Source organism: Nyctibius grandis, chromosome 30 (assembly GCF_013368605.1).
Source record: "Nyctibius grandis isolate bNycGra1 chromosome 30, bNycGra1.pri, whole genome shotgun sequence".
NCBI lineage: Eukaryota > Metazoa > Chordata > Aves > Nyctibiiformes > Nyctibiidae > Nyctibius > Nyctibius grandis.
Window position 1 is genome coordinate 358527 of NC_090687.1, and position 283896 is coordinate 642422.

The 283896-nt window shown below is 45.9% G+C and overlaps 9 protein-coding genes and 1 long non-coding RNA gene across 19 annotated transcripts; 3 read left to right on the top strand and 7 right to left on the bottom strand.

Annotated features, from left to right (window-relative positions):
- Nucleotides 1–6402: 6402 nt before the first annotated feature.
- Nucleotides 6403–11334, bottom strand: LOC137674701 (uncharacterized). 2 transcript variants are annotated; one of them, XR_011049847.1, is made up of 3 exons: nucleotides 9621–11334; nucleotides 8579–8736; nucleotides 6403–6726 (listed from the first exon to the last, which is right to left on the bottom strand). It is a non-coding gene; the product is annotated as an uncharacterized lncRNA (long non-coding RNA). The 2 variants fall into 2 exon arrangements; XR_011049848.1 differs by lacking the exon at nucleotides 6403–6726 and adding an exon at nucleotides 6859–7621.
- A 61-nt stretch (nucleotides 11335–11395) lies between these two features.
- Nucleotides 11396–24269, top strand: LOC137674702 (lysosomal dipeptide transporter MFSD1-like). Its single transcript, XM_068420286.1, is given in 14 exon segments — nucleotides 11396–11428; nucleotides 11547–11647; nucleotides 14164–14288; nucleotides 14382–14437; nucleotides 15170–15313; nucleotides 15784–15850; nucleotides 15852–15940; nucleotides 17960–18075; nucleotides 19398–19498; nucleotides 21361–21472; nucleotides 22081–22218; nucleotides 22756–22895; nucleotides 23005–23116; nucleotides 23398–24269. Coding segments are annotated over 14 exon segments (1440 nt in total). The 5' UTR covers nucleotides 11396–11406; the 3' UTR covers nucleotides 23515–24269.
- A 4546-nt stretch (nucleotides 24270–28815) lies between these two features.
- Nucleotides 28816–40276, bottom strand: JPT2 (Jupiter microtubule associated homolog 2). The gene is made up of 5 exons (XM_068420163.1): nucleotides 40178–40276; nucleotides 34496–34644; nucleotides 33856–33998; nucleotides 31989–32034; nucleotides 28816–31243 (listed from the first exon to the last, which is right to left on the bottom strand). The coding sequence occupies exons 1-5, from the start codon at nucleotides 40219–40221 to the stop codon at nucleotides 31062–31064; spliced, it is 564 nt and encodes a 187-aa protein (XP_068276264.1). The 5' UTR covers nucleotides 40222–40276; the 3' UTR covers nucleotides 28816–31061.
- A 2137-nt stretch (nucleotides 40277–42413) lies between these two features.
- Nucleotides 42414–92559, bottom strand: CRAMP1 (cramped chromatin regulator homolog 1). Of its 2 annotated transcripts, XR_011049843.1 has the most exons (22): nucleotides 92447–92559; nucleotides 89714–90063; nucleotides 79276–79469; nucleotides 77447–77600; nucleotides 75247–75330; nucleotides 72560–72608; nucleotides 67715–67800; nucleotides 66857–66980; nucleotides 65634–65715; nucleotides 63330–64595; nucleotides 60790–60967; nucleotides 57023–57204; nucleotides 56300–56374; nucleotides 55009–55090; nucleotides 54167–54271; nucleotides 52985–53163; nucleotides 52335–52415; nucleotides 50755–50989; nucleotides 50313–50477; nucleotides 49506–49651; nucleotides 46612–47042; nucleotides 42414–43537 (listed from the first exon to the last, which is right to left on the bottom strand). XR_011049843.1 is itself a non-coding variant. In XM_068420262.1 (21 exons), the coding sequence occupies exons 2-21, from the start codon at nucleotides 90060–90062 to the stop codon at nucleotides 46878–46880; spliced, it is 3981 nt and encodes a 1326-aa protein (XP_068276363.1). In that variant the 5' UTR covers nucleotide 90063; nucleotides 92447–92559; the 3' UTR covers nucleotides 42414–46877. The 2 variants fall into 2 exon arrangements, 1 of the variants encoding a protein (XP_068276363.1); XM_068420262.1 differs by having other exon boundaries at nucleotides 42414–47042.
- A 594-nt stretch (nucleotides 92560–93153) lies between these two features.
- IFT140 (intraflagellar transport 140) lies at nucleotides 93154–194345 on the top strand. 4 transcript variants are annotated; one of them, XM_068420061.1, is made up of 30 exons: nucleotides 93154–93168; nucleotides 103226–103401; nucleotides 104602–104823; nucleotides 108696–108817; nucleotides 109488–109630; nucleotides 112904–113079; nucleotides 114210–114301; nucleotides 115468–115574; nucleotides 116381–116529; nucleotides 121238–121441; nucleotides 122607–122679; nucleotides 124183–124274; nucleotides 125176–125303; nucleotides 126997–127114; nucleotides 127562–127689; nucleotides 130488–130635; nucleotides 132258–132389; nucleotides 134715–134911; nucleotides 181857–182034; nucleotides 185831–186021; nucleotides 187111–187206; nucleotides 187574–187706; nucleotides 187798–187941; nucleotides 188351–188479; nucleotides 188713–188895; nucleotides 190079–190285; nucleotides 190506–190718; nucleotides 190795–190961; nucleotides 191315–191456; nucleotides 193896–194345. In XM_068420061.1, the coding sequence occupies exons 2-30, from the start codon at nucleotides 103255–103257 to the stop codon at nucleotides 194094–194096; spliced, it is 4362 nt and encodes a 1453-aa protein (XP_068276162.1). In that variant the 5' UTR covers nucleotides 93154–93168; nucleotides 103226–103254; the 3' UTR covers nucleotides 194097–194345. The 4 variants fall into 4 exon arrangements, with proteins under 4 accessions (XP_068276162.1, XP_068276161.1, XP_068276163.1 ...); XM_068420060.1 differs by lacking the exon at nucleotides 93154–93168 and adding an exon at nucleotides 98412–98557; XM_068420062.1 differs by lacking the exon at nucleotides 93154–93168 and adding an exon at nucleotides 98997–99021.
- On the bottom strand, nucleotides 135295–170894 carry TMEM204 (transmembrane protein 204). Its single transcript, XM_068420165.1, has 3 exons — nucleotides 169818–170894; nucleotides 150369–150524; nucleotides 135295–137408 (listed from the first exon to the last, which is right to left on the bottom strand). Exons 1-3 carry the CDS (start codon nucleotides 170095–170097, stop codon nucleotides 137164–137166), a joined length of 681 nt encoding a protein of 226 aa, XP_068276266.1. The 5' UTR covers nucleotides 170098–170894; the 3' UTR covers nucleotides 135295–137163.
- On the bottom strand, nucleotides 194187–214991 carry TELO2 (telomere maintenance 2). The gene is made up of 21 exons (XM_068420039.1): nucleotides 214984–214991; nucleotides 213937–214221; nucleotides 213183–213460; nucleotides 212578–212646; nucleotides 211857–212004; nucleotides 211357–211459; nucleotides 210500–210568; nucleotides 209407–209548; nucleotides 207836–207972; nucleotides 206976–207064; nucleotides 205866–205976; nucleotides 205157–205242; nucleotides 204753–204844; nucleotides 203665–203781; nucleotides 202586–202657; nucleotides 201886–202053; nucleotides 201082–201173; nucleotides 200176–200275; nucleotides 199701–199765; nucleotides 198956–199071; nucleotides 194187–195842 (listed from the first exon to the last, which is right to left on the bottom strand). The coding sequence occupies exons 1-21, from the start codon at nucleotides 214989–214991 to the stop codon at nucleotides 195739–195741; spliced, it is 2451 nt and encodes an 816-aa protein (XP_068276140.1). The 3' UTR covers nucleotides 194187–195738.
- On the bottom strand, nucleotides 214412–225378 carry RNPS1 (RNA binding protein with serine rich domain 1). 3 transcript variants are annotated; one of them, XM_068420184.1, is made up of 8 exons: nucleotides 225328–225366; nucleotides 222030–222221; nucleotides 221515–221670; nucleotides 221012–221203; nucleotides 218784–218886; nucleotides 217840–217993; nucleotides 217228–217369; nucleotides 214412–215515 (listed from the first exon to the last, which is right to left on the bottom strand). In XM_068420184.1, exons 2-8 carry the CDS (start codon nucleotides 222098–222100, stop codon nucleotides 215410–215412), a joined length of 924 nt encoding a protein of 307 aa, XP_068276285.1. In that variant the 5' UTR covers nucleotides 222101–222221; nucleotides 225328–225366; the 3' UTR covers nucleotides 214412–215409. The 3 variants fall into 3 exon arrangements, with proteins under 3 accessions (XP_068276285.1, XP_068276284.1, XP_068276286.1); XM_068420183.1 differs by lacking the exon at nucleotides 225328–225366 and adding an exon at nucleotides 224508–224602; XM_068420185.1 differs by lacking the exon at nucleotides 222030–222221 and having other exon boundaries at nucleotides 225328–225378.
- Nucleotides 225379–228926: 3548 nt separating this feature from the next.
- LOC137674695 (uncharacterized) lies at nucleotides 228927–242150 on the top strand. 3 transcript variants are annotated; one of them, XM_068420278.1, is made up of 4 exons: nucleotides 228927–229095; nucleotides 238458–239513; nucleotides 239652–239830; nucleotides 241322–242150. In XM_068420278.1, exons 2-4 carry the CDS (start codon nucleotides 239105–239107, stop codon nucleotides 241697–241699), a joined length of 966 nt encoding a protein of 321 aa, XP_068276379.1. In that variant the 5' UTR covers nucleotides 228927–229095; nucleotides 238458–239104; the 3' UTR covers nucleotides 241700–242150. The 3 variants fall into 3 exon arrangements, with proteins under 3 accessions (XP_068276379.1, XP_068276380.1, XP_068276381.1); XM_068420279.1 differs by lacking the exon at nucleotides 228927–229095 and adding an exon at nucleotides 229561–229694; XM_068420280.1 differs by lacking the exon at nucleotides 228927–229095 and adding an exon at nucleotides 229916–229956.
- Nucleotides 242151–242828: 678 nt separating this feature from the next.
- On the bottom strand, nucleotides 242829–257840 carry LOC137674694 (uncharacterized). The gene is made up of 13 exons (XM_068420277.1): nucleotides 256618–257840; nucleotides 254443–254659; nucleotides 252908–253065; nucleotides 252447–252548; nucleotides 251452–251649; nucleotides 250510–251069; nucleotides 249205–249478; nucleotides 248327–248537; nucleotides 247051–247193; nucleotides 246038–246151; nucleotides 244988–245191; nucleotides 244179–244272; nucleotides 242829–243211 (listed from the first exon to the last, which is right to left on the bottom strand). Exons 1-13 carry the CDS (start codon nucleotides 257486–257488, stop codon nucleotides 243148–243150), a joined length of 3210 nt encoding a protein of 1069 aa, XP_068276378.1. The 5' UTR covers nucleotides 257489–257840; the 3' UTR covers nucleotides 242829–243147.
- Between the last annotated feature and the right edge of the window lie 26056 nt (nucleotides 257841–283896).

Sequence of the window (283896 nt, forward strand, 5' to 3'; positions counted from 1 at the left end):
TCCAAGGGTTAGGATCAGCAGTGCTGTAGCCTTTAGCCAGCGGTGTTCCCCAGGGTCAGCACTGGGTCCAGTCCTGTTCAACTTATTCATCAATGACCTGGATGAAGGGATGGTTTGATGACACCAAACTGGGAGGAGTGGCTGATACGCCAGAAGGCTGCACTGCCATTAGCGAGACCTGGGCAGGCTGGAGAGCTGGGCAGAGAGGAACCTCATGAAGTTCAACAAGGGCATGTGTAGGGTCCTGCACCTGGGTAGGAATAACCCCATGCACCAGTACAGGCTGGGGGTTGACTTGCTGGAGAGCAGCTCTGCCAAGAAGGACCTGGGAGTTCTGGGGGACAACAAGTTCACCATGAGCCAACAATGTGCCCTCGGGGCCAGGAAGGCCAATGGTGTCCTGGGGTGCGTGAGGAAGAGTGTGGGCAGCAGGTCGAGGGAGGTTCTCCTGCCCCTTTACACTGCCCTGGTGAGGCCACACCTGGAGTAACTGTGTGCAGTTCTGGGCCCCCCAGTTCAAGACAGACAAGGAGCTACTGGAGAGAGTCCAGCGGAGGGGTACAGAGATGGTCAGAGGGCTGGAGCATCACTCTTACGAGGAGAGGCTGAGGGAGCTGGGGCTGTTCAGCTGGAGAAGAGCAGACTGAGGGGGGATCTTATCAATGCTCACAAATACCTCAGGGGCGTGTGTCAAGGGGACGGGGCCAGACTCTTCTCAGTGGTGCCCAGTGACAGGACAAGGGGCAACGGGCACAAGCTGAAACATGGGAAGTTCCATCTGAAAATGAGGAAAAACTTCTTTACTTTGAGGGTGCCAGAGCCCTGGCACAGGCTGCCCATGGAGGAGGGGGAGTCTCCTTCTCTGGAGATATTCAAACCCGCCTGGACACGACCCTGTGCGACGTGCTCTGGGTGACCCTGCTTTGGCAGGGGTTGGGCTGGGTGATCTCCAGAGGGCCCTTCCCACCCCAGCCAGTCTGGGATTCTGTGATGCCGTGATTTTCCAATACAGCTGTGTTTAGACTAAAACAAGATACTTTAACAAGTCTGGGTTTGTAGGCAAGCAATACTTTACAGCAGTAAAGAGTTGTGTCTTTCTAGCTGCCTCTAAATAGTTTACATCACTAGAGTCCCAAATATTGGATTTTATTAGACAAAGTGAACAGGCCCAAGTAGATACAGCCTCTCTGAATTTCAACTGGGCAAGTCTACAACAAATGGTGTAAACACCATGACAAAAAAAAGGGGTATGCCCCGAAGTTACATCTGCTTGCGTTGTTCAGAGGACAATTCAATGGTTCAACCACCGAGAATATCATGGCAGATATTAGTGGATGTTACTAGGCACGGGGATAAAATCGGTGTGATAGAAAACGATGTGGAACATTTTGCTCACAGATGAACTGAGACGCCCACTTCCATTTCTACTGATGTATTAGAAAACAAGTTTCCCTGTCTAACACCACCAAATATGCATAACCAATGTACCCTTCTGATCCTGGTGACTCATATTGTCCTCTAAACGCTGGAAAACGACGTTTAATCTGAATCTCCAACTTGCTTATTAAATACCTAGAACAGAAATACCCACTAAACCCGTATGCTAGTACTTATATGTAGCTTTTTCCCCTGCATACATGCTTTCTACATACACACATACTACTTTCAACTATGTCCTCATTTCAAAAGATACAATAGTGTAATTCAGATCTCAGACTTTTTCTTGAAGAAATATTTTAAAATTGAAAAAAATGAGTGCCCTCATGCTTTTGAAAACAGCCCGATTTAACATAGTTTTCTGCAGATTTAAATATTCCTTTCATCAGAAATTATAGATAAATCTGTTGAGTTAGCATGTGGGGGGAGAGGGGGAAGTGAAATAGAAGATCAAAAGCATCGCTGACTTTCACAGAAGAGAAACAAGATCATCCTGGTTAGAGTGTAATCAAAGAATTGTCCACAGTACCAACTGGAAAATGTTTCTGTAGCCCACACGAACTAAACAGAGCTTAAGGTGGATGACATTCTCATCACCTAAACAAGGTCATCTTTTTATCATTAATAGTAAATAAGGTAGCATCTAAAACTCCAAGTACAGGCCACAACAGCAGCACACTAAACACTAGGCAAACAAAGGCAGTAAGGTAAAAAATGGCCCCATCCAGAACAATCCTGTGATCTAGGAAAAAAAAATCTAGAAAAAAGTCTTGCAAAACCACGGGCAATTGGACATTTTCCCATACAACAAATGAAAACTAAATACTAAAGCAGTCAGTTGTACATAGCAGCATATGTATGGGCATATTCAACCGCACCTCGAATCCTGGGTGCAGTTTTGGGCCCCTCACTACAAGAAAGACCTTGAGGTGCTGGAGCGAGTCCAGAGACGGGCAACAGAGCTGGTGAAGGGTCTGGAGCACAAGTGTGATGAGGAGCGGCTGAGGGACCTGGGGGTGTTTAGTCTGGAGAAAAGGAGGCTGAGGGGAGACCTTCTCGCTCCCTACAACTGCCTGAAAGGAGGGTGTAGTGAGAAGGAGGTCGGTCTCTTCTTGCAAGTAACAAGTGATAGGATGAGAGGAAGCGCCTCAAGTTGTGCCAGGGGAGGTTTAGATTGGAGATCAGGGACAATTTCTTCATGGAAAGGGTTGTCAAGCGCTGGAACAGGCTGCCCAGGGCAGTGGTGGAGTCCCCATCCCTGGGGGGATTTAGAAGATGAGTAAATGTGGTGCTTAGGGCCATGGTTTAGTGGTGGCCTTGGCAGTGCTGGGTTAACGGTTGGACTCGATGATCTTAAGGGTCTTTGCAAACCTAAATGATTCTGTGATTCTATATCCTGCAAGCAGAAGTAATACAGAACTGCGTGGGACTATAGCGATATGTGTATGAATGATTTATGTAAGAAATGTCTGTCTTTGGTACGTATGAGACCACAGATCCACAGGAACATACTCAGTAACTCCCATTTTACAAACGCTGATCAGGTCTTACACCTTCTTGTGAGTACTGTCTCTGGTTTAGCAATGGAAGGAAATGAGGCAGAAGCATAAAATGGACCCAGAAGACCACATAGGGAAGGACTGCTAGAGCTGGGATTAGAGCAAAGGACCTTTCAATGGCTAACTGCAGGTACAGAGTCTGCATTTGACCTGTGTTTTCATCTTTGAAAGGCAGTCTGCCTTGGTGCGCTGGCGCTTCCTGCCTGTAACTGAGTTATCAAGGCAAGGGAAATGCCAAAAAGGTTGTACTTGGATAGGGACCAGCTATTCCCTTCTGCAGCACAGCTACAGAAAACCGCTGCAGGCAAACCTCGGAGCCGTCAGCCAGATCTTGGCCTCAGCTGATCTTAGGCTGTGGAGTTTGGGTAGGAAGGCAGCAGAAAGCCATCTTCTCTGTACTGAGTCCGACCTGGCAGGAGAGAGAAATAAGGTGTTGATTTGTGAAAAGGCTCCCAACATACATATTTGATGTAGAGCTCTTGCAGAAGAGTGTAATTCCAAAGTCGTCATTAGCAATGACCCTAAAAGCTTCATATTACACAGAGGGAAAGAACTTTAAACCTACCCAGAAAGCGTAATTGCAATGGGAATATCACATCTCCTCGGTAATTAACAGGTTTAAGTCTTATGACTGTTTCATCATATGTTATGTCATTATAGCTGACTGTATTGCTAGTGTACTGTAGATTGATTGCATGACAGCTGCATTTATAGCAAAAAACCTGTTTGTCTCCCAAAAAAGGAGAACTGACAGAGAAAGAATTAGAATAGAATAGAATAGAATAGAATAGAATAGAATAGAATAGAATAGAATAGAATAGAATAGAATAGAATAGAATAGAATAGTAGTAGTTCACTTGGAGGGGACCTACAATGATTGAGTCTGAGGTGTATGTAGCTACTGGATGGATCATGAGGCATCTGAATGTAACAGTCGGATTTTCAAACGTTCTCGACACAGAGCAGGTCCAGTCAAGTGCAGCGGACGCAATGGGTATATACACATAAGCAACAGATGCGAATGCAAAAAATCCCACTGAAAAATATAAAACTCAAAAAGTTGACCAACATGTTGAGCCTTGATTCACACTGTCTTGCATGGGAAACTACACAGACAAGAAGTGGTACCATCCTTCACAACAAAAACAGCATGCCAGCAAACTTGATTGCATGCTGGATTAAATGCTTTGTTGCATTTAAAACATATGAATAAAAATTTACATGATCAGGTAAAAAGAGAGAGAAACAAGTCAGGTGAAGAGTGAGTGAAGGCTTATTCACCAATTTGTTTTGGTTCATTCCTCACTACATTGACATTCTAATTTCATGTAATCTAGAGGGTGTATAAAAAACATTTATAAAGTTTTCTTGCATTTTGCCCACATATGTAAGAAACTGTAACAATGGGAGTGACATGAATTAAAACCCACTAAATTGCACAGCCTGATGCGTTGATGACATAGCCTCAAGCTTGGCCAGGGGAGGTTCAGGTTGGACATTAGGAAGAATTTCTTCTCAGCAAGGGTCATTAGCCATTGGAAGGGGCTGCCCAGGGAGGTGGTGGAGTCACCATCTCTGGAGGGGTTTAAGAAAAGCCTGGACATGGCACTTAGTGCCCTGGTCTAGTTGCCATGGTGGTGTCAGGGCAATGGTTGGACTCGATGATCCCAGAGGGCTCTTCCAACCTGATTGATTTTGTGGTTCTGTTCATGGTACTACCCACACTTCTTGACTGTAATCTCAGAAGGTCCAGCAGGCCTCCCCAAGGTGAGATGATCTGAGACATTCTCCTGTCTACAAAAGACAGCTTGTTCAAGTCCTATGACGCTGTTAAAGCTCCTGCTGAAAAAGACGGGTGATTGCCTTAAGTTAAATTATACATTAAAATATACGTTCCTGTATTTATAAACCCATAAATAATTTAAAGTCCAGAGATGAGTCAAGAAACTCCATGAATGCTAGGTGCTGCCACATGTGAGAAAGAGTTAAAATTATGACTTCAAAATGAAAGTTGGCAAGGAAAAATATTTGCTTATTCTGTCCTTCTTGGGTTTTTATTGCATCTAGCGTAGGAACTTACAGATAATTCAAACCTCTAACAATATGCTAAAAACTAATTGTTCTGTAGATGACTGCAAGATCCCTTTCCTAAAGAGTTTACTCTTCCAAGTAGATAATATAAAGGCAACACACAAGGAGTGGCAAATGGATAGAAACACTCAGACTAAGCAAGTAAAATCAGGATTTGTTTTAATAACCACGCGCTCTCCAATTAGCCTTTTGTTTTTCTTTGGACAGTTGGAACTTTGCTGTGTGAAAGAATAAATGTTTTTAGGTTTTTATCTTGATGGTGCATGGCCAAGGAAAATATTGCATTGTTTTTAGTGGCTAGAACTTACCTTCAAATAATATTCAGCTGAAAACCAAGGTGTTGTTTCTGCAGAGAATTATGGCATCATAGTACCAATACGACAGTTGTGGCAGAATTAGGATTTCTGTAACCCAGATTTTCTTTACAAGTGATCATTCTTGTTTAAAAATACCTGTACAGCAGAAACTACCTGTGCTTCCTTTCTATAAGACAGTATCTGGAGAGTTGACTGGCAAAATTCAGTTGCAGGAATGGGATCTTATAAAACCTTTTTGAAGAGTTTTATTGCTGTCTAGCATAAGAACTGTTTAGTGGTATTCCTTTTAAGTTTAAAAGGAATGCTTGATTTGGCTTCAAATAATTTAATGATGTTCCATAAGCATTTTAAAGACAACGTTCACGGAAGATCCCTGAAAACCCTCTATAGCAACCAATGCACATAGAGCTCATCTCCCACCACAGAAGCTTCTTCTGTATTAGTTAAGGTCAGGAAAAAAAACGTTCTGGTAGTTTTACAAAACGTCATTTACCCAGTAATTACCAATTGTGGTAATGACTTGTGCTTTGGCCAGAGAATGTATGTTACAGAAACATTCAGCCTTCATTTTTAAATAGACAATCTACCGTATCCTTTGGAAATTCTTAGTGGTATTTCCAGCTTTGTATATTATTGCACAGTTTCTATTAATTAAATGGACTGCAAAAAAAAAGGTAGATAAAACTATGTACTGGATACCTTCACAACCATGAAATTTTTGTACGGACTAGCTGTGTATATCTACTCATCCTACTGAGCACTCCGGCATTGTTTTGCAAATAATACTCTCATTTAGTCAAAATTTAATTAACTCTGATGTAGCGCTTGGCTCTTTGTAATCAATGGAGAAACAGGCGCACCAGTTATTCGTCGCTAATCTTTTACATTTCTTCAGTAGTGTAAATGGCACTGGTATAAATATGCACAACAAATGAAAGAAAAAACATTTTTAATCAAGGAGCAGTAGGCAAGGCTGCAAATATCAAACCAGATCGCAGATGTTAGGGGGCCATGTAATGTGATCCATTGTTAGGGGCCATGTAATGTGATCCATTCCCCATCCGATCCTCATGGCTAATCATGGAGGCATTTTGAAGGTTCTGGCAGAACAGTAACCAGAGCCTCAGTCTTCAGAGGGGGGTGGAGAGACGAGGAGGAAGTCAGGCCTTGTAGGAAGGCTCAGGAGAGTTTTGGTTAGTGTTCATAAAACATTAGTAAAAGCAGCTTCCACTCTGGGGGAAATCCCCGAGATCCGCAAACACAGATTTCTGCATCCCTGAAGGCAACTCCCCTTCGTTTATGTAATCCATTTTATTTGAGTTCTGTAAAGAACGTAAGAAAGCAGAGATTAATTCATTATTAAGCACTGGGATTCTGTCTTTGGAATGCTTCAAGTAATTATATTTTGGACAATATTTTGATTAAAACACAGATTTATAAAATCTGACCTCGTTTTCTTCCCATCTGCTGGTTTGCTGAATTTTAAAGTGCACAACTCATTGCTGTGATGATATGGTTTAGCAACAGAAAGGTTGCTTTCTCCTCTCCCTCTCTTCAATGCTCTTCAGAAGCATTTTCTGGACACAGTTTTAAAAATGACATCCTTGCCTAAAGCAAATGTCTTCTTGACATAGTTCTCCAAAGTTAGCGTTTACCCAGTTATTACATGTCTTTTGATCCGTCACAATAAACTGCTCAACCTGTGCACTGAATAACTTGTCCCCAGTACTCAGAGCTGAAGTTCACTTGAGAGCTCTGCAATACTTCAGGAAATGATACGCAAATGGTATAGTATTTCCTCAAGATGGTATTGTGCTAATTACCAAACCACTGATTGCAGTGGTGATCTGCCCTAAGGATCTGTAGGATCAGAGTTCCATCTTCTGTCTCTGTGTTTTGTTAATTCTCATAGAATCATTTAGGTTGGAAAAGACCTTTGAGATCATCGAGTCCAACTGTATTCTCATTGCTTTATTATTGATATCCAAGGGTGCTTTTCAGGGCAGATGATAATTACATTCACAGTGAATATTAACACCAAAAATGCAGGCAAAGTGTAAGTTCAGGGTATATCTTTTAGTAACTTGCATGTGGACTTTATTAATTTTTTCTTGTATATTAAACCGATGAGTAGACCTTGAACTGAAGGCAAAAAAGATTTCCTAGATGAAGCCAGGGTGTCCTGGCCTGCTGATCTCAGCCCTTTTACTCCTTGCCCTATAGAGAGGAAGAAAAACAAAAAGCATAACGCCAAGCAAGCTACAGTATATGAAAACCCTGGCCACTGCAAGGAAGGGCATCTCAGGGTAAATTAAGAAACACAGAAGAGTAGAAGCATAGTAAAACGTGCAGAAGCTCATGATGTTTTCAGAAACACTGGCTGCTGTTCCATGTTTTCTAGTAGCCCTTCCACACCTGATACCCTTCCATGCCAGTGGGAGACAGAGAGAAGCATGAAGGGAGTAGGATGGGAGATTTCCAGTGTCGGTTTTGACACACATACTCTGTTCCAGCACGCTGCTTGCTTCCCCGCCGTGTCCTGGGCCTTAACCCCAGCCCCACTCTAATGCCTAGGCTTTCAGCTGACAAACTGCAGGTGCAGGGACAATCTTTTCAAGCAGACAGGGGCAGCTGCACACACCTTAGTGCCTAGATTTCCATCAACTCCTCCATTTCTTTCCATTTGCTTTTTATAAAGTAGGAGAGACTCTTGCAGAGCCTCTAGAAACCTACGGTACGTTTAAGAGACCTTCAGTACGAATTTAAGGTGACAGCCAGATGCTCAGATATGGCAATAAGGGATGCAGTACAAGTACTGAAAGAGTCTGGTTGCCTTTATTAGTGGCTCAGCAAAGAGGGAAAATTCTGCCTCTGTGACAAGGGCAAAGAATATAATTAACTATCAGGACTCCTTTGTTCAGTGCCATATTAAATCCGCGGTGGGTTTTAAGGTCTTTCCTGAACCTGTGGGAGGGACAGCTTCTAAGCTAGCTGGAATGAACATCAGCAAACGGAGCAATGATGCTAGGGAAGGTTACATTATTAATTATATTAAAGAGCTCTCTCACAACAGCAGGACATTACAGAAAAAAAAAAAAGAGTGCTCATCCCTCAGATGCTGCAGTGAGCAAACACACAAGTGTGCTGTAAACCCTCCTCCTGCCCCCTGCTCACCCCGTGCTGTGGGGATTTTCCTCCCTTCCAGCCACTCAGGCTCTGCCGTGAGCAGCACACATCATCTGGTGACCTGGTGACGGAGCCTCTGACAGCATCAGCAGCAAAAAGACTTTTCGGAGCTCGGCAGCAGAACAACCGCTGGGGACCCAGCGAGCCTGAGGGAAAACATTGGCTGATCAGTAAGAAAAATACGCAGTCATGAGGAGGATACGGGAAAATATGTGAGATGCTTACATGTCAATGTTCCTATTTCCTCTGTTTTCAGAAGAAATACACAATTCATTGCAAAATGAAGTATATAACACCTGACAAATTAAAACCACTCGCCTGCCTGAAAACGCTGTACTTACTACAGCTCTACTTTTACCTGTTTATGCCTCAAGAGATGACAAAAAATACAGTATATTTTCTTTTCAAAAAGACGTAACACAACTTGTCACAGAACCAATTTCACTGTTTTCTCTCATGTGAGGCAATCATTTGGAAACAGAATGCAAATAATGACACATGCTTTAATAAGTTTTGAACTCAAATGACTGTCCACAAGACTCAAAGAGTCCCTGACACTGAGATTTTGGGGATGAAAAATCCAGATAAACAAGAGGAAACATATACCAGAAAAGACTGCTTGTTTTAAGATGGAAAATGGAAACTATAAAACCAGAAAAACTGGCACAAGACCTTCAAGGGCAGGGGAAAGACTTGATCCTACTTTCAGTGAGCTTTCTGTAAAACTTAATTACAATTATCTGTGTAGGTTTTTATGAGGACTAAACCCAGCACTTCTGAGAGCTTCAGGAAATAACAAAAGCTCTACAGATTTGGAATGAATTTATAGTCGAGGCAAAATGTTATGATGATACATTTATGGATGCTCAGGTGCAGGAACCAGGTAATGGTTCAAATAAAAATCAGAATGACTGAACAGCTACAAATTCAAGTTAAGATAAATGGAATTTGATAGAATATAAGAGACCTAATAGACAGGAGACAATATTAAAATCATAGACATACTTAAAAGGTAGAATCTAAGGCAAACCTCGAGTCAACCAGCTGTCCACAACTGTGCTCCAGACCTTACAAAGTCATCACGGATCCTCTGTATTAAAGGTTTTCTTCAAGGATGGTCTCCATAGGTTGTGTTCAGAATCTCCATCTTACTTGTCAGCTAATTGATTTTTCTTATCAAATATTAATTCTCTTCTTGAAGCAGCAATGGAGGAAGAGCTCTCCTCCTCTCCTCTGTCTGAATTGGTCTGGTTCTTGCCCCGTAAGTGCTGTGAGTAGATGAGGGTTCTAACACGCTGCTACTTCTTCAGTTTTAAATTTTTTGGATCTTCCTAATCCATCTGCGACATAAGCCCACACCTCTTCTACTACATAAAGACTTCTTACTGGATAGAAGATGGAAATAACAACAGTCTTCAGGTTCATTGTTCCCAAAGTATTTCTGGATCATGGATTTTTAATCAGTCATGTCTATTAGTTCTGATTCTTTTCTAGGAAGCTCTGAACAACAGCAGAGACACCAGAGCCGCTGAGGTACAGATTCATTAGAAACCTCTAATTTATGCTTGGCTGGTTTCTACCTACCTGTTCTTGTGTAGCATTGTCTACTAGCTTAAATAACTGCTAGTTATTCCACTAACACATCCTAAAAGAGATGCCTTTTTTCCCCAAAAAACATTGCATTTTTGACTCCTGTTTGGTTTATGACACATTGTGAAACAGTTTCTTCTGCACTGCTGTTCCCTGGTCAGCTATTCCCCATCTTATATTTGCTCATCTGACTTCTTCCTTTTACATGTATGTCCTGGTTTGGACTAAAACATAACCAATTTTCCTTTCAGTGATTTTTCCTTTCAGCTAAGCTTCTTCTAAGTAACTGCACTTTCTGGAAGTAACTGCATGTTTTGCAGACAGTATCTGCTTCTAGGACTGATAACGCTCGAAGTTTATAGTTATTACTGAGGCACCGGTAGGGATGGTACGCAGAAAGGCTCTTGCTTGTACTTATTCCTAGAAAAACCAAAGTCACTGCTAAATTCCTCACTAATTACAAGTGAAGAGCCACAGAAGGGTCGCACCGCCAGGACAGGTGACCCAAAATTGACCAACGATGTATTCCATCCCATACACGTCATTCTCAGTGTAAAGCTGGAGGATCACGAGGGTCTTGGTCTCTTCTTCTTCTGCTATGGCCGGCGTCCGAAGAGGACTCTGTCCTTTTTTCTCCTGCCCTCGATCCCAGTCTGTGTGTTCCTGGATCCAGTTCCCGTCCGTCACTGAGCCCAGTCTGGGCCTTCCCGGAGCCTGCCCTGCAGCACCGGTGGAGATGTGACCAGCATCGGGAGAGCTCGATCTTGGTTTTGTATATATTCGTATATATTTAATTATATCCATTATTATTATTATTATACTCTTTTTCATTATCATAGTTCATTAAAACTGTTTTAACTTTCCAACCCGTAAGTCTCTCTCCCTTTTCTCCTTCCCTTCCCCTTCTCGGGGGGGAGAGGGTTAACACCCAGCCCAGCTTTAACCCGTGACAACGCACTGGTTCTAATCCCGTTACCAAATTTCCTCGGTTTACCCCAGGATAACTCCTCCGGTTCATCACGCAGCTTTTCAAACCCTGTCCTTTCCCTTCCCCTTCCTTTCAACCAGCCCTGCCTCAACCCACAGGGGCAGCCCCGGGACCCTCGGCCTGTACCGCGGCCTTGCCCGCGGCCTCACCCCTGCGGGCCGCGGAGGCCCCGCCCGGGGCCGGGCCCGAGGTGCCGCTGCGGGCGGGGCCGGGACTGAAGGCGGGGCCGAGCTGAGGGATGGCGGCGGCGGCGGAGAGGGGTGAGCTCTGAGGGGGAGGCACGGCCTGGGGGTGCGCGGCCCGCGGTCGGGGCCCCAACCTACGGCCCGGGGAGGGCCGGGCCGTGGGTGTGAGATGGGCCCGTTCTCTGCCCCGCAGCCTCATACCGCTTTGTGGTGCTTCTCTTCAACTGCCTCCTCACCTTCGGCTCCTACTTCTGCTTCGACATCCCCAGCGTCCTGCAGGAGCAGTTCCAGGGGGTGAGCAAGCGCCGGGACGTGGGGCGGGCAAAAAAAAAAAGGCAGAACCAGCAAAACAGAGGCCTTGGTCGCTAGTAGAGTTTCAAAACCTTTTCCTGCAGCGTCAGTAGAAGAGTCATGAGCCAAGGTCTTACATTCCAGATGCTGGGGGGAGGTGTTCTCACTGCCGTGTTTGCTGTGAAGAAGGTGCACAAAGCTGGGACAAGCCGTGAGGGGTTTGAGTCCTTACTGCTGCCTGGAGAACTGGAAATCTAAAACCTGCCCTTGTCAGAGAGATTGTCAGCTCTCCGATCAAATAACTGTTTGCTACACTAATGAAGTTCAGCGTTAGAATAGCGCTCACGCCGCTCTGCCTGTAGAAGAGACATACAATGTGGAGAAAAGGAGGCTGAGGGGAGACCTTCTCGCTCCCTACAACTGCCTGAAAGGAGGGTGTAGCGAGGGGGAAGTCGGTCTCTTTTCCCAGTGATAGGACGAGAGGAAACAGCCTCGAGTTGCACCAGGGGAGGTTTAGATTGGAGATCAGGGACAATTTCTTCCCCAAAAGGGTTGTCAAGCACTGGCACAGGCTGCCCAGGGAACTGGTGGAGTCCCCATCCCTGGGGGGATTTAAAAGCCGTGTAGATGTGGTGCTGAGGGACATGGGTTAGTGGTGGGCTTGGCAGCGCTGGGTTAATGGTTGGACTCGATGATCTTAAAGGTCCTTTCCAACCAAAATGATTCTATGATTCCATGATTCTAATTGACCATTAGTACCTACACTGGTCTGGAAGACCAGCGATGTTTGAGCTAGGAGACTAGAAAAGGCGTTCTGAGTCTTCAGATTGCAGCCTCCAGGTACTGCAGGTGTCACATCACGCGCTTGTTTGCTACCCGAAAGACAGAGCTGTGCAGGGTGATCACAGGAGGTAAAAACTAGTCATCGGGCGTTTTTGTCCTGTTCTTCATCTGCTTCAATGGCAAGGGCAGAAATAGATACAGGTTGCTTGTAACTTGTTTTTTTTTTGAATGCAGTTAATCCATAACATTCAGGCAGTGAACTCCAGGCTAAATTGGGTACAGTTTGTCATTGCAAACAGGAGTAAAAAGAAAAAAAAATAGGCCCGTATTTATTCCTTGATCCTCCACAAGTTCTGTAGGTCTGTGGGAGAAGAGTCAGTTAGTTAGTTATGGAGCAAAGGAAAGGTTATGTCATATTTTGTTACCTAGGTAGCTTTATAGGGCAGTGAAACCAAGCCATGTTTTTCTGTGTTAGGTACTGTGCAAACAGTGTTTTTATGGAGAAGGCTGCAGAGAGACCTTCTAGCACCTTCCACTACCTGAATGGGCTACGGGAAGGCTGGAGAGGGACTTTTTACAAGGGCATGGAGTGACAGGACAAGGGGGAACAGTTTTAAACTGAAAGAGGGGAGATTTAGATTAGATCTTAGGAAGAAATTCTTTGCTGTGAGGGTGGTGAGACCCTGGCCCAGGTTGCCCGGAGAAGCTGTGGCTGCCCCTTCCCTGGCAGTGTTCAAGGCCAGGCTGGATGGGGCTTGGAGCAACCTGGTCTGGTGGAAGGTGTCCCTGCCTGTGGCAGGGGGTTGGAACGAGATGATCTTTGAGGTCCTTTCCAACCCAAACTATTCTGGGATTCTGTGATGATTCCATGATTATCTGTTGACACTCTCAACATATTTTTACTCTGGCAAATGTAGCCCCTCCCCGCCTTACACAAGTGGTACAGTGGTAGTCAGAGCATCTGAGACCAGTGGTTGCAGTGAAAACACTTTGTTCTAGAGAACTGTTTCCCCGCAGCCTTGGCCATTCTGACTACAGCAGATCTGAGGGGTTTGTAAATACGATGGCTGTATAAAAATCGTGGTTAAAATCACCGTTTCCTTCTGCTTATTCAAGATGTTAAGCTTATGCCTGCTGGTGTGGAAGCCCTGGCATCCATTTCCTAATGCAGATAGATTTTTAGTAGTTGGAAGATCTAGGGTTTTTTTCCTGATTATATGGTGTTGAGGAGGTGTTCCTTTTCAGTAGCAAAACCAACATCATTAAATCTCACTATCACTACCAGTTTCCTACTGTTCAGCAAATGCTCTATTGCTGTGAATTAATAGGGACTACTGCTAAGTTTCATATTTACACACTGCTTAAGAGTTTGTAGTATGTGATGAAGAGTCAGATCAAGCTAAACTAGAGCCAAGAAACTAAGGGATCCAATAAACCTCATGGTGCTGTTTCCTGGGTTTTCTTTTGGACTGAAATCTGTATAAAAGTGCTGAGCCCCTGCCGCTGCGGCCACAGAAAGGGGAAGGGAAGACGTGCCGATGGCCAGCCATTTCTCACTTGGCAAGGGCTCGCGTCCTGGGAGAAGACAAAGTCCTCTAATTCCTGGTCGTGGAAGTGGGAACCGAGTAGGAGAAATAGAAATCTAAGAGGGAAGAACTTAACTTTGTTGTTAAAGGAGCGTGTGGGTTTTCATCCGTGTCTGCTGCCTAACACAGACTCTGTGACCTGTTGTGCAGAACTTGACCTGCCCCAATGGAACCCACCGGAACAGCACCGGGCACAACAGCACGCGGGACTGCGTTGAAGGCTTGGGAATGACACCGGCACAGTACAACTTGCTGTACGCCATCTACGCTTGGACGTGAGTCACTTCTCTCTTGCTTTGGCGTCGCGGGGTAGTTTGCTTGTTGCTTCCCACCAGCAAGACACGAATGTTTCTGTTGTTTTCTCCTAGAAATGCAGTAGTGGTTATTCTGGCTGGATTCCTGATTGATAAACTAGGAAATCGCTGTAAGTTCTGAGGATTGATTAATTTCTTTGTGTACTGAAGTGGGATTTCAGGCTGTTCTTTCAGTGCAAAGGGATGATGAAAGGTTCCACTTCAGTAAGATCACAGAGGGATGGGAGAGGAGGGACAGCACTGTGTGCGGAGCGCGTGACGGTTAGTTGAGCAGCTCCACGAAGGCAACTTGAGATGCTGCAGTAACGTGCTTTCCTCTGACACGCCTGTAACAGGGAAGAGTGTTATCTGGTTTTCAATGGGATAAACTGATAAAGTAGGGTTCTGTTCCCTGCTCAGACATTGGTTCTGGTGTGTGCTGTAATCGCAGGCCCAGCAGACCCAGCAAATGCAGCTGTGCTCTGTCTCTGTATCGCAGAGGAGAACGTCTTACAGGTGAGGAGACCGAGGCACGGAGGAGGAGATGGCTTGCTCGAGGCAGTAGTCTGTAGTGGAGCTCAGGACAGGAACAGGGACACTGTTATACAGTTGAGAGTCCTCTGTCTGACTTATTCTGCCTCTCTAACCTTCCACCGCGACAATATTGTCATTATTTTGAGGATTCTCAGGTCATTTTATAAAGAGTCTTTACAAAATTAAAATAATGAGGGTAAACTGGTGGAAGCCCACAGCTTTACTGGCCTGTTTTGAGGTTGTTCTTTTGCTTTTTGACAAAGAATGCTTCTGTCCCGATCTCAGCATGTCTGTTGAGGTTTGTGTGTTTTTTTTCTGTTTCTCCCTAGTTGGTGTCTTTGTTTTCTCTCTTCTGACTGTGCTGGGATCATCGGTCTTTGCTCTAGGCGCACATTTCAAGGGGTCGCCGTACCTCCTACCGATGATGCTAACAGGAAGACTGCTCTTTGGCTCTGGGAACGGGTCACTTACTAGTAAGGGATTCACATTCTTAATTACACCTCACCAGAGGGTCATGACACATTTTTATTTTGCCTCCTAGACCCTTGTCCTACCAGTCAGCTTCACCTTGAACTTGCATTGCTAACAGAAGAGCACTGCTCCTTCAAGGGTTGCATGGATTTAACGTGTGCCAAAACATCTAAGTCTTCCCCACTAACAAGTTTGTCCTTTTTCCAAGGGTGGGGACTGACACGTGATTGCTAGGCCTTTGGGGTTATTTTTGCTTGCCTTATTTGAGGGATAAGTTCACCTCCCATGTCCCAGCAGGATTTAGGACATTTTAAAATGGACTGCAAAGTCGACAGGTACTGCCGCCACCAGGGATGCGGAGAGGTCTCTTACCCCAGCTCAAGCCCTCTAGCTTGAGAGGTTGGTTGTTGCATCTGTGCAATGCTCTTGGCCAAGTCTGTCTGTTCACAAGAGGATTTTTGTCTTCTCCAAGTTGTGCAGAATCGTATCACAGCCTTCTGGTTCAAGGGGAAGGAACTGGCCCTGGCATTTGGACTGACTGTCTTTCTCCCGTCTTGGGAGTGTCCTCAACTTCTTCTTCACTCAGCAGTTTGAGGCAAAATTTGGAATGCAGTGGACGCTCTGGGGAGGTGAGTTTCTTTGGTGCTTTGGCCTTTTGTTTGCTAGACCTGAGGCTCGCCTGGTTTGTCCGGTTATGAAAAGTACCTGTGAGAGATAGTGAAGTTAGCAGGAGGGGGCGCGTTACTTTCAAGTTTTCCCTGTTGCTTTCTGTCTGCAATGGAGTGGTGTTTTCTTTGCTGATGCCTGAAAACCCTCTCTAAAGCTGTAGTGTCAGCCTGGCAGTTTTGTTAGCAGTTTTCATGAGATGTTTTAACACCTGCAGTCACAGGTAGTTAGTACTTAATGTAGGTTTACTCCCATGGAATGGAAACTCCAGAGTGAAACAAAACAGGAATGTAATGTGTTTGTCGTGCTGTATTTTAGCTAGCAGAACATGCTGGTTCTGTAGTAGTATCTGAATTGGTCTCAGCGTAAGATGCCGTGCACGTGGAGTGATCAGAACCGTAGGTTTGAATTACTGTGAGAAGCAGAATGTGAATTACGTGTTTCTTCGTGTGAATCTGTTCTAGGGTTCGTATCTTCAGAAGATTTGAGTTTCTGTCCTTTCTTTGGTGCAGTGACAAGGGATCTGTCTGTAGTGGAAGGGATGCTCTGTTTCACAGCGCAGTTAAGTAGTGGCACTCAGGTGCTCCGGTGATGTTAGGGAAGACCTGCCTCAGGGCATCCCTTGTGTACAAAGATTCAGTGATTATAGGGAAGTGTTATTTCCTGAACAATGGAACAGCATGGGCCATCACCCATGGAAAAGAGGATGCACAGGTGAGATAAATCTCTTGCAGAAATTGAAACCTGTTGCTCTCCTCTAATTCCAGCTCTCACAGAAGAAACTGTGACAGGCATGACGTGTCGCATCCCACCTGACACTGTTAGTTTGGTGCTCAGGCAGCATTTGCAAGCACAGCACAGGGACTTCAGTAGCACGTGAAGGGATAAACACATCAGACAAAGTGTGTGTGTGTCACAGAGATTGTTTTGGCTCTTTGGAAAACACGGATACAGATCTCTTTCTGAGAGAAGGACGTCTGCAGCAGATGCCCCTTGTCAAACTTGCTTGTGGTGTATCCAGCATAATCTGACTTGCTTCTCTGGAGCTGCAGGTGCTAACAGGTCAGGTTGCTGCAGTAACTGCAGTAGGGCACAGAAATGAAGAGGTATAATTTGGCTTCCAGTACCAGCCCGTGTGTGGTACCTCTCCTGCTCAGGGGACCATGGAAGTTTCTTCCTGTCTGGCTTGTTTTAACCTCGAGTTTGTTACGCACAGGCCCGCGGTGGTTTAGAAGGCATTGTGGCCATAGTCCAACAAAGTGGCTGTGGGACGGGTGGGGCTTTAGCTTCACTGGCCTCAGGCAATTCTGCAGTGTGTTGAAGCTTAGTGGACAAAGAGCTCAAGGACTCTGGCAGAGGTAAATGGTCATAGAATCATAGAATGGTTTGGGTTGGAAGGGACCTTAAAGCTCATCTAGTTCCAACCCCCCTGCCACGGGCAGGGACACCTTCCACCAGACCAGGTTGCTCCAAGCCCCATCCAACCTGGCCTTGAACACTGCCAGGGAGGGGGCAGCCACAGCTTCTCTGGGCAACCTGGGCCAGGCTCTCACCACCCCCACAGCAAAGAATTTCTTCCTCATATCTCATCTAAATCTCTCCTCTTTCAGTTTAAAACCATTCCCCCTCATCCTGTCACTCCATGCCCTTGTAAAAAGTCCCTCTCCAGCTTTCCTGTAGCCCCTTCAGGCACTGGAAGGTGCTAGAAGGTCTCCCCGGAGCCTTCTCTCCTCCAGGCTGAACAACCCCAGCTCTCTCAGCCTGTCTTCACACAAGAGGTGCTCCAGCTCTCTGAAATCTGGTCCTACTATATGGACCTGTAATATAGGTCGTACTATATGGCTGCAGTAGGGAAGGCTGTTAATGTTATGAGAAGCCAGGAGCAGGAGTCAGAGAGAATTTGGTGTATTACGTGCAGTTGGTTTTGTCATTCAGCTCTCTACAGACCGAGGAATTTCTAACACCTCTTGTGTCTTTTCCAGGTACCCTGCTCTGTGTGCTTGGTTTCGTTTCAGCCCTCACAGTCAGTGCACTCGATAAAGTGGGCATGAAGCAACTGGGCTTGGATGGGATTATCCAGCAAGAATCCAAAAAAGTGGTATGTGGGGCACAGACAGCTTTTCCATCTCAATCTGGGCAGCCTGGGGTGCTTGAGCACTGCTCTCGCAGTGGGGGAAGCCTGCAGCAGTCGGAGCTGGTCCTGGCCAGGAGAGGGCATTAGCAGCACTTGGTTAAGTCTTGCAGAACGGTTCCTCAGGTACATCTGAGGATATCACATCTGCAAGCCACCAGAGTCTGAATTTTGTGTTTAGAGCCTGTGTATTTGCAGCCTTCCAGAGAGCTCAGTGAGCACCCTGAACGGCGTTACCTCCCTGAGCCAGGTCCTTCTTGAGTGTAGGTGGCTCAGAGGAGGATCTGGTGCATAAAACTGGGTGGCAGCCTCTTGCTGGAATGGCTTTCTGGTTCACAGGACCCGTGACAGCTAATCTGGTCAGCACTGAACTATCTTTTGCCAGCCTCTGTCTTCCATTCCTCCTCGCATTCTTCTGTCCAGGAATGAGCATTACAGGTGTGTCCTGGTTTCATTGGGATTTGGTTTCAGTGTGGGGCCAGCCCTGGTGATCAGGGCCCTGAGCAGTTAAATGCAGGGCAGCTGCCCCAGGCTGGCCCAAGGTGTGTCCTATAGCATTAACATCAAGCTCACTATAAAAGGGAGGACTTGCTCAGGAGAGGGGGGGCTGATTTTGCTCTCTTCTCTTCTGGCCTCCCTTTTTTCCCCCCCCCCTCCTTGCTGACGTTTGCTATTCCTGCACAACCTGCTGCAACCAGTAGCTAAGTATACTTTTGTGTTAGCATTTATATTGGTTTCTTTATTTTATTAAATCTGTTTAATTTTAACCCACGAGTCTCCCTCTTTTCCCCAATTTCCTTCTTCAGTTGGGAAAGGGACATTGGGTGAGAGAAAAACTGTTATTGGTTAGCCCTGGTGGAGGCTAAACGAAGACAAGGTGATAGGTTGCAATTTTTATGCCCCTTAAATCTATTAGACCACTTTCTTACTGATTTCTGTATCTCAGTGTTGTGACTCCTGTTTATACTGTGTCTTGCCACTGTGTTTCACTTAAGGTTTTGCAGTAGGCTCTCAATAGGAACTGCTTAGAATAGTTTCTTGCAGCCATAACCTTTATAAAAATAAGAAAAAAGCTTTTTTCTTCCTTTACTGAGTAGTGTTAAAGGAATGCTTTGGAGTCAGCACGTGCCAAATTTCGCTTAGAGGTCCATGAGCTGCCTTTCAATTCCCTCGTACCTGCTGTTACTTCTTAAATGTTTTTGTGACCTTCAGTGGCTTGCAGAAAGTGACATTAGTGTGAAGATGAAGACTCTTTCCTGGTGCATGAGGGCACGTCTTTGTCTTTGCAGCGGATTCACGACATCCGGCGACTTCCCCTTCGCTACTGGCTCCTGGTCCTCACCATCATGTTCTTCTACAACGGAGTCTTCCCCTTTGTGGCAGACGCCAGGTATTGCTCTGTGGCTGTAGCCCCACTGACTGATACAAGCCCATCAGAGCCTTGCAGGCCCTCGAATTTTTAGCTGACTGGGAAATATGGGGATAATACGCTTCTTCCTTCCACTCATCTTTAACACCTAGTTAAAGATATGAGGGTTCTTTGACCTTTCTTTCCCTTCCAAGATGAGGGAGACTTCTGAAGGAAAGCAAAAATAACTTAAAGGGAAATGATTAATCCAGTATTTAAAGCCTGGAACACTGCCAGAGGAGGATCAGAAGGATTTGGGAGAGGAGGAAGAAATACTTTACTTCAAAAATAGCCCGTAGACATTTCACCTTTGTGATAGTCACAAAGTGGCTGTCTTTTGAGCTGGGTGGGGTGTTCGCTTCCCAGGCCCGGGGCACTTCTGTTGTCTGCTGTGTTTGGAACAAAGCTAAGCTTGCCTCGGCAGGGGTTTGTAAGTGAGGAAGCTTGTGCATCCCAGTGCAAGGCTTGCACACTCCCTTTTTTATGCCTTCATTTGCTTAAAACAAAGCAGTAACCTGCCCGGCTAAATTGGGTCTCCTGCTTTTGTCCTGTGGCTCTGTCCTGTTGCCATTTTGTTTGTGGATGATGTTGCTTCTCTCGCACAATGAGTACGAACTGTTACATTAGCAAAGGCCTGCAGTTAAAACAAAAAGAAAATTACTTTGGTAGTATTTCATTAGTGATGTGTAGCGAGCCACTGTGAAATCAAGAGCGAAGAAATGTCATCAACGTCGTAACAAATGTACAAGTGAGCTCTAATTAGGGACATAAAGACATTCAAGATGGCAAGGATCTTCAAGGCCTTGATGAGATGGGCTTTCTATCAATCAGCTGCCCTCTCATTTTCACTGCAAACAGTGTCTGTTGATCCCACAGAATCCCAATTTCTGCAATTCTGCCTCCCTGCAGAATTTTTTTTTTTTTGCTCCCTGTGGAGCAAAAGTTCAGGCACTAAAAGACATGTTTCACACAGCTTTTCTGGCAAAAAATGCTCTGCTGCTTCAGAAAAATAACGGTCCCAAGGCCGCTGCTCTTTGGCGTGTTCTGTTGCAGTAAATCTTCAGGGAACAGCATCTTGCTTCATACTTTGCTGACAGCCCAGGCTAGAAAGGCTCATTATTACTAATGGTAAGTAGCCACACAAGTAGCCAAACCAGGTTTAAGTAGCTACAAGATCTCTAAATAAACTCGTCTTTCTAAGCTGTTACAATTGTATAACTGCAAATTCTGTAAGGAATTTGAGTAAGTTTTAATGCCATTTTTGCATGTCCCTAACAAAGGTTCTGACAATGAAAAGAAAACTTGGTGTGTGTGTTTTCTGCTTTAACCAGAAGTCTCCTTCAAGATGCCAAGGGGGAATTCCTAGTACTAAAATGCAGGTGCTCAATTTAAATGCTGATCTTTGCTGCCGGATTATTTTAAAATATTTTCCCTGCCCCTCAGCATTCTCACCCTTGGATTGATAATACTTTCTGCCTCTTCAAAGAGAACGTAATAAATCCAGCTGTGTGTTTGGGACAGGTGATGGCACATTGCTGCTTGTGAGCTGTGCTGATGTCATTGAACATACGCTCAGCTTTTACCTGCACTTTTACTCTGCACTTGCAGAAGCGTTTTGAAAGTGGCCATTTAAGCTACCAGCTTCCCTGTGGTGTGCACCAGTTAAAAAGAAAATAAACCAACAAAGGCTCGGCACTACAAACCAGGTGGAATCAAACTTGTTTACAAGTCCTCTCATTAAAACCTTTCCTGGCCACGTTTGTGCTCAGACTTACTTTCTGTCAAAATGACCAGATCAAGAATCCTAATTATGTAATTTTTTCCTCCCTTCATTTTATTTTTAGCAAGTTTATCCAGGACAAATATTCTGGTTACAGTCAGCAGGCAGCCGCTTACATTGCTGGGGCAGTGTACGACAGCTCCCTTGTTCTCTCGGCAGCAGTTGGCATATTAATTGTGAGTACCCAAAACCAGAAGTGCTTGCTGATAACTTTTTCCTAATTTTTTGGAATGTCTTTGTTACAACACCTTCAACCAGAATTTAGTGTGGTGTTACTGAACAAGCAGTCCTTTAATTCTTTGCAAACTGCAAGATGCACTTTTAGTCTGAATTAAATTACAAGAAAATGTTAACCTTTCTCCCTCTGTCCCTTAATTGTGTAATAGTAGCATCAAACTGTGGCAAATGGTTGTACGTTTTGAGGAGTCTGAGACTGGAACAGAAAGGATCAGGATAAGCTTTGCAAGTAGATGGGAAAGGACAACCTGCACGTAGTCAGGCCCTGTTTTGTCAAACTCTTCCTTTCCTTATCTCCGTAATTGTCAGGGCACAATGGTGTGGGTTTCCTGCCCCTTTAGGAAAGCCTGACATTTCACGTGATTACTGGACACTGATTCTCTGACAAGCGTTTCAGTCTCGGTTCAGGAGCGTGCAAGAGGGACTAGTAATAGTCTGCTGCAGTATCCACAGCTGAGAAGTGACGTGTTCCTGCCGCTCCCGTCCCTGGGATCTGTGGGAAGCAAGGGTCCCGTGTAAGAGGCCTTGTGTTTGTTTCCTTTCCCAGGACTACGTTGGGCTGAGAGGCGTTTTTGCCGTTGGCTGTGCTGCGTTGACTCTGCCGGTCTTTGCTCTCCTCGCATTTACGTTTGTTCCTCCGTTAGTCTCTACCATCTGGTTGGGGATTAATTACTCCTTTGCTGCTGTAAGTTCACAACCCCACTGCTGCTGGTGGGTGTTTCGGGGCTGGGCTCCTTCTGCATCCCGGGTGGCCCGTATCGCTGCCTGTGTGTTTAGCAGCCACAGTGTGAAGTCATTGGCTCCCCAGTCCTGAAGACTTTGGTTAGTAACAAATAACCCCAAAGAATCAATGTGGAGCAAAATGCAAAGCAGAGTAAGGCACCATTTGAGGCATGAATCTGTGCTTTTCGTAGTGTTTTTTTACATTGACCGCAGCACCTGACTCTCCTTTGAGTCCTGTGAGGTAAAGCATCAGAAATCCCCTGCAGAAATCTGGAGTCGGGTTATTCCAGTTTCAGATAACGTGTGTGGTCTGTGCTGTCTCAAGCTGCTTGGAAAGGACAGGGAACCGGCCAGTAGGCTGGGAGGGACAAATACCAGATTTTTTGAAGAGAAAGTGTAAATATTTCTTTAGTGGGAATAATTCCTTTTTAAACCAATGACCATCTCACACCTTTAAATAAGGCTTTGAATTAATTCTTCTTCTCACTACTCCTGCCAGGCTAGTATGTGGCCGTCCATCCCTCTTGTGGTCCCCCAGGCGACTTTAGGGACAGCTATGGGGCTTGCAACTTCTGTGCAGATGATTGGGGTTGGCCTTTCCAATCTGATTGTTGGACACATCCTAGGAACAAAGTCCAGGTGAGAACAGAAATCAGTATCTTTGCAACCTGATGCTGCAAGGAGCTATAGAGGTGCCTTAAATATCTTCAGGTGACTCATTGTTCCTTCCTGTTTTGGCCTTTTCTAGTGAATTAAAGATCCCCCTGTGGCGCTGGCAACAGATGATGATCTTTATGTTGGCAAACACTATTGCGTGCATTGTTGCCTCTGTTACCCTCAATGTTGTGGACAAGAAACAGGTACGTGTGATAAAAGGTGAAAAATAGTCCTGCATCACCGAGTTGCTTTTATTGACGTAATAGCTGTTGGGTGTGTATATAAGTAATTCCTGCAACGTGAAAATGGGACTGCATAAAAAGAGAACTGTCTGGTAAAATACACAGTGCAGAGCAGTCTTACAGCTGCTACTACCTTGATACTACGTATTTTTTTGCAAGAGGTGAGGGGAAAGGGCAGGACACAGCTGTAGCAATGGATGTGTACAGTGTCCTTGTCACTAACTGCTGCTTGGAATTTCTAGGGTGGGACACTGAACAGGACACGCAAGGGAGCGCCCGCGGAGCAGGAGGACAGAGACCCGGCAGGTGCAGCACCGCTCCTCGATGACGAAACGGGGCAGGAAGGCTCCGTCAGCTGAACCTGGCACTGGGAGGACAGGGACGGCTGCCAGACAGCACCGAGCACCTCTGCTTGAAAGCAGATTTTTAGCCTGTGTAATTTTAAACATCTTTAAAGGGAATTTTGAAAGGAATTGTCTACAGAAAGGGAATGTTTCCACTTCCTTATGCCCGGCACATGAGTGAAGGGTGTCTGCTGTGTAGTCCTTAGGCATTCTCCAACAGAGAGAGACCTGCATGGGGCACTTTAAGAACCACACTACAGTAGGTGACGCTTGTCCATAAGCCATGGGATAGTTGCTGTTCACTCTTGCATCAGAACTGCCTGCATACGGTGTGCCTGCCGGGGCTGCCACCGCTTCTGTGTCACAAGAATCCTGTAGGTCAGCACTCCCTAACCCACACCCCTTGGTAGGGCCTGCGCTTTCAGCCACTGCTCGGGGTTAGCACACATCTTTCACAAATTACGGATCTGTGCAAGTGACACCATCATTATTCTTTAGGCAGGAGACTGAATTAATCAAATTTTGCACACAAGCCTAGCTTTATTGCTCCCCTAAGCTCTGCCTATTCATTTGCCTTCAAAAGCGGAAAAGGTTTTGATCTGGATGCTGTCCTTTAGCCCAGGATGTTCATGCTCATGGATGCTAGAGGCTTCTCTTACTCAGCCAGCTGCCCTTTTCACTATGCAGAATGCTCCCAAACCCTCACATGGTGTTTACAAAAGCACAAAGGCTGTTGTAAGAATGAAGTAAACTTTTAACATAGCCAAGTACTAGGAATGCTGAAGCGAATGATTTATGTAAGTTAATACATATCCTTAAGAGAAAGAGCAGCTTGGCTCAAGTTGCATTTAATATAAACACAAGTGGACTGAAAGCAATTTAGGCACTGACAGCATCCAGTAAAGTCACATTTTAAGTAGATGTCACAAAAGACAAATCCCCCTGTCACAGCAAAAGTTTTCTTAAACTGATTTACTGAAGAGAATGTGTTCAGAGAGCGAGGGCTTCTAGGTTTTAAGTTACACTGTGAATTCATTTCCCACCGCAGACAATTAAAGGATTTCCCTGTTGGAGTGTGGTGCAGCAGAAATTTGGGGGTGGGGTAAGAAGTCACAGAACTGCAAAATCACAGAGTTTAGTTTTAGTTTGTTGGTGACCTGAGATCATCTAGTCCAACCCCCCCTGCTCACAGAGGGTCAGCCGGAGCAGGCTGGCCAGGACCGCGGCTGGCCAGAGTTTGGGCATCTCCACGGCCGGAGACTCTCTCTGGACAACCTGTCCCAGTGTTTGACCACCCTCACCGTAAAACTGCTGCCTTGAGTTCAGCTGGGATTCTGTGTGGTTTAATTTGTGCCCATCGCCTCTTCCAGAGAAGAGTCTGGCTCTCTCCCAGCAGGTGCTTACCCACGCTGGCGAGATCTCCCTGAGCCATCTCTCCTCGGGGCTGAACAGCCCCAGCTCCCTCAGCCTCTCCTCCTAGGAAAGATGCTCCAGTCCATTTACCACCTTGGAGGCCCCTCACTGCCCTCCCTCCTTAAGTCACATCTCTTGTACTAGGGAGCCCAAAACTGGACTCAATAACTCTATGTGAGGCCTCACCAGTGTTTTCACTCAACCAGTAAATTGGGCTCCTGCTAGACGGTGGCTGTAAGTACAGCCCTCAGCCTCCACTCACTGTGCTACTCTTCAGTGCTGGAATCCTGCAGTTGCATTTTTTCATACTGGAAAAATCCCCTGGTGAAAATGTGATTATAAAAACACACACACGCAGCAGTACTAGAGACTCATGTTGGAGGTTTGTGTACAGAGGAAAGTATGTGTTCAACACAGCTGGGTTTTTTTGTGTCAATACTGGTTAATAAGGTCCCTGCTGATGTAGCACGGAAGTCAGTGCCTGCTCTAGGAGGTGTCACTTGACGCATTCCTGCCTATTTCCTACATTTGCCACCTGTAAGGAGAACTGTTGGCTGCAGGGGGTTTGTAGATAGAAGTGTACAAAGATGTGCCTTTAAAAACCCTTTCATGTGCTCTGAAGATGCGAGGAGATTCCAGTAACCTTCGAGGCTGTTGCACAAAGACCATCTTTAGGTTGGGAGGATTCTACTGGAGCCTGTTACAGGCAAAGAGTTGCTCTTAAAAGACTGCTCCCGTCTTTCAGCTCAGAGCAATAAAGCTTGAAGATGACATAACAACAGTAAGGAGGCAGAGAAGGAGCCTTCCTGCAACAGCACCTGCTCATCTCCATTGGAGATCATCACCAGCTTCCTGTTACTCCTGTTCAACTGCTTTTCTCATTAATTACTCCACTGAGGACAGGAAAGCCACCCTCTCTTTGCCTGTCTTCCCAATTCTTGCTTGACACCTGTAGTTGAGATGCCAGAGCTCACGTCTGAGAAACTTTCTACAAAGTAATTGCCTGGCTCTCTGCTTTGAGCTCCTCATGAAAAGGAAAGGGTGGCATTCACAGAGGTCAGCTGCTGCAAGACATGGAAACAATCAGCCAGCCAGTCCTGTTTAATTTTTGTGCTGTTGCACTGATCATGTGCACAGGTACCTGAAACCCCCACCCTCTCCCTCTCCCCAGGCCTGGGCAGCCCTGAAAACAAATACTCTTTGGCAGAACCTTCCTCTTGCATAAGACAGAGTGGATTACAAGTCTTAAAATATCAACTGTGAAACTTGAAAGTGGACTTTAGTTCAGGCAACTCACACCCAGGTGGATTTTTATTTTGCTCATCGTGCTCCAGAGCATGCTCCCAGCCACCAGAACGTTAAACACTTTTACATGTTTAGGTGAGTACGTGGGAGGTGGCAGCGGAGGAAAAGCCATCATCTTTATGAAGAAACTGGCACAACATTCAATTCCCAATCACTTCTGATAGCCCTCTGTGCTTCTGATACACTTTGACACGGAGCTGTTGGTGGTTTTGGCCGAAGTGGCACATAGCCTCCACCCAGCAGGAGCATGGGAGGGATAATGGAGAAGCCAAAGGCAGCATAGCTACTAGGTATAATACATGTATATGTAGGAGGGAGGAGGAAAGGGGTAGGGTAAGAGACCAAAATGAGAAGCTGGCTGGAGCTCGAGAGGCTGAGGAGTAAAGCAAATTACTGCATTCTTACTCATTATGGCCAGCGAGTGACCTGCTGGAGGAGGTCCTGCTAACAAGGAGGAGTTGCAGCTTGAAAGAAAGGGAAAGCCAGATTCAGGGGAGGATAATCTTCACCCACAGAAGCAAGATAAAACAATAAAAATAATCAGGGCTGCAAACTTAGCACAATAATTAAAAACTGCTCTTTCCACTCATGTTTTCAGAGGGAGGAGTAAGTAGCAACTGGGCTGGCAGCCTGGGCATACTGCTTGGGCTGCTGGCTGTTGGGGGTGGCTCTGTGCAGCAGTCTTTGGCCAGCAATCCAGCATCACCCAGGCTGCTCCTTGCACAGCTGATAACCAGTAATGACATAAATGGCTCATCACGTGCCAGAGTCTCTCTAAATCCTGCCCTCTGTTACCAGCAGCCTCTGCTCGCAGAGGTCCGTATCCTTTTGCTTTCTCTAGTCCAGCATAGCGCAGCATCCTGGTTGTGACCCTACTTTATTCCTCAAGAAAAACAATGGGAAACTGTCTCAACAACGTTCTAAACCATCACCTTTTCCAAAGGGAAGGGATACAGGGTTTCAGCAGAGCTTCAAGCTGAAATTCTATACGAAACACATCAGAGGGCTTGAAAAAATGCTGGGTGGCCACCTGGCTTCAGAACTATGAAGATGCAAGTCGACAACTGAGCTCGCTCCACTTGTTGACAGGCGAGCCTGAAACTGTTCCCCACCACATGGTCACACAGGTAGCCAAGATACTGGGATGTCCATGCACCAGAGTGATCGTATTATACGTAAGCAACTCTGAGAATGTTTCAGGGAACGTACCACAACAGTTACTCTGTGTCCACACACCACTAGGTATGTTCTCTCACTAAACAAACCCCAAGAATGTACTTTAGATATTCCAAGCCTGATTAACCTCTAGAAATCCTTCAAAAAACCAGAGTAATGCTACCTAAAACACCGACAGAGGACATTAATCTTCCCCGTTAGGAGTTCAAAGTGGGCTGTTATGTTATCAACAGTGATGGAACAGGACAGCACCAGACAGTGCTTGCTCAGAAGCTATGGGATGGAAGCCAGCAGTCCTTAGGGGAAAAGGCACTGCTCTGGGTTAGTCGGGTTCACGGGGGAGCGGTGGGACAGTTACAGCAGTGCCATCTTGCACTGGATGGGCACGGTGACATATTTAGGAGCTAAGCAGCAGCTATGCCTACAATTGTACAGATGACTTACGAAAGCATGCAAGTCATCCTTGAACCACTTCCCAAGCTCAGCTTGTCATAACAGAGATCATTTTCCTTCCCAGACTGAAACAGTAACCTGGATAATATTCTGTCCTACGTGTTTAAGCTACAAACCTTCAATTTAAGGGCAAAGCAATGAGGTAACAGAGATTTGCAAAGTGAAACTATATTGTAGTCTACCAGTTGGGGCAGTTCAAAGGAAGGACAATCCTTTGTTGCTGATATGTTACCTATCAAGGTGACTCACAACTTCCCACACTAAACTTCCTACCCAAAGCCCTGTGTGTGCTCGAGAGAAGAGTTCTGAACTATAAATGGCAAAACTCTCAGTGCAAAATACAGAAGCTGCTGTAGAAACAAGTGCTGGCCGAGGGGCTCTGTAGGGCATCACAGCCTGTAAATTAAGGGGTGAAGGCAGCAGATGTAGAACACCCTGGCTGAGAGGCCACCGTGTCCAACTCACCTGGTCACTGTAGTTATTGCACGCGATCAGCCAAGGCAGTTTGGCACATGAGGAGAGTTTTCTGCACTCACCAGAAGCATAGCAGTGGGGGTGTGACTTCTCCACATAAAGAACATCCCTGGCTCAAGGGAAATTACTACACTATTCTACAAATAGACTTAAATATTTAAAATATTTGAATATTCAAGTCTATTTACAATACTGCTGAAGGGCATAACAGCATCCCTGTGTAGTACAGAACACCATGGGATGCTGCCCACAAAAAGGCACCGATCTAACAGCCTACCCGTGCTACCACCCCTTCCCCCTCCCCAGGGATCAGAGGTGCTGGTCTCACGAGCAACCTTGAGCAGGATGTCACACCTCTAAAGCACGCTCCCCGCTGCAGAAGGCCTGAAAAGATTTGTGCAATTTTTCCAATTTCAGATAACAAAACCCACCAGTGTATCCACCTTGAACTAGATTACCAAATAATTTATAAAAGCAGACATCTACAGCACACCGTGAAGTAATAAAATACAGAGGTTTATTGACAATTGCATGATTTATCGTTTGATTTCCAATCCCCTTCTGTCCCGGAGAAATGTTCTTAATCTTACTGGATGAGTTGAAAACATGGTTTAGATTCCAAAGAAAGAAATGCAAGAAAACGAACACAGTTTAACTAATTTAAGGCCTAGCTGGAAGCTGCTGTTTAAAAGACAGGCACCGTACCCAGTGCACATCAGGTACCAAAAGATGCCAAGTCTCAGCTCAGTATCACAGACAGCATTAATTACCCCGGACCCTTCAATGCAGAGAGCAGCCTCGGCTTGACTTTCCCTCGTGGCAGCCTCAAACTCCTGTCATGTACTGGAAGAAGGAACTGAAACAGATCGATGTGTCTGGGACTCAGCCAGAGGCCAGACAGCACAGACTCAAGGACAGCTGCTAGGAAATACATGTTTGGAAGTAACATCAATCCATGCCAGGGCTGCATTTAGGATCACTGTCATACCTTCCTAGGGGCCAAATAACAGGGAGCTTCAAACCTACCCGGAAGGTACAGAGGCGCTGAAATCCCTGCTTTCTGTGGCTGTTTCTACCCTTAGCACTGCCCCATATATTTCACTATCTGAAAAGGCAACTAAGTCTTCACGCAGTCATCCACCACCAACACCAACCGCACCGAGCAGTCTAGTAAGCGCTGTGATCACCGAGGGTTTTAGCACCTGGCCCAGAGACAGTCCCCTCTGAACAGCGGCGGTTCCCAGGGCACCTGGGCTACAACAGCAGCGGGTATAAGCAGGTAAGGCCACTTGTTCTTTGGTGTACCTGAACAACTCCTGTTTTGATATGTCAAATTTAACCAGTCACTATTAAATACATTGAACAGTAAGCACCTAACGTTAACATTCATGTATCAAAGCTCTAGATATGATCAGAAAGTCCATTCAGAGAACAAATGATGGGAGCTACCCTCCCCAGCAAATGTGTGTGCAAAACCTGCACGTCTTCCAAACACGATTTAAGATAGCCAGCACAATCAAAAGGTTTGTATTGCTGAAGTCTTTGTTTCTTCAACTAGGATCGTCTACAGCATGTCTCAAAACAACTACAACTGTGGTTTGGGGAGAATCCAAAGAGTTCTCCCAACCTTCCCAACAAATATCTGAGGCAGTCAAAGGCAAACATAAGGCTGACCAAAGACAATTCACTAACAGAGTGAGCACAGACAGACAAAAAAACGCACTGTGGTGAAGGCAGCAGAATAGTCCTGGTTTCCGCAGGGTACAAAGTACAAACCTTTGCAGACACTAAGGCCTTTCTGTCCAGGTTGGGTCAAAGCTGGCTGGACACTTCTGTGTACTCTCCATGGTAATGGTGCACTTTAAGTTGCTTGTGTTCAGAGAGCACCATAAAGCTATTGTTTGCACCCATGTCTCTGCCAGAAAATGTGCAAGCACTCAACCAGGATACTTTAAAATAAAAGTCTTCTAGAAGCACCTACATGAAACAGTATGTTGGGCTGATATTATCACTCATCAAGAGCTAACCTTAGTAATCAGCAGATTACTGAAGGCATCAGAAAGGCCCGAATGCTCTGGGGAGGGGCAGACCACGATATTTATTAACAGGTGATGGTTTGTGAGTATGAAAGAAACCTTCAGCATGTTTTGTCCATGTATCAGCAATCATGTGCTGCAAAGCAAGAAAGGAGAAAAATAGAACCGAAGACTGAAGACACTCAAAACCACGGCAGCACTACTTGTTCCAGTGGAACATATTTACATTAAAGTGACTACAAGTCAACTCACGCTGTGAAGCTGCATCCTCTTGCCTGGAGGAAAGCATAGCCTGCCTGCTGCGCTTCAGAGCGACACAACGTCCAGGTCCCGAGCCATTCACAATGTTTTACGTGTTGACGGGATAAGCCTGACTCCAGAAGAATGTCCTGAGCCACTAGCTAGCTAAGAACATGACAGTCTGATGAACTCACCACAAAGTAGCACTGATCTTTCACAAAGTTACACTAACGTCCCCCTCTGCCACCCACCCAGGCAGCCCAATACTCACATCTTCCACAGGGTACCCTTTCCCTCCCCAGCCCTCCCTCCCCAAATCATCAGGTTATCCTTCCTACCCCCTTGAGCATGACCCTCATCCATCTGCCTAAGAATCTATCCACAAACAATAGTCTATAAACTGACCTCACAGCCACAGACAAGAGTTTCTGTGCAGACTCCGTTAGTGAAAGCGGACCGATGACCCTAATAGAACGCGATACTGGATTTCCCCCCCGGAGGATTGAGAACTTTGTTGTGTGAGCGCGGCCTCGGCCCTAATCGGGGCTCATGATTGTCTATCTTGGATTCTGGCTCCTTGCATCGCTCTTTGCCCAGATCTTTTTTCTCGCTTCCATCTTCCAGCTGTGGTTTGATATTTTCTGTAGCTGAATAAAAAGAAAAGGGATTAGATCAACTCGCTGTTCTGCAGTGCGCAAAGCGCCTCATGTTCTGTAGGCTGCATTATTTCCTGTGTCTCCCACCCACAGCACACCAAGGCTTCTCTATATCAGTTCAGTTTTCCTGAAGCAAACAGGTGCTGAGGAAGAATTTCAGTTTTCGCAACAATTCCTCTCTTCCTTCAGCAGTCTTTCTAATAGGCTAAGCCATACACCTTCTGAATTATTTTGGCAGTTTCAGGCAATTAAGAGATGCAACACAGCAATGAATCCTTTCATACTGAGCTTGGAAGCAGCGTTCCCATCCTTCTTTAACAATAACTAGCAGAGCAAGAATACATTTTGTCAGTCAGCTATTTGTTATTTCCAACTACAGAAGGCCAAGACTGTACACTTGAAGGAGATGGCAAGGGACGAAGCAGCAATGTGATGGGATGCTGTTCTATATATACAGATTCTGTATATATCTATACATACACACATGGTATCAAGCAAAGTACATACAAACACAGAGTATCAAGACTGATGCCTGTGCAGTTCTCCTCAATCAGGGGAAGAGAACCATTTCCCTGAAGTCAAGTCATTAAATTTCTGACTAACAGAAGGAAAATGTCTCGGTTACATTATCCTAAACACCAGCCTTATGCTTCCTCTTAAAAACATAAGACTAAGAAACTCTTCCTCAGAGCTTATCTTCTCAAAGAGAACAGAGAAGGGAATTGCTCTTGCTGACCTTCTAGCTTCTTTGGTGTTTCATCTTCTTTCAAGACAATGTGATCCTGAAAAGAAACCAAAAACTATCTTAGTATATTATTGTTCTCAAACAATAACTGTCTCAAAATCCTTCAGAACGGTTTGCTTTGTTTCTGATCTAAGTTTATACGTTTATCATGGTAAAAGCCAACAGCTCCAGGCACTGCGCGCAGCCCTGCATCCCTCCACCGTCACATAATCCCAACAGCAGCAGTAGAAGGTAACTCCTCGGTTACGTCAAGGTGCACACCTTGGGCAACTCAGTGAAACACAAACGAAGACGCTACATTAGTTCATTAGAGGCTTAAAACTTTTCCTATGAGAAGCAGTTGGGTCTAACGGTCTGGAATTACCATTCTTGACAAGCATCCACTACCACCCAGGAGGAGCTGGTACTCACTAGAACACACGCAGCCCTGGAGCACCCCATTTATATTCAGCCATTACTGTCTTCAGGGAGCATCCAGTGACCCCAACAGTCAGGGAATGAACAAAACCGTTTAAGCCCATTTCCCCAACAATTCAACCTGCAGTCATTTTTGCAAATATGCTCTCTCCTTTCCAGTGCCCTATTTCCCACAATTCCAATGCTCTAATTAAAGACACGGGAATTTCCAACGTGTTGTCCCTCCATTTAGTCAGGAATTCACAGGAAATCTTACATTTTTTAAAAAAACAACTAAAAAGAATCAGAGACCAGCCCGCTAAAGGGGTACAGAGGAACAAAACAAAGCCCTTTCCTACACCAACAGCACTACTCCTGACAAAACCTAGCTCCCAGTCTTTCTTTTCTCTTCCTTTCTGACCCAAATCCCCCAAAACACACTCCAGGGTCTGCATCAAAGTTAGTCAAAAGCACCCTACCAACACCTTCAAATTTAAGGGGAAAAAAAGGAGAAAAAAAAAGTTAAATTGGACTAATCTCTTCTTCCTAAGGTCCCAGGAATAATGAGACTGCTACTACCTTAACACAGTGAGCTGCATTTCATGGGATGTTAGGTTCCCATGCTATCTGACGTGTCAAAAACATTGCCAACATAGTAGCTACTCACTTAATAGTATCTACTTAGAGTAAGGCAGCAGGCTGTAAATCTGAATACAGGGCATTTAAATACAAAACTAAAGAAATTGGCAACACCCGTTCCTTTTTCCCAACGCTAGATTTGGCCATAACTACAAGCCTCTCTGACTGTTACACATCCCAGCTTTAAAATCAGAAAACAACAACTGACATAGCAAGACACACTCTTGTCTGACATCACAGAATCAAGTGCATGCTGGACCTGACACTCAAAGCTGATCTCAAGTTAGCTTTTTCACTGTTGATCGCTTAAGCTTAATCTCCTGCTAAAGTGCTTTCATGTCGAGTGTAAATACGTCTGTTTAAGAGAGGTGAAGGGCACAGCCAGGCCACGTGAAGATTTAAAACTGCAGCTCAGTGGTGTTCACTGACTTTCCAGAGTGGGTATCAAGATCACCTCTGCCAAACTGCAGAAGAAAGAGATATATCATCTCCGTATCTAGCTTCAGTGCCTCTTCAAGGACTCCAGCTGTACCTCACTTACAAGGAAGACCAAAGGCTTCGAAAGCATTTTTTTCTCTTTTTTTTTGAACACACACCCACAGTCTAATTAATAGTTTTACTGCAAACTACAGAGCACGCTGAGATCTGATATACCAAAGATAACAAGCTATCACAAAGAGACTTCAGGAATAATTTGAAGTTACCCTATGCATAATTCAGGTCTGTCATCTTACAAAGAATACAGGCATTGCCTTGTGACAAGACTAAGACGACTCACTGAGCTGCTGCCTTCTTGGTTTGACAGCAAAAGGAGGACAAATACCTTAGGCTTGTTTGGGTGCGCTCGCACGACACTGGTAGATACAGGAGACCCAAAGATATCACTTGTCTTCCCACCAGGTGGATTCATGCGTGGACGAGGCTGAGCAGAACTAGACTCCTCAAAAATACCACTTTCTTTTCCCCCTGCAAGGCAGTTGTTAGAATTTTTTTCTAGATTATTCAGTGTTACCGCACTATATTTAAAAAAAAAAATATATAAGAATTCAAGGACTTCTAGAATCCTACTGCCTAGAGACTTACTTTTGCTTGCCTGAAGATACTAGTTGAACTCCTTTGTTACAAGAATTCACTAGAGGATCTCAGATTCACAGCTGTACTCACTGCAGCTAAGTGATGACACAGCTCTAGAACAGAAGCAGTTTCCTTTCATCATTTCCTAGACCTCAACTTGGAAAGAATTAGACTTGGATGACGTACTAAAAAGTCTGTGAACATGTAGATCACATAAATATTCATATATTCATAAGTCTGAATAGATTTATTCTTCAAGCCCACTCAACTTGTAAAAATGCAACATAAAAACACACAAACAGATCACAGTGTTCCACTTTGGGAATATAAAACCAATTCTATGCTGCAATTCAGAGCCCAATCGTGCTGAAGAAGGTGGCTGCTCTTACCTGGAGGGTTTGTTCTTTTTGGAATGTTTTGAGGTTCTTCTGATGCTCCAAAGATATTGGATGCCATACGGTGTGGCCTGCTTGAAGAAGAAACTTCTTCTGTACTCCCAAAGAGATTGCTAGAACCTCCTCCTGGGGGCTTCAATACCCTACGTTGCAGAATGAGAGAAGCAAGAGACAAAAGTTTGTTTGAAATTTACAGCGTTCAACATATGTGATGTCCCCTCCCCATTCTCCCTTCTATGTTATGAATAACTCTTCTGATTTGAACTTACTTCAGGTAATTCCTATGTCCATGAAGTATCTACTTTTCAAGAGCTGTCCTAAGAAAATATTCTCAAGTTCAGCACAAATACTGGCAGCCTCCTAGTCAGGCAGCTTGATCATTATGTGATCTACCACTACTTGGACCGGTCATGACAGTGCCCCCAGAGCACATGGCTATGCTGTCTGCGGTGTTCCAGAAGCAACAGGAGGTTAAGAGAAGACATCTGACTGATTAGTATTTTCAAAATAACCATTACAGAATCAGACTTTCTGCTAAACTGTACCATCTTTGCATCTGTGATGCAATTCAAACCCACCACCTTTTAAATGAAAGCAGACATTTCATAACTACTAAGAAACTTGCTCATTTCAACCATCAGTTATCATATTAGCAGCTGTAGAGTTTAGAATGGAAAGGTGGAATGCCAGGAAGCCAAATTTTTAGTGGTCAAGATGCAAATCCTTTAAGACCAAAGCTCTGCACCACAGTTATATCAAACAGATCCTCATAAAAATTGGAGGTTACAATAGAAATTGTCTGACTTCCTGAAAACAGACCAAAAGTTGTGCCTGTCCTTGAGCAGTAAGTCAGTCCACAGTTAATACCTATGCCGTGTTCAACAGACTTCACATCCTGCCCTGAAAAGAAACTGAACCACTACGTGGGAGTAGAATCAGTGGAATTAATTGGAAAATTAACAGAAAAAGCAAGGGAAAGCAATGAAGATCTAGGTATCAAAAATAATCTTTACAGTTTTGTCTACTTGACCCACAATCTTAGCAGCTGAGCAGAAGTAGTAGCTGAATCTGAATACTTGATCCGAGACCCAAAATAACCTTTATTTTTATACGAAGAGAACAGTTATAAATTGCAAGATCTTTATCCCGCTCTACCTGAACAGAACTCAAATGTCAGTGAATTAATACAACACACCCCCTCCACAGATCTGTGCCAGAAGCCAGCCGTTCAAGGTTAGGGGTCTGCCAGCCATAAAGAGGTCCCTCTCGGAGCCAAGATCTACTCCAATTTAACTCTCAGATTTAATTTCACAAAACCCGAGATATTTGGCTGCCCTGTCAGAAAATGAGCTTGGTCAGCATTTCAGATCTCAGGATGCAGAGAGCAGTTCTATTCTCTTTGGGAGGAAGGAGAAAAAAAATTCCTCTTTTAGTCTGGGAGTAGTTTCTATAGTCAGAACCAGCCTCAGAGAGATTGTCTTTACTGGCCAGCTTCAGTATTTTAATCCTTACTACAACTGTGGATTTAATGAAGCCCTTTAGCTTGACAGAGCAACTAGAATTTCAGTAGACAAGACAACCGTCTTGCCCACTGCACAGGTAAGATCATACCTGAGCAGAAGGTTTATTTACAATTTAGTGTCCAACAGACTACAACTATGCTGTAGGCTTTCCACACATCTTAGAAGATCTAAAACTGCTATTAAAACAGACGTCGTATAGGCAAATTATGTACTTCAATCATTCACAATGGTCCAGAAACCACGAGGCAGTTCAAGCACTTAAACTTGGGAGATGGAAGGAAGAGAAAAGGGAATAATCAAAAAAAAAAACTGGAGGAGTCTGGGAAGGGGCTCCTGTTAAAAAAGTAGGTCTGCTAGTATCCCTCATACAATTTAAGTGATTTCTGACTTTACCCAGCCTTTTCAGCTCTTTTTTTAAAAGCTTCTAGTCTTTCTCGAGTTCTAAGATACCGAAAGGAAATGTAGCTTATACAGATGGAGTTTCTTACACTACAGATTCACTCCATTTACCATGCTGTTCGCTTAACACATGCCTACAAGTGTAGGAGGGAATAACAAAATAACTGCATTCAGATTTTTTTGGTTTAAGAAAAACAACCGGTCATAAGAATCAAATTACTTCTCATTCTTGCAACTCGATTTAAGATTGGTTGAAGAAAAAAATTCTAGAGAAACCCCATTTTAAGACTAAAGGTCTCAATTATTCAGTTAACAAACTTAATTAAGCATCAAAAGAAATCCAGTGCTGATTAATCTTGTATTGTCCTTCCACTTTCAGCTCAGTATACACACTACGAAAACCCTACTGTTGCGATGAATAAGTCAGAGGCATCACTGGAGGTGCTCACAAGGCACTCTGAAATCAGCATCAAGGTGACCTTTTCTGTCAGCATCACCCAAAAGACTGTCTTGACTCTACACACACAAAGTGGATTTGCCTCAATTTCAGAAAATTCTAATCACGAGGAACCTTCCAAATATTCCATAAACTTTCAAGTGACTGTGACACCACATCCACAAAATTCTAACTAATGCAAAGTCAGGTGACTAAGTCATTCACAGGAATTCCCAAAAATAACACTGAAGAACAGCAACAAGGTCTTCCAGCTTATGCCAGCAAAGAGGACGGGGTTTTGCGCTCCTTCACTTCAGTGAAAAACCAGGGAGAACCCAAAGCTGTTTTCTTGCTGCGTGGCCTCTAGAGCATTGCTGACCTCCCTGTACCCCCGTGTCACTGAGCTCTAGATCGGAGCGAGATGTGCAGACCTCCCACGCCAAATAAGAAAATAGGATTTAGCCTGTGGATGCTCCCAGTGGAAAGCAGCGTGCTAAGCTTGATAAGCCAGCATGAACTGCTTCAACAGAGCACAGGGAATTACAACATACACTTTATTGTAATTTTAGTTTATACTTTATAGTCATTTTAGTTTTTATTGGTGATATGCCAGTTTACATAAAGAGATATTTTTGTGTCTTGTAGCCAGACAAGTTCACTCTTCTTTCTCCCTCTGGGAGGGGGCAGGGAAGGTGTGGTTTTATTCTTTTACACAGTAATGAACAAAGTCCTTTGTTTTCTGTGCAATCTAAATCTGTCTCTTCTCCCCCTTCCCTCCAGTAGACTAGAACTGTCAATTCATCTAGAACAGCTAAATTAAGAACCCTGCCCTGTAAGTTTAAAAGCCTCTACTAATTGCTTTGTTCTCTTCTGGCAGGCTTGGAGAATTTTAATTAGTTCTTGTGGCCTTTTTTTCCTATGTTCTAACACACTTGAATTTGAATGCCCTTTCCTCATTAAACCTTTCAGCCGACCTATGGAAGAGGTGCCAAGACTTATCCATTATTTTAAGACACTGGCTATATAAATAAATATGGTTGTTATTTTTTAATTCTGCCTGAACATGTTCAGTTTTCAGGCTGTTCTAATAAAGCAGGTAGAAGGGGAGAGTAGAAGTATAGATAAGAGACCATCACTAAGGTTACTAGCAGAAAGCAGGTGTTAAGGTTTGGAACACCAGGCTCTAAAGCAGAGACCAGAAAGTTCCTGGGGACACTCCTGCTGTTGGATCAATACAAATTCCTGGCTCATTAAACAGCTCACTCACCTTATACACAAACAGCGAGCTTTGTTAAGTTATGCTCCTGATCTGAAAGCTCTGCAATATTCTGCAGTAACACTGACAGGGAGGAGGGGAACATGTGTGTTACATTTCCCAGATGGCTACATTTAACATTTCCAGCTCTGTACAGTAGCTGTGAAACTGTTCATACCCTAGGTGAATGGAGGGTACATAAAAGCAATGCCTACAGTGTGCACCAACAGCAGAACGATACAATCCTGTCCCGCTTTGCTTTCAGAGCAACAGCAACTCGTAGATGTGCAATTCCTTGGCTTATTTTGGAAAAGCAGAACTTCTTTAAAAATACAAAGTGTCACTATTAAAATTGACTAAAATAAAACCAGGCAGTTAATCTGATTCATCAAACTAGTTGTTTGCTATATCACTACACACAACTGGATCGCTAGAGATACATCTCACTGGGCAATTATCTAAGCGGAAGCTTTCATTTAAAATACTTTTAGCATCATTTATTTCTAACAGGAATACCCCTGTATTATGAAGTTCTCAAAATGCAAAGCATTTGTTTATAATTTCCTTGCAAAGATTCTCACATTAGGAAGAGTTATTTTTTCCACTTTCACAGCTGTTGATGGTTGCTGCAGGGATTTTGAATCAGGCTGAGTTTTAATTAGAGAAACTTCTACACATCAAGAACTGCGAAAGGATTTGCATTATCATCAAATAAAGTTTTGTTTAGGGAATTAATCGAATAAGCTCTGGAAAAAGTGTCCTTAAACCATGTACTTTTGCTTTTGATGGCATAGGCCGTATGTCAAACGGCCACCATCTCCGAGACCGCTCCATAAACACCCAGTAACGTAACACACTGCAGTACTCATGCTCGTTGTGCCGGCTCTGCTTACACAGTCGTGTGTGCTGCTACAGTTTGTTCTCAAAAAAAGAGTGAAAACACGCTCTGCCTCAATGCCAGAGAAAAAGCCATAACAAGAGCACCTTTACTTATGTTAACTAAAAAGTTACGATGGTCTGCATTCCAGGCTCTATCCAGAAACCCAATTTATGGGTTAAACATGGTTTCAAAATTACGATAACAGAAGCTCCTCAGAGTCTACACTGAGGGCAGAGCGTCCTCAGAAGTCTTTTAAAACCAGGTCACAGCTCAGAGTGACTGGAATAAAAGGCCAACGTGAAGCATCCTGACACAATTTCGAAACACTTCCCTTCCCCTCCGAGCACATGATTACCTCGCAGACGGATTAATCACTCCAGCTCCAAGTCATTAGGATATGTGCCCTCGTCCAAGTATAACAATACATTTCAACTTCATAAGGCGGAAACAAGCTAACATCTGCTCATGCAGGCGTTTGTGTTGGATCCCCGCAAAGCCCCAGAGCGGAACCAGGCCCTGCTCCCTCCCAGGGGAGGTACAAGGGGGAAGGAGGCCTCCACAGCGCCAGGCCCTTCCTCCCGCACGGGAATCCCTCTCCAGCCCGGTAACCCCCGGCGGGCCGGGGCCGGGCGCCGAGCGCTGCAGCCCCGCGGGGCCCGGCCCCGCCGCTCTCCCTCCGCCCGCCCCAGGCGAGGCCGCCAGCCCAAGGCGGGCCCACACCGGGAGCGCAGCGCGGCGCCGCTCCCCGCACCGCCACCGCCCCTCCCCCCCAAGCCCCGCGGAGCGGGAGAGGTAAACTGAGGCACGGCAAAGCCATCGGGGAGGCGGCGAGCGCCGCCGCCCTGGGCTCACCTCCTGCCCCCGCCGCCCCCGGAGGCCATGAGGGGCGGCGTTCCCGCCCGCCGCGGCCGGAGAGGCCCCTCAGTAGAGGCCCGTTCCCCTCAGCCAGAGCCCCCGCCATCTGCCTCCCGCCCCGCAGCACCGCGCCTCAGCCGGAGCCCCGCTCAGCGCCTCGCCTCCCCCGCGAACACCCTCCCTCCGCCCCCTCTGCCTCCCGGCCCTCAGCGCGCTCCTCAGAGCCCGCACCTCTCCCGAGCCCCGAACAAAGCCCCGCGGGGGTCCGCGCCGCCGCACGGCTCTCCCCCTTCCCCCCCGCACCGCCAGCCCACCCCCGCTGCGCCACCTGGAGCTGGGCTTGGCCGAGTCGGCCTCGGGGCCCTGGAACATGGTGGCAGACGGCGGGCTCGGCTCCGCAGCCCCGCGCGCGGCGCTCCGCCTCGCTGCCTGCGCCGCAGGTAGCGCCGGCGGGCCCGCCCCGCCCCGCCATTGGTTGACCCCCTGCCCATCACGCCGAGCAGCCTATCGGACGCAGGCCGCCCCCTCGATGTCCCGCCTGTCCGGTGAGGCTCTCGAGGGAGGGGAGCTCGACAAGGGCCCGCGTCGTCATCCATCCTGGCCGCCTCCCATTGGTAACACCGCACGTCCGTCAGAGGGAGCGGCGGAGCCATTGGCTGAGAGGAGGAGCCGCCGGGGGTATTTAAAGGACGAGGGCGGGGACGAGCGGCCGGCAGAGGGGCGCGGAGGTCGCAGTGGGGTGGCCGCCGTCTCGCTGAGGGGCCGTGGCCGGGCAACCGCCGCCTCGGCTGCAGCCGTCCGCTCCCGAGGGCTGGCTCCGGGGCCTGTAGCGCCTTCCCCGCGGACGCGCGCAGCCGGCCCTGCCTCTGGGGCGAGGCCGGCTTCTGTCCGCGGAGGAGCGGCGCCCTGTGGCGAGCGGCCGCGACAGCCCCGGGAGGGGCCGGCTCCGGTCCGTGCTTCAGCCAGGCCCTGGGGGGCCCGTGTGGGCTTTGCACCCAAAAACGTCAGTGTAAAGCCAAGGAGGAAGATCATCAAAGGAAAAACCTCCCAGACGGCTGGGCAAGTGCCCTGTGAAATCCATCCGGGGGAATCGGGGCTTGGAGGAGCTGGTACAACTATGCCCAAGGAGCCAACGCTTTCATGGCCTTTTTAACCAAACATTTTTGATTGATACTAACATTAGAAGTTAACATTTTCAGCTGAAGATTTTATTTAATGGCTCCACAGTTTTCCAAATGCCAAGAAGTAAATTTAGAGGCAGCCCTATTCCTGCTTTTCTCTTGACGTATTTTAAAAAATCCAAACAAAAACACCACACCAGAAATACATACTCTGCACTATCTCGCTTTGTTTCATTTCTTGCTTTGCTACTCATCCTTTACTTCTGACTCATTCCTTCTGTTTTTACAGTGTTAAGTTAATTAAGGGCAAAATTAGATAATCTGTGAGAAAAGAAAGTGGCAGGATTCAGTACCAGCTTTGACATAAGGTGGAAAAAGGAGCTGAAGGTCTCTTAGCTGTGAGCCTTTGTCACAGCATGGTGGAGGTGAGAAGCTGCACAGAAACAGCTCAAACTTGGTCATATCGTCCAGCTTTCTCAGTACACAAGTGGTAGAGATGAGTCCTCACTCTTTGGATGGAAAGGAAGAATCAAAGAATATTACTAATAAGGTTTTTGTTGAGCTTTTTAAAATAACTTTGTTTCTTATCATCTAGTTTAAGAACACTCTTGCACTTTCTGAATGCGTAATTAAACTAAAGCTGCCACTGTGTGTTGCAGAGACCAAAATCCTAAATGTGTACAAAAAAGGAATTAGTTAATGCCGTAGATCACAGGGTAATTCAGCTTGAAAGGAGCCTCAGGTCTCTAGTTGAACCTCTGGCACAAAGCAGCGTGAGCTAGGTCAGACCAGCTTCCTCTGCGCTTCATTCAGTCCTGTCACGCAAAGCTCTGCAGACCCACGGCACCACCTCTCCGGGCAACCTGTTCCTCTTCCTGATTGTCCTCAGGGAGAAGAAGTTTTTGTGGTAGTGGCTATATAAAATGTGATGGCCTGAATGCAACCTCTACAGCTAAGTTCTTATCTGAAGCTGTGAAGGAAAAAAAAGCTAGGGGGAAAAATAAAACCCAAGATACACAACACCCTTTTTATCGTACCCCTTTGCTTGGTTGGGGTTTTTGTGGGTTTTTTGGTGATTATTTTTTTTTCCCTTTTTTCCCCACATTACTGGTGATCATGGACAAAGACAGGACATTCAGCACAGACCACCCTCTCCTTTGACTCACTTCTAACACTCACAATTAGCAACACCACTGGGGATGGAAGCTGTAAAGCAAAAAAACCACCCCACCAAAACCTCTCACCACGGTGAAAATAATCAAAATTCAGGGATGTGTGATGTCAATGGAAGTTACGCCACTGATTTCACTGAAACCAGAATTTCACCTTGACAGGCTTGGCCTTACAGACAATTTTTAGCCCCCCCAGGGGGCCATTATTATGTAAATAAAGGCTAAATGGACAAATCTGACAGGGCATGAATGGCGAGTAACACACTGGACATAAGTTAGACCAAGTATTAGTATGTATTTATGCACAAGAGTAAAAACAGCTTTACAAGTTGAATTGGAAATTTAAACAGAGGAAGTTTAACAGCTTTTGTATATTGTATATTATATTAAATAACCAAAACACCTTTTTCCAAAATTGGTAAAGAATAAATAATATAATTTACAATATGGTACAAAAAATAATCAGTAAGGACAGGCATTCTGCTTTATACATACACTATATAGGTATATTTATAATCTATAAAACAAATTCACATCTCAAACAAGCCAGAAACCTTAGATGCTATGGCTTAACTATTATTAAAAGAAACAGCATTAAATTTTGCTGCCAGAACCATAAGCTCTAAAGCAGTTATCATGTTTCAGTAATTAATGATAACTTATTGCCGTAGTGCTTGCCAAGGTTTCACTTAGTTAACATTTACAAATTGCTGTGAAATTAAGAGATTCAAAGGTTTGAAAAGGTTAAAAAAAAAGTGCAGTACTTTCCTTACAAATGCATCCAAAGTCTTGAGTATAAAAAAAAACCAAAATGCAACTTAATTTCCACTCTGGGATCTGCGGAGTCAGTATATAGCTTCATTTGATCCAAGCCATTTAGTTCAATTTAGAAATATAAAGAGGGGTGTCAAGGCTTAACAACGCCATAGTAAAAACAATTAGTATTCCTATGCTTAGTAGATTTAGTGATAAAGGATAAAATGAATTGTGTGGGTAATGGGGATGCAGCACCCAGCAGAGAACCCAGCCAGCGCACGCATGCACACAGGGCAGGTGTCATCACTGGGATGTCGTTCTGCTTTCACCCAGACTATGATGACAATAAATACTGAATTCTCTGCCATTCACCTTGCTGAACTACTCGGAACTTATTACTTATAGTCACTAAACTAACACGGGGAAAGCCTAGAGCAAGTGATACTAGAACTGGATGTTGTTAGTGTCCATTTGTCTTCTCCAACCACCTTGCAGTGCCCCACGAAGCCGTTAAACTAACGAAGTCCCATTTACCTCAAAACCAATCCTGCGTGCACTTCAGTACAACCTGCTTGAACGTTTGCTTAGGATACGCTGACACTGTTACACACGTGGATTTTGTCAGTTCTCTTGGGGAAGCTGAAAAAATTAACATTGAAAAAGTTTTGTGTTTAAAAAAAATATATATATACACACACGTACATCTATGTATGTGTGTGTATATATATGTGTGTGTATATACACCCCCACACCCCAGTTTTTCGCTTAGCAGTCTTAGGCACAAACTGTGATGATAAGTATCGTAAAGCACATCCACCTAAAATCTAGAACTGGGGAACGAGAGGTGTGTTTAAGCGACCTTTCACATAATCAGGATGACAAATTTTGCATCAATTCAGAACTACCACAAAGATCTAAGTTATTTTCAAGTTTTTCCCTGATAAGACTGACTTGTCCTGAAAGGGCTTTGTTATTAAACTCATTTGCAGTTTGCAAAGCATTCCATTCCCGAAATCAAATGCTGTTTCATGACAACTTTTAAGAGGCTGATGCCAAACACGTTTCTAACCGCAAAGTTCCGAGTGCTGAACCTCTGTCATTTTCACTTTGTTATTACCTGGTGGGCCAAGTCTGCTCACAAAGGTTCAGGGTATTAAAGTTTTCTGATCTCATGGCATCATTACCTATAGCCACTATGGTGACTTCATTCTGCAATTCTATTATTCCCCTGTGGCAACCGAATGGGCTGAGGAGGGGCAGCGTGACAGCTCCCTGTGTCAGACAGCAGAAAGGCTTCACAGGTCTCCATGAAGCGCTCTGCCACAGAGGTGCAGCAACACTGGCACTTCTTGTAGGTAACCTAGGAGTCGAAAACCAGTGTCACATCCACTCCATTACCAGCACAGGTAAAGAAGATGAAATATTTGTCAAGCTTCCTAAATAAACTGGAGACCATCAGGCTGGTCTTTCAACATTTAGAAGTTTAAGAGTGAGAGTTCAGATTTTTCTTTTATACAGTACTTGATCAGAATGTATCACATCTCCTCCTGCGTGTCCTGTAATCCACAGCCACAGCTACAGTAGGGCCCCTCTACTTTTGTCCTGCAAGTCCGAAGGATTCTTGGAGGTACAGCATATAGGATAATCAGCATTACTAATGGAAGAAGCCAAACCCAAGAGGAAACAGTCTGGGAAAGACCGAACCAAAATACAGCTCAACTCTAAGTAAAACTTAGAACTTTTAGAGGGAGTGACTCTTGAGATTAATGGGTATCCTCTCCATACCACGGGTGAACGCTCAGAACGATACAGTCCTCAGCTTTTTTTCTCACAGCCTTCGACTTTTTATATTCTAGGTTTACATAATTTCCTGATATTCGCATCAGAACTCTCAAACAAGGCTCTCTAAGAATAATAGAAGAGAAATAATGGCACAAGGACTTAAAATCCCACCTGACATGCAGGCAGGATAGGAGGTTAGCCCACAGGTATGAAATTCTCCGTTCTTCTAGTCATGGTAGTTTTCTTCCTAGTACTACAGGTCTGCCCCCCTGGTGGGAACATCCCGTTGTACTAATGCTGTTTTCACACATCTGTACGGTTCTTATGTCAAAGAGGAGAACGTAGTAACCTGATACGTGGGGCCTTGGAATGTCATCCATATCTCCATACTTTTTGAGTGAAATCAGGAAGGTTGCTCTGGGCCACAGAAAAGGGGCATCGGACAACTTGTGACATTTTCTCTTAATGACAGAAAGCATAAGGCAAACTATAGAGCAGTTAAAAAAAACCTGCGTAAAGCAGCGTAAAGTGACTGGGAAAAGAGCAAATCCAATCAGTGCATCGTGAGCAAGGTTACAAGAAGAAACTCCCGGTCAGATGCCTTGGAAAAGTAGCTAAAGGCAGGTAGAACTACATCCACCAAGTATAGTGCAAGTTGGGAAAATGAACCCCTGATAACAGCCCAAGAGAGGGAGAAGTTTTGTTTATTTATTCATGATATAAAGTTGAGGTTTATATAGGACTAGCCCCTTGGACAAGTTCAGAGCTACTTAAAACAGCCAAGGGACACACTTTTACTGGAGAAGCAGACAAGTGCTTAAAAAAGGGGCACAATAAAGGTATTCTCTCTCATGACTGGTAGGAAAGGAAATAGGAAAAGTCTCCTGAGTTATAAAGGTAGAATCGACGGACAACCAGCTGTAGAGAAAGTAACTTTGTATTCCTTTGAACCTGCTGGTATCAGGATCGGGGCCTTTCAAATATTAAAACACTAACATGGGGATTTAGTAGAGGGAGTATCAGATGCACTAGTGCCTGGGAGTGACTATAATGAAAAACGATGCCCTGAGGTACTACAGAGCACCTGGGATTCACAGAACAAGGAGGAAAGAAGGACGGACTAAGGGGTTAAGCTAGGACTTGACACCTCTCCTCATCATGACACAAAACAGATCTCAACAACTTTAGCGTTACCATATTTGTTTCTATACATTACAATATTCTTTCCTATTTCCTCTCCCAGGTAAATCCTCAGTTTTGGTGAAGATAGATGGTGATATATACAGGTTTCCAGCAAACCCACGACTAATTGTGACAAAGCTTTCATACTGATTCCAGCAAGCTTTTTTGCAGTGTTTCCTGACTTAAAAAGCAACTGTTCTTCAGGGAAAGCAAGAAAGCATCTCCCACTCACGGGATGAACTCTGCAATGTGATGAAGAATTTAAGAGGTGGATAATATGAGTGCAGTCAGGATGATGATTGTGACACGTGACGGGGTTTAAAAACGGAGGGAACTCCCCAAGGATCCATGCAGTCTGGGAGCAGGGTGAATCAGAGCTCCCCTACAAAGCAAGAAAGCAGGTACGTGGCCCTGCTGGAATGGTCAAACAACAGAACGTAGCCAGAGAAACAGAACGGTCTAGAAAAACGAAGCATCATAGAGTCACAGCGCCTTTGAAGAGAGTGCAATAAACTTCGGTTTGACTGACGGATAACGAGTGCCAACTAGGACATGCCAAGATGCAAAACGGTTCCCATACCCACCCCCACCCTTCATCCTCCACCACCTCAACGTGGATCCCAAAGCATGGCATTTTGATTACTACGCAAAAAATACTTCACGTAGGGGAGCTGCTGGCAATACCCTTCCCTGCTTGGGCTTCCTGCTGAGGCCATTCCAAAGTACAAGCCCAGGACTGTCCCACAAACCTGCCATCTTTATCACTGACGCAGGGGACACACCATTTCCTGTAATACTCCTCCGTGTTTTGTTGTTCCCAGTATATTGCACATTCCAGGACTTGCAAGTACTTCTTCAGACCTTTGAAGACAATGCTGCTTTTTTAGAAAGAAGTGCACAAGACAGGGACAACTGAGCCTCAGCTGCTTCTCTACAACCTGCCCTTGCCATGATCCAGTGTTGCAAGCTCCAACTTCAGCTGAACAGTCTATACCAGCCTGCTGGTCTCATACACTCACTGTGAGAGATCCCCAATTGGGGGACCACCACCTCCTCCATCAAACAGAATTTCCCTGCGGGTTGGCTCAGGTATTGATAGTTCCTGGGCAAGGTCATTAAAACGAGATATGTAATCTATGCTGTTCTCATTCATCATGCAAGCCAGCTGGGAATCCACCACCTGGAAGAGACATGAGAGAAGAGTCAGTGAAAATGTCACAGAATCACAGAATTGTTTAGGTTGGAAGGGACATCTTGAGATCATTTTGTCCAACCATCCTGCTCAAGTAGGGTCAGCTAGAACAGGCTGCCCTGGACCTGGTCGGTCAGGTGCTTAATTATCTCCATGAATGGAGACTCCACAACCTCTCTGGGCAACCTGCTTCCGTGTTTGACGACCCTCACATTACAAAACTTTTCTTGTGGCCAGGTGGAATTTCATGTGTTTCAATTTGTGCCTGCCGCCTCTCGTCCTGAGAAGAGTCTGGCTCCCTCATCTTCATTCCCAGCCTCTCCTCATATGAAAGAGACACTTTATCTCACTTTATGTGAGTTAGATAATAGCTCTTATCCACAGCTAAATGGAAGCATCTAAAAAAAAAAACCAACCCTATAGTTTCCATGGGCCTTACCTGCCCATCCTTAATTCAGCATTAAGGTGCACTAGTAGATGCACTGTACAAAACCCCTACAGATATTACCTCTAACATAGTAACTGCATCTGTAAATAAAACTTGATTCTGCAGGACACTTCATAAAAGGCCTTTCAAAATTCTCCCATCATTAAAGCCATTTTTAAGTGATACTGGCTTCCTCTGAAGACTCCCACACAAATCCATATCGGCCAAAACAGCTGCTCTGGTGTGCCTAAAATGGTGGCTTACCCCATTTTCTTCTGAAGGCAGTTTGTAAGATCAAGGACTGCAATGTCACTTAAAATCCACACAAATAAATTAACATCTGTTCCTTTAATTAACACACACCTTCACAGATTCTCACTACCAAGTAAGCAGAATCTTCATATTTATGCCAGGAAGTAGAGCTGTGTGTGGAGTCTGAAGCTGCCAAGGGCACACTAACACAGCATGAGCTTGCTGCAGCTTCTGGTTACAAGGTCTGCACAGAGCCTCCTCATCCAAATCCAAAGGGCAACGGAGGAATGACATTTTCTTTCCATCAGGGCAAGCCCCCACAAAGTTACAAGGTACATCATGTTACACTGAGTCAACGACTGTAAACTGTAGGGTAATTAAGATTGGAAGGGACCTGAAGAGGTCTCTGGTTCAACCTCCTGCTCAAAACAGGGTCACACAGGAGGACAGACCAGCTTACTCAGGGCTTTATTGATGTTAGTCTTGAAAAGCTCTGAAGACAGACACTGCACATCATCTCTGGGCAACCTGTTCTCCTGCCTGACTGTCCTCAGGGTGAAAAAGTTTTTCTTTATATGTGTCAGAACCTTTCTCAATTCAGCTTTTGCCTGTTCCTCCCACCATGTATCACCACTCTGTGAAGGGCTGGTTACATCTTCTTGATGACCTCCCTGCAAGTACTAGCAGGCAGTTAGGTCCCTCCTGCCCCGAAGCCTTCTCCAGGTTGAACAAGCCCAGTACGATCAGCCTTTCCTCACAGACAGGTGCTTCAGCCCCCTAAGCATCTTGGCAGCCCTCTGCTGAACTTGCTCCCGTTTATCTATGTCTTTGCTGTATCGAGTGCTCAAAACTGGTCACAATATTCTAGACAGGGTCTCACAGCTGTTGAGCAGAGCGCGATAATCGTCACTTTGTTCAATCTACTGCCTATGCTCCTGTTGAAACAGCCCACGACGCTGCTGGTCTTCTCAGCTGCCACAGAACATTCTGGTTCATGTTCACCTTGCTGTCTGTCGTGATGCCCAGGTACTTCTCAGCAGAGCTGCTTCCTAAACAGTCAGTCTCCAGCCTACATTGCTGTCGGTGTTATTCCTTCCCGGGGGCAGGACTTTGCATTTGTCCTTGCTGAATTCCACAGTGTTCCTGCAGCTCATTCCTCCAGTCTGTCTCTGTCCCCCTGAAAGGGAGCTCTGTCCCCTCAAGCATATCAAAGCCTTAATAACTGCTGCTCTTCACTCTACCCCTTCAAAATATTTCAAAACAGAAGAATAATTCTACCAACAGAGAAAATAATTCAGCAGCACAGGCCCTTCTGACATTCTCTCAGGTAACTTAGTATTAGCCATTTCCTGCTTCTTCCTTCTAGACCTATTTTTTTTTCCTAGCAGTCCTCCAGCTGTGCTGTAGCTACATCAGTATTAATCTTTCTCTCATCTCTAGTATTTTCAATCCCTGCTCTACAAAGCAGGACACATAGAAGGATTACAACTGTCTCTCAAAACAAAGATATGTCCAACGTAAACAGAAAAAAGAACCTGAGTCTGAAGGTGCTCACAACAGCCTCTGGGACCAGCAGTATATAATATATTATGTATATAATCCTCAAGTCATTTTACACCTTCCTGCTAAGCCTGTAACCCTGTTTTACTAAGCTGAAGTGCCAATGTCAAAGCATCTTTGCCGTAAGTATCTCAGGAAGGTATGATGGCCAGTACACAGTAACACTGCACTAAAAAAGGAAGCAGAGAGCTGAATGTAATTTGATGACGTACCTCTGCTACATCTGCCAGAGACCGGGACACAAAAGAGTCCCGTGAGTTTCCATCCAGAAGGCTGGGTCCCAGTAAGGAGGTGCCACTGGCAGTCCCAACAGGAGTTGGCAACATTTTTCGTCCCTTCTCAGGGGAGATGAAACTCGCTATAAAGAACAGGCACATCAGCAAGTCACTGCACTGAATGTTTGCAATTGGGAGGATAAAGAGAAGGACAAGAAAATAGAAAAAAAATATAGAAAATAGAAAAATAGAAGGACAAGAAATAGAAGGACAGATATCTATTTCTTCTCTCTCTTAAAAGTTAGGTGTTACCAGCATGAACACTATCAGCACACTGCTAAGAGACTCATTGCACTGGCCCATGAAATATTAATTAGAAGAAACACCAACCAAACCCAGTGATCTCATGTCTTGGAGGTTATGCTCACCAAGCATAGAACAAAGGCTGTTTTTCCAACAGCAGAGCCAAGGGCATCTTTTCATTCTGGCAGAACAGCCAAAATGTCTCAACCTAACTGATGAGTCAGGCTCCAAACAGACTACAAAGAGCTGCCAAGGAATTATTTGTCCCAAGGTATGGGCCCCAAGGTAGCAACAGGATCTCTTCAGGAACAGACTTGTAAAGAGAAAGAAAATGTATTCAAGGCAACACTGCTGAAATGAAAGCAAGAAGGGAAGACAAACATCCTACTGGGTTTGTGATTTTCCAAAGGATTTGGGGGTTTTTGGGGGGTTTGTGGTTTGTTCATTTGCTTTAAAAGGAAAGAAACTTTCTGTTGCAGTTCTCTGCATCCTGACACTTACAAAACAAGCTGCCCAGAGACGAATCTGTGGAGTCATTGGGGTACCACTGGGGATCATGGCTGGGAGAGGCAATCCAGTTCTGTTGAGGACTACTGGATGGGGACGGAAGACTTTTGGAGCTGTCACTGCCATTCAGCTTTGCAGGAGAGAGAGAAACACCTTCACCTGTAAGCCAACGTCAGGATCACCGATTCAGTCAATGCAGTAAAGTTACAGGACACTGCACCAATTTATATTTAGGAAGGAAAAAAGAAAACACCAACCAACAAAAAAAACACCTATATATGCTAGAAAATAAAGGCTATGCACATAATTTTATTTCCAACAGATACTAAAAAAAAAATAACCAAGAACTGCTTCCTGGAAAAGTTTCTGCTGACATCTAAGATGACAGGGATTATTTTTAAGCTAATAGGAAGACTTTAGCTAAGCTGAGACTTACTGTATTGACCAGAGCTGATAGCTATTTCAATGATGGAATCACTGATTTGAGTGGCAGGTTCTCCTTGAGAAAGCACATCTTCAGGTGGTCCAGGCAGAGAAATATCCAAGAGAGCAGAAACATTGGGAGGAGAGAGCCGGGTGCTGGAAGCCTCCGACGAGGGAAGTGGAGGGGTGGAAAGACCATTTTGGAGGGGAGTCTTGGACAGTTCTGACAGAGAAAGGACTGACGTGCCCTGTATTATAAGAAACAGAGTTAATTGTTCATGAATTTATGAAGGACTTGGAAATCTGTCTCAAAAGCAACAGGTCAGCTCCTGAGCATCAGATTAAAATCAGACTTTAAGGAAAAAAAAAAAAAAAGAGGACTAATAATCCAGCAGATAATATTCCTAAAATTTTAGGAATATATTATTATTTATATAATAAGTTTGTATTATTGTCATTAAAAATATCTGTAAGTATAGACAAGTATGCTTCAGCCCATACCCTGCCAAATCACCTGAAAAAATATGGGTCTGTAACATTCCAAAGAATATTTAATATCGCCTACATAACAGAAACAAGCATAATAATAAAACTAACACGATTTCGATGAACTTACAAGACAGTTCTTAAGAACTAAGTATTCATTTGCCTTTGTATAGGCAAAAACCCTATAACTGCTTGAAGATTATATAAATATTTTAAATGGCTAACTCTCCTCTGTACAGCCAGACGTCCCAAAACTCAATTATCTTTTTTAAAGAGTCTCATTATTAGTACCTCAACTTTTGTGGGTTTTTTCTGATGTAGTATATACAAAGCTGTCCTGAGAGCAAGAACCAGAACCTAAGGCCCCATTAATAAATGCCTAGTAGGTTCATGTCCTAACCTCTGTCCTATAAAAAAAAAAAAAAATCTTCCTCTCCTTTATTTTCTCCAATCAAATTAATTTGACTTTTTTGCATGTACCTGTCACAGGAAGGGTGGAAAGTGCCTCCACTGAAAAAAAAGAAAAGCCTGTATTCTGACGCTTAAGTACCTAACACAAGGTCCTGGATCTCACCGGAGAACGAAGCTGGGGACAGGATGACAACACTCTTACAACTTAGGTGCTGCCATAGGTACTTTTTAAGTATCTCTCATTGGATCCAGCATAAAGAAAAGTGATTCTCTGAAGGGGATGCTGGCATTACAATCATGGCTTTAGTCTTAATCTTCCTCCTTCAGCAACACACAAGCAGCAGGACTGCCAACTGCTGAAATCTTTGTGATGTCTAAAATACACACGTACCATATAGCAGAGCAATTATCAACTCCTCCACTGTATCAAGAAATGTGTAAAACCTGTTTGTCCTTCAGAGGTCAGAGACTGTCAGCTTTGCTTTGCTTTTTTTAGAGAACGGCACCCACATAAATTTAAGCAGCTTTCCTAAATTTCTTTCCTTAAACTTCTTCAGATGCTAGAGATTTCAATTCCCACAGAACAGTACCACAGTGTACAATTACCTGATAACAAGGGGCTTTAACGAGTAATACCAGTGGAGTTTTCAGAACATTACCCACTTCATACAACTGTTCTTTCAACACATACTCTACCTGGAAACCATCAGGAACTGCCTCCTGCTCATGGCGTGTTGGTAGGCTGATGAATGGAACCCGACAGCCAGGGCCCGAGCCCTAGAAGCACACCAGAAATCGTGTGAGTGACAAACGTGTACGTGAGGTGCTGCAAATACAGCTGGGGAGAGACAAGTGCCTATCACCGTTCACGCACGCTCTTTTCCATGTATAATACCTTCCAAAATCGTCCATCAACTCCCTGAGAAAATGACATGGACTAACATGTATCTGGGTCTCAATGAAAGAAACAGCAAGGAGCAATCACAGTTTCCATTCCAAATACATCCCTGAAAGTCCATGTTTCACCACAGATTCCCTCCTGAATTACTGTCTATTGAAACGCTACTGTTTCTTTTCAAGGCCAGATTTCTAGATGGCCAACTTCAACAGTCTCACGGCTGAAAGCTATTCTACAGGATGGAAATCTGTTCAGTGTGATGACGATTTGATCCCTCAATCCTGAAACACACACTATACAACACAGATTGGGTTTGCCATGATAGAAGTGGCTAACAGCGAGCTCCAGGAGAAAGCTCATGGAAGAGTCATTGATACTACAGCTTTTTTACACGATGAAAGAGCAAAACACTGATCTACTTTAGAAACCATGCTCAAGAGACTCTGACCTCTACAGCGGTGATGGGGCCTCCATTCTGATGTGCCACTGTTGACTCCTGCCCTGTTACCACCGTGGTCACTCCATCTGGTGACAATGGAGATACACCTGACAAACCATCTGCATCCAGGACGGGCACAGGGCTGCCAGGGATAATACCAGCGCTTTTAGCTGCCAAGTCGATAGCACCTTTTGTGAAGAAAAAGCAAAAAAAAAAATGTTACAAGCCTTTTCTTCAGACAGTTACTTTGTTGTGATTCCTCTGAAAGATTATTTTTTAAAAATTGCCCAGAGTGAAAACTTAACACATGGAAAAAGCGAAAATGGTAACTATCTCATCGGCTCTATCAGTTGTTCCTCTTCACAAAGTATAACACTTCTTTCAGCTAAAATGCTTAATTTTTCTGCCCTGTTCCATATATCAGGTATACCCAAACAGTTTGGAGAAACATCCCAGTTCCCCCCCCAACTCTTTCCTTCTATTTTTTTTTCTTTTTTTGTCCTGCAAAGTGTTAAGTATTTTGTTATGCAATTTCTAGAAATTTCCTATGGTTTACTAGAGGAGCTCTAAAAATAACATAGCCTTATTTTGTTATTTTGCCTCTAGCAGCCGTTTACTCAATATAAAAAAACTTACGTTGTTGTAGGGTCAACCTCACCCACATCTTTTAAAATCCACTTAAAACATTTGAATGTCTTCCTATCACAGAGAATCCTCTTAGTAAAACACAGAAGCAGTCTTTGTTTTCACCTCACTAATCATTCCAGTTTTGGGACCTGTTCTTTTGTTGCAAGACAGTATTTGCTGGGGGCACACCGGCATGTTTTTTTCTTGTAGAATTCATAATCCCACATTAGTAGATAAGCTGTTCATAAGTTTCCTTCAAATATGTCACAACCCCTTTTCAAAGTGGTCTTCCAATGAAACCTCACAGAAGTGCTCAACTCTGGTACAATTTCTAACCCCTTGCTCTGCCTGCAGGTCAGACACAGCGAAGGAACCTAGTTCAGGCTGTCCCACCACTGACTGCCCCCCTCTGCAGTCAGACACAGCCACAGAGAGGAAGGTATCATTAACGCAGCTCTTTAACCTCCAAAGGCACTAATGATTTTACCTAGGAAATAGAAATCAACAATGTAACATCACAGACACCACAACAGGCCTTGGCTCTCATTCTAAGAAATCACTTACTAGACAGATGGTTCGTAGTCTGCGTCGGAAGAACTTTGGGCACAATTGGACGAGAAACAGCAGCTTTAGTCAGTGAAGACTGGATTGGCCGAAAGGAACCTCTCCCTAGGGTGAAGGATTGAACACCTCTCAAGCAAATGAAATCCAACATCTTTAAAGCAAAGCACAACACAGTTCTACGGAAGCAAACGAATTCCAAGCAGTAGCAAGCTCCGGGAGTGCAAGTAGTCCTCTCCACTTGTAGTAGCAATGCAAGCTAACCAGGGCCTTACCACAACAACGCAAGTGCTGCCGTGTTATTGAAGCTGCTTTCACTAATTTCAGTGGAGATAACCTTTAAGGTCTTGTGGTGATGGTGAGATTTAAGCCAAGATGGGGGATCACCTGCACTACCACTGTACTCAAGAGTGTATCAGCAGAAAAGGACAAATGGGCAGTGTATTGATTATACTGTATGAAATTTCAACAGCATCCCACGTGCTAGGAAAAGTCCATTACAAAATCGAGACAAATGATTACACCCAACAGAAAAAAAATTCTTATCTAAGTAATTTATTCCAAAATTTTGTCTCCTTGCAGAGAACTCCTTACTCTTCCCTGCTTTCAATACTGGGAAATGGAAGAAAAAAAAATTTCTACCATAATCATGACTTGCTTAACAATGATCCAGGAGAACAATCCCATCATCCTGTAGGAAGTGACTCAAGCAACTGGTAAACGACTCTGCGGTTTTGAAAGGATATTTTCCTCTTTTTAGAAATGACTCCTTTATGTAGTTTTAAGGGACACTGTCCAGTCCATCTCATGGCAGCACAGAAGTACTAGAAGATATGCAGACTCACCTGTAATGGACGAGTTGGATAAGATAGAGAAGGAACAGACATGCTGGGACGGATTTCCAGAGGGCCTGGGGAGCAGTGTTCTCTATGTGGGAGAAACAACAATAAACCAGAACATATTTAAACGCAGAACAGAGGGTAAAACTCATCTTCCAAGGCACAGAAGTTCATGATACCTTCCAGAATAAGCAGAGTATGTACATGGCATGACTATCACGCAACAGAGACAGCGATAAGGTCTACGTTATCTTGAGAAAGAAGCTACAGGTAGGAATCATGTGTTTTCTCTGTAAACTACTATAAGAGAAAATTTCCACATGGACAATTCTATGCTAATTAGAACTATATTCCTTTCTGATTATTCTTGCAGTAATTTTCAAATCTCCCACATAATTACAGCAGTGATCTTAAGGGCAGGATCTAGTCTGTGTGCAAACTGATCTTCCATTACAATTAAACAAGTGTGAATTAATGAGGCAGTTGTACGTACTTGGGAGCTCTTGAAACAAATGGAATTGCGTAGACCAGAATATCTCAGTACCAAAAAATAGTATGTATGTACTGTCTAGGTCTCCTACTCTCACACAGCAGAAGAGACAAAAGGGTATATCGACACTTGGTAACTTTGTTTTCCCCAAACAAGTTTCCATTATTTTCATTTTAGATTTCTTGTATTTTCTCCACCTGCCACAAGTCCCTAGGACAAGGCTGTGGTTTCACAGTGGCATGTGCCTTTTTGCTGGGTTAACAGAGGAGTCTAAGGGAGGTTAATGGCTGCCTGCTGCCGAAGTTCCATACAGCTCTTCCATACATCTCTTTGCACGTCCCATTTTTTTCCAGAAATCATTGTTCTTTCAAATAGTGTTATGTTTGATTTCACTACAGAGGTTTATACCCACCCCCGTCCAACAGCCAGGGAAAAATATCTAAAGGCAGATCTTGTTGCAATAGCACTGACAGCTCTAACACTGACAGATCAGGGCACCACATGAACCCACTGCTTGCACATCAGTACCAGCAGGCCCAAACAGCAGAACTTGCTTTCACGTGAGGGGTGCTTTTATTTTTTCCAACCTGCCTCATGCACTGGACTGTCCTTGACATTCCCCACATAGGGAATGGCTGGTTACAATATACAGTAAAATGCTCATTCCTTATGTTCAGCTTCACTTTTCCAGTGCATGTATGAGGGAAGTTCAGTTTTTTATTTCAGTTAGGTGCAAATCATTACAGCCTTGCTGATAGCTATTCAGGAAGCAAACCAGGCATTTCACACTGTGCAAACTGTTCTGACCTGGACGACTAACGGCTTCCGCAAGTGCCTGTTCCGTAACTTCCTTGGCTTTGGCAAGAAGAAGTCCGACTGCATCTGGACAGGAACAAGAAATGCATTAGAAAGTATTTTAAGCATGCAGACAGAGTAAATTATACCCCCCCAAACTCTGTTTTTCAATAAAGCTGTAACTATTTATTAAAATATTGTGGTTTGTTTCAGACAGTAGAATATTCTTTCTGCTAGAGCAGGAAAATTTTCCACCAGGAATGTATTTTTTTTTCTTCTTGTTTTATGGAGATAAAGCCTTCTCCCAAAAAAGCCAGTTCACTACTTAACTACTGCACCTTGCTATGAAGTTGTTACTGAGATTGTATATATAAAAAATAAAATGAGTACTTGAGTTAAATACAGCAGTGAGCTTGTATAAAAATTACCTGCACGATAAAAAGGATATCAGCTTTGCCAAACCTGGCAAATATATTTGCTGGAGCAACTGAGAGAGTGAACCAGTTTCATCAGGCTGTGTGACAGCATTCAGATTCAGGTCTGAAGAGGTGATGTCACTTCAAAGCACGGTTTTGTAGTCAAAATCTGACTAATCTCAGCTCATATAATGTTATGCTTGAGCATCACTAGAAGCGCTGCTTCATAGCAAAGCCCACACTTTCTGATGAACCACAAAACCCCCGTAATACCTCCTGGAAGCTGCTCAGGCACAACACGCTCAGTCGTCTCACTTACACTGATGGTGTCCAAGTGCTGCCGGAAGGTCAGTTCTGCTTCTTTGCTAGGCAGGAACAGCTTCCCATGGCGGCTGTTGGGTGGCAGAGTTGTAGGAACTGCAAAGAGTCCACCATCTGCATCAGTGCTTCCAGAACTTGAAGGACCAGCCACCAAGAGAGGTCTAGGAAGGTTTCGCAAACCTAGAAGATTTTAACAGCAGTTTTAATGAAGAAAAGTGAAAACAAAAAGAAAGTAACTATTTAGCAACTGAAGGATAAACAGGGAGTTGGGACTTATGAACTGTGGCTCTGCCACCAGGTTTGTGATGTCAAATCATGAAAGTCTCGATACTTCGGTTTTCCCACCTGCAAATTGACAGTATTCACCTGCTCTGCAAGGACACTGCAAACATTCACTTGCTTTGAAGTCCTTGGAAGAAGGGGGTTCAATGCAATTTTATGCTACTGAAGAAACTAGAATTTAAGCACCTAGTTTTAAGCCCCACACAGACTGTGTTAACCAGCTCATCTACTCAGCTTGTAAAAATACTTGAGGGCCCTTCCCACTAAACAAACTATATATCCAATATTCCTTTTGTAGGGGAAGGTAACACAAACACAGACACATTCTACAATGCTGATGTTTTATTTACACTCCCCCCCACCCCGTGGTAATTCAAGGTGCAACCCCAATAAAGGGTTTCTGGTGATAGAGAAATGAAAGAGCAGCGATGAATTTACCAAAATACCTTCCAAAAGATGGACTGTCTTAAGAAATCCATTTGGCACATTGCAATAATGGCATCTGGTCTGAGTAAAACTTCTCCATTTACATTAAACTTTAAAAAATAACAGCTGTTTTCACACTCATTGCACCCATACTTGTCACGGTACTCCAGCCTCTACTGCTGGGCGGAGATCTCAGCTGGGAGGCTGCAGGCACCTGACTCACCCGCGGTGGGGAAGAAGCAAAGTGGCCAACAATCCTTAGCCATGTCTGCTGCCTCCCTGGGCACGAGCTTGGGCCACCCCAGTGCAGAGATGAGTGTACGCAACAGTATTCAAGAAGCGTTTCGAAGAACATGACACTTTCTTTACCTAACAAAGAAACCTACAGGTTTTCTTTTCCTCCTATTTAAAAGATGAAATTGCCACCTCCACGCTGCTGCTCTAGATTCTGCTGGTTTTCCAAAGGTTAGTTAAAATTACAGCGTGCTAATGTATCTAAAAAGCAATTAAAAGCAGAACTACATACAAATTTGTGCCTCCTGCCTGACCAGGAGTTAGATACAATTGTTAAAGATAATACACAGGATATTATCCTTAAAAAAAGCAATAAAGGGATGCAACTATAATTACATGATGATATTTTAAGCACTATAGGTGATGTTGCATCACAGCTGGTCCTTCACTTTTCTCTAAATCCCTTTGCATGATTCTTTTTAATCCTTTTTTTTGTCTCTCCAGCTAGCTGTGTGGCTTTTGTGGAGCTGACAGTTTCCCAATGCTTTCAGTACTTCTGGAGTGGACACAGGCTATCTTCTAACCTTTATTGTCTACTGAGAAGGCCAAATGAATTTATCTTTAATTAAAAAAACCCAAAAGATGAAAACGAAAAAGCAGTTATCACCTAGACAGACTTGGGACCAAAGTCTATGAGGGAATGCACCTAGAAGGCTCATCACCAAAAGCAACCTAGCAGTCTGCTGACAGCCGAAGTACAGTGCTATTAAATGACTGCAGTATGTGAGGATACAAAGAAGCTTCAGAATTACTGTATACTAAAGGCTGCAATCCAGACCACAAACAATGCTGGTTTAGACCCAGAACACCCCTATCAGGGCTCATAAAAAGGATTCAGTTCGTCTACCAGAACAACAGAACTTAAGGTGAAGACACCAGACTTGCTCAGGTATCCACTGTGACCTGCTGAAATGCCATGACCTGAGGCCAAAGCTGAGTGCATTACCCACAGAATCACAGAATCAACCAGGTTGGAAGAGCCCTCTGGGATCATCGAGTCCAACCATTGCCCTGACACCACCATGGCAACTAGACCAGGGCACTAAGTGCCATGTCCAATCTGTTCTTAAACCCCTCCAGAGATGGTGACTCCACCACCTCCCTGGGCAGCCCCTTCCAATGGCTAATGACCCTTGCTGAGAAGAAATGCTTCCTAATGTCCAACCTGAACCTCCCCTGGTGAAGCTTGAGGCTGTGTCCTCTTGTCCTATCGCTGGTTGCCCGGGAGAAGAGGCCGACTCCCACTTCACTACAACCTCCCTTCAGGCAGAACTGCTGAGAAGCTGAACTAATTAACTCGGTAGAATGTGGTAGTGCGGATCAAAGACTAACACGGACAATTACATTTGTGTTTGTCTCGATGAAGCTCTACGTAAACAGAACAGGTTTCTAGGGGATCAGATACAACGTATTGTTATCTGCTTGCTGTTTCTGTCTGGTCTCCTCAGCAGATGGTCCTCACCCTTACTTAAAATGCTTCAGAAAGGATTTTCAAGGCATTAGGGAAGCGTAAAGTACAATCTCATAAAAATGAATGTCGCAAACTAAGTTTAATTCTACTTGCACGTTTGATTTAAAAAGATACGTCCTTCAAGCCCGTGTATCTCCCTGAAACACAACAATTTGTCTGTTTGATCTATCGAATTATTGGCTTTTTAATAGATATTTAAGTAAGTACGTCCTTGTCTGCAAGTAAGCGCAATGAAGCTTTAGACAAAGATGAAATTGCTATAATGCCACTTTAAAATGAAAACCTCACAGAGCACCGAGTATGTTTTACAGCATCAGTTAAACTGCTCATGGTCCATTGCTTCTTACAGCACGGGTGTGAGAAGGACAGCGTAAGAATCCCAATTGTTCCCAATAACCCTGACACCTTCACAGAGTTTTCTAAAGTCATAAAACATTTGCTAGCAAATCCAACTGGACTGAAGAACAGAACTGAAATTCTTGGTCTGCAGGGCTAGGGCTCACAAGTTATAGCAGCTGTACCTTCTATTAAAAGAAACGGTAATTCATAATCATTCCATATTTTATAATGGCAGAATGGCAGAGAAAATTTTCAGTAATTATTTTATCAACAAACTTTACATCATCTATTCACTTTGCTGCTCTGTAAGCCTTCACTGCCTTGAGATCCCACACCCTGTATCAGTCAGCTCCTAACAAACACCAGCATCTTCTCTAAGAGTGACTCACGAGAGTTCTCAGAATTACAGAATCAATCAGGTTGGAAGAGCCCTCTGGGATCATCGAGTCCAACCATTGCCCTGACACCACCCTGTCAACTAGACCAGGGCACTAAGTGCCATGTCCAGGCTTTTCTTAAACCCCTCCAGAGATGGTGACTCCACCACCTCCCTGGGCAGCCCCTCCCAATGGCTAATGACCCTTGCTGAGAAGAAATGCTTCCTAATGTCCAACCTGACCCTCCCCTGGCGAAGCTTGAGGCTGTGTCCTCTTGTCCTATTGCTAGTTGCCTGGGAGAAGAGGCCGACTCCCACTGTGCTACAACCTCCCTTCAGGTAGTTGTAGACTGGATTGTACACTGTATTAGTGACATGCCTTGTTTTTCAAGATTCAAAGAAGTACTGAATTTAGGACAACTCTAAAGCAACTTAACTCATACCAATGTTCTTAAACAGTTAAGTTCGTAAGAGCAAGAACACTCATTCTCCCAGTGTTACGTTACTGGGATGTGCTCATCACGGTGTGAGGTACTCATGGTCTGATCTCTTGAAATGGATTTTTCCGAACACTCACCTGAGGAGCTGGAAGCAGCACCAGGAGAAAAAGTCTTGTTGTTGCGAAGGGCAGATTGATTTCGTGCACAGCCTGGACTCCTGGTGCTGATGGCAATCACCTTTCCCGGAGGAGTCAGTGACTGCTCCTCTTGAGCAGGCTTTATAGGTGACGTGGCAACAGAGCTCATCTCGGGTGTCTAAAAATGCACACACATTAAATGAATACTGTGTACTGTTACAACAAATACACTGTTAACTCATTCTGCTTAGGAAGGTTAAAAAAAAATAATCTGCCACACTACGATATCGTTAAGTACTCTCACCAGTATCTCTGTGTGTGTGTGGTGGGCAGCTGAAATGCCCTTCCTGTGCATTTAGTAGTGATAAATGTCACTGGTTCGATATAATTAATGTATGTTACAATCAAGTTAACACTCAACAAGCTTCACACAGTGTGCTGGACCACCCCAGGATAAAAAGAAAAAAAAAAAGAAAAAAGGTAAAGAGACAGATTTGTCACAGTAATGGAAAAGGTATTCTTTTTAATTCAGTGCAAAACTGATTTTCATAAACTCTAACCATGCAGAGGGGTCCGCTGGTTGGAAGTATACCTGGACAAAAACATTTTGCTCTTAATTCTAATCAAGTAGAGACCAATATGTTGAATTATTTCCCACCTCTTCTCCTATTTCATACTGTAATACAGCAATAGCCAGAGGCACATGGCAAGGTGCTTTACAAATTCTCCAAGCCTATCCAGTTATTTCATTAAGTTGTTTAAACGCTCGTCTAGAAAATGCTCCCTTTCTAAGGAATCTGTGTGCAACCACAGGCATAAAATTACCACCCACACTCGACTGCAATGCAATTTGCTACAGTTTGGTTTATGCTGGTAATCTTCATTTAAAGGCACGAACCACAGCACTGTTGGCCGGTTTGGCTTTGTCACATATTATCTTGAGAAAATAGCAGGGATCTACACAGTCAATCCTTCCTCTGTTAAAGTACCCTGTGGCAAAATTGTGATGGTTCCTGTCATTATTTGATGAAAAGCAAAGGATTTAAGAGAGAAAACTTCCAAAAAGTCTACAGTACTTTCAATGAGGCAGCAAATATCACCCTCGCCTCTTGAATATGTATCCGTCCCATGACACCCATTGCTGCAAGAAGAGTAGTTCTTTTTCTGAAACACAGCGAGTACGAAGTGGTGTTTGATAAATAAAAGGTTCTGTTACTTCTTTTTATTGGAATGTACGATACAGCACACATCTGAAAGAGCTCCATGATTTTTCAGGAGCACTACGCTACTTTAAGACGCTACGAATGCTAAAGTGACAGGAAAACACTTGCAAATAAGAACTGTTGGGTTTCTTCCTCCTCTTCTATCCCTCTCCCCCCAAGTCTAAGGGGATGTGCTTCCTTCTACTTTGTGATTGTTTAACCATGTCATCCCTGGCTGTCACATGTGGTACCAGAAGTAAAAATAGATGCCAAAAAAGGAGACATTGTCACAGATCTGTGAGATGTCAGACCAAAAGCCTTTACAATTCAAATAAAGTCTATATTTGGAGCTGTATCTGAGCAAAGATGGTTTTATATTTATAAAATCCTACATTCTATGTCTGTAACACCAGGATCAAAAGGAGCTTGAGGGGGGTTAAGTCTGCACCAACAAAGAAAGATCAAAGAACTACGTGTGTTTGGGAATAGTGGTACATTTGCATCCTATGCTGGAATATGATGCAAATGGTACCTTTAGGTCATAGTATCTCCATCACAGGAGTTCAGTCAGATCTGCTGAATTCAGTGTCCTTTTGGTCTTTGAAAGGATGTTTTACTAAGTTTCAATCGGTTGCACTAGGTGGAAATGGCTGCCCAGGTGTCACTGGGGCAGATCTTAAACATTGGTTATAAGGCACAAGAAGGAAAGCAAGTTCATTCCCAGTTGTCTGCCTAAGGAAGATCGTATTTTTCTGAATCTGTTAAACAACTATCCTAGAGTCTGGGAACTTTTACAAAAATCCGTGGCAGGCACAGTCATATTGGCTGTGCTATCCCAAAGAAATACATTCTTTTCACACTTAGTGTAATTTGAACTACATAAACATTGAAAATTAAGGGTTGCAGTTTTCATGTGGAATATTCATCTCATCTAGGCTCCCTTTGTCATCTGGGCTCCATTTCCCACAAAAGGTTGGACCAGATGATCTTCCAAGGACCCTTCCAACCTGGGCTGTTCTATGAACCTGAGAGAGAATAGAAGGCACCTACCTAACCTAACCTCATGACTGGTCTTTTCAGTAGTCACATTAAATGTTCACTGTAACACCACCGAGACTCACAGCAAAGCAGAAACTAAAAGGTAATGTGAAAAGCAAATGCAGCATATTGAGGAGAAGTCCACTCTGTAGCAAGCTGGGTTGTGTTGCTTTTTTTTCCCAAACACAGGAATCTCCAAGATCTTGACAAGGCTGGTCATTGATTTACCATGAAAACACGACTGGGCAATTATTCCCCACATCAAATAAGAGTTTAGCACCTGGAGCACGAGTTACTTACTGGTTTGGGATTGACTTCAGTAGAGATGAGTTTTAAAAGGCAGTTTAGGAGTCTCTGCTTGTGAAAGGTGGCACACACAGGAACAGCACTTGCCTCTGACGTTTGCTCCCTACCATCCTGGGTTTCTGGCTCCAAGACAGCCAACCAGTCATATTCCAGCTGCAACTTGTTCGGTTTGCCCATCATGAGGTAGACTTCAGCCAGCGTAAGGCTCTCAGAAGTTCGTAGACTCCATCCTTCTTCTCTAACCTGTTGAGAGAGCCGGCTTGGGTCATCCTTGAGAGACTTTGTACTAGATTGTCCCTGAGGTGGAGGTGGAAATGAGGAGCCCAGCTTCTCTTGAGAATCCTCCATTACTGCATCCGTTACATCCTTGGTACAAGCATCAAGCTGCTGGCCCTGGCTGTGGCTAGCCTGAGTTTCATATCTGGATGGGCCACTGCCAGGTGAAGCCACACCACCTCTCGGTAGCTGTGAATAGGAGTCAGATGTCTCTGTGCTCCTCCCGCTCGGAAAAGCCACAGGAGAATTATCACCAGCTGCTGGAGTAGAGTCTTTCCCATGCAGTTTGTCTGTGCAAGAACATTTCTCTGGGACGATCAGGTCCTGACAGGATTTCATGTACCGTGGGAATGGATCGAGCAGAGAGAGTTCCTCCACATCAGGGATTTTACTGCAAGCACAAGCTGTGCTGCACGATGGTAGCACAGTTGCTTGGTCACTAGCCAGGGCCTCCCTGCCCTCCATGCAGAAGGCCACTGAGCTCAGCTTTTCATGGTTCTCTCCTGGATCTTGAAGTCCAGAGGGTGGTTTTTGGAGAGAATTAGTGATGCCAAGATTTGAGGCTGTTCCTTCCACCAGGCCAGACTCTGAGGTGCCATCTTCAATGCTTGCAGGAACTTCAGCCGTGGGCAGAGAGCTTCTGCTTGACTCTGTAGTGCTCTCTGCCCTTCCCACACCCTTACCTTCTGTTCCTCGCACATATTTTAGCTGTCCCCTAGCTGTCCCCTGACCACTCTGTATGCCTAGGATTTGTGCAGGGGGTAGTAAGTGAGAGTCTTTCATGTTCTGTTTGCATTTGCCAGTTTCCTGCCAATGCACTGTGCAGAAAGCCTTGGAGTGGACCACTCTGGCTACCCCAGGCAGCGGAGTGAGTGTACAATTCTCTCCTGGAAAGAGATGGAGCATCACTTTCTCCTCTGAGAAGCTGCCTCTTGTTTCCGAGTCTCTGGAGTCTTGAAGCTGCCGTTCTTCTAGTGTTTTACGCTAAAAAAGATGTGTCAAAGAATACAACAATCATCTGCCCCTTCCAAACAAGCACCTGGTAGTCTCTTTTTCAAGTTAAAAAAGTAGCTGATCAATGACATGTTCTCTATTCAGCATAGATATGAAGACTCTGTGATCAGAAATTAAGTCCTTTTGTGGTGATAAGGACTACACTGAAGACGTGCCACAAGTACAAACTCAGTCTCTGTTCCAGACAAAATTACTTATCTCTGCTTCACACACCACTGTAATTATAAAAAAACCCAACCAACAAACCCTAACAAAGGCAAGCAAAAACCCCCAGTGTCACTGCAGAGCAAAACAGACTCCCCTTGCTGTGCAGTAACCTCCATCTTACATATTTTGACGCCCTTCTGAGTTTCAAGTGCTACGCTGCTACTTCTTCCAGGCTCACAAAATAAACAGAAAAGCCTGAATGAAAGGACTAAGAACAGGACGTAGCATAGCAGTCAAGAGGAGAACAGAATGGCTGCAACTCACAAACCCTTAATACTCCGTGGATCAAAGTTCAGAGGCGGGGATCTCTCTAACGTGGTATGGCTGAGACAGCGTATATAGATGTAACAGGTAGCAGCAGCTACCACGACAAGAAGCTGAAGCCTTCATTTGGTGAAACTGCATAAAGCAAGTGGAAAGATTTGTCCTGAATCTCTTTGCTGAAACCAGAAACAAAATCGTCAGTTATTATCCAGGCTTCTGTGGTGGTCACCCATCCCTAATGAAACAGCCTAAGGTCACTGTTTAAGGAAATGAAATAAAGGCAGGAAGCTTCATTCATTACTAACTAGCTTTTCAGGGATCCTAGTAGAGAAGAGTTGAGGTAAAAGTCAAATATTACGGGATTTCCCATGAAAGGCTCCATTAGTGATGCTGAGATACTGACCTCTACCTTTACTAAGCATGGGCTGGCAACCTTATGAGGTAGAATCACATTTTCGACGCAAAAAGCAACTTAGAATAGAAAGAGAACTGCTCCCAGGACACAGCATACAGACAGACTAAGCAGAAAAAGGATACAATACGCGCTTCATGGAGAGCCCACTTCTGCTTCAGGAACTCGATGAGGCTGGAGACCTTCCGATGTAACTCCACAATCATCCTGTAGGCAAGATAAATGAAGCAAGGGAACAGAGAAAAAATGTCAGCAGAAGTTCAAATCACAGCCTCGATGCTAAAACGGGAATTAAGGGAAGAAACTGGCGTTCTGTAATACAAGCACAGAGAACACCCCTACCACTCCCAGGCTCTAAGGAAAAAAAAAACAAGAACAGCAAAATCATATGTTACCCCCGAACTTTAAAATCTAGGTAACCCACAACTTAGAAGGATCTAAGAGCCCATCAGATAAATCTGACTGCCATGATTCAAGATACAAGTTTCTCAAGATGGAAGAAGAAGGAAGGAAAAGATGGCAAGATTTAGCTAAACTGCAAAAGTGCAGGCGAGGCACAAAGCTACCACATGAAATACAGAAAGAAAGAGAAAAAGGGGCACAAAAAAACCCCAAACATTTACTTTTTGCTCTCAAAGCATTTTACAAAATAAACTTAATGCTAAAAATCTTCCATTTCCCCTCTGCACGATCTTCAGTCATTATACTGAAGTACTCTATTTGAAAGAACAATCAGCATCACAGAGGCCTCATTTTTTTTGCCCTGGGTTTTGGACTAGGTGTAAGTACCAGGATGAACAGCCATTGACGACACGGAAACAGCAGCACCAACTGCATTTTGCAGGGAGATGAAGCTACAAATACCTTCCTTTCTGCTAGCATCACTGTGTTGCAGTTGACATGTTCAGAGCCTTGGTGCAGGCACCTCTGACCGTTGTTCTACTTCCCTCCCCTGTGTCTCTGTCTCGTGGTACATTCAATACCAACTTAGTAGAACTAATGCTGCCCATCTCCATTTTACTTGCACTCTGCTCCAACAACTGGGTGTCAGTGGCACAAAGTACATTCACCTCCAACTCTAGTAGCTCCTGTCATTACTCAGATTAAAAGATATAAAGAACAATGGTAATCTAATATGATTATATCATGAGTCTGATAACTCATGTTTACAACAATCATGTACCCTGGCTGGACAAAGCCTTCAGAGTAAGTATATTTAGTCAAACTACATTATCAAAGATGAACTGCCCAGTTGTCAAAGAGAATCCTGAAGAGAGAGGAAGATGCTAGAATGCTGCTCTTGTATTTCCCTGTTCTATTCTGAGCACCACAATCAGTTCTTCGTTACCTAAGCCGTGGATTCTGGGCAAGACTCTGTACTCGAGCCCACGCATGATTATTTCGTGGCTGCAACTCCACAGGGACCTTGAGAGGAAGACGTACTGGCTTCTGGTCCTCTTCATCACTAACGCCTGAAGGGAGATAAAGCACAACGGGCATGGGTCAAAGCAAGGACAACTCAGAACACTATATGCTCAATTACAGAAAAAAAAGCATCACAGACATCAGCATCACCTACAAACAACTTAGGCAGCTCAGCTTCACCAGTGGAGCCTGCTTCCTTAGATCATCTGTTCCAACACGTTATTTTCCCTTGGACACTGCAGTGGTACTGGGGCTCCCAGTTGAGCAAGCAGTGTCAAAATCAGGTGGCTGGAAACTTTGAGCAAGTACAGTATTTCAGACCTTTAAATGGCACTGACTCTACTTATTGGGGGGAAGGAAGAGGAAGGGAAAAAACAAGAAAAACCCACACATAGCTGAACTGGAGAAGGTAAAAAAAAAGTCTATAATGCTCAATGCTAAACAACATGCTACTGCTTATTCACTGGCACAAGGAACTAAACCTCACATACAGTGAAAGCACAACTGGTAAAGCACTAGCGATCTTGTCTGGTGCAGCTATTTCCTTTTCAATGTAGCTAGTGACTTACTCCAAGACTTAAAGAGCTGGGTGGGTCCTACAGTTACTGGGATTATACAAGCAAACAGGATAAGTAAGACAATAGGGACATATCTGTGCCCAACACAAACGTGAAATAGCACAAATTCCCCTGCCAGTGGTGCACACATCAAAACAGGCCTACTCTCTCTCACGTTCTTCTCACCATCTGTTAAAACCCTTTCACGTTCCAGCGCCTCTTACCATCTGGATCACAGAGCTTCTTCAAAGCCCTGCACATCGGAGCTTTGATCCGAAGGTTTCTGCCTTTGTAACGAACAGTCGTAGCCCTGAATACATCGAAAGAGAAGTAATTACAGGCACCATCAACAAAAGTTTGTGTGTACAAATATTAGGAACACAGAGCCAAATACAATCGTGGCTATAGGAATGAACAAAGAAAGGTAGACACTTGCAGTGCAGATTCACAAGAGCATTCAATCTTTTCTATCACCTTACTTTTCATTATAGAAATGCTACTCTTATGACCCTCCTCTCACAGACTTTCATGAAACACTGGGCTGTCCACTGAGGGAGCGATTGCTGTTTTATAAAGTGGACCAGAATTACATTACTTTGGTTGAAGAGTGCCCTCAGAGACAGCTTCTTCATAAAACACAAGCGGTTCTGCTTTAGTCTCCTCTTCATACTCCTAACTCTTAATTATGGGAAGAAAAAGTCTGAAGTTTTTGAAGAGTCTTCCATTCTGGAATATCAACACGTCTGCTGCAGAAATGAGGTCTAACTGCTTGTGTAGGAATCTGAACAAAGTAACTTTTACAGTATGATTTCACTGGCTTGGAGCTTCAATACCACATTAACAACTATAAAGATCCTTAAAAGCAAGAGGCCATTTTTGTTTTCACACAGTGGAACGATTTGGTTTCTTCACTCAGCCCTGTTTTCTTTTTAGAGACTTAAAAGGCAGGCATTGAGACCAACAGCTACTGATGGCAGTATTTACTACCGAATACTTCAAGCAACAAGTATCAGCTATCATAGAAGCAGCAGGATTGAACATATGTCCTTGCAAGTAAAATGGTGGGTCCCACCAAGTACAACAGTCAATCTCTGCCAGTGGGAAGACCCTTAGAGGAGGACACAGTAACACTTGCGGAGGTCTAGTCAATGACATAAGGTAACGATGAAAGGTAAAACTTCCTCCTGGCCATTGCAATGGATGCTTTAGCCCTAACGCATGAGGCTCAATATCCTCTAGTCATTCTATTAAAGTGCAGATTTGATTTTATCAGAAAAATTACCATTTTTTAAAAACTAAATCTCCTGAACATAAGTTTAACCATATGCAGCTAGCACCCTCTTTTTTTTTTTTTTAACGTGTAAATAAACCAAGTTTCAATACAAGTGAGGACAAGATCAGCATGAATCAACCCAAACTCACTTATGTCAAGTTCATGAGTACTGCAATGTATAAACACAGGAAACTCGACTACAAATTCTACTGCTCTCAAATTCAGCTGGTCAATATTTGGATAACTTCTCTCTTGGGTCCGAATCTTTAGGTAGAGAATCTCCACTTTTCTACACAAGTCCAAACTTTCTATCAGCCAGCAGTCAGAAGCGGCAGCCTAGTATAACAGTGCCTGGTAGAAAACCTGAAGGATTTGGCAGAACCTAGAGGATCTGCAGTAAATAAAACCTCTAGATACATATCACATTTCTTTGTCCAGTGCTTATTATTATTATTTCCTCTAAGAACAGTAACTGAAAAAACAGCTGAGGACTAAAAGTCTTCAGCTTTCACTGTAGTTCCTAGAAATCACTCTTCCTGTTACATAGTTTTATGCTGAAGTAAAACATCCTCATGATTCACAACAAACACCTTTTGCCTTTAACTACAGGGATTCAATGAAAGCTACATTTACCCTGTTACCACTAATGCTGTTCATCTCAGTAAGTAACTTTATAAAGCTCATGTTGAGATGACATGAGCTAGAAAACGCCAAGTCTCGCAATGTGACAGACAGTTGTACGGAAAACGCTGCTGCATGAACATGCCAAAATTATTGTCTTCCTTGTTCTTGCGAGGAGTTAATTACAGCATTAGCAATCAGAACTGCTGCAGTGATTTCCTTGCTTAGTGAAGTCATGCCTAGATGTTCCCTCCTGCTCTAGTGGAAAACACAGTTTTGTAATAGCCTCATACAAAATCCACTTAAGCCAGTGAAAATAAATCCAATAATTCAACGCACCTTGAAAGAGATTGGTAAATTGCAAATTTATACTACTTTAGGACAGCAAATTCTTTTGACTACTTGTGCAAGCTGAGACTCTCCTCCTGCATCTTGATTTTAGCTAATGCAACACCTTTTTATCAAATGGGCCCTTCAAGTAGCTGCATGCAACTGAAGGGTCAGAAATAGCATTATTATTATTGTGACTTTGACAGTGTAAGGGTATAAGTGAGAAGGGATTTGTGAGGAGAAACACTATTTCTTCTTAGATGAACTGATACAACTATATAAAACAGACAAGCTCTGTGGAAATTGCTGTCACATGACTTGAAGGTGACTGAAAGAAGGGCCTGAATGCTCAGAAGTCCCTCTGATCCACCTGAACAGCTAATTTGATCAAGAACAAGAAGGAAGAAGAAAAGCACTGCAGTTCATTTTTCATATTTTCTATTTCTCTTAAAGAGCCTAATGAGATGATCATAGAGCATTTATTATTGAGTCAGGCTTCCTGGCAGTTGTTCCTGATCAATTTGTCTACCACCTGCTCAGCTGCACCTTAGGTTGCACACAGCCACTATCTGTTACCACCACAGAGCAGCTCACAAATGAACAACCCATCAGCATCACAAGCTCCTGGCTGCTTTTGTAGCTGTGCTTAAGAGGCAGAGAGGGGAAAAAACCTCACCACCCACCAAAACCTAGGATAAAAGCCAGAAAAGAAGCGTGAAAAACATAAGTATATTACAGAAAATATATTTTAAAAAAAAAATCTAGGAGAAAAATCATATTGGAGGAAAGAAAACAAATGCACAACTGCTGGCAGCCATAAAAGTGGAGCAGGAACTACCGTATTCCCCAGGTACTGAGTGAGAACGGCACAATTTAGAAGCTAGCAAGCAAAGTACACTGTTCAGAGAAGGAAGAGTATCACACTTGAAAGAAACACGTTAGGAACTGAAAAAAAGAACTGCTTACAGAGAGGGGGATCACAGGACTGTAACATCACTGAGCAAGATGGAAAGTTTAATCTAATGGGATATATGCAACACGTTTGCTTGTGTGAGATATGAGGCTGCTCTGCACATGCAGGGGAATAATTCAGATGGTGCAGACATCCAGGTAGTAATGAAGATGGAAATGTGAACATTGCTTCCCTGCACAGTTTGCTCCTCTTCAACTTACAAGGTCTACCCACCAAATGGCGTAAGAGATGCAGGAGAAAAAGGGAAGCAAAGATACGTCTTCCATCTGGTGGACAAAAAGCCTGTGCAAGAGCAACTACTGAACTGCCTGAGAATGTTCATATTAGGCACACTCTAGTTTTTGGTTAGAAGATTAGCATTTTCGAATGCAAAGGCTCCTGTTTTCAAAATGGTTTGTTACAAGACTGGCTTTTATAGAATAAACACCTAGACTTCACAGAAATCATTAGCCCTCATTAACAATTAATTAGAAGAACTAAGGCCTTAATCATGCAAAGTGCTAGACTGATGCTACAGCTTGCTAAAAGTCATCATTCTCATTTATTATGGTTTAGCCTATTTGGATGACACAGTATTAGAAAAGCTCTCCAGTACAACAGAGACCAAAATGACCACCTATATCCCTAACTCTAGAGATACTCAGGACACGAAGGAAAAAAGGCCCATCCCAGGCCTATTTTAACTGGTAAATCCAATTTAAAGTAGTAATTTGCTACTTTACTTAGTAATTTGCTAAGTGTCATTTTGTTATATTAAAAAAACCTTACTGCTAAGATTTTCATAACTGTACAAAACCCAAACCAAATGGCAATTTCTCTTCTCATTTCAAACTTTGCAGTTAACAAAAGAATGAACAAGTGATTCCATAAATTATCACATTCAAGACCTGCAACACAACATCATGCTGTACAAAGTGCGTCTCCCAGGAGATGAAAGGTTAATAAAGTGTAAGGAACTCATCTGGGAACTCAGTTTGATAACAACAGAAAGGTGCAACACGCAGTGTTCTTTTATGTAAGATAAAGTCAAAAAGTCAGCAGCTGGTGAGAGGGCAAACTCTTCCTTCTGTTTACAGTTAAACTTTATCAATAATTTGTCTGCTACAATGAAGCACCCTAAAAGCACAAATGCCAAAAGTAAAAAGGGATCTGTAACAGAGAAAATAATACTATTTTCAAATTGCTTCTAAAGACATGATTAGGACAAACCAATGGCTGCTACAATTTGAAACAAAGTTTAACCATCACACTCTGTAAAATAATATCCTTTGAAAGAGACTTCACTGTAGAATACACAAATTCTAAAAGCAGGACTGCTTCAGAAAATTTTATGTACAAACATATAAGGTATTCCCTCATTTTGAATAGCACAGCAACTTCTAACCCCTTTTGTAGAAGTACACTGCCAAGACTGAGCCCTCAAGTCCCATCACTCTTTCTTGAAGTGAAAGAGAATACTCGCTCTTGAAGTCAAGTAGACGCAGAAGCAACTGGAGGGCTGATGCCTACGGTGTACTGGAAGTGTCATTTCAGGCCTGAAAGTCAGGACTCGTGAGCACTGTTGGCAGAACTGTTTGGAGATGAACTATATTCCCTATAGTGAATCGACATAGTTATAATGCTGTAACTTCTGTAAAGAATTCTCATTTCATTACATTCTTAAACTTCACCCATCATTTCTTACTGATAACAATGAATGGCTTCATGGAAAAGGGGAGAAAAAAATCCACACAAAACAAACTAAGAATGGAACATGTCAAACTGCAGCTCTAAAAAAGTAAGAAATGCCCCCTGGATGCTGGATGAGCAATTCAACCATCAAGCTGCTGAACAAGCCAGTTTTAAGAGTTTCAGAAATAAGTTCTTACTTACCCGGCCTGAATGAGCTCATTGAGTTTAGCTGCATTCTTGTCATCCATACCTTGAAATGAAATGGAATAACACAGTGAATTAGAATTTAAAGTGATATAGTCATGACCTTTTTGTGTGTCCTGTTTGTTTTTCAAAGCTATTACATTTCATTCTCACATAGGATTAATGTGCATAAATACGCTCTAACATACTCTTTCTGACAAGTTTCTGTTTTCACAATGTGCAAGCTTTACATGATCCTTGCCACGAAAATCACATTTTACTCATGGATTAAATGACCCTAGCTTAGGTGCTACAGCAATCTTGGGTTGCTGGGCATTAATCTGACACTGCAGTATTAAAAAGTAAAGCTTCCTCATCTTCCTGCTCAACCACTGTTGCTAAGGCAGCACAGCATAATGAAAGAGCATCAAGCCCTCACAGCGCTGAATGCAATAAAAAAAGTAAATAAAAAGAATAAAACGCACATGTAATCCACACTTTTCTTCTACGCATTATACAGCACATTTTTAAATGGACATTATGGTAACTTGATTTATATTCCCTATGATAGTTACACCCAGATCTATTTACTGAACAATTAACCTCCCTCTGGCAACGCTGAAAGTGTTCCTGACATGCTTTTGTATCTCAACAGCTCTACGTAAGTGATCTCAATTTCTGGAAAGACAGGACTGGGGGAATACCACAAGAAAAAAAAAAGAAAAAAAAAGAAAAAAGAGAGAGAAAGAAACTACTCTGACCAGCTGCAGAGCAGACCTCTCATAAACTGGGCGTAGAGGCTTGCAGCTTAAGCCCATTTCCTCTTGGAGACTAGAATTTTCCAAGTGACAGCGGGTAAAACAGGCAACCAAGTACCAAAGTTATAAAAAGAGAGAAGCACAGTTATGCATGCATTGCCATGGTGACTGTGTTAAACCTCATTCCTAGTCATAGCAAGGAGGGTCTGTTGATGCTTTTAAGACAAGACGCGGATATAGGGAAGAAACACTAACACTGATTTCTACTGCCAATGCAATCTGTCCTGCCTCTGCCCCTTCTTTGTCACGAAACAGTTCAAAATTGCCTCTCCAAGATGGATTAACACACTGCAGATCTTTGAACAAACACAATGAAGTCAGTAGGAACGTTCACAACAGTCTCCTTCATGACACGTTACAATGAAAATCCCAGGTGAGGAAATAACATAGCAAAAAAAATCTGCTAAAACACCACGATTCTATTAGGAATGTCCACTCATTAAAGTCTTCTTGTCTTTTTCACTTCGCAGCTAGTATGACTTCACAAAGAAGTGAAAGTATTTTGATGATTTTCCATGTCTCACAAATTAAACAAATCATGTGGAAGATGCATCTAGCCTGGAAGCCATCAAGACCATGCGAACCGTACCCTGGCTGCATCACAAGCAGCGTGTCCAGCAGGTTGAGGGAGGGGATTCTGCCCCTTTACTCTGCTCTGGTGAAAGCACCTGGAGTACTGCGTCCAGCTCTGGGGTCCTCAGTACAAGAAGGACGTGGACCTGTTAGAGTGGGTCCAGAGGAGGCCACAAAGATGATCAGCAGGCTGGAGCACCTCTCTTATCTCCATAAGAGATTGAGGCTGAGAGAGTTGGGGTTGTTCAGCCTGGAGAAGAGAAGGCTCCAGGGAGACCTCACTGTGGCCTTTCAATACTTAAGGAGGGCTCACAGAAAGATGGGGACAGACTTTTTATTAGGGCCTGTTGCGATAGGACAAGGGGTGATGGTTTTAAACTAAAAAAGGGGAGATTCAGACTGGATATAAGGAAGAAATTGTTTATGCTGAGAGTGCTGAAACCCTGGCACATGTTGCCCAGAGACATGGCAGATGCCCCATCCCTGGAAACATTCAAGGCCAGGTTGGACGGGGCTCTGAGCAACCTGATCTAGTTGAAGATGTCCCTGGTCCTTACAGAGGGGTTGGACTAGATGGCCTTTCAAGATTCCTTCCAACCCAAACCACTCTATGATTCTATGAACATGGCCTCAGCACAGATATCTTGCTAATGCACCAACTTCCAGAAAACGGGGGAGCATCGGTATGGCGTACACTCATCCACCTCCACAGCCTTACGGACAAAACCGGCCTCCAGGACTGACAAGGTCAGAATGCATCTTGGTTAGGCAGCACAGCTGTTATTTCTGGTCAGGATTTGTAATGCTGCTTCATCTTCAGGGTTCAGTAAGTAAAGATTTAGAGACTGACTTAGATGAAAGGTACTTTAGAGTGACTTTAGAGAAAGGCACCGTCCCAGATTTTGATTGCATAGGCAGAAATAATTGTGGGTGCAAGTGATATCCTTTGCACATTTAATTCCTTAGTTTTAAAGAATAATAAAATAGACAAATAATCTACGCTGCATATACATTTACCTGTCATCTGTGGGTATTACATGCACTGCATTCCACAGATAGCAAAAGCTAAAGAAATCTGTCAAAGAAAAAAGGGGACTAATGCAAGGGTCTAAGAAGCTCTTTAAAAATAAAAATAATATTTTTATATTTAATAATAAAAATAAAAACAAACAAATACCACAGATACTGCAATAGAATACACTGAACACAAACTCTGACTAACTCAAAAGTGAAACTGTATTAGACATTGTAACTTTAAGGGCAGACACTTCTGATTCTACCATATAAAAATACTTTCAAGTCATTCATACTCACATCCCCCAATCTTTTTCCTTAGTTCCCCATAGCAGATTAAGCCATAAAGCTCCAGGGAGGATTTTTTCAGCCCTTGAGAAAACACTGAAAAGCAGAAAAGGTGTAAGTGAGATGCAGATTGCAGATACACATACACAGCTACACTGCAGATACTCACTTCAACACTGAAAATGAGATTATTTGTATCTTCAATAACAAGACAAACATCTCATCAAAGGTAAGACTAAGTTCTGTTTCAAGAAACACTATAATGAGACAGCTTCACCAATTTCCTTTTGGTGACTTAAATATTTGGGAAATTAAACATTTTTTTAGATTACAGAAAAAACAAAGCAGCTTCCACAGAATTTAAACAAATATGCAACAGTTCAATATGCAAAATAAAACTAATTCATAATAAAGCTAACTCTAGTAACACTTAACTGTTTACAATTTCTAAAGGAAATGTTCAGATGCCCCCACGAAAATGCATATAGAACTTTCTTATAAGAAAATTAAGAAGGTCTAAATTTTCCACAAGACAGAGAATGTCTTCTGTGCACACAAATGCACCTTAGAGATCTAATACAAACTCCAGATTCTAAATTTTTATATGAAGAATCGCACACATTTTATTCAACTTTACCAGTTTTTTTTCCTCCTTTCTCATCAACACACACGATGTGGACATTATTATTGGTAATAAATCAAAATATCTATGACAGCAAGGAAAGACAGTCTTGTGATTTACACATCAGATGAAAATATTCTTGTCTATTCATTGCAGACTCATTAAATACCAAAATCCAGGCACACGTTTCTACCAATACTAAAGCTAATCAAACTCCTGCACTAATTCTTAAATTCCTACAGCTGATGAGATTTCAGACCTTACAGGTATACAGAACTTTACGCTATCCAGAAAACAGATGAAGTTCCTCCATGACATGTTTTTTTAAAAAGTTCTTCCATACAGTGTTTGCTGTAACATTTGTTTTGAAATAAAATACTAATGGCTTATTTCATCTTAAAATGCTGTCTTCTTTTGAAAAATGCACTCAAAAATACACCTTTTGACAGGTGTTTTAGATGTGTAAATCCTCCTTTAGAGGACCTAATCTCAGGAACAGACAAAATAATTTCATAAAGAGACTATTGCACACTATCTTGGCATTCCTTCTGCTTTTTCCTAGTCATATCCATTTCTTATTAACGAGTTATTTTCAACTTGAGAGGCTTTGGCCACAAATCGTACAGATGAATTTAATATCCAGACTTCTGCTGATGTTAAAGAGAGTTGTTTAAAAAGACCAAACAATTCAACCACCATGAAACTGCCATGATTTATGCAACTTGGAATACAGCACCAGAAGGAGAGGAAAGCCCTGGAGACCTTTACTTAATCAACAAGCTAACAGGAGAACTCACATTCTTCATACCTTAAAAAAGTCAAAAGAACTGAGTCTTGGTAAAATCTGTTCACTCTGAAATAGATTTCTTTAAGCTGCTATTCAGATCAGGCTATCTGAAAATTGACCTGAATTCTCACTGCCCGTTACTGGATAGTATGCATTTGATAAAAACCAGTTATTAATGATCACATATTACTATTATTGTTACAAAACACCACTAGCACTTCATATGACTTCCCAATTTCCTTTTCACTCAACAAGCTGGAGAAGGAGGGAAAAGAAAGGGAAGAGGGGAATATGGCACTGGGAATCCTAAGATACTGAACCAATATCAATTGTATTTAAAGTGTGAGCAAATATTTCACCATTTACACTTGTTTCGGACTATTTATTTATTTCTTCCTTCCCCCAGGAAGTGCAAAGTAGTGCTGGAATCGATTTGCTTGACAAAGTCATGCCTGACTAACATTTAGGCAGCTGTCCTCAAAGGTGCATTCCTGAGAGCAGAAAAACATTTCCTTGAACCCAGCTTTTCCTCAGTATTAATAGTAGGATCAGCATTTATTACGGTGTGGTGAATTGATATAAAAGCAGTGATACAAATACCAGTTTTTGAGAAGTATTTGTCAAAACCCACGAACCTCAGTATGGCCAGGCTAATAAAAATAAGCCATGTTCACAGACATCCTATTCAGTATTTATTTTCTCATCTTCACCATTCTTACCCTCCATGATGGCACTAAAAGGTAGGACTCCAACCCTCACGAGACTGTGAGCTCTACACTAAGCCCATTTCATTGCATACTAACCATTATCAAAGTCAATGTACTTTGAGATCTTGTGCCAGGTGCGGTAGTAGAAATGGCGGACCTGTTCCTTGTTCTTCACCATGCTGGCCGGTTTGCCTTTCTTCTTGTATTTCAGGGCAATGTTGTTCTGGATAGCTTCAAAGTCCTTCCCGTGCTGAAGAATAAATAAAACAAATCCAAATACTCAAAACCAAACTTGTATCTTGCCATAAGACAACTCAGACAACATGAGGGACTTTGGGGAAATTAAATTTCAATGGTCAATGGAAATTAGATTTCCATGGTCTTCAGTATCAGAACTCAACAGGAAAAGAATTACAATGGTTTCCTTTATTTTATATAAAATGTATTGTAGATGCGAAATAAATTACTTTCCAATTTCTTGAACTGTTTAAAAATAAAGACTGTAAGTTGCTAGCAAACTTTAAAAAAAACCCTTTACTCATAAATGTGCTAAGCAGCAGAATTGAAAATACCGACTTTCTCACTTAGCTTGCTTTAGTCTCCTCTGCATTCTTCCCCCTCTCCCTCCTACCTCCATCTCTGACTAGGGTGAAGGAAAAGCCTATTATATTTAACAACTTCACTTTTATTTACAGTAAATTTCATGTTCCAGTTATTAGAAGTACAGAATTTGAGTTTCAAATAATAAAGGAAAATATTATATTTTTGAAAAGATAAAATCCTTCTTACAGAAAACACAGTTGTACACTGTAGGTCATTCAGAAGTTTATTCTCAGGGTAAAAATAAAAATGAGACACTAAGTGTCCGTTTAACACTAGCCAATTCCTCTAAAATCCTTGGAGTTCAAAAGAAGAAAATTTAATTTTACATACATTATCATTGAACTCCTGCTATCACACAATTTCTTAGTTTTCAAAAAAGGTCGGAACTGATTTAAATACAAAGTGGGAAAACCTCTTTCGAAAGGTTGTGACACAAAATGAATGGAAGTCGGGCAACAGAGTCCCAACTCCATCTTAGAGCACATTTTTTAACTTCTTCCTCAGCATTCAAAAAAAAAAAAAACAACAAACCCACAACACATTTTCTTTGAGTGATGAAGGGACTTAAAGATTACATGATGCCCAGGAATACTACTGCAAGTCAGAGGAGTTAAAAAAAGAAAATTAGTGTTTAAGTGTTCATTTTGTCCTCAAAATATATACACACCAATCACACCTACCACTAAAAAACTGTTGTTAAAAAGCTGCACACACGTAAGAAAATCCACCACCACTTCTTTTGTTTTTACCTTTAGTGTGTATTTTCATAACAGAAGAGCTCTTAAAAAAATCATAGGACCGGGACAACCAGGAATACAGCGTATACATCATCCGAGAGAAAAGGTAAGATGATCTAACTTTTCTTTGTCTCTCAGCCCTAGCACTGAATCGGCTCAAACCTTTTCATGGTCAAAGACTAAACCCAGTGCCTACAATTCTTACTAGAATACGACATATTTTCCTGTTTGCCAATATTACAGCATGTGTTGCTTTTGAAAGTTGAGATGGGGACGTTATTTATTTATTTCTCATTTGAAGCAGAACTATCATTGAAAAATAATTTAAGTTATTATAAACATTCATGAATAAAACTCACAAACATTTCCTGTGTATTTCAAAACAAAGAAGAGCTTGACACTTTTGAAATGTGGCTTTGACTGACAGCTGGTTTATAGCCAACTCTACAGACACATATGCATAGACAAATGCATATGTGTCCACATGCATTTTGCCCCTGCAAATCTCAGCTGAACCAACCTTCTTTAGGAATATCCAGATACTAAACGAAGCCATCTAAGCTTGTTATTTTCCTCTACACATACCTCATACAGTCCCTCGAAGAAAGTATTTTTGTCCTCTGTGCTCCACGATTCCCACTGCCGTCTGACCTTCTTTCCTTCCTCCTTCTCTCCAGCTGAGGAGCCCAGGTTCCTTGCTGTTGACTTGGAATTCCCAGCAGGATTGCTGGGAGGAATTCCCGATGTGCCACCAGATGTAGTCCCTCCGTTATCTGCTCCTGCAAAAAACCATGACCAGAGTGAAGTCTCCTTGTGGAGTCTCCTTCTCTGGAGACATTCAAAACCCGCCTGGACGCGTTCCTGTGTGATATGGTCTAGGTAATCCTGGTCCGGCAGGGGGATTGGACTAGATGATCTTTCGAGGTCCCTTCCAATCCCGAACATTCTGTGATTCTGTGATTCTGTGAATATTAAACCAACAGGAGGATTCACGGGTAGAGATAAGGAACTCAGCATTTCCTCCTTCACCACTCCCATCTAGATCAGGTTTTTTCCCAAGATATTTCACCTGAAATATAATAGGCAAAAGAAGAGTTTTTTTAAATAAATCTTAAAGAGCAAAAACAAGGAGAAGGTTTCAATGGCTTAATTTTGTATTTCCAGAGATAAGACACATAAGCAAGAATATAACAAAGCAGCCTCTAAAAGGCAGCACACTCTCTGATGCTTACACACTGGTGTGCTCTGCAGTTGCCCCTTCGTAGTTGAGCGGAACTTCTGAGCAATAGCGAACACTGATGTGACCAAAAAGCAAACGAGCAACCATGAGAAAATAGATGTAATTTCATATCCTTGTCTTCGGTCTTGACCTACTGCCTCCTAAATAATGGTGGTAACGAAAGGACTGAAAGATGTCTACTTTAGTTCATCACACGAGAATGGATCAGCATCCTCAAGAATCTGATCCTCAGTATAAAGAGCACCACCTCTGACACTCATCCCACCTAGGATAACTCAAGGTATCCCAAGGATGGTAAGTCTCAACCCTTTCTCGTTCCCCAAATCCTGGTGTGGCTTTTGAAAAAAGGCACAGAAGTGTAATTTTGATTGTCCCTTTATCTGTTATCAGCACCCCAAAGAACATGGATCAGAAAAAAAAATCACAGAATCACAGACTGGTTTGGGTTGGAAGGGACCTTAAAGACCATCTAGTTCCAACCCCCTGTCACGGGCAGGGACACCTTCCACCAGAACACGTTGCTCCAAGCCCCATCCAACCTGGCCTTGAACACTGCCAGGGAGGGGGCAGCCACAGCTTCTCTAGGCAGCCTGGGCCAGGGTCTCACCACCCTCACAGCAAAGAATTTCTTCCCAATATCTAATCTAAATCTCCCCTCTTCCAGTTTAAAACCACTGCCCCTCGTCCGTCACTCCATGCCCTTGTCAAAAGCCCCTCTCCAGCTTTCCTGTACAAAGATCGGAAATACTAAAATGGGAATAAAGCTTGATGGAACCAAGAGAATTTGCTGTTTACGCAAGTAGGGGACAGGGAAGAAAATGGTATGGAGAAACTGCAGGCAGGTGAGTGCTACATGTAATGCAGTAAGGTTCCGTTCCCCCACCTTAATTCAGAAGAAAAAGCCTTTTTTTTTTTGAAATTGCCTCTGAAACTATATTGGTCTTTCAAAGACATTTTCATCAGCAAAAACATCATCAACTAACCTTAAACCTGTGATTTAGTCACAACAGAAATCAAACCAAACACCATGCTTGGTTTGACACTGTAACAGAATGTTAATTCAGAAACCAGGGAGACCTCCCAAAACGTGCACTCGTTTTTTTCCATGAACATGTAACCATGCTCTGTAACTTACATTTCCAAAATACATTCTCTTCAATTTTGCTAAGAAGTATTCTTTAAGATTTGCCTGCCCTTAAAAATGCAGGTGTGTAACAAATCAGAAGCCTTTTAACCTTAAACATACATTGCTCATTACAAACAATGCTTATTACTGTTTCAGTTTTTCCAGTTACTCTCCTTTATATTTTGCCTTTTACCTCATGACAAATCCTCTTGCCTTCATTTATTTGCTTATAAACACAGCTTGTACAATACAGCAGTCCCAAACTGTTATACACATTAGCACAGTTCTCTCTTTCAGATTTAGGCTTAAGTTCAGTTAACTTTTAAAACTCAATTATATGAAGCAGTTTGTTTACCTGACAAAGTCAGTGTTTATATACATATACACAGACATATATACACCTATCTCATTCAAGAACCAGGATATCCCAGTCTGATAATCCTAATATTATTTAAAAATTAGTATCAGAAGAACCAACTGTTACAGGCTTACTATGCTTTAGAGATTTGAGAGACTGGTATGTAAATCTTAACTGTAACTATTCAGCTGCAATTTGAAAGTAATTCCTTTGGATGACAAAAACATATTGCTCCAAATTGTAAAAAAACTGTTCAAGTAACAAAGTACATTTGAAACGAAATCTGGAAGACAGTAAGATGCGTGAAAGTACATTTTTTCCTGCATACAATAATTATTTACTTGATATAAAATATGATATTGTGACCATTTTAAGGTCAATGCTTCTTTTATTTCTAGGAAGGACTATTTGATCCTTTCGAAGAAAACTACTGTCACCACAGGGAAGCATGTAAGGCAAAACATGAAAAAGAATTAGACATCTAGAAGAAAATGCACTTAAAAACAACTTCTCAAATAAACAGCCTCTCTATTTCCTAAAGCCTTCACCAGCCACTGATAAAATAATTGAAAGTTAAGCAATTTAATTCTGGTACTGTGAAAGTAAATTCTTTAAAAAAGCGAAACCATTAGAAAAAAACTGAGCACTGTAATAGATGGTTGAGAAGAAAAGCAACTACTTTGAGACACAGAATTGCTTCTTTATTCTGCAGATGTGAGACTGCAATATCACAATTCGCATGGTAAAGAAATACAGATCTTAATATTGAAAATCTCTGGTCCAGAAAGGGGAATTCAAACACATCAGTCCTCAATCTCAATCTACAAAGTCCTGTTGCTACTCGCTCCCAATGCAAAAGACGTCCTTTATCAGAGACAGCTACAGGAATCTATCCCAGAGTTACTACTCTGATCACACACCTCTCACTTTGTGAGAAATCGTGTAGAGGAACCACGGATGCGGGGTTTTGTTTATTTGTTGGGTGGGTGGTTTTTGTTTGGGGTTTTTGGGTGTTTTGTTGTGGTGTTATTTTTTTTTTACATCGCTGTACACATACTCAAATAAGTAAAAACCTGAAGTCAGCTGCCTAAAGCTCAGATCTTATCAAGGATTTTCTGAAGGCTGCACAGTACACTTGGTACACATGAAGTTTTCATTATTAAAAAGTGTAAGAAGCAAAAGTATCAGTGAGGACTAAGTAAGAATTTCCTCTTAGCTGTATGTAAAAGATCAAATGAACAGAACAGTTCTATCGAGGACATGCTACAGACTCCACCAATCGAACCTCTACAAAGGATACGTAGCCCGTAATTGCTCTTTTGTTCCTTTATATGTACTTACTATTCTACAAGACAAACTGTAGTCCTGGGAATTTAATGCCAATCTTTCTTGTTTTAAACACAAATAAATTACTATCCAGACAATTGTTTAGAGTATCGTAGATGAAGACCTAAAAATTCTAATATCCTGTCACCTCTACAGAGATCTTATACGCCATTTAATTCTTCCAGGAATAAAGAGTTTGCTGTATCATCCCTTTGCATAAACTTTCTTACTACTGTGCATGGTAATATTTGTCACTGGGTTACCACAATCCACTCTAGAGTTTACTGGATCTCAGCAAGGCAATGGAATGCAGTATATTCTGAAACACAGCATTATAAACCAATGCAGAATAAAAGGCAAAAGAAAAAGTAAAAATAGTTAAACATCATTAAATCACACCCCATAAATTCATTCTTTCAATCTTACTGTATGATAGACCTGTAACATACAAAACCGCTAACAAGTTTTCATCCCCTCACTAATGACAGATGATGATGATCATTAATTCCCAACAACAGATTATTTAAAACTCAAGCAATGCATTAAAACAAAAAGGTCCATGGAGCAGCCATACCACTGCTGCTGCAGGATTGCTGGAGAGAGGAAGGGAGCTTACTCTAACACTCTGCTTATGTGCTTGTTCTAAGTAAAATCATTTATAAAAGATCACTGGAGGCGAGACAAAGACAAGATGGTCATTCTCACTCTGTCTACTTATCCTGCACCACCCAACCACTGGACTGGACATCCACACAATTACAGCTACGACAATTCCTTCCCTTCACTCCAGGATCAGCGGAGCACGAGCACCTGCGTAAGAGGTACAAAGCAGCAAGTTTGGATGTGTAAGTTCTCAGCATTGTCACTCAGCTTTCAACCCCCAGTTGGCAAAGACCTCAGTTTTCTGTACTTGGTATTGAACTACAACCTGCAAAGTCACGGATCAGAACACCAATGTTTCAGAGAAACTTATTCAGTCCTTTTATTCAGTGTTCTCTACCCATCTACGTGCTCCGTTATTAGAACTTCATTTACCTGTGAATGGCATAACCCCATCGCAAACTACATTTTCTGTAGGAAAAGCTGTCGTCTTGGTAGCTCCAAGCAAAACACAAACACTTGCAAAACTTTATATAAAGAGATTTAAAGACTGCAGTTTAAAAATCTGATATGAAAATGACAAACAATGAACACTGCATGTATCAAATAACTGAATCACTGATAGCATTGGTGTCTTATCATGGCTTCAGCCACAGGAAGTTCTTCCTTCCAGGCTCTACGTAGCATCTTGCGTTTGCTTTTCAATTTTCCACTGGCAGCTCTTACATACCAGCTGCTTCACATCTTCTGTGGCAGGTTCCATGTCCACAGAAGCTGGAATTCACAGAGCTGAGCCCCACAACACCCACCCATCTCAACACACAGGCTGGTTCTCTTATTGGTGTTCTACAGGCTTAGCTTGCAAAATCTCAACTTCTTCAGGAGTCACCAGTCAACTGTAGGTGGAACATCTATCGGGAAATACCTTTGCAAAATCAGCTGGTACTTCCACAGACTCTAGCATGCCGCAGGCCAAATGCGGGGCGTCAGAACGCTAAACTCACTCCCCAAAGCGCAGGACATGAATGCCAACTTGTATCATGCCAGAAAGTTTCCTTCAGAACATTCTGTCTCCTCTTTCGGGTTCTACAGGAGCCAATAGCAAGGCTAAACTACACAAGATCACCTTCAAAAGTCGTTTCGGTAATGACTGCCGTTCAGGAGGCCATACCAGAAAACACCTTTGAGTGACTATTTTATTCTCACAAACCTGCGCTAGTGCTCAGCAGCCTTATGAAATATACATCAAAACATCCGTTGCCAACAGCGCTGGGTAAGGTGCTGTGATCTATACTTGCCAGAAAGCGTCAAATGCATTCTGCTCTTCTCATGGCAGAGCATTCCTCCGTGAGCATTTACCCCTCAATTTCAAGGAAAAGGCAATCGAAGACAAACGTCCAAACTTTGTTTCTGATCGCTTGGTAAATGACCCCCATTTCTAGCTCTTTCTAATGGCAGATGCTACATTGTGTACTTCAGTGTGGAAATGAATTGGGTGATCCCCTAGAAAGCACGTGCTTTAGGAACTGAAGTCACTTGCTCTGTGGAAGGACAACCCAACAAAGCTGCAGGCTGGATCCAATTTGCTTTCGTCTCCAAGAACTGTAGCTGAGAAGAGAATACAGACGAGAGAGGGAGAGACACAGACACGTCCCCCGCAAGTCAACGCTTCAGTTTGAGTGCTAACATTGTAACTGGAAAACAAGTTTCTACCTTGTCTGCCTCCACAGTAAACAGCACAGGCTCCTAAGAAGGGTAAGTCTAGGATAGCTGATGCCACGTTGCATGGTTATACCATACGGAGTTCTTGTTATGAATTAACATCCAAAGTTTTAAACGCAACAGGTAACTGTCCTACAAGGATACAGACCAGTCTAGCTTCTCCTAGCTCATATTATTTAGAAGATTTGCACAACCAAGATGTAGTTGAATGTGTTTAAACATACACAGTGAGTGTCAATTATCAACAGGAGTCTACAAAAGTATACTGAAGGCTTGGTTTTCTATGGACAGTACATATTTAAAATATAATACATCAAAGGCAGCAATATCTGAGCTAACCAAGCATAGCTGTAAAAAATAAACACGGTTTATTATAAATTTGGTTACTCCTCCATCTCCAGTAAACCATTATTCCCTTGCTTTTCCCTTATAAAATGCCCATAAAGCCTAGTATGAAGTTCCATCTAAACCACGTGGCTGTGCAGCCTTGAAGGCAGGCACCTTTCAAAGTTCAGTATCTGCTGCACAGGGCACGTGAAGGAAATCCTCCTCTTGTGGTGTGGGATGAGACACTGCGGAGCTCTGGTCCTGAACCACTTTCAAAGGAAGGGAGGGAGAACTGGGGTAAATGGGAGGGCAAAGAATGAATGAAAGCGTGTCAGGTTAGGACGGAAGGAGAAATACCAAGTGTAAATGAGACGGACAGAATTAAGGAGAATATTAGAACAAGGGACTGTGCCAGGAGTTTTTGAACAGTCATTCACGTCCCAGAGAAAAAATGCTGGAGGAATAACATTTCAAATGAAGGTTATAATACATTCCGCAGCATACAAATTTGGGAAGATACAATAAAATTGTACTTTAAGTACACACATCGGGTATCTTGGTATATACATCCCTCTCCACAGGAGAAGACAGTAGTTAATTTAATCCACGTGCTACGGGACATGCAACTTTGGTGGGCTGAAACAAACTGGACTGCCTTCTAGCAAGTTTTATACAATGTCAAAAGGTGGAACGTTTTAATTCAATTAATGCTTTCAGCTGACTAATTATTTTTTCAAGAAAGAACTGCTCATTACTGCAAAACAAATGCAAATACTTGTCTGGGCCATTCTACGCATTTTATGAATAAATCCAGAGCAACAGCATGAAATACATCTTCAAGCTTCAGCTCATCACCACTGGACTTTGTTACTATATCCTCCTGACTTCACTCTGCATTCAGAAAATGGATAAAAACACAGAAATAGGAACACTCTAGTTCAAACTAAATCTACAGCCCATGATGGCAATGTATTCCGCATTCGCTTTTACCAATGTGCTCACAACATACACATGCATGTTCTAACCACTCTCGTTTCGTGGAAAAAAAGCCCCAAAACACACCTTAAAACCTGTGCTCAGCAACCATGTAATGTATTTGTATTTGAGAAGTAAACTCTCAGAAACCCCTCTTTTTCAGCAACCTTATGTTGGTCTCCTTCCTCTCCCTCAATGAACCTCCCTGCCTTGGAACTCTCATAACAAACTGCCTCCACCCCACTATTCCTTCAAGTTCCTCCTCTGATCTCATACAAGTTACTTTAAGACTTACTTCCAAGCAGTCATACTTCAAAAGGCGTGCGTTGAGGTGTAGATTACAATCTCGAAAAGACAACAAAATGATGACCAATATTTGAAAATAAGACAATAATTCTAAAAAAAATTATACAGATTTAAATATTTGTGCAGGAAATTTGATAAACCTTTCAGCAATTCAAAATGGATTGGCTGTTTGAAGTGAAATAGTTTTCAAACTTTATTTTACTATGCTCCTTTCTACGTCATTTTTGCCCTAAACTCAAAAGTGCAACTCAGTACACAAAAGGTAAGAGACAGAATCCAAAGATGCAATTAAAGATTATGTCAGGGTAATCTGAAAATTAGCAGTAAGCTTACAGATTCTACCAGGCAGAATTTGAGAATTAATATTAACAGTCTTCCCTGAATGGAGGTAAAGTTGAAGTAGGTAAGGTAAGTAAGTAAGGTAAAGTTGAAAAGTCAGCAGCTCCTGAGTGGGCAAACTCTTCCTACAGTTTCTAGTAAAGTTTAGTTTATCAATAATTTGTCTGCTACAATGAAGCACCATAAAAGCACAGTCAGAAAAAAAATACTATTTTCAAAACTCTTTTAAAGACATGATTAGGACAAGCCAATGCCTGCTGAGTAACTACAATTTGAAAGAAATTAAGTTTATTGATTACACTCCTTAATAAAGAGTTTTCACTTTAGAATACACAAATTCTAAAAGCAGGACCACTTTAATGAAGTTGTAAGGGTTACACAGCATTATTGAAAGACCATGACAAAAACAAGTTTCTGGTTTCACTGGACCAAGTATAAGCGCGGTCTAGACACTCCTGCTGGCCAGTGTTAAAATTGCCGTTGCAGCTCTCACCTTGACTGTGACGTGCGAAATGGAAAAGCTTCCAGTTTTCAGAGCTGACCCAAAGCACGCTCATTCGAGCTTTTTATCATTTTTATGCTTAAAGGGGGAGGAGAAAGTTGGTGGGACAGCAAGTGGGAGGATTTAAGTCCAGTCTTTATTAGTAATCTTCACCCTTCCACTAGTTCCCCACTGGAAGCTAGCTCTGGGAGACACTTCACTCGGAAGGCAAAGCCCTGTAAATTCTGATCACAAGATACTCCATCAGGGAGATTCCAGCCAAGCCTGGAAAACCTCTCAGCATGCACCCCTGAATGCAAAGAACTCATGTTAGAAAGAATTCCACTCCGTGGCTCTGTTCTCCAAGATCTGACAGTTACGATCTCAACCGTATCAAAGAAATCAACTTTAATGCATTCATATCAGAACTAGCCAGGCAGAGCTGTGGCTGCTCTTACAATTCAAAAAGCGAAAGCTAAACCATAATTCTACTGCTGCCTGTCACCCCCAAGGATTTAAGAAGTTTCCCCAAACCTGACAACATAGTCAGGTACAGTGATTACAAGCACTATCTGTTCCATTCTGTATATAATTTTATTAGGGTTCTTTTGGAATCTGAATTGCAAAATAAATGAAGTTTGCTTTTCCATCGTGTCGATACACCTAGTTAAAATCGTTCTGCTGCTCTAAAATTGGGCATGAATGTTTATGTACAAATACACAAACGTGAATACACACGTGCACAAAGATACAGTGTTTTGCTCACACGTGTGTACTTTCAAAGCAATGGAATAATTCCAAATGCATATATTCGACTTGTCAATCATGGACAACATGTATTCCAAAGAAACACCTCCTCACATTTAATACTATTTACAACCCTTGAAATAATTATCCGTAGCTAAACACTCCTGAGTATTCCATCTGTTTGTTTATTTGGTTTAACACAACAGGGAGAAAAACTACGTAGGCATTTCTTCTCCAACATCACACACAGGAGTTTTTCACTTAAAGTTTAAGAGATGAAAGAGGACTTACTAAGGTACTAAAAAATACTTTCGCCAATTATAGAAACTGTCAAGCAACTGAGTTCAAGAATTTTTTTGTGATATGGCAATAACTAAAATATCACAATTTGTGTTGCTTTATTACTGTAATGCAAAACTATCATAATTCCTAACATTTATCTAATGACCAGCATGTGCATTCCACTGTGATGGACTAAAGAGTGAGGTAATCTCCAAGACACATTTATGCTACGTGGAGTTTTATTTCGTTTTAGCAGACAAGAGTAAACTTTGTTATTTCAAATATTGAAGAAATCTCCGACTGCTGTTCTTCTCAAAAATTAACTGAAAATAACACTTGAGTATCTTTGCACAAGGTATCCAAAATTAGTCTCAAGTACAGCTCAACTGCAGTGCCAGGTGTCATCCAGTGACTGCTGAGCACACACAACAGCACCAAGATGTTCAGATATCCCTGCTGTCTTCTAGCTACTCCAGTAAGAAACAGCTTTGAAACAAATCATATTCTTACCACAATGCTAAAGTGAAAAAGCACGTGCGTGTATGTACAGACATTCAGATGTGTACAAAACAATCCTAATAAAAACTCAAATTACATGGCAATGCCCAAACTGTTCTGGAACTGTAATGCAGGACACATAAAACCTTAGAAACAAATGTCAGTATGTGTATTCCGTAGCTGTTTCCAAAATAGTTCCTTGAGAAAAACGGTCATAGAAATATTTGGGGGAAATCACTAAAATCCTGTGGGTTGCTTTTTTCCCTTTTTTAACTGGCACCCAGTGAATATTTTGTTATTATCCAACAACAGAATTCAGAGTGCAGCCACCTGATCACACAGCTAGCTAGAGTCTAATTTCCTAACCAAAACACAGGAATTTCCTAAAACTCAAGGGAGATGAAATGCAGGAATTAAAGGTTTGCTTCAATAATAGAGACCTTTTCTTCCTCCACATACACATCCAAACCCCCCCATTTCTGCAAGTGCAAAGAGGACAGTGGGCAGCAGAGAAGCTGAAGCCTTGGGACACAAAGAAGATTTCAGCTACTGTGAGAAACAAGCCCCCAAACACCTTCCCCAAAACCAAACAAAAGATGGCACCTACAGGAGGAGAATGCCAAGCCTCAAACCCACAGGTGACTTCCCCCCGCCACCCCCTTGCCTGCGTGTTTTAAGGGTGCCAAAACACAGTACCTTTGCCTTTCGCAGCAGTGCTGCTGCCAACTGAAGAGGATGCCTGGGAATCCTTCTTCAGCCTCTTGCTCTGAGGTCTGACGCTGGACCTGAGAAAATGATGCTGGTCCTGGCTGTGGGAGGGCTGGAGGGAGGCCGGGGCCTGCGATAAGCTGGGGTTCGGTGAGGGGCTGCTGTTAGTGTTGTTGTTAATAATCTTCTCTTCTTTCTTTGTGCTGCTGCTGCCTGGAGCTGCCTCTCCTCCTCCTCCTGCCCCTTCTTCTTCCAGGGACTCCTCATCTCCTCCTGCTCTCTTGCCCAGCTTTTTCACCCCTTCCTCCCCGCTGCTCTCTCCCAGTTTCACTGTCATCCTGTTGGGGAGGAGAGAGAGAAAAGAGGGGGGCACAAAGTCAGGCCAGGGAGCCCCCCAGAGAGGCAGAGAAATCCCTGGGCTGAGAGGGGAGAAGTTTAGCTGCAGAAATTCCTCTCAACATGGCCGCCGTTGTTTGTTACTAAATCCCCTTTCGTTTGCTGTCCCGACCCAACAACCTGTGCCGAGGGCGGGAGGGGTAAAGCCCCGCCGCAACCCCCCCCAAACCGGCCCAAAAGGCGGCCGGGCTCCCCCGGCAGCCCTCCGGCACCTTCCCGAAGGGATTCGGGGCTCCTTTGGAGGAGAAATCGCCCAGGCAAACTCGGGCGTGGGGAAGCGCTCGGCAGCCGCCGAGAGGAAAGGCAGGCGCCGAGCCCGGCGGAGCGGAGCGGGGCAGCGCGGCCGGGCCGGCCCGCCTGCTCGCCCCCCATCCTACCCGTTCCGCGGCTCCTCGGGCCCAGGGGGGCTCTTCTTCCTCCTCACCATGGAGCCGAGGGGATCCGACCTGCCGCGGGGGGGGGATTCATAGTCCTAGATGCGGCGGCGGCTTCTCCTCCTCCTCCTCTCTGTGTGTGTGTGTGTCTCTGGGGCTGGGACTGGCCGAGGCTACCGAGGTTTCCAGCTCCCCCTCCGCCCCCACCCCGCCAGAGCCCCGGCACCTCCGGGCTGCTCCCCGCGGGGCTGCCCCACGCCCGGCCGCCTCCTCGGCGAGGAGCATCGCGGCGCGGCCCGGGCGCCTGTCACCGCCGGCCTGGCACAGCCACCCGCGCTCCCCACGGCCACCAACTCCTGGCCCGCTCCGGCTGCAGCTCCCACCGCCTTTTTTTCTAATTAACCTGACCCCCTTTATTATTTTTTTTTTTTAATTTGGAGGGCAACAAACTCTGCAGGCATCTGCAGCGGCTTTTCCCCCTCACCTCACCTCGACAGGGACCGGGCAACTCACGGTGATGCTGCGACCTCTTGGCCAAGCCAAAAAAGTTTTTGATCATCGTTTGCTACAGAACCACTCCTGGGCTTCCTGAGAGGCTTCGCTAAACAACTTTAATTCCAAACCTGACGTTTGGACTCGGCGCCGGGATGACTCTTCACTCTGCGTCTAACTTCAGAAATCCTCTCAATACTAAAGTTTTCTTTTAATACTTGGAACAAAACACCAGATACACACACAAAAGCTGTAGGTGTTAAATCGTATCATCTGCTAAAACCCAACAACTGCTTTTTTTTTTTCCTAAAAAGTGAAAAATATTACTGACACCATCTCAAAAAGAAATCAACTTCCAAGAAAGAAACCACTTAGAGCAAAACAGAAAGAAGGAGCAGTTGCAATGCAGCTGCCTTATCACCAGAGCAGGAGCCACAGTCCAACTCTAATTAAGGGAAAAGATAAAAACCAACAAGAGAAGGAAATTCTGAATATCACAAATAAAGAATGGAATTTCCACGGTTTAGGCTGACACCAGAATAACGTGGTTTAAAATAAAATGCATCAGCATTATATGGCATACGAATGTGTGTGATTGCAGTTTACGGACTGCATTCCTATGAATAAAATGATACTTTTCCCTCTAATGATTTTCAGCTAAACCACTGAATCTACCAATTCAGAACTATGTTGGGCAACGTTCCATTCTTTGCAAACGCTCAATGAACTGATTTGAACAGCAGATCTAAACTCATATTAGAACTTGGTTAACTATGCACCTCACAGGTCCCTAATTACAAACACAAACTTCTCCGCACAACAAAACCTGCAGTGTTTTCAGTTAGTTTGAGGACAGGAATCTTCCACTGACAGTCTGTGCTCAAAAATGACACTTAAGTACGGCTGAAATCTCCTTGATTTCCAGTTTTGGTTTATTACTGCAAATTAAAGGACGCATCCCCCAACAATTAGTAGGGGGATACCAAAGAACCACATCTTGGGGACAGTTACACGACTAGGGCAGCAAATCCCAGTTATCTACCCCCTCTCCCCACAGCTGGCTCCTTACAGCATCCTGCCTGAACCCTCCAGCAGTGCCCTGCACCCGGTTTACCCATTTCAGCTGCTTTCCCCTCCCGTTTTCACACTGCACCTGCTCTTCCTTTTTTCTTCTCAGCCTCGCCTCTTTGCTCCCCTGCACCTCCAGACCTGGTCGCCGCCCCTTCACCCCGCTCCTCCAAGAGCCCGGCTCCCCTCAGAGGAGCCACTTTCCGTGCAGGGAAGCTCCCCGCACACCCCAGCGCCGCCGCACCCCGACGATCCACGGCCCGGACGGGAGCGCTGGGCTGGGCCGGGCCGGGCCGGGCCCCCTCCGGGGGACACGCACCGCTTCTCCCGCCGCCCCCCAGCAGCCCCGTCCGCCGCCGCGGCAGGCTCCATCCCCCGCCCCCAGGCTCACCTGCCGCATCAACGCCGCCGCGCAGCCTCCGCGCTCCAGCTCTCCCGCCGGCGGCTGCCTCGGCTCTTCCGGCACCCCCGGGCACCCCCAGGCTGCGCCCCACGCCCGCCAGCTCGGGAGGAGGCCGGCGCGCCCCACCACCCCCGCGGACCCCAGCGGCCCTCCCAGCTTTGCTGGCGGCGGCAGCCCCGCTCCCGGCCGCGGAGGCGACCTCTCTTCGCCGGGCTCCTCCGAAATCGCGGTCCTGGCACCGCCGGCTCCCCCGTTAGGCCTCAACGCCCCCCGGCCGCAGCCGCGGCGCCCCGGGCTCGGCCCCGGCGCCGCGCTCGGCCGCAGAGCGGGCCGCGATGGGGTCCGGGCCGCCGCGGTTCCGCTTCCTCGTCACCCTGCGCCGGGCCGAGGGGGCGGGGCGGGACGCGGCGCGCGGGCCCAGCTGAGCGCGCCGGAACGCCCCGCCCCGGGACCCCAAACAAGGCGTCCCATTGGCTGGCGGGAAGCGGGCGCGAAGCGGGAGGCGGGGCCGGCCGCCACCGCAAGCCAAACAAAGCGCGGCGCGGGCCGGGTGACGAAAGCGGAGCGCAGAGGAAGAGGCGGCAGCCGGCGTCCGTCAGAGGGCGAGGCCAATCCCGAGAGCTGGCTGGTGATTGGCTAAAAGGACAACCAATCGAGGGCCCTATCGCCGGGGCCCTTGGACGTGATCCAGGACTCCATTGGTCAGAAAGGTGGTGATTTGCATGCTGCGTTGTATTTATAGCGGGCCGGCGGGGGGCGTGTCTTTTGTGGGGGGCGGTGGGGTGGGGGATGCTGCTGGCGGGGCCGCTCCTCAGGCCGGGGCCGCTCCTCAGGCCGGGGCGCTGCCGCTTTGCTGCGTTTGCTTCGCTGCTCCGCCCGGCTCCCCCGCGGCCCCCGGTCTCGGGCCTTAGCCAGGCGGTAAAGGCAGCGCGGGGCTCCCCCGTGGCCGTACCCGCTTGCCTGGAGGGTTCTGCGAGCTCTGGCTCGCCGTGCCGGGGCTTGCCGCCCGGCGAAGCTCCATCGCGGCGGCAGCGCCCGCGGCTCCCGCTCCCTTACGCCCGTTGGACCGTGAAGGGGCCGCTCTCTGCCCGGCGCTCCTTGTGCCGGACCTCAGGGCCGGCAGGTACAGCGCTGGGATGCCCAGCGGGGAGCACTTGGCTGTGCTGCAGGTTTGGTACGGAGCGTCCCTTCGCAGCGTGGGCTTGGTGGCTCCTCCTTGTCAACTAAACCTACCACTTGGCTAATTTTGTATTGGGTTTAGCAGCTCTTAAGGAGAACTCCAATGGCAGGGAGCGTGGCTGAGCGCCAGGGACCTGCCTGCCGCAGCAGGGGGAGGCCAGGCTGCCTGGCACGGTGGCCATGCTTCCGAGAGGCTCCGAGCTGAGCGGGGTCCTCAGGCCCAGGGTGCTGCTGAGGCGCTCGCTGTCCCAGCAACTCACTTGACAATGCCCTCCTTCCTAATGAAGGATGTTAATAAGTTATTTATTGTTCATAAAGGTGACAAAAAACATATGTGAACTTATAATGAAACCTCCTGGGAAGGCCTACTGTTCACAACTTCTACTCTTGCAGAGTTTGCACTTGTGCAGGTACCCTTAAGTAGGATTTTTTTTTTTAATAAACTGTATCCAGGATGAAGAGGTTTCATTCAGTGATGTACTGAATTAAAAGGGGTTGAATTTCATTTGCTGACCTAGTGTTTTGGCCTGTTTTACAGTGACTGCTCTCTGATGTGGTGACTTCATGTTAACTGCTAGAAAGAATGGTTTCCAAAAATCTTACAACTGTGTGAAATTTTTTTTTTCCTTAAATTCTTTGTGGAAAGAACATTAGATCATCCTCTTTTTGAAACTTTGTGACTATCACTGCAGGAAAGGATGCCTTAGTCCTTCTCTTCTGAGGAAAATCTTCATAAGCTGTAGCTTAGAAATCAATGTCTTAGCAATTTAAACTTCATGATGGCATCTAAATTCTGGAAGACAGGTCTCCTATGGAGAGTGTTGCAAATAATTCTCTCATGGTGATGAGCTAAACTTGAACATTCCTTGGGCTCTGTGTCGTCTAGAGATATGCTGTAAAGGATAGCTGTGAGTAACTAAGTGTATTGCTATCAATGCAATTTGTAAGCAAAAAAGAGCCAAATTGCTTAACAGTCTTCTCCCCCCTGTAGAGCTTTGCATTTAAATCACATCTTAATTAAGGTTTTTTTGTAGAGAGAGTATTTTTCAGTTTTGTTATAATGTAGCACAAGATCATATATTCACCACTTGGTTTGACCACAACCCAATTTAATGATACCGACAGGAAATGATGCGTTCTGCATGTGCGGTGCCATGTATTTCCATGGTGCTTTGCAAAGAGACACGAAGGTATGTTCAGTGCCCCGAGGAGCTCACAGTTGAAGGTTTCCATTCTCTCTGTAGGTAAATAACTTTATATGTTTGAATAGCCCCATTGCCTCAAGTGGACTTTTAAGGTGTGAAATTGCTCATGTGTGTAAATGTTTGTGAAAGAAAGACTGAATAAAAAGGAGTTGGACAAGAGCGGAGAGGCAGGGGGTAGGTTGAGATGTCAAAAGACACTTGAACTTTCATTCGTTCTTTATTCATAGGAGGGAGGGTCCATGCTCTTGCTTTGGCAGACCTGCACAGATACAAAATGCAAATAAACTTTCAGTGTTTGTTGCCATGGTTTTCTAGACTAGGCAAGAACATGAACTTGGATTTGTTGCACATCCTGTGCATTTTAAGGTACGAATAACAAATCGCATGCTTCATAGAAACAGAGCAAGCGGTGCAGAACTGCAGCCAACTTGGACAAAGTTGATACTTCTAGTTTATGTTGACGTGTTTTTAATTTTGCATCTAATGTACACGATAATTACACTAATTATAACATGAAAATATTTTTCCAAAGATCTTAGATGTAAAAGCCACCAATATAGTGGATGTTGTCCAGTATTTTCCTTTTAGGTTGCTTAGAAGTTACTACATTTCATTCATAACTTGCTTGTTCTTAAAAAGCTCTTAAGTTGTTTAATCTGGCAAATGATACTGGATGATCTTTGTGTTACTGAAGCAGTTCTTTCCCATTCAGGTAAGAGGATTTAAACCAAAGATCGGACTTCTGTTGGTAATCCTTTATGGCTCACTAAATAGGAAGCACCTAATCATGCAACTTTATTTTTTTTTTCTCAGCTTCTGAGGTCAAGCCCTTAGAGGAAGGGATGAAACGCACTGTGTGCGACCATGCTGCTGAAGCCTGTTCTTTGCCTGTCCTGGGACCTTAGGGACTCAGAGCTGTTAGGCATCTTTTGTGACCACAGTACTCAGGAGGTGAGATCTGAGGATCCTGGGATGCCCTGTTCGTTTGTCCGTTTAGGACAGGGCTTCTCTGTTGAGTATCGGAGGGCAGGGAACTTTTTAATTTCCGGCTGAGCCCGCACAAGTCAGGATATGTAGTTTAGTTATTGGGCAAAATGTTGTGTATCATTGAACCAGGCAATTCTGAAAGCTGTAAAAATGGTCACTTGAGCAGCGATAGTCAGTGAGTTTTTTCAGATTATTTTTATTCCAGCCCAGAAAGGGATGATAGACTAGATGATTGCTTGAGGTTCCCGCTGGCCACGTGTTTCTGATTTCATTGTACGATGTAGTTGCAATCGTTTCCTCATTAGCCTGGTTGTCTGAGAACACAAGGCATCTGCACACGTGGTCTGCTCAAATACTCAACTTCAAGTCTGATAATCTCAAAAATACTGTGGGGCACAAACAGTGAAAATAGTCAGCTGGGCAGAGCCAAGAAATGAATGACTGGCTCTGCTTTGGGAGTGGCACCCGGGTGAGCTAATGGTGTTGTTCCACGTCCAAAAACCCACCAAGAAGAGATGCCATAAATGACTTTGGTAGAGCCAATGCCTTGTAAGAGAGAACGTAATTAAAACATGGGCAAAAATAGCTACAGGAAACAAGACTTTATGAGTTCTGCGGCTCAGAAAACAATTTGTTCTAGAGGGGGTTGCTGAGCTTGTAGCAAGAATGTCTAAAGCCAGTGTTTTGCCTCCCTAAAGCCTATCTTTAAGTTGTGGAAGAGACACAGCACGTTTTAATGCCATCGCCTCCCACCGGGTATTTTTTCCTATTTGCTAACAAAACTGTTTTTTTCTGTCAGAGGGTCCCAGTAATTGCTGTATACTTGGAAAAGGGAAACAGTGTGAACCACCACATGAATTACACAAACTGTTACACGTGGCCAGAGCCAACAAAAGTTAGTGCACGCAGAAACTGTTGGTCACGGCTGTACTAGAGGTGTGGCTTCATCTGTTCGTGTGGAAGGGTTGTGGCTTCAGAGGAATTACAGATGATTGTGGAGCTGACAGCAGTATGAGGGTTGGGTCTTGAATTGTCTCTTTTGAACGTGTTGGGTAAACCTGGCTGTTGAGGCTGAGTGCAGGCCCAGCACCGATGAGGACTGGAGATGGAGCTGGGCCACCCCTGACCTGGGCCGTACCTGCAGCACCCGGGCGTGGTGTGTGAGGGCAGCGGCAGGAAGGCTTTGTGGGGCTATCTTCACTTAAGTCTTACTAGAAAAACTTGGCCACTATCTTCAAAAGTTACCAATTCGCTTTTCCCACAAAAGCTCTGAAAGAGCTAATGAGCAGCTCTGCAGAGAAGGACCTGTGAGTCCTTGGGAACAAGAAGTTCCCCATGAGCTACCAATGTGCCCTTGGGGCCAGGAAGGCCAACGGTGTCCTGGGGTGTGTGAGGAAGAGTGTGGCCGGCAGGTCGAGGGAGGTTCTCCTCCCCCTCTACACGGCCCTGGTGAGGCCACACCTGGAGTAACTGTGTGCAGTTCTGGGCCCCCCAGTTCAAGACAGACAAGGAACTACTGGAGAGAGTCCAGCGGAGGGGTACAGAGATGGTCAGAGGGCTGGAGCATCTCTCTTACAAGGAGAGGCTGAGGGAGCTGGGGCTGTTCAGCTGGAGAAGAGCAGACTGAGGGGGATCTTATCAATGCTCACAGATACCTCAGGGGCGGGTGTCAAGGGGATGGGGCCAGACTCTTCTCAATGGTGCCCAGTGACAGGACAAGGGGCAACGGGCACAAACTGAGACACGGGAAGTTCCATCTGAATATGAGGAAAAACTTCTTTGGTGTGAGGGTGCCAGAGCCCTGGCACAGGCTGTCCAGGGAGGGGGGGAGTCTCCTTCTCTGGAGATACTCAAACCCGCCTGGACGTGACCCTGTGCAACGTGCTGTGGGTGACCCTGCTTTGGCAGGGGTTGGGCTGGATGATCTCCAGAGGTCCCTTCCCACCCCAGCCAGGCTGGGATTCTGTATAATCACATATGGTTATGATATGCATTTATATGTCACTAAGTTTCAGCTGGATCAGGCTCTGTTGCAGCGGATGCTCGATGTGTGTTCAGGGACCTGAAGGGTTTGTGATGGAGTCTCGGTTCCCCGGAGCCGGGGAGCTGCACAGTCCATCATCTGGGCTGGAGCAAGTTCCTCACGGGTTAATTCACACAGTCCTGGGGACCGCTCCTGAGGCTTGAGAGCTGCCGTCGGGAGCCGGGGTCTCACCCGCCGGACCCCCGGGGCGGGTGTCCGAGCGCGGCCGCGGTCCCGGTCCCGGAGCTGTTGGCTGGTTTTCCTGCGCAGAGGCCGGGCGGTGGGACGGGGCGCCGGGGCTGCCGCGCAGCCCGGGGAAGGGGCAGCCCCGCTCCGTGAGCGCGTGTGGGGTGCCCCGGCCCCGGGCAGGGCAGCGGCGCTTCCAGCCCCACCGGCCACCGCTCCCAGGCGCCGTTCGGGGGGCGAAGCGGAGCCAGTCCGGAGCGGTTGGTGCCGGCTCCGGGCGGAGAGCTCCGTGCTGGCCCCGACCCGCCGGCGGGGCTCCGCGGCCGAGCGCACCCGGCTCCTCGGCACTTTCCGCCTCTCTCCGGTGCCCCAGCGCCCCGCCTCGGCTATCTTCGGCTCCCGGTCGGGAGTTTCCGTTCGGAGGCTCTCCCCGTTGTTAGGGGTAACGCAAAGCATCTCGGAGCGAGCGCGGCCTTCAGCGCCGGGGCCGCCGGGACCGCGCTCCGGGGCCGCCGGCAGGTGAGAGCGGGCGGGCGGGGGGCGCTGGCCCGCGGGGGTCGGCCCGAGCGAAGGCGCCAGGAGCCCTCCGCGCCTCGGCCTGCTGCTTCTCGGTCGGTCCGGGGCTGGCCTGCGGGAGCGGGGTCGGTCACGGTCAGCCTGAGGCTGCGGCGCGGCCGGGCCGCTGCCTGCGGGAGCCCAGAGTTCGGGCGGGCGGCGGAGCGGGACGTGGCGGGCGGGACCCGGGCCGGTGTTTACGGCGCTGGAGCGAGGAGCCGGAGCAGCCGCGTCTCGCGGGTCCGTGGAGCCCGTTGCTGGTTTGTGCTGGCGGATGGCGGCGGCGGCGGCTCGGCCGGGGCGGCCCGCGCGGGCTGGGGCCCACTGGCGGCGCCGGCCCGCGGCAGCGGAACGCCTCGGGACACCGGCTGGGCTTGGCCCGGCGCGCGTGGTCTCGGCCCATCTCCCTCGGTGCAGGATTTAATCAGGTTTTTACTATTTACTCGTTCTGGTTTACTCGTTAGAGGAAATAGTATTTGGTCATTATTTTTTCGTAGCGTAACTCAGTTTTGTATGCTCATCTTTTTTTGGGGCTGGCTATTTTAAACATTTTAAGATTTAAACAGCTAGCACTTCGGGTAGGTGTGGATTATAAGGAAAAACGGTGTTTTTGCATAGGTAGCTGTCAAGTCTTGTCAGGGAAACATCACGGGGATGCATACAGAAAACTCATTTTATGAATATACTCGGGGTCGGGTGTCCTGGTAAGCTTGTGGCTGGTGGCAGTTCCACAAGGACAGCAAACTTAATCATAATCAGCCTCCGTAGATACTAAATGTGCTGACAATGTTGTCATACAGACCGTAAAAGTAGCTTTTTAAGAATTGTCACCAAAGACAGAATAGCATCATTAAAAATATATTTTTTTTCCTTGAATGTAGATGATTGTCTTTTGAAATACGTGCGCGTGTTCTGGCTCGCTGCTGTCGTTTGTAGCAATAGGAATCTTGAGGTTACCTACCTAAAGTCCAGAGAATTCAAACCAAACAAATAAAACCTGTTTGGTTGTAATTTGTTTTAATACTCTGTCACCTTGTAAGTAATGAATTGAGAGGTTTGTCTGGAGGGAAATCACCTCATATCAAAGGATAATCTTCCCCTACTCATAACATTACTGACTCCTGTGAAATCTTACGCGTGTCTGTGTTGGTGGGCGCAGACGAACACAGTCCTTTGCCCATGCTCTGAGGTGATGGCCAGTTATCAGTCTGCGTTGGTCCCTGTATTGGTGGTGTGTGACCTGTGAGCTGATAAACCCTGAAATAAGGCTTGGTTTCCCCAAAGGACCTGAGATCCCAAGCATGGGGCCATGTTAGTGTGGGTGTAGGATGTCTGGACTAGACCTGGCCTGTGTCTGTCCAGTTAAGAACCGGGGCAGAGAATGACCTTGAACCTCTCTCAGCTTTTCTCTGTGGGCAGCCGTAAATGTCATGTCTAGTGTTTGCCTGCGTGAACCTCATGAACTTCATCAAGGCCAAGTGCAAAGTCCTGCACCTGGGTCGGGGCAATCCCCAGTATCAGTACAGACTGGGTGACAAATGGATCAAGAGTAGCCCTGTGGAGAAGGAATTGAGGGTACTGATGGATGAAAAGCTGGACGTGAGCCGGCAACGTGCGCTTGCAGCCCAGAAAGCCAATTGTGTCCTGGGCTGCATCCCCAGCAGCGTGGCCAGCAGGGCGAGGGAGGGGATTCTGCCCCTCTGCTCCGCTCTCGTGAGACCCCCCCTGCAGTGCTGCGTCCAGCTCTGGGGCCCCCAACATAAGAAGGACACGGAGCTGTTGGAACGGGTCCAGAGGAGGCCGTGAAAATGATGCAAGGGCTGGAAGAACCTCTCCCATGAAGAAAGGCTGAAAGTTGTGGTTGTTCAGCCTGGAGAAGAGAAGGCTCCGGGGAGACCTCCTTGCAGCCTTTCAATACTTAAAAGAGGCTTATAAGAAAGGTGGAGAGTGAGTTCTTACCAGGGCCTGTAGTGACAGGACAAGGGGTGATGGTTTTAAGCTGTAAGAGGGTAGGTTTAGTTTGGGCATATGGAAGAAAAGTTTTACGATGAGGGTGGTGAGACACTGGAACAGGCTGCCCAGAGAAGTTGTGGATCCCCCATCATTAGACATTTTCAAGGTCAGGTTGGATGGGGCTTAGATCAACCTGATGTGGTGAAAGATGTCCCTGTGTGTGGTAGGGGGTTGGACTAGATGATCTTTAAAGGCCCCTTCCAATGCAAACTGTTCTGTGATTCTACGAACTCTTATGGTTTTTATGAAGTGCTTGTGAGTAGTTTCAAAAGTGTCCATCAGGTGTATCTAATGTGATTACTGAGATCATATATCTGGACTTGGTGTGTTCTATTCCAGTCCTCAAAGTGGTTAACTTCTCAGAAATTCTTGTCTTTTAGACCTTGAAAAAATAGAATGTGCAGTGCCAGAATCATGTGTAGAGGTAGTGCTACTCCGTTTTCATTTTTTTTTTCTTGGAAGGCTTTTTTGAAGAAGTATCTGTCAAAGCTACAGAGTGTAAACACATGAGCTTGATGCAACAGTAAACACGTGAACAATGAATTCCCAAGATTACAGCAAGCAAATAAATGTTTTAGTGATTTTCACACCACTGAGTAATCCACTTATATAGGCGATTTATTTATTTGCATATAGGTCTCCTGCACAATCTTGCATAGTTATTGAGATGGTGAAAAGTATTTTATATTAGGGATTGTCCATGATTTACGTGACAATATCACGGAATCTTGTTTTTGTAAGTGCTAGTCTGCCTTTTAAAATATATACAGTATTGACTGAAACATTGTTTCTGATGCCTATTAATGCCGAAAGGGATCGTTAGCTATAGCTAAGCTAATTAGAACAGGCTGACAGTCACCTGTCGCAGACCACGTACCCATTAGCGAGTTGATCAAGAGATGCAGTTATAAGCTTGACAAACTTATTTTCTTCCTTCTCTGAAGGGGACTGAAATAACTGAATAATAATAAGTAATATTTACGACTACAGATGCAAGGATCACTTAACAGCAGAAAAAGGTGGCTCTAGAAAAGGCATTACAGCCATGTGGTTTGGTGTGATAAAACCATTATTTCATAGCAAATCTGGTTTTTCTTTTCGTTTAGGCATCTCAAATTTTTATTTTAATCTGAAGTGAATTTCTTTATTCGTTCAAATTTTGAGCCCATATGAAGCTTATGTTCAAATATGGACTAAATTCTTCCCCCATTAGAGTAAAACGAAATGGATGAAATAAGAACAAAAGTGGTAGAATGGGTCCAGTCTTTTGGAACAGAGCTGGAGATTTAAGGAAGCTATTAAAAAACATGAAATAAAGATGAAAACCACTCCAGTTTTTATTTGAATGGTTTGTTGGTTTTTTCTATGTGGCAATAAAACTAGATCCACGTACTGCTGTGGGAACTTGGGGGATTTTGAAGGAGTGTGAAGACAAAGGTGAATGGATCTTGTTGAAAGATCGAATTGCTCATTATTAGGCTGACGACACTTGTTTCTGGTTTGATCTCTGGTAGTTTATGGTGTTCTTTGTAATATCAGAGGCACGATACAGAACTACCAGCTTATTTTAAAATGTTACCCACCTTTCTAATCTGTGTAATCAAAGATGCTGAGTCTGATTTCATTTTTCTTTTTTTTGGGGGAAAAGCCAAATATTTATTTTAAGCACTGACAGCATATTTGAAGTAAAGAGACTTTCAAACAAGAGCCTGTTTATGTCTGGTTTACACCCTGCGTTGGTGTCCAGTTGGTGACTTAGGCAGATCTAACCGCTGTGCGTACGCCTGCCTGCGGGTTCTTAGCTCATGGTTTCGCTGCACAGAAGAAAAAGTCTCTTCCCCTGAAATGTCAGGGGAGTCTTTTAATCCTTTCATGGTGTTTTTTTGTTGTTGTTGTTTTGTTTTTTTTCACCAGGTCTTGGCATTATTTCCTAATAACTCTCGAGGTGTTTTTCTCCAGCTATTTTTCTTTTGAAACCAAGCCAATAAGATCGCACAACGCAAATCCCAAAGACCAGCTCTGTGTATAAGATATTAAAGATTCTTAGTGACTTCCTCCATTTCTGACGAGCAGCTCTGCAAAGAGCATTGCTGTCAGCTTCTTTTCCTTGGAACGTCAGCACTTAGGGAGGATTTTCATTCAAATGTAGATAATGGATAGCATGAGTTAAACTAATCTTGTGTAATTCCAACAGTACAAGCTCCAAAGTGGTGACAAGAGTTAAAACTTACTTTGAAAGCCCAGATATGAGACTTTACAACATAAAATTGCTCGCTCTGTATGTTAATTGGCATCTTTGAGTATGAAGCACTGGAAGTAGCTTTCTGGTAAATTCTGAGTTATTTCAGAGATTGTTACTAGCCAACGTGCACTGTGAATCCACGGGCTACAAGGCTCAGTATTGCTTCGTATTTTTTAAAAATACTTGAACCTTTTTCATGTCTGTATAGTGCGTATTAACAAGATGATGCTGTAGCTTTATTTTTCCCATTTTTAAGCATACTTGTTATTATATATATAATGTATATATATAAAATATACAATATAGCATATATATAGTGTATATATATATTATATACTTAATCATACCTGTTAGAGATGTCTGTTTTCGCCGTACAGGTTTGCAGGCTGTGACAGCTCCTGTTGGCATGGCTGTGTATGTGGATCATTGCACAGAAGCTCCCGATTCCGTTGCCTCCCCCTCTCATATAGCGTGGCACCCACTTCATCCGCTCCTGGCAGTTGCTTCCATCAGCACAGCAGCTGGGGGCTGTGTGGATCTCTACCTGGAACAGGTGAATCATCAGCAGCTTGGCTTTTGGTGCTTTGAGTCTTCGCTTTTTTAATATATATTTGCAGCTTTACTTATGCTCCTTGAATCCTTCTCTCTGGATTTTAATTACCATCCATGTCCCATGCTATCTAGGGCAAGTCAGATTCATCAGCTACTGATGACATGTATTTTGTAAAAAGGTCTTCATAAATTAAATGGATCTTTCCATTGAATTTTAATTCTTACAGCCTTTCAGTCTTGTTTGTGATGGTTACCGATTCGCTTTTTACTTCTCATAGTATGAGAATTTCAGGCTTAAATGTGAAATGGACACATGCTGCTGTTTTTTTTTTTTTAAACTCTAAGTGAATAAAATGTACTAAGAAATGTAAATAAAAAAACCCCATTCCTCCACCTTGAGACTGAGCTGATACACTAGACTCAGCTTGTTCCATTTGAGTAGGTTGTTTCCTAGTACGGTTTCTGCCTGTAGACAGATATTTCCTTTGCACACTCTAAACTTTACACAAGAGGCTTGTGTAGGACTTTGGTTTGCATAATTTTCAGGAAGAAAGTGTGTTATTTAGGGAAATGGTACTACAAGCTATCTAGCAGCAGACATACTGGAAAGGTTTAAGTCTTGCTAATATGAGTAGCCTATAAAATATATACTTCCCAAAGTGCATTATGAAAAATTGTCATCCAAATTTTACAAATGGAAAAATAGATACATAGAGAGGTTGAATGATTTGCCTGAAGTATTATTCCAAACCATGCACAAAGGAGTGTCTGCCTTTAAACACTGTTTAAGTATTAGTTTATTCTGTGTCCTCAGTGAGGTGCTTCCTTTTAAAAATTTATTTTTTTTTTTACCTTGAAATGTGCTCGGAGCTTTCTTGTCCTTCGTACAGGAGTAAAAGCTTGATATTCAGTGAGAGCTGCTGCTATGTGCTGTGAGGGAAGAATAGCCTGGAAAAGCAGAGTAAGGCAGTCACTTAACACTGCTCTGTTTTCTTTGGCAATTCTCAAGTGGATGTATGCACGACAAAAATGTGCTACAATTTGTGTCGTCACTTCATCTCTCTTGCAGGAAGCTCTGTTACGTGCCAGTCCTTTATCACAGAAAAATATCTTTTTGACTAGGAAGCAAAGCTGAAGGTTTAGCCGTATCCTTGGACCGAGTTTCCAGTGTACTGAGCTTGCACTTCATTTCCATTTGCAGGGAGAACATGTGCCCGATGCACATGTTGAGAGAAGCTTTCAGGTCACATCACTTTCCTGGCACCCTTCCAGACCGGTTCTTGCAGCAGGCTGGGAGACGGGAGAAGTTGTGATACTCAACAAACAGGACAGCGAGCACCACGCTGTGCCGCCAAGTCATAACGGCAAAATTACCGTCCTAAGCTGGAGCACCAATGGCACCTGCCTTGTGTCTGGTGACAGGGTGAGTAGCTGAAATGCCAAATGGGTGTTTGATGTGGAACGCAGTGTTGCAAACCCTGTGATGGGAAGGGATTATGGAATGGATTGGGAGGGGAAGGGATTGTTGCGAGGGGGATAAATTTCCTTGCTTTAGGTACAAATGAAAACTGTTAGGGAGTAAAATCAAATCTCAGTGTTTTGACTTTTTCTACAGTATTCGTTGCTGTTTTATCAATTTATCTTTAAATAAAAATGTATCTAAATTCAGTATGTGCTGAGCAGCAGATTAGGGTTTAAGGCTATTTGATGGATGGGGTAATTGAGGCATAGACAATTTGAATTATTTGCTCCTGTCTATGCAAGAATTTTGTGTCATCTTCAGGAGTAAAGCCCAGACATCGAGAAACAAATTCCAGCTACAACATACTCATCTGTAGTGAGTGCATAGCAGTGCTCACTTAGGTACAAAAAACCCATGCTAATCTCTCTTGTTCTGTTTTTATTAGTACTCTAAAAATGAGTCAAACTTATTGTATGGAAAATATGTTGTGGAAATACTTGAAATGTGACAGTCTTTATTTCTTGATGAGCTGGTTGCCCTTTTATATAGTGAAATGAGAAACTAGCTATTGAATACTTAGCATTCAGGATTAAGTATTCATAGGAGATTCTGGTTTTGCCAGGTCTTGAGTCAGTAAATAAAAAACAAAGGTGGGTTTTTCTATATTTTCCCTGATACAAACTTGAGCTTGTCCAATAATTTCAATTCTGGTCTTTGAGAATTCTTACCTATAAAAGTCAGAGGAAAATATAATTTTAAATCATTGTTTGTAAAATTCTGTTGCTGCATTTGACAGAAATGCACAAATTCGAAATTGAGTCAAAGATTAATTTACCCTCTTCTTTATTAGAAAAGAGAAAATGCTGCCCAGAAGGTGACACACAGTGTAACTGAGGCCTTATTTATATGGAGATAATACATTAATGTAGCCAGGGCTTACATTAACCCTACATTTATGCACAAACTTTTTTCAAATTGATTTATTTGGTATCAGATCACAGTAATGAAGTCATCTTAAAACAGATATAGCCATTCTTGTAGGCAAATTTAAGAATTTTATGGACTCATCCTAACTGCTCCTCTGATGAGAGTATTAATCAAAGCAGAATAAGCAGGAGCTTCAAGGAAATACCTCAACACGACAAAACAAAGCCTGTGCATGTGTTGACACGGATGCATTTCAGTTTCATGTAGTTTCAGTTGCAGTAGTTGGAAAGACCAACCTCAATAGATGGAACAGCAGCACATTTGAACTCAGAAAAGTTCATTATTACAAAAGAGCTGTGTGGCCCTCCGCAGACATTGAAACACGCAGCTGAGCGCAGTTCAAGGTGCTCCCTGCTGTCCCTGGCCGAGGAAATGTGGGTCCTTAAAAGCCCGCAGCTGTGTGTGTACTGTCCAGCTTGAGCTCATCAGCCTTGCTAAGAGTCCAGGCTCCTCAGGCTGAGCACGCAGCTGGTCTGGCATCCTGTGGCTGGCTCCAGGACGGTGTCTCTGCCCAGTACTGCCCTGGGTGGGCCCACTTATCCCTTGAGTTGCACACTTGGTGTCATTGTACCGTTGTCTGATGGGCAGCATAGGTATGCTTTGTTTCCTCCATCCTTTCCAATAGCTTTTAAGTTTCTTTTTAAAATGTTTCCCATGAAGGTTTTTATTCCATTAGGTGAGTGCTGCCAGGATCATACTCTGCTCATATTAGAGGAATACCCTTAGAAAGAAGATAAATATTCGTGCCCCGATTTGGTTTCCGTTTGATCTTTGCTGGGACTTCATAACTGAGGGTGCTCAACTGAGAACATCCAGTCGTCGTAAATTCTGAGTTGCAAGAAAATTATTTGAAAATAACTTCTTAAAGTTGGAATAGGATGCTGTGAAAATCAGAAGCTCTTAATTTGTGTTTTAAGTAACAGATAACATGGATGACTTCCAGGTTTTGATCACACAAAGGAATCCTAAGGATCTAGGTGTTTCTATAATGAAAGCCTATTTATAAGGCAAATAGCCTTTACAACAAGAAGCTAAAGCTTTGGGTTGCTAAGGATGATTGGGAAGATACAGGAGACCTTAAGAGTAAACCTTATAGATGATAAGGTCAACGTCCTTTGTCCTTTTCAAATACCATTTGAAACCAGATCAGTTCTGCATCCTTTCTGTAACCAGTCACACTTAGAAGAGGTAGGGAGCTTTTTTATTTCCAATCTCATGTGTTCCAAACTCAGAATTGAGTTTGCAACTAGGTTATCTGGATGCAGGATGGGTCGTCTAGAATGGGATGGAGGGAAGGTCAGCAGCTTCCTAAAGCAGCAGGCTTTTCCTCCAGCTTATAAATGGTGCAGGTTTTCTTAGTTGGGATCCTTGGAATTTGGTGACATTTAAAGCTGAGGGAAAAGTGAGAGGAGGAGCCAACAGGATATGAACTTCCAGATCATGGGATCCTGTGATTCCCAGAGGTAACCAGCAAACATTGCATGAACCACGAGTGGCCTCTTGGAACAGGAGCACAGCAGTTTCACCGATGCACAGCTGTGTCACATTCTTTAAGCTGTAAGAGACAGCACTGCACTTAATAAACAGGTTTGAGTGGTATAAATATTATCATCTTACTGCTGAAAAGAAGTTAGAACTTTGATTCTTCATTCTTAGGAAAAAAAAGAAGGAAATGTTACCTTGGAAGGCCTCAGCTACATCTTGTGTGGCTTCTAGTTAGAATTGTGAAGAATAAGTGTTCAGCCTGTACCACTGCTACTGGTCTTTCACTTCTAGGTAGACTATACTTCATTGAAAGCAATAAAGAAAACCAGAGCAAATTATAATAGCGCTTTATTGTTATCTGTCTTAATGAAATAAAATGAGATTGAACTTGATATTGCAAATTGTTGCTGTTTTTTTCATGTAATGCTTGCACAGAGGGTCTCCAATGCAGTTGGGTTCCCTAAGCACTAACAGAATAACAACAATAAATAATAATCTTAAAATCCCAGCTGTGAGGCTGTAGCATAAGTCACTTTGTTGGGATGGTTAATGTGTATGTCATGCTGAACTGCCTTTTTGCTTCTCTGCTTTCTCCATTCTTTCCAGTCACCAGGGGTTTGATGCTCATTCTGAGCTGGTGCTGCAAAATGCGTGTTACCTTCAGAAGCTGTGCCAGGCTGCGAGGGCTGACTTACACTGACTACTGTTGAATTAAATAGCTAACCCGTCTTCCTTTCTTTAGCGTCTGTGATTCTTCTAGTTACTAAGTTCTGTTTCTGAAAATGAATTCTTGTTGTACTGGAATGTCTCCTCTGAAAGAAGAGGAAAGCTCCAGAAATTCTGAAATTCTTTCCTTAGATTATCTGCATCCTGTGGCTTCGCCTGTGTCTGATCATATACCCATGCTCATCTGTATCAGTGTTACATGCCCGTACTCGGGGAGGCATAGGTTATACTTTACTGTCCTTTATCTCAATACCTTTTCTTTTAGCAATCGGACTACTTGCAAGAAAAAAGGGGAAAGGGAATTACATAAACAAATATTTGCATATGCTACTTGCAGGGGAAAGCCAAGGCTGTTCCATTTGATTACTCAGGCACTGTTATTTTACTAAGAATGGATATGACCAACAAGCTTTTTTAGATAACTTGATTTTAAACAAGCAAATAATATAATGTTAAAGATATTTTTTATTCCTTGTGGCTTAGTTTTAAGTGGGAGTAATTGTACGTGTCAACTAAATGAGAATAAAGGTGTTGCTCTGTCAATAAAATGTTTATTTTCTTGTGCACTGAGTAGCTGGAGTCTGGATTCTCATCTGTGTGCAAAGTGTAATGAATTAACTGTTGTGTTTTTCTAGCATGGTGTCTTGGTTCTGTGGAGAATGGACCAGCGAGGCAGAGTGCAGGGTCCTGCCCTGCTGAAACAAGAGTATGGAAAAAGTCTGTCTCACTGTGTCTTTCGACCACCCCCTCCTGGCGAGTGAGTATTGGGCCCCATCAGAGCACTGGTAGACCAGGTCTTTCTCTTGTTCCACAGAAAGAAAATCCTACTCACAGACAAACCTTTTTTTAAATATATGTAAAAAAAAGTTCGCCTAACTGTCCTTTATTTCCAAGTTCTTCTCCCACTCTAGGAGCTGGCTATTTGTGCCCTGTGTGCAGCAACAGATCTTCTTCCTTTTGTTCATACCTTTCTCTCTGTTGCTGTTGACTTTTCTTCCTTTAGTTCTTCTAATTAGCAATGTTACTGATTGTGAAAAGCAGAAAGCACACCGAAAACACAATTATCCATGAAATCATTGGCAAGAATAATTCAGTTAAAAGTCAGTTCTTAAACATTATTATTTCGTTCCAAGCAAGAAATAGGAAACAGCTGTAGTAAACAAAAGAATTTTCCTTATCTGGGCTACTTCAGTTTCACATCTCTGTAAAAATAATAATACTTATGGAAAAAAAAGCGAAACAATGCAAATGTAAACAAATATTAAAATTTTACTTTGTATCTTTTTGAGTTTGTCCTTTTTCCAATCAGTGTATGAAACATCTTTATTCTCTCTTTACAATAGGTTTTATTAACTACTCATCCATTCTCTGAGATGGAAAGTGCTCTGTTATGTAAGGAGTTGGAAATTAAGTGTCTCTGTTTGCAGGGACTTTGTACAGCTGGCAAAAGCAGCCGTGGGTGGTGATGAGGCGGCCTTGGATATGTTTAACTGGAGAAAAGCTGGAACGGGAGGACCTCTGAAAATGGGATTTCAGGAAGGACTGTCCTTCTTTATCACTTTGACAGATGGTAAGAGCAAACCCGCTTTTCCAGTCTGCTGGAAATTTGTCTCCTTAATACTTCAAAATAGCTCAGTGCATGATAGCCCTGTGTTCATATATCCAACATCTAGAGTATATCCATTTATCCATCGTATTCATATATCCAACAGGATAGAGTATTCACAGAATCAATCAGGTTGGAAGAGCCCTCTGGGATCATCGAGTCCAACCATTGCCCTGACACCACCATGGCAACTAGACCATGGCACTAAGTGCCATGTCCAGGCTTTTCTTAAACACCTCCAGAGATGGTGACTCGTAGGTGTTGAAGAATGTTTGGTAAGAAGAAATGAATAAAAGTATTAAAATCTTAGCATCTTCAAGGTGACTCGTCTCCAGAAGGACAGCATAGGTATTAGATTAGTCAAGTTCCAGAATAAGCAAGTGTATGGAAAGTGTATCTAACACCTAAGCGTAAATAAAATTAGAACCTGTCAGCATTTTGTACAAAGGTTCACAATAATGCATGTGTTGTGGTTTTCTTCTAAAAAGATGCAAATGCTGCTAGAACATACCTTTTAAAATAAATTACTATTTTACTTTTTCTCTCATACTTTGAAATGAGGCTTCAGTCTAAGGAAGCAAAAAAGTCTGAATATCTGTTTTGTTAGTTTTCTTCCTAATACCGTTCCTACCCTGCCATTTGTCTTTTCCTCTCCCTTTTACCATTCTGCATACTAGTTTGCTTCCAGCTCATTTTGTTCCTACTCCAGTTGCTCTCGTGATGCCTTCTCTCTCTCTAGCCTGTTAACTCTTTGGACAGGAGCTGGAATGTGTGTGACAAGTATTGTAATGAGTATGTTTCTGGTAGGTGAGTTGAGTATGTAATCCTCTCCGTTCAAGTCCTAACTACTCCAAAAAACACTGAAGTTACGCTAGTTCTGCAGCTCAATTGCAGTTTGATTCAGTGCTTACGTTATCAAGAACGAGAGCCATCATTGATGCTGGTGCAGGAGTGGCATTGTCCAGCTGTAGGTTTGTTTTGCAGAACAGCGGCTGTACCGTCATTTGATTTGTGAGTTATGAGCCACTTTACTGGATACGAACCATTCAACTGAAAAAAGGAGTACGGGGCACTTCCTCAACGTACACGGAGAGAATCGTTGAGGAGCTGTGCCTGTTACATCCCCGCTGTCACGGCAGCTGTTGTGGTGGTGCACGGCTCCATCTAGGGACAGGCTCTGTGTCCTGCAAGGGGCTGTCCACGACTTCATAGAACCATAGAATCACAGACTGGTTTGGGTTGGAAGGGACCTTAAAGCTCATCCCGTTCCAACCCCCTGCCACAGGCAGGGACACCTTCCACTAGACCAGGTTGCTCCAAGCCCCATCCAGCCTGGCCTTGAACACTGCCAGGGAGGGGGCAGCCACAGCTTCTCTGGGCAACCTGGGCCAGGGTCTCACCACCCTCACACCAAAGAATTTCTTCCTAAGATCTAATCTAAATCTCCCCTCTTTCAGTTTAAAACCGTTCCCCCTCGTCCTGTCACTCCATGCCCTTGTAAAAAGCCCCTCACCCGCTTTCCTGTAGCCCCGTCAGGCACTGGAAGGTGCTAGAAGGTCTCCCCGGAGCCTTCTCTTCTTCAGGCTGAACAGCCCCAACTCTCTCAGCCTGTCTCCAGAGCAGAGGGGCTCCAGCCCTCTGAGCATCTTCGTGGCCTCCTCTGGACTCGCTCCAACAGCTCCGTGTCCTTCTTATGTTGGTGCCCCCAGAGCTGGACGCAGCACTGCAGGGGGGTCTCCCGAGAGCAGAGTAGAGGGGCAGAATCCCCTCCCTCGCCCTGCTGGCCACGCTGCTGGGGATGCAGCCCAGGACACGGTTGGCTTTCTGAGAGAGCTGGGGCTGTTCAGCCTGGAGAAGAGAAGGCTCCGGGGACACCTTATTGCGGTCTTTCAATACTTAAAAGGGGGCTTATAAGAAAGATGGAGAGCGACTTCCTACCAGGGCCTGTACTGACAGGATGAGGGGTGACGGTTTTTAAACTGAAAGAGGGGAGATTGAGATGAGATCTGAGGAAGAAATTCTTTGCTGTGAGGGTGGTGAGAGCCTGGCCCAGGTTGCCCAGAGCAGCTGTGGCTGCCCCCTCCCTGGCAGTGTTCAAGGCCAGGTTGGATGGGACTTGGAGCAACCTGGTGTGGTGGAAGGTGTCCCTGCCCGTGGCAGGGGGTTGGACTAGATGATCTTTAAAGGTCCCTTCCAACCCAAACCATTCTGTGATTTAACAAGAGAAATGAATGAAGTTATCTGTTCAGTGTTTTATTTCAGGGAGAAAATGAAGCAGTGTGGGAGGAGGTGGGATAGGAGTTTGAGGTTTTTTTATACAGTTGGAATGTAGGGGATTATAATGTATTTGCAAGAGTTTTGGAAACGAAAACATTCTCTTTAATTAAATACAACATATTGCCTCTGGATACAACATTTTAGCATGGATTCTTAATGTTCAGTCTTATACATTTCTGTTTTCTACTTCAGCTTTTGGGGGAAAATATTATTTCATTTCGTAGTGTTTTGTGATTTGCACTGGTTTGAAATGCCACGTTTATAGAATATCATGATTTGCTAAGAAATTATGTGTGTGGGGCATGAGATCTGTCAGATTCGATGACTTCGTTTGGGTGATTTCTGTAATACCACTTGCAAACTGTGCATGATTTATGCAGTATTACAATTTAAGCAAATGATAATGGCTTTTACAATGTTGATATGTGCTGTAGTTGCCAAATCACACTATGTTGTCAGTGTTCTTACACAGACACTATCCCATTTGCTTGTGAAATTCATGTAGAAAAGCTGTACTTAGTGTGTGTGGTGGAGTGCTTCTAAACAATGAACAACTTCATATCCACAGTTTTCTACAATCTAGACTCTGCTGGAAATTGTACCAATTCTTAGTTGCCGCTCTTCTTTCACAAATTAATACTGAAGACTTCAGAAGCGATCATTCATGCATACATATGCAGAAAGTTTACTTTTATTTTAAAATTATTTAAGTGATGGCATTTAAGTGATTCCCCTCTGGATTTCCTAGATGGGGAAAAAGTGAATAAGGTTTTTTTTTTATTGCTCTGGTCAACTATCGTAGTCTGTATCCTGAGACAAACTGGAAGACAAAAGAATTGTGATTATTTTAAGCTTTTCAGTGCTTGAGGAATATTTTATTAAGGTAGAAAGCAGCCACTTTGATTTTTGTAGCTAAAACCTGTTCACTAAAAACTTATACCTTGTTTATGTGTACTACAGGTTCTGTGCATTATGTGAATGAGAAAGGAAAGACAAGGCATGTATTGTCCACAGACAGTCTGGTCCAAAAGCTTCTGTTCCTGGAGGAAAGAGGTGTTTTAGTTGTAATAACAGAGAACCTGCAGTTGTCCTTGCATGCAGTTACTCTTGAAGGAGAGGCAGAAGAGCTCATGAAGGTAAGAGTCAGACTGTGGGGTGAAGTTGCAATGTTTAATCTTTATAAGAGTTTGTTAGGGTTTGTTTTTTATTATCACTTTTTTGTTTACAAATGAATCAACTCTCATTTGTGTTTCTCAGATAATACCTTGTTGAGCAAATATATGCTCATTTAGAAGTGGAATAGATTGGTGTGTTATTGAACTTGGAAAGATGGTTTTCATCTTGCCTTCCTGTTTTTTCTTAGTTTCTTTCATTTTGACACTATGTTAATCCTTTTACACTTAACTTACCTTGTCTTAGTGAATTAGAGAAATGAAAATTCCAGTATAATCAAATATTTGTTAAAATGTCTTGTGGATAAATAGCTGATAATCTGCATCCTTGGTTTTATTATCATCACTTGCTCAGAGCTGTCTTGTCTTTCAGATTAGTATTAGCAGTAACCGCCTCTTGGGGATATTGTCTGTCTGCAAATCTGAAAGGTGGTTTAGTTCTTGCATTGTCAAAGTGTTCCTCACGGCTGCGAAGGCTGGGAAGATTTAAAAAAAATAACAACCCCGCAAGCCACAGAATCACAAATAATAATGTAGTGACCCAAAAATTATTGTATAGGGATAAAAACCAAACTGACCTCATCCAGGACTTGTGATCACCTTGGCTCGAATAAAATACTGTACCGTTGGAGAACACTGCTTGGGGGGGTGGAACACAAGCCTTCACCTTCCTAAGACTGATTTTTTTCTGTTTATCTAAGATTGAAAAAGACTTGACACTTGTGTTTTACAGGAGTGTCCACTTATGTTAATCATTATTTATTTTTGTCCAGAAGTAAGATTTGGTATTTCACATTTTAAAGCAATCTTTATAAAGTTCTAAGAGAAGATCTAGTACAAGAGAAAAAACTGCTCCTTACCTGCTTAATTAACCCACTACAAGGTTTCTTTTATCAAATTTATACATCGTATACTTGATGCATTTAGTGATGATCATTGTCTGAGGAAACTATTGGTCTATCTGAACTGACAGACAGGTCTAGTTATTCTTACATTTTAACTTTTTAGCCAAACTAGGCAAGTCAGATCCTTACTGTCTTTCAGTGTGTACCTCCTACCTTCTGTAAATTTATTTATTTACTTATGGTTAACAGGTGAAGCTGAGTGGGAAGATAGGTCATGCTGCAGACATCATTTTAATAGACCATAGCCTTGTTGTTACAGCACTAGGCGAGACAGTCATCAGGTAAGAATCGTGTTTTAAAGCTGTTCTCCTGCCCATGAGAAGTGCCAGCTAAAAGGTTTACGGTCCGCAATGCATTGAGTATTTTACTGAACTGTTTTTTGGTTTGTTTTTTTTTTAACCAGTAATGAAAAAACTCCCAATATTTTCTAATTTTGTTTCTCAAAATAAATAGAGAAATGAAATGAAAAAATCTGTTTTCTGTGAGGGCAAAAACTAATTCTATTTATCTTTCTTTCTCTCTATTGTTTTATTTGGTCAGGCAGTACTACCCAAACCTGTTCCTTTCTGAGTGCTGTTACTGATTTCTTCTGAAAATATATCCATTTGGGTTTTTTGCATGAAAAAGCCTCTTGGCTGTTCTTTCCGTTGTTACTGTCTGATTCTTAGGATAGTCATCGTGTCAGCAATAGGAGAAAACTGCTTGTTTGTCAGGGTGTTTCTCTGTTACTGTTAATATAAGACAAATAATTTGGTTACTTCTATCCCTAATTTTTTAAATCAAGTATGTTACTTTGCCATGCTGCTATGTTACCATGTTCTGTAGGGGGTTTTTTTTGCATCTCTTTAAAAAAGGTATGAAATCCTTTTTTCCTGTCTTTACTATGACTTGCTCTACCTGTTTCCTTTAACTTTTTTTTTGGTAGTGAAGGTGTTCCCTTAACATCAATAGTTCATTTTCTTTAGCCTCTATCTGCTACTGTCAGACAAAATAATCTGTTAATTTTGTGACAATTTGGTAAAGACCAAGTATCAAGAAGGAATATGTTTGATGACAATGTTTAGTTCTAGAAAATACATCTGGAATCCAAAGGACTACTGGTTTACCAAGGAATATTCTTAAAATAGAGGAGGAAGCATAAGTAGGGAGGAGGAAAGTTGCAACTAGACCTCACTTCTTTTCTTTCTTAAAGTTGGTTTGCTTCTGACTCCTTTTTTTCATAGGAGAATATCACAAAACATGCCGCATATTAAGAAGTCAAAGGAAAAGGAAGGAGATTGTTGAGGAATTCACATTCCAGAAGCAGCTGCTGGCAATTTAATTTTAAAAATTAAATTATCTGGGCATTATGGAAATAGCAAATTAATGCCATGTACAGCATCCTATTGTCTGTGTTTAGCAAGACACCTGGAAGGAAAAGCATTGTTAACACTCTTGTGTACCTTAGGTTCTGGGATTTGGACCGAGACGAGAACTATGTGCTCTCTCCAGATGTGCAATTTGGCTTCGAGGGAGGAGAATGTATTAACTGTGTTTCTTACTGCAGTGCTAAAGGTGAGAAATAGCATGGCAGCTGTGATCTCTGGATCCTAAACCTTGTCAAACCTCAGCCTTCAGTGCCTTGTAGTCATTTCAGTATGTTTGTCTTGTTAGTGAGGGTTTCAGTAGCAGCATGTGATGAAGAAGCATTTTAGTTCAGATCAGGAGTGCGCTTTTGAAGGTACAATGAGATCGTTTGATACTCACCCCACTTTGTCTCAGTGTGGAGTTGTCTCCCGGCACACAAGATGGATTCCCTTTGATGCTACTGAACTGGTACAAGTACTCCTGGAGTACTCCTAATGCACTCCAGCATGTTATGGGCGTTCAGTCTACAAGCCCACACTAGAGCTAATGCAAAGTAGAACTCACCAGACATGTACAGCATGGACGTCAGGTCCTTAAAACTGATGTTTTCTACAGAGCTACTCCTATGCATCACCTTGTTGGCCAGTGTAGGCATAGCTAGTGTCTGCTAGAATGGTTTTCGATGGTGACTTTCCCATGGTGACTACAAAACCAGCTATTCAAAAATAAATGGTTAAAATGAAATCATTGATTGATACATTTAAAAGATAACTTCATCTGGTAGTTTAGAAAATGGACCTTGCCGTGTGAAACTTCTCCCATCATTTCTCCAGAAAGTTTCTCCAGTTCGGGACTAAGATGCTGGTTGCAGGAAGGCAAAGCAATGGATGCTGGTAGAAGAAGGCTTCTCAGTGCCTTAGCCCCAGAGCTAGGCTGCCTGCGACTTTGTATCATGCAGGTCTGTTTTTCTGAAGTTTAAGATACGAAATGTCTAAAAGGTTTGTGAATGGCAGGTCTCTTAGCAGCTGGTACTAACAAAGGGAGAATAGCGATGTGGAGGAAAGCAGCAGGATCCGATCTGAGCGTGCGGGCTTTGGAGGGCAAGGAGAAGTGGAAGCTCCAAGCACCTACAGAACTTGAAGGAAATGTCACTCAGATAAAGGTAAGACAGGAAAGAGTCTTCCTGCATGTCAGTAGGACTTCACTAGCATTGGATGAGTGGATCATCTTTGTGAAACAGATGAGTATGATTGCTGTCATACAGATACGTGCACCAGTAGAGGCTCATCCTCCTCCAGAAGGAGGAAAAACCATGAGGATCAAGTAACTTTTAAAATTGAAATGGGCAGAAATATTGCCTGTTTGTAGCTATTTTGTTACAGGCAAGGCTGAAATGCTCAGCAAGGTAACACTGAAATGCAAGTACATCTTTCTGTCTGGGAGAATTAGCAGTCATGGTATCCTTAAATTCAAACATCTCTCATTGACAAACCCTTTGGATTCAGCACCTTGAAGTTATTTTCTGGAAAAGATAGATTATCAGAAATGTCAAATTTACATGAATTTATTAAAATAGCAAGCAAGAAAATCTGACTAAGTACTATTGTATTTGTAGATAATTTTCTTCTTTTTAGTCATTTTCTCAATGTGAAGTTTTCTCTCACTGGTAGTTGCAAAAATAAAAAGATGTATTTACAACCAAATATTATTGGTGGGAAGATGTGCCATCTGGAAGGGAATGCTGTATTTTTACACACAAAATGACGTTTTCAGCTGCTTTTTTGTCAGAAAATGTTTCTTGTTTGCTAGATAATTTTTTTTATGTGGGACAGTGTCAGACTAGATGTGAAAAGTTTTCTCTTACAAATTTGTAAAACCAATGCTTTAAAAAATTTCTACTGCTATTTACAATATTTTTAATGCTGAAGGTTATGACAATACATAGCATTATAATATTTATTTTTTAACCCATTGTCTCTTAAGTGTCAGGGTGCAGCATTTTTATATATTTCACATATTTTCATTTATCACAGTAAGGATAAACACTGTCATTCTATACTTACTAGCATTTTGATATATTCAAAAGAGAAATGCTGAGTGTTACAATTGTAAATTCAAATTAAAAAAGTTTTACATTAACAAAGTAAGTTTTTTTGACCACCACCATTCTGCTAAAAGGCAAAGTTTGTGCTTTTAGGTTCTCCAGTATTTTTGTTTGTTTGTTATACCCTATTATTAAGTTTTTCCCAGTTTTTTTACAGTTTCTATTATAACTTAGATTATTCTGTTGCTGTGCTTAATATGTGAGAACAATACTCATTATTTTTTGGAAGGAATGAAAATCAAACAAATAAATCTGGTGCCTTTCAAAAGAAAGTAATTTCCTGTTTTCTTTTATTTTGTTTTCACATAAGTATGGAAAGTATTTAAAAATTAATGGCATTTGCTTGCTCTGGGTTGGCCTATAGCAAGGGTCTGTCTCAGAGTCCTACTTACAAAATTAAAACATAAGTACTATGAAAGTCGAGAACCCAAATCTTTTGTTAAGATGCTTCAGTAACAAAAGGTCCAGGATATAGGAAATAGTGCGTGCCATTAGCATATCATACATCTGCTAATAAGTTGAGGGAAGGGAAGAGATATAGGTGTTTATGTCAGCTTGACTATTCAGGCATTTTCCAGATAACAGGATATGGACTGCTGTCCAGAAATAGCACCTTGTTCCCAATGTTTGTTAGCATAAACAAAACCATTGCCAAACAATTGTCAACAATCCCTGCGGTTTTATCTCCTGTTATAAAGCTGTCTTTAATTATGGAAACTCTAGGTTATTTTTCATTGTAATCTCCGCATTCCAAAAAATATTTTGTAAAAGATTCTTAAAATTATTACCTGTGGAATCTTTTGGTAATTCCTAAAAAGGCTTTTCCTATATTACCACGAAAAACTCGGAACAGAAAGCCATATACCATGGTGAGGTCGAAGGGCAGCAATAACTTCATTTGATTCCTTGCTAACCTCATCTTTTTTCAACCTGATATGGTGGCTTCAAAAGAGGTGGTTGCGAAAGGCACTCTAGCTCATCTGTTGTGCAGCATAATATCACAGAATCATAGAATCACAGGATGGTTTGGGTTGGAAGGGACCTTAAAGACCATCCAGTTCCAACCCCCCTGCCACGGGCAGGGACACCTTCCACCAGACCAGGTTGCTCCAAGCCCCATCCAACCTGGCCTTGAACACTGCCAGAGAGGGGGCAGCCACAGCTTCTCTGGGCAGCCTGGGCCAGGGTCTCACCACCCTCACAGCAAAGAATTTCTTCCTCAGATCTCATCTAAATCTCCCCTCTTCCAGTTTAAAACCATTACCCCTTGTCCTATCACTCCATGCCCTTGTAAAAATTCCCTCTCCAGCTTTCCTGTAGCCCCTTCAGGTACTGGAAGCTGCAAGAAGGTCTCCCCGGAGCCTTCTCTTCTCCAGGCTGAACAGCCCCAACTCTCTCAGCCTGTCTCCAGAGCAGAGGGGCTCCAGCCCTCTGAGCATCTTCGTGGCCTCCTCTAGACTCGCTCCAACAGCTCCGTGTCCTTCTTCTGTTGGGGCCCCAGAGCTGGACGCAGCACTGCGGGGGGGGTCTCCCGAGAGCGGAGCAGAGGGGCAGAATCCCCTCCCTCGCCCTGCTGGCCACGCTGCTGGGGATGCAGCCCAGGACACGGGTGGCTTTCTGGGCTGCCAGCGTACATTGCCGGCTCATGGTGAGCTTCTCGTCACCCATCACCCCCAAGTCCTTCTCCTCAGGGCTGCTCTCAATCCATTCGCTGCCCAGCCTGTATTTGTGCTTGGGATTGCCCCGACCCATGTGCAGGACCTTGCACTTGGCCTTGTTGAACTCCATGTGGTTTGCACAGGCCCACCTCTCAAGCCTGTCAAGGTCCCTCTGGATGGCATCCCTTCCCTCCAGCGCATCGACCGCACCGCACAGCTTGATGTCGTCAGCAAACTTGCTGAGGGCACACTCAATCCCACTGTCCGTGTCGCCGACAAAGATGTTAAACAGGACCCGTCCCAATACCAACCCCTGAGGAACGGCAGTCGTCACTGGTGTCCACTTGGACATCGAGCCGTTGACCGTAACTCTGAGTGCGACCATCCAGCCAATTCTTTATCCACTGAGTGGTCCATCCATCAAGTCCATATCTCTCCAATTTAGAGACAAAGATGTCATGCAGGACAGTGTCAAATGCTTTGCACAAGTAGATGACATCAGTTGCTCTTCCCCTACCCACCAACGCTGTAAATATCTAGTTAATTGTAACTAAGAAAACGCCAAACAAATCATGCAAAATAGCTTTATTTCTTAGATCAAGCTCTTGAATAAAATGAAATTATTTCCAAATGCAACTATTTGAATCAGCATTGTTGGAAAGGTATAGCCACAGAAATATCAGTGTGTCAGGAATTAACATGAGACTTCAAATAACTTCGAGGGAAGCAGAGACCCTAGAGACTTGGCGTATCCCTAAATACGGTAATCAAAAATCATAGAGTTTATAGAGCTTACCAGTCGTGCAAGGACAGAGAAGTTCTTGGACTTCAAAGGGATTTTCTACAGCTCCAAGAAACTTTATAATTTCTCTAGCCCGTAAAAGTTAGCTACTGGCTAACATGGTGTGTGCAGAGAGTGCACGTGTAGTCAGCTGGTTGCCACAATGCTTTCTGGAAAGAGTCATCTTTTGGTAGGAATAAACATAAACAAAGTCAGACACACTTGTTGAACTGTGAATATAGAAAAAAAGAATGAAAATCTACAAGTACCTGAAAGGAGGGTGTAGCGAGGTGGGGGTTGGTCTCTTCTCCCAGGTAACAAGTGATAGGATGAGAGGAAACGGCTTCAAGTTGTGCCAGGGGAGGTTTAGATTGGAGATCAGGGACAATTTCTTCCCCAAAAGGGTTGTCAAGCGCTGGAACAGGCTGCCCAGGGCAGTGGTGGAGTCCCCATCCCTGGGGGGATTTAAAAGCCGAGTAGATGTGGTGCTGAGAGACATGGGTTAGTGGTGGCCTTGGCAGTGCTGGGTTAACGGTTGGACTTGATGATCTTAAAGGTCTTTTCCAACCTAAATGATTCTGTGATTCTGTGATTACTTTCTTTTTAATAATGGAAGTCATCAGCTGCATGTTAAAACCCGTGTCTTTGCAAGCCATCCTGGAAACAGATCTTCTCTTTCTCCCATTGAATTTCATAAGGTATTTTCAGTTTCAGAATTGCTCTGTGTAGCTGCTATTTTTCAATCTTAAAAGAAGGGAAAGAACCTTCATAGAACTCATGGAAAAAGAGTTAGCTGGAACCTGGAGATTCTTCCAGGAGAAGGGGAGAAGTGTACTTTTGGACCTCTTTATTTATGCGTGTGATTTACTACTCTTGGCTAGGGAATTTGAACTACCTTGAAAGGGCTGTCAGAACTGTAGAAAAGAATATGGTAATCAAAAAAAAAACCTATGCAGCCAACTTGCTTTTACAGATCGCAGCATTATTAAGTGCTTTAAATATGTGATACTCTCTTGCAGTAGTAAATATCAGGTGGGGCAATAATATCTTAAATTAAGAACACTTTTCTTTCTTAAAAAACAGCTCCTCTACTTAGACTAAGGGAGTCTGAGTAGCTGGGTAACAAGCATAATATTCTGTATTCAGTTTTATTCTGTAATAATTCCTAGTCATTGACTGTAGCTGTATTTAGATAGTAGGACTCTGTATAAAAATGTTTAGTCTGTCCTAGTCTTTGTCACCTGTCTTTGGACATTGCTGTGACTGTTCAGGATCTTAGATGAAATTGTGTTGTGCTTTTTTTTTTCTCTCTTCCCATTGCGTGCAGTGGGGCTCCCGAAAAAACCTGCTGGCAGTGAGCAACATCAGCTCTGTGGTGATCCTCAGTGAGCAGGCCATGGCGTCTCATTTTCATCAGCAAGTGGCAGTTGTACAGGTGTCTCCCAACCTGTTTAATGTGACTTTCTTCAGCACAGGAACCGCACACAGTCTTCGCATTGATATGAATGTTAATGGAGTCTTCGCTACTAAGGTTAATTTTTTTTTTCATTTATTTGCTCTGTAGGTTGCCTAGTTATGTGTGTGGAGACCAAACTTTCAAATCATAGAATCACAGAATCGTTTTGTTTGGAAAGGACCTTTAAGATCATCGAGTCCAACCGTTAACCCAGCACTGCCAAGGCCACCACTAACCCATGTCCCTCAGCACCACATCTACACGACTTTCAAATCCCTCCAGGGATGGGGACTCCACCAGTTCCCTGGGCAGCCTGTTCCAGCGCTTGACAGCCCTTTCGGGGAAGAAATTGTCCCTGATCTCCAATCTAAACCTCCCCTGGTGCAACTTGAGGCTGTTTCCTCTCGTCCTGTCACTTGTTACCTGGGAGAAGAGACCGACCCCCCCCTCGCTACACCCTCCTTTCAGGCAGTTGTAGAGAGCGAGAAGGTCTCCCCTCAGCCTCCTTTTCTCCAGGCTAAACCCCCCCAGGTCCCTCAGCCGCTCCTCATCACACTTGTGCTCCAGACCCTTCACCAGCTCCGTTGCCCTTCTCTGGACTCGCTCCAGCACCTCAATGTTTTTCTTGTAGTGAGGGGCCCAGAACTGCACCCAGGATTCGAGGTGCGGCCTCACCAGTGCCGAGTCCAGGGGAACGATCCCTGCCCTAGTCCTGCTGGCCACACTATTGCTGGTACAAGCCAGGATGCTGGTGGCCTTCTTGGCCACCTGGGCACACTGCTGGCTCATACTCAGCCACCATCGACCAACACCCCCAGGTTCTTTTCCCCCAGGCACTTTCCAGCCACTCTTCCCCCAGCCTGTAGCGGTGCACGGGGTTGTTGTGCCCCAAGTGCAGGACTTGACACTTGGCCTTGTTGAACCTCATACAGTTGGCCTCAAAAGTCTCTGAATATCAAAGAAGGGTTGTATTAATTTATTGTATCATGGAAGTATTGTTGTGATGGTAGCAGTGATGTTGTAGTGGAGCTGATTTTTCAGCTAGCACAGTGACTCAGTAACTCTCTAGGTGCTGACTACAGAACTTTTGAGTTACCGAAAGCCTTCCAACCCAATATGCAGTGGAACAAGTAAATGGTGTGTATTGTTTGGAAGGTCTTGCTGTGTTATTGCATGAGTTCCTGTAGGACTCCAAAAGAAGCTGAACATGTATATTCTTTTGCTTTTTTGATTGTTTTAGGATGCTATAGTATTCTGGAACAGGAAGCAAGTTACTGTCTTTGAGTGCTCAGGAGATACCTTCAGAAGTGCAGGTAGGATTTAGGACCCTGATCAGAGTTGCAATGCTTCTCTTCCTCCAAAGTTATATGTTCTCTTTGTTCATGATAGCTGATGGACTGTAATCATAAGTGCAAAGTGAAAAATATTATTAACACTCATTAGACTTCATATTCCCATTTTGCTGAATAGAAAGATTAGGGTATAAAAAACACCAACAAAACCAGAACTCAAATGCCAGCTCCTACATCTGTGCTTTATTCACCAAATGTGCTGGGATGTAACGTGTGGGTTATAACGTGTTGGTATTCCTGTATATGAGTAGCAGTGCAGCAGCAGAAGTAAAACCGAAGGTGATGTGCATCTGTAGGCACAAAATTAAAATATATGTCCTCTTAACCTCTGTTCGTATACAACCTAATCCTGGAAGTACCTGAAGACTAAATGTGCTTCATTCATAGAGTTCCTCAGGCATCCAAGCGTGTGAGTGGCCTTGACAAAACGAATCATCTTGTTGCTGTTTCCCACAGATTAGACGTGTGCCTGCCTGTCACACCCAGACTTGAAAGGTATCCTCAGAGCTAGCGTATCATACAGGGCCTTGCAAAGAACATGATATGAGGGTAGGGCTGCTTCTTTTTGTATTTTAAGTAAATCCAACAGTTGATCAAGAACAGATTTTTTTTTTTGGTACTTTTGTAGCCATAACTCCTGTTGCCTTCTACAGACAGGTCATGATGATGTCTGTTGAAGGCTTTTCTATTTTGCTTGGGAGAAAGCGTAATCAAGGTTACATAGGACTTACATAGGAACTGGGAAGGAGTGGGTTTTAATCCCAGCTGTCGGGAAAATGTGTTCCATAAATACAGCTGTATATACAGCTAAGTCAATTAGTTTTTTCTGTGATTAATTCTCCCTAAATATTTCTGCCTTGAGAAACAGATTATGCAGAATTCCACCAATCCCATCCAAAATCTTGAGAGTTTAGACTTTGTCTTTTAAAAACCATCAAATGTTTTCTGAAAAGTGGCTTATCTTGTCTATATTTACTCATTTATTTTATAACTTCCCCATGCTGAATCGATGCATTATTACCACCAAGGTCCCAACAGTCTACGACACTCATGAAATTATTTAAGAGCCACTCCTCTTTTCTGACACAGATTCCTTTATCACTCTTCAACTGTAGTTGAATGAAGGAAGGAATGAATTCTCTTAAGGGAACTTCACATTGCACCAATCTTTTTCTTTCTTTCACTCCTTGTATCAACTCTTTTCCCTTCCTCTCCCACTTGTTATCATGGGCAGAGTGTACAAAACACCTGCTCTCAGCAGGAGTCCCAGCTTTTGGTTGTAGTGGCAGAATGGAAGAAGGCTGCAACACTGAGGAGTTTGGGCATCAGTAGAGACTGACAGATTGAAAAGTTGATTTGGTGCAAGATAGTGGAAATCGAATGCTTTAAGTCAAAATTCCTTTTTTTTTTTTCCTTTTTAAAAATCTGTTTCTTGTAATGATGGCTTTATTGTGATTGTTCCAGGCTCTTTTCTTTGTGACTCTCCAGTTCTGGCCATGTATGGAGAAAATCTGTACACAGTTGAGCAGTATCGCGTCCAGGTCCGCACTTGGCAGGTAAAGGCTGGTGAAACCATGAAGTGATGAATATGTCTTATTGTTTTCAAAGACTGGCGTTACAGCTTAACATTAAGTGGATGTTCTGTAAATCTATTAACTCTACCTTTGTCATAGAAAAAATATTTTGAGTATTTCAGCAGAAAGATCTTTGACATTTTATGTTCTTTAAAAAGTCTGTCACTGTAAACGCTACTGCACTGTGACTGATAAGTATTTATAAAAGAAAACAAAATTTTCTAAGGGCCAGACTTAGGAGGATCAAAATTGCGTGAAGGTTGAGTGTGTATGTGTATATTATTGACAGGAAAATGAACATACTGAATATTCTTCTAAGATAATGAAAAATACCCCCTGTACATTCTGTGTCTTCCTGCAAAATCTTTTGCTTAACCTTTGCAGCCTCTGCTAGTCCGTGAGAACCAAAAGGAGAAATCTAATTATGAGAGTTCTAAGATACATAATTTTATTTAAGAAATAAATATTGTATTCAAGAATGGGTGGGATTTATCACAATAAGGATTGATTTAGTTCATATATTTATTTTTGCAGTTGTATATTAAAGGACTTTCAGGGACCTGTGTTTCTGTATCCCTCTCAGTTGGAAAAAGTTGTATTCTTGAAGAGGAAATTGTTGCAGAAGGATACCTCTAAATTTTGACTTTTTTGGAGGCTAAACATCCAGTTTTCAACCTGAAATACAGATTGCATTTGTAGAGACACTGTGTGTGTGTGGCGGGGGGGGTGGGGTGGGGGGGGGGTGGGGGGTGTGTGTGTGTGTAGTTTCTCTCATTTGTCTAACATAGACGTTCAACAGATAGTTACTTAACTTGGTGACAAATTAAGTCCCTTCTGGTTAGGCTCTGAACACAGAGACCTGGTGTTACACATTTCTTCTCAGGGCACAGTTAAACAGCTGCTGGTGTTCTCTGAAGCGGAGGGGAATCCGTGCCTCTTGGACGTCTGCGGAAACTTCCTGACTGTGGGAACTGATTTGGCTCACTTTAAAATCTTTGATCTCTCTCGCAGGTATTAATAAGCCTTTTAAAAACATTTGTTTGTAATTGAGTGTATATTTTATGAGGAGAGGGAGTCTTTAGTTGGTTTTGATCTGATGAAAAGTGACTGATAGCCACTTTGAATCTCAGGACAATACATGCAGTCTGTGTGAACTGATGGCCTATCCCTAAAGCAAGGGAAGAGCCACAGAATTATTAGACAAATCATGGGATAAGGATCAATCATAATAATAATTTTTGAATGAGGGTATTGTGAGGGATATTTGTATGTATTTGAAAGTGAGTGGAGAATTTATGAAGGATCAAGACAAGGATGTCACATGTTTCTGCTGATAACTTGGCCAAGACCTTAACCACAGAGGAGCTGAAATAAAGAAAAAAAAGTGCTAGCTCTTGTATCTCCTCATAAATCAACAAACTTGATTCAGTGAATCCATGGAGGAAGTGAACCTATAATTGTGGACACTCTTCTTCCTCCTGTTTAGGCTGAGAGAAGTTTACTTGACTTTGTTCAAACTTTACTGTGTCTTCCCATGCTGACAAACAGCTGTGGCATGAAAGAGATACATGCCTGACACGACTTTTAGGTTGAAAATTTATCTGCTAATGACAAATGTAATTTTGTAAACCTGAAAAAGATCAAGAGTGATATGGATTCTGTTCTTCCTTACATACTGTCACCAGAGGAATGCTGAAGTCTAGCTAGTTACCCACTTGGAAACTCCTTACCTCTGTTGAGATGACACAGACTCTGCATGGGACACAATTTGAAGGTTATTGGATTTGGGCAGATTGTAACTAGCACAAATATTGGAGTGTGATGTTTGATAGTGGAGAAAAAGTAGCTTAACTCCTGCATGCTATGTTAAATGGCTGTGGCTAGTAATGAAAACACCCCTTCTCAAATGATGACAGTGCAGTGCTCTAATTTCAAAGCAAACATAGTTGATTTAGAATAAATGAGAGGTCTAAACATGTAACCCAAGAATGTTATTTTTACAGAGTCAAAGACTTCTTACATGGGATTGTATTATGGGTCTAAATACTGTCACTTCTTTCTGTCGCGTTCTTTTGTTTCATGAGATTTGTCCCCTTTGTTGCTGAATGATCGCTGGGTTTGTGTCTACACCAGCAGTAAGAATCGTTTGAGATAACAACAAAAGTTGGGGGGGGTCTTAAGAATGTGAATGATACAGTCTTCAGGAACTTATGTACGGAGGGAGAGTGACCAGTAAGATGATATGAATACCATCCCCCCAATGGCATTTCTTGATAAAGAAATACACATAAAATAGTAAAACACAGTTCCACAGTGTGTTTTCCATACACAGAACTTTAATGTGATGGGCTATACTCAGCATTCACGGTACTGTTCAACTTACTCATGTAGGAAAAACAGACCTCTCAATTCAACATTCTGGTAGGATGTTCTTGCTGTACAGCCCTGTTTTGGGAATCCTATAGGAGCATTGAAGTTTATTCTTGCTGATTCATTGAGGAAAGAGTGTCTCATTAACTTCTTCCTGAAAGAAAGGCAGGTCGCAGCAATTCTCTGGAGAGGAAGCTGGAGTCTGGGGCAGTGGTGTCATAAGGTAGAAATAGTTTGTTTTTAAAAGTCTTACCCATAATTTGAAAAATGTTTTGGCTGATGCATATTGCCAGTTCCTTGCCACCATATGATTTCAGTGTGTTCCTTTCCACAGAGAGGCAAAAGTGCACTGCAATGACAAGAGTTTCTCTGAGCTGTTTCCTGGCCTTGGAGGCATTGCGTCTGTCAAGTGCAACGCTAACGGCAATAAAGTCAGCATCCTTGTTAGCAAGGTGAGGCAAAGCTCTTCGCTTACCGCCCTGGGACCTGACCATCAGTGAACAGACTGGTGCATTTCAAGAAGATCGTTGAAGACACAAGATTCACTTCTCAGAAATAAACCTGCATGTTCTATGCAGTGTATTGGGTCTTGAAATGTCATGTCCAAGCGTGTAACTAAACACTGAGATTAAGGTATATTAAGGTTTTGCACATTTGGTGAGAAGAACAAGGCAGAAAAGGAAGCAACATTTTACTTACAAAAGCTATTTTGTAGCATTTCAAAGAAATCAAAGGCTAACTTGCACATTTTCTGATATTTCTTCCAAAGAATGTTCTTGTGTGATTAGCAGTAACAAAACTGAGAGCATGAATCAGATAAAATAAACACACCAACCAAACTTTACCTTTTTTCTTTTTTGACCGAATGCTTCAGCAACTTTTGTTTTCCCTTCTCGTAGGCGGATGGGAACGTTGATTCCAAGATCTGTTTCTATGATGTTGAAATGGACAAAGTTACACTCTTTGATTTCAAGGCTGAACAGGGAAATGGTCGAGAGAAGGTTTCTTCTGGACAAGGCATTGACAAGTAAGCTTTTATTTTGAGAAGTATTACTTGTGGATTTAAGATAGGAATCTACCCTATGAAGACAAGCAACACCTTGATACTGGCATTCCTCTGTCTTTGTGTAGCAGCTTGTACAAATTTAATTATTTTATTTTAAAGAATTAATTGAAACTGGTGCATTGTATGTCAGTCAGCCTGCATCCCTGTCTCTTCCAATACGTGAACTAGGGAGTGTCAAACAAAGGTATCAAAAAGCAAGCTCAGAACAAGCAGGAGGAGGTGGTTCTTCAGACAACATGCAGCTGAGCTCAGGAACTCCTTGCCAAAGGAAGTTACAGATTATAGAATCATAGCATTGTTTTGGTTGGAAAGGACCTTTAAGATCATCGAGTCCAACCATTAACCCAGCACTGCCAAGCCCACCACTAACCCATGTCCCTCAGCACCACATCTACACGGCTTTTAAATCCCTCCAGGGATGGGGACTCCACCACTGCCCTGGGCAGCCTGTTCCAGTGCTTGACAGCCCTTTTGGTGAAGAAATTTCTCCTGATCTCCAATCTAAACCTCCCCTGGCACAACTTGAGGCCATTTCGTCGCATCCTAGGAATGATGAAGGAAGGGTTCATGGAGGTATCAGACAAATTCGTAGAAGAGAAATGCAGTGAGAGTTATTAGATATGTGGAAGCCATATGTGGCTCAAAAGGTCTTTGAGAGGAGGATGATTGTGTGTTGGTGGGGTATGCGTGGAGGTATTATATGACTGGAATCAGGATCCTGATCTTAAAATAAAGAAAAATCTTGGAAAGTCTCAGAAAGCTGCTCTTCCATGAAGAGTTTAGAGGGTAGGAACTGAAAAGAGGACATTCTGAAGCTCCTCCTAGGAAAAAAAGTCAAATTTGAAGTTCAATACAGGATGTTTTTGTATGGATTAAAAACTCATGAAGGGTCTATTTAGAACTGACAGCTTTGTTTTTATACAAACTGTTCTGTGGAGAATACATTAGAAATCCTAGTAGCAAGGCAGCAAAATGCAGTGAATGAGGAATTCTCCTGAAGTACGGTGGAATGTTAAGATACCAATTCCCATCTGGTTTTACAATAATTAAGAAAAAACAGCGTTAGAGTAGAAGGTGGTTTGCTTTTTCAGCAACTATCTGCTATAGATATTATAAACAAAAAAAGATTTACTCTCCTTATCAGTGAAAAACAGAAGAAACTACCCAGCTCATCAAAAACTAAGGACAGGGCAAATTTGGGGCCTTATGTCTTGGTCAGTTATGCGAACAGTGTAATAATGAGTAGTGAGGAAATTGTTTTAAGTGTAGTATCTTGTGTAGCCCAACAGAGGCCACCACGGACTAGTAATAATGGTGTTGGCGTGAATAATCCATTTATCTGTGCTTCATTTTAGAGTATCTTGAAATTGGAATGAGTAAACTCACCAGAAAATAATAATAATAATCTACACTTCTTCCCCTTCTCTCTCTCTCTCCTGCTGAGGCAGAATCTAAACAGTCCCAATTTTTTTACACAAATACTGTTTTTCAGTTTGCAAGTAATTTTATTTTGAATTCAGTGGAATGGATAGGACGTGGTGTATTTCTGCATCCCTTTGAAACTCTCCCTTAATTTGCCTTCCAGCCCTACTCCAGTCCTCCCCACCCTTCAGTGGTGACAGCAGATGAGAAAAATATTTTAATGGTGTCTTTGGTTTCTCTCTTTTTTAAAAATTTGGCACCTATTTATATTCTGTATTTTTTCAGAAGAATCCTAAGCCATTGCTAAGATAGTCCAATTCTGTATATTTAGAGCCTTAACATGGCCAGCACTGAAGTAGTATTTAAATGCCCGAAGATGGCAGTAAAATGTTTCTTACTTAAACTGCTGCCAGAGAGTGGCTTTCCCAAGGCCGCAGGGGTTGTCCTTGTGCTTCATGTGCTATTTTACTGTGCCTTGGAATTCGTCACACACCGTATGAAGTTCAAGCACAGTACTGAGGAAAGGGAACAAGCTGTGATGTATGTAGAGACTGAAATCCCACAGCTGCAGGTCAGGTTCAGCTGCAACTCTGCAGTTTCCCTCAGCACTGAGAAGTTCAGCAGTTCAAAGCGTTGCTCACGCTGCATGCCCCGGTCTCTTTGCTGAACTCTCAGTAGAGAGAGATCTGTTGCCTGAGAATACAAACTAATTTGTTATTTTTTTCCCCCATCAGTTTAATCACAGTTGTCTAGCTGTGATCTCTTATGACTGCTGCTTAGCTGGATTTGAACGTGAGGCATATGTGCTAGAAACTCGCTCTTTACTTCTTCTCTAAATGCACACCAGGGTACTCAACCAACCTGGTTGGGCATTTTGAGCAGTGCTGGCAAGAAGCACCTTGGGGCAGGCTGTAAAACCCACAAGAAGACAGAGTTGAGGTGGTCTCCCTGTTACAGTACCTACACCGGTAGCAGTCGCTAAGATAGATCATTTGAAGGATGTTCAAGTATTTCTGTAGGACACGTAATCTCAGTGGAGGCAGGTTTTGGGTGCCTATTTGTATTGACAGCAGTACCAGCTTTTTTTCTACTGAAACGCTTTATGCCCTATAGTCATGGTGTATACAGAACCAACTAGAAGTGGCATTGCCACATATAATGTGTCAGGAGGTAGGCAGGCGTATATGGTTAATTTTACAACGCACAGGTACTGATATATATGACTGATCAGGATGTGAAAATTATCCCTTGGTTAGTCCTTTATTTACATTCATGCACTCAATGAGCTGGGATTATTTTGTCTCCCTTCCTACTTTTTTTTTCTTGTTTTTTGGTAGGTCTGTTGTGGAGTATCCAGAGTTGCACAGTCACATCCCTGCTTGCCATTTCTGGGACCAGAGCGAACCAAGACTTTTTGTGTGTGAAGCAATTCTTGAAACAGGCCTACAATCTCCTGAGCAGAAGAAAAAACAGACTGAGAGCACAGTATGGTCTTTTTGGTTGTTTGTTTTACCTTGCTTTGCATGGAGTTCTCCCTGCTCAAGTAATAAATCATTGGTCCTTCATTAAGGATGTGGGAATATACATGATCTTGTACAAAAATGAGTAGTTAAACTACATGTTTAGTGGCTTCAGGCAGTCACTGTACATGAGCTTTCTGTTTTAGCCCTAGCTTGCATACAGTGATGAAGAAAAAGAGGTGACTTCTTTATCTGTGCTAGAATTTTGAGGGTGATCATAATGCAAGGTTGTATCTGGACTACAGTTTTTCAGGTGACATTAATGGGTGAATTGATAGTCTAGAGGTTTGATACTTATTTTTAAAAAAATAATGCAGATTTTATATCTTGAGTCCACTTGTAGAAGCAAGAATTAATTTGATAGAACAACAGGGACCCTACCGTTAAGGTGAACAGTGAAGTACACTCTTCCCACCCAGTTCTTACCATCTTCTGCTTTGCTGGAGAGACGTTGTACATCTTTATGGTACTTCCCAAATTGCCTTTTATAGTCTTTTTCTATATTAGAAAAAAAATTTATTGATCAGAAATGATCTAATCGAAGATTTTCTTTCATCAGACCAATAGTTCTTCCCCGCTTCCCCTGCTAATGTGTCTGTAGCTGTCCTTACCGTTTTGTCTGTACAGAACTGCCTGTCCTTCATATATTATATTATATGTCATTATATTACATTATTATATGTCCTTCAATATTCCATTGATCTGAAATGTCCGTGTTGATTTAAACTTTTCTGATTCGTGCATGATTTTAGGTAAACCTCTTCCAATTAGAGATAGAAAGCTCTTTGTTTCTTTTGTTGATTGAAATGACTCTAAAGAAATCGTGGGAAGATCAACGTAGAAAGGAGGAATGGAATACGGGTGCCTCAAAAGGCCTTGCCTAGGGTCTTCTAGCAGAGGAGAACACTTCAACCTAATATTGCTAATGTAAACAAGTAAAAATGTTTGGCTTCTACATAAAGTTGAAAAATAAAAAGATATAAAAGGAGTGCAACTTACTATTTGGCCCTTATTCAACAGAATTTTTAACTGTGTGCTTATCCTTTAAGGAATGAGAAGTCTGATTAAGTTTAGTTGGAAATAAATACTTCATCTTGACTTGAGTCACGTCAATATTTAAGCTGTTACAGAAACTATTTTTAAATGGCTGGTATTTCCCTAGGAATGCAAAGCAGTCAGTGAGCTGCTGAAATTCTAATAGAAATAATATAGTATTTAAAAAAAAATGTTGAAAACAGTTGGGAGTATTTCTTTGACCTGAGTCAGATCTGTCAGAGAGACTTCTAGAGTAGCAGTCTGTGGCCAGGGACTTCCCTCTTTATGGTCAGTGAAGTTGGTTCCTGAAAGGCAGAGGTGGAGGTCCCTTTGCAGTAGGAACACAATCTGTGATGTAGAATTAGTTGTTGGCTACTTACTATAGGGAGGAAGCGTGCAGCTCTGCCCTCTCGAGCAGGTGTGTGCGTGTGAATGTATATGTCGTATTATTTTCAAGAGAAGGTTCTGCCAAGTGAATATGGAAAATAAAAACAAAATGAAAGAAGGATATTGCAGCATGAAACCAAAACAATGCTTTGCTTCCTTTTCCAGGTGGATGTTTGGATTGTATCATTCTTCAGTACTGAAGAGCATGGCCTTTTGCTTCAGGACAGCTTTCCATTGCCTTCATCCTACCAGGTTCTTCTGGGCATAGAGGTGCCACATTATTACTTTGCAAAAAAGGTGAGGAAATCTTTCACAATTCCTTCCCTTCCCAGAAGTTCAGACTTTTCACTGCATAGGGATCAAATTTAACCAAATTGACTTTGGGATAAGTAGGACAACTCCAATGGCAGTTGCTGCATCACATCTAGAAATGACGTAGAGATAATTCTCATGTGGGTGAACTTGGCAGTGTTGTGGAAATTGTACTGAATTGTCTTTTCATGGGTATTGCAGACCAGATGCGATGTACAAGCACAGGAGACAGTAATTACCAGGGAATGCAACTAAAAAAGGGATGTGAAAAAAATTCCTTCTACTTTATGTAGTCATCGTGCCTATTGCAAGTAGGGGACGTGTGTGTCAACTTTACATAGGCCATAAGAGGGGACATTTCCTACTAGCTTCAGCAGAAGCAACCCGTTTCCTTCTTGGAATGGAGCTTAATCCCCAGGGAATACCAAAGAGAGCAAAAATACTCATCTTGCACTATCACCAAATGCCTGTGTGCTACAAACACCAGGAATACATGCTTTAACTTTTTAAACTGGAATATGAATCCAAAATTGTTTGCATCTCAGGTAAATAATACCATACATAATTCCATGCGTACTGGCAGAAATGAAGCCTGCTGCCTACAGATTGGTTTTCTGGTTAAGCTCTGACCTGAGTTTCTTAGTGCTTGTTCAGATGATGATCTGCACTGCTCCTGTCTTGTAGGGGGAGCTTAACAGTCTCTTTATTCTACCAAGGCATTTATTTTTGCAAAATCTGCAGGAACTTAATATTAATGAGACTTCTAATCCTCTAAATCTTCTGAATAAGACAGACCAATGTGATCATGTAAATCTAATTTCATGTAGTTTAGGAGCAGTGTTAAACAGGGAGAATGTATCTACATGTTTTTCTACTTAATATATTTAGATTCAGAGCAGTAGTTTGCAATTCACTCCCCTTCCAAAGAACTGACTGTTGTTGCTCTCCTGTGCAGATCCAGCTTTTAGAGTTGCACTCTCTTTTACTTTCCTTTTTCCCTTCGTTTGAAAGCTCAAACATGATCTGCTGCATTTTCTGATATGTCTTTTAACACTCTCCCCCCCTGTCATGTCTCATGCTATTTTACTTTGATATCATTTTTTTTTTTTCTTTTTTTTTTTTTTTTAACTCTGTCTGGATTATTGCTGCCATTAGTTGTGTTTTCGGAGGGGATGTGTCTATAAAACTGTAAGTTTCTGCATTATTTTTCTCCTCTTGCTTCATTCTCTGCTTTTGTCTCTTCTGTTCCCATTTCCTTCCCTCAGTAGGTTACTGTATCTTAGTGACTGAATTACTTGTTACATAATAATTCATTTTGGAAACATGGTTTAGTGTATGAACAGAGTCTGCTTTAAATATAGCAAATCGAGTTGATGCAGCAAGTCTGTTTCGACCAAGTTTCAATCCAGGGTTTCTCCTTATTCATTATAATGTCTTTTCTGTCCTGGCTCCAGAAATTCCCCAAATTGTAGTCAAACACATTTGCACTTTTGATTTCTGTCTTTTACTGTATCTAATACTTTCATTGTATCATAATATAATACTGCTTTTTTATTCGCTTCTGTAAACCTTAATATTTAGTTATCTCATCTAACTATAAAATTGGGGTAGATGTGAAATTTGGTGTTCTTCGTGACTCAGATGATCTTCCACTGTGTTTGGCTTGTGAAAGTTTCCTTGTTACGCTCTAGACAGATCATTTGATGTTGATGATTGACTTTAATGGTTAAATTGCTTTGAGCTGCCTTTCAATGACTGGTGGAAGTATCACTGAAGCTCCAGAGCCTCCAGAACTGCCGATTGTATGGGGAAGGGTTTGAATCTGAGCTTTGGTATTCATAAGCTTCACATGAAAGCAAGAATAAAAGAATTGGGTCTATATAGTTAACTTACAGAACAGCAGACTCCTTTTTGAGAAGAGACTATCCTTAGAGAAGTGTTTGTCTGAAATCTCCAGAAGTCAGGGGACTTAAAATAATAGTTGCTATTATAGTCATAATTATATATACAGTAATAACAATTATGACTATACTAATAGGAGGCTGCCTCTCCTGTGGTATTTTACCAGTCTCCCAACTACCACTGATGTACTGTGGTTGTTCGTTATGATATGCTAATCTCTTCTATGACCTTCCATATTTTGGGGCATTTTCTAGGAAGTTCTGAAACTTTGCAACTATTGTCACTATTGATCACAATCCTGCAGAAATAGAACACTTGGACTGTAGTGGAAATAATGTAATTAATTACATGTACAAAGGAGCAAGTTTCAACCTACTTGATGCCTAAATGATAACGTTCTCATTTTAGCTGGGAGAAGCTGAGAAAGGACAAGCAGAGTCTGGCTCAATAAAGGCTTCTCAGATGGTTGCGAGAAGACCCATGAGAGATTTCACTGGATTAGGAGACTGTGATAAGACTACCCGGGATGCCATGCTGAACTTCAGCTTCTATCTGACTGCTGGGGACATGGATGAGGCCTTCAAATCCATCAAGCTGATAAAAAGGTATCACGAGTATTTGTATGTATTTCTTTCTGGGTACAGTTTCTTTTCATTAACAGTTTGTATGAAGTTTTGATCCTCCTAAATTCTCCTTACATTTTTCTTCTCTGATTTCTTTCTCCCTTTCATTTTTAAGATGAAATATCTTTACCTCACAGACATCTTAATGTATTCTCTGCTTATTCTTTGTCTACAAGACATGGCAAGCTCTGTGGATTCTTTTTCACTAAACGGGAAAAAACGATGGATAACAACCAACCTTATTCTGTGTCTGAATGGCAAAAATCTCACGTTATCACTAGAAGAAAATGAACATTCACAACTTTATTTATACATCTAAAATAACCACAGTAATACCGAGTATTACAAATTTACCAACCACATAGCTGATTTTTAAATTTAAATGTACATTATTATAATATGGTTATTGCAATATTAGAAGAAATAATATAATGTCTTTTAAATATTCCCTTATTTTATTTTTAAAAAACCCTGCAATTAATCATAGCATATTATTTCTAGAAAATATTTTCCAGAAAGTAGTGCAGGCAAATTAATACAAATCTTAGTTGGTTTTTACAAACCTACTGCTAGAAGAAACTCTTTGTCAGCTTTATGGTATTTGATCCTGATAGTCTAGAACAATGCAGTTGTTCTAGAGCATCAGTCTCTGCGGAGTGTTGCTCGCTTGAACATGGTGCAGAGCAGCAGTTGGGGTTGAGTTTCTTATTACATCAGAACTGAGTGCAGAACAGAACTCAAGAGCCAGCTTGATGATCACATTTTAACCAAGTGTGGAAAAGTAGAGTGGAAATAATGATAAAGAAGAAAAAGCAGTGTACTCAGCTGGGAGTGACACAACTGTCCTAAAGAATCTGTAGCATTCACAGCTCATGGTCCTTCAAACCTGTAAGTAACTGTGCTCAGAGTAGCATCCTTAGGGTTTTTAAACATCTGTCATTGCCTCTAGTTCCTGTATCCTAAGTATTTCTGCATAATAGTTTTTGACCTCTTGTTTTTCTTCCTGAAAGTTATGTGCACATGACTTTTGTGAGCCTTTGTGCCTCTCAGGGTCAGGCTTATAAACATTATGCCTAATTCCAAAGGTACTAATTATTTTCATTTCATTCCCATATTAAGTTACCAGGCAGGTCTTTTTTAAATCTCATGCTTAAGTCCTGTACATGTGTCTTATTCTCCAATTTGGGTGCTTGAGTGGCAGTTATATTCTCCAATATTCACTGTGTTATGTGCCTCTGAGCATTTCTGGGCAGAGCTGGGTGTCCTGATCTAACACTCTAATCTGAAAATGTCACAGCAAATGTTAAAGCAAACTGCGAAGAAATTAATTTGGGCTGAAATATCTGTTCTTAATAATCGTTTCCGATAATGCAACTTAATAGTGTCTGTGATTATTAGGGAGTCCAGGTAACCTGCTTCTGTAGATATTTGCCCTCCTTGTAACACTGAAGTAGATTTTTTCAGCGACGTTATGGCCTGTTCCAGCTGCGTACCCTTTTCATTTTTAATGGTATGTCTGTTTACACACAGGATAAACCCAAACCTTTGTCTCAGGATACAAAAGAAGTGTCTGAAAAGATGCAATTTAAGTCTTCTTCATTCCCTTACTTAACAAGTAGAATGGTTAAAGTTGCTTTTGTTTTTTACTGCCTGGGCTGTGCTGTGGCTGGGGAGCAGGTGTTGCAGCTAATGAGAAGCTCCTTGCAGAGGTGGGTGGAAGGACTAAAGATTCATGAAATTTAAGCAGCTGTTAAAATCATCACTTATTCTATAGTGAGTTTTCTGCTTTCTCAGATTGCCTGTTAACTCCAAAGCTATCGTCACTGGTCCTCTATAGCTTTTTACATTATTATTAGGGAGCAGGATAACTTTATGCAGACAGAGAAAATGCGTTTGGTTGCCTCTTTTCTATACTCTCATTGCATACACTCTGTATCTGCTACAGCTGACCCTACTGACATGTAGCTGTGATGCTCTGTCAGGATTCTGACAATCCAACGTTCTGTGCTGTACAGCAGAGGGAGAGGGCAATATAATATAATATATATAAAATTATGTGTTTTATACATATGTATATAGATGGAGCCCATCCAAATAATAATTGAGGGCCTCTGCCCACAAGAGTGAGCTTGTGATGTCTTTCAACCCTTAGTTTTAAATTATAGCATATATTTGTAGACAACAATTCCAATGCAGATCTCCTTGGAGATCTTTCCCCCTTCAAGTCCACGCTTTCAGCACGGTGACTCAACGTAGTCGTTTTCCAGGCCCCGGCGAAACCGAGCGGTCAGGGTACGGCTAATGACAATGACCCGGGGCGCCATGCAGTCCTCACGCCTGTGAAGGATGTTCCATATGAGAATGGCAGCTGCCAGCGTGGCCAAAAGACAGGCTCCAATGTTCAGGTAGCAAGACCAGGAGAGGTTGGTGTATGGTCCGATGCGGTAGAAAGTCACCAATCCGATAACCAGAACAAAACCTGCAAGGACAATGTGAGAATTATTTTTAAGGAGTTATTCTCTTGAATTTCTGTAGTGGCAAGGTGCCATAGGCCAACATTCATGAGTCTGTAAAGCCTTTCTGTCCCTATTATGATGTGCTGTGTGTGTGCTCTTGAAGGCATATTTGGGCACAATGATATATGCAAAGACTGGGTGCCTGAAATGGAGTCTCAGGTGTAAATCTGTTCACTCTGATTTAAATGTCTTACTCGCACTTAGCTGTATTTCACATTGTGTTTTTTTCCCCATCATCTTGTCTCACTTACACAGATGTCCTCTTTCTTATTCCTGTGGCCAACACAGAAAACTGGTATATTAATGATGATAATAACGAAAATATTTTATTCAGAATATGGTACACTTATTCTGAAATTTAAAAATGTTTATTTAAGGCAGGACACTATTTTAAACTGCAAAGATGATGAATAGCTAAATATCTTACAGAAATAATAAAAAAAGTACATAAGCTTAAATAAAAGGGAAGGTGAAATAAATGGGACTTTATGCTCCTACTTTTTCTATGCTGGAAAAAAGCGTTATAAGGCAGGAGCAGTATCATGCCTCCAGAAGCTACTAAAGGCAAGGTTTCCATTTCCTTCCTAACCTTAAGCACGGTAGTAAGTTCCCTAAAAGGTACTTTAATATTAGAGTAATAACACTGCACTTGTCCAGCATTTCCATCCAGATGTCACAATGTGATTTGCAAAAAAACTGAAACAATACTTTCAACATTCTTTTTGGTAGACACCACTGATAAAGAGTAATGTTGTTTCAGAGACGAGGTGGGGTGACTTTTCTAGTCATGCAGGAGGTCCACATTAGAACAAGGGGCAGGATCCATAGCCCTTGACTCCTACTTTTTTTATGTTACTAAGACTGCCCTTTCCCTGAAGAATGCGTTGATAAGCACACAATTACTTTTCTGCCCTCTGTTTATTGTGTTAGTCTCTCTTCCCATCCCTACTCTCAAATAAAACTACTTTTCATCTTTTTAAGAGAAGTAATTTATACATGTGGTTAGATTGAAACAAACATACGAAGAGGCAAATATGCCTCCCTGAGAAAAGGTTTTCTCTTTGTTCTCCTACACACTTCCTTAACCACCACCGTAACACAAGAAATACCATTGACCAAAGGACCCCTTCATGAAGGAAGACTAGAATAAACAAAGGCCCATCACAGCCAGAGGATTTCTAGATACCATCTTCCTAAGTTCATGGGCAAGGACAAGTCAAGAGCAAGTAAGTCCCAATGGCTGCATGCTGTTTTCTCAGTTAGCCACACTGCTTGCAAACACTGTTCCCACAGATACGTGGCATAAAGTGGTGTGACATCTGGCTCTGGTCCGTGATTTTTTCCATGAAAGAGCACATCCTGAGTATGTATTGTGTCATGTTCCTTTCTAAAAAGAGTACTAGTGAAGATGGAAAAGACACGAAGTGTATACAGATTAAAAAAATAGAGGAGGGAAGTGAAATACAAACAGGAGAAAAAAAATCAATCACTACCTAAGTAGGCATGACACTTTTACTGTTCGGAGGGTCAATAATGTGAAGGCTGAATCCCCCTCCTAATAAAAAAAGCAATGAGTATTAATTCAGGAGGTGTCTGGCATCCTCAGCTCTCTTGTGTGTGCCTAGAAGGTGGTTGGTAACTCGGTTCCTTGCTACACCTTCTCCTCGTAAAATAGCACTGTTCCGCAGATGGCATGTACCAGAGGGGTTTGAAGTGAGGCATTTCTTCCTAAGGATATATGAGGAGGAAACAGGTTCTTACAGGAGGAGTAGCTCTTTCCTGCTCTTTTGCCACTCCGCAGCAGCCTTTGCTGTGAAAAAAGTCTAACATACTCTGGATGGGTTTTAGGCTGTCAACTCAGTTGTAAGGACAGCAATTAATAACTCCTTGATTTTTGTCACTAAGTCTCATAGTTATTTAATGGTTCAGCTTAGTTATAAATGAAAAGTTTCATCTGGGAAAAATGTGACCACGTGGAGCACGTTGACTTAATGGAGTTGCAGAAATCACTGATCTGTACAATAATTGTTCGCTAGCACTCCCAAATTGAGTCTGCAGGCTCACTTAGGAGGCTATTTTAATGTTAGCCAAGTTGGAGATGGGATCCCAATACACCGGTGGTCATCTAGCATTATTTTGAAGTATGCGGGTTTGAAAGTTGCTTCTTGACTCCTGTCTGGAAAAATACTGAGTTACGGCTCAGGTGGAAAAATTGTGAAGTTGTGCTTTTGACAGATGAAGCTTGAATATTCATTTTTTTCAGTAATCGCTGTTGGATGGCACACCTTGTATCAGATTACACATGCTTTTTAAAATCCTGGTCTCTTGAAGCCAGGCAGATATTCTCTACGTGCTTGGAGGGACTGCTGAAGGCAAATAATCTGTCTTTGAAGGAGTTATTTTTTCTGTATATTCCCATGCTTAGCTCATCACCTCGTGCAAGTGGGAACGTCCTCTCTTTCTGCATTCAAAATCCTCGCTGAAGTTTGCGCATGTTTTTTCAGCATTCACAGAGCACTACTTTTGTCCTCAAAGCCACAGTTAATTGTGCTCTTCCTTTTCTGTGATGTTTCCTTGAATGGCTTTTGAATTCTCATGACTTTTCTGTTTGGTGTTATCTGGGTCTTGTATGACTTTATTTCTTTGTCGTTAGCAGTAATAGCGTAGAAGAAGATTGCAGCAGAGCTGGGAAACAAAGTAGTTTTCCCTCATTTCCAGTGTCGTTCTCCTGAGTGCAGTTTGTCCTGAGGCACATGGCAGAGAAAAGAGGGGAAGATCAGATCCTGTGTTGTACAATACATCAGGTTTTTTAAACTCTCCTCGGAGATGGCTCGGTTCCCCATCTGTGGAACCAAGCTGATAAAACTTCTTTTCTCCTGTGTTTTGTTTTGTATTTCAGAGCTTTGGGAGCAGAGCGTGCTAGTTGTAATGTGCTTATAGAGAATTCGTATGTCTACATCTACATTTGAGGTCTTTAGGTGTTATAATACAGATAAACACTGATAGTGCTTTGCTCTTCTTTTGCAGTCCGCTTTTCAAAGGATGATAGATACCAATTTTCTCATAAAGGTGGGAAGCTGAGAGAAAGGGACATTGCTCGCACCTTCTGCAGCCAAGTTGTTGGCCTGTTTCTTTTCCTTCCAGTTTAAAATTTGCAGGAAGGAGGGTATTGAGGTACAAATCAAGAGACCCATCTTACTGATGAGTCTGGCACATGACAAAACTTTGTGAGATCTGTTTCCTTTTCAGTTTTCCTTTCAGAACTCTTTTCCAGTTCACATACGCTTTCACATGGAATCCACCAAGCATTAAATTAATTAAAAAAAAATGTGTGAAACAAATCATGAAACCTTAAGCAGGAAGAACTTTGAACCTAAGCTGTTCATACCAGTGACTACTTACAGGTACCTCTAAAGGACAGTTATGAATATAAACAACAGTCCACTTTATCTTGCATTGTTTGTTTGAGGCTCTCTTGGCAGAGGGAGCTGGGTTCAGGAGCACCAGTTACATAGAGTAACCCTGATACTGTGTCGTGTCTTGCAGCTTAATTTCCAGTTATTGAATTGTGACTGGTGCTTTCCCACTGCAGGTTTACAGGTATTTACCATTATCTCTAGCTTAGAGTAGTAATGGATGATTAGCACTTCTAGTTTCCTTCCTGAAGGTCAGGTTTGCTTGTGCAGACCTTCTGGGAAAAATCTTTAGGGTTCCTGTGCGTGTGAGAGCTGGAACTCCCTTGGGCCTGAGTTTTGCCCCCTTCTTCACTCGTTTAGCCAGGGCAAGCAGCAGTGGTCTATACACATTCCTTTGTGGCACGGTAGAAGTAAATAAACGCTGTAGGAATATTTTCAATATTTTAAACTTTTTTCCAAATACCCAGCTTTTAGTTAAATTACTTAGCTTTTTCTGTCTTGCTTGTGTATTGCTTAATGGCCAGTTACTGTCCTAAATGGCTACGCATCTCCGTGCTAGACCAGCCACCTTCATGAGCTCGCTTCCATCCGATGGAGCAATTATCCACCAGGAAAAAGCACTAAGGCTTCCTTACAGATCCCAAAATAAACCTATTTATGCTAGCAAGACTATTTCCCTTCGCAGGCCCTTTGCCTGAACCCTGATCAGATGAGCAGCCAGTCATGCAAGAGGCTTTCTCTCCTGTTGCAGTTCTGTGCCAGTGCCTGAGCGGAGGGGAACTGGGAGGCGATGGGTTTGAGAGCTCCCCTACTTGGCAGATAGCAGGAGTGAGTCACTGGAGCTCTTGAGTGAAAAACGTAGGATCTGTTTAGAATCCTTTGCTGCAGGCTAGACAGGAACTGACATTTAAGAAGAGAGAAAAACATGACAGAGGTGGGAGAGTTGGAAGCATGTTACTGTAGAGAGTTTCCACAATTAGTTTTGCAGTTCTGTATGTGAGCTCTGGAATAAAACTGTCACTGTGAACGTTATTTTCCAGTATTCTTATTTCATATTAGCATGACCTGGTACTGGATTTATAAATGTAGGAACTGAAGAGCAAAGACTGAAGAAATCGTATTGACCCAAAAAGACTGGGTTTGCATAGAATGATATTTAAATTTCGATGAATGCTGCTTTTGTAACGATGATGTGTGAAAAACCCCAAAGTTTGCTTGGAGAGATTTTGTCTGTAATAACTTAATCAAAATTACTTCTTGAAGCAAAGTGTTCCAATGTGCTACTTAATGTTTTCCTTGCCCTTAGAGTGGTCTTGTTGTACACCAGCCAAGAATTGAGATGGAACATTTAGCAGCAAGTGTATTCTCTAAAGGACTGGGCAAACACATTCGATTCACTTATTTGTGCCAGCCTGGCCCTTCTCCTTCAGTGGTTCCTCTTTCTTAGGGAAAGTAGATTTTTAATTTTCTTTTTTTTATTATTCCTCTGTTATATGGACATATCTGAGGCGTGGTATCTTCCTAGTTTGGATGAAACCTTATGAATAATTACGTGGGTACCATTTGGTTGCAAACCCTAGTGTGCTGATGCCATAATACTCAGTTTCTGTAAGGAGAGAGAATGAAACTCAAGTTTGATTAATGTTTTATTTTTACTAACATAGCTAAAGCAGAGTATTTTCATGATATTGGCATCTCCTGTTTTGCTTACTGCCTTCACTGTGAGTGTTATTAGCATTAGGAAATCTTTGACAACATTTTAATTTGTTGCCTTTGTGTATTTTTAAGTATTCAGTTAGTGTATCGCTTTTGTGAGGATTTAGTGTAGGAAAAACGGCGGTGGAATTCTGCTCCTCCTGGTCGTTGTGTAATATGGGTATAACTCATTGTTAATGTAGATATACCAATGCAGAATTTGGCTCTGGATTTGGAACAGTTAGAGGTACCCCGATTAAAAATTAACCTTCTATTAAGAATAGCTTCTGTCTCTGTGACTAAAACTGATGTGGTGACTTTTCAGGTTGGTATTTGTAACCTTGAGCAACAGGGTCTGAATTTAGTTTCAGTATTCAAATAAAACACCTGGAAGGAGACAGTTGGCTTCCCAGACTATTTCCCATAGGTAACTCTACTAAAAATCGCTCTACTTGCCGTCAGTCTTCTTGATCCCTTAATTTACGATACAGTTTAAGGAGGGCTGCAGATGGGAAACATTTCTTTAAATTTAGTTCTGAACATATTAAACATTTTCATCTGGTTTAGTTTCACTTCTGTTTTGTAGCGATGACAAGACTTTTAGATGCATGGCTGAATTTTCCTGAATTAATTTCATTATGTACGTCAATCAAATTCAGATAATTTTATTGTGTATTGTCTACAGTCTGCACAGAGGCCACATCTTTACTAAAAATCCTGATGAGATTACTTAAAGTACTTTATTTTCCCATAGAGCTGCTGTTTATCTCTAGTTGTTTCCCATCTGTAGCAAAACAAGCCTGGATGGGGGGGGCTTTTCCGCTGGGGAAGGAAACAGATAACAAATTCACTAGGAAGACTTTTGGTTGGGACAGTATTGACTGTGTGAGCGGGGGTGGGTTGGGAGAATGTTACTTTTTGAACTTACATTTCAGATCTGTTATACTGAATTTCCTGTTTGACTGTAGCTGACTGTAAGCCAACGACAGATTTTTAGCATTTTAAAAGAACTCTCATAGTCACTTTTTTACTTCTGTGATAGTTTGGTTTTTTTTTCCAGACATCCCTTGATTCACATTCCTCCTTTTTATTAGTAACTTGATAGTACAGTTGAAGAAATCTACATTATGTTTTTTCTGGGTCGGTAGAAAGTCTATATTGGGAGTTATAATCCTCCTCTTTACTGCTCGTCCTATAGAATGACTTTTGCTGCCAGGAAGAGGGAGAAGAAGGAAAATAGAGCAGCCAGACTGTTGCTGGGAATTCACAACCCACGCCAGTGCAGCAAAACTGCAAACGGGGAGTGCAAGTTTTTCACACCCTTCTCTACGCACCCCGTAAACATGTACAGGGAATGATTTAGCTGCAGTGAGTCACAAGCCTGAATAAGCTGCTTGTAGGAGCTCACCTGTATTTATCAAAGTGAGATAGATTCCCAAAGTGTGATTGCCATAGGACTTATGTAAATGATTAATCAATTAACGCCTTTTCCTGTGTCAGCTTGGCACAAGAGTGTTGTTACCATGCAAGGCGAATGTAGAGCTTCTGTAATAGCTGTGTGCTCGTCGTTGTAGTAACAGGCTGAAAGCTGTGTAAGTGTGCTTGCTTTGGTTTGTGATGCCACGAGACTTCAGCGGCCTTTGAGTCCTCAGTTGTACATTGTTGAGTACAATAAAAATTTCCTTCCAAGGATTTTGGTAGAATGTAACATCTCTTAGAATTAAATGAGTTATGAGTAGCAAAGCTTCTTAGGGCAATAAGACCCTCTTGTCCTTCACTTTTCACCACTGAATTCCAAAGCCTTTCTACTTGTGATGTTCTTTCAGTTTCTCAGTCCCTCTTTGTCTTTCATCTGACAAGTCTGGGAGATTTAGTCAGTCCTTGAACTGAAGGTTGAAAAGCATTCCCTATGAATTAGACATAATTCCTGTTGGGCAGCTGTTTAAATAAGGATAAATGTGCAGACTTTCACACTGAAAGTCAGCTGCAAACACTGCTCGGCACCTCGGATTCAGAGGCAGCTAGAGTCAATGGAAGCTCTGCTTTTGATCGCAGTAAACTTTGTATCAGACACAGGTAAGAGCTCTTGTCAGCCTGAGCAAAAACAACTTGTGCAGAGAGAAGCAGTCATTGACAAGTGATCCTCCTGGAAGTTTTGGTGGTCATCCGTCTTTAAGGATGAGCTGCTTTGATTTTTCAAATGCTCTGTCAATCTCCTGATGCATCCAAGCGTAAGAGTTGCGTAACTGTGGATCCAGCTAGGCAACTCAGTTTGAAACTCTTTTAGGAGACACCTCCATATATATATATAATCATAGAATCGTTTTGGTTGGAAAGGACCTTGAAGATCATCGAGTCCAACCGTTAACCCAGCACTGCCAAGGCCACCACTAACCCATGTCCCTCAGCACCACATCTACACGGCTTTTAAATCCCTCCAGGGATGGGGACTCCACCACTGCCCTGGGCAGCCTGTGCCAGTGCTTGACAACCCTTTCCATGAAGAAATTGTCCCTGATCTCCAATCTAAACCTCCCCTGGCACAACTTGAGGCCATTTCCTCTCATCCTGTCACTTGTTCCCTGGGAGAAGAGACCGACCCCCACCTCGCTACACCCTCCTTTCAGGCAGTTGTAGAGAGCGAGAAGGTCTCCCCTCAGCCTCCTTTTCTCCAGACTAAACACCCCCAGGTCCCTCAGCCGCTCCTCATCACACTTGTGCTCCAGACCCTTCACCAGCTCCGTTGCCCTTCTCTGGACTCGCTCCAGCACCTCAAGGTCTTTCTCATAGTGAGGGGCCCAGAACTGAACACAGGATTCGAGGTGCGGCCTCACCAGTTCTGAGTCCAGGGGAATGATCCCTGCCCTAGTCCTGCTGGACACGCTAGTGCTGATACAAATATAATATGCACGTTCATAAGCAATAAAGTGAATATTTGAGTTGACGAACTCTTAATCCATGCGCTTGTTTCTGAATTACTGCGTTATTTCCAATGCTGTGCCTGTCATAAAACATGTTCCTTATACTTGCATATCCAAATGATATTTATGTGGTAATATGTTACCATATTTCTAAGCAGAATACATGCCCTTGGCATTGAAATGCTACAACAAATTGCCTGCTACTTATATCAGTATTTAGACATGAAGAATATACGCAGATCATCTTCCTGCTGCAGTTATACCAGTTAAAGAGTTCAACACACTTCTTGGGAGCTACCGCCCGTCCCAGTTTGCTGGTTCAGCTGCTCACGTGAACCATTTCAGTCAAAGTAAGTGGGGTGGGCTTCCATATTTTAAGATCTTTGCAAATGTGGTGCATTTTGCAAACATGTGAAAACAAGATCACTATTGTGAAGTTTGCAGTCCACATAAAGAACAAGTGAGTTTGGCACTGAGGTGAAATAAAAATGAGAAATAATGAAAACATTTAGCACAAATCAAGCAGTCAAGTTCTCTCTTTTTGTTATGATTTTTTGATTATTTACAGTGTCTCATTTATTTGCTTCCTTTTCAGGAAGTATTAGGTTTATAGCTCCATAGATTTCATCTTAGGACAGATCTGGCTTGAGGGTGTCGTGAAGGAAAAAGGTGGAAGGAAGTAATACAGAAATCAGAATCACATTACTATTGTGAATATCGTCAGCTGTATTCTCCAATGTCTGCTTTGCTTGTCTGTTCTGCATTAAGATTTTCTGGATATCAACCCATCTACATTTGTAGAAAGAAGAGAGAAGGTAAACGGTCTAACAGTTGTTTGATTTCGGTTTAATAGCACAGAAATGAGAGTATGCGTGAACTCAGATTTCCTGTGATGCGTTAGGGGTCTGGAGCGAAATACACCATCAGCAGAAAAACACAGTAGGAAAATGCAAGGCCTGAAATTTGAGATGTGAGACTAATTTATTTGGCTGTAAATGGCAGGGTCAGTAGGAACACAAAACTTTTAAATCTTCAGGATATTATGTCTTAAAGTAATTTAATGCTGAAAACAGACTGGCAAGAATATCAGTCATCATGATTCAGGTTTATTCCAATCTTGGACTTCCAAAAACTAGGATGAGACCTAATGTAAGGGATATTTTGTCCCAGGTCTTCCCCATTATGTTTCTAACATTTCGCTCTAGAGTCTCTGATAATCACCAGTGTACAAGAAGGGAGACTTGGCCAGACTCCCTTAAGGTCAGATCCAGTCTGGCAGGTTACTGCTTGCAGCAGTTTAATATTCTCTGAACTGCTCTTTCTTCCCTATCCTGTTAGTATGGATTTCCCTTTCCAACTCCTCTTCTGTCAGCTCTGTTACTCATCCTATATTCAGCACGCTGAGTTTGTAACAGTTCCTTGGAAAAAAACAGAAAACCCAAAACCCTCTAGAGGGAAATTTCTGAGCATTGACACGAAATTCCATGTACGAGGCTGGTTCCATTTTCACCCCGCGCCTTTTCCAAAGCAAACAGCTCGCTTTCCTGTTCATTGGGAGGTGTGAGGTTGTGGGGCTTTGGAGCTGTGCGAATCCCGTTGCTGTCCCAGGAGCAATGCTGTTTCCTCTCTTCTTTCCTTCCTCTTTGCTTCCTGGGGCTTTATTTTCTGTCAGAGGTCCATCCTTTTTGAATGACCGTCAAATGCTTGCACAGGTGGCAGAAATGAAAAAGTGGTGGAGCCTGGAGTCGTCGCGAGGTCTGGTGGGATCAGAGGTGGTTGATTTGAAGTTGTGATGGTGTTTGGAAGATAATACTTAATACACTTAATTATCTAAAACAAAAAGGACTTTTTGTTCAGACCTCCAGAAACTGTAATAAAACCCACGCAAAATGTTGCAGTGTGTAAACTCTGACTAAAAATAAGTAAATTGTAGGTTGACTTTGTGCGTCTGAGCCATACACTCAAACCTTCCTCCTTAATATTAGATTTCATTCTACCGGTGACCATTGCGGTTCTCTTCAGCACTTGTAGGCATATTCCAGGACGAAAGTTAGAGATCAAACAGAAGTTGGAATTAGAGGGGACATGATTCAAGGTAATTTTTTCTGAAATTACTGACAGGATGAGGAATTGCAGAACAATTCTCCAGATCATTTTGATTTTGAAGAGGAAAAACTGGGAGGTGGGTGCTTGTGTTTTCAGTAACGTATTTGAAAGTGTAATAAATAGAAATTACCCAGACAGTACTCAAGAAATATTTAAGAAGATCGAAGTATGTACATTCTTAAATATTGTTTGCTCTTCTCACACTCTGGTCTAAAGTATGTTGGCTTTAACCCTTAAAATGAAGTAGGGGAGAGCTTCACAGCGATTTCTCTTGGGCTGTTTTGTGTGCTTTTAAATACAAGCTTTGTATCCACTGTTCTGATGGTTTTGCCTAGTATTGCTACTTTACTTTGAAAACAGATGAGAGGTTATCATCTCGGAGCAGAGGCTCGGAGGCTGAGTATTACCTGTGGCTTACAGGATAAGGGGGGCCACCTTCCTCCCCTTCAGTAAAGAAATCTGCATAGCTGGATGTAGCAGCAATCCTTCATCAGAGCAACAGAAATGCTGGACCTGCTCACAGTTTGCACATGTGTTCTGTCTGATATCAAAGACATTTCAGCCATAATATATAAAATGCTGTCACCTGGATCCAGTCCAGGGACTTTGATGGATGGGGCTGATTTTTGTGGCCAGTTTGAGCGGCTCAACATTACAGAGCGCACGTTTGGTTCTGTGAAAGAGGAAACAGCCTCTTTTGTCAGTGCAAGCTGTAGTCTGAACCGCCTGTCCTGTGAGCGCAGACCCTGGGTTACCCAGGCAGTCAGCAGTTGATGTACCACTGTCCTGGAAAACTAGGGAGATCCCCAAGAAGTCTGTTTTATGTTGGGATAATGGCAGATATGATGACTCCACTTTTTTCAAAAGTATATATTCCAGAAGACTTCAGCTGGTTGTTCTGGAGATCAGGAAGGAATTTGTTTAAATGTAAAACTTTAATTGAAATTAATGAGATGTAAAATATCACCTTACTGACTGCAAGGCAGAAAACCATCTGATGATGGTGAAGGAGAGCGTGGGGAAGGGGGGCAGGGAGAGCCACCAAAGTCACGGCGTTATTTCTGCAGATGGCAGACCTTTGGTTCGTATAGCGCAATGTCTTTGTAGCTGTCACAAGCTGCCAGATCCGTCTCTTCACACCTTTTGAACACAGGCAGGCAGATGAACTCCTTGATTCAACAGCTTCTTCAGCCATTCTCGTTAGTGTTTTGTTAATCATCCTGACTCTGGCTTTCCTCCCCTCTCCCCTCCCAGCACTGGGGATTTCAAGGTTCAGCTTGCATAACAGGTAATAGCAGGCATTTCCTTCTCCTGTGTCGGGATATCCTGGCGCCCTTCAGTCTCTCTCTGACTGTGTTTAAAACAGACTCCAGCACAGGAAAAAAAAAAGGGAAAAAAAAAAAATAAAAGAGCCCAGTCTAAAATTAGCAGCCTTGATAGAAGAAAGGCACACGGCTGTCCACTGCGCTGTTTGTCAATGAAACAACACATCTAAACAGGGCCAGAATGCATTTCCTCTCTGGGAAAAACAGACATGTCGAGTTTTGGGGAGGATGGGAGGCAGGGAGAGTAAAGCAGGCATCACACCGATGACCAGGGAGAACTATCCAGAAGTTGTCCAGAGTTACAAACACCACGGTGTACACGAAGAGGCTGTAGGGAGGATTATGGCAAGGCTGCGTATCTGTCTCTTGGTAGCACTGCCTGGTGCTTGAGGGCCTCGCTGCACCTAGAGGCTGGATCGGATGCTTTGAGAGTTACGGAACCTCTGTGGTCTCCTCCTCCTGTTTGGATTTCAGGTTCATCGTCCTTAATGGGTGTTTATTGCTGTGAGGACCGTATTTAAATGACCTAGGCTAGATTGTGATCTTGCAGCATTGTCAACCTGAGGTCTCAGTAGGTTTATACCATTCTAAATAGTCTGAGTTTTTAAAGTTGAAATTAAAATTTAAAATAAAATGGTGTTACTTTATTATAACCTGTTGTTTACAGTAATAATAATGATATATTTTTAATGCAATCTGGTAAGCAGCCTGAATGTTATACTGCATCAATGACAGTTTCATGTATGGATATTTTATAGGATTGGACTCTTGGCGTAATGAATAATGAGTGACTTAGTTTATGTAGTAAAGAAAGGTATTATTGCAAAATGTTTACAGTTTGTTGCCACTGCTGTCAGTCTGGAATTATGATAAAACCATTTCCTCCTTTCCTCATTCATTTCTGTGTACAGTCTGTGTCCATGAGAAATTACTGTGGGAATTTTATTTATAGCAGGCACTGTTATGAATTGACTTCAGCTTTCTTTGCTAGATTGCAGATGTATCTGTCTATCAAAAACCAGCTGATGGTCACTGAGTAACATTTAGTTAGCTAAAAGCAAATAATCATATTTCAGCAAGACTTCAGAAATTTGCTTGGCTGTTCTGCTCCGCTTTCAAACAGTTCCTTTGGTATATTTGGTCCTGCTAAATTGTGGGATTACATTGCATCCAGTTTCTTTCTTTCATGTTTGCCTTCCTGGTTTCATAGGAAATAATAAAAGCTTGTTTTTCTTGGTTGGCAGAAGACTCATTCTGATATATCCAAGATAAAAGCTTCTATTCATGTACTGCAGAATCTCATGGGGAGAGCTTTTAAGAGACAATGAGCTTACTCTTAGATGTAGGCTTTTTTGCTATTCTTTGTCACTTGAAAGATTTATCAAGTAAGAAACTCTTTTTCCACCTGGACTTAAAAGAGACTTAAGTATTTTTCCGTCAGTAAAAAGAAGTGGACTTACTGGCAAGTTGGAACACGGCAGCTATGGCCTCCTCCCACCATTGGGTATCCTGAGAGATGATGGGTAGCTCCATCAGGCCCAGGACGAAGATGAGCTGGCCAGCAGTCAGAGCAACAGTGGCGATGAGGTTACAAGCACGCATCATGTCAAACTGCACTAGGGAAACAGAAGAAGGAAGCATAAAGTTAAAATGATACAAAATTGGGAAAAAAAGAAAATCCTGGCTGAGCAAGTATGTAAAATTTGTCAGTCTGTAGAATTCTCGGACGCTATTCCCACTCCCAGCAGTCCCTTGCTCTGACTGCGTTCCCTGTGGTCTGATTAAGAACAGATTTTCTTTAGGATGTGTGTTGAATCTGTCCTTTAGTTACGCAGCATCCCCCGAGTATTGCTCCAGTGCAAACCAACCATGTATGAAACAAGCAGCTCCAAGGGTGGCCCGCTGGAGGTGCTTGACTTTTGCCCTGTGAAGATTCTACGTATAAATAGTAGCCAGAATTGTTTGGGGCAGGAATGGTGTTTTTTTTGCATTTGTTTGGCACTGACTGAGATGGAACCTTAGTTCATAAATAGGTTTTCAAGGTCCTAAAATAATAATCATCCCAAAGACAAATCTATAACACCCTGAATTTCTTTTTCACCTAGTCCATCTGTAGTGTCCTAGAAAAGATCCTGTGGATGTTCATGCTAACATCTTCTTGGTTTAAGGGAGCTTTGTATAGAGGATTCTGAACTTTTCCTTCTTTTAATATTTATTAATCTTTTGGATGCACTGGAAAGACCCCTGTATTTCTATCTGAGTAACGAGGGAAACGGTTGCAATGAAGATGTCAATGCTTTGGCATAATTTACATGTATAAGTAAAATTTTTTTAATAGGTATTAGTTCATAAATATATATTAGTGGATGTTGTTGTGGGAATCTACTATTGGCCACCCAGTTAGGACAATGACACTGATGAGTTATTCTACAAGGCATTAAGGGATCTCTCTAGATCAGCTGCCTTTGGCCTTATGGGTGATTTAACTTCCCAGACATCAACTGGGCATATCATACAGCAGACACAAACAGGTCAAAGAAATTTATGAAGCACGTTGAAGATAACTTCTTGGTGTAGGTCCTGAGGGAGCTGCCTAGGAAAGGTGCTGTCCTAGATTTGTAGTTTGTAAACACGGGGGGACTCGTGAGCAAAGTGGTGATTGGTGGCTGGCTTGGTCACAGTGACCACAAAGTAGTTGAGTCTCAATTGTTGGCAATAGGAGAAAAAACTGCCAGTAAAACTTCAACGCTGGATATGGGGAGAGCAGACTTCGGGCTGCTGAAGGAGCTGGTCAGTAAGGTCCCTGGGAAGCTGCTTTTGAAGGTATTGGGGTCCGTGAATGCTGGTCACTTTTTAAGAGCCATGTCTTAAGAGTGCAGGAGCAGGCAATTCCAAAGTGTCGGAAGTCATGTGAGTGGGGCAGAAGGCCGGCTTGGCTGAGCAGGGATCTTCTAGAGCTTGGACAGAAAAGGGAAGTGTACAGACATTGGAAGCAAGGACAGGTGACACGGGAGGACTGCAGGGATGCTGTTCGCCACTGCAGGGAGAAAATTTGTGTGGCCAAAGCTCGATTAGAGTTCAAGCCGGCCAGCACTGTGAAGGACAACAAAAGGGCTTTTTAAAATGTTAACAGCAAGAGAAGGACCAGAGATGACATCAGTGAGGTCAGTCACCTCACAAATAGAGGCAGAGACAAAGCAAAGATGTTTACTGCCTTCTTTGCCTCTGTCTGTAACACTGATGATGAGCTCTGGGACCCCCAGAGCCCTGCGTTGGAAAACCGTGACTGGGGGGGAAGATAAAGTCCCAGCTGACCCAGAACTTATTTGAGACTTGCTGCTCCAGCTGGATGTGCATAAATATATGGGGCCCGATGGGATTCATCCCAGGGTACTGACAGAGCTGGCCAATGTCATCGCAGGGCCTCTCTCCATTATTTTTCCATGGTCTTTGGGAGTCTGGAGAGGTCCCAGTTGACTGGAAGCTGGCAGATGGTGTCCCAATTTTCAAGAAGAGTAAGAAGGAACATCCTAGTAATTACAGGCCTGTCAGTCTCACTTCAGGTAAAATTATGGAGAAGGTTATTCTGGGAGATACTGAAAAGCACTTCACAGAATCACACAGAATCACAGAATCAATCAGGTTGGAAGAGCCCTCTGGGATCATCGAGTCCAGCCATTGCCCTGACACCACCATGGCAACTAGACCATGGCATTAAGTGCCATGTCCAGTCTTTTCTTAAACCCCTCCAGAGATGGTGACTCCACCACCTGCCTGGGAAGCCCCTTCCAATGGCTAATGACCCTTGCTGAGAAGAAATGCTTCCTAATGTCCAACCTGAACCTCCCCTGGCAAAGCTTGAGGCTGTGTCCTCTTGTCCTACCGCTAGTTGCCTGGGAGAAGAGGCCGACTGTCTGCTACAACCTCCCTTCAGGTAGTTGTAGACTGCAATAAGGTCACCTCTGAGCCTCCTCTTCTTCAGGCTAAACACCCCAGCTCCCTCAGCCATTCCTCATAGGTCAGACCCTCCAGACCCTTCACCAGCTTGGTCGCCCTCCTCTGGACTCGCTCCAACACCTCAACATCTTTCTTGAAGTGCGGGGCCCAGAACTGGACACAGTATTCAAGGTGCTCCCTCACCAGTGCCCAGTACAGAGGGACGATCACTTCCCCAGACCGGCTGGCTACACTATTCCTAATAGAGGCCAGGATGCCATTGGCCTTCTTGGCCACCTGGGCACACTGCTGACTCATGTTGAACCGTCTGTCGATCAGCACCCCCAGGGCTCTTTCTAACCACTCTTCCCCCAGCCTGTAGCGCTGCATGGGGTTGTTGTGGACGAAGTGTAAGACCTGGCACTTGTTCTTGTTGAACCTCATGCCGTTGGTCTTGGCCCCATCTATCTAACCTGTCCAGATCCCTCTGTAGGGCCTTCCTACCCTCCCAGCAGATCGACACTCCCACCCAGCTTGGTGTCATCTGCAAATTTGCTGAGGGTGCACTCAATCCCTGCGTCTAGATCATCTATAAAGATATTGAACAGCACCGGCCCCAGAACTGAGCCCTGGGGAACACCGCTAGTGACCGGCCACCAGTTGGACTTTGCCCCATTCACCACCACTCTCTGGGCTCGGCCATCCAGCCAGTTTTTAACCCATCGAAGAGTCCACCCATCCAAGCCCCAGGCAGCCAGTTTGTCTAGGAGGATGCTGTGGAACAATGCAGTCATTGGTCAGAGCCAGCACGAGTTCACGAGGGGAAAGTCCTGCTTGACCAGCTTAATTTCCTTTTATGACAAGGTCACCCATCGAGTTGACCAAGGGAAGCCAGTAGATGTGGTGGGTTTGGATTTTAGCAAAGCTTTTGATACAGTCTCTGACAGTTTATTGTCCTTCTGGATAAACTGTCCAGCACACAGTGCGACAAGTCCATCATATGTTGGGTGAGCAATTGGCTGATGGGTGGGGCTTAAAGGGTTATAGTAAATGGGGTTACATCAGGCTGGCAACCAGTCACCAGTGGTGTTTCCCAGGGCTCAATTTTAGGGCCAGTGCTCTTCAATGTTTTTATAAGTGATCTGGATGCAGGAATTGAATGTACATTAAGTAAGTTTGCTGATGATACTAAACTAGGAGGAGCTGTGGACTCCCTCGAGGCTAGGGAGGCCTTACAGAGAGATCTGGGTAGGCTAGAGAGCGGGGCAATCACCAAGTGTGTGAGGTTCAAGAAGAGCAAGTGCCAGATTCTTCACCTGGGACAGGGTAATCCTGGTTATACGTACAAATTGGGGGACGAGAGGCTGGAGAGGAGCCCCACGGAAAGAAACGTGGGTGTTCACGTTGATGGCAAGTTGAATGTGAGTCAACAGTGTGCCCTGGCAGCCAAAAGGGCCAACTGTGTCCTGGGGTGCATCAAGCACAGCATCGCTAGCCAGTGGAGGGAGGTGATTGTTCCACTCTACGCTGCAGTGGTGTGGTCCCGCCTCGAGTGCTGTGTGCAGTTTTGGGCACCTCAGTACAAGAAGGACATCACACTGTGAGAGTGTGCCCAGGGGAGGGTGACCAAGATGGTGAAAGGCCTCAAGGGCACGACTTACGAGGAGCAGCTGAAGTCACTTGGCGTGTTCAGCTTGGAGAAGAGAAGGCTGAGGGGTGGCCTCATTGCTGAGGGATGGCCTCATCGCTGAGGGGTGGCCTCATCGCACCTTCTTCAAAGGGGGCAGCGGAGGGAGAGGTGCTGATCTCCTCTCTCTGGTGACCAGCAATAGGACACAAGGAAATGGAATGAAGCTGTGTCAGGGGAAGTTCAGATTGGCCATTAGGAAAAGGTTCTTCAATGAGAGGGTGGTCGGTCTCTGGAACAGGCTTCCCAGGGAAGTGGTCGTGGCACCAAGCCTGTCAGAGTTTAGGGAGCATCTGAAGGACGATCTTAGTCATATGGTTTGTTTTTAGGTAGTCCTACAAGGAGAAGGGAGTTGAACTTTATGATCCTTATGGATCCCTTCCAACTTGAGATATTCTATGATTCTATACTAAATATAAAGAACAAATGCAGAAATGATAACAGACATAAATATCTGGAGTCTTGGCTAGAAACTTGATTAAATGGGTCTCCCAGCTGGCTACTGAATGGAATATATTCATTGCAAAGTTGGGTACTTTTAGTCAGACTTTTTTCCTACTTTTCCTGTTAACCTGATGGATGTCCTGTTTTCATCCTTTTCCTTCCTCTCTAGCAAAAGGTGTGATTTGTAAATATCGTTGTGCCAGTTCAACATTTCTTAGTAATACATCGTTGCTATTCTGAAATAGAAGCCGTTCAGTGTTTAAGTTGGCGTATATTAGAAAAAGAAAGACTCTGGGCATGAATATCCACCAGATTTTCAAAAGTGGCTTAACTGGTTATAAGTTTATTGAGTGCACTGACAACTGGAATTTGATTCCTGATCTTCCAAGGAGACTGCTAGGAAGTACAGAAAACTTGATCTAAACAAGCAAGAGTAAACTTCATCGTGGTAATCATGAGTCTGGTCTACTTTTGTGAGTCATAAAAATGAGTTTAGCTTTTATTTTCCCCTCATAGTCCATCTTTAGCTTCCAGTGTTCTAAGTAACAACTCATGATTTAATTAAAATTTAATAAAATCTGGTATTGTATCTGAAAGAGTTCGTTAAGAACCATAGTCCATTAACCTTCTTAACATCGAATAAAATGTTAAGAAGATAACATACTACGTATTTTTGTTTTTTCCTAGTGAGTCCATCTCTGACCAGAGAGGAAAATTATTTCACTCAAAAAAATAGTTTGCTCAAAGATTTTGTGTTTAACTTTCAAAGTTGTCCTTTCTAGCATTGGGAGCATTTCGATCTCTTGCCACGTTGAATGCTTCCAGGTCATGAAGCATGTTGGCTGATAACAGAATCATATCCAGATGTCTGAACTTTGTAAATATCAGTAAAACGGCTGAGGAAGCTGGGGTTGTTTAGCCTGGAGAAGAGGAGGCTCAGAGGTGACCTTATTGCAGTCTACAACTACCTGAAGGGAGGTTGTAGCAGGGTGGGAGTCGGCCTCTTCTCCCAGGCAACTAGCGATAGGACAAGAGGACACAGCCTCAAGCTTCGCCAGGGGAGGTTCAGGTTGGACATCAGGAAGCATTTCTTCTCAGCAAGGGTCATTAGCCATTGGAAGGGGCTGCCCAGGGAGGTGGTGGAGTCACCATCTCTGGAGGGGTTTAAGAACAGACTGGACATGGCACTTAGTGCCCTGGTCTAGTTGCCATGGTGGTGTCAGGGCAATGGTTGGACTCGATGATCCCAGAGGGCTCTTCCAGCCTGGTTGATTCTGTGATTCTGTGAAAACTTTGATCATTTGGAGTGTTCTTCTGTTTTTCCACTTAAATGGATTTCTATAACACTTTGACGGCCAATGCTTGCTGAAGAGAGTAATGACTTTCAAAGGAGAAATGTACTAAGTAAAGAGCAGACTTGGCACCATTAGTATTGAAGTACTTAATTTGTTGACAGAGCTATCCGTAGTGTCAAATTTAAAAAATAGTTGGTTTACAGCCATAATGAATTCTGTTGCCTTGCCTGTATATAGTATGCATGAGCTTTAAAAAAAAAGGCCTCTGGTATTATATACCCTCTAAACATCTGAAGCTTATCCCAGAAATACATACTACCCCTTGGCATAGGAACAAACACCAAAGTTTTGCCTTCGCTGTTATTCGTGACTTCTTTTTAACACTTACCTACGTTATAAATTCTTTTGGCTTTGTCATAGTCGATTTTATATGTAGCATACTAAAAATAGTAATACTAAAAATGACTGAGTCAATTGAATTCCAGCAGAATTTGTAATAATTTAGTCTTTAAATAATGGTTCGCAGTCCTCTCTTGCAATTGGAGAGTGCAGTAGCATTGGAGGTCTTTACAGCACTGATGATCTTTACAGCTGTTCGTAAGAACTGCAGACTTAGGGATGTTTATTTGCCTAATACACTACCCTGTTCAGAGAGGTGTAGAAATACAACTGATATTTTGCATAGCTGCTTCTTTTAACCAAAAAGAAGGTCGCACATGGTCCAGGTTGGAACCACAACAGGATGATGATAGGTAGAATAAGGAGGAAGCAGCTGGTATGATTTCATTAAATGTGAAGACAATTATTTTTATGAAATAAGGTATTACAAGAATTGAGTACCCTTCCATATTTCATATTAGGATACTGTTGTTTTATTCGAACAGGTTTAATGTATGATCTGTCTTCTTTAGTTTTGTTCTGGAATTGTAATGATTCCTCTTCCTCAGAGGGGAAAAAAATAAAACTTAATAATGTATAACTCTTATAAACTCCATTCTTCTTGCAGTGGAGCTTATTAATTGTATTCAGCCTCAAAGTGCCACTGTGCAGATGACTGTGCTTTCTTACTGCTGGCCATTGTAACTTTGCATGTTGTCAGCTCAGCACATGGTAATTCTGTTTTGTTCATACACAACCCTAAGCTGAGCTTCTGCGACATGAAGCCTACCACCTCAAAAGGTGCTGGTTGTGGAAAGCAGCCCTGGCCTCCTTTTATTGAGGACAACCAATGGACAAGACTGATCAAGAAAGGGAATTGAGTGAGCAATTTCAAAGCATTTCTTCAGAGCCCATACCCAAAGATGCTGAAGATGTAAATCATGTTAGGAAGGATGGGCCACAAAGCTCCTTTCCTGCTTGAGTGACTGCTCAATCCAGGAATAAATATTTCTCGTCTTTTATAAAAGCTCTTTTACTCTGCCTGTTGCTATTTTAAATTATATGTAAACCAGAAATTCCTCAGTAGCCAGCTTCAGTCCAGTCTGATGTGTTTTCTATAGACTTTATAATTAATATGAATTTAGAATCATCTGTTCAACCATTTCAAACATTTCTGCTTCACTGCAGTCTACAACTACCTGAGGGGAGGTTGTAGCAGAGTGGGAGTCGGCCTCTTCTCCCAGGCAACCAGCGACAGGACAAGAGGACACAGCCTCAAGCTTCGCCAGGGGAGGTTCAGGTTGGACATTAGGAAGCATTTCTTCTCAGCAAGGGTCATTAGCCATGGGAAGGGGCTGCCCAGGGAGGTGGTGGAGTCACCATCTCTGGAGGTGTTTAAGAACAGACTGGACATGGCACTTAGTGCCATGGTCTAGTTGACATGGTGGTGTCAGGGCAATGGTTGGACTCGATGATCCCAGAGGTCTCTTCCAACCTGATTGATTCTGTGATTCTGTGATTTATGGTAGCCATGATCCCATTGTAACTTTCTGAGGCCATTGCAGACTTCATCAACGTTTTGCGGAATGATTTTTTTCAGCCACAATTTATAAACCGAGAGGTTCATAAGGATTATAATGTCTGCAGAGTTACTGGTGGCATTTGTGTTAACCATTAGCTTCTAGAATCTATTGTCTGAGACTGTCGTGATACAGGTCTGCCATCCAGAAGGGCTTTGACAGGCTTGAGAGCTGGGCCCGTGCGAACCGCATGAAGGTCAACAAGGCCAAGTGCAAGGTCCTGCCCGTGGGTCGGGGCAATCCCAAGCACAAATCCAGGCTGGGCAGAGAATGGATTGAGAGCAGCCCTGAGGAGAAGGACTTGGGGGTGATGGGTGATGAGAAGCTCACCATGAGCCGGCAACGTGCGCTGGCAGCCCAGAAAGCCACCCGTGTCCTGGGCTGCATCCCCAGCAGCGTGGCCAGCAGGGCGAGGGAGGGGATTCTGCCCCTCTGCTCCGCTCCCGTGAGACCCCCCCTGCAGTGCTGCGTCCAGCTCTGGGGGCACCAACAGAAGAAGGACACGGAGCTGTTGGAGCGAGTCCAGAGGAGGCCACGGAGATGCTCAGAGGGCTGGAGCCCCTCTGCTCTGGAGACAGGCTGAGAGAGCTGGGGCTGTTCAGCCTGGAGAAGAGAAAGCTCTGGGGAGACCTTCTAGCACCTTCCAGTACCTGAAGGGGCTACAGGAAAGCTGGAGAGGGACTTTTTACAAGGGCCTGGAGTGACAGGATGAGGGGGAACGGTTTTAAACTGAAAGAGGGGAGATTTAGATGAGATATGAGGAAGAAATTCTTTGCTGTGAGGGTGGTGAGACCCTGGCCCAGGTTGCCCAGAGAAGCTGTGGCTGCCCCCTCCCTGGCAGTGTTCAAGGCCAGGCTGGATGGGGCTTGGAGCAACCTGGTCTAGTGGAAGGTGTCCCTGCCCATGGCAGGGGGGTTGGAACTAGATGGTCTTTAAGGTCCCTTCCAACCCAAACCATTCCATGATTCTGTGATAGGTATTTTGTGTTTTGGATGTCCTACCTTTTTTGTTTTGAGCTCACTATTGCTAATGTCACCTGTCTCCTGAAGTTTAACTGTGAAAAGCGTTTGCTATAGCTAGAGGTGGATGCTTCCAGCAGAACAGAACTAGACACTGCAGAAGGTGTTTAGTCTGACATAGATGAAGGAGGGAGGGCAATCCAGAGTATCTCTCTGCTTTATACATACCTTTCCTTCACCTCCCTTAAGGTGCAACTTGGCTGTCGAGAACTGGAAAGTGGTAGACACTGAATGGCTCCAGAACTCTGCTCCAAGCAGCCGTTTTCAATAGAAAATGCTAGTGTCTCCGACTGTTTCCTTCTGGAAGCCCATCTTGATCCCAGTTTACTCTGAGAAGTAGTTAATTCATGGACAGGGTATGCAGCTGGGTCTCTTGTACAGCTGGGGGTACTGGCTAATGAATTCCGCTTTGTTTAAAACACAGTGATCAGTCAAGGGTCAAACCCCAAACTCCAGGGATGAGCCTGATTCAAATTCCTTGTTGCCTCGCTCACTTGCTAGACCAGATGTATCCATCTGGATGAGAAGTGTTGATTTGATTTTGTTCTTTGCAAGCAGCAATTTTGGTTTGTTATGTTCCGTGATAGCCCCAGGACTATTTGTGCTTTGCAGAATAGGTTAGTCATATCGGAGAGTAATTTGCAGTGTTTTGGGATAATGAGGAAGGGTGATCTCACTGAAAAATCAGATTATGCTAATTGCTTAAAATGTGAGGTTTTCTTCCTCTTTTTGTGTGTGCATATAGGGAAAAAACAACCCTAAGTGGGAATTCAAGCTTTTTACTGATTAAAGCATGGAGGGGGTATGAAGGAAACCAAATGGACCCAAGACATTTTAATATTTGTCTTAAACATCCACTGAGAAATACCACTTCTGGTGAATAAAAATTTTAGTGCAAACTTAAGTCCAGCTTCTGTAATTATTCTGTAACTTATTAAGTTACCAGCCCTGGGAAGAGCCTAGTGACGCCGTGTTTACTCACTGTGCAGGACCAGGACTGACTCTGAACATCTCACCATGGCTTCACAACGTCACATCTAAGCTGCAGGAGCTGACCGTGAGCATGCTGTCAGCATATCCCAGCTATGGGACACAAAGTGTGTTACGTCTAAGAAATGCTTTTTAAACTGTAATTAGATGGGCAGGAATTCGTTATGCTTAAAGGATAGCACCACCTTCGTCTGCTGCTAAGCTGATTAATCTATCAGGTTATCCATCCTTTAAATCTCCTGAGGAATTTTGCTGCCTTGTTTCTATTGATTGTTTTGGTGATGACAACTTTAGTTATATTTAACTTCAGTTTTCTTTTAACCAAGTTACCCTTTTAGGTATCGATTTTAAAAATTATTCCAACCATCTGGAGTTCTGAGAGTAATACCTTTTCATCATGGACTCGCTTTTTAAATATTACTCAGTCATTAACCTTTTTTTCATTGTCAATATAAAAAGGCAGACTTCAGAGGAGGAATTCAATGGTTGCTGTGTTTGTGATGGAAGGAATTTAAAAAAAAAGTATTCTGTCGGTGCTCTTTTTATGGTTCTTGGGTTTATTTATTGATTACTTGTTCAGTGAATTCCTGAATATGCATTCTGAGATGTACCTGATTGTCTTCATAAATGCTTAATGCTCACCCATGACTTTATTCTGGAAAGGAGGATGAATGGTGGTGTTTCTGAAATAGAGATTTCTAAGTAATTATGGATAGAACTGGTAATGCTTCCTGTGTTTAAGTTGCTTCACTTATTTTTGTAAGAACCCATTTTCAGTTGCTTGTAACTTTGCTAGGCTTCATCTTCTTGGGCTGGGTGTCTGCAGGCTGAGATCATATTCTGCTGTTAAAATTTAATCTAACTAGGTCAGTAATTAGATTTTCTCTAATATAATCAAGAGATGCTAATTGAGTACATGGTTTTCCTCTGGAACTTGACATTTTGCTGAGGTGTTATAGAATCACAGAATCATAGAATGGTTTGGGTTGGAAGGGACCTTAAAGCCCATCTAGTTCCAACCCCCCTGCCACGGGCAGGGACACCTTCCACTAGACCAGGTTGCTTCCAAGCCCCATCCAACCTGGCCTTGAACACTGCCAGGGAGGGGGCAGCCACAGCTTCTCTGGGCAACCTGGGCCAGGGTCTCACCACCCTCACAGCAAAGAATTTCTTCCTAATATCTAATCTAAATCTCCCCTCTTTCAGTTTAAAACCGTTCCCCCTCATCCTCTCACTACTTGTCCTTGTAAAAAGCCCCTCTCCAGCTTTCCTGTAGGCCCCATTCAGATACTGGAAGGCTGCTATAAGGCCCCCTGGAGCCTTCTCTTCTCCAGGCTGAAGAGCCCCAAAAAGGGCTGAGATAAGGGATGCCTCTCCTGCTGTTCTATTAATATTCACTCCAATAAGTAGTCTGATAAGTCAGGGCACACTGCCTTAACAGAACCAGAGCTGGCAACTAAATCCTCTGAAAGCCCAGCAGTGCTAGGCACGTTCAGCATGTCATGGCTCTGTTGTCTCTGTGGACATGCCACAATATTGACTACAGTCTTTGCACGTGTTCATCCAGCCACTGTGGTACCAGACACTCAAGAGCAAAGAGTTTGTTCTGTCCAAGCTCGGAGCCGTCGCTGCGCGGCTCTGGTGAACCCTGCTCCTCAGTCCTGCCCCAGTTACTGAGCCATTTGGAAAATCCCTAACAGTCATGCCTGTGCATTAACCTCAAGGTCTGAAGCCTGCCCATGATTCAGGCTGGGCTTAGTGTATGGAGCCTTTTGGAGTTATTTTTTCAGCCTTTTGGAGTTATTTTTTAAAAACCCATTATAAGGACTTCAGAAATACAAAGCCAAGAATCCAAACATTGGGAAAAGCCAGAACAGTACATTTTTACCTAAATAGAATCACAGAATCGTTTTGGTTGGAAAGGACCTTTAAGATCATCGAGTCCAGCCGTTAACCCAGCACTGCCAAGGCCACCACTAACCCATGTCCCTCAGCACCACATCTACACGGCTTTTAAATCCCTCCAGGGACGGGGACTCCACCAGTTCCCTGGGCAGCCTGTGCCAGTGCTTGACAACCCTTTCGGGAAGAAATTGTCCCTGATCTCCAATCTAAACCTCCCCTGGTGCAACTTGAGGCCATTTCCTCTCATCCTATTGCTTATCACTTGGGAGAAGTTACTGACCCCCACCTCACTACAACCTCCTAAATAGGCTTATACTGGTTTTTCATGGGAGCTCTGATTCATTCAACGCATGAAATAGGGCTTTGCAAAAAAGCTCATGTGGTACTGTTCAGACCGGCTCTCTACTTGACTTCTGTTTTGTTACCTCTGACTTATGGTCTTGCTGTTAATGAAGTCGAGTTCTAACCTGGAGAACTGAGTTCTGCATTAATAAATAATTTTAGAAGAAACCCTTTTTTATAATTCTAAAAAAAGAATCTACTTTAGCCAAACTTTTGGCAATTAATTGTATGTTCCTCTTGTTTTGGATGTCAGCAAAGATCAGATGTGCAGAAATAGTCTCCACCACTGACATGGAAATCAGCTGGAGCTGTGCCTTGAATGTCAAGAGCGCTATGAAAATGCAAAGTACAACTACGCTTCATTTCACAACATAGGCATAGGAGATTCAGCACTTACTGTTAAAATAGTTGAGAGATAATAAGAACACTGTAATTATTTATTGACAGTCAACATCATGCTACGCCTCCCAAACTTGTGCTCTATTTATGACGTCTTTGGACATTTCATTTCTTCTGTTGATTTAAATTTGTGGTATTTATGTTGTTAACCTCTTGAGCTGTTGTTTGGAGTATGAATTAGGAAATATATTGAAACACTATAAAGGTATTTGTGAAACAAACAAAAACAAATGCCAGCAGTATCTAAGTGCACCTTTGTGTGACTATGTAACACATGGGAACATGGGAAGACCTAATTAAAGCCCTGCCTCTTTGATACAGATATATTTTGATGGTCTGAATACACACTAATTTCTTAAAAGTGAAACAGATCTGAATCTAGTTTTTTCTTCATCAGTTTGTACCCTTTGACATGAGGATGTTGTTTGCATGTCTTATTGTAAGGACAGGACTTTATCCTGAAAAGGAAAGTCACTCCCTCTCTCTTTTCTTCTAAAATTTAAAATCTCCGTAAGCAGCCATATAGCTTTCAGCTACACGAGCCCTCAATATGTTCTGTTGCTGAATGGATATCTTAAAAATGAGTCACTTGTTTTGCTTGGGATCATCTCCTGGGTCGCTTACTGAAGTGTGCAGTTTATGCTTTTTCACTTAGATTGGTTTTTTAATTATTACTTTTATTTCAGCACAATTAAAAGAATGTTCTGATGTGACAAACTGGTGAAATCTCCCATCCCTTTAGGTATTTTGGAACTTTATGATTGAGCTCATCTGAGCATGAAACTTCATATTTGAATATTTGGTTTGAAAGGCATACAGATCTTATTTGGGAAGAGGAGTGTGGTTGGTTGGTGTTTTTTTTTTTAACAGCTTCAGAAATTACTTTTGGAGTGAAGACATAGCTACATCAACTCTTTTCAACAGAAACAAGTGCTTATGGTTAAATGATGGGGACCTTTCAAACTCGACAGTGAGAACACTTCTATACAGTGATCAGTTTTAACGGACAAAGCTGTTCCATGGTTCCTGGTGAGAAGTTAGCTGTCTGCATGGTATGATGTGCCTGTTTATAAACACCAGTAGGGTATTCTGTGTTGGCGGCTCTAAGAAATGTATTTAATCTGAAATTTTCAAAAGCTCCATAGCTATTTTCACTCTTAACGCTTTAATTGAATTCAAAGTCTCAATAGTGAGAGTAATCTAACATTGATTTCTCTGATATGATGTCTGTGCAACGCATGTGAAGGTACTGCATTGAAACATACATTAGGTTCACTTTCCTATCCTCATTCCCCTAAAGTTTTGAACTTCTCCAACGTAAGTAGACAGCATAATAAAATCCACATTAAAATGAGCATTCACTCTAATTTGAAGAGCCAGACCTCTTACAAGTCACCTACAGAAAGATTGCATATTGGCCCTCACTGTTACATTAGTAATTTCACTTCTTTAAATATTGATCATATTGCAGAAGTTAGGAGGTGAAATCACAAGCCCTGAGCTGCCGGCTGTCTGCACTGCCTCCACCTCTGTGCAACAACAGCCTGAGCACGTTACCAGGTAACCAGGTCTATAATAAGGTTTTGGGCTCTTTTTTAATCTGATGGTAGTTCCTGTCTTCTCCAAAGGCAGTGGCCCTCTTTTTTCATCTGTATATATTGAAAAAGTAACATGTGTCTACACCATGACTCAGCCTGGCTTCCATCCAGCCAGATTTCAGAGAAATCTGTGGATATTGGAAATTTGTGTAACTACAGTGGTCACGGGCACTCAAGTGAACTGTTGCCTCTGCAAGCAAACGTCGGCTCCTCATTCCTACACCGAGCAGCGTACTGCCTTAGCCACTGTACTTCATAGCATACGTGTGTTTGCATAAATCATGCATTTAGGCTGGACAGGTGTTTATATTTGGTCTCTGTGGCAGTCACGTAGGCGCTCACGATACTGTGCCTCTCCCTGGCATTGGTTATACTTCCTTGTAAGTATTAACGAGAGCTATCTTGCTCCGGGCATCTGTAGTTGATACACGCTTCCTACTCTTGGGATTTTCGTTATGTCTTCTGGAGCCCCGAAGAACCGAGCGAGGTTTTTACATCTTTTTAAACCCCTCCCTATTCCTGCATTTCCACATTGTTCATAATGTTCTTTAGACAAAAAAGGACAGACTGTGACCTCGGCTAATGAATAAATCAGTTCCATCTGTCCACCCAGAGATAGCCTTGTAGCACAGTAGGGCTTAAGGGCGTATTTGTACTGCGCAGCGTGGTTAAAAATATCTGAGCTGATTCCAGGTAATCTGGTGTGTTCACACAGTGCAACGCAGTATTACAGGCCTGGTGCTGCTGGGCCAGGACATAGGTAACGGTGGCTTTGAGTAGGTCTGGTTTGCTCTGAGAGGGCGTAGAATCATAGAATCACAGAATCGTTTTGGTTGGAAAGGACCTTGAAGATCATCGAGTCCAACCGTTACCCCAGCACTGCCAAGGCCACCACTAACTCATGTCCCTCAGCACCACATCTACACGGCTTTTAAATCCCCCCAGGGATGGGGACTCCACCACTGCCCTGGGCAGCCTGTTCCAATGCTTGACAGCCCTTTCAGTGAAGAAATTGTTCCTGCATCACTGGTGGTGTAGCTACGTGTTCTCGCTACTCAAGGTAGCTCGTGTGTCCCTGCATGATGCTGCATCGCTTGGTACGCTGTGTCTGCTCATGGGTTAAGTGGGCACAAAGCTGAGTATTGAGTACTCGAGACGCTGTCCTACCCAAGACTTTGCTAAGTGTGTGCTTCTACTACATGTGGGCTTTTTTTGAAGGTTTAAGAGGCGCAGACAAGACCATAATCTTCCGAAATTTTTCAACAGCTCTGAAACTGCATCTCCATAACCTTTGGCAAATTTCTTTGCCCTTGCTCGGATGACAGGAGGATTAGGCTACCTGGCTGGTTTCCTTAAAGTGTTTTGAAGAGAGGATGTGCCATCTGAGTTCTCAGTGAAGCCCTGAAGTTTGTATCGTCTAGTGGTTAGAAAAACTTTGACTGCAGTCCTTGTAACTGGGCTCTGATTCTCAGCATAAGCAAAGATTGCAGATCTGATAGTTTGTTGCTCCTCAAAAGGAGTTATCTCACCCCTCATCACACCTGCATCCCTCAGCTTGTGCTAGAAGCAGTATCGTTGGCCTCCTGATACCACCGCTTAACCCAACAGCAGAATAACCACACCAAAACCCCATGCCACCGCCACCCCCCCAACCCATCCACTCCAAACCTGGGTATTTTCTTGCTCTTAGACATTTGAACTGTCTCACAGAAGCTTTTTAGCATCACAGAGAGTTGAAAGAAGGGTGCAGGACTGCACAGTGAGAAGGAGAGAAAGAAAGAAGTGGTAAGGACAGATGGAAGGGCCTGAGATTGCCCCATTTCAGGAGCAGTGAGACTTGAAGAACAAAGCTGAGGTGCTTTTTCCCTAGGACCAAAGCGATCCACGGTTCTTGTGTTGTGTCTTGTTGAAATAGCTCACATTGAGATGCTTCCTTTCCAGATAATATTTTTAATATCATTTACTCCTGTCCCTGGGTTTCTTTTTTTTCCCTAATCTTTTTTTCTCACGGCATCTCTTTGCTGCAGCATTTGTAATCTCCATTTGTCTTTCACGTCACTTGGTATTTACACCCGCGGTCCTTTACTGACACTTTAATACCCTCGATGCAGTGTTTACATCAGAGGATTTGAATGCAAAACACCTTCATTTTCCTCTTGCTCCAGTGGTTTGTGTTACGGTGAAATAATTCACACGTCCTGTTAGTGGGGAACTGGATCAGAGAGGTATTTGGTGTGGAACTGGACTTTGTGTTTCTGGAGAGCCTTTTGGCAGACATAGAATCACAGAATCGTTTTGGTTGGAAAGGACCTTTAAGATCATCGAGTCCAACCCTTACCCCAGCACTGCCAAGGCCACCACTAACCCATGTCCCTCAGCACCACACCTACACAGCTTTTAAATCCCTCCAGGGATGGGGACTCCACCACTGCCCTGGGCAGCCTGTTCCAGCGCTTGACAGCCCTTTGGGTGAAGAAATTGTTCCTGATCTCCAATCTAACCCTCCCCTGGTGACATGCTCCATCACATTGACATTTTCTGCTCATTCCCTGCGCGATCTTTTGGCAGGTCATTTACTATGACTTTTACCTAAAATAGGCAAAACTTCAATTATTATTTCTTTCAATTCGCTATAGTTTATTTTTAGTTTAAGCACATGCAAGTTCTGACATAATGAGCTATTTCCAGAATTTTTCTCGCAAATGATTTTGCTTGAGTTGTGCACATGACGAAGGGGAAAAAAACCCACCCCAGCTTTATTTTGTCCCTTGAAAAAGAGCTTTGCCAGCGATTTCAATGCGAGAAAGAGCAGGCAATGAAAGTCCATGAAAAATAGGTTTTAAGAATGTGCTTCTCTCTGCCAGTGAGCCAGCCTGCTTATAGTAAACTAAATACCAGCATTTCATTGGCTGTTATTTACATACTGCTTGTACAGAAATCATCAGTATATGGAAAAGCAAATTCTCAAAGGTTTTACAGTTTTTCTGTTGAATTGTGAGATAAATAACTTGCCTCCGAAATCTGTATATTTGCATATATATGAATAATTTTTATGTGAGCGAGATTGTGGCATTTTTTGCATTGCTATTGGAAGAACGAGATTTCTATTTATTATTCTACAAATGGCATCCGAAATACTACATGTTAACTCTTTATCATTGAGGAAGGAATTCCCTTGTTCAGAAAGTTGTTTTTTTATATGTACGTATATATGTATGCACACATACATGTACGTGATTTATCTACAACTGATATATGGGGTTTGCCGTATATATTACAAAAATCACGTGTGATTTCTTATTAAAATGGCAAAAAGATGGATGCAGAATCAGGTTCATATTGACCATGTGCAATCCATTCAAACATATTTGTCTTAAAAATATGTGCAGCAGCTTTGTTGCCTCCTTAGTTTGTCACAGCACAGCTGCAGAGGTGAGATTTTCTTTTAAATGCTTTATGAAGATTCAGAACTGGCTTTTGCTTGCTATTTGCTCCCAGATTAAATACTGAATGCATGCTTTATTCCTGTGCAAATTGAGTCATTGGGCTTCAAAGTCCTCCTTTAAATTAGAATTTTTGAGAGTGTTTGTTAGAGAATTCTTCTGGGGACTTGATCATGTTATAATTATTACTTTGAAATTTTAAAATTTTCTATCATATTTTGCTTCTATTCAATGTAAGAAATTGCTGCCCACACAATTCTGCTCTGAAACCGATACCTCTGGGCCAGTCTTTACAGCACAGTTTGTGTGTTTAAAATGCTGCAGGAGCCAAATTCAACATGCAGGAGCTCATTCTAGCTGTTGCACATCGAACTTGTGCTTTTAAAAGTCATTAAGGGTTTACATGTTTTTCAAGTTAGAACATGGCTTATAAATATTAATTGGGGCAGTGATTATTCCAGTGATGAAGTTGCAGATTCACATCAAGGAAGTTTTTCAACAGTCTAAATCCTTTTAATAATTATTTGTCATTACAAAAGTTATTTCAATTAAAAAAGAATTGAAAGTTAGGTTTAGGGCTTTGTACCAGAAGTTTTCTGTTTGTGATTTATGCAGGTTTAATATTAGCAAATGTGCAAAAAATGTTACTGCACAATTTTGTTGGAAAACATGAGATGGAATGGGTCCACGTTAAAGCATTTTTTGAAAAGAAATTCCTCTCCTATTTCTTTTTTTCCATCCCCAGAGGGGTATAAGAGGAGGAGCAGAGCATTTTGCTCTTTCTCCACATTTCAAACCATGGGGAAAAAAAAAAAGTCTATCTGAAATGACTGATGTCCCTAATGCTGCCGTCCTTCCGAGGCACCAGAGCTGGTCAGGAGCGCTGTTAAATTCTCTGGAAAATCCCAGAGTCTGTGAAGGCACAAACATTTGTTCTGTTAAATTCAGTTCCTTGAAGGATTCAGTGATTTGGCTGAATGAGTGAAACCTCTTGGCACTGTGGTGGGTTGTGGTCCCAGCCATGGTGTCCGAGGTGACCGTGGGTCTTCCAAGCCCAGTTCTGCTCTGGTTTCTTAATGAGAGCAGCGCTGCACCGTTAACGTTATGAATGTGATGAGTGAGATGCACCTTTTTATTATTCAGCTTTATAATTCTCAAAACTGGCTTACAAGTTTCATCTTACCCCAAAATTCTCCCTAGCTCAGTTTAAGCTACGTGCCTTCTTCAGGTCCCACAAGTGGGAATTTGCAAAATGAGGGATACACCGTGCCTGGGGATTTTCACGCTCCCCGAGCAGAACACTCACTGTGTTTTTTCACTAAGAACAGTTGCATACGTTAAGGCCTGTCTCAATGTTACATGTTTTTATCAAAACTGTTTCTGGCTTTTCCACTCCTGGCACTTCCAACAAAAATAAACACAAGGGAGAAATACCGTTGCATGGCATCTGAATACTTTCTTTGGGTTTTGTTTTTTTTTTAATTTTATGGTTTTCAGAGCAGCTGTGGTTGGGGTTTAATGTATTGAGCAGGACGGGACATGCTTATAGCAGCTACTCGGGGGGAAAGCGAGCAGCAGACAGCTCAAAGCTTTAGACTGACACTTCACAGCTTGTATTTACAAAGCACATTGTTCCATACGCTGTGTAAACCAGACAGCACGATGTAGATTACTGCTTTTGGGGTGGGACAAGGAATTTAGTTCATCACTGGTGGACATAATTATTCTTACTTTCCCAAATTCATTTATTTGGGGATGAATGTTAAGAGCTGTTTAGAATCAGACAGTTAATGATTTCAGCATGCTCTGCTAGGCTCTAAGTCTCCCGGGGACCGCGTACACTGTGTCAATCACGACCCAGCGTCAGCAGAGAAGACAAGAGATTGAACTTACGTTTGACAGTGCTGCGCGACTCCTGGAACCCGGCTGACTCCGAACCCCAGCCCAGGGCTTCACACTCGCGCTCCTCCCCTTGCCCGTGCCTGACGCTCGTGCTCGCACCTCCTCTGCTCTTCTCTGCCAGCCAGCACATCTTCCAGAGCCCCACGCTGCGCTTACGCCCGTCTTCCAGGGTCTGGTACACCCAGTTGGGAGTAAAGGCAGCTGCGTTGTTAAGAATAAGTGAGACCAGGGCTACCAACACAGCTGTGGCTACCAGTTTCTGGACAGTCATATCTGACTGTCAGCTTGCTGCCAGTCTCTATTTGCAGAAGACACAAGGTCTTGATCAGCTGCAGCACATTGAACTTGGACTTGAAACAGAGGCAGCTTTGCTAGGGTGTTACGAAGGGCTAGAGGACATCACCGTTCATTCTCAAAGTCAACTCCAGAGGTGTTTCTGAATGAGGAAATGAGACTTTTGCGAGGTAGGTAGGAGAATTCCATAAAATAAGAACAAAAGAAGCTTTTTTTAGGTCCTTCCCAGCTTTGGCTTATCCACCTTCTTGCACTTTGATAAGTAATGCCAGTCCTGTGATGAACTGAGCGATAGGGAGGTCCATTCCTTGTGGGACGAGGCGAATCCAGAAAGAATCCAGTCTCGAGGCAGGAGAGCCTGAGCTGCTGCTGGGGCAGAGGCGGGGATGCTCGCCAGCAGCGTGCCAAGTGCTCTGGGTCCTCCGAGTCAACCAGAGTCGGTCTGAAAGCTTTTTTTTTCTGGGTGCAAACTTCAGAATATCCCACAAACCACGAAAATTGGCATTCTCTCAAAGCCAAGCCGAACTGGAGGTGAATGCTGGCATCCCAAAGGAGCTCTGCACGTTTGGAGTATCTGGAGCAGTTTGCTCTGCCGTGTCCCTCTCTGAAGATCCGAGCTGCGAGTGCAGGGACCGGAGAACAGCCACTGTTGTGAGGAAAAGGCCCCCCCACCTCTCCGCGAAGAGGAAATGGCTGTTTTTGTGGCTGTTTTGGGTGAGCTTCAGGGCGTAGTCGACTGCAACAAACAGAGCCACTGCCACAGCAGTAAAACATTAACAGGATGTGTTTCCTGAAAGGAAAAGACTATGGAGCCTTCTAAAGTTGTACCTCCTCCCCTCGGAGAGCCCCCCTCCCCGGCTCCCTCCTCCTACCCTCCCAGCAGCACAGAGCGGGGCTGCAGGGACCGGGCTGCACATCGCAGGGGGATGGAGCCCAGGGAGCAAATGAGAGGTCCTCTTTAAAAGGAAAATAAAAGAAATCCCCAGCCTCAACCCTCGAGCATCAGGTCTGCAGAAAGGGATTGAGGAGAGGGAGTCTGAAATGCTTTTTACTGAAAGCAAAATAATATTGGGGTTAGCTGTTGAACAGCAAGACGAAGGCTTGGCAGGGGGTGTCCATCGAGGAAGGGTGTCCCCCTTCCTCTCTGCAGTCCTAGAAGGGAGCATGGCAGGTAAATAGAAAATAGAAAATCTTGAGCTTCTCCACCTGATAAATAAATGAGTTTGGGGGTGTCTGCAAAGGCAGTCGCATGTGCTACAATGTGAATGAAGTTGAAAATCGCTGCATTGTGACTGAGCAGGGCTGGCGCAGCGCGGAGCCCCGCGTCCCGGTTCGCTGTGAACCTCTGGAGCGCCTCTGAGAAGGCTGACCGCCTCCCTTCGATGCCTCGAGGGTGGAAAAGCTTCTTCAAGTTGCTTAATATAATGCCTCTGTTCACAATCCAGCACAGAATCAACTAGCGTACGGCCAGCCAGGACCCCAGCACTGGTGCTGCAGAGGCTGCAAGGAAAGCAGCTCTAATAAACAGATTAAAAACGAGTTGTCAAGGACATTTCAAACTGTCCCTGAACGTGGATGTTTCCAGAGGAGTCTTGCAGAGACCAGCTCTCCAAACGACTCTTCGCTGTCTGATGTTTCCATCAGCTGCCACAGCGGGTCGTGCCGCAGGGCCGGGGACAAGGGCCGGCTTCTCCTGCCCCTCTGGGCGTTAGTGCCTGGGGTTATGTCCTTCCCTTGACCTGAGCCTGTCACAATTCTTTAGGCTGAAAAAATACCGTACAAGGTGTAGTATTAAATAATCTATTGTGAAATGAAGGTGTGACATTCTTATCTACAGCCTGGAGAGGGAGTTGTGAGGAGTCCTGGCACAGCACCTGCATCACCAAGTGCAGCTGCGCCGCGTGGGCCCCACCTGGGATGTTGGCACAAGAGTTTACATCAGTGTAATTAATTAAATTAGAATACACTTTAATTGTACAGCAGTTGTGTCTTACCAGCTAAGTTACTTTGCCATTAGTCAACAGATCTGTACGGCTCCAATACACGCAGACAAACAGGATGGAAGTTTTTTGAAAGTCAACGTTTTAATTTCTAAGGCTCATTGCTGAGAGGAGTGGAAAATGCTTCAATGAAATTCGTATGCCCCTGTAATTAGTTTTCAGCTATTGGAATTGAATGTACAAATCTGGCTATGAATTCACCCCTCCTCTGTGCGCTTGGTTCATTTCTAATCCTTAAATGGATTAAGCTTTAGGGACCTCGAGCATCTTCATGCTCTGACAGCAATAGAGCATCTTTGGTTTCTTTTCTTCCCGTGATTGGTCATGCTTCTGTACATCTCTGGGTTTAGAAGTTTCAGTGTAAATAACATGCTGGTGTCTGCCATTCTTTGAAGAAATTTCCTGACAACAATGACTGTATTTTTGTATTCTATAACCCATGGATTATTTGTTATTATTCTAAGCCTGTGATGCAGCAGCAAGGCAGATGATGTTCATATACAGATAACGCCAGGAGAGATTTACCTTTAGGGAAAATCTCTTCTACCCAATTGCTCACGTGCTTCTGCCCCCTCCTGTCTTTGATTTTTGTGGTTTGTTGAAGTCTGAGCATGTATTTTCAGAAGGGCACAAACTTTGTTTGCATGTTACATGTGAAAAAAATACAGCAATTGTATTTTACTAAGGCTGAACAAATCAGTCTAATCGTTTAAAACTTAGTCATGTCTCTTCCTCTTTCCACACCAGTTATTTGGTGTGAGAATATTCAACCTCTTTTTTGAATTCCATCAACATTGAAAAGAAATCATGTTCTTCCTAAGTCATACTTGTCTTTGAGCGTCAAAGGGGCCAGGTGATCTAACCATCACGGCATTAGTTTGTGGTTTGAGATAGAAATTCTTCACGTTACATATGCAACTCCACGCAAGTCAATGAGTTTGCACTTAAAGCAGCTTTCCCTGAAGAAAAAAATAAATCTCTCTCCCAGATTGCCTCTTGTTGTGGCAGCAGATGGGGGCGTGGTTGTGTAGTGAGTTGCAGCTGGGAACTGATGCAGATGAGGCAAGTGGATCAGTTCAGTGCCACATAAAACACAGGAGGTGACATGGGGACCGGTGGCAAAGTTGGCCTTAAATCAGATGCTTCATCTCTCTAGCTATGGTGGGGTGGTCATCTCCGAAAAGGCTGCGTAATTTTACGCCCATGTTGTCTCTCTGTTGATGGGATCTGCCACATGACAAGTGATGTGGGACTTTTTAGTTTTAGTGATGCTGGAAATTTTTCTGGGAACCCCGATTGTGGCTTACAGAGCAGAAAGGACAGCAGCACTGTGGTCTTCAGCCTACCCAGATGGTAAGGAGAGCATCTGAGCAGCGATGCAAGGCACCGGTCATTGCTGTTGGCTGCAGTAATTCAGCAGGCACACAATGACTTTTTTCCCCATGGCAAAATTTCTGGTGGATGTTCTTGTGTGGAAGTAGCTGTTTGCTAAGTGATTGTTTCGTGCTCGAGAGTGGTTCTGCTCAGCGGTAGGTTAAATTACTCCATACAATTTGCATAGCAGCTTATAAAGCATTTTTGGTCTTTCTGGGTGAGTAATCAGTTATGTAAATGTAATTTTACTTTCAGAATCTCAATAATTTAGATTATATCAGATAACTAGTTGCTTCCATACTGAATTTATGCATTTACTACCTAATAAATTCTGTTTACAGTTGTTTATGCAGGGCACAACCTTTTTTCAATTACTTTTTAATAGGCAAATGGCTTTTTTAGCATTCTGTTCAACTAATAACAATATCTAAAGATGTAAAATAGGGGAACTCCTCAAATGATTAGATTGCACCAAGTCAAAATTAAATGAGTTTTGCAAAGCTCCGGTAAATTTTCCCAGCCTGCTTGTACCGAAATGGCTCAGTTATTCATTTTGTGTTACAGCTTTAATCACACAGTTCTTATTGGCACGTGGACAGTCAGGGACGTTCTCTATCTTCACTCCGAGATCCTGTGCTTCCAGTACAAAACAGTCCAGGAATCCCTCTGAGCCTTTAAAAAAAAAATAATCACCTTAACGAACACTTCTCTACTGATAACTGTGCAGCAGTGTATTCAGTTGCAGTACTTACTGCGTTCCTTAGGACACCAGAGTTTTGTTTGATACGATTCACACTGAGCAATAGCTCGGTGTTGATTTTATTGGGATAAGTTTGGAATAGACAAAGCTACGTATTTAATATGATATTATAGATACTCTTCTATAAAGCTTTTATTGCTTTATCAAATATTCTGTTTCTGCCAGGGAAGAGTTTTTAGGGATGATCTAGAGAGCTTTCAAGGTTCTGATCATGCATGAAAAATGCCTGACATAGTTCTCAGAGAAGCACTCATTTAATATGATCAACGCTATCAAGAATCTCGTTGAATTGTTGCAATTTTTCTTATATTATTTAGTCCCTTGTTATCTTTTAGTCCCACTGAATCTGCTTGGAATTTCTTGTATGGTTTATTTGGTGATAGGGAAGTGAAGCTTCCTTGTCCCCACCGTTGGGTCAGCAAAAGCTCTCCCACTTGCTGGGGTTATTTCCATTTTTGGCAGCCCAGGCGGTGCCTGAGGCACAAGGGGACAGTCACCCGCTCCAAGTAGATGGATGTGTTAGGGAAGTAATAATATATTATCACAGAATCCTGGGCTGGTTGGGGTCGAAGGGACCTCTGGAGATCATCCAGCCCAACCCCCTGCCCAAGCAGGGTCACCCAGAGCACGTTGCACAGGGCCGTGTCCAGGCGGGTTTGAATATCTCCAGAGAAGGAGACTCCCACCCTCCCTGGGCAGCCTGTGCCAGGGCTCTGGCACCCTCACAGTGAAGAAGTTTTTCCTCATATTCAGATGGAACTTCCCGTGTCTCAGTTTGTGCCCATTGCCCCTTGTCCTGTTGCTGGGCACCACTGGGAAGAGTCTGGCCCCATCCCCTTGACACCCCCCTGAGGTATCTGTGAGCATTGATAAGATCCCCCCTCAGTCTGCTCTTCTCCAGCTGAACAGCCCCAGCTCCCTCAGCCTCTCCTCGGAGCAGAGATGCTCCAGACCTCTGACCATCTCCGTACCCCTCCACTGGACTCTCTCCAGTGGTTCCGTGTCTGTCTTGAACTGGAGGGCCCGGAACTGCACACAGTTACTCCAGGTGTGGCCTCACCAGGGCCGTGTAGAGGGGGAGGAGAACCTCCCTCGACCTGCTGGCCACACTCTTCCTCACACACCCCAGGACACCATTGGCCTTCCTGGCCCCAAGGGCACATTGGTGGCTCATGGTGAACTTGTTGTCCACCAGAACTCCCAGGTCCTTCTCCGCAGAGCTGCTTTCCAGCAGGTCACCCCCAGCCTGTACTGGTGCAGGGGGTTATTCCTCCCTAGGTGCAGGACCCTACACTTGCTGTTGTTGAACTCCATGAGGTTCCTCTCCCCCAGCTCTCCAGCCTGGCCAGGTCTCGCTAATGGCAGCGCAGCCTTCTGGGGTATCGGCCAGTCCTCCCAGTTTGGTGTCATCAGCAAACTGGCTGAGGGTACACTCTGTCCCTTCATCCAGGTCACTGATGAAGAAGTTGAACAGGACTGGACCCAGTACTGACCCCAGGGAACACCACTGGCTACAGGCCTCCAGCTAGACTCAGCACCACTGATCACAACCCTTGGAGCTCTGCCCTTCAGCCAGTTCTCGATCCACCTCACTGTCCACTCATCTCACCCACACTGCCTGAGCTTCCCTATGAGGATGTTATGTATAATATAGTGTTATAGAGACATAATAATATGTTATTATATATTCTATACATAGTGTTATAGATATATGTAGTGTTATATCTGATTTTCGTATTACAGATATTATAGCTTATGTTAGTATTTCCCTTTGCATGAGACAGTCTTTTAAAGCAGAACTTTTAGGGTCCTATTCAATGAAGTGGGGCCCAAATTGAGAGAGATTCTTTTTTTCTTCTGATATTTAGAGGCAAGAGATGGAACATATGTTCATTTTCCAAATATATACCATTAAACAGAGGGAGAGAGATCTTGTAGTGAGATGCTTCAGACACATAAATCTCCAGTACTTCTAAACAATGCTCCATTTACTGGATTTTTTTCTTTCAACTTCCATGCAAAATGGGCAATGAAAAATATATAGGGTTTGCAAAATCAGAGTGTTAGAGGCTATAAACATAGTTTCATAGAAAAACAGATGCAGAAGTTCAGACATAAAGGAAGAAAAATGTTTTCATCAAATATGTGGTAAAACTTGTGTCCAGCCTTAAGAAGCGTCAGAGTTTGCTTTCCAAACGTGTAGCGCTGTCGACGTGTCCCGGCGCCGGGGGGTTTGGGGTGCAGCAGCAGATCATCTATTCACGTGCTCCCGGGGATGCTCGGTGAGCGCGTTCTCATGGCTCTGCTCGCGCCGTTGCTGCATCTGCTCTTCATTAAGTTTCCAGCTTGGGCTGATGAAGTACAGATGCGAGCGGCTTTCCGTGGTGGGGAGAAAAGGAGGAGGGGAAGAACAGGAAATTCCCGGAGCATGAGCTGGGGGCAGGATAAATCACTACTTGGCATTTTATATGAGACAGTGGGGCCGGGCCTGGAGAGAAGAGTCGCTGCCTTTTAGGGAGGCAAGGACAGAGCCGTCTTTCTTGACTAACAGCTGAGAAATCAGCCATGGTCTTGCTGGGATTGAAGGGAGTCTGCTCTGCACCTCCTGGTTCTTGTTCCTTAACCAGACCTGCAGTAATTTGCCCGTGTTCCCGAGGGGCAGCAAAGCTGACGGGCAGGACTCTTGCTGTGGTGATGGAGGTGTCCTCCTGCCAGGGAGGTTGTGCTGTCTCAAGGCCAAGGATGGTCTTCTTGAGACACGGAGAAACATGGAAGCGTGTTGGTGATGCTTTCTGGATCGTTCTCTTCTCTAAACCCAGCCCTTGCCTGCAGACCTGCCCGCTCCTGCCAGCAAGCCCGCTGGGTGCCTGGAGACGAAGAGTTTGCAAGGGAAATCTCTAAAAAAATAATATAACGCTATAAAAAGTGTCTTATTCTCTCTAATCAGCCGTGGTGTGGAGAGGCTGGACGTGTCTTTTGAGGGTGAAGGTAAAACTGAGGTTCTGGCTTAAGGTCCCCTGGTCTTTCTGCAGGAGCTGTGGGCGGGTCAGTCCCAGCGTCCTGGCCTTGGCCCAGGTTTGGGAGCGCGGATCTGCTGCGTTATCCCCCCGTGGTTTCGGTGACACATGTCCGTGCCATTGCCCACCTGAGGATTGGTCATGGTGCTCTGTGGTGGTGAACAGTTTCATGGTTTGTGCTGCTGTCAGGCAGTGAGACCTTCTGTGTGCTACGTGGTAGATTAGTTTTGTAAAGTACTTCGGACCCTTTGCATTTCACAGGGTAGTGTTACTCTTTCTAGTTTTTAAATAAGATATAATGAACAATATATTAAAATAATTTGTTGGGCCCATGCAAACTGCATGAAGTTCAGCAATGCCAAGTGCAAGGTCCTGCACGTGGGTCGGGGCAATCCCAAGCACAAATCCAGGCTGGGCGGAGAATGGGTTGAGAGCAGCCCTGAGGAGAAGGACTTGGGGGTGATGAGTGACCAGAAGCTCACCATGAGCCGGCAACGTGCGCTTGCAGCCCAGAAAGCCACCCGTGTCCTGGGCTGCATCCCCAGCAGCGTGGCCAGCTGGGCGAGGGAGGGGATTCTGCCCCTCTGCTCCGCTCTCGGGAGACCCCCCCTGCAGTGCTGCGTCCAGCTCTGGGGCCCCCAACAGAAGAAGGACATGGAGCTGTTGGAGCGAGTCCGGAGGAGGCCACGAAGATGCTCAGAGGGCTGGAGCCCCTCTGCTCTGGAGACAGGCTGAGAGAGCTGGGGCTGTTCAGCCTGGAGAAGAGAAGGCTCCAGGGAGACCTTCTAGCACCTTCCGGTGCCTGAAGGGGCTACAGGAAAGCTGGAGAGGGGCTTTTTACAAGGGCATGGAGTGACAGGACGAGGGGGAACGGTTTTAAACTGAAAGAGGGGAGATTGAGATGAGATATTGGGAAGAAATTCTTTGCTGTGAGTGTGGTGAGACCCTGGCCCAGGTTGCCCAGAGCAGCTGTGGCTGCCCCCTCCCTGGCAGTGTTCAAGGCCAGGCTGGATGGGGCTTGGAGCAACCTGGTCTGGTGGAAGGTGTCCCTGCCTGTGGCAGGGGGGTTGGAACTAGATGGTCTTTAAGGTCCCTTCCAACCCAAACCATTCTGTGATTCTATGATTCTATGATAATAAATGCAAACATATATATATTAATAAATATGCAATATATGCATATAACGATGGTCTTTGCAAGCAAATAGTATGTAGCTGTGTCAGAAATACTTGTGTACCTCAGCAGCAGTATATGGAGTGTGGTGCTGACATGAATGATCTCTCAAAGCAGAACCAGTTTTCTAATATTTTGATGCAGGAAGAAAATTGAAACAATACCTGTATGTACCTTGTCAGAGCAGTGTCCTTCCTGTGAGGGACATGTCTGCTGGAAAGAACCAGCCTGTGCTGCAGCTCCACATTGGCCAGGGGAGAAGATTTGGCTGCGGGTTTTCCCCCATGCAGCTGCGAACAAAGCCGTCCTTAGCTCCTGTGGGAGAACGGGAACTCCTCTGTGCAGAGCAGAGCCAGGTTCATTAGGTGAAACCTTCCTTCAAGTACTTCTGGAGGGCAGAGACAGGAGAAGGGATCACAGAATCACAATTACGGAATCACAGAATGGTTAGGGCTGGAAGGGACTTCTGGAGATCATCTAGGGGACCTCTGGAGATCATCTGGGGACCTCTGGAGATCATCTAGTCCAACCCCCTGCCATGGTCGGAGGGAGGCAATGTTTTCACGTTGCATAGGTCCTTATGCTGGTGAGCTGCTCGTAGCCTGTCTCTTGCTTTGGTCTCTGCGCTGGATGAGTCCAGGCAAGTGCTGCTCTACCCCAAACACTTCCAAAGTCAGTGTCTTTGGTCCGGTTTGACCACAGTGCTGAGTTCTGGTGTGTGCTCACCATCTGCCCGGCTGGGGCTGTCGGGAAGGCAGTGCTTGCCAAAGTAAAAACCAAACGCAGAGCACATCAGCTGGAGATGTTCCTTACTCTGTATTTGTTGCACCCAAGCATCACCCCGCTGCAGGAGCCTCTCAGGTTAATTCTGCACATGGTTTGGAGTGGAGGAGGTGGGATGGCAGAGCTCCAGCTCCTCAGGGCAGAGCTACGTCTGGGTGGTCCACTGCGTACGGCTGGCATGGGTGCTGAGGTGGCCCACAGGCAGGCTGCATATGGGGCAAGAGCTCCCAAAGAAGAACCCCTGGGGCAGCAGCTCCCACCGAGTCTGGAAGTTGGCAGGAGCCGTTGCTGTTCAGGAAAGCACAATGCAGCCGGTAGACAGAATCACAGAATCACAGGGTCATTTTGGTTGGAAAGGACCTTTAAGATCATCGAGGCCAACCATTAACCCAGCACTGCCAAGCCCACCCCTAAATGATGGACTTGATGAGTGGCATCTTCTAAGTCCTGCTGTGTGTCTCTGCACACTGTTACCTTTTAACTTTGTACTTTAAAATACATTAAGTGGTGTATTTCCTTCCAAAATTTTCCACTCCCTGTAGTCTAAATAAGGTTTCTCATCCGCTTGTCTGTTCCAAGCCTGTGAACTCTCCTTGCGTTGAGGGCCCTGCGAGCTGTCAAAGCTCTAAAAAATAAAGATTTTTATTTCCTTTCAGCAACGTGCTGTGAGTCAGTTTGGCAAAGCCCAGCTTGGGCGTGCATTCCTTCACCCAGAGTGAGACGGCCAGTGGCAACTTCTTGTGGCACGCTACGGATTTTGGAAAATACATTTCTTCTTGTGCGTAGCAAAGTGCAGCCATGCCCACGTGCACGAGATTTGACGTCTTTTACTAAGAACGGAACTCGCTGTCCTTGTTGATTGAAGCCAGGTGACAATATCTAACCAGACCTCAATGTCTTTAAAGGTGTTTTTCCTGCTTTTTCCAGTTCCAGACACAGGCAGTGGCTGGAATAAAAGAGAAACCAATTCCAACTTTCTAAAAACTAAGATGGTCGCATCTTCTGCTGATACAAGTCAGCGTTTCTGTGTGGAGTGGAGATGCGCAGACTTACACGCAGAAGGATCCAGCGCTGGAGGCTGTGTAAGGCCTCCCAGGTCAGCAGTCACCGCGCTCTGGTGCAGGGCCCCTTTTGGCTCCCCGGGCTGGGGACTTGGCCGCGTCGGAGCAGAGCGTGGGAGGCGGCGGGTTTGAACCACACTCAGCACGGACGTGCAGATGTAAGAAATGTAGTAAAATGTTCACACATGGATGTTTGCTTTTGTAACATTTTACCCCTGATTTATCACTTCGGATCCTGTTTTATTTTCTTTATATTGTTTGGCCTTAATGAAATTTATGTCACATATTTATGTCGATTACTACCTGAAAACTTTCTACTGGTTGTAGTTGCAAATAAAAGATGATCTCATTGTAAAATAGATGAGGAAAAACATTTTTTCTCTGCCTTTCTTTATTGTATGTGTTTAACAGCACGTCGTGTCTCCTCTGCTTCGCTGCTTCCCGGTTAGTCACTTTCCCCTGTTTGTGCCGGCCTTTCCCACAGCAACTGGGAAGAGAAAAACATTTTAATCATAGGAAAACTGGAAGGGGATTTGCTTGCTGATGCAGGACCTGAAGTGTCATGCAACTCTTTTTTTTTTAATTTATTTTTCTTTTTTTTTTCTTGCTTTTATCATTCAGATACTTATCTTGTGCTGTGGCGGTGTCCGAGAACTGTACGGACCATACCTCTGCTGAGGTTCACACACTGAAAACCCCCATATTTAAGTGCTTATGGTTTCTATTAGTCAAGCATATTGCATTTTATTCTGAAGAGCTTCAAACGTAAATAGAATCTATGAAAATCTTTGCTTGTCACCCCGTGTAATGGTCAACCACATCACGGTCCTTCTGTTGAGCAGCGCTGCCTGCCGCGACCTGACGTTCCCGCGTGGGAGCGCGGTGCTCAGCCCGTCCCTGCCCCTGTCTTGGCAGAGGATTTTGCAATGTTGAGTGTACCCTCGGAGCCCTGAGTTCTCATTCTGAGCGCTGCAAAGCTTTTCTTAGTGCCATTCTTTACGCAAGTGTTAAATTAGAACATGATGGTTTGGTCAGTTGTTTCCTACACATCCTTCCCTGTTGTTGAGTGCGAGTATTAGGCTCCTAATAGCTGCTCCGTGTTTGAACTACGCAGGACAGTAGCAAGACATTTCCAGTGTAAGGTTTATCTATATAAGGCTTTTCTGCTAGTTTTTCTTTTGAATTTTGAACATTGACATGGGGGTATTGTGAATGTCTGTATGTTGCAGCTACAGCAAGAACCACAGTGATGGGCACATGATAAATGTTTCTATACGTGCAAACAGGACGGCTTTTGTTTAGATATTGGTGTAAAACAAACCCCGCAATATTTCCTTAAGTCTGTGGGCGTTGAGCTCCAGAACTAACCTTTACATCTGGGGCCTATTTCTGTTCCTCCTCAGTCTTCACACAGCAACTGGAGTCTCTTTGTTACATCCAGCAAGCGTCCAACGTACTAATGGTTTTCCCTTCCACGCTCTCCTCTTTCCTTGCATCTTACCTGCTGAGTACCCAGGCCTTAAAGGTGCCACCATAACAGCTCCCCTTTTCTTTCCCGTTTCTCGCAGTGAGGCTGTCTGGGAGAACATGGCTCGCATGTGTGTGAAGACTCAGAGGCTCGATGTTGCCAAAATTTGCCTTGGAAACATGGGTCACGCAAGAGGAGCGAAGGCGTTGAGGGAATCTGAACAAGAACCAGAGGAGGAGGCCAGGGTGGCCATGCTGGCCATTCAGCTGGGCATGCTGGTAAATCCCGCCGACCACAGGCATCCGGGAATGTCCACCCCGCTTAGCTAGGGGGTTAAAAATAAGAAACGGATCATTTTTTTAAAATTCTGAGATGCAAAAACCTTGGAAGGGAGTAAAACCTATTGCCAGGTCTCCAGGGAATGAAGAATTGTTCTGACAATTATTTTCCTGAAGTTAAGATGTTGAGGTGTTGGAGCGAGTCCAGAGGAGGGCGACCAAGCTGGTGAAGGGTCTGGAGGGTCTGACCTACGAGGAACGGCTGAGGGAGCTGGGGGTGTTTAGCCTGGAGAAGAGGAGGCTCAGAGGTGACCTTAGTGCAGTCTACAACTACCTGAAGGGAGGTTGTAGCGCAGTGGCAGTCGGCCTCTTCTCCCAGGCAACCAGCGATAGGACAAGAGGACACAGCCTCAAGCTTGGCCAGGGGAGGGTCAGGTTGGACATTAGGAAGCATTTCTTCTCAGCAAGGGTCATTAGCCATTGGAAGGGGCTGCCCAGGGAGGTGGTGGAGTCACCATCTCTGGAGGGGTTTAAGAAAAGACTGAACATGGCACTTAGTGCCCTGGTCTAGTTGCCATGGTGGTGTCAGGGCAATGGTTGGACTCGATGATCCCAGAGGGCTCTTCCAACCTGACTGATTCTGTGAAATAGGCAGCTCCTTCAGTGCTGCGCGATTCCTGCGTGATGCTGATCCGGGGTTTCCCTGACCTCCAGAGGCTCAGCAGCCCCCTGAGCCCTTTTCGTGTTCCTCGAAGAGTAGATGAGAACGAGTGTGGCACAATCTGATGACTGGAAATAAAAGTGCCAGGAGCCATAGCTGCGGAAGGGTATTGCAGATTCATTTGTTTTCTTAACTGCTGTACAGAATTTACATGGGAGTTTTACTCCCGTATGAAAAATTGCTGAATGAAGGAACCCGCTGAACGAAGGAAACATCTTTTAAGGATGGTTTATGTGTGAAACATTAAACAGAAAAACTGTTTTCTTGGGGCATAATTCTTCCAAGCTTAATCATTTTAGGTTTGACTAGATTTTAAAAAAAAAAAAAAAAAGGATGTACTTCAAAGTATTCTAGCTAAAATGTTTTAACAAACATATTTTAAAGTCCAATATGGGAAATGCAAATTCCATTTTGACATGTTTGTTTGTAGAGTGAAAGGCTAAAGCTGTGTCCCGCCGGAGAGCGAGGGCTGCCTTAAGGCATTTAAGCAGTTTAGGCAAAATCAATGTTTCCTCCGGGGTTGGAGAGCTCTGGCGAGTCACATCTGCTGCTGGTGCTGTCCCAGGGCTGCCTGTTCTACTGCAGTCACCCATATTTCCATCCCAGCTTCTCCCATCGTGGGAGCAGTAACTTGCCTGATCCAGCATAGCCAGAGGACACGGTCAGGCTGTTTTCCCCGTAGGCTGGTGCACGGGGCGGCTGTTCCTTGTACCTGTATCTGGAGCCCGACCCGGAAGCAAACACATACCAAAATGGACCTTGTCTTTCCCATGTGTCTGTCTTGTAGTCTGAACCCACTGCCCTTGATTACCAAAAGAACTGAGAGATAAAATGGGTTTGAGACCAGCACTATCATGTGGATCGAAAACTGACCGGAGCACTGTCGAGTTAGATGAATAGAATCATAGAATCACAGCATCGTTTTGGTTGGAAAGGATCATCGAGTCCAACCGTTAACCCAGCACTGCCAAGCCCACCACTAACCCATGTCCCTCAGCACCACATCTACACGGCTTTTAAATCCCCCCAGGGATGAGGACTCCACCACTGCCCTGGGCAGCCTGTGCCAGTGCTTGACAACCCTTTCTGTGAAGAAATTTCTCCTGATCTCCAATCTGAACCTCCCCTGGTGCAACTGGAGGCCATTTCCTCTTGTCCTATCACTTGTTACCTGGGAGAAGAGATCAGGTAACCAGACCCTACCTTGCTACACCCTCCTTTCAGGCAGTTGTAGAGAGCGAGAAGGTCTCCCCTCAGCCTCCTTTTCTCCAGGCTAAACACCCCCAGGTCCCTCAGCCGCTCCTCATCACACTTGTGCTCCAGACCCTTCACCAGCTCCGTTGCCCTTCTCTGGACTCGTTCCAGCACCTCAGTGTTTTTCTTGTAGTGAGGGGCCCAAAACTGCACCCCGGATTTGAGGTGCAGCCTCACCAGTGCTGAGTCCAGGGGGACGATCCCTGCCCTAGTCCTGCTGGCCACACTAGTGCTGGTACAAGCCAGGATGCTGGTGGCCGCCTTGGCCACCTGGGCACACTGCTGGTTCATATTCAGCCAGCCATCGACCAACACCCCCAGGTCCTTTTCTGCCAGGTGAATGATAAGAGTGTGTATCCCACTCAGTTCACCTTTATTTAACATCTTCATCAATGATCTGTAAGAAAAGCAAAGATTTTTAGTTTGGGAACCATAAAAGATCCAGGTATATGAGCCTGGAAAGAGGGAAAAACTGGGAAAGCAGAATTGATGAAACACCCCACAGCTCATAGGAAATCACGGATTAGATACAAAATGGCAAGGTATGACAGCAAAAATCTGTTTGGGGCTGCGTTTGAGGAGGCATCACATCCTGGGGCTTTGATTTGATGACTGCTGCGTATGTATTTGTTGCAGCTACAGCTGGAATGTTGACTTCCACCCTTAAGTATCTCATTAGCAGAAAAAAAAGTTGATGAACTGGAAGAAGTTCAGAGAAAATCAGTGCAAATTGTTAAGCTCTTGGAAGGATTTCACAGACAAGGAAATCCTTAGGATAGCAGAATAATGAGAATTTGGCTTAAAAAGGTGTTTAGCAATCTACAACTATTTTAAGGGTAAAATGGTCAAGAGATAGAGTAACTATTCTGAGTTAAAGTGAAGAAGAAAAGGAAAATTCAAACTAAATGTTTGGAAAAGCTTCCTGGCAGAGAAAGCTCTGAGGCTGAAAAGTGTCAGTCCTCCTTCTTCTGGCTATTGAGATCTGCGTGGAGAGCTGTAGCAAAACTCATGCAGTTCTGTTGCTTTTTTTCATCTCGTACAGAATCACAGTGCAGACATCTTCCATCTCTACTTTCTATGCTTTTTTGAGTTTGGAACAATAAGAGACAGAAACTATTTTTCTGTCTTGGACAGATAATCTCAATTTACTAAATATAGTGTTCAGCTGGACAGCAGTTGGGTGGAGCAGGAAAATGCTCCTTCCACAGGAGTACCTCTCCAAGCATAAAAATAATAGTTCCAAATTTGCTCGCCCTTGCGTCAGCATCAGCAAAATCCTCCTGTTCTAATTCTGTCTTAAATTAGCGGCATTTATTCCCAGGAATGGATCTCAGCTATCCACGAACAGAAGTGTTACCTCTAAGACCTGCTCAGAGGGTCACGGGGTCCTCTGGCATGTGACGCCTTCTTGGCAAAGCCCCTAGTGCCCAGGACCTTCTCCTGGACCTCACCTCTGGGTAGGCAGCGTGGCCCTTAACGCCCCACAGGAGCGTGTCTCCCCTTTCTGAAGTGGTTTACACTCCTAATGACAGCGTTTAATTGTTGATGGCTTGCTCATGTCACCCCCCAGTCGATACCGTCCAGTAAATGCCAGGATCTGAGTGCTTTCCTTATTTTCACATAAACATCCTGTTTCCCAGTCATGTGCTATTCCAGGCTACATAGATTTAGTTGGTTAAACCCCCTGCCTGAATTATTGTTACTTTAATTGCATTACAATGACCTGCACTAATAAACTACTCCGAAGTGCAGTGTCTGTTGTGAAGGACACCTACGAAACACCGGTGGGAGCTAACGAAGTGTTTGACGCTCTCCTTCCAGGAGGACGCAGAGCGGCTGTACAAGGCTTGCGAACGCTACGACCTCCTGAACAAGTTCTACCAAGCCTCCAACCAGTGGCAGAAAGCCATCGAAACAGCAGAAGCTCATGACCGGGTTCACCTACGCACCACGTACTACAACTACGCCAAGCACCTGGAGGCAACCGGCGAGCAGAGTCTTGCGCTCACCCAGTAAGCACCAGCCTGTGGCACCTGGGGGATCTGGAGCCTTGTTCTCCCATGAGACTGGAGGCAGGCTAAGGAGGAGGTCTGGTGATAACTACTAATAATTAATTAAAGTCTTTTCCTGTTTCTGGTGCTTTCTATCTCTTGGAGTGAAAGGATGGTTACAATAAACTTCCCAGCACCCTCCCAGGCTAATAAAGCTTAGCGTCGGAAAGGTTAAGTGTCTTGTCGGGGCCAATAGTTGAACCCCACTAATATCCAATCCCGTACGTGACTCTGGAAGACCACTGCCCTCTTTTCCTTCCTTTTCCATGACAAAAACCACTTGTTTACATCTCCTGAGAGTCCCAGACACAACTGCAGTGGCAGAATTTAGTCTGACGTGGGTGCTTCTGGCGCCTGGTCCTCTCCTGTGACTGAGGAGTCTGTAGAGAAGTTAGAGGAGGTTATTTTTAATGATGTGTTGTATTTGTTGTTTGAAATCTTATTTTTATAGGAGTTTTACCATATGAAGCCTCACAATATAATAATAATAATATGATAAGGTCACTCCTCTGAATAGATTCAGAGTCAAAGTAGAGCTCTGATGTGATCAGACAGGCACTGAGCAGTAGAGCTCTGATGTGATCAGATGATCGAGGCGGGCAGGGAGGTGAGGAGAGGCTCCGGGAGCAGATGGTGGCATAGCGATGTCCCGGTAAAGGCAAAGAGGCCGAAGTTGCCGTGGGCGGCAGGAGGACTGGGCCAGACGAGGAGCCCAGGGCTCTTGCGACCTATTCAGACAGTTGCGCAGGGATGTGCTCGATGTCTGGGGAGCTTTCTGGGATATTTCTTTGGACCATCGCTGGCACTTTTAAAGTATTTACTGCCCTGTGATCACATTGCTTCCCCGATTCCAGGTGCCCTGCAGGACCATTGAACTTCTTATTTTTGATGGTGCTGGCAGACCTCAACTGGTCCTACAGTGAATGTAATAATACAAATGAAGTGATGTTGTCACTCTATAGCTGTCAAACAACATTAAATGGATTTTTTTACACAGGAAGAGAGCTAATAAGAAGGTAGTAATTTCACATCTGTTGTTCTTCTCTACAGCTACGAGAAGTCGGACACGCACAGGTTTGAGGTACCCCGAATGCTCTCTGAAGATTTACAAGCCCTGGAGAACTACGTCAACAAGATGAAAGACAAGTCAGTGCTATGCTCGTTCCTTCTCCTGAACGGGACTTTCAGGTCTGAAATACAACTTGTGAAGAGAGCAGGGAAGGAGGAGCACGACTGCTCTCAGCTGCAAGTTCGACCCCTGCCTTATCCCTTGTGATACTCCCACAGCTTTTCAGGATTATGCTACATATCTTGCTCAAGAACTGCCACGTTAGATGTCTAGGCTGAACTCCCTTATAGTGCAGACCTTTGAATGTCAGCCTTGAACTGGGGGTAAAGCCTTGTCTACATTCTAAAAAAAAATCTATCTAGTCTTGAGTTCAAGATCTCCAGGAGTGAAAAATGCAATCTCTGGCAATTCTTGTTACTGCAATTAATATTGTTGCTTTTCTAGGAGCCTGTGGAAGTGGTGGGCACAGTATCTGGAGAGCCAGTCAGATTTGGAGTTGGCACTAAAATACTACACACTGGCTCAGGATTATTTTTCCCTAGTCCGTGTCCACTGCTTTCAGGGCAATGTTCAGAAGGTAAGGCAGCTTGCTCCCAACTGCTTCCAGAGAGTTCTCCTTCCTGGGATGAGTATGGGCACAAAGTAAAGCTGTATGATTTCCTTTTCAGGCTGCTGAAATAGCAAATGAATCGGGGAACTGGGCAGCATCGTATCACTTGGCCCGCCAGTATGAGAGTCAGGATGAGATCAAGCAGGCTGTACATTTCTACACCAGGGCCCAGGCATTTAACAACGCCATCCGCTTGTGTAAGGTACGTGAAGAGGCACAGTTACGTCCAAAAGCAAAGCAGGATTCTATCCTTAGGCAGCACACAGCATGAAAGTGGTACAAGTTGTTTGTGCCTGTTCTTTCTTGGGAGACGCTGCTTGTTCATATACAGCCCACTATGGAGATGCTCCTGGTTTCTGCCTGCATCTTCTACAAAAGATGCACCAATAAAGGCTTGGTTGTACAGGATACTATTTTCTTGTACAGCTCAACAGAAAACTGCCTGAAACAGATCATCATCATTGCAGCTCAGCCTTGGGTTGGTGTAGGATTTACACAGAAGGGGGTTGATGGGCTGCTAGGTGACGGTATAAAGCTGTAGGCCTGGCAGAAGCCAGAATGATGAAATCTGTTTGCTTCATACCTAGAGCCAAATGTTTGCTTTTGAACAGGAGAACAATTTAGATGATCAGCTGATGAACCTGGCTCTTCTGAGCTCCCCGGAAGACATGATAGAGGCAGCTTGCTATTATGAGGAAAAGGGGGAGCAAATGGACAGAGCTGTCATGTTATACCACAAGGTAAATGTCTTTTTTAGTAAAAAAAATACCTAGTAAAAAAAATACCAAACTCTGAACTGAAGCGGTTCCTACAGCGGAGGAACATTAACTCAACTGTAGTTTTTACTATATGTACCGTTTATTAGTCATTTCTTCCTGGTGGGTGATGCTTTATTAATCCACTCTAGGGTGTCTTGTAAACTGATCCTGCAGTGCTTATTCTGGTCTGTAAAGACTCATTTGTAATTTCGCAGGCAGGACATTTCTCCAAAGCACTGGAGCTAGCCTTTGCCACGGAGCAGTTTGGGGCCCTCCAGCTAATTGCTGAAGACCTGGATGAGAAATCAGACCCAGCTCTGCTCGCCCGCTGCTCAGATTTTTTTATTGAGCACGCTCAGTACGAGAAGGCGATGGAGCTGCTGCTGACAGCCAAGAAGGTAAGCGCTGGCTCCTCTGGTCCCTCCACACACGGGTAAAGAGGAGCACGAGGTGCGTACGTGCATGCACATACTTTTATCTTTGCTGGTGAACAGATACGCAGAGACATGTGCAAGGTTTAAAGTTTCCTGTTGTGCCAGTGACTCGGGGGGTGGCAGCCCACTGGCTCCACTCTAAAGTGGAGCCAGGAAAAGATTCCTGACTTTTTATCTTATTTCTGCCTTAAAACCTGCAGATTTTGCACTCTTGGGAAAAGAAAAACTCCTACTCTCTAAACTAACATGTTTGGAGACAGGGAAATTATAACATCATCAGTCAAAAAACCCCAGCGCTGTCCCTCTTGTCACACCACCAGTGTAGTTCAGGTGCTTAATTTCGCACCTAAACTTTTACACACTTCTGCCTTGCCCTCGTTGTGCTGGCACCTCAGCCTTATCAAAACGCTGGGTACCACAGCAGTCCTGTACCCACTCCTCTTTAATGAGCTCCTACGTCTGACTTTCTTCCATGTTTTGCAAGGTTGCCCCTTTTCTGGGCTAAAAGCTGTTGTATATTCTACTCATAATTCGTTCCTACATGGGAAGTAGCAAAATGTGTAACAAAATCCTTCAAATGCCTGTATTTATTTTATTTGTATTTGTATATTGGAAGGGGCTGCCCAGGGAGGTGGTGGAGTCGCCATCTCTGGAGGGGTTTAAGAAAAGACTGGACATGGCACTTAGTGCCATGGTCTAGTTGACATGGTGGTGTCAGGGCAACGGTTGGACTCGATGAGCCCAGGGGTTTCTTCCAACCTGATTGACTCTGTGATTCTGCTGAAAACCTTAATATAATCAATCATGCCTAATAAATCTGACTTGTATGTCTCTGAGAATGTCACATTCAAAGAGATTAAATGGATGAATCTTTAGTGCCACAGTGGTGCCCTCTGAGAAAAACGGGTGAGAAACGATGGGCTTCATGGAAGAACAAATGCGTTCTTGGCGAACAAAATGAGTCAGCATGTACTTGACCAGGAGCTGATGTCGGGATGCTTAACTACACAACAGCGTTGTAGATGGAGCATCCACAGCTCCTAGCATTTGTGCCTTCATATAGCTCATTTCTGTAGGTTACACCACAAGCAACGTGAAGTATCACTACAGCGTTTGCAACGTCTCCTTGCTTTCTCACTTCCATTAGTACCATGAAGCTCTGCAACTTTGCCTGAAGCAGAACCTGACCATCACAGAGGAGATGGCTGAGAAGATGACGGTCTCTAAGGACTCCAAGGACCTCTCTGAGGAGTCCCGGAGAGAGCTGTTGGAGCAAATTGCCGATTGCTGCATGAGACAAGGCAATTACCACATGGCAACCAAGAAATACACGCAAGCAGGAAACAAGTTAAAGGTCAGTCTGGATAGGTAGAAAAAAAGCTGAAGAGGCTGAGCCTGTTACCTTTCTAAGACATCTCCAAACAAGGGTGTTTGGAGAAGTAACTCTTGGAACAGTCTTCATACAGTAGACTATCCAGATGAGGCTTCCTACCCATCTTAGCATAGCTTGTGTTCTTGCACTCACAATGATAATTTTTCCCCCTCTTCCCCTGTGCCCCCTTTTCCTTTGCTAGGCTATGAGGGCACTGCTGAAATCTGGAGATACTGAGAAAATTGTCTTCTTCGCGGGAGTTTCCAGACAGAGAGAGATTTATATCATGGCAGCCAACTATCTACAGTCACTGGATTGGCGTAAGGACCCCGAGATTATGAAGAACATCATTAGCTTCTATACCAAAGGAAGGGCCCTTGACCTTTTGGCAGGTTTCTATGATGCATGTGCTCAGGTACGTCCCCCTCCTGTGACTGCTCAAGGTTTGTAAGCTCTGGAGCAAGATGTTCATCTCATTTCTCCTCTTGCAGGTAGAAATTGATGAGTACCAGAACTATGAAAAAGCCCAAGGAGCACTGACAGAAGCCTGTAAGTGCCTTGCAAAAGCAAAGGCTAGAAGCCCTGTGGAACAGGAGAGCAAACTGGCACAGCTGCAAAGCAAGCTGACCCTCATTAAGCGCTTCACCCACGCTCGGAGGTGAGCTGCAGTAGTCAGAGCATGTAAACGAATGACAGAAATATCGTACAAGAAGAAAAGTTTTACGAGTACCTACAGTTTCATAAATAATTTGCAGATTCACTTCGGAAAGCTGCTGGTACATTTTTCTAGCAGGGAAAAAATTATGTGATTTATTTTTTTTTTTTCAAAAGCACTATTGACATGAAAGCTGAAAAGGTGACCTGAAATGTGGGCAAGAGCGAGGAGAGCACAGCTCTGTCTGAAAGGCAATAATGAAACTAACACAGTAAAAATATCTTCCCTGTTCTTCACGTGACAAGCTGAATGCTCTTCCCCAGACTGTTAGCAGTTTCCTTTTGCTCTTCTACTAGAGTTTACTCTGAAGATCCCCAAGAAGCAGTCAAACAGTGTGAACTTCTTCTAGCTGAACAAGATGTGGACAATGCCATCCGTCACGGTGATCTCTTGGGATTTCTGGTTGAATATTATGTACGAGTGGAGGAATTCCATATGGTAAGTTAATTCTTAATTCTTCCAATCTGCAGAGCCTGTATTTTATAGACGCCAGTGCAGCTTGGTATAGCACGGTTCTCTCATACAGGAAGACATTCCATAGTAGAGACGCCTTTACATGCGCTAAACTGCTCAGCAGGGTGTGGTAGACCTCCGTAACGATATCCATATTAATACATTTTTCATTTGATGGGGCTGAAGAGAAAAAAGAAATAGTGGTGGATTCTGAACCATTCCCAGTTACTAGAGAAGACCAGAAGGGGCTGTCTGGGTGCATGTCTCAGACATTACACTGGACTTCATTTCCTACCTGGCCAAAGAAGAACAGAAAATAGTAAAATTGCACCCATTTGAGGAAATGGTGAGTCACTTCTTCAGGGCAGAAGTGCCACACACCCCAGTGTTTGGGCTAAACAGGAACCTGCCGCTATTCTGAAATATATGGATGCCGAGTGCTCGTTACTCCGGCTGTGCTGATTAATCTTATTTTTAGTGTGCTTCAGCTATCAGGAGAATGTAACACCAGCCTTTGAGACTCCTTATTTTCTAAGCTGAAGAAGATAGAACTTACACAAGTCACTATGAAAGGTCATCAAGGCTGAGGTGCTTAATGCCATCTTTGCCTCAGTCTTTAACGATAAGACCAGTTGTTCTCAGGGTACCCAGCCCCCTGAGCTGGAGGACAGGGATGGGGAGCAGAATGAAGCCCCCATAATCCAAGGGGAAATAGTTAGTGACTTGCTACAGCACTTGGACAAACACAGGTCTATGGGGCTGGATGGGTTCCACCCAAGGGTACTGAGGGACCTGGCGGAAGTCCTCACCGAGCCACTTTCCATCATTTACCAGCAGTCCTGGCTAACCAGGGAGGTGCCAGGTGACTGGGTCAGCAAATGTGACACCCATCTACAAGAAAGGCTGGAAGGATGATCCAGGGAACTACAGGCCTGTCAGCCTGACGTCGGTGCCAGGGAAGGTTATGGAGCAGATCATCTCAAGTGCCATCATACGGCACGTACAGGACAACGAGGCAATCAGGCCAAGTCAGCATGGGTTTATGAAAGGCGGGTCCTGCTTGATTAACCTGATCTCCTTCTATCATAAGGTGACCTGCTTACTGGATGAGGGAAAGGCTGTGGATGGTGTCTACCTGGACTTTAATAAAGCCTTTAACACCATTTCCCACAACCTTCTCCTGGAGAAACTGGCTGCTCATGGCTTGGATGGGTGTACGCTTCACTGGGTAAAAAAGTGGTTGGATGGCCAGGCCCAGAGTTGTGGTGACTGGAGTTAAATCCAGTGGGCGGCCAGTCACAAGTGGTGTTCCCCAGGGCTCAGTATTGGGGCCAGTTCTGTCTAATATCTTTATTAAATGAGGGGATGGAGTGCACCCTCAGTAAGTTTGCAGATGACACCAAGCTGGGTGGAAGTGTTGATCTGCTGGAGGGCAGGAGGCTCTGCAGAGGGGTCTGGACAGGCTGGATCAATGGGCTGAGGCCACTGCGTGAGGTTCAACAAGGCCAAGTGTCGGGTCCTGCACCTGGGGCACAACAACCCCACACACCGCTACAGGCTGGGGAAAGAGTGGCTGGAAAGTGCCTGGTGGGAAAGGACCTGGGGGTGTTCGTCAATGGCGGCTGGATATGAGCCAGCAGTGTGCCCAGGTGGCCAAGAAGGCCACCAGCATCCTGGCTTGGATCAGCACTAGTGTGGCCAGCAGGACTAGAGCAGGGATCGTCCCCCTGTACTCGGCACTGGTGAGGTCGCACCTCGAATCCTGGGTGCAGTTTTGGGCCCCTCACTATGAGAAAGACCTTGAGGTGCTGGAGCGAGTCCAGAGAAGGGCAACGGAGCTGGTGAAGGGTCTGGAGCACAAGTGTGATGAGGAGCGGCTGAGGGACCTGGGGGTGTTTAGTCTGGAGAAAAGGAGGCTGAGGGGAGACCTTCTTGCTCCCTAGAACTGCCTGAAAGGAGGGTGTAGCGAGGGGGGCGTCAGTCTCTTCTCCCAGGTAACAAGTGATAGGACAAGAGGAAACGGCCTCAAGTTGCCCCAGGGGAGGTTTAGATTGGAGATCAGGAACAATTTCTTCCCCAAAAGGGCTGTCAAGCACTGGAACAGGCTGCCCAGGGCAGTGGTGGAGTCCCCATCCCTGGAGGGATTTAAAAGCCGTGTAGATGTGGTGCTGAGGGACATGGGTTAGTGGTGGCCTTGGCAGTGCTGGGCTAACGGTTGGACTCGATGAGCTCAAAGGTCTTTGCCAACGTAAATGATTCTGTGTTAGCAAAGGCTACAACCCCTGCCTGTGTTAGCATCCTTCAACTCTGAGCTCCTGTCGAGAGCTCACCACACACTAAGGGTGGGTGCTTTTCACCATTGTGCTGGGACTCGTACAGCAGTACCCCCCCCCCCCCAACAGTGATCTCTGTGTGTCACTTCAGGCTTACCGCTATCTGGAAGAGATGCAGAAAAGAATTCCACCCACAAACGTGAGCTACTACGTGAGTCAGCAGACCATTGAGGCAGTTCACCGAGGAGCAGGGGTTCCCCTAAGCCAAACCCTGGTTCCAGAGCAAATTCACCACAGCAGTATGGAGAACAAGGAGGTGGAAGAAGTGGCTGATGAAGAGGAGGACCCTTGATGACTTACACTTACCAAATGCAAAGCTGACTTTAATACCAGGACACTTATTCTGTCCTCGTTAGGGGTCAACACACTGCTGCGACAAGGCTTTTTGGTTATTACCAAGAAATGTATTTTTCCTGCTTGACTGTACAAGCAACAGTATTGAAGTTATCATCTCAAACCCTACACACACAGATTCACGTGTACATCCTGTAATGAAGCTGGGTTTAGTATTTTAATAAATTTGAAGGGGGGAAAAACCCGACAAGAACTGTGTATTGTGATTTCAGGCCTTTTGCCGAGTACAGAAAAGAGCTGAGTAACTGAGGTGGAAACTCCTGAGCTGACAAAATTTTCAAGTACAACTTTGATCTGCTAACGCACGGATTTGTCCTGCCCTAGAAGTCAGAACTTCTGAAAACAATCTCTGTCCTGTTTGGGCAGGAGCTTGGGTAAAAGTCAAGCTACTCCCCTGCTGCAGAATGAAGGGAGACGTCCCCCAGCCCAAAGCTTTTGTATTTAAATACATCATAGGGTCACGTAGGCTGGAGCTGCCATTGACAGAAATCTGGAGTAGAGCTCAGCATCATAGCACGGCTGGGGTTGGGAGGGACCTCTGGAAGTCACCTGCTCCAATCCTCCCTGCTCAAGCTGGGTCACTTTGAGCCAGGGAAGCTCCTTCTCCAAACACCAGAATTACATCAAGTTACTCTGTACTAGTCAGATTTCAGGACGCAAATTTCTTCCCTGGCACAAGCAGGACTGTGAGAAGTGAAGCGCAATGTAAGCAGCCACGGTTTTGCTCATCTTTAAGCCACGAAGGTGTATTTGTAAAGTCACCCTCACACATTTCCTACCGACCAGTCCTTCTGCTCAGTGATTTTTCTTTTTCCCATTTTGTGCCTTGCTTCAAAACTCGGGGTGAATACGAAGGTTTTAAATTCTATGCTTTCAGGGAAGAAGGGTGAGGGGAGATTTTAAGGCCAAAATCTGGACGTTCGTTATCCTTTAATAGAAACTTATTTCTGTACTGAGAGTATACAAAAAGAACTCCTGCTGTGTTCCTCCCTCCCCACAGCACAGCTCTAGCTCAAGCCTTTAAGGTTTGGCACATGTTCAGAACTTCGGTGTAGCTGTTCAGTCCTTACGTCTCGTCAGCGGTGTCCTTCCCTGCACCACGCCACCTCTGCGACCAGCAGACCAGTAACCAGTCCACCAAACGCTGACCGCTAGAAGACACGGGAGCCTTTGCTACGGGCACGTCACAGACACAACCCTGGGAGGTAAGTGGCCCTCTCCAGCCCTCCTGTTTTTCTGACAAGAAGTCTGCTGTGAGCTCTGCCCTGTATTTTTAGCAGAGCATTGAAACCTGCCAAGGTTATAAATAGCTGGGGTGGGGGCTGGGGAGGCGCGGGGAGGATGGCAGCGCTCGCCTACCTTCCTGCATCTGTACACGCCGTACCGGATAGCAATAGCTCACTCAATTGGCCTCCACTACAAAGTCCAGATGTCAAGTCAGGTTCGCTGGCTTACAGCTCTGCCCCCTTCCCCCTTCTTCCTCTGCTCCAGCCAGGTGACTGCTGAAGAGGCCCCCGCAGTGCCTACACACATCCAGCTGGCAAGAGTATGAGGTAGAGGTCATTTCTTTTGCCCTTCGGCTAGGAAGGGACAGTTCTGAGTTTCTTTTTCAGGTTCTCCATTAACAGCAAGTTCTGCAAGGCCAGCCTCCTGCAGTCCCCGTCTGGATCTTTCTCCACCACATCTGTAAAAGAAGCAGTCACTGTTGGTTAGAAAATGGGAACAAGGGCCCCTCACCTAACACTTCTCTGAGGTTTCACTGACCGTCACAGAACAGCACTAAACGTAACAGCAAAGGCAGCTAAGTCTGGGCTGGACATCAGCACTCGGAGGAATTACGTTAGACCAGAAGGCAAAGATGCCCAAACTTGATCAAGCAGTCCGAGTTTAGCTAAGCCCCGTCATGTACAGTAACACTTAGTTCATTCTTGTAGCAGAAACAAATAGTCAGCTGGGCTGAAACACTACAGAAACTGCCTGACCTTGCATTCCATGGGATAACCTCCATGCCAGCAGCTGTACTTGTGCCCTTGAGCTGTACATAACCTTTCTACAGCTGATCTACTAGCATGAACACAGTTTGCAATTAGAAATCCACTTACTCAAAAGCCTACAGTCTCCACTCTGCCAATTCCTGCAGTCTAAACAAATGCTCAGTGCTCCCTCCTGCAATCTGTGGTCACGCTGCCCTTCACGTGGGGGAAAGAAAGAGGCAGGCCCCAAGTTTCAACACATTCTCCGTTCTGAGATCAGTTCTTTCACGCTTTATGCAGCGTGTAAGGGAGGGCATGAAGCTGCTTCCAGCAGCTGTTATTTCAGGGGCCCTTAATGGGCCTGCAAAGTAAAAACCAGGATGCACGCAGGATGTCTGAGCAGAGGGAGCCTGGAAGAGCAGAGAGGCTGTGTGAGGATATCCTGTACGCACGAGCAGTGTGCTCAGAGCCCAGCGCTGTCAGCCCAAACACATGACTCACTCAGATGGAGCTGGGCTATTTATAACCGCCGGGAGAGCTTCACCATGGTGCTTCCACACTCCCTCTACAGAAGGCAAAAAGGGGGAGGCTACAAGACAGATTAGTACAAGCTCAAAAGCTGAGACTGCTGTTGGCACTGTTTCTAATTGCCATGAGCACAGACCTTGAACTGCTGCCACCGAAAGCGAGGCACAGGGCACCGGAGGATCGTCCAGGTCCTTACATCAAACAAACCCACCTATGACACAGCTCTACAGCACTTGCAAGGGGTGGGGAATTCCCTCAAAGGCAGCTGCTGAGGAACCGAAGGAACAGTTTCCTAGAAGTGTTGAGGTATTCCCTCCCTCCCCCGGGAAGGATTAGGCTACTCCACAGTAGGTCCAGCATGGGCACTGACAGACAAGTACAAGGTGGACACTAGCCTCTGTCCCCAGCCGAAGTGTCCCAAAGCATCCACTAAGAGATAGTACCGTGACAGTGACTGAAGTAGTTTCTTACACCACACTGCAAACACTTTCTAGCAGGGTTCTAGTTACAGCCCAAAGGCCGAAGGGCAGGAGCAGTCAGTCATACTCACACAATGAACTGCAGGAGTCTGCATAGACTCTGATATAATAACAAACGGGAGCAGATTTGTAGATTTCTACTAAATGCTTCATAGAGAACATTTTCTAGCCCTCTGTCCCTCATTGTGCTTTAGCCATAGCACGAGAAATGTAGATGCTTTAAGCTGAAACCCAAAGTGGTGACTTCTCCTGGCCATTACACGTGGTAGTAGAAGGCTTGCGTGCTTGACTGCTTGTCATTTGTCCCAGCCACAGCAGTAGATCCAATACATGACACCTCTTGCAAAGCTTGTCTGGAAGAGTCATGAAGCAACAGCAAGTCCACTAGCTCAAAACCATGATTCAGGCGCAAAAGTAGGTCGCTAGAGACTGACTTCACCTGTCGGAGCAGCAAGGAGGAGCCCAGTGCCTCCCTGTAAGAGCTGTTTTACCAACAATCTTACAACAAAGAGCAAAGGCACAGCCCAAGAAGCTGTCGCGTTTCAGGAAGCAGCTCTAGAAGGATGCGCAAGTTTCAAATTGCACTTAAATCACACCTGACCAGACATGGAGCTGAGTTGTATTCTTTAAGGTTTCTGAACAGCTCCTAGGACAATGTCCCCTTCTCTACCATACACACAACTGTGATCTTATCCTGCTCTCATTCCCACCAGGATCTACCATGCAATTTTCATGCAAAAGCACTACATGTAGAGATGGCTGCTCACTACCTACAGGCATAAAAAGATGCTACTACCTCCGTCGTCCTCTTCCTCCCAAAAATAACTCACTAAAACCAGATCACGCAGACCCACATGCTGAAAATCCATTTATAACGTTCCTGGAAAGGCTTTACTTGGCAATAGCAGTGTTAACTGCAGAGACAAGCAGATTCCTCAGAGCACACCATGTCATGGGAAAAGTAAAGCTGTCGGCCCCACAAGGCAGCTCTCTTCCTTTTAAAGGGCACAGAGCTCCACAACCTGCAAGGATCAGAGGCCGGCTGGGTCAGTGTCGCTTCCTGCCTGCTCCCTGGGGGAGGCCAACTCGCCAAGAGTGAGAATGGTGAAGGAAACCAACCCAGGGAATCACATGAGGTCCACTCGGAATGCAGTGGGGGCTTCAGAGCTACAAAGCGCACAGAGTTATTTCCTCTTGTCCTTCCAGCACGCTGCGATACCCGACCACCATTTTGTGCAGTTCCAGCCCACCAGAACCCTCAAACGTAGCTTGTGTTGATGTAAGGTGCGTTGGGTGCAGCACGCAAAGTCATTTGCTGTCTTTCACAGGTTGTTCCTTCCATCAGCAATAGGAAGTTAGGAGATGGGGCCATGTTCTTTCTCCTATTTTTAGCGCTAATGAAACCCACCTTCTGTGCACATGGTGTAAAGGGGCCATACAAGCCTCGTATGTTACTGCTGGCCAAAGTCACTGCCTGGATGTAATACACAATATGACAATACTTTTGGCTGCTTCGACAGAGAAAGGGGCACATACTACATTTTGGGATTTTCTGGTTGGCCTGTAAGGTGAGGACAGCATGCTTTGAAACGCCATACGCAGCTTTCAGCTTTGGATACCTCAGTAATACATCTGTACAGCACACAGCATGGTCTGGTACTTGCCCTGAACTTACAAGCAAGCAATAAGTATGCTTATCATGCAAATCTATGGTGCACAACACAAGGACATTACTGCTACCATCCCAATTAAAGAGATGCTGCACAAAGACCACACCACTAACCAGAAAAACACTGGCATACACCACCACATCTTACCTCCCAGCCAGGACTGAGTCTCCAAAAGCTCTTCTGTCATGTCTTCCAGAAGTTGCTCCGCAGGGACACTGATGAGCATGGAGGAGACACAGGACAGAAGACCCTGGCGCACATACCTGTTGGAGAAAGACTGAACTGGTTAGAGCCTGCAGCTTCATGCTCTACCTTAATTTCCTCACCTCAGGGTTTCTCCAGTTTCAAATGTTTGTGATTAGGATGACTTTTGCCTTATTCCTACTGATTAGGAGCGTAATCACACACCAGCTAGCAGAGTGCTCACACAGAGCCCCTGCCATGCTGTGCTGCAGGGAGTTTAGCATAATTCAGAGTCCCGGACAAATCTGAGATCAAACCAGAAATTGGATGTTTATAGCATTTTGGCTATGTGTCTTAATTTCTATCCAGGTTTGAATGCTGGAATTGAATCTAAAGTTTTCTGAGCTCCCTGAGTAAACACAGATTAAACTATCACATGGATCAAGGAATTTGTCATGCTTTCTAGAGGTATCTCCATATTAGAAGACACTAACCAAGTTCATATGTTGGTCTGACATTAAAGCAATGCCTTCACTACATATTCTTGCAATACTCAGTCATAAGAACACAAGGCTGGAGGAGAGCATAGAGTTAATGCCCTAAGTCATTGACATTCTCAGTCGACTGCTAGTCTCAGACAAAGACAAACCGTGCCTGGAGAGTGGCTCACAGCTTATCTTCAGAAATGAAAGCACAAACTACAACTTACGAGTCAGTGTGGAAACGCAGAGCCCAAACGAACTCCAGCAGTGCCTTTCCCATCGCAGCGACTGCCTGCAACACAGGATTATGACAGAAATACTGAATACCTTCACATTCACACCGCCCTACAGAACTGGGCCTTGAGATACACTGTTGTGAACACCATGGTTACAATTAACTTTATTTTACAGATGAGGAAACTTTGGCAGTAAAGTGAAATGATGTGCCCAACCTCCCACAGAAGTTGATAGTTTTTCTACCAGAAGCAGCAGAAGATAGTGCAGGAGTGTCTGAATCCCCCCTTCTCCTTTCTGACCATTTTTTCTCAACCCTTTTTGCAACTTCTCAGCACATACGACTCCAATTTGCTGCCAGTCTAAGTGCAGCAGGCCCCAGAGCACACCACTATTTCAGAAGGCACCTCTGAGTCCCGAGGCTGAAAGTCTCTCCTGCTGCGTGCCAGCTCCCGCAGCCTTTCTTACCACAGTGTGGACAGCCAAGTACATCAGGATTGCTAAAGTGTGGACCAGTCTTCCAAGGACCAAGTGATCTTCCCCCAGGAGATCAAACGTTGTCAAAGGCCTGCAAGTGCAAGATACACAGTCCTGTAGCAGCGAGAAGGCTGATCAGTGCGTCTTTGGAACAGTCAGGGTGGTTACGCAGGGTGAACCGTCCCCCACAAGCCTGAATACCTACAACAGTCATCACACAGTCATTCCCAGTTCAACACAGGCCACAGCTGTTTGCTCTCCTCTTTGCTCCCAGACCAGTAATATCCTCTACTCTTACAGCAGGTATCACTTACTCTACCAACAGGTTTACTTAGAACTGCATGCAAAAGCTAGCACCACTGCCATACTGGAAACAAACCATTAAGACTGGTATTACAAGAACCTTGACTCTCATGGAATCAATTACTCAGCCATCCTTAGGTAAGCAAAGACTTAAGTGACTGACAATAAACTGTGTTCCGTAATGTGGTCACAAGGTCCAGTCCAGGTGACAGGCCCAGACCTGAGGCAGAGTTAGCTTTGGTTAAAGACTGCAGTCCGAGTTGTGCGGTTTTGTGTGACACTCCCAAGGGTGAGGGTCAGCCAAGACAACTGGTTTGGTACTGCCAAAATCATCCACCTGTGTACCTGCCAGCAGGTTATTCTTCATAATGTATCTTCACTTCTGCAGGGTCTTACATACTCCTGCCCAACAAGAGTTCACAAGTCCAAGAGACCACAAGTCCCTCCTCTCTCAGCTTTATGCACGAGCCAGGCATCAGTGCGGTGTCACTGGACTCCCACACAGCTTCTGGGCTTTAGCCCACTGCTCTGAGGCAAGCGGAAAGGTTCCCTCTGGCAGCTGCCAGGCCCACATCCCAAGGTGTTCACACTCACCTGTCAAAGTGCTGAATCAATGGAAAAAAGAAGTGCCCAGCAACAGAATTGAACTCATTTGGTCCGGAAGCCAGTTCCGCTTGAGACGGACCCTGTGCAAGAGAAAAATGAAGTCTAGACACAAAATGCAGCATCCGACTCTTCCACTTCACTGGACACTGTCAAGACTATGAGTTCCTTGTAGCCATCCCCTTGTCAACCACTGCTTGCCTGTGGCTACTAGTTTCCAGACTAGATGGCTCACTTCCCATTTCAGATCCACTCACACATCTAAAAATTTCAGTACAACATAGCTCAGTACTGCTGGGTTAGATATAAGAAACAAGAACATGCAAGGGATAAAGGAGTTTTGGAAAGCAAGTTCTCCAGGATGAACCAGAGAGGAGTTCTGGGAACTAGGAAACTGGCATCAATTTATCTCCCTGAAAAATAGGAAGGCTGAGACAGTCCAGTCCAGAGGCAGCTACTCTGATGGAAGAGGCTCTGGGATCCCCGAGATGCAGTCACAGCTCCCTGCAGTGGCCAGACAAGCATAGAACAGCAACAACTATCGCTCAATGCAAGGCAAGGAGTTCAAGGTTTATTTTCCTCTCCCTGCTGGGGAGAGGACTACAGGAACAGTACTCTGCACCAAAAGATTCAGCCAGATACTAAGATAAATTTATATTTGAAGTTACACAGTCTTTCCTTTGGGTTGGGCACAATTTCATGGGTATTTTGCTCTTTCCAGGTAAAACTACAGCAACTCCTAGTGTCCCTATTTTTGCTGGATTTGACATTAGCTTGTTTCTGCCCTGGCCTCACCGTAGCAAATCTCCGAGTTTTGCTTTTGATCCTCTCATCAACAATTCTTCTCCAGTCCTTAGAGCCGTCACTTCCAGGAAGGAGCTGGGTACAAGGTTTCTGGGCAGCAGAATGCTTGGTCTTCCAAGATTTGGGACAGGACAGTTCCTGAGCTGCCAAAACCAATACCTAAATGAAAAAGAGGGAGGTTCTGTTAAAAAGGGGTAATCCCTGTACTAGGGAACAACAACAGAGTTACCTGCACCCAAACTGACATGAACAGCAAGGCAGAAAGGCACAAGAGGTTTAGAATGACAAACAGGAAGGTAACTGACCCCCAAACAACCAACTGGCTCTGAGGTCACTTAGCCCTGAACCAGACCAGTGGCTCCTTCTTCAGACAGTACGTGAAATTACGTAGGAGTCGTCACAGGCAGATTGTGTCTTTTGGAAAGTTAAGCTGTAAAAGACTGATGATGTTACGAAGCAGTGGCTTCTCCCAGGGAAACAACCATCATGTTTTGCATTCTGCGGGGAAGGACTGCTGGCTAACTGGAGTGCAGCAGGGTTACAAACAAGAGGGGAGTGCCAGGCACAAATACTGACCACGCCTCTGCCTCCTCCTACGAGGAATAAAAGGTAACCCCAACACATCTCAGGGCAACAGCACTGGTGCAACAAAGACACGAGGAAAGCGGGAAGCGAAGCGAAGAGCACTTACATCGAGGATGTCCATGCGCTGACGGAGACTGTAGTTCAGAGAGTAGAACTGGGAGGTCAAGTACTTTGCCACCTGTACAGAAAAATCAAGGTGCAATGAACACAAACCCAGGCTGGAAACAGCCTGCCCACTAATTCTAAAAGCACTCCGTCTCAGGAGAAGTCCTGCTTCCTGTTAGTTAACTACAAGCCTCCAAGAGAAGGGAAGAGACACACTGTGAAAATAGGAGAAATTCAGATACTTCCACTTCTAGCTTCTTGCAAAGGAGTAAATGACAAACGGGACTTTGCCGTTCTTCTCTCCTTCCTATGCAGAGGTACCCAAACAACTGCCACAGCAGCTCTGGCACTTCGAAGACAACCTTACTGCGGCCTTTCAATACTTAAACGGGGCTTATAAGAAAGATGGAGAGAGACTTTTTACCAGGGCCTGTACTGACAGAACGAGGGGTAAAGGTTTTAAACTGAAAGAGGATAGATCTAGATTGTATGTAAGGAGGAAATTCTTTGCTGTGAGGGTGGTGAGACCCTGGCCCAGGTTGCCCAGAGAAGCTGTGGCTGCCCCCTCCCTGGCAATGTTCAAGGCCAGGTTGGATGGGGCTTGGAGCAACCTGCTCTGGTGGAAGGTGTCCCTGCCCATGGCAGGGGGGGTTGGAATGAGATGATCTTTAAAGGTCCCCTCCAACCCAAACCAGTCTGTGATTCTATCATTACAATCACCAGTCAAGTCGTCTTCTAGAGAAGCCCTTTGTGCCTCAGCTTCCCTCTATGCGAAACAATCTCCCTGAAGTGCAACAAGTCCTCATCTAATTTGCCTTGTCAGGTACACTCATACTAAGTCTCCAAACGGTTCCTCCAGCCTGTTACAGCCCTGACAGAGTCTTCTCTTTCCTGTTGTTTCAGTCATCCGTTGCAGACTCTTCATAACATAGCCCATCTCTGCATCAATGCTGTCAGACACGAACTAGCCATTCTACCACACTCCGACAGCCGCTTCTATCAAGCTAGCAAGAGACTTCAGCTGCTTAAAATTTTGCCTCTGCCTCAATTGGAAAAAGGAAAGCAGTTAGAAGAACTCACAGGTATTGGGTCTGTGGTTAAAACAGCTACTTGAGCTCTCTGACGGAGCTCCACAAAGCCTTCAATGCAGGTCTTCTCCTCCAGATGCAATAGGATTTTTGCCAGCTCCACGCTAACCTGCTCAAAAGATGAAAAAAAGGAATCAAATCCCTGCAGGTCTTTTCTTTCTCACAGGATTTACACACCATTTCTAATGTTTAAGCAAAGACAATGAGCATATGGAATACAGGCAACATGCCTGTTATTTAGGAGGGAAAGAAAACACGTTAAGCCATCAAGGCAGGTTTCTCAAAACTCTGAACAAACCCCTATGCTGATTTCTCTGTCCACATTCACTGTGGCTTTTTGGACAAGTGGTGGCATCATGAGATAGGACAACTTGTCACTGTAACTAATGGCTTAAAGGGTACAGTACCACACCCAAAGCCCATCCAGCTCAGTAACACCTCTGATGAGCAGCAGAAGCAGATTGCACATTGTTACCAGCCTACACCCCTTCTGTGTCTCAGCTGGCAGAGGTCTGTATCTCTGCCACCTTCAGGCGTTCACTAACAAGTGAGCACTCATCACACCGGGGACCTTGTCCCAGGTTCCTCTCACCTGAGCTTTTCATCTTGACCAGTACAACCCAACCCACGCCCTCTGGAAGACATTATGCTTGTAGGGGAATAACAATTACATTCAATTTCAATTCAAAATCAATTAAATTCAGAATTAAAATCAATTGGTCTGTGGAATTTGCAGCTGCTCTGTAAACTGCATTTCTAATGTTTTTTCTGCCCAGCACAAAGCATGGAGCTGCCTCACGTAACTGGCAAGCTCTGCTTGCAATGCATTTCATTTTCAGCGCTGGCACTGCTAAATGCCATACTGTTGCCAGCAGCTTTGCCTGCTACTTTGTTCCTTTGTGCTCTGTAGCCTCACCTCCAAAGCGACTGTTTCCTTCTATTTCCCTTCCCAAGTTGAAAGCTTTAAATCCAGCTACACATTAGCCTGGCATGCTGCTCTGCAGGCATGTTTCCTCTCCTCACGAGGGCAAAGGCATAACCCTGTATTACAGCCCACTGGTAACTTAGCTCATACTTCACCTCTCTTGTTGCTGCTGGATTCTTGCGAACCAAACTCTCAAGAGCCTTGACTGTAGCTTCCCATTTGTCCACATCTTCAGATCCTGTCAGGACTGAAGGTAATCAAAAGACAAACAAAAGCTATTTAGCAGAATGGTTGTGCTGGTATATGTATATGTATATACCCCCAGCTTTCTTCTGCCAATAGTTTATATAGTGATATAGGCAGATATCACTGACCCAGCACATGACTGGCGTTAGGAACTAAACTGAAATTCCTCAGAAATTACAGTTCAACACTTGAGCCCAGATTACTGAAATCCTACAGCTTCTTCAAATTAGCTCAGAGGAAAATAAACCTACACAGGGACTGCTCTCCCAAACCCAGTAAGAAACAGATAAAGACTCAACCCAAAATCTCCTACCTTCAATACAGTCTCGGATATACACAGGAGCCTTAGTCTTTAGTTCTTTATCCTCTGACATGTCATAAGGGATGAGGTCATCATCACTGTAAAAGAAATAAAGGCAGGAGTTAGCCTATGGGGCATAGACTGTCTTCCTTTCCCCACCTATCCACACAAAAGGGAAAGAACCAGCACATACAGTGTCCTAACACCGTCACTCTTGCATCATCCAGCAGCACTGCTGAAGCTTAGCCTGAACGGGTTCCTTAGGAAGTTCTATAAGTTACTGTGAAGCTCAGTGAAAGAGCAGTTCTGTGACCAGGTCTGGAACTGAATCTCCTGGTCAAGTGCAGGAAGGAGTCAGGTGACCCAGAGACTAGAAGCTGATTCTTGAGATTTCTTTATATATTGGTAAAGTGCCAGGATAAGGCAGGTCCACTATTAAAATGGGCAGATATATCCATAATTCCAGGAAACATGTATCCAAGTCAAACAGAATAAATACAATGGCTGTACGCGGTGCAAACTTTGCTCAAATTATTGATGAACATATTTGAGTGCAATTTCCCACACAAAGTCCCACTCTGCTGCATACTGCTCAGCTGAACAAGGTCAGAAAGCACAAGATTTGCCAAGAAATGCAGCTAACAATAGCTCCCTTCTCCCCACATATGTTCTGAAGAACCTGCCACTATTGTCCATTTCCTACCAGTTGCTTGCCCCATACCTGTCAAGCTCAGCATCCGACTCCTCATCTGGCATCACAGGGGCTGCTGCATGTGATTTGTTTTTACTTTCCAATACCAACGGCAGCGCAGCATCTGCCTTCTCATTCCTGCTGTGAGGAACAAGAAGTATTAAACCCAATAAAGTAACAGCCCTTACAAGCAAGAAACTACCCACACCATCAAGCACAACGACAGATAATTATTTCTGCTGCAGTCTTCCACCTAGTTTGGCCTACACAGGAAACAAAGTCCTGGGAAGTGGAATGGGGTGATGAGAGAAGAGAAGCAGAATCTCTTAACAGAAGAGCAACGGGTAACAAAAATTAAGCTAGCTAATTTGCTGTGGGGAAATTAGGGGAAACCTGCACCACCTTGTACCTAGGACTGCTATGGAAAGACTCATCTGTGATAACTGGATCACACTGGCCTGCACCCCATGTGAAGCTATGAATGAAACTGAACAAATGGGGAAGAAACATCTTTAACCATTGCTAGTGGGATGAATACAATAAGGGAGAATTTTTTTCTGTCTCTGTACCTTTCTGTGAACTTTGGCATATCCTTTCATCTCTCTGCTTCTCAAATGCTGCCTATGCTGATTATGCACCTAAAATGGGAGCAATAAATCTCCTGTATTTCACTGGAGTGCTGGACAGCTTCATTTGCTAATAACATGAAGTGCTTCATTCATCTGCTGATAAAACTAAGTGCTTCAAAGAGCCTCAGCAGATGCTATGGAAGTCAAGAGCATCAAAGAACCAGTCTTCAGACTGACAGGCTGGATTTTTGTTACTGATAAATGGTCTGGGAGCACGCAGCCCAAAGGCCCAATTTCCCAGGTGCGAACAGAAAGGCCCATTTGATTCTGCCCAGGGCCCTGGAAACTGCAGCATGGTTTCACCATATGCAGCTATCAATTTTAATACATGCTACCATTTGAATTATGAATTTAACATAACTACACTGCACTGTAAGAATAAGGTGCATTATAATGCTTAAGAATACGCAAGACATCTTGAAGACTGTATACAGTTCTAGTGTGTAACTCAAAAAAAGGTACGGAGAAGAGCAAAAAGATGGCATGGAGAGGAACAGTAGCAATATCTTACTCATCATCTGGAAGGTTGGGGACAACACAGAATGGTGGAGTCTGCACCAGAAGGGACTTCAATTCTCTTGCTTCGTCATCTTCTTCATACTAGATGTTCAGAATAACTGTTACTGCACTCTATTTGATTGCAAACATGCCCAGCATTCAACACTTGACCCTTCTACTGCATGAGAGCAGTCATGAGCAGATGAACCCACACAAATCCCACTTGTTTCAATCACTGTGCTGCCAGCAGTAATGTAGTTATGCTGTACAGTGATCTCTGCCATACGTCATCTTTGTCCCTGTATTTAACAGTAGTACCTGCTCAGACCTTGCCTGGATGTTATTTACAATCTTTAAAACATTTAATAAATGGCAATGCGACATGAGGAATGATGCAGGTTTTTAGAGAATTAATGTGATTTAATCACATAATTCTTATAAACTCTACTGGAAATAGCACAGCATATATCCCCACGTCAGTCTGGAAAATCTCAACTCAGAGCAGGTCTTCCCACCATGTCAGGGACTGAATGCTCACCACTGGTTTAGGTTTGAAGTTCCCTCTCAGCTTCCATGGGTCAGATTCTGATTCCCTCATGCAATATGATAATCCTCTAGCAGTCCTTTATCATCAGTCTCCCCTGAACTTTGTCATCAGATTACATTCTTAAGGTCACTCTCAGCCACCTGGCTATTTTCTATACAATTGTTTTTTGTAAACAGATATCCTCTCTTTTTGAAAGTGTCGCTGCCTCTCCTTATTTCCAGATAATAAGTGTTAGAACTTGCTCTAACGCCCTGGATCATCTGCTTTAAAGCTCTTATTTCCTCTAAGCCCTGCACACCATACACACATTTCATTATAACCTTCACCTGAAACTTCAGCACAGGCCCATCAGTGTTTATTTTTGCACTAATGCTCTCTGCCACAATCATTCCCAGACGGCGGATCTGTGGCAGATTGCTGTCCAAGTGGCACTTCACGCCCTCCATCATGCTCGCGAGAAGCTCTGAAACAAACCAAACAGTGCATGAAACAATGACAGAAACAAACAAACCTTTACGCCGGTCCCCCGAGAGGGCATCTTCAGCCACTCACCATCCAATAACAAGTAGAAAGATAGGAAGGGCCTGTGCAACTGTGACTTCTCTTTCTGCAACGGCAGTATTGCCCTTCAGCACCAACATAATAAAACCTTGCTTTTTCTTGGGGTACAAAGTCAACAAAACATTACAATATAGTCTAAATTTGGAATATTTAGATTTTCACTGAAACAAAAAAAAAGGATGGTAAGTCAGCTTTAGCTTGTTTTTAGAGTGCATCAAAGCCACTTCAGTGAAACATCATGTTTTGAGGAAGCTACAAATTCTGATCAGCACAACAATCACTGAGGGAGAAATTTCCCTCATCACCTGGGTAAGCTGAAACAGGCAGATAACACTAGTATTTCTCAGCCGAGAGAATGATGGTTGCCAGCCTTACCAGGCAGGCTTACTACTGTTAGACTGCCCTCCTGAACTCAGAAAAGCTTATATTTTCAACGGCTATTAGATAAAAAACAGATTATAAAACTACAGTACTGTTAGTAAATAACAGGTCACTTATTCACCTGAACAAGAATTCTAGAATGAAACAGATAAACAGGTCTTGTAAGTCAGCCTTCTTCCCCCACAGAAGCCACACACACAGAGAAGGAACTCTAGACATTGAACAGAAATGGTGGAGTCACCATCTCTGCATGTGTTTAAAAAAAGACTGGACATGGCACTTAGTGCCACGGTCTAGTTGCCATGGTGGTGTCAGGGCAATGGTTGGACTCGATGATCCCAGAGGGCTCTTCCAACCTCATTGATTCTGGGATTCTGTGAAATATTCTTTTTTTTTTTGCAACAGAAATAAAAATTTTAGACCAGGACTCCAACGTGCTATGCACTGTTTGAATACAGAGTGGGAGGTCCTTACCAGTAACTCACTAACCCTACTCACCTCACACTGAGGGGAGCAGAATGACATGGAGGAATGTGTATGGATAGTCAGAGACAAACCAAACAGCTTTTTATCCTGATGTACTTTCCCCTGTCCCCTTTGAGCCTTACTCATGCTCCAACGGTAAGTCTACAAATTGCAGATCACACCATTCCTCCAACCAGTCCCAGAGTCAATCCTTGTTTTCCTGTGACAAAACTTAAGGGTTCCTAAACCACTGTTCAGGTAAGACCCTTAGTTCAAAGACATGCTTCTCCAATTTCGTAATTTGAAGCTATGCACTTGGAATTACATCGTATCAGTACTAAAGAAAAAGAGGATTCCAGCAGGCTACCCCGTTTGCCAAGATGAAGATGGGACATTTTTGTTTATCCATAGACCAAAACAAGATGTTTTTCTGCTCACAGTCAGACCTTCTGTTAAGCAAATCTATCCCCTGCTTCTCCCACCCCCTCACCTTGTCTGCAGCTCTCGATTTCAGGCTCCTTCAGGTGGGAGAGGCAGATAAGGATGGCCTTGCTAATATACTGCTGCTGCTCAGGTGGAGAGTGTTTCACAGCACTGCTGCTGCCCCAGGTCTCCAACAGTTCTTGCAGCACCTGAATCAGAGAACTCAAGTTAGCTTGAAATGGTCTCTTCTACACACAAGTAATCTTCTTTTTGAAGCACATTTTTGAAATGTGCTTTCCTATAGCACATCGTATATTCTGATGGCCCTTTGGTCTTCATGCTTCCCAGTGAGCTTTACACTCCCTACAAACAGAGCTAACTTTGTATTTCAGGGCCCAAAACCTACTGTGTTTGACCAGCTGAGAATTCCATACCACCTTTGTTTAAGATATTGTTAAATATAATGTTTCTTTTTTTTAATTTAAAAGCGATAAATTTATTTATTTCTCATAAATAAATACTGCATGCAAAGCAATATGTATTATTGTCAAAAAAAAAGATATTATATGGTTTTATATGTTTTTAGTCCAATCTTACATAGCTGCCAGCGCTTCCAGACAATTTTGGAACGTGCAACCAGTAAAAAAAAAAAAATTGACAGAATGGTAGAGATTTCCAGAGATACAAATTTCCCAGAAGTTCCATCCCACTGCTGACTTGGAGAGGGAAAACATCTGCATCCCCACTGAGGAAAAGGTAGATAAGAGAGATTCTGAAGCATCAAGCATTTGGCACACAGACAGCTCTCAACCAACTTCATCACTTGCTGCCATCTGCCCAGTCACACAAATAGAGGATGACAGAGGAAGCCGAGAAGGATGGAGGACATGGGACATCTGTTGGAATCCAAGCCTCTTTAGTGCTGCTATTTGGAAGACAATTTACCAATTAAATATGAAAAACGAACACCACCAGTGCAGAAAGTCTTTGATGTGTATATCACAATTTACTTGTGATATGGTAGGGCTGCCTTCACTCTCATGAACAAAAGTGTCTTAGAGAAGTGCCAAAACTGTGCACCCCACAGACACATATACACACACTCACACAGCAGAATTTTTTCCATCAGATACCTCACCAACAACGTTACTTAACCGTACTTTGATCAATAGGGCACGCCGAAGGCTGTCCAGGGACAGGTAGCCAAGGAGGTTCTGTAGCACTGCAGTCTGCAATGAAAACCAGGAGTCTTGCTTTAACTGGGCATAAAGTTGTCATCCAGCAATGACAAATGTGTATTTTTACTATGTTAAACTTTTTTATCCTGAGGGACTGGTTGACAACATTCAGACACAGAAGTAAGCAAATTTAAAAAAACAACCAGACACACACACATGCAGCTGCTGATGAAACATGGAAAAACAAGACAGGAATACAGTACAGTATTTTTACCATCAAAACCAGATCAGCACAGTCCCAGGCACATGGAACACAGAAAGTCTAGAGAACATCCCTCACAACAACATCACAAGCCACAGAACACTTCCTAACACCTTGTGACAAACTTAAGTGCACAGAAAAAAAACACAAAAACAAAACCCAGTCCTTGTCTTATCTCTTCAATCTAATTGTTATCCCTGAGGGTGGGTCATGGCTTCTTCAGTCTCTTTCAGATTCTAAATTAACTAGATGTCTCCAGCTCCCCACAACACTGAAATTATGTGCAAATAACTATTTGGTTCCAGAAAGAGAGTACAGTAATTCTGTGCCATCAACTCTGAGAGAGCACATGAATCCCACGAGTTCAAAGCAACCATTTACCACTCCCTCTTCATTACGTTCAGCTGAGGGGATGTGAGTGAACAGCTGCACAGCTCAGGTACACGTGGAGAGACTGAGGGCTCATTTCAGAATGAAGGGTTAAATCTTACTCAAGAAGACCTGGAGCTCAGCTAAAAAACACACTGGCACTTGGGAAAAACAGGCGTGACACCGCTGCTCAGGGCAGGGTCCTTACCGTGTGGCCATACTGCAAGAGCAGCAGCTTCTGCGTCACCACAAACTGAGCTTTCTTGTTTTTCACAACCAGGTTCCCCAGCAACCTAGACAAGACATCTGCCCTAGTAAGACAGGTCAATAGCAAAACATTAGGAATCCACGTAATTATTGTCATGCTGCTACTAAGCATAGGAAATTCTGTGAGCAGCTATTTGCAACAAAGTCTCTAAAACACCTCTAAACTGTAAGAGTGAGTCAGTAATTGAAGAATGTTTTCACTTGGGTTTTTTTCACTGCATGTCACAACACAGATCTTTCAGGAATGGTGCAGGTTCCACCTGAGGGGGGACAATCAGCTGCTTTACCCCCACAGTCTCTCAGGAAATGGCACTGTAAGAAACCACTTACACAACCACACACACACCCACCTCCCAGGATCTTTCAGAAAACGATTCTGCAAGTATTTGTGCAAAAATTCCAGCCTTTGCTCTGGATCAGGGAGGAAAGCAGACTTCTTACCCGGGTGCTCTCTGCACAAAACCCAGGACCACTGCTTCCATCCAGCGGTCTGGCACACATTCAACCAACCGCCAGCATATTCTTTGCCAGATGCAGTCTGACTGGGTGAGATCCGTTAGGCGGGGCACCAAAACGCTCAGAATTTCCTCTGAAGTGGAAGAGAAAACAGGTAAATACACCAGACGGCCAGAACTGGTGCAGGGGTACTCAAGGTGAGCCTGCAGTTCTAAATTGTTCCTGTGGTAAGAACTAACCCAAGCAGCCTAAGGAACTTGCAAGTATTCCTCATCACAGCAAACAGCTAGAAAAATCTCTCCTCTTCTTCCCCAGCCCTATTAACTACTTCTGCATTCAGTGGATTCAAAGTCCTAAGCAAAGCCAGACCGAAGGCCACTCACGTGAGAGGGTTATTACATATGGGCAGTGATTTATGCTGGTATTTACACGGCACTTTCAGACCACTGGATGAATAAGGCTAATAACCTCATCGGTTTTTGAGAGGAGAACAGATCCCATTCACATGAGCTGACAGAAAAGCATCGACATCTATCGATATGTCATTGAGTAGCCTCAGAAAGCAGAGAGCAGCCTGTACAGTCCGACTCACAAAACCCCCAAAGTTCTCCCACTCTCTCTGTTGATCATCATCGTAGCCATCCTTCCATCCTAATACGGTAAAACAGACTTCCCCCTCCCCAAAATAGTACTGTACACCACTTACTTTGCCTCCCATGAACGCATGCCTTCCCCAGGACATGAGAAACAAATGAGATTGAGCAATCTGAGCCACCTGGGGTAAAACAGACACAAGCTTAACAAGAGCATCCCCAGCACCCTCCAAACCACCTTCAGAAGGAGGTACAAGTACTGAAGCCTCAAAACACAGATTAACTTTTCCTCTTCAAGCATCATCTCTTCCTCCCTCCACCACTTGCCTTCAGGCACAAAACGGCACCCGGTATTATTTATACACAGGGAGAGTTGGAAGACTAAAGTAGCTCAGTCCCACTTTAACACAACAGTAACTAAGCCACTGGTTCATCCAGTAGTTTAAATCTTCCATACAATTACTTCAGCTTTGGCAACAGCTGAAGCTATTTAACAGCTGTAGGAGTGCGGCTTTCAGTGGGATTTTAAAAAGCCTCAGCCATCTTCCTCATTCCTCTTATTTTATGCTTTTAAGCACAACAAACTTCAGCCTCAAGGATGAACCTGAGGCTCTGCAATACCCATTACCTGTATTTCAAGCACCAGCCAAGGGGGTCCACACCCAAACCACTTCATCAGAAGAGCTGTCTCTATAGCACAGTCCTCCTGCAGCCTTACCTCTTAGAGAATCAGAGATCTTCTGCAGCACCTGGATAATCGCACCACCCAAGAGAGGAAAGTAGTTCTGCGGGAAGAATACTGGTGGGTTTTTCCCCTGGAGTTTGTTGCTCACGTGATCAGGCAAACACACAATCTTGTTGAGCAGGGCCTCTTGCAGCTCAGGTGAGGCAGCCTGTGCTTGCTGCTGACAGACCTCCCACAGCAGAGCTGAAATCCGTCCCTCCTGCAGGAACTGTTCCAGTACCTCGACGACCTCCCTCGGAGGAAAGCTGGGACTGGAAGAAAGTAACTGGAGTAAGTCCCTGCACCTTTTAACTGGTAAAAAAAAGACGTGCAGGCTGTTGTGGTCTCAACACTACAATACTGCTGCTCAGTCACACAGAAGTTTAATCAAAATCAAATTAAAATCAAAAGGATTTTAATCTTTGTATCTCTAGTTTCCTCAGCTCATCACATGTCAGGATATTCAACAACCGTAACTGAGGACAGTCTCGTGGGCTCTACGGAAGACACCAGCACTGTACGTAAGGCTCAGGGGGCCGGAGGGCAGAGCCAGGGGGCCGGAGGGCAGAGCCAGGCTCCCCCCGCTCACTCTCACCTCCGCCCACCCGCACCCTGACGCCCCCGCCGTGCCGCACTGGGGCACCCTCACGCGTCCCTCCCCCCGCGCTCCCCGCCAGCCTCGGGGCAGGACAGGCCCCCGCCCGCCAGCAGGCCCCTGGAGCCCCCGCCCGCCCCGAGCCGGACTGACCCCGGCGAGCCGAGCGCTTCCAGCAGGACGCAGAGGGCGGGGCCGGGCGGGGCCTCCAGGAAGCAGCTCCGCCACCCGCCCTCGGGCCGCGCCGCGCTGGGCGCCCGGGCCACGCTCCGCAGGAAGGCGCCGAAGAGCGCCCGCTCCCGCTCCCCGAGGGCGGCCGGGCCCCCCGCCGCCGCCACAGCGGCCCGCACGGCGCCCAGCGCCGCCGCCGCGCCCTCCGCGCCCCGCCCCAGCCCCGCCGCCGCCTCCCGCAGGGCCCGCTCCAGCCCCGCCATGGCGCTGACGGGAGCGACGCGGCCACCCCGCTTCCGCCCGCGCTCGGCGGCAGCCAATCAGCGGCGCCTGACGCTCCAGAAAAGCACCGCCCACGCCGGTCTTAAAGAGACAGGCGCCCTCGGCGCGGCCCCGGCGCCGGTTTTACGCACCAGCGCGGAGCGAGCGGCTGGAGAAGGGAGCGAGTCAGGCCGGGTAGTCTCAACCCTACTGCTTTATTCAATAGTCGCTGGTCCTACACAAGTACAAACACAACGTGGCCCAAAATGCTACAAAGTGATACAAAACAAAACCAAAAAAGTCTTTATAGCATTGACTGTACAACAGGGGGGAAATTCTTTGCCTTTCCCTCGGTGAACCCCAGTTAACCCAGACAGCACGGCGGCCTCGAGCCTCCCTCTCCGCCTCGCAGCTTCCAGGGGTGGGCACTCAGTCGCTAATTTTGAGATTCGCAGAAGCAGAAGCGCTCACACTGTTTCACTGCGGGGCTGCGTAGGAAGGTTATACCGAAACCCTTAAAGAAAAGGTGAAAGAAATCACTTACGGGGGCAGCTCCAAACCGGTTCTCAAGGTTTGAAGCTTCTTTTCTAAAGGATCATGTTCAGTGGGCTGGACTCACGGTGGTGGTCGCCCGGTATGTGCGTCACAGAAGAGCTTAATCTGCAGAAACTAATAATCTGTTTGGGAACTGAAATAAAGCGACACCTCGGTGTTTAAGCCTCGGGCAGACCTGGACTCCAGCTGCTCTGAAAAATCCCGCGCTGGCACCTAGACATGAAGTTAAATGCCTCCCTGTCTTACTACACAGGGCTTCTGAAACAGCTCAAGATTTACATGCTGGTCTGTACAGCGTGCTAAAGCGTTTAGAAAGCACCAAGCAACAGCCTGCTAACTGGAGAAAGAGGCTGTCCCCCCTCTCCTTCCGTTTATCTGGAAAGGATGTTTCTGCAGCCTTTAAAATCAAAGCCTTTTTTGAATAATTTCAATTCAATGCCAGGAAACTAGAAGCCCCACAGCAAAGGCTATCTACTGGACGGGAATTGTTGCTCTCTCCTCTTAGGTTGCCTTCACTGCCAGGATTCTCTCTCCCTCTCACTCCTCCTCACCCAGACTCATTATAAAAAAAAAAAAGGTACAATATTTAGTCTGACGGGATTTAAGTTAAAAAATAAAAAGCTGTCCAGTCTTTTTGCTTTATCGTGAAGAGTTTGAGCTGGAGCGGCTGCGATGGCGCCTTCGGCCAGGAGATCTGGATCTTGATCGCCGGCGAACAGGGGATCTGCGCCTAGGAGAGCGGGACCTGGCAGAGGGGGAGAAAGCGTTCATCAGGAGACAAGAGCAACAGGTTCCAGTAATTTCTCAGCTCACCTACCAACTTTTCAAGCACACTTCCCCGCCCCCTCCAAAAAACCCTCACACACCACGGTAAAAGAGCTCCAGCGAAGTGCAGACAGCTCCAGAGAGGAAAAAGGCAATTCAAACACTGACTACACAGCAGGAATATTCTGGCTACCCTCCGCGTCAGGAAGCTGAAAGAATGTTTAATAACCAAAGAACAGACAAAAATTTTGTCTTCTTCCTCAAGCAAAAGCTACACCAGATTCTCCTTCACCTGGAAGGTCAGCTTTGACTCCTGCAAAACAGTGATATTCAGGGGAAGGATTTACAGAAGCCCTTTCAAACCACAGGGACATTTCTTAGAGGAAGTTAACTCTAAAGAACTAGTTGAGCTTCAGGCTCTTCAGCACTATCATCAATCTGTTCGGCCACCAGCATGACACCAAGGTTTCAGGTACAGAGTATTAACAGAGCCTGAACAGGGTAACAAAAGTTGGACTAGGGAAGAAAACAAACAATGAGGAGTGAACACCAAATGTAGTGTTTGCCAGACCTTGGTAAAATGCGTTTTTAAAGCAGGACCAACAGGCAGTGGATCTCGTGGCACGTTAACTCATTCTCATTTTTAAACTTGTAGTTCGTAAGCTGTTCGGCAATCAAGTGGCTCAAACAGGAGCTGCTTTTACTAGTGACAAGAGTCTAAGCAGATTTCTAAAACAGAGGAGGCCGTCTAGATGCTGAGGAAGGCTCCAAAAGACTTATGATCTGAGCAGGTTCAGGCAGTCCCAAGTCACACAACAAGCGCGTGCACAGAGTCACAGAATTGTTTTGGTTGGAAAGGACCTTTAAGACCATCGAGTCCAACCATTAACCCAGCACTGCCAAGGCCACCACTAACCCATGGCCCTCAGCACCACATCTACACAGCTTTTAAATCCCTCCAGGGATGGGGACTCCACCACTGCCCTGGGCAGCCTGTGCCAGTGCTTGACAACCCTTTTGGTGGAGAAATTGTCCCTGATCTCCAATCTAAACCTCCCCTGGCACAACCTGAGGCCGTTTCCTCTCATCCTGTCGCTTGTTACCTGGGAGAAGAGACCGACCCCACCTCACTACACCCTCCTTTCAGGCAGTTGTAGAGAGCGAGAAGGTCTCCCCTCAGCCTCCTTTTCTCCAGACTAACCCCCCCCAGGTCCCTCAGCCGCTCCTCATCACACTTGTGCTCTAGGACGTCAGGCTACATCTTGGGGTCAGAGTACTCTGCTCACCTGAAGCAGGACAGCTTTTTGGTCATGTGCCCATTCATATAAATACGGGGGAGAGGTGCAAGAGCTTCAGAAAAGCAAGCAGCTGGAGCAGGCTGCCAAAAGTATTCTGCCAGCCAGAAGTCCATTCCCACATCACCTTGAAGCATTTATGCAGAAGGGACTCCAGGGAACAGGCTGGAAAGCATCTGACTTTTCCAACAGACTGTGTTCAGGGTGCAGACCAGAGCAGGTCACCCTGCGCTAAGGGGTTACGAAGTACAATCCAGGTTCAACTGATGCCCAAAAGGTGCTACCGTCATTTGGAGGGGAAAGTAAAGTCCAACAGGATCAAATTGTCTGCATGCCGAGTCTTTCGATGATAACATGCTGTTACAGAGAAGGAAATACAAATTGTCACAGCTCTCACCTTCTCCTCATGCGAGGGGGTGACCTGCGCCACATCGGCGGTGGCGGCAGCATCCTCCTGGGTGGGCTAAAGCGTCTGGGAGGTGGCCTAGGTCGTGGTGCCAGTACAGCTGTGGCCGTGATCTCCTGACCATCAATTTGGCCTTTGTAGGGAATCACAGAAACAGGAAGAAGTAAGTATTTTCCAACCATCTACACATCACAGTACTGCAACTCACAGCTTTGTCACAAGCAACTGAAGCACGAATCAGCCTACAGTCCTATTTCCACCACCCACTCAAGGGTTATTTTGACAAAGTCTACATGCATACTACACTTCTTAATCGAACATCCCATCAAATTGCAGTTCGGATGTTAACTAGCAAAGATTTTCACAGAAACTTAGAATTTTTTTCCTGTTTGTTTTGAAAACACTCAGTTTTAATAGTTCTGTGATTTTCTGGATCTGTCCTGAACCACACAAAAGCCATAGCCATCTGGGCTGAAAACAGACAGGATTGCAGATCCGTTCCCCAAAGGCTTCCCCATCACCTCTAACTCATTTTCAGATCAAACTCATCTGCTCTAAGGATTTTTAAAAGCACCCAGCCTCCTTGCAGCATTCCATACCTACCTCCATCCATGTGTTTCAGGGCTTTCTCAGCATCATCTGGGTTCTCAAACTCCACATAAGCATAACCTTTAGAGAGGTGTGGATTTAGCCTGTCAACTGGCATGTCAATCATTTTAATCTTTCCATAAGTGGAAAAAATTTCCATGATGTGATCCTGCAGAGAAAGGGCAAGTCATAAGGATACAGAGCACACTTCCTGACCAGGTCTGGCTGGCGCAGAGCAGTAAATCCAAGCTGTACACAGCACTAGATTAGCTTTAAATCAATGCCACCATCAGGAAGAGATGTATTTCGTTGGCCAGATGGGGAAAGGATTATCACTGCTGCTTTCTCTACTGTTGTCTATTCAGTTCCTCCTCGGGTTGTTCCAAACCTTCAGTTCTAGCAGCATTACTGCTGCATGTCAACACTGGCTACAAAAGCACAACTAGTATAAAAATCCTCTTGGGGAACCTCAAAAGGGAACTTACACCCTCAGCTGAAAACTCTTTTAAGGTGTAATTGTTAATATTTTTTAAAACAACATCATTTTTTCAGCACCCTAAACCTTTTACCTCTGCAGACCTTTAAACTACATTCTAGCAAAAACAACTCAAGCCAGCCCAGCTCTCTCCAGATCCTTTATCAAGGACCTCCAGATATCCTTAATGCCCCCAAGGTCATTTCAGCTATTGTCCCAACTTCTACTGCTTTCCTCCTAGTAAGGCAGGATGCAAGGTCTGGGGTACTGACAAAGCAGATAGACGTCTTAAGCACTACACAGTCTCAAAAGTCTGCCCTGTACTTGACTCAGTTGATCAATTTGGACATAAAGTAAGAACTTCCAACAGCAATACCTTGGCAGCACTCTAGCAACAAAAAAGTTTTGAGAGCTTTAAAAGAGCCATTCCCGCGTCCCCACAGGAGATATTCAAGCTTGACATTACAGGGGAGCACGCCATTACCTTGGTCACGTTTCTAGTGAGCCTTCCAACATGCACTTTTGTAGGTCTGGGGGACGGGCTCCGCCTCTTCCGCTCCTTTTCATCTCTCTTGGGTGGCTTGGACCTGATTTTGACAACAGAAAATGTTTACAGTTTTCAGGGAGCGTGCAAGACAAAACCAAGAAGCCAGTCACTATCACATGATAAAAAAAGTACCATTTTCTTGGGAAGGCATCTTTTTTCTCAGGAAGTTACACCTTTAGGAAGCGCTGGGGTGTCCACTTAGAAACACCTCAGGACTTGCATTTGCCTTGTCTGCTTTTGCTTCAGAACCTTCTGGAATGCGAGAACCTTTTTTTGTGAGTTTTCAACTTTACTGCAACTAGGGTAACAAACACAACATTTCTATAAAGTTGTTGGCCATAGTTAAAGAATTTCCTAGTTGTTAGAACAAAAAACATTCTTTGCCTCAACAATTAAAGAGGCGAAATGAGGACACCAAAGCATACCACAACCAGGAAAATTAATGGGCCCAATTATTTGTGTTTCTGTATCTTCTGTTCACTACAGAGGTCCAGAAATGTCACAGTTAAAAAAACTATTTAAGTAGCTGCCTATCACAATTTCTTTGTAGTTAAAAAAACCCCAAACATCTGGAATGTAATTTTAATCTGTAAAAAATTCAGTATGCAGAAAATCTATGTTTATACTTCTTCCTAATCTCACTGTCCATAAATTGAGGGATATACTAAAAAAACCCACACTGGCTTATAACAATTCAGAAGATTTTGTCAGCCTTCAGCACCTTACCTACAGAATTATCCCCTTACCTACAGAATTATCCAAAGGAAGAACTGTATGGACATTAATGTAGTTTGATTCACAGAATCACAGAATCACAGAATGTTCCGGATTGGAAGGGACCTCGAAAGATCATCTAGTCCAATCCCCTGCTGGAGCAGGATTGCCTAGACCATATCACACAGGAACGCGTCCAGGCGGGTTTTGAATGTCTCCAGAGAAGGAGACTCCACACCCTCTCTGGGCAGCCTGTGCCAGTGTTCAGTCACCCTCACCGTAAAGAAGTTTTTCCTCATATTTATGTGGAACCTCCTGTGTTCCAGCTTGCACCCATTGCCCCTTGTCCTGTCAAGGGATGTCACTGAGAAGAGCCTGGCTCCATCCTCATGACACTTGCCCTTTACATATTTATAAACATTAATGAGGTCACCCCTCAGTCTCCTCTTCTCCAAGCTAAAGAGACCCAGCTCCCTCAGCCTCTCCTCATAAGGGAGATGTTCCACCCCCTTCATCATCTTCATGGCTCTGCGCTGGACTCTCTCTAGCAGTTCCCTGTCCTTCTTGAACTGACGGGCCCAGAACTGGACACAATACTCCAGATGCGGCCTCACCAGGGCAGAGTAGAGGGGGAGGAGAACCTCTCTTGACCTGCTGACCACACCCCTTCTAATACACCCCAGGATGCCATTGGCCTTCTTGGCCACAAGGGCACACTGCTGGCTCATGGTCATCCTGCTGTCCACTAGGACCCCCAGGTCCCCTTCCCCTACGCTGGTATCCAACAGCTCTGCCCCCAACTTGTACTGGTACATGGGGTTGTTCTTGCCCAGATGCAGGACTCTACACTTGCCCTTATTATATTTCATTAAATTTCTCCCCGCCCAACTCTCCAGCCTGTCCAGGTCCCTCTGAATGGCTGCGCAGCCTTCCGGTGCGTCAGCCACTCCTCCCAGTTTTGTGTCATCAGCGAACTTGCTGACAGCGCACTCTAATCCCTCATCCAGGAAAATGCTTCCTTTGTCCCCCCCTTCCATTTTACTTTTTTATACATAAGAACATACACATACACATGCATGCACATATACACCATTTTCAGCCCTAACTTTTCTGGTAGTCTTGGCTGTCATTTACAGGAACCAAAGAGCTTTATTCTCACCGAGTGCCCACACAGTCCCACACTATTGGGGAAACATAGATTAAAACTGCCTCTACAAAATATAATATTTAAAATCACTCTTTAAAATGAGGTTTTCAATCTGTCTTCCTACAGGGCGTATGTTTTGATTGTAAGCAAACGGGGCACACCCATTGTAACAAAATTCAGATCTCTAAGTTATGGAGAAAGCAAATGGTCCTCAGAAAAAAAAATCTGTTCTGATGACAATCTTGTGTTTTACATGGAAATTAACCTGCCACCTGGTAATTCCTACAAGGCAAATAAAACTCACTTGGAGCGGGAGCGTCTCCTGTTGTCATGTCTCCGTCGAGAGGGACTCGGAGATCCAGAAGAGCTGCTGGAACTGGAACTGCGTGAGGTGCTGGAGCTCCCAGAGCGGCTTGAGGCAGAAGAGGAGCTAGAGCCACTGCTAGAACCAGTGCTGGAACTGGACCCTGAACTCGAAGTTGAGCTGGAACGGGATCTGTTGGGGGGAGGGGGAATAAAAATGAGTGGAATACCCAGAAAAAGAATGGCTGAAAAACTTCTGGTAATTATGGAGAGAGCAACTGTGAGTTAGAACAATGAAAATTGATGCTCCACAGCTCATTAGACACCCAAAGGAAATCCATACCTAAAAACCCCATAAATCCCTTAAGTCAGACAGAACTGCACTGTGACTAACACAACGCAAACGTTCAACAAGTCCACGACAGGGGGAATGAAACGTACCAGAAATCAAGCTGGTGGTTTCTGAAAACACTGTAACTTGTTACTACCTGTGAAAGTAACTACCTGGTACTGCTGCTCCCACTGGAAGCACTGCGTCTTTTGCGTGTCTTGTCTCGACCACGATCCTTTTCACCTGATTCCTTAGTGGCTGCTTTATCCTTGGACCGGTCCTTCGATTTCTCTTCAGACCTATCCTTGCGCTTGGTTGGTGAGGGAGCCCTTCAAGAACAAATTGCAGAAGGCATTGATTAATATAGAAAAACACAAACCACAAAAACCCCACACCCAAACAAAGAACAGAACAGCAACACAGAACATCGAACTTCAAATGTAACTCAAGATCACCGTAACTGCGGAGTTAAAGCATTAGGCAAGTTTGGACTTTCTAGAAAAGGGAAAATACTTTATATTACAGAGCAGCTTTGAGGAAGACAGCTATAGCATACAGAAATTCTCACATACAGAAATTCACGCAGAAAGAGATACATTTCCAATTCCTCACCCTCACTGGGAGAGCCCTAGTACCCTGTAACATCCCCAGTTTTGTTAAGCCTAGAAAATTCGGACAGAATGATTACCTAGTGTTGGATTTTTTATTATTTTCTTTGAGTCCTAGCAAACTCTTCTTTTTCAATCCTGATAACTCCATTTCCCCTTCAGAGGTGTCCAAAGCAGCACCGAATGGGCCTCACTTATCTCAAATCTCACTTCTAACTCCTCGATTCTGAGAACCGATCCCTAATCGAGTGCAATAAACTCCAAAGAGCAGCCTAGTGACAAGATAAAAGGGTTTAGAAACAAGAAATTAACACACAGGCATAAAAAAAACAAACACACTTTGCAACAATGGCAGCACACTGGGCACCAACTGACTTCTACAGAGCATTTCAGTTGGCCGTTAACGGCCAAATTCTGTGCCAGCTCTCAGCGGCACCGTGTGCCTCACGTAAAGTCTGCGTCCATGTTTAAAGGTACCATTTTGACACTTATTGAAGTACAAAGGACTTCATTACCCAACCAAAAACTTGCAGACAGAGGACATCCATTTTCTCTGCAAGATGTACGTGCAGCTCATGCCTCTTGACAACAGCCTTGTCTCCAGAGGAGTAAGCACAGGGTTTCCCCAAAGCCAATTTGTGCCCTGCAGCATATATTTGTCAGGAAGAAATGGATGTTGAGAACAACCCCCCACCCCCTCGCCCACTGAATTATGGCTGGTTTCAGCCTCAACGAGCTGTTTCCAAAGCTCTGTCAGCCTTGGAAAGACCAGTTGAAAGGGCCCAGTTTGCTGCACTGCTGCAACAGCAAATTCTATTTTAACTTCTTAGCAGAAAGTCTAGGGATTCTGACCTCATCTAGCCCCAATCAGTTCCCTGCTTAGACCCAAAAGGAGACAAATTTAACACCCCACTACTTAATACTGAAATACTGGACATCAGATGAATTCCAGATGTTTCCCATGAGAAGGCTGCATCCATCACATGTTCTGCGACGTCTAAACACGTTGCTGCATTTTGCCTATTCCACATGGATTGTTTAACACCCGCATTACAAAGCTGCCTCCGATGTATGTTTTAATAACCATTACACAGTGTGGCAGATTCGATTTGCTGTAACACCCATTATCTGCCTATGAATGAAACATTCAGGAAATGGAAGAGTGGGCACAAGCATGTCTGCACTTCCAGGCTCATCTGAAGTGGCACTGAATATTCACAGTACTGCATGATGCTGGAAACATCTCTATCTCCACATGCATCACAGGCAAAATCAGGTAACAAGAAAAAAACTCTCCAGCTCATCCAACAGTCTCGTTCCTTCTATGCTTCTGGTGTCAGATTCTGGTAAGCAATTACTTTATTCTCTAAATTGCAGTTAAAGTTATGTTTGGGAAGAGATCACTTCTGAACAGCTGAACTCACTTTCCGTATTTTCAGCTTCACAGTTTTCCCTAATACAACAACCCCCAAAAGCAACACACACGAACACTGGCAAACCCAGCTCTGTGCAGATCCAGAAGTCAAGAAACACCCATGCCTTTTTGCATGGAGAACAGGAAGCCCACAACACAAACGTCACACTGGCAGGGCTCGCTGCGAGAGGAGACGTCTTCTCTGACACCAGTGGCAGCAAGAAGGCAGCCCCTGGACTGTTCCATAGGTGCTGCAAAGGAGACTCAGAAAAGCAAACGTGTGTATGTCGTTCAGCTGTACGACATTTCTAACCAGCTCTGCGTCTCTAGTGCAAAGTGTGAGGGGGCTGCAGTTCAAAAATTGAAGGCGCTGCATGAGGCCAGCTGACTCACTTGGAAGAACAGAACAGACAAGTTTCTGGACTCACAAGACCAAAAAACTTGACATTTTCCTTTCCCACCTTCCTTCTCCTAAATACACCGTACTCAGGTTTGTGTTATCTCTTCCTACACACCAACTTCTCTTGCATCTGTGGACTATCACAGCGATGATGCTACCAGCTCAGCCATGCAAAATTATCTATTATTGTCTGATAGCTGGCTCCGGTTTTACTCCTGAAGAGAGGGCACAGGTGAAGACCAGCACATGCTTTGCTGTTATCCAGCCTGCTGCCGGAGTACGAGGCAATAGTCCAGTTAAACAGCTACCACTCCCCAGGACAGGCGCTTACCAGACAAATTAGCCACATGATGTTTACACATTCAGCAAACTTCCATAGGATGGTACATGCAGCATTTCAGCAGCCTCCAAACTAACCAATGTTTCCTCTCCATCAAAATATATGGACCTTTCTCAAGAATGCCACTCGCCTGGCTTATTTCAGTTGGAAACCTCAGCCTAAGAGACACAGCCTGTGGGTGCTTTCACATGTGTTCAGACATTCACTGGAAGACGTGGGAAGAATAAAATCATGGTCTTCACCCAAGGGTGTATAACAACGCATTTCTAAGTGATGTGCTTCTTCCCTACAACCAAAAACCCCTCTCCGTCCCTAACAAGTCACTGTTTTTGCAGCACCCACCCCAAACCAGAAAGTCTAAGGGCAATCTACCCAGGCCAGACATTCATTTCACACACACACACCTCTCTGCTTTAAAGAGTTGATTTGCACTCTTAGGGAGCTGCAATTCTGTAGCAAAGGAAGCAAACTCAGCTCTCCCCCGGACTTCCTGCACGGCTACAGGCAAGTCCTTTAACGGCTGTTTGCTTCAGATCCTCATTTGCAAACTGGGGAAAAGATTTCCTCGTGTGAGGAGAGCGAAGTTCAACGCTCGGCACTTCCCTGCAAAGTTACGGCCGCTCGCCCAAGCTAACTACAGCGAGCAGGGCCGGAGGAGCGCAGGGGCTGCCAGCTCCGCGTCCCGGTTCGCACGCCATGGGGTACGTTACGGCGCCGGGCGGACCGAGGGCTTGTCGCTGCTGACCGCATACTACGAGCGAAGCCAAGGCGCGGGCTGAGGAACAGGGAGAGAAAAGCACAGACCAAGCACACAGAGTCGGTTCAGAGCAGAGCCCGCACCCCGGGGCCCGCGCCGCCCGCCGCCTCCGCCAGGCCCGGCGCCGCCGGCCCGCCCGCCCCTGGGCCCGCACAGCGCTCCTCCCGCCGCCCCGCTCGCGGGGAGCGCCGAGACCCCCGGCCCCGGCTCCCCTCCAGGCCCCGGCCCCGCCCGGCCCGGCCCCTCCCCGGCCCGGCCTCCCTCCCTCCCCGCCCCCGGGCGCGCTGTAGGCCGCGGCGCCGAGGCCCCAGCCCTGACCCTCGCCCCGCCATCTCCTCCTTAGCGGCTCCGGCGCGCTCCCCTCGGCACCCCCGAGCGGCGGCGGGGCCGCTCCGCGCCGCGGCCGAGCCGGATGGACGCCGATCCCCCGCGGCCCCGGCCCCAGCCCCGGCCCCGGCCCCACTCACATCCTCGGCGCCCGCCGCAGCCGCCACTCCGCGCCCGTCGCGCGCGACCGACGTAGCAGCCAGCGCGGGAAGGGGCGGCGCGTGCTGATGGCGTCACGCGGCGGGGATGGGGATGGGGGGGGAGAGGGCGGGAGGGTTTAAAGGGCAGAGCGGGAGCGTGTCCGTGAGGGCGGCTGGGCCGAGAGCGGGTCGGTCAGGGCCTCCATGGGTATGAGGAAGGGAGCGGGTCAGTCAACAGGAGGAGGAGAAAAAAACGGGCAGTGTGTTACTGCCGAGAGAGGGAAATAATTGCGTTTCAGAGAGCTCCGGTGCTGGTGGGAGCTGCGGCCATGATGGTCAAAGGACACGGCCCAGCAGGACAAGCTCTGCAGCTGGAAAAGTCTGATCTCATTTATGAGACCACCCCATTTTCCCCCAGGCTAGAGGTGCCTCGGCTCCGTGGGTGCCAGCCCCGTTCATTCGGGGGTGTCTGACCTCTGCACCCCCGTGGAACGGTGAGCAATGAGTCCCGTTTGTACAGGGCTTGCTTGTCTGATTTTTGCAGCTACACTTAGTGGTGTAATAAAAGTTGTGAAGTGTTCTTACAAACCTTGTCCTGCTTTTTATTATAACAGCCAGGGCTTCAACTCTTGACGTTGCCTAAGTGACAACCCGGCAAGGCCTTCACCTACATGCTGGGCACAGTGTCGTGTCCAGGTTGCAGATTCACAACACACAAGTCTCTGAGGTCGTGGCAGACGTGTCCTCTCAGGGGACAGGGAGCAGAAAGGGACGTGTACCTCTGAGAGGGGGCTCACCTGCCACCTGACTTGCAGAAGTGCAAGAAAAACGTGAAGAAAAGAATGAAAGACTTAAGACGGAGCACCATCCAGTGGCATCCCATAAATCCAAAGATTTATGTGGGAAGGGCATTTTCTCTTTATTTTTTTTTTTTTTTTGCCTGCCAAAACTTGACGCTATGAGCTTAGAAGGAAATTTGCCGTCCACCTGGAGGCATTGATCTTCTGACCTGGTCACGTTGGATTCCAACTGTACTGGCTGCTCGACTTCTGACTGCAAAGGAACAGAGGCAGAAGTGTACTTTGACCCCGTTTGTAACACAGGGCCTTAAACATGCCAAAACCCCTCTGAGACGCAGGCTGGTCAGCTGGAGTGTGATCACAGGCATTTCTGTTAAATTCCTAAGATTCAAATCCTTATGCTCCCCTGTGAAAGGAAGACAGCTCCACCTCCTGAAGGCAGAATGTGAGTGAGAACAGGGCAGGTGTCTATAAGACCGTGTGTGGCAAGGAGAAAAATTGGTTTATTTTCTCTTCTGCTGCAAAACCAAGGGGGCATTGCATGAAACCAGACATGGGCAGGTAAAGAAAAAAACAAAAGTAGGTTGTTCTTCATACAAAATCTTGTTAAAGGGCAGATTTCCCTGCCGTAGGATGTTGTAGTCTACTAAATGTTTACGTGGGTTGAAACAGAAACTGGACTATGCCTATTGAGGACTCTCAGGATGACCTTGGAATCATAGAATCACAGAGTCCTTTAGGTTGGCAAAGACCTTTAAGATCACCAAGTCCAACCGTTAACCCAGCACTGCCAAGCCCACCACTAACCCATGTCCCTCAGCACCACATCTACACGGCTTTTAAATCCCCCCAGGGATGGGGACTCCACCACTGCCTGGGCAGCCTGTTCCAGTGCTTGACAACCCTTTGGGGAAGAAACTGTTCCTGATCTCCAATCTAAACCTCCCCTGGTGCAACTTGAGGCCGTTTCCTCTCGTCCTATTGCTTGTTACTTGGGAGAAGAGACCGACCCCACCTCACCACACCCTCCTTTCAGGTAGTTGTAGGGAGCGAGAAGGTCTCCCCTCAGCCTCCTTTTCTCCAGGCTAAATGCCCCCAGGTCCCTCAGCCGCTTGTTGTCCAGACCCTTCACCAGCTGCAGCACTTCAAGGTCTTTCTTGTCATGAGGGGCCCAAAACTGAACACAGGATTCGACGTGCAGCCTCACCAGTGCCGAGTACAGGGGGACAATCCCTGCCCTAGTCCTGCTGGCCTCTCTATTGTTGACACAAGCCAGGATGCTGTTGGCCTTCTTGGAAAGTCTCAGAGCTGCACTGGGGGGAATGTACTTTGGGAAGTGCTACTACGTGCTTGCACAATTTTTATATTTCTGCCCAGGAATCTGCTAGCCAGCCTGCTGGAGATGGGGTGCTCACCCAAAGGAACCTGTGGGTGACCCAGCATGGCTGTTATTCTCTCCTTTCTTCCAACTAACCCGTTGCACATGAATTTTTAAGTACTGTAACTTTAATTCTTGAGTTTCATGGTGCTTTATTAAAATTTTCAGTCCATTTTTGTGCTGCCTGTTTTTGTCCATATTTAGAGTAACCACTGAGCAAAGGAATACTTAATGAATGTGCCTGTTTTAGATAACAACTGCAGCCATGGCTGGAGAACAAGACACGGTACATCCGAACCTCTTCTATACCACATTTTAGCTGCAAATCTGAAAACCGCTTTATGAAAGATGGCAAGTACCACTACCTTGATTGACTAAATGTCAACACAGAGTAAAGATTAGGCCTCACGAAGGTAAGCCAGAAGTCTCAGCCTGCCTTACCTGCTGGACCTATGGCTTTCAGCAGGTTGTACTGTTTAGTGACAGCCTTTTGGTGCTCAGTCCCAATCTAGCCTGTACCCCAAGTACTACTGCAGAGAGGAGGTCCCAGGGGAGAGGCCGTGTGTCCTTGGGCAGGAGGAATGGAGGTCAGCCTTGTTCCCACTCGTCTATGCTCACTGCTGTTAGGCTTAGGGCACAATGTTTAATATTTTCTTCTCTCTCCGCTGTAGCAAAGCCATAATGGCTGGCTGATCCCAAAGCCACACACACCCTTACTCTCATAATGGCTTTTGTGTCTCCAAGGGTGGTCTGGTGAGCTCACTGAACCAGCAGGAAAATAACACTGCTGGAAAAAAGAAAAGAAGATGTTTCCTGCCAGTTCTCTCCCTGAAGCAGCTCCCTGCAGAGTTGTGAGCAGCAGGGCCAGCCCCAGGACAGTGGTGGCAGGATGCCAGGGGGTCTGATCTCCTCTCAGTGGCTGCTAGCAGTCGGCAGGACTGAGCCTTAAGGCCAAGCCTGAGCAAGAAGAGACAATTGAACTTCTCATTTGGGGGCACAAGCAGAGGTGGGAACAGGTCAGAAAACGCATCTGCTTCAGTTTCAGAGCGAACGGCACTGCCGTGACCTTCTGCCCCATGCCAGCAGCTCAGCCTGGCGCAGGGCAGCCCACCATCACCGCTGCAGTCCTGTGCAGGGAGCTGGTGCTTCCAGGTCTGGACGGGACCTCTAGGGACAGCACCGCTGCCTCCTCCGGGGTTTCTCCTCCATCCCCTGACACAGGGGCTACCGGCCACGTCTGAGCTGTGGTCCAGGACGGGATGGACGGCAGGTGTGTGCCCTGAGACTGCGAAGGTGATGTGGCTCCTCACGGTCCTGGAGCAAGGCTGCCCTGAAAGAGTTAAGAGGAGGGCTCCTCCCTCCCCGTTCATAAGTCTCCTCCTGGGTGACCTTCCCAGCAGCCTTTGCTGGCTCTGCCCCAACCAAACAAAGAGGGCAGCAGCTTTTCAAACAGCAGCCTCCCAAAAAGTTGGCTGCTCCAGAGCTGGGCTGTGCTGGGACCCTCGCTGGCCACGGCCACCGGAGGATGCAGCAGCGGCAGCAAGTTGATGCCGTCGCCTGGGAGGATCCTGGCAGTCGTCTTTAGTCCCTGTACGTGGCTGCTCTGCCTTTTTGCTTCTGTGCATTAAGCTGGTTTGGGTGCTGGGAGCGCGATGGGGAAGGACAGTGAGAAACTTCTCGCAGCGGTAGTTTGATGGGGGTGCAAGCAGCTGGGAGGGGTGGCAGGAGGCCGGTGTCAGTGAGCTCCTGCGGCCCACAGCCATCCCGTGCTGGGCGGGGGGTGCTCCAGATGGAGGGGACCACTGCTGAGCGGGGACACGCTCGAGCAGGGATGCGGAGGTCTGGTGCCACGCTGAGGCTCGGTGTCGGAGCTGGGAGCGGTGTGCCTGATCTGGAATGCCGTCCTCCAGCTGCTGCTAGAACTCCAAAACCTGCCCGGCGATTTTCCAGCAGAGGTGCAGACCCTCTTTAGAAATTGCCTGCGTGTTGATAGACTGCTGGGTGCTGGATTTAAGGCAGCAGACAATCACAAAGCCGCGCCAGCCAAGACACCAGAGACAAGCAGGAGAGGGAAGAACAGAGCTCCATGAGTGCTGCTTTTGGATCCTGCGTCTGTGTTTTTCTGTCCCTTCATTCCTGCACCCCCAGGCTGTGGATGAGAACAGAGCTATTTACTGCCATCTCTGCAGGTGAACTGCTCCGCTTGCGGTGGCGGAGGGTGGTTAGGACTAATTAGTCAGCGTCTCTAAATGCCACCTGAGGCTGAAAGTGCTTGTCCTGTGTGTTGCACTGTCTTGCAACTGGATGCTTCATTTTTCCTTCCTTTTCATTGGCTTTGGGCTGTGGAGCTGTGGTGGCATGGCTCTGCCTGAGCCCCAGAAGATCCAGGTGATCAGTGGGTCATTCTGCCAACAGCAGCACTGGTGTTCGTTTATCGGGGTGAGGTGCAAGGTACCGTAGATGAGGCATTACTTTGTGCTTGCATGGATTGCACTGCAGCGCTGGCTCAGCCCGCAACCTCTTGACGCCGGTGTTTTCCCTGTGCTGTAAGAGCTTTGGCCCATCTCCCCACTCAGTCCGTCGCTCCTTCTGCACCTGTGTTAGAGAGGGGTCAGATGTGTGTCTGGCTTCAGAGAATACAGTCTGTGTGGCTTCGTTAGAGGAATTGCAGGATGGGGATTTGTCTTCTAAGGGCTTGGAAACTTTTCCTCCTAATGTGTGCTAACAGCCTTGGTTATCTCTGCAGAGAGCTGAGACTAGCCCGAGTTTCCAATGGCTGCCCTGGTGAGTAGCTATATAGATTTGGAACAGCAAAAAAAAAAAGGAGATTATTGGGGTTCCTCTCTAATCTGCAGAAGGAGGTGAATTTAGCAGTTTAGCTGAAACTCTTCTAGGTGAATTAAGTCTTCAGCAGTAGTCGCTGAACATCTGGCCTGCCCTCTCTTGAGGCCTGAGGCCGATTCCTGCAGTGCACACCGGCAGCTAGGCCACGGACAAGCTCAGCACTTCAGGGCTGTCTGCACCTGAATGTGCCTACGCACACATTTGTATTTCAGGGCTCTTAGCCTAAAAACTGTGCCACGATGCACTTTTTCTCTGTTTTCCTGCAATACTTACAAAGCATGCCCTGACACTGTAGGAACATGCCTGCTCAGTGTTAACCTTCCTCAAACATCCTGGTTTCACCACCAGGAACAAATATCAGGTTATACTTTGCAGTGATTTGTTTGTTTCCTCTTCAGGCACGTGAAAGACACTAGAAATTCAAGGTATGCTTGTGGGTTAGCCTTTGTGACTCTCTCTGCTGGAAGGGCTGCATGTTTGGAGAGCAGAGACTTAAAGCTGCAAAACACTTTAAAGAGAAGCTGATGTTGACTGCACAGATAAAGGCAGGGCAGTGAGATACTTGGCATTTATGGTTCTTGTCTGAATACTTGAGCTTAGCTTGACGAGTTTGTTCAGTCCCAGGGCAGAGATAAATTTCTGAGCCTGGATGTGAAATCCAGCCTGTCCCTCTCCCCCAGGCCTTTCCAGTGATCTGTGAAAGCCTCTTCTTCCTTCAGGCTGTGCTTCCACAGTCCTTAATATCAGGTTTGGACCCTCCAGATCATTTCTTAATACAAATCTGACCTTTACCAGGTAGAGGCACAGCATCATGACCATGCTGAGTTTGTCAGACCACGTGATAGGGCGTTGACGTTGACCTATGGTTTTTGAGCTGTAGGAGAGCCGATCCAACACAAAGCCTTTTTGTACAAAGGTATCCACCAGCGTGATTTTATACAGTGTCACTGCTTTGTGCTGTGTGGCCTGGGACTCTGACCATCAGGGTGGATTCTCCTGTATTCCTGAAACTCCTTTCATCCTCTCAAACATGATAAACAGTACTATGTTTATATGATTGTTACCCTGTGCCCCTAAATAATCCTAATACTCATTACATACACACACTCCTATTTATCCTATCACCTTATCTTTATTCCCTATTCCCTACTTAGCCCAAGGCTGTAGTGGCATTGCCTGGGTCGAAAGCAAACTATGTGTATCATCCTACTCACAATTTGTCTTGCAAACCCCAAACTGTTAATTAAAGAAACCTTGCAGGGACCCAACTTTCTTCAGTTTTCATGTACTGCAAACCTTAAAGCAGACCCTTCAAGTTTTGTATTTTCCATTTGAGGATCTGATTTTTAAAGTGTGTCTAGGAAGGGGGCTAGCTCCTCAGCTGCTCTGAAAGCAGAGCCTAAAGGAACTGGTCAGTCATCACTGGTGACAGAGCAAAGCTAGTTTTGGGCTCTAAGTAGCTCACTTCCAAATCCTGGGCCAAATATACAACCCTTTGTTCTCTGCCATACTGATGGCTGAAGTACAAGTCTATTAAAAGGCTTCTTATGAGGTTATCCCTTCAGAGGGGGAGCCAGCACGGCTCAGGTAACAGCAGCACCGTCTAAATTCAACTGGCCCATCTCCTTTTAATAAAACCTGGAACAGAGCTGCTCCTTCACTGGTCTTACAAGGAAAATCAGGGCTCTGTAACGTAGGATACAGCAGTCTGTGTGGCCGGTAGCAGTCAGTGTTGTTAGATAATGTTACTGCTTCCACGAGGCTTGACAAATCCCGCAAAGCAGTGACACTGGCTAAAACTGCAGCCTGGGAGAAACGGCCGTTCTTCCCTGGCCCAGATCTTCCTGCTTTGGCATCATTTCAGCACAGGACACCTAATACTGTTAATCTTCCTCCAAGCTAAGTACCATTAAACCACACAGAATCATAGAACCACAGAATGGTTTGGGTTGGAAGGGACTTAAAGCTCATCCCGTTCCAACCCCCTGCCACGGGGAGGGACACCTTCCACCAGACCAGGTTGCTCCAAGCCCCATCCAACCTGGCCTTGAACACTGCCAGGGAGGGGGCAGCCACAGCTTCTCTGGGCAGCCTGGGCCAGGGTCTCACCACCCTCACAACAAAGAATTTCTTCCTAAGATCTCATCTAAATCTCCCCTCTTTCAGTTTAAAACCATTCCCCCTCGTCCTGTCACTCCATGCCCTTGTAAGAAGTCCCTCTCCAGCTTTCCTGTAGCCCCTTCAGGTTCTGGAAGGTGCTAGAAGGTCTCCCCGGAGCCTTCTCTTCTCCAGGCTGAACAGCCCCAACTCTCTCAGCCTGTCTCCAGAGCAGAGGGGCTCCAGCCCTCTGAGCATCTTCGTGGCCTCCTCTGGACTCGCTCCAACAGCTCCGTGTCCTTCTTGTGTTGGGGTCCCAGAGCTGGACGCAGCACTGCAGGGGGGTCTCAGGAGAGTGGAACAGAGGGGCAGAATCCCCTCCCTCGCCCTGCTGGCCACACTGCTGGGGATTCAGCCCAGGACACGGTTGGCTTTCTGGGCTGCCAGTGCACATTGCCGGCTCATGGTGAGCTTCTGGTCACCCATCACCCCCAAGTCCTTCTCCTCAGGGCTGCTCTCAACCCATTCTCTGCCCAGCCTGTATTTATGCTTGGGATTGCCCTGACCCACATGCAGGACCTTGCACTTGGCCTTGTTGAACTTCACACAGTTCGCACAGGCCCAGCTCTCAAACCTGTCGAGGTCCCTCTGGATGCCAGTTCTTTCTGATTACCTGTCTCCACGGAGCTCAGACTTTCCAGTCTGTTTGTACAGCAGTGAAACTGTTCTCTAGATGAAGAGCTAAGAACTATCCACATCCCTTCAAAGCTGTGCCAGGCAGGCTCTGAAACAGGACCCCAAGGGCAAGAAACCAAGTGAAGCATTGCCATAGCAGCTCGTCTTCTCTTTCCAGCATGGCTCACTGTGTTCAAAGCACATTTCTGTGCAGGGAGAGAAGGAATCGGGTGCTCCCCCAGCAGAAGACTAGCCCCTTCCACAGCATCTTTGCCTTCATTATACTTGCAATGCTTCTTGCTCTCTTGGTTGCAAGAAGCTCTTTTCCAGATCTGAATGAAGTGTAAACCAGCACTGTCGTCCTTGTGCTTCTGGAGGATGGTTTTTAATATTTTTTTCCCCCCTGAGCTGCTGCAGAGTGAAAAAGGACTCATCTTGCCAGCTTTTGCAGCGGCTATTTAGAACCCTGTGGGAAAGCAATAAAACCAATGAGGGTGGATCAGTGTCCCTCCCCAGCTGCTTGCAGCTGCTCCAGCTTCCCAAGGGCGTGCTGGGGATCTGAGAAGGAGGGTTGGAAATTGGAGGCAAAGAGAAGGGTGGGCAAGAGGACCTCAGGGCGGGGGGACCCAGAGTGAAGGGAAGTCTGGCAGATTTGGCTTGTGGCTACTTACAAGGTCCATGAGGATCAACTCCCTTTTACTAACACCTTCCCCATCTTTATTTTCAAGCTTTTGCATAGCCTGGGGTGCCCTGTGCAGCTGTTATGGATTAGTCAAACTGTTTCCCGTCCCATGCCCTAGTACACTGGCCTTGCACTGTACAAAGGCAGTTCAAGTTGAAAGGAAAGGGATATACCCACATCTAACTTTGTCCTTCATGATTCTACGTGGATCTTCTTAGGGCAGGAGTGTTTTGCACTCTCTGCAGCACAGCAAGCTCAAGTCCAATGTGTATTGGGATGTTAACCACATAAAGCAGCTGTTTGCAATTGCTGAGACTAGACAGGGTGAGCTGCATCTTCTCGCTCTCCATGGCTTGGAGTTTTTCTCTCTCCCACTCCCTCTTCCTCGCTCACAGCCATTCTCAGCATCAGCAGTTTGTCTCACTGGTGAGACATGTTGCTCCACCTTGGTACCTGCTACCCTTGTGGCTGTGCTGCTGCTGAAATGATAGATTCAAGCTTGCTGCTCTGGTTCAGTCCGTCCATAGATAAATGCCTGCATCTCCTCAAGGCTGTTCCATCCCTGAGGGCCAGGCTGGCCATGGGCATGCTGTCGTGCAGCTAACCCAGCTGACGTAAATAGCCATTGAGAAAACACTACCCCAGAGTAAAGCAGTTGCATGATTGTGGCGTGGCACTACTGTCTGTTGAAGGCTCTGTGGAGATCTGACTCTTCCCTGCTTCACCCCAGCATGAATTTCAGAAGAAGCTTTGCTTGCACCTCCCCAGGGTAAAACCTGCCTGCGTCCAAGAGCAAGCTTGCAGCTGCGAGACAGAAGGGAGAAGTAAATCTTCCCAGACACGAGTCAACTTTGTGGTCATGCAAGTAATGTTTAACCGTTGGGGAATTTGGCATTCAAACCCTGGTAATCAGGGCTGCAGAAAGACTGGGGCAATGCAGCCGGTGGGTGTACGTGCGTGCAGGCAAGCGGGGGACCTCTACCCTGAGGGACTTGCAGAATGGATGCTGGGGAGCTCCTCTTCCTCGGGTTTGCCTCCCAGAGTTGGGGCTTGCACTGGCATGGAAACAAGTGGTGAAGAGGAAAAGCCTGCTGCTTGCCCTAAGGCTAATGGTTGGGTAACTTCACCTGGGCTGTAGGAAACTTGTATTCATGCTCTTCCTCCTTCTCAGACCTTAAATCCACTCTGCCCTGAAGGGAACTCTGGGGTGTGCATGAGTGCTGCCTTCTTTCTCCTTCTCTCTTGAGGCTATTCCATTTTGTATATAATATTTTCTGGGCCAGAGAGCAGGGGAGCTAAGGAAATAATCCTGGTGATGAGAAGGTTGCTCCAGGCTCTGGTCTGTGTTTCTGTGGATATTACTGCATGCAGTTATGGAATAGAAGCGTTACCAGCAGTGATGCCTGGTCAGAGGAGCTTTCCCAGCTACAGCTAAGTACTTAAAAGACTTAAGGCATTGCAAGGGTTCAGCAGCAGCTGAAGAAAGGGTGGTTGATGTGAGATTTGGACAGACGCCTAAACTGGCAGGCTGAAGCAAAATTCCTTTTGCAGGCCTGGCTGTGTAACAAAACCTGCAGCTGCTCACGCAAATGTGCATGGCCAACTGGCGGGGTAAGGTCTCGAAAGCCAACCCACTCAGAGCAAAGCTTGGAGCCTGTGGCGCTGCGTGACAGCCCTCTCTGGCTGTAGCCATAAGCCGACTGTTCCAGTCACCGCATCTTCACATCCCACTGCGAAACAAGGGCTGTGGGAGGGGGAAGGGGACTTGCGGAGCCATGAGGAATCACACTGAAGCTATCATAGCTCACCGGGGAGCGATACTGTGTCCACACAGGCGTGACGGCAGAATCAGGGCTTGCAAAATGACTCGCGGCTGTGGCTGGTGCGCGGTGCGATGGCCAGGTAGGCGGAGGCAAGCCACGATTTCAGAGCAGGGGACTTCTAGTGCCCACACACAGCTCACAGTGCCTGTGCTTTTATGGAAACCTCCAAGCCAAGCAGACTTTGTGGTGCTGCTCTAGTTTAGAAATAGCAAAGGCTGAGTCAGCGCAGATGAGATGGTTGTTCCAGGGACTTTCTGGAGGAGATGAAATCTTTCTGTTTTCCTGATACCCACAGAAGTGAAAAGGGGTAAGAGCAGAGAGGAAGCTCACATGGTTGCAGTGCTCTGAATTTGCTTCCACTGATGTGTTCCCTTTCCCCATCCCCCTGCAAAGCCACCACTTGAATTAACTTCTCCTGAGTGGCGTAAGAAACCTCCAGAGGAACCACATCACCCCCAGCCTGGCACTGAGAAGTGAAGGGAACTCCATCCCTGATGCAAAATCACAGGTGTAGGAAAATCCCAGAATCTTTCCCTCTCATTGGATTGATTTTTTTTTTTCCTTCTGCAAAAGTTAGTGGAGAGTAACAAACGTCTTGTAGGCCAGGTGAGTGTAAAGGTCTCGTCTCTGGGAATGTGTAACTTGGGCAGCTGTGTTGCATAAGCCATGTACATGACACAGGCTGCAGCTCCATTGGGAAAATCCCCTCTGGAGATGGAGAAAGAGGAGAAGGTGATGGACTCAGCTGTGGAAATGGGGAGCATGTTTAGTACAGGAAAACTGCAATTTTGCAGCAGAACCTGGATAAATAAAGGCGTAACTAGAGATGGAGCCAGACCTGAGCTGTCAGAGAGGCTCACTGCTGTGATCTTGAAGGAAATTGCTGGAATACTGTATTGTCTGGAGGGGCAACCTGTTGCTTTCACTGGTAGCCATCTTCTCCTACCCAACAGGGTAGAGAGTAGGTGCTGTGTGCTTTGCACGTCCTCATGGTGTAAGTGAGCAGGATTTCAGCTGGGTTTCACCCTGCCCTGCTGCCCACACTCGCCTCCTGCTTGCCAGCTGGACTCTGACCCACAGCCTGCTTTTCAGCATCTATGATCCCTAAATACATATTTTTAAAAAGCCCCACTGCAGAGACAAGTACTGTTCTTGAAGCATAAGGAGCTTGGATGAAGCTAGCCTCAAGCCCCAGGGCGCTGATGAGATCTCCATGGAGCTGTTGCTGGTGTGGAGCCATCCTGTGGAGCCATGTGCTGCAACAAGGAGCCATCCTGGCCAAACTCTCATCCCACTGCCCCTCCAGCAAATGGAGGGCTGCGGGGGAACACCCTGCATTGGGAATGCCGAGCTGACATGGGGTTAGTGGGGCAGGGATGGTCTGTGCATCCCATGAACTGTCCTCAAACCCAGGAAGGCAGGGCGGCAGGAGCTCTGCGGAGGGCTGAGGAAGGTCCAGAGAGGATGAGGAAGAGAAGAAGGAAGAAGCTGGGACCTAGGGATGGTACAAAGTGAGCCATGTCTTCAGTGAAGAAGGAGCTGGGGGAGATGCTGCATGGAGTCAGTGCATCTCCAAGGTGCTCTCATCATCTCTCCTCCTGCACGGAGGCTGGAGGAAGGCTGCAGGCATGGGGCGCTGGCTTTCCTGGCATTTATGTAAACTTTGTGTTTCTGTCACCAGCTGTTCAGATAGCTACACTGCTTTGCTTTTGCTCTAGTGTCCTCTGGCCATGTCTTGAAACACTCTGGGACAAGGGCAGAGCTTGACAGGGCCTGACCTTCCTGTACCTGCAGCCACAGGAAGTTCAAGGTGGTGGTTCCCTTGTAGCATCTCCCCTCGGCATGGAGAACGTTGGGTATTTCTGACCTTTTCCTCTTGCTCTGCAATTGCAGTGTCTGCAGCCAGGGACATCTGCTTTCCTGCCCCTACTCCCCCAACTCCTATCTACAAGGTCCCTAATGCACATAGCAGGGCATGGGGCCTTTAGATGGAAACAGACCTGGATCAAAGTACAATCTACATGTCTGGAGTTAATCTCTCTTTCTTTTGCCATGGAAGAAGTAAAACTCAGAGGGGCACAACTCCTGTGTTGAATTAAGTGGGGCTCGGTTTCTCCCTGTGGCTTTCTGTGACTGATGTACAATAGTCTCTGTGCCTCCTTGGCCAACAAAACACATTATTGTCCTTTTTAAGATCCACATGTGCCTGGGGAAGTGGGGTTTGGAAAAGGTCCCTGTATGCCATCTGCTTGGCAGCGACCACTTGAGGTAGCCTCTATTATACATTGCTAATCCGAAAAGTGTTTCGCTGTCTTATGGGCATTCTTGGAGGCTATTTATTTTGGTGAGGTGAAACCCAAAAATATGTCCTTAGGCAGCAGTTGCAGCACTGAGTGTTCACGAAACACCTGCAGATGAAGGAAGCTGATAGTAAGTGGAAAAAACCCTCTACTGTAGTTGTATACACGCACACACTTGTATGTATACACATATATAGGTATATCCCCATGTAGGTGTAAGTACATACACACAACTCCAAGCACTGTCCATCCTGACCTGGCCCCGCTGTGATGCCTGCAGCGAGGGAAGGGGCTGCTCCCACCGCGTTGCTTTGCTCCGGGGTACGACCCAGAGGAGATGTGCGTGCTGGGGCCATAGCAGCAGCACGGTCCCTGCTATGCCGCCCACGCACGCACAGCGAGTGTGACCACATCCTGAGCCACCAGCCGAGGCTGTGCGCATGGGGAGAAAGGGAAGCACAGGAGGTACAGTGCTTTATAGCTGTGCCTTTACAACTGGTATGCAAATGGTTGTTTTTGCTTCTCCCAAAGGTACGGGGCAGTGTCGTCTCCAGACCCGAAGGACAGGCTCTGCGGCACCGACAGTTTCCACACAGTAGCTGTCAACGTGGGCACCCCCGGTTCTGCTCGCCACAACCTTCCAGACCACCACAGAGACGCGAGGCTCCAGCGGGGACCTGCCAGCCTCACACGATGAACTGCTGCTTGCCAGGACTCGCACCGAGCTCCCCGGGGTACTGAGCTGCTGCGCGGGCTCCTGACTGCTCCTGGTTCCTCACTGTGCGGCTGGCAGTGGGGAATCGATGTCCAGTTTGGGACACTGGGCAGAGCCGAGCCTGTTACCATCCTCTGTGCCCTTGGCAGACAGGGGTAGCGGGCTGGACTCCCCCACTCTGAGGGGGCTCTGCATGAGCAAGGGACGGGGTGTGGGTTGTCCCTAGTCGCTCTGGTGGGAAGAGCTGCCTCCTTCCTCCTCTCCGTCTGGGAACCAGTCACTGCTGGAAGCTGGGCATGGCGCTGCGTGGGCCCATGGCTGGGGCCAGCAGCCTGGCAGCAGAGCACTAGCAGAGCCCGAGCCCCACCACGGGCCTTAGTGCTGCCTGGGTGGCTGCCAGTGTCCCCGCAGCGGCTGCGCTCCGGGGATGTAGGTGCGGGGCACAGGAGGGGCACCGGGAGCCATGGGCCGGCTGGACGACCACGCCAAGAGGAGGATCGTGGAGCTGCGCAGGGCCGGGCTGAGCTTCCGCAAGATCAAGAAGGTGCTGGAGCTGGACGACATCCGGGTGACGCCGCAGGCCGTGTACCTCTTCCTCAAGAGGAAGAGTGTGGAGCCGGGCTCAGCGGCGGCTGGCTGGGACAGGGACCAGCCCTGGCCCCCGCCGCGGGGGTGCGAGGCTGAGCCGCCGAAGCCGCCGGGTGCCCGGCCCACCGCAATGCCTGGCAGGGACCCTGCAGACAGCCGGGCGCCCAGCCCCACTGGTGGCCAAGACACCAAGGAGGGCATCCAGATCATTAGCGTGGCCTCACTCTGCAAGGACGGCGGGCAGCTCGGGGAGGCCCTGCCCGTGGGACTGTCCCCCAGGAACGGTAAGGCCTGGCTCCTCATGGGGGGTCGCCACCATGGCCACTCCCCGGCAGCAATGGTCCAGGGAAAGGGCGCCCCACCCCCCGCCGGGAGCTCCCAAGGGCCTCCTCTTAAGGCGTCACTCTTGCTGTCCCTTACAGGCAATGATGGCTCCACGGGTGTCCCCTTGGCTCCAGGGAGCTGCCCCGCTCGGGGGGGGCCGGCCACCACCCCCCAGCCCCTGCCCAGCCAAGGGCGGCTGGTCGCACCCCCTGCCAGGAACCCGGCCCTGATGGTGAAGAAGAAGCTTGTGGACAGGGCTGTTCTCCTGCAGAAAAAGGTAGGATGCCCGGCAGCACGGTGGGACGGGAGACCGCGTCCGCTCCGGCCGGGAGCTGGTGCGGTGCTGCCCGCCTGGACGGCCCCGCACTGTGCCCTGCTGCGTCTGACCCGTGCAGATGGGGCAAGCACTGGGGTAAAGGGCTCCTGAAATGGCCCCCTGACCTCTGCTAGCTGCACTCTCGAGTGATGCTTGACCCTGGCACTTGGCGAGCTCATCCAGGAAGCCCCTCTGGCCGCTGGGGCCATGGGGCATGCTGCCCACCTGCCACCAGCCAGCACTCACTCCTGCCCTTGGGCCTTGGTGATGCCAGTTTCTGCCAGTGTTGGCCTCCAACCTGCACTCACAGACCCCCTCTTTAAGGCTCAGTTTCAGTACCAGCTCAGGAGGTCCCCCAAGCCACCACGAGGACATCAGCTGCTGAGTGGCTTGGTGCTGCACCAGGAGATGAACGGCTGCCGTGGGCCAGGACAGGGTGACCAGCCGGAACAGCCACCCTCTGGGAAATGTCCAGCCGCTGTAATGCCTAATCTGTACAACCCCACCTCGCCATGCCACGAGACCCCCAGGCCATGGCCATGCATGCGTTGTCCCAGCAGGTCCACGTCCCTGCAGCCATCCCACCCACCACAGTGAGCATGCGGCCAGCTGGTCAACTCCATGGCCAAGCCCACCTCTGCTGCCAGCTGTGGTGAGCCACAGGGCAAACCTAAGTGATGCAGCAGGCCCAGGCCCAGCCCTGGGGAGGCTGCCAGCAGGGTGGTGTGGCTTGGAGCTGCTCAACACCCAAGGTTTACCCCTTCAGAGCAGCCTCTGACCTCTGGAGACTTCACTGACGGGTGATGCTCTTGTCCCATGGAGGACAGTAGGATGCTGGCACCTGCTTTTCTTGCCGTGGCATCCTGGGTACACGACACAGGCTGAGCCCTCATCCACGGCCCTGTTTCTGCTCAGACACAGCAAACGCCTTCTCCAGCCCACTCAGGTGTTTGTCAAGAGCCCTTGCCAGCTGCTTGAGAGGACACAGGTTGTTCAACACCCTTTCCAGGAGGAAGGCTCCCCTGGGGTTCAAAACCAGCACGTGATCCCTCCTGTGAGCAGAACTACCCTTTGCTTCAGGTTGCAATGCAAGAAATGGGAGGGCTGGAAAGAAAAACCCAGGATACGCTATTTCTGTCCCTGCAGAGAGCAAACACAGGCCTGGCATCAGCACGGGCAGCCTGGCTGTCATCTAGCAGCATCCATCATGAGGTGGCTAAGCTCGTACCAACAGCATGCAGGGACACATGGAGTTCCTGCGGAGCAGCGGCATAGGGGCTGGGTGGGGATGAACTGCAGCTCAGAGCGCAGCGAGGTCTAGAGGTCTGCAGCAAGGTGATGGCTTTCTCTCACGCCTTGTAGCTAAGTGCAGGATAAATCCTTCTCTTGCTAATCGCCATTAAAGGAGCAGCTGATAACATTTCACCTTCCCCTCTCTCCTCACTACTCCAGGTCAAAGACGCCAGCACTCAGACTGCCCTGCCAAACCCTGCGATTCCTGGAAATCAAAACCTTGCTTGGGGCGGACCGGTGCCTCCCCCAGCTCCCTGCTCCCACGCCATTGCAGAAAAGCTGGATGCTGTGCAGACGGAGCTCCAGAAGCTGAGCCAGGCCCTGCACGCGGTGCTGGAGAGGCAATGCCACCTGGAGCGCCAGCAGGAGCACCAGCAGCGCCTGCAGCAGGAGATGCTGATGACGCTGCAGCAGCTCAGCTCCACCGTGAGCCACGGCACCGTGCCGGCGAACCAGCCCTGCGTCCCCTTCAACAGCATGGCCGAGCCCTCACCCACCGTGCCAAACTTCAGCCAGTTCAAGATGGAGCTCATCTGACCTCACGCGACGCCAGCGTGCTCGAGCAGTCTGCGCTGATGGCAGGATGAAGCTGTGAACAAGAACCACCTCTCAGCATCTGTGGCAGCTGCCTAAGGATTGTGTGGGGCACCCAGCAGAGAAGGTCACTGGAGCCTTATGTTTCCAGCCCTGTTGACTGAAAGGGGCTGCGTGGCACAAAAGAAAGAACAATGGAAAGCCGAGGCCTCGCTTCTCCCGTGCTGCCCATCCCGGCTGGCGCTGGAGCTGGCTGGTGGCCCACAGACCTCAGCAGCGTGGGCAGGCTGCCCACAAGGAGAAGACACAACTAAGAGAGACAGAGCGGGGAGGTGGGTCTCAAAGAAAATGCGAGGCTTCCTTTCATGAGGGTCAATGCCATGACGATCGATTACAGAAATTCTTCGTGCCCTCCCCCTGCAGAGCCTTGTTCAGTAAATATCTATATACACCATGGTTCAGAAACAGTGTGGGATCTCTTTCTTCATTTTACCTACCCCCTCACCCCACCAGTGAGCAGGCTGGATCTGTCTTAGGTGCTCAAACCCATGAGGTGAGGCCACCACTCCACACACGAAGGTTGCTACTGGAGGCCTGGCATCAGCTGCCGCACCGTCAGGGATCACACTTGTGTAGGAGACAATCTTTTACTGAGCCGGTTCCACCTAGGTCACCCTCCTCACCCCAAATCCTCAGCAGATCTGGAGTCTGGCACTGCTCCCGCCCACTGTCTGGCCACGATACAGGCAGGACCATATGAGTAAGAGTTGCACCTGGGCAGGAGCTGGGAACTTATTTCTCCTCTAACCCCTTCTTCTGGGCAGGACATCCTCCCGGTTGTGGTTCCCAGCAGCAAGGGCTCACCCTGGTGCAGGCTGCTGGTGGTACAGAGTTGCTGAAGCAGAGAGGGGCACAATGCTGAGAACCCCCTTGCTCGGACAAGAAGGGCTCGAGGGAGGCTGATGTACTTTCACCGCAGCAGTGGAGTCCAGAGGGACTGAAAACTGGACTTGCCTGCTGGGTGGAAGAGTCTGCTGGGGGGTGGCCTTGGTTCATCACCCAGCAGTGAATCTCGAGAGGAGACAGAGTGTGTCATTCCTCTGCACCAGCCAAGGAGGCTTCTTTCCTTCTGGTCACCACACTTAGCACAAACTTTGCCTAGAAGAAGAAGTCCCCAGCCTGTATCTTTGAACTCGTTTAGTCTTGAGGTCAAAATCCAGAAGTGTAAAAATAATTCAGGTATTTGTATACACACACATACATACGTACACACACGCAGAGCTGTACACACACACATATATATCTATATCTATAGATACCCCTGGGCATTTTGCAGGTCCTTGCAGTGACCCCGGTAGACGAGGGAGCTTGTCAACCAGTCTGTCCCCACAGAGACACATGCCTGGCCCCAGTGCTGTTAGACCCTGTCACTGCAGCTGTGCCCAGGAGCGTTAGAAGTCTGCTGCAATCTCCCCGCGGTCATTCATTTCGATGTTGGTGTAATTTTGGGGATGTCTGAAAAGCAACAGACAAAGAAAAATGCAAGATGAGTCGCTCTGCTCTTCTGCACAAGGCAGTTAATCTGCGTCTCATCCTTGCACTTAAAACAAAGAGGCTGGATGACCAGCCTTTGGAGGCACAGACTTTACTAAGGTCTCTGTTAATGTTCTGGGGAAAAACATGAGCAGAACACCTGGTACATGTACATCAAAACCACCCTCGTTTATGAAAGAGATTCCCTAAACCTGAACTTACAGTATTTTTTAAATTCCTTTAAAAAAATACATACTGAGTTTTCTATTCCCAAAATGTATTTTAAGAACTTTCCTCATTTCTAACACTCGCACACCGGTCCCTCTAACCAATGATGAAAGAAGATCAGTAAAAACTCATGGAAATAAATCCCCTGAGCTGGTTAAATAACCCATCCGCTGTGACATTTATTTCAGACAAACACACAGCCTGAGCGTTAAGCTGCTGTTTGCCTGCTGGTAACGTGAGGGAATGCCAAGTAATTATTTAAAGTGGTGTCATGTTATAGTGTGGAAGCTGTTTCCCATCAAGGTAATCCTAAACTGCCTGTTGATTCAACCTCACTCTAAGGAAGAGCTCTTCCCTGTGGCCAAAGCATCATCTCTCACTGCCCCTTGCATGCCACGAGCCTTCAGCTTCCTGCTCTCCCACCACAGCATGTTGTAAGTAAGATTGATGGCCTTTACCCTGCACCCACTGACATGCCTAGCATCATCCATGGTTTTATTGGTGGTTATCTTAAGCTCCTGCGGAACCTGCAGTCTGCCACGTCAAAAGCAAAGGGGCTTTGCTGCAAAAAGTAGGAGGAACATATTGGAGTGTTTGGGTGCAGCATCTGAATGTAGGTGTTCACCTGAGTGAAGGAGCAGGTCCCTGCGCAGCAGTTGGAGAGGAAACGCTGGGGAAGGAGAGTGAGAGATGCAAGGCAGATGGGAAGGTGGTTTCTCACCTTTTGATGAAGTGAAATGCCAGGCTGACCAACAAGAACATGAGCAGGAGAGATCCCACGACAAACAGGGAGATTTCCCAGCCCTGGAAGGAAGCTGAGGGTACAAAGGTAGAGATGGAATATTGTAGCCATGACCTTTCCCAGCACAGGGTGCCACCAGGAGGTCATAGAATCACAGAGTCACAGAATGGGTTGGGTTGGAAGGGACCTTTAAAGATCATCTAGTCCAACCCCCTGCCATGGGCAGGGACATCTTTCACTGGACCAGGTTGCTCAAAGCCCTCTCCAACCTGGCCTTGAACACTGCCAGGGAGAGGACATCCACAACTTCTCTGGATGACAACAGATTGGTCTGTCCCAACCTCCTGATCTGGAGTGCAACTCTTCCACCTCTCCTGGCTGCAGCCCCCACAGTGTGCCAGCTCTGGCTGGCTCCAGCCTGGGTGCCAGCTGCTGCTCTGAGCAATTGGGCTTCAGGGCATCTAGGCTTTGTGTCCAACAGCTCAAAAAGCAAGGGGCTTCCCGGGGAAGCTCGGTCTCATGAGAAGGTTTAGACACCCAAACTTCCAGTGGTATTGGCATTACAGGGTTGACCACCCCATCACACTGGAGGAACTGACCATTGTTAGCTCTCTTGTAGTGACCCACCAGTTTCGAGAAGGCAGCTGTGTTTCGGAAGCATCACCAGAGGTCCCTGGTGGCTTGCCCTGCATTGTCCCTCTCACACGGAGACGTGGCCTGACCCTGGCCCCAGCCCCGCTCGCTGTGCTGGAAGCAGATCACTGTGCTTAGCTTAGCCTCCTACTCACCAATGCTGTGTGACACGGATGGTGCATTTTTTGGGGTGATGCACTCAGGACTGCTTTTCAGCACTCTCCCATCCACAGAGAAGGGGTGGGGGTTGGCCAGGAAGTCCTGGTGCCAGGCCTCAATGGACTGCTGCTGCTCCGGCTGCCGAGCCCACACCTGGCCCCAGACCTTCACCAGGGAGTCCACGCATGTCAGGTTCAGCTCTGCGGGGAAACAACAGCCGATCTTGTGTGGCTGGAAAGCCCCCAGCCGTTCAGGAGCACATTGCTCCCATGACTTCACGCCCTGCTCCAGTAACACCCTCCTGCTCCCATGCTCTTCATCCTCTTCGCCCCACCTCTCTGAAATCACGCCACCGTGCTTTATCGCAGGTAACTTGAGCACATGCTCAACCTTCCTTTCAGTGACAAAAGGGACTTGGAGTTGTCCTCCCAGCCCAGCAGAATACTTTGTACTACACTTTGTAACTTCATGATATCTACTCGTTGGTGAGAGTTGTCTGAAATTGTTCAAAGGGTCAAAAAGGTGTTTGGGTGAGGGAGACAAAGCATGGCTGTGAAGCCTTCATTTCCTTACAAAACCAGCCAAAAAATAGGAAACATTTCTTCCCATCCCTCAAAAGCTGTAGGTCCCTAAGACTTCCAGAAGTGACTTCTTGGTCCAGATACTTTGAATAAGTATAGGACACTGAAGGACTTCAAAGAGTTGAGAACCAGCATCCTCTAGAGTGTAAATGGCTATTTGCTTTGCGGGTTTAGGGTATTCAGGTTGTCTGGCAGACACCTCAAGGCATCATCAGAGACTCCCATTCCTCTAGCTAGCTAGAGGGACTCCCAGTCCCTTTAGCTTGTCCTTCCTCTAGTAAGCAGCCCATGTCAGGCTCTCTCCTGCTCTCCTTGCTGAAATCCCATGTACCCACCACTTCTCCTCCGGTTCCCCTCACTAGAGTGCCAGCCTGCAAGTTTGGCTGGAGAAGGGACCATCCTGATGACAAGCAGCCGTGGACAGGTGAGGGAGGAGGGCACTGCAAACCGGAGTGGGGCACCAACCTTGCAGGTAAAGTTCAGAGACGCCGCAGGAACAGTTCTCTTCTAGGGAGCTCACCAAGACCCTTCCCAAGCTTTCCAGCATCCTCCTGTGGTGCAGGGTCCACATGGAACAGTCTAGAGGAAAAGGAGACATGGATTTCTGGGTGCAGCTCAGGGCTGTTAATAAGCTCCAGGTTGCGTGCCCCTTCCAAAACACTTGGCTTCATGCCTGAGCTCAGGAGCAAAGCTCCTCCTGCATCCCACCCTCCTCTGCATCCCATCCTCCTCTGCCCGGCTCCTGCAGGGTATCTTCACTTCTGGCCTTCTACCACCACGTACGTCAGCTTTGCTCCTTCACCAGTCTCCCAGGGGAGTGGGGAAGAGGCATGCCCCACGTGTCCCACCACACGGGCCAGTACAGAGTGGTCTCCCATGCTGGGAGAGGAGGGAGAGGTCCACTGCCTGCCCTTCTCAGGAGGCTGGAGGAGGAACCTCCATTTCATTTTACCCAGGTCTTGACTGCCCCAAGCTGATCCAAGCATGGCCTTTGCAGGGGCTGGAGACCCCACTGCGCTTTTGCTTGCTGGCTCCAGTGTCAGACCTGAGCCACACCACTTTGTTCCCACGGATGGACTGAGATGGGAGGGTTTGCTGGCAGTTTCCCTGACCATGCCCCTGCCACCATGAGAGATCTGGGAGGGCTTTCCTGCCATTACTGCAAATCCAGTGCTGCAGAAAGCAAGGCTTGGCCCTGCCTGAGCAGAGATGCCCCAAATGAAATACATGGCCACCTCCATATGAGCACATGCTGAAGCTGGAAGCAAGGCTGCCCTCTTGGGATGGTGGCACCACATCAACACATGGGTGTCTGTACCAGCTCTCCCCCAGCACATTCCCTTTCACGACTGGGAGGCAGCAGGGTCCCCGCCAGTATCCCCCTTCTGTGTCATGGGAGGTTGGGGTCAGCCCCCCAACCCCCCCCGCCAGCCCAGCCCTCCCACCCCGCACCAGTGGGGGCACCCAGCTCCACTCACTGGGTGTCAGGAGGCAGAGGTGGAGATCCACCGCGAAGGCGTCCTGGGGACAGCTGTTCTGCAGACCAGGGGTAGGGTCCGAGATGGCAAACTGCAGCTCTCCTCTGGCATCGCCGCAGGCACAACGGCTCAGGGACACGGGCCTGTCCCCAGAAGAGGAGTCAGAGTTCACCAACACATCACACACCTTTCTTCCCACCTCCAACCGCAAATGCCTGCCGGGCCCCAGCTCCTGACGCTGCTGGGGATGATGGAGAGTTTGCTGGAGCTGAAATCAGCTTTCACAGAGCCATCACAGGGACGGGTCCAGCAACCCCACCAGTTGGAGAAGACCTGGGCTTGGTCAGAGCAAACATATTTGGTCTGACTGGCTTTTGTAAGAGTAAGATTGCTGCCTCATCACAGCCAGCCTCCCAGAACTAAGAGCTTGTCCTCCAGGACAAGGAGTTTTCCAAGCTACATGATATCTGCCCCTGCATTTCACTAACCTGTTGCTTCCCTCCCCACACCAGGGCTTAGAAACTTGGTCACAGTGTGAGGAACCAGCTTTTCGGATGCAGTCGTTCAAGGCTGGATGGACAGAGGCTGCCTGGAGTCAGCCCACATGAGGTCTCCACCAAACCGCTGCCCTGACCTTGTGAATAACCACCCCGGCGAGGTTTCAGCACAAGTTTCAGCCAGCCACAAGCCGAAGATCTCAGTTTCTCAGGAAAACCAGGCACGTGGGGCTGCGCTCTGTGCACGCGTGCTCGTAGGGGTGGCTACAAATGCAGAACCTGTCACGCCAGACGAGACAGGGGAGCAGAGGACTTGAGGAGGACAGATATAATTAACAGAGGTGATCTTGTGGACAGGAGGAACTCTGCTAGTATTCCCACCAAGAGAAAGGCTCAGCCCTATTTGTTTTTGAGTCCACCTAGGAGTGAAAGGGATGTCAGGTTTTGTTTTGTTCTGCTGCTCACAGGGATATTGGTTTTGGTTTGGTTTGGTGTTTGGTTTTTTTTTTTAAAGAAAAAAATTTGGCAAAGCAGCACCTATCCCTTGGGGGAAGCAAGTTAAGTGAGCAGTGGAGGAACAAAGTTCCCTTCCCTACGCCGAGGGCAGGGAAATGTTTTCCATTGCAATGTGCCACCCACCTCTCTGCTTTCTGTCCCAGCGGTGGTGACTGCATTCAGCCATACAGGACGTGGGACAAGGCAGCAAGCTCAGCGACATGCCAGCTGGAGGCTCTGGGTGCGGGGAAACCAAAGGTGCTTTCACAGCGAAGTGACCTCACCTGTCATCCTTGCAGGGCACAGCATAAGATGATCCAAGGAAGTCCAAGCGTCCTCCAGCTCTGCTGGGTTGGCATGTGTAAACCAAGGCATCCACCAAGTTCTCTGAGGTTGCCTTCGTGCCACCAGGAATCAAGCTGGTGCTGTACACAGCAATAGTGCTGGAGCCTTCACTATCAGCAGCGATGTCCTTGAAAGTCAGGTTTGTGCCGTCTGGAAATGCCGAGGGAATAAGTGGGGTGAACGTCTAGATAGTGTTAGGCTGAGCCTTGAGTCTGACAGGACAAGCTGGTAATGAGCAGAACTCGAAGAACAGAAACAGAAGAAAAATAATGGTGGTGACTGAGGGCAAGTAAAGCTGTAAAGAAGCGACTGCTTGCTGTGAACACAGGTTTTCAAAAAGATCAAGGTTCCTCTGAGATGCAGAATCCTCTTCATGCAGCCCAGACAGAATTTAAGGTGAATAAAAAATAAATCAAGATAAACGAACGTGCTGAGGAAACACCAGGAGGAGTCAGCAGCACTGCAGGGCTCCATGAGCATCAGTGAACAACCCGACAGTCCTGGTGGACCCTGCTTCTCCTGAAAGCCCCCCTGTCTTGGTATCTGCAGGAGGAGCTTTCAGTCCTCCTGGTCCCTCTACCCTGCATGGGGAGATCAGCAGAGGCACCGAGGAGGATTAAGCACCTTTTCAGCTGGAGTGTGACAGAACAGCCCAGGCAGAACACAGAGAAAAAACAGGAATAAAGGACAGGAAAGGCAAGGAAGAGTCGTTCCCCACGCCATGCACCCTCCTCCCTCTCTTTCCTCAAAGCCGCTCAACAACCTGCTCTTTTGTTTGAACACAGACCACACGCCAGGTCCGTGCCATCAGCCTCACCGTGCCCGTGCCCTCCGTCCAGCGCAAACACGAACAGCCCCGAGGCTCCGATGGTGCCCCTCAGTGGGATGGTGGCATGTGCCTTGCCCTCCTTCCCTGAGAAGAAGACCAGGCTGAGCTCTCCCAGGCTGGTGCCAGGCTTCCCCTCCAGCTCAACGAAGGGGCAGGGGGTAGTGCCACCAGCCAGGCACAGCTCACTGATGCGGACGGCAGGAGGGATCAGCCCTGAGGAGCTGCTGCAGAAGTTCTCCCCCAGTGGTGTCACCGTGGTCACCTGCGGGGACACACAAGAGCTGCTGCCACCACTGCTGCTCCCATTTCTTCAGGTGGAGCAACGGCTGCTCACGGTGTTACCTCTTGTTTGTGCCTCCCACAGCTCCCCAGTGAGGCCAGAACAGGATGTGGTTGTTCTGCCTCACACCAGCTGCTCCTCACTCCCACCATCTGTTCAAGGGTTGTCCTGTCTGAGGGGTCCCATCACCACGCACCCCCATCACTGCCTTCGCTCCCACCCTTGGGACTAGGAACAATTCTCTTTCCCTGCTGTCGGGACCACTTCTACACTTGTGTCTCCAGGCCACGGCATCGCTTCCTTGTGGTTCTCTCCCACTGCAAATGCACCTCCCTCCTGCCAGCAGACCTCTTCTGCTTCTAGAGCAGTTTTATTGCCCCAGTTTTGGACCTCAGCACACCTCTGTGCTGGCCCCATCCCAGCAGGCATCAGCAGTGGAGCAGCAAAGCCCTCCCTTACCCAGCTTTGTGCAGGACAAACGTACGTACTCTGTCATGTTCTTTCAGGAGAACTATCTGAAACTGGACATTTTGAAGTAAAAAGTTCAGACAAATTACCACAAAGCAATCACACCAGTGATTGAGGCACGTCCTTCACACATCGGCCCTGCAGGAAGCTGGCTTTCAGGGACGTGATGTGCTGCACCACACAGCCCAAAGGTGGCACCACACAAGCAGGGGTGAAAAGGTGGCTCCACAACTGGCTCGGGGTAACTTGAGAGTCCAAGTTGCTGCCCAAAAGCAGAATCCCTGGGTTCGGGGTTGGTGGCATGTGAACTGTCTTCAGGGATCTCCTAGTTCTGAGCCTCGCTGCAGCGGGCAGGGAGCTGTTACCTGGCCCACAACAGGCAGGTGAACGGGGCAGGGAGGTGAAGGCTGGTGAGATCAGCAGATGGCAGGAGGTAGATGTGGCTCACTAGAACGCCCACTCTCCCAAATAAAGGACATACTGAAACATCACCTCTGCCCTCCCAGTGACTACAGATGGAGAAAGGACATCTGCCATCAACCCACCTGGAAGCTGCTCTGGAGCTTTGTGCTCAGGCTGTGGCAGCGGCTCAGAGACTCATCCTCAGTGCTGTGAGAATCATTTTCGTACAGGATGCTCTGCCCTGGTACCAGCACTCTGACCAGCTGGTCTGCCTTCTCCGGCGTTCGGGACGTGTACACCACAGCATCCACCAGCCCCTCTGCAGTCACGGCCATATTCACTGCGTAGAGGGTGGTGTTGCTGTAGTAGAGAGCCACAGCATCCGCCCCGTTCTGGATGGTGTTGGGGGGCAGCCTGATCATGGGTGCTGGGCTCATGGTGCTGCTCCCCACCAAGAAGTAACCCAGCTCATCTGTGTGGTGTCCAGACAGGTCCAACACCCGGTAGGCCCGGCTATTTTTACCATTATAGAGGACCAAGCAGTATCCCTGGAGGTCAAAGCGTGTCTGTCCAGTGTAGAAGAGTTCAATGTACTCTGTATCCTCTCCTCCCCCTGGGTTGTCTGGATTCACCTCGTTGATGAGTAGCTTGGCCACTTGCACAGAAGGTTCTTGAGTCCCTTCTGATGTCTCTGATGGGACACCTTGGAAAGCAAAAATGTCACAAATACGGGCCTAAGCACAGCGCCCCAGGGAAACAACACAACGTTGCACACTATTTTGCTGGGGTGAGACCAAATTCAGCAAAGGACTGAGGATGCTGGCTCAGATTTTTATCATCTGTGTGCTCCATACTCCTTAGAAGAGCCCTGGCAATACTCTGGCTAACACCAGCCGTAACAACAGAGCTTGCTGTTATTCCAGACAAGGACCAATATGGGCTCTAGTAACTGGATGCGACGGAATTGGCAGAGATCTTTGCCAGAGTTGGGGAAATGGAGGGAGGGACATCTCCATCCTCTAGGAGAGCTAGACCCACATGTCCACCCTCAAACACCCCCAGCCTGCAAGAATGATGACTGGTACCTGGAGGCAAGTCTGGCACATCACTATCCTTGAAGCAGGATCTTTCTGCTGTGATGTTCCTTCTGTCAAAACTCCCAAGGCTGGGTGTCTCTAGGAAGGCCTGGAAGGCTAGCAGCAGGCTGCTCAGCTGGTCCTCTGACTTAGCAGTTAGCAGAGTGGTGAACACAAGCCCCAGGTCCTGGCAGGCTGCCTTTGGCTCTGCAGAGGCAAGCAGAGAACTTCCTCAGTTTCCCCATGCCGCCAAAGACCCACTTTCTCCTGGAAGAGACACAGAGCTCACCAGCTCATCTCTACCACCGCTGCCCTCCTGGTCAGACTGACTAGGGCAGCTCATACCATCCGCCCAGTGCTCCGAGCTCTGCCTGTGCCAAGGGGTGTCCTGGGACAAAGTCATGCAGCACGCCCAGATACTGTCCTCATCCTTTTGAAGCCTTGTAGACCCAAGAGGGAACAAAATGGTCTCTCTGAGGGGTGTCTAAACATAAGCTAAACATAATGCTGCAGACAATGCAGGCTGCAAGGGCACGGCTCTTCTCTTCATGTGTCTGCATGTGCTCATCACACGCACGCACTAACCTAGTAGGGATGTCAGAAAAGGAACACAGACCAGTAAGGTCATTTGCATTTCTGCTGCGACTTGGCTTAGTTCATGTGGATCATGAGGCCAAGTAGGCAACAAACTCCTAGTCGAGATGTCAACCCCATTGCCACACCTGTCTGACTGCAAATGCCCAAGGCCAAAATAGCTGGTGCTCTGCAGATGAGCACTGATGTGTATCGGTTGAGCTGCGGATGGGAGTGCTCTGTGGAACACGGAAGAACAGCACCGTGCTCTGCCTAACACTTGACATTTCTGTCATCAGCACCAAGTTCAAATTAGCTGAGATCCAAGCCAGGAGGACGCAATGCAACAGGGAACACGGGGCTGAAAATCAGAAGTGAATGGGCGTTAACCAGTGGTGGTCCCTGGACTGCCCCGCTCCGGCCCAGCTCACCTTTGAAGTAGGCAGCAGAGACTCCACAGCTGCAGGATCCATCGAGGGCCTGGACCAGTGTCATCAGGATCTCTTCCGACTTCAGGAGCCATTCCTGGCAATCTAGGAAACAAAAAGCCAACTGTTACCCAGCCAGTGCAACCTTGGTCACGGGATCCAGCTCATTCTAGGATGGTTGCAGCTCAGCTCCTGCTTATCACTCAGAGGGCCCAAAAAGGCTTCACTTCACCCCGAGCAGCTGGGTGTGGGAATGAAGACTGGAGAAGCTCAGCTTGGCATGCGTTGCCATGAAGAAAAATATTGCAGAAAATTGTCAGATGTCCTAGTTGTGTTTCCTTTGGTGTTACATTCACACAACCCTGCACAACTCTGAGTGGTCTTCCTGGACAGCTCTGGCTTTGTGCCCGTGCTCTTGTCCTTAGGAGGTCCTGCCTACAGGAGCAGAAATAACTAATACCCACCTGCTACATGAAGGCAGAAGGAGAGAGGTTGGCTGAAGCGTTTGCTGGGGCAATCATTGAACTTGCCCGGGGTGGGCGTGCTGAGGACATAGGACAAGGAGTCCCGGGTCACAGAGCAGCAGTTGCACTGGCTCATGGACACATCTCCCAGCTGGTGCCTGCAAGAGACAGACACGTAAATGAAACAAAACATGACATGCCAGTCAGAGGCCTGAGTCCTGTTCACCCACCAGTCACACCTGCCTGTACCAGAGAGTGAAACCATGCACTTATAGTCTTCTTCCTTCACAAGGTTTGGTGAGATATCCCATCCTCATCAGTACCTCCTTGTCTCAAAAAAAAAAAGCCGAAGCTCACTAAATCTTGAGAGAGAAGACCATGGGCTTCATCCAACCCTTTCTCTTCTAGCACTGCCTGCTTTTTTGACTGACCTGAAGACAGGCAAGATAGTACAGACACACTTGTGCTCAGCCTGGGACTGCTGGGAAGAATGGTGGGGTGCAGCTGGAGAAACTGTCAAGGCAGCACCTGAAGATGAAATGCCTGAGCAAGAGCCCTCAACTCAAAGGCAAAGAGAATGACTGGGGTTTGGACTAGGTGACCTTTAAAGGTTCCTTCCAACCCAAACTATTCTATGATTCTATGAAGCCCCACTGTGAGCTGCACAGAGCAGAGCTGCTCAGAGCTCCTCAGGGAAGGAGATCACCTCCTTATGGGACAAGTGCAGGCTTTGTTTCACTAGTGGGAGGAAGACAAGCAAAGGAAGGCTCATGAATAAGGGCTGACCCTGTCACGGGAGTAAACTACACCCTTTCCTGATGCAGTTGACTCCACTGTAGTCTCAAATGGTCTTTTCACAGGCCCATACAGAAAGGATGAATCTCCTCCAGCTACAGAGCCAGGACGTTGGTATTTAGTTGACAGTTACACACAGAGGACAAGTCTGGTGCTTTGCTGCCAAAACCACAGACAAGAGCTTGCCTAGGGTTTTTTTTTTTGCTTATTGCCTGATTCTACACACCCCACCCCATCTCCATGTGCATGTCACCTCGCTGCCTCTGCTCCTCCACCTGCTCCACTGTCCTTTACCCGTTCTGTTGCCCTCTTTCTCCTGTTAGTAGAGCATGCCTAAAATGTGAAGGAAACCGTTCTCGTGTCTCACAGAAGTCTGAGGTTACTAACATTTCCCTTAACACACAAAGACAAAAAGAAACCCAAAACCCAAAAAGAAAGTGGCTCAACTGAGAATGAACAGTAACCCAGCTTCCAGCCCTTGGTTTGGATGAAGCCGGGCAGGGATTTCCTCCTGGGTCAGACAAGCGATACTGAAGTCCCTCCCTCGCCCTCATTTTGACCTAAAATTCCATCCTACAAACTCAGACCAGGCAGTGGAAAAAGGCTGGGACTCAATACCACCACAAGGAGACCCTGGTCTGGAGGTCGCACCTGTCTCCCAGTCCTGACCGGGGTTTGGGACAGCAGACAAGGGTGACTCTGGTGCCAAACTCTCCTCCCAGCCCTGCCCAGCTTCTCACCTCTTTTTCTTGTAGGCGGGTCTGCCAGGGGTCAGGGTCTCCAGCAGCTCAGGGTTTGGTTCCTCATTGCTCATGTACACGAAGGCATCCAACAGGCCGGTCACCGGCAGCGCCTTCCCTGGGATGAAACTGCTGCTGTTGCCTCTGTAGAGGGCAATGGCATTGGGGCCGCCTCTGAGGACAGGATGGGTGGTGTTCTCCGGGAATGGCAGATCCACTGCAGGAAAGGAACAAGGAAAGGAACAATGGTGGCATGTAAACAACACATGAGCAATGCCCACTATGTAGGAAACCAGCATCTCTTTGGTCCTGGAGAGCAGGACACAGGAACTCAGAAGGTGGCTGGGGCTGTCTGGTTATTGCAAATTTGGCATCTGCTGCCCCATCTTTCCGCTCACTGACACTTCTCACGCTCGCTCAGCCTGAATTTCCCCATTCGTGACCAGATCCACAGCGTGGAGGAGCCTGGAGGGGGAAATCTGATCAGAGTTTGTCCTGCTATTTCGGTTCTGCGAACAGAGGAGCTGATACATGTGTAAGCAGGGGAGCTGGAAAGCAAGTGCTGACGTGACTTTGTCTACAGTGAAGTCAATTTTTAATTGTAAAAGAAAACTGCAAAATCCACTAACCTTTCGGGTAGCAGTTACTTTAATAGTACACAAAAATATTTAAGAATTTACATTTTATTCTAGTGTTGAGAAAGGATTAAACATAATCCTTAGAGATTTCCTGCTTAGTGTGCAAGCTGGTTGTGCTTTCACATCGCTTTGTTTGACCCCTCCCTTAGCTGTTGACTGCTAACAGCCCCAGCTCATCCAGAGGTAAGAGCAGAGCACCTTTCCTGGTGAGAAAAGCAGAGCTCAAGTGGACAATCAGCTCTTCTAATAGTGGTGAGAGAGTATTTAGAGCAGTTTGGATTGTAAAAAGGAGCTCAACTGCTTTTTCAAAAAAAAAGCTTTAGTTGCAAAAGTATTTTTATGGGAACCAACTTTGCAAGGGCTGAATATACTCCCTCACTCAGAAATCATGAGTCAGTGAATTATGCAAGACATCTGCAGAGTCAGTGTCTCCAGCTGCCAAAATCTTCTTTTGAGGTGCCCAAAATAACAAGATATTTCTTCCTTCTCTGGTGGCCTGGAAGAAATTTTGAACGTTGGGGGGAAGTTTAGATCGCAGCCTCACACAGCCGATACGTGATCTGCATCTGCAGATGGCGCAATGGAAGAAAAGCCCTTGTGCTTTTTCAAGAAGAGAGGCTGTATCTTCTGTGAATGACCACCAAGTTACACATAGACAAGGGGGACACTTCAAGGAGACATGGCACAGACGGGGTCCTGCGGCAGGTTGGCCATGGGGCTGGGAGCAGAACCATGTCTTCCCAAGCAGCAAAGGCACACGTAGGCTTCTAACCTCCACGAGGTTCCTCACCTGGAGCTCTGCAGGTCTACCACTGCTGTGAGACACACCACATCCACTTGTTTGTCCTGAAACCACCTCCTTCTTTTGATGCCCTTTAGTTCTTGTACCGGGAGAAAGGGTAAGCAATCGATCCCTGTCCACTTTCTTCAGGCTACCCGCATTTCTGAAACCTCTCTCAAGGCCCTCCTAAGCTTTCCCTTTTCTAGGTATACTTAGTTATTTCTTCTGACGAAGTATTTCCAGAGCACTATCCATCCTAGCTGACCTTCTCTGAATGTCTCCATTTCTAATATATCCTTTTTGAGATTAAGGTATTGTACCACACAAGACACAATTAAAGATACAAGCAAACCTGCCTGGGTTTGCGTCCAAAACCCACCTGGACGCGTTCCTGTGTGACATGATCTAGGTAATCCTGCTCTGGCAGGGGGATTGAGCTAGATGATCTTTCAAGGTCCCTTCCAATCCCTAACATTCTGTGATTCTGTGAAACCATGAATTTATGGAGTGGCATAAAAGATTCCCTCCATTCTTTCCTCTTCTCCTAATAATTTCTAATATTTGAATTGCTTTAGGTAATTCCTTTTCCAATAATTTCCTACATTTGATTTGCTTTTTTATCTGCCACTGAGTTCTGAGTCATATTTTCACTAGTCTTTCAGAATGCCAAACAATAAAAAGTGACAGCATCCTCCAGCCCAAACCTGGCTCATGGCTCCCCCGGCTCTGAGGTAGTCATCAAATTGCAGTCCTTACCTGGGGTTTTGCTTTGTGCTGGACCGATCAGAAGTAGCCCATCCAGTGAGGTTTTTCCGTAAACGTCCATGGTGAAATAAATGTCTTTGTTCCGACCATTGATCAGCACCAGAACAATGTCCCTCAGCATGGTGGAGTGCGGACCCTGAAGCTCTATGAACTCGAACTCTTCGGAAGAAGAGGCAGCCAGGACCTCACTGATCAGGACAGCAGATGTGTTCAGCTGAGAAGTTAGGATGCAGTGGTTGTCTGTGCCTGGGGTGGGCATGGACACTTGGAAGATCCACTGAGAATCTGACCCACGGCACCTTTCTATTGACTCATCTGTGGTCCTGAAGGTGGAGTCCTCCAGGAAAGCACCTCTGCCAGGGGTCAGTACCCTGACCAGCGTATCTGCTCTGTCCGTCTTCTTAGTCTTATGGACCAAGGCATCTACTAGCCCATAACTTGTTACGCTCATGCCCTCCTTGTAGTTCCCTTTTCCATAGTAGAGGGCAATGGCGTCAGGGCCATTCTGGATAGTGTTCTTCGGAATAACTATAGCAGGGTTCACAGAAGAGGAGCCAACGAGAAAGAGCCCTTGGCTGTTAGTAACTTTCCCCTGGAGGTTTACAACTTTGTAGGCTTGGTTTCCATTGCCGTTGTAGAAGACCAGATAGTAGCCATCCAAGTGGGCTGTTTGACCACTGGTGTGATAGAGCTCCACAAACTCAGAAGTGTCCTCTCCTGGGCTGTCAGCATTGACTTCATTAATCAAGAGGGTATGCTCTGTTTTCTGGTCCCTGGGGCTTTTTATGAGATTTTGAGCAACAACCTTGGGAAAGAAGATGTACACAAGTACCATCAATCCAACCAGCCAGATACCTCCCATGATGAAGGCTGGGATTTTTGTTTGAGTTCAAATTTAGAGGAGAAGGGGCCTGTCCTTTTCACAGCCACAAACAGAGCTCAGAAGGAAGCTGCCACCACTTGGTTGCTGCAGGACAGCAATGCAAGGCCTCCGACCTGGATGCTGACTGGCAGAGGCACTGGCAGAGGCAGGCACACTTCTTGGGGGAGTTCGGTTTGCAAAGCAGCAATCCCACAAAGAGAAGGGTATGGCTTGAACAAGATTTCCCAGCTCAGCTCCTTTAAAAGCTGGGGTCGGGGGAAGAAAAGAAAAATCTTTTTAGGAAACACCAAAACATGCCAGTGACATTTAACAGCCTTAAAGCCCCATAATTTTTCCTCCCTGTGTTTCTTTGGAGGTTTATCAAGATGCATAAGAGCAACTGCAATGGGACAAAGCCAGCAGTATTCCCTGCTTGAAACCCTGAGACTTGTGTGAACACCGAAAGTTGTGCGGTGTCTGTGTTAATAGTTATTTCCCTGAGTCCAATTTATTCCACGGAAATTAACACAAAATGGCACTAAAGATGATAGTAAACATCTTCTCCATCAAGGTGATGGTAGGAAGGGAGAGGACAGATGGGTTTGGCTGGATTCTTGTCGCACGCATTGCAGAGCAGTTCCACTGGCCACCACACCGACCAACCCCACTGGAGCTCCGGCAGATGCAGAGTAAGTCTGCAGAATGAGCAGTGGGGAGGAACTGACAATTTAAGATGTTTGGAAAAAAGTGAGATTTGTTGTCCCATGTCCAGAGATGTTTCCATGCACAGCCATACCATCACCTGCTGAGTTGAGATGACCTCCTTGCAGTCTTTGGCCATCCGAGATCAGACATGGGGAGGTTTCCAGCCCGTGCAATGCTTACCAGCACGGATGCCGGAGGCCTGCCTCCTTCCTGTGCTGTGGGGCCACATCCACGCGGGGCTGATGGATCAGAAACACACCCAACCCTCCAGCTGCTTAAAAATCACAGCTGATGACTTTCAAAGGGGTGATTGCTGCATGGGTAGATACCTGCAGTCTTTATTAGGTGAAGTGCCAGCTGCAGCGGGACCACAGCCTTCAGCTATGGACTCAAACACCCAGGCTTGCGAGTGAGCCTGGGCGGTCCCATCTATCATGGCCACCTGAGCTAACACCAGTACACAGCCGTCTCCTCCAAACAGGAGGAAACTGCAATAACTCCAAAGAATGAAGCTGACAGCGATTCCACAACAGAACAGGCCCCGATGGAGAGGTGACCCTGAGCCACTCTGCCCCATAGTGCCTTTGGCTGTGCCTGAGAGCCCTTCAGCTCCTCTGCTCTCAGGCTACAGAATCACAGACTGGTTTGGGTTGGAAGCGACCTTAAAGCTCATCTCGTTCCAACCCCCTGCCACGGGCAGGGACACCTTCCACCAGACCAGGTTGCTCCAAGCCCCATCCAACCTGGCCTTGAACACTGCCAGGGAGGGGGCAGCCACAGCTTCTCTGGGCAACCTGGGCCAGGGTCTCACCACCCTCAGAGCAGACACAGAAGCCCACACATGCCTCATGCTGGACCAGGCCCCGCACTGCTCTCTCTTCTGTTAGATGGGCACCATCAAAAAAGGTCTCCATTCCTTTCGGGCACGGATCATCCCCAAAATCACTATCAACATCCCCTCCTCTGGCAAACTCTTGCTCCTGCCCAGCCTCCAAAGCAAAAGAAACTGTCCCAGCTTCTCCTCCCCAGCCCCACTATTCCATGGTCTCTCTCCACTTCAGTTCAAGGCAGGAGAAGGGAGCAGAGACACACGGGGGAGCTCCTGCCCAGGGGCGTGCGCAGGCCAGGAGGAAACCCCCAGAAAGCGGAGAAAACTGCAGGGAAAAAATACCCCTCCCCGCCCCGAAGGCTGGCCAGGCTGGCAGGGCAGGAGCGGGGGGGGTCCCGGCAGCCCCCTCTGTCCCGCTGCGGGGTGAGGAAGGAGCGGGAGCCCCGGGCGGAGCGGGGTGAGGAGGGATGGGGCTGGGGATGGGAACGGGGATGGGAACGGGGACGGGGATAGGGATGGGTCCGGGGACGGTGCCAAGCCTCCGTCCAGCCCGGCTGCCCGCGGGGCTCAGTCCGGCGCCGCCCCCGCGCAGCCCCCCGCGGACCGCACGGAGCGGGGCCGCTGCCGGGGGGTCCCTCGGCGCCGCCGCCCCCCGCACTCACCGCCGCTCGCTGCCACGGACGCGCCGGCACCGCCGGGGCCGCCCCGGGGTGGGACGGGGAGGGGGAGGGAGGGGGAGGAGGGAGAGGAGGGTGAGCCATTCACGGGGCTCTGGCCCCAGAATGAGTTCACTCGTTCCAGAAGATCCTTCTCTGGCTCTTCCCAGAACCGCATGAAGTTCAGCAAGGCCAAGTGCAAGGTCCTGCACGTGGGTCGGGGCAATCCCAAGCAGGGATGGGCAGAGAATGGATGGAGAGCAACCCTGAGGAGAAGGACTTGGGGGTGATGGGTGACGAGAAGCTCACCATGAGCTGGCAACATGCGCTGGCAGCCCAGAAAGCCACCCGTGTCCTGGGCTGCATCCCCAGCAGCGTGGCCAGCAGGGCGAGGGAGGGGATTCTGCCCCTCTGTTCCGCTCTCCTGAGACCCCCCCTGCAGTGCTGTGTCCAGCTCTGGGGGCACCAACATGAGAAGGACACGGAGCTGTTGGAGCGAGTCCAGAGGAGGCCACGAAGATGCTCAGAGGGCTGGAGCCCCTCTGCTCTGGAGACAGGCTGAGAGAGCTGGGGCTGTTCAGCCTGGAGAAGAGAAGGCTCCGGGGAGACCTTCTAGCACCTTCCAGTGCCTGAAGGGGCTACAGGAAAGCTGGAGAGGGACTTCTTACAAGGGCATGGAGTGATAGGACGAGGGGGAACGGCTTTAAACTGAAAGAGGGGAGATTTAGATGAGATATTAGGAAGAAATTCTTTGGTGTGAGGGTGGTGAGACCCTGTCCCAGGTTGCCCAGAGAAGCTGTGGCTGCCCCCTCCCTGGCAGTGTTCAAGGTCAGGCTGGATGGGGCTTGGAGCAACCTGGTCTGCTGGAAGGTGTCCCTACCTGTGGCAGGGGGGTTGGAACTAGATGGTCTTTAAGGTCCCTTCCAACCCAAACCATTCTGTGGTTCTCCTAGGATGGGATGGGTGGATGGATGAACAGATGGATGGATGGACAGACAGACAGATCTTTACCCATTGTGTATCCATCCACCCACCACACTGACCGCCCCAGCCAGGACTAGCAGCACAGCTGTGCTGGAGGACATTGTGTATCTCCTTGCACCAGCCTCACTGACTGAAGCAGGAGCTGGAGGGCTGCATGCAGTGCTGGGAGGCCGTGCCCAGCCTGCCCCAGCGGCAGGGCTTTCCCACAGGACTGCTCCCTGCAGCCTCCATGAGCCGCCGTGCTGCTTTTCTGCTGTGCAGGATCCAGCGCCCGGCCTGTCCGGATGGGGAGGGAAGAGCAAATGCCGCTGCGCATCTCCCAGCACCCCTGGCTCGGGGGAGCTTTAAGCCCCCCCCAGGCTGCACTAGGACCCCGCTCCCTGGGTGATGGGGTGGAGGCAGGCCTGGCCTTCCTCTTCCTCCCCACCAACTCTCAGGCCCTGCTCCCCCAGACCTGCTCATGGGGCTGCCCAGTCCCCTTTCCCTGGATCTCCCCATGGGGACACGTGTGGTTACGGCCCCGCTCCACCAGCTGCGGGGACTCAGTGGGAGGAGGAGGGCCCGGAGATCCTGCTCGGGGCTGGACTCGGTGCCGAGCACCCGCTGACGAAGCAGCTGCTCCTGCAGCCGGGCCGGACATGGGCTCCTGCTCGTGACTCAGCAGCCTGGTGTATGCCTCTCTGTCCTAACTGGGAACCAGTGCTTCAGCACAAGGCGGGGGCAGCTCTGCCAGAGGGGCCACGTTTGCCCCAGGTCTTGCCGGCTGGGCTGGGGGGACCCGTGCCCCCACAGTCCCATTGTCTTCACGGGATCCGCAGTTATTCCCGGAGGAGAGGCTGTGCTGCGAGGGGCAGGACACGGCCCCCGAGCGCTGCTTGGGGTGTACACCAGCGCGAGGGCACCTGCACCCCAGCGAGGGAGGCCCTCGGCAGCGGGAGCTTTCACAGAATCACAGAATGTTAGGGATTGGAAAGGACCTCGAAAGATCATTTCCCGCGGGCTCCAGCAGCGTGCGTGTCCCCAGGGCATCGCTGGGGCAGTTCCCACCCCAGACTGGAACACCACGAAGTCCCTGAGCGTGCAGAGCTGATTGCTGGGCCCGAGCGCTCGGCGTGGCTGCTCAGCAACGGGGAGGTGAGGCCGATATTCCTCCTGACAGGGTTCATCCAATTTAACTGTCACATTCTGGAGACGTTGTGTTTATGCAGTCGTGAGGCTGTGGAATTGCAAAGGGAGGTGGCGAGCTGTGGGGAGGGGGACCGCCCTCACCCAGAGGGGCCCTGACTCGTCCCGTGCTGGCACAGTCGGGCTCCAGGACTCCCCGTCACGCCTGCAGTGGGTCCCAGACCCGCTCGGGTCCCCGCACCCTCCCGCCTCCGCTGCGTGCTCAGCCCCGGTGCTGGCTTCGCCCGCAGCTGCTCTGCACTGCCAGGCTCCCGTCCTGGTGGGGAGCACAGCCCAGACCCCCAGAAAGCTCCTTCCTCCGTCTGTGCCTTCCCCAGCCACGCCATAGCCTGTGGGGAGGGAGAGCAAAGGGGGATGTGGGGACAGGAGACCAAACATGCTACCACGAGACGAAGGGAGCCTCTGCGGAGCTGCACCCTGTGCAACGAGCAGAGACCGGTGGGGAGAACCTGGGCCCCACATGGGAGAAGCGCAGGGGTGACAGGGCAGGACCTGGGGACGTCCCTCCTGCTCACATCCCCTTCATGGCCACCGTGCTCAGGCACATGGCTGATGTCTAAATTCCCTTCGTGTCCAGCCTGCCCGGGAGGTGGGTCTGCAGCGCCGGGCAACTCTGGGCGATGGCACAGGAGGCACCAGGAGGTACCAGGAGGTACCAGGAGGCACCAGGAGAAAAGCTGCAGCTCTCCCTGCTGTCGGGGGTCCATATCTGCTGGCTGGGTGGGCTGGGCACAGCCACATCTACGCTCTCCAACCTACGGCGAGCACGGTGTGACGTGGCTTTGCCAAGGCAGAGCGTGGCAGGACACGCATGTACAGCCCCGCAAAAGCTTTAACCGCTTGGTTAGGACACCGTGCCTTGCGGGGCCTGGTGAAGGCAGGAGAACCCTGTAAGGCTCAGGTGCTGTACGAGGGCACGTTTTTCTTGTGTCAAAAATACACCCTCAACAGAGGAAGCTGCTTTGTGCAGGTGCTGGACCGTGGCCGACCTGTGCCTGGGTAGGTGGGTCTTACCACGTGGTGGGACTTGGGGCCGGTGGAGGAGTTCGGAGATGGCTGACCCAGAGTACATGGGGGACAAGCAGGAGCACCCTTTGGTGCCACTGAGGGGCACTGGTGGGAACTGTGTGGGAGCAGCAGGGGCAGAACTGGCTCCAGCTCCCTCCAGCAAAGCCCCTGGCCAAGTTCATGCCCAGCACAGTGCACTGTGGGCCCCCACCACTCCCACCCCACGGCCAGACTGGGCGCTGTGGGGTGCACCCTGCGGGGCTGGGAGGAAGGCAGGGTTGTGGTCAGACCCAGAGTGACCCAGGATAGCGGCTGCGGTGACAGCAACCACCACGAGCCTGCACGGGTGGGTGCCCGGCGGTGGGTGCTCACCAGTGTACTGAGGGGTGTGGACAACTCCCCGTGGCCATGGGCATCGCGTCTGGACGGTCAGCCGTGGCCACCACATCCAGAATGTCAGCCGTTGCCATGGGTGCCCTGTCCTGGTGGTCTGGTGGCCATGGCCGAGCTGCCACTGGGCACGTGGCGCAGGGACAGGGCGCGGGGAGGCGAAGAGATGCACGATGAGGCTCAGCTCACTGACTAGCACCGGCACAGAGAGCTCAGTGTTTATTGCTTTCACTCCAGATGGTTTGTACAGGAACACGCTGACTCCGCCGCTACTCTACACTGCAGCGATGCCTCTGCACTAGCGAGCGCTGCCTCTAAGGCTGCTGCTGCAAAGCGACTCTACCACATGCTGCCCTCCCGAACCTGGAGACCTCCTCGCTGCTTCTGACAAAGGGCTTTCGGAGCTGCTGACCTGTCCCTCAAGGCTGAAAGGCACCAGGCACTTACTGCTGGGTGAGGGTGCTGTGCTCATCAGGGGGTGAGATGTGAGGGCCTCGGGTGGGGTGTTACAGCACCCAGCTGGGAGACGCTCCCCACTCCCAGGGTCAGAGACCGCAGGGGCAGAGTCAGACGAGCTGCAGCCTCCCCCGTCCCCCTCCCCTTCTGCAAAGGGCTGGGGGGTGGCTTTGAACATCACTGGCATCTTGCCTGGAAGGACAGCGCCAAACACAGGGTGACCCCGACAGCCACTGGCACTGGGATGAGAGAATACAACGAATAAAAACATGTCACTGATCCTGTCCCGTGGGACCCAGGTGATGCTCCCAAGCCGATGAGCCCGGTCCTGGGGATGCTGTCCCTCCAGGGGAACCTGCTGCCCCAGTGACAGTGTGGCCCTCACGTGTCCTTCCTGCTGAAGCCAGCCCTGCTCCGAGAGCTCCCATCCTGGCACCTCTCGAGGGCGAGTGGTTATTGTCTGCCTGGAGGCTATTTTCAGCATCTTTCTGCTGCTCACCTGCATCCACTCTAATGAAATCCTGAGGAAGTCCCTACTATTTATCCGCTTCAATTTTCTTCCTTCCCCAGTCGCTGCCTATAACAGCCATCAATTGAGAGATCTGCTGAGAGCTGTTTTGGGTTTGTTTTCTTGGCAGACGACCTTCATTGGTGCTGCTTCCCATGGGGGCTCACTGGCACATGTCCCAGTGAAGGGACAGTGGCTGTGGAGCAGTTAGAGAATGCTCCTTTGTCTGCCCTCCTGCCAGCCCAGCAGCAGGGATATTTACCTGGCAGAGCGTCCCAGCCCAGCCATGGAGGGGGTTTCTCACCTCCCACCCACCAGTGCTGAGGGTAAGACTCCCCACAGGACTTGCAACTAAGCCTAGAAAAGCCAAGGGCATCTAGGGGTCAAAGCAGAGGCTACTGCCTCCAAGACTGTCCTGGAGGAGCATCACCATACCAGCCTTTGAGAAGGCTCTCCCTCCTCCTCTGCCAGGACATGGCACACAGGCAAAAAGCCTGAGGACATCAAATACCCACTGTAGATCCAGGCTGAAGAGTGAGAGTGTTTTGGGGACAGCCTTTACACTGCAAAAAAAGGGACTGAAAAAGCCACTGGATGGAGTTTAGCAGGTGAGATGGGAGGATTTCTAGGGGATGTATTGGCTCTTCTCCCCCACTGAGCCTCTGCCCACTGCCTCCCGGCGTCACCGCTCACATCCAACAACTCCTCTGACTTCCAAGTGCTGCCATGTGGGAGGGGGCTTTGGAAAGCCAATGATCAGGGAAAAAACCTCTAAAGACATGCACCAGTGCTCAGCCCCAGCACTCTCCGGCTTCGCTCTCAGGTCACAGACACGAACCGAAGCTGCAGGTGACAGCTTTGGGCTGGACCCTGATAGTGGGAAGCACATCCAGCCCCCCGGTTCCACCAGTGTTTGTACAAACCCCGTCTCCTCTTAGCCAGAAGGGTGAAGCCAGGCAGCTGCCAGCTATAAATGCCAGCAGTCCCCAGGTCATGGGATAGCTTTGGATTCTGTGTGGCCTAAGACAGGCAACTACTGCGCTGACGTGCTCAAAGAGGCTGGCCAGGCCAGAGCGTTTGGGGTTTCTTGAGGTGCTGCCTTCTCTTTTTAGGCATCACCTTTTCTCTCAGTTCCACGTGGTGCTGGCCAGGGCCACCAGCTGGGTGGGAAACTATGGCTGCTGAGAGGAGCAGGGAAGGGCTTGCTGTGGAGCAGTCTGCCTTCAGCCAGTGAGTGTCTGGCTCGATCAAGACTGCAGATGTACAAACAAGATGGGATGTTTATCCTCAAGAAACAGCAAACGTACCTGACCTGGCCTCAACACAGGGAAAGCTTTTTGCCTTAGCTGCAACAGAACTGCAACGTCAAGTGTTCCTTCTCCCCTCACCCAGGTATGCCCCTAAAGATGCCCCGATCCCATCCCACCCCACCAAACCCCTTGGTTCACTCCAGGTCTCCTCCGGGAAGGCTGCGATGCCACTAGTTCTGCAAGCTGCCGCCACACGCCAGGGAAGCTGGAGCTGTCGGGGAACAGAAAGGAAAAGGGAATGAGACCCGGCTGAGGATCGCAGGAGTGGGATGTAGACAGAGAGTCTGGAAGGAGGAGGAGCAACAGGAGTGAGCACTGACGGGCCATGCCCTGGTAGGAAGGCAAGCGTCTGCTCAGGGCCAGCTTCACTTCAAGGCAGATGACAATAATGGTGGCAAAGACCATTTCTCGATTGCTGGTTCAAGTGGCTTTGGAAAGCCCTGAGACCAGCTCTGCATTTCTGACAGAGGTCCAGGCTGTGTCTTGGCAGCACCAAGACAGTCTCAAACTGGTGAACAGATCATGGAAACCACATAAGCATGAGGCTGAGGCAGTAACCCTGGGGTGGTGGCGCAATGCAGGCAGATGGGTCCAACCTCAGTTCTCCTCTCTGGCAGCATCCAGGTAGGGACAAGCTGGGCAGGAAGAGGCACGCAACGGGACTCCAAGCCCACTGGGACTTCTGGTGCAGTACGAAGCACAACCTGAGGTTCAGGACATCAGCCCAACCCTTGTGCTCTGCAGTTTCTCGATCCATGGACATGGGAGATAGACAGGATGGCCACACATATGGCCTGCAGACAGGTGTCACAAGCTGTGGCCACCTAACCCCATTAGCCTGCTGGGACTGTATAAAATAGGCAGCGAGTGACGAGGGGACACTTACCAGCTACTGCTCTAGGTAGTATCGGTCTCAGGCTGAACAGCTGTTTCAGGCCTGCAAGAAAAGAACAGAACCGAAACACGCAGGCAGTCAGCGGGGGGACGACAACCACATCTTGAGGCAAGAGGAGAAACAAAACAGTGGCGTCACCCTTGGAGGGAAGGACACTTCCACTGGGGCAGAGCAGTGGTCCTCAGCCCAGCGTCCCAGGTGGGACCCACTGATGCTGCTCACGGGCTGAGGACATAGCAGTTCAAACTGAGGTCACTGGGGAGAGCAGAGAAGCTTTTGGTCAACCCAGTTGCAGAGCTCTTTGCACACTTATGGCTCCAGCCCAAACACTCATCTTCATTGCACTGCTGCAAAGCCCAGATCACTTCAGTGCCCCAAGCTGGACTTTACACCAGAATGAGCCGTGACAGAGTACAGATGATCAAACCAGCAGCCACAGTAGAACAGGTTGTCAAAGGCCCTTCCAGCATGCAGGGGCCCGGTGCCCACACTTGAGGAGCATCCCAGCTGTGTAAAGCTGAGACTGTCCACAGAGTGCTTGAACATTTCCATCTACTTCAAAAGGGGTCGAAACATGCAGGTAAACCTTGACACCAGGAAGCACGAGAAGTTCTTGCTTTCAGCTACATGCAACCCTGACAGAAAAGAACATCATCTTCCCTGCTCTTGGAATATGGACTCTCTGAATCTACTTCTCTACTACGTGCTCAAGGCAAAAACTGGAAGCTGCCTGAACATCTGCCTGGTCCTGGACACCATCTGAGCATCTCCACATGGACTAGCAGGGCCAGGCCCTTGCTCCCTGTTGAGGCCCAGCCCTGTGACCAGGACATGGCTTTGCCAGCAGCAACGCTCTGGGGAAGCGGGTGCCACCAAGCCGCCTTCCCCTTGACGTGGTGGATGGTGGCTGACATGATTAACCAGGGTCCCACACCCATGAGGCATGAACATCCCTCCTCCCCGCTCCCCATCTTCCTCTGAACTGACTCCGCACCGGCGCAGCTGCTGAGGAAAGGGCTCTAATTATAAACTGGCAGATGCTTTGCGTGTCTGAGGAAGGTTATTTCAGCCGTCAACAGAACCTGATGCTTAGGGACCCTGGGTCAGCTCTAAATTGCCAAGACAGAGCATTTGGCATGACCTACCCTGCAGAGCCAAAGCAAGGTTAAACCGTGTCCTTACATATACATCCCACACACACAACATACCCTCTATATGACCTAATAGATTGTACACAGCTAATGCATCATAAATATCCCTGTAGGGGACACCTAACAACAAGTGTGCACAGACAAACTATCTTCAACCGTGCTGAATTTCATGAAACCAGCACGAATGTTTAACGTGTGCTGAAGAAGGTGGAAATGGGCAGAGGACACTCTAGATAAATACACACACACATCTCTGTATACGCACATACATTCATCCATACACTGTGCGTTATGCCGGACAAAGAGCACTACTATAAGGTGTAAAACCGAGCTCCCCCAAGCCATGGATTGTGGGGTCACTCTCAGACTGCACAAGCACCGACCACCAAAGTGGAAAAGAAATGAAATCCCAGGCAGGTGCTTTTTAATGGCTGAACAACGTAAAAAGAGAGCCACACCTTCCCCCACCCCAACCCCCCTATCCCCCTTGCTCTCCTCCTTTTCCTGGCGTAGCTGGAAGCTGGGCCGCCAGCTGTCTGGCAGTAGGAGCCCACACTGAGTTTCCATAGGTGCCGTTTCTCCCTTCCCTGTCACTTAGGTCGTGGTGAACTCTGGAGCTGGCCTGAGCCCGCTGTAACGTGCCTGCTCAGCTCCGGTCCATCAGCACAGCTCACTTTGAGGTCTCTGAGCCTGCAGTGAAGGGGCTCAGCAACAGAAATAAAACCTTTCCTCTTTGCCTCAAAGGTGTAGCTCCCAGCATCCCTGCCCGGAGACTGAGGACAGCTCAGACAACGCAAGACCAAGATGCAGTGGTGCCTCCAGGGTCTTACTTGGCACGGCTGCTGCGGCCCACCAGGACGCTGGCCAGGCTCCCGGCTCCACGAGGGCTCAGCTGCCACCCAGAGACAACGCACTGGGAAAGGCCTCTCCATCCCTATGGAGGTTCTCAAGACAAGATACTGTCCCATCCCCCAGACACTTGCATACCCCGGGTGAACGATGGAAGCCAAGCAGGGCCTTTGCTGACATGTCAGCCAATTCAGGCCACTCATGAGACGCCCTCTTCACTGGCCCATGCCAAGGAAGAAAATGATTTCACCTCTTCCTCAGCTCTTCTCCTCCCACATGGCCAGAGCTCCTGCCCCACATTAACAGGGGAAAGTATCCCACAACCATCTTGTGCTCCTCCAGATCCCCCATTTTCACACCTTTGCCCCTCCCCAGCACACTCCTGTGGCTGCTCCTGCCCCAGGGCCACCGCACACCTCTGACAAGGAGCCACCAACACCATGTGGAGCTGCCAACAGTTGTCCTCTCACCCCAAACTGGTAAGGACATGGCTGAGCTTAGCAGAAACAGAGTCCAGAAGAGCAAGAAAAGAAAGGAAGGAGGCAAAGAGAGCTACAGACAAAACAAGATGCCCATGGAGAACTGTCTTTACCGGTAACCCTCACGGAATCTCTTGGAAGCAGTCGGGCGCTGTCTTCTTCTCACATACAGATCTGTGTCTACCGTCTCCTGAACCGCTTGCTCTGGAAGCAGGACAAAGAAAGATATACCTCTGTTGATAAGCTCCTTGCAGTTGTCAGCAAGCCCTGCAGGAGACTGCCTGGTCATAGCTGCCGGTGGGGGCTAAGCACCGCGGGAGGTTAGGAATGGCACTCCCGAGTGCTGGATCTCCTGTAAAGGCCCTGAAAACCTGTGCCGCAGCCCTCTTTCTTTCCTCGGTTGAAAATGCCTTTATCCTCTCAGGCTCAATTAAACTTTTAAAATTTCATGCCTTTTTGGGTTGGTGTGTTTGGAAACCCAGCACATTGACCTCCTGAAGATCACAGCTGCTGCACAGTGCAGGAGACCATCGCTTCTGCATTCACCAAGACTCAGGAAGGACCTCTTAGCTGGGGGTCATACCTGGCCCCACACAACCAGTACAAGGCAGTCACGGGCTTCCAGCACAAATGCTGCCCTTGTGTGCACACAGAAACAATGGTCTCCAAATGACTCCGTGGACATCCTTCTGCCCTCCCTCTTCTCCACACTGGCCTTACACCATATGAAGGCACCGTATCCTCTTTCAATATCTGAAGCCATCCATCCCACTTTCCTAGGAAGCGCTTCACCTGCTGCATTTCTCACATAGGTTCAGACAGCTCAGAAGAGCACAAAGCCAAACGGCCAAACCAAAAATCACTCCTTGTTTGGAGAATCACCATCAGCTCGTTGCTCTTCAGTCTCTTCCCTGTCAGCTGGTGCAGCTGAAAGTCTAGGCTTGTGCTTTTCGTGTCTCACGGTCCATTGTGAGCTGGTACACATACTTATTATGTTAAATATGTGCGTGCATTTAGTATAATAAGGAGGTATATAACTAAGCTGTGGTTTCCAAACATAAATCTGGAGGGACTGCAGAATGAGGAAGTGGGTAAAGCAGCTTTACCTGCGTGTGATAACCCAGAGGAAACTAAAATTAGGAGGGCTTCCTTCCCTTCAACACACACAATAGTAAATGGCTGTAGAGCTGGTCAAAGCAAGTTTTGGCAACAGAAGATTTCTTGTAAAACAAAGCATGGGTTTAATTCTTTTTTTTTTGGTCAAAAATGCTTGTTACGATTGTGGACAGAAGCAGTAAAAGTTTCCAAAAGCTGCCACCAAGAGTAATTGCCAGCGACATTTTGTGGAGAGCAGTTTTGAAACCCACTGACTGCGGAAGGGCTGGGATGAGCGTGAGCCCCCCTCCACTCCTGTCCTGGCAAACCCTTGTTTATTTAACCAGGTCTGTCCACTAACAACTCAACGTCTGGGCTCATCGCCTTCACATGAAGGAAGGGTCGGTTTGTGAGGGGAGAATATAAAATTTGATTTTTGAGGTCAATGACATATTTGCAAATCAGGCTGAGAGGAAAAAGCCTACGGAAGGGTTTTGGCGCCGGACGCCCCAGCCAGGTGGAGCGGGGCATCAGGGCACTACCGAGCTGAAGCCCGTGGAGCGGGCTGGCCTGGAGGAGACGAATGGGAGGAAAGGGAAGGCAAGACTGAGAGTATCCAGATCCTCGCTCCCGTCTGCTGCCTTAGGAGTCCCTGGTGGTGGTGGGTCAGGGTGAGGACCACACTCTTTTCCTTTTGTATGTGACCTCAGGCACGGCCAGAGACCATCCTCCAGAGCACGCCGGGTGCCACGTGGCTGAGCGTGCGAGCCGCAGAGCCAACGCTTCCCCAAGATTATCTGCTAGGCCAGTGGGAGCATCTTCTGCTTACTGATCCCGTTTTCAGGGCTCTGTAGGCACAGCCACAGTGTTCAGGAGAATGGTCTCTGGGCATATACCCTCATGAAACCAATGCCCAAAGACAGCTCTTGGCTTGATTTCCCTGTAGGTTTGCTTTCCTTCAAAAACTAGCTGCAGGGCAATGCCCACTTGCCTGGCAGATAATACACAGCGCTCACAGGCGGACTCTGGGTGCTAACTAAGAAGGAAACCTGAATATTTGGCCAGGTGTACAGATATTCATGCATGAGATAGCAAAACCAGGAGCATTTCCCCCATCACTCCTGGTTGAAGTGGCAAAAGCAAATGCCTGCATGGGAGAAGGAGATTTCTCTAGCCATTATCTCACAGTTTGGCCCAACTCACCAATCTCTTCCTCAATATTCTCAGTGCTTCCAGGAGGAGTGGTTTTCTCCTGTTCAGAAACAAAACAAAACAAACAAAAAAAGAATAACAACCTCAGGTGGGTGCCCCCTTGACCTGCCCCTTTGCTCTGAGAGAGGAATAGGAAGCGCTGGGGCTTTCCTGGTCATCGCTGTGATTAACACCACGGACACGAAGGGGACAGGACTGCTGCCCTCCTGCTCTCCACACCAGCACCTGCTGTCTTCAGCCACTCCACCCAGCAAAGGGCTGTCCACCCCATCCAGTGCAAGTCCTTCAGTTACGCTGCTATGCAACCATCTCAAGAGCTAAGTCCTTCTTCTTAGGGTTTCTTTTTTCCTCAAAAAAGCAACATTCAGGTAACTCTGCAAATTGGCACCATTTAGGACAAGAGGACATAGCCTCAAGCTTCGCCAGGGGAGGTTCAGGTTGGACATTAGGAAGCATTTCTTCTCAGCAAGGGTCATTAGCCATTGGAATGGGCTGCCCAGGGAGGTGGTGGAGTCACCATCTCTGGAGGTGTTTAAGAAAAGACTGGACATGGCACTTAGTGCCATGGTCTAGTTGACATGGTGGTGTCAGGGCAATGGTTGGACTCAATGATCCCAGAGGGCTCTTCCAACCTGATTGATTCTGTGATTCTGTGATTTGCTCCAGATTTTGGGAAAAAGAGCAAGAACAGCCGCAGTTTGTCCTTCTGAAAACAATCACTAACGTGACTGAGACGTACACAGAGAAACGATGAAGAACAAAGCTGCCCCCAAACCTGCAAACACATACTTAAAGTTATTACGAGTGGTATGTTTGGAGTAAGCAAATATTAGAGATTTGTGTATACAAAAGGTTTGAACCCTAACGATACACAGCCACTGGCACTGCAAACCCAGCTAAACACACGCCATCCCCCTGCAGCTGCACCCATCAGAGCTGCCCGCAGACACGTTTGAGTCTTCAGGAGCTGGATCTCACCCTCCTGCACTGAAAGAACGGATCCAGGAACCCGCTCACTCTGCCCACTTGGACCTGCAATGCCAGGTGAGCCTTTCCTAGTTCCAGCTGAATGATGAATGCAAATAACCTCAAAACATCAGATGTCATCTTCTGATCTATTCAGCTCAGCAACCACAGTGTATATAGAAAATTAGGAAAGGAAATGGGGTGAAATGATGTTAGAATTTCCTTAGGGGTTCACAGAGTTTATCAGTGGAAACACTGACTACATTGATCCCACAGGTGCTGGAGTATTTGATGCTTTGTTATTTGGGGTAACAAAGGAAATCACACTACAGAGTCCATGAAGTGGCATGTGCTTTTAAATATTAAGAAAAAAAATTTAGAGAGAAAAAATTTAAGAAGCAGCTTTAAAAAAATCTGAATAAAGAACTCCCTTTTTTATGATCATAAGGAGAAAGTAACAAAACTCTGATTTGATTTAATTCAAGTGCAAGCTATTGCTTTTGGTCCTGTGCACGTGTCAAGTGCATGCTGCCGTTATCTTTCGTGCCCTTTGCTGTTGGTAGCTTCTCACTGTGACTCCTCTCCCACTAGCTTGGCGTGTCCGCTGTCCTTCCCCTGCTCACCACAGGATCCCACTCAGAAAACCTCATGCCTTGGGTAGAAAGTAGTGCAGAAATCATATTTTAATCAATCACAAAATATCTTCTGGGCTTTCCACCATGTCTTGCACCTTCTTTACTCATCCTGCTTATGCCATAAGCTAGTAAGCGAATACGACTTAAGGAGGAGAGCTGTGTCAGAGCAAGAGGGATGCAAGAGGTTGGGAGTCAGTTTGTGGGTCTGCTGACTGAAGCCAGCCAACTCCCTTTGCTTTGCTCGTTCTCAGGGACTGCCAACAGCACTGACTGTGCAGTGTCCTGCAGTCTACCAACAAAACTACGCACCGGAGCTACAAACCAGAAACTGGGGACACGAGCGACTTCTGAGCTCTCACGCCAGTATTTGATGTTAAGGTTGGTTTAGATTGTTTCCCCAGCCTATGGATTACACTGGCTGGGCTGCGAGTCCAGCTGCCTGGGTGCTGATGCTGCTAACAGCTGGTTTGCACGTTGGGTCAGCTCACAGACAAGGCTCCTCTGCGAGTGGGCACCCTTCGGGGTCACTCCTCATACGCCTGTGAAATGAACCTCTCTGAACTCACAGGACCTCCTGTTAATCTGCCTCTTTTGTCTCCAAGCACAGCTGTGGCTTACTAGGTTTCCTTCTATGAGAGCTGGTGCAAGGATTCGTGTTTCTTACTCAAAGGGCAACCCTGAGCAGCTGAACAGGACCTGACCTTTGAGCTGAAAAAACTCCTGTTCAATGTGCAGACCTCCCTGAAGGCAGGACTTACTGCAGTCCTGCTATGTGGGCTCTTTTCTGAGCACTGCCTGCTCTCCAGAGGTGTCTTTGAACTTCATCACCTGTCCAAGGGCTTTAAACAACCCAAAGAGACCACCTGAGCCACCCAATGGAAAGGTTGGCTCACCTGGGCTTCACTACTGCCCTCCAGCATCCAAAACCTGATGTTCTTCCAGCAGGTTAGCACTGATCGGTGAGAGGGAACAACCAAACAAAGGAATGGAAAAATACAGAACAGATGGGAAAAACATATCTAATTAGTTCCCCAGGCCACACTTTCAGAAGCCTTCCTTCTGGCAAAGGTGCGCTGTGACATTAACTTGACCTCTCTGGTTTAAAGACTGCCAATGGCTCCTGCTCTCGGCTGGGATATCTGAACAGGTCATACTGGCACGGTCCTGCATTCCTGCCGGGGCCTGACTGTAACTCAATACTGTCCCAGTCAGGCAGCCCATATACTGCAGCAACCCGCCTTTGGGAGCAGGAGTCCAAGACCCCTGGCTCCTGCTCGGCGGCCGTGCGCCCCACGAACGCCATTTGGAGAAGGCGGACAGCAGCAGCACGCGAGGGCGACGCTCAGATAAAGACAGCTTTCAAACAACAGACAGGTTTGCCAAGGTGTTTCCAAACAAGAGCTGTGGGGTTTCCAGGAACACCATTCAGCAGGGTAGCCCACTGCTTGAGACCAGAAGTTGAACAAGAGCAGTCAGGAAGAGTGGACCAGAGGGTCTGACATGCTGGTGGTGTTGAACTCAAAACAGCCAGCTCCCGCGGGTGCAAACAATTCACAGCAGTAAACCACAGCAGTACCTGATGCCAGGCAAGTACACGCAGGATTAACACTTCCCTTGCACTCAGTAGGGTATAACGAACTGGGCGTTACACAGCTGTAGCTATCCCAGCTCTTACAAACTTGTGTTTCCTAAATCCAGAAGGGCATCTGCCAGGAACTGGTACCCATGGATGCACCACTGCCACTGGACACAGCCAAGTGCAAGCAGTAGGTTTGCTCCATCCTTCCTCAGACTTACTACAAGAGATCAACTTACTGCATCTGAATGCTCTACCAGTCAGCTCAGCCAAGGTGTACCCAACTGCAAAGCAAAAGTGACTTAGAACACCTTGAGAGTGATTTAAGCTAACACCCAGATCTCCACACTTGGAGTGGGCTAAACGCATCCATACGATAGCTCCTGCAGCTCTGCTGGGGAATTTCATTAAAACCTACAGAATCTTTCAGAACTTTTTTGTGATTCCCATCCCTGACTTTCTTCCTGGTCACTTCTCACTGTTCCCCTGTCACCACCCTGGGCTTGCCCTGCTCTCTCCATCCAGGACTTAACAGCTCCCTGTCCAAGTTGTCCTTTACAGAGCTGGCCTTCAACTCTCTTTGTTCAGCCTGGGGAAGTTCAATCAGCTACTCCTGACCCTCCTCCTTCCATCCCTGTTGTCCCATGACTCCTCAAATTCATCTTATGAGTCCTCTCTTCCATCCCTGATGAAACCACTATTGAAAGTCCACCAGTCCATAGACTCTGGTCCATAGACTCTGGTCCTATCTGGCTTGCTGTCCTGAAATACCTCCCCTTTCATTCTTCCTCATGCACACTCTTGTTCACATTTCATATTCATCTGCTTTTCCAGTTTACTACCCAATTCTATTCCTCATAGCCTTCTAGCCCTCTCTGTACTCACATTGACATCAATCATTTTCTTCCAGTTCCTGCTGGAAGCCCCAGTGCCAGCAACCACCTTCTCCACTCTTGAATCACTTCTCATCAGTTCTGAGCCAAACCGAGAGTCTTTGATTTCCACCTATTACCTTTACATCAATGTTTTATCTTGGTGTCTCTGCCACGGTATCATCTCTTGGATGTCTACGCCACCTTTGTCAAACTTGATGTGCCATAGGCATACTCTGTATTTTCTTAGGAAGAACCTGTGCCGTTTCCTTTCTGTCCTAGTTGCCTTAGACTCCCTCCACCACCTCAGCATATTAATTGGCAACTCTCATCTTTGCACACAAGCTTTCATTAAGTCTTGGTCATTCACCTTCCTCATCTGATCTTTGAAGAGCTAAAGGGCGCAGATGAGCCTTTATTCTTTCTCCTCTTGCAGCCCCATACCACCCTTTCCGGAAGGCTTTCTTACGCATGGGAAAATTGGCTTCATTTTCAGAAAGTAGACTAAGGTTGTATCTCCCAGGAGCACAACGCACGCCCCAACTTACCTCCCATGCATTCAAAGCCTTTGTAGATGGTCCATGAGCAACCTGTGTGCATATTCCATTCTATGATTCTATGATATGCTTGCTAGTGACCAAATGGCCCTTCAGTGTTGATCTGAAAAGAGAACATGCTATTCTCTTTGTGAACCTGATCTTGAGGGCTGCCTCCAAGTGCTCTGCAAAATAAAGCCTACAATAAGACTTACCCAAGCTGAGGTGGAGAAGTGGGGAACAGAACCCAGAACTGCTAAGCCCTGACCATAATACTGTCCCCTTCTACTCACCAAAGACCAGGAATCTAAAAAGAGCTAAATATTAAATATTATTACCTCACCATCAGCTCCTAAATCCTGAAAGGTCAGTCCCACCTCATCAGTCTCAAGAAAGTGGTATCTTCGGCCCACTGGAAGAAGGAAGTCATTAGCATGTTTAGGACATTACCTTTAGGCTTACAATGGTTCCTCCTCAAAGGGTTTAACCCAGCTTGGATCCACATCTCGCTGGAGGCCTGTGTACTCTTTCAGAGCCCCTCTGTAATGCACCAACATTTGTCACAAAGCCCTTCAGCTGTCTCAGACCTGAAGACAGATATATGATCAGCGTTAAATCTGTCACTCTAAATGCTGGTATCATTGCTCATTACTAAGATTTGGATAGCCAGCAGCCATGTTGGATTCCCTTCTGGTGGCCAGAAGATCTTGAAACCTAGTTTCTCAGAAGTGAGGCAGGATGAAACAAATGGCTCTCTTGGTGTATCTGCAAGTTCACCTTATACGTTTGCTAGGACTCGGGAAACTTCCCTTTTAGGCAGGACTCCAAAGGCTAAATATTCAGCACACCTGCCATATCCTGCCTCCATTCAGTCTACTTTTCAACTATCCCAGTTTCTAAGGGGACACTGAAAAGACTTTCTCAGTCCAAATCCAAATACACAAGGTAACAATTTTTTTGTGTGTTTTATTTTTTACTTTAAATCACAGACATGCAGGACAACTAGCTGTCCTTTTGGTTTCAGGGATTCAGGGACAGCACTGTTGGCCAACTGTCATGGCCCCAACTTCTATGAATGCATTTAATGCTTTAGAAAGCAATTAATACATTTTGTTTCCAGGTCATTCTCTGGCAGAAATTCACAGTTAAACTGTGTGCTCTGTGAGTGCTGCTCTGATTTAAATCTGAAGTTTGGCATTTCCGTTGGCTAACCCACATTTTTCCCTGGAAGAGAGCTAGTGCACAGTCATTCCATCTCACCTTCTCTGTCCTTCAGGTTTTACAGACTTTACCATATTCTCTTCGTCTGTCTTTCCCCAAGACGCTTTTGAAATTTAGATTCATGCTTTCCAAAACTAAATTGAATATGGTGTTTGCTTAAAGGCACAAAGATCAACAGCGTCAGAGAGCAAAATCCAACACGTGTCTACAAGAGAGGCATGGACAGCAAGAGCTCACTCCACAGCTTGTACCAAGACTCTGGCAGGTACCAAGCTGTGATAAAAACACACGTTTACTAACAACTGGACTAGTAAATAAAGATGTCACAGAAGCCACTGGAAAATCAGATGCAAGAGTGTTCAGTCACTACCAAGAAGCTGATATTTAAGGCATCCACTTGAAGACTACCTACGGTGTACATACAATTTCCCAAAATATTCAGGCACCTGCTGAAGTGTGTTTTCAGGCATGACTGGCTTTGAGAAAGGTTCCTTCAGAACAAAGGGTCTGCTTGAACAGCCTGAAGCAAATTTGTTAACAGAGCTTAACGAAGTTCACTTCAGGGTAATTTCAGATAACATACTCTGGATTGCCATTGTAGAAAGCTCACTGATAAAGAGGAATTCATCAAGCTGCAAGAGTTCAGCACCTTATGATAATGTAAATATGTGTTCACATACAAAGAAGAAATGACAAAACTCAAATATTTCCTTCTGGAATCAGTGACAAGGACATTAACTCTTGTAACTTTTTCCTTCAGGAGAATACTCTTTGTATGATTGTCAGTTTACAGCAGAAACTCAACGTAAGACGTTGAAGATCAACTACTCTGCTGCCTTTAAACAACAGAATAATGACAAGAACTACCCTGACCAAGTAACAGGCATTTTGTTTTAAGGCTAATGTATTTTGTTAATCTCTTTGTTAATTTGTTTAACTGGGATGAAATGGGATGAATTCTTGGGATGAATTCTTTCCAGAACATGAGTCTGTCCCCAAGACCCTGAACTTAATGGGAAGACTCCTACTCCCTTAATCGCCTGTGGGTCATACCAATTATGCAGATATATTGGCCATTTTCTCCCCTTTCACGAGACTCTGTGGAGCCTAGGAAATGGGCAAAAAGAATTCTAAAATGGTGACCTGCAAATTGTGGAACAATCTAAAATCCAGCGATTTAAAAGCCTTGCTAAGGAAAATGCTGAGCTAACTCGCGTGAGCCGCACCCCATTCCAACAGAGCCACACCACCTGTTTCCACCACCAGCTCAGATCTCTCTAAACCACACGACACTGTGCCATAAAGGGGGACAGGACTCATTGCCCAGCTTGGGCAATCCATCTAAACGGAGATGGTGATGCACAAAATGAGTCAGCCTCCAAGGACGCCTGTTTCTCTCCCTTGACTACAGACGGAGCCATGGTTAATTAGCTCAGGATTTAGACTTCTAACCATTAATTGAGGTTATTTTAGGCATTTTATTTTTGCTCCTACCTTCGATGCTCCAAATCACACCTCTCTCCCAGGGCACCTAAGTTAAATGTCTGCAGTTAGATAGCGTGAATACCCCTGAGGTCACTTCTGCTCACCTTAAGAGGCTGGCAGGGGTACAGCTCCAGATCCGGTAACACTTTGAGCAGAGTAGAGAGAACATAGCGATCAAAAATTCCTCTCAGTTAAACAGATTCCCATTTATCAAAGGCTGGGACACTGCCACTGTAGAGCAGAGCTTGGAGGATAAACTGATATGCTGACATGAGAATCAGCGAGGCAGCCCTGGTAGCACGGCGAGCTGCGAGGATGAAACCATGCTGATTTTGCTTCTATTAAGAGGTCGCTTGCTTGTTTATGGTCATTTTCTTCTGCTGCTGCCACCTCTTACCTTGACTGTGCCTTTTGTAGGTCTGTAAAGCCCACTATGAAGTGCTGTTTAACAACCAGAGTAAAAGACAGAAGCACTGAAATGATCCCCAGATTTGACATGGCAGATAATGACACAGATGCTTCAGCAATGACCTTCCTAACCATAGCCATGAAAGAGTAAACAGGTAGTGACAGTGGCTGCAAGAAGCAGGTGGCAAAACTTTAGACTAAAGCTCAGCACCAGCTCAGTTGCAAATGTAGTGCCTGCTCTCACCAACACTGCCTAATTCAAACAGCCCAGAAAGGAAACCCTGGAAGCTGGCAAGACTCTTCCAATGAACTCTTCTTCATTAGTTTTCCCCAAAATAATAACATCAACTCTTTCTACTCTTTTCCCCAAAGAACCACATATCTTCTTGAGTTGATATGTCCTTGTTCTTCATTTTGACTCACCCAGCTCTATGAGCAAGTGCCACATGATTAAAAATGCCTCATCACAAAGCATGATGGCAATACCAAATGGATAACATATGCAATACCGTGAGCTTATGAATAATCTAAAGGCTGAAATTTATTTGCACAATGTCCTCAAATAAATAAAATCCAGGGACAGAGCTCTTGGAAAGTTCGAGCCTGGACAGTCTTTTGAGAGCAAAGTTCTACGGAGAAATGTAAATATCCATCTTTTGCCATTCTAATATTCCTGCTAATTTGTCACTTTATACCTTTTCTTTTATCTCCTTTAACCTGAATCTTACATCCACTACTGGAACGGGAAATCAATTCAACAAGCCTAAAAATGTGAATGTGCTCAGGATGACAATATTGACTCACTTATTCTCCGAGTATTCTTCTATCAACTCCTGGACAGCAAGTCCACAAAAAAACTTCTACATGCTGTCTAACAAAGCACAAACGATGAAATGCATGTTCTTCTCCTCTTGCTCCTCTTCAGTCTGTATCAATCCTCTCCTAATGTATGGGGTGGATCCACACACACATCTACATTGCTGAGCGCTGGCTCACATTACAAACTGCTGGGACATGCTGGATTCTTACAGAGCTTGCCACAATTAATTGTTTGGCCAACTGGAAGTTAAATCTAGCAAGTTAAAAAATCCTAATCTGCTAGGCTACAAATAGAGCCGTTACTTAGCTGTCACCAGCTGCTGAGGTAAGGAAAGTGATTTAAGGAGAAGGAAATTCTGTACCTGTAAATAAATGCTTGTTATTGATGATAGGCTTGAAACCTACCGAACCTCTGATCATCTTGCTGGAACGTCCTAGGCTTCCTTACCAGCAGGGAAAAGTGGAGCAGAACTGTCTCCTCACATCAAAAGACAAACTTAGAAGTTCACCACGTTCCATGTGCTGCTTGGAATATACTTGATTAAAAGTCAGGGCTGAGGCACAAATGTGAAACTTCAGTTTTCTGATACACACCCTGATATCTGTCTAACTGGGGTTACAGTGCATGCTAGAGAGTTAAGAGACTGGGAAAGATCTAGATGCAATACAGAGAGGGAGGACCTGGAAAGAAGCAGAGACTTCAAAAGAAACTGTTTTGTTTTTCATGCACAAATGCTCAAATTTTACTGTGTTAGAGGACATCCAAGTATCTAGATAGAAATATTAAAGATCTGACTGGACGTAGTCCTGGGCAATCTGCTCTAGCTGACCGTGCTTTGAGCAGAGGGGCTGGACTAGCCGATCTCCAGACGTCCCTTCCAACCTCATCCACTCTGTGGTTCTACGAGGGACTACATAGATCAGGGGCACCCTGAAACACAGATGTGTCAGGCAGATTATCTTTTCTGAGAACAAATGATAGAGCTAGGGAAAAAAAAAAATAAAAGCAGAGGTTTCAGGCACGTAGGCTCCACAGGTGTAATGACAGGTATCCTCTCTGCTACAAATCTCCATGCCTGAAAACTGACACCTGCAACACAGACCTAAAAAGCAGCACGATGGCAGGTCTTGAGAGGATTACAGAAACATGCCCCAACAGCATTATCTTAGGTAATGTCATTTAACCTGTCTATCACCACAGCATGAGATCCACAAAGACATCTAATTGTATGACTGTGTTAGCCATCTATGTAGTTTTCAGGGCCTGTGATGTAGCAGACTGAATCAGATGATGGACTGAAGGAGCAGAGCCTCTTGCAGCATAATTAAAACCACCCAAAATCCACCAGGAATGCACTGCAGGAAGGCTGCCACTCTTGCCAGATCTCGAGAAGCAAGGAGGCCCATTACTACACCACAGAAGTCAATATTGTGTGGATAAATAACTATTTTTCCTTGCAGCTCTGCCTATTTGTGCCATGCCCACGTGATTCGCGGCTGTATTAGCACTGACATGTCATCACAAGAATTTCCATGGGTATTCAGTACAGCAGTGAAGATTAGTGACTATGGGAGGCACTTCCAGCAGAAGGACTGGTTTTGCTGAACCTCCTGACCCGGGTCAAACACGGCATGCACTAATACAGGTCCGTCTAGAGTCGAACAAGTTGCCATGAATTTACCCAGTGGGTATCTCACACAGCCACTGATGACAGACATCTCCAACACACTCCTGACCTCGAATTCTGGCTGTCACAGGGAACGCACCAGTACTCAGCCTTTGGAAACAACTCCCAACTCACCATGAGCTGGGGCATTGCACTAGCTTTTCTCCCACTGCCTGGCTCGAAGTTGGCACTGTGGGTTTTCTAAATCCATGGCTATGTTAAAGACTTCCAACTTCTGCCTTGTCCTAACAGGCACATGTGCTCTACCACCCGTGGTACGTACCGCAGACTGGCTCACGATCTATTTTTCCAGTGTGTAGGAGGCCCACGCCTCTCTGCCATCTGCCACCATTCATTTTTCATTGCTTCTGTAAACAACCTGAAAATAACCCTGCTCTGATTAAGTTTAATGAAGCAGGAGACACTCCAAGAACATTTTTCCCAAATAATCTGCTTACTGCTCTCTCACACCTACTGCCTTTACCCGTCTTTACCCTCTTGCACTTCTGAATTCATTCATTTGCTCCTGTTTTGGACTGCTCAGTTTCCATGAGAACAGGGAATCAGGGGGAAATGAGGGGAAATCTAGAAATTATTTTTAGCTCTTTTAGTAATTTAATGTGTAGCAACAAATAGAAATTCGTAAGAAAATATGGACTCTACCCTACTAGGCAAGGGCTTAGATGAGTGCAATGAAAGACAAAAAACCCCTCAGCTCCTTCTGAACGTCTGTTTGCAAGACAAAACAGCTTCCTCCAGTGGAAAATGGGACAACTGAAGGTGTCTACATTGACAGCTGACCAACTATGGTCAAAGTCCATTTAATAAATCCGATGACCCGTGAGGAACTGCAACTAGTATTGCCTCTTGCCAGTACTAGTTAAATTACTCTGAGTTTCCACAGATGTTGCTCTTGTTGCCCAGGGCTCCAGCTTGGTGGTGTTTTCTCTTTCTCCATCTGTAACAGGTTTTAGATCTCTCTTCTCTGCGCAGCAGTGCCAGCAGAGCTGCAGGCTCTTTCAGAACTGGGCAGAAAAAGCAAGCAGAGATCCTGGACGTGGCTGGTTAAGAAGACTGGCACACTTATTGAAGAAGCCTTCACTGCAAGCCATCCTACCTCTGCTAGACAATGCTGAGGATTTCATTTTCCAGAGATCCTAACTTGGCACCTCCCAACAACCTACATTCACTCTGAAAGAGAGACAAAATTCTCAGAAGAAGGAAGAGAACACTACACCCTCCCTGAACAAAGGCATCAGTGTCCTTCCTTGACCCGGGAGAGACCTGAAAGCCTTTGTACGTACCCACACATTCTCATGCTCATGGATGGCACCTAAATCACATTCTGAGCTGACTGCATCTCTGTCATGCTGTGCACTCAGGCAGCCGCACTCAAATACAGCTCCTGAAATGATCCCAACACTTAGCCTTTGCCTGAGCAATAAACAAAAACCCTGGCAGTTTTGGCACTAAGACTATTCCAAGCAAAGTTGAAGTTTCCCATCTCACTTCAGTGGCTGGACAACTTGACAAGTGCTTGTTTAAGTTTGTTCAGGTGGTGACTTCTTCCCCACTGCTCCCAAAACACAAAATGAGGAACAACAGAAGATTATTCCTGCTACTTTGCTTCTGCAATGGTTACTGTTCATTCCATATATCAAAGGAGCTTATATTAGTTTTCAACTGCCCAAAGGAGGATCATCTGCTGCATCAAGTCTGCGAAAAAGGTGTACTCCCTTTTTCTAAGCAAGGGAATGTTTAATGAAGCTAACTAGCATTATACTAAACTGTATGAAAATAGTGACCACAGCACCTTTTCTCCCCAATTTGTATTCTGCATAGTCACCTTCAACCACAGTAGAAATAAGGTAACACTGTTATTTTGCAACATGATCCATTTCCGTAATGAAAAATGCTGGTTTTTTTGATCTGTAGTAGATCTAATAAAATAGCCACTTCTTCAGTAAATTAAGTGTGCCAGTAAGTAAATAACCGCTTGAATTATTTTTTTCTGCCCACGTACTCTGCATAACATCCTCACATTTTGTGCCCCTCTGCCTTCAACTGGATGTACCGATTGCCCCAGACAGCTCAGGCAGCTCCTGAAGACTTAAGAAGTTATAAAGTCCTGGCTCACTGAAAAGGCTGTTTACAGCAGTGCCTCCATCACCAAGAAATCTCCCTCTTGATTCTTTGGCAGGGCAGAATTATTGACATCAAGATCTGGTTCTCCCCTCTAAGGTGAAGGCTTCGTACTGGAGCTCCCACCTGGACCTAGAACGTGCTCAGTGACAGAGCAGGGCATTGGCACTGCAAGATATGTGTCTCAAGAATGAAGAATATAAACAGCTGCTAGCATAAAGTAACAGAGCCTCGCATAGCTGCCATGAAACTCTGTCATCTCAAGGGCAAAATCTGATGTATTGCAATGAGGATAACGATAAAAATATAAAGGCATGCATCTTGTTCCATCCCCTAAAAAAGGGCCTTGGCCGAGGCTAAGAGAATTTT

Coding starts and splice junctions, on each gene's coding strand:
- TELO2 (XM_068420039.1), bottom strand. Junction 202,658..203,664: donor TAACCACAGACCCAATACCT/GTGAGTTCTTCT, acceptor TTTTCTGTACAG/GTGGCAAAGTACTTGACCTC. Junction 202,054..202,585: donor AGCGCATGGACATCCTCGAT/GTAAGTGCTCTT, acceptor TTTTTCATTTAG/GTATTGGTTTTGGCAGCTCA.
- RNPS1 (XM_068420184.1), bottom strand. CDS start 222,100: ATGGAGTTATCAGGATTGAAAAAGAAGAGTTTGCTAGGACTCAAAGAA. Junction 218,887..221,011: donor AGGAGACGCTCCCGCTCCAA/GTGAGTTTTATT, acceptor TGTCAAAATCAG/GTCCAAGCCACCCAAGAGAG. Junction 215,516..217,227: donor CCCCCTCGCATGAGGAGAAG/GTGAGAGCTGTG, acceptor CCCCTCTGCCAG/GTCCCGCTCTCCTAGGCGCA.
- LOC137674695 (XM_068420278.1), top strand. CDS start 239,105: ATGGGCCGGCTGGACGACCACGCCAAGAGGAGGATCGTGGAGCTGCGC. Junction 239,514..239,651: donor GGGACTGTCCCCCAGGAACG/GTAAGGCCTGGC, acceptor TGTCCCTTACAG/GCAATGATGGCTCCACGGGT. Junction 239,831..241,321: donor CTGTTCTCCTGCAGAAAAAG/GTAGGATGCCCG, acceptor TCACTACTCCAG/GTCAAAGACGCCAGCACTCA.
- IFT140 (XM_068420061.1), top strand. CDS start 103,255: ATGGCTGTGTATGTGGATCATTGCACAGAAGCTCCCGATTCCGTTGCC. Junction 109,631..112,903: donor CTTTATCACTTTGACAGATG/GTAAGAGCAAAC, acceptor TGTGTACTACAG/GTTCTGTGCATTATGTGAAT. Junction 187,207..187,573: donor GTCAACAAGATGAAAGACAA/GTCAGTGCTATG, acceptor TTGCTTTTCTAG/GAGCCTGTGGAAGTGGTGGG.
- LOC137674694 (XM_068420277.1), bottom strand. CDS start 257,488: ATGGGAGGTATCTGGCTGGTTGGATTGATGGTACTTGTGTACATCTTC. Junction 251,070..251,451: donor TGTGCCAGACTTGCCTCCAG/GTACCAGTCATC, acceptor TTGCTTTCCAAG/GTGTCCCATCAGAGACATCA. Junction 246,152..247,050: donor CCTCTGCCTCCTGACACCCA/GTGAGTGGAGCT, acceptor CTTTTCCTCTAG/ACTGTTCCATGTGGACCCTG.
- CRAMP1 (XM_068420262.1), bottom strand. CDS start 90,062: ATGACAGTGAAACTGGGAGAGAGCAGCGGGGAGGAAGGGGTGAAAAAG. Junction 79,470..89,713: donor CACTGCTGCGAAAGGCAAAG/GTACTGTGTTTT, acceptor GGTTTTTTGCAG/GAGCAGATAACGGAGGGACT. Junction 50,478..50,754: donor TATCAGCTCTGGTCAATACA/GTAAGTCTCAGC, acceptor GTTGGCTTACAG/GTGAAGGTGTTTCTCTCTCT.
- JPT2 (XM_068420163.1), bottom strand. CDS start 40,221: ATGTTCCAGGGCCCCGAGGCCGACTCGGCCAAGCCCAGCTCCAG. Junction 33,999..34,495: donor AAAAAGAACAAACCCTCCAG/GTAAGAGCAGCC, acceptor ACTGCCTTGCAG/GGGGAAAAGAAAGTGGTATT. Junction 31,244..31,988: donor AACACCAAAGAAGCTAGAAG/GTCAGCAAGAGC, acceptor CTTTTTATTCAG/CTACAGAAAATATCAAACCA.
- TMEM204 (XM_068420165.1), bottom strand. CDS start 170,097: ATGACTGTCCAGAAACTGGTAGCCACAGCTGTGTTGGTAGCCCTGGTC. Junction 150,525..169,817: donor GTCGCGCAGCACTGTCAAAC/GTAAGTTCAATC, acceptor CTGTTTCCCTAG/TGCAGTTTGACATGATGCGT. Junction 137,409..150,368: donor TGCCGTGTTCCAACTTGCCA/GTAAGTCCACTT, acceptor TTGTCCTTGCAG/GTTTTGTTCTGGTTATCGGA.